General features: G+C 49.1%; 7 protein-coding genes and 2 non-coding genes across 15 annotated transcripts; 6 read left to right on the top strand and 3 right to left on the bottom strand.

Annotated features, from left to right (window-relative positions):
* Positions 1-22568: 22568 nt before the first annotated feature.
* On the top strand, positions 22569-28883 carry HSPA8 (heat shock protein family A (Hsp70) member 8). The gene is made up of 9 exons (XM_069741643.1): positions 22569-22844; positions 25230-25439; positions 25520-25725; positions 26210-26362; positions 26606-27161; positions 27377-27579; positions 27682-27880; positions 28069-28301; positions 28508-28883. The coding sequence occupies exons 2-9, from the start codon at positions 25235-25237 to the stop codon at positions 28691-28693; spliced, it is 1941 nt and encodes a 646-aa protein (XP_069597744.1). The 5' UTR covers positions 22569-22844; positions 25230-25234; the 3' UTR covers positions 28694-28883.
* Positions 25897-25995, top strand: LOC138652335 (small nucleolar RNA SNORD14). The gene has a single exon (XR_011315607.1). It is a non-coding gene; the product is annotated as a small nucleolar RNA SNORD14 (small nucleolar RNA).
* Positions 28330-28428, top strand: LOC138652334 (small nucleolar RNA SNORD14). Its single transcript, XR_011315606.1, has one exon. It is a non-coding gene; the product is annotated as a small nucleolar RNA SNORD14 (small nucleolar RNA).
* Positions 28884-38743: 9860 nt separating the features above from the next.
* On the bottom strand, positions 38744-77892 carry LOC138651267 (tumor necrosis factor receptor superfamily member 8-like). Of its 3 annotated transcripts, none has more exons than XM_069741333.1 (11): positions 77511-77892; positions 72290-72350; positions 56073-56154; positions 55700-55828; positions 54853-55008; positions 54640-54733; positions 42487-42755; positions 40181-40291; positions 40035-40057; positions 39543-39684; positions 38744-39453 (listed from the first exon to the last, which is right to left on the bottom strand). In XM_069741333.1, exons 2-11 carry the CDS (start codon positions 72341-72343, stop codon positions 39227-39229), a joined length of 1287 nt encoding a protein of 428 aa, XP_069597434.1. In that variant the 5' UTR covers positions 72344-72350; positions 77511-77892; the 3' UTR covers positions 38744-39226. The 3 variants fall into 3 exon arrangements, with proteins under 3 accessions (XP_069597434.1, XP_069597436.1, XP_069597435.1); XM_069741335.1 differs by lacking the exon at positions 77511-77892 and adding an exon at positions 77231-77502; XM_069741334.1 differs by lacking the exon at positions 77511-77892 and adding an exon at positions 73157-73276.
* Positions 77893-80629: 2737 nt separating this feature from the next.
* Positions 80630-88355, bottom strand: MIIP (migration and invasion inhibitory protein). Of its 4 annotated transcripts, XM_069743078.1 has the most exons (11): positions 88217-88355; positions 87721-87870; positions 85140-85514; positions 84305-84404; positions 83890-84001; positions 83168-83226; positions 82957-83083; positions 82312-82408; positions 81749-81865; positions 81552-81668; positions 81240-81367 (listed from the first exon to the last, which is right to left on the bottom strand). In XM_069743078.1, the coding sequence occupies exons 2-10, from the start codon at positions 87841-87843 to the stop codon at positions 81582-81584; spliced, it is 1197 nt and encodes a 398-aa protein (XP_069599179.1). In that variant the 5' UTR covers positions 87844-87870; positions 88217-88355; the 3' UTR covers positions 81240-81367; positions 81552-81581. The 4 variants fall into 4 exon arrangements, with proteins under 4 accessions (XP_069599176.1, XP_069599177.1, XP_069599179.1 ...); XM_069743075.1 differs by having other exon boundaries at positions 80630-81668; XM_069743076.1 differs by having other exon boundaries at positions 80630-81668; positions 88198-88316.
* A 6811-nt stretch (positions 88356-95166) lies between these two features.
* MFN2 (mitofusin 2) lies at positions 95167-108114 on the bottom strand. Of its 2 annotated transcripts, XM_069741897.1 has the most exons (19): positions 107992-108108; positions 106338-106393; positions 106078-106259; positions 104843-104978; positions 104480-104642; positions 103700-103824; positions 103332-103440; positions 103131-103238; positions 101060-101213; positions 100491-100558; positions 100054-100175; positions 99835-99961; positions 98671-98775; positions 98482-98584; positions 98131-98351; positions 97897-98046; positions 97618-97814; positions 96996-97130; positions 95167-96771 (listed from the first exon to the last, which is right to left on the bottom strand). In XM_069741897.1, the coding sequence occupies exons 3-19, from the start codon at positions 106253-106255 to the stop codon at positions 96705-96707; spliced, it is 2268 nt and encodes a 755-aa protein (XP_069597998.1). In that variant the 5' UTR covers positions 106256-106259; positions 106338-106393; positions 107992-108108; the 3' UTR covers positions 95167-96704. The 2 variants fall into 2 exon arrangements, with proteins under 2 accessions (XP_069597998.1, XP_069597997.1); XM_069741896.1 differs by lacking the exon at positions 106338-106393 and having other exon boundaries at positions 107992-108114.
* Positions 108115-127165: 19051 nt separating this feature from the next.
* SLC25A33 (solute carrier family 25 member 33) lies at positions 127166-145872 on the top strand. Its single transcript, XM_069740914.1, has 7 exons — positions 127166-127348; positions 140496-140678; positions 141808-141885; positions 142692-142792; positions 143671-143737; positions 143814-144097; positions 145392-145872. The coding sequence occupies exons 1-7, from the start codon at positions 127305-127307 to the stop codon at positions 145592-145594; spliced, it is 960 nt and encodes a 319-aa protein (XP_069597015.1). The 5' UTR covers positions 127166-127304; the 3' UTR covers positions 145595-145872.
* A 6868-nt stretch (positions 145873-152740) lies between these two features.
* TMEM201 (transmembrane protein 201) lies at positions 152741-179836 on the top strand. The gene is made up of 11 exons (XM_069741711.1): positions 152741-152914; positions 158541-158661; positions 162889-163083; positions 164511-164687; positions 164946-165295; positions 165715-165918; positions 177304-177521; positions 178214-178285; positions 178389-178646; positions 178819-178953; positions 179387-179836. Exons 1-11 carry the CDS (start codon positions 152820-152822, stop codon positions 179473-179475), a joined length of 1914 nt encoding a protein of 637 aa, XP_069597812.1. The 5' UTR covers positions 152741-152819; the 3' UTR covers positions 179476-179836.
* Positions 179837-187000: 7164 nt separating this feature from the next.
* On the top strand, positions 187001-187777 carry LOC138652262 (forkhead box protein L3-like). Its single transcript, XM_069743030.1, has one exon. It carries the CDS (start codon positions 187001-187003, stop codon positions 187775-187777), a length of 777 nt encoding a protein of 258 aa, XP_069599131.1.
* The last annotated feature ends 27233 nt before the right edge of the window (positions 187778-215010 follow it).

Below are 215010 nucleotides of genomic sequence, written 5' to 3'. Positions count from 1 at the left end.
CAAACTGACCTGAAGATTCATGTTACCAGGTTAATTTGCTTTTTTTTACCTACCGTATTTGGATTTTTTCCTCCTATTTTTCAGTGCATTATATTGTAAAATGAATTGCTTCATTCAAAAAAATATAAAACTTCTCCCACAAAAAAAGGAGCTCTCAAACGGCTATGTTGACATAAGAATACGAAAAAGTTATTACACTTGGAAAAAGGGAAGAAAAAAATGTAAGACCATGTTTAATACTTGGTCAGTATTTTACCTCAGTATTTGTGAACCAAAACCAGGAGTGGGTAGAAAAATGAAGAAGTGGTGCACGCGTTTCTATCATACTTTTGCTCTGATTGAGCCTCTCCTGATTTTGGCTTACAAATACTAAAGTGGCCAAAGTACAAAAACCAAACCAATATTGTCCACAGCCGACAGGGGTTAAAATATATATTACAAAGCAAAATTAAGAAAATGTAATTAATCGCTTGCCCTACAAATGCCGCCCTTATAAGTAGCAGTTATCTGCCAGGCAGCAAAAATAAAAAAACATTTTGATTTTACAATAACTTACCAATGTTATTTGCAATGCAGTTTGTCTGGTATAGAATCCATGTGGGTCACCGGTCCTGGGATGTGACCCAAAACTGTATTGCAAAACTGCTGTAATTCTGTAATTTGTGGTAATAACAAAGGCTGATTTACCAAGTGCTGCACAGCTGCTATCTGTACAGTCACAGAAATAACAATTGTTGCAGTAATCTTCCAGTTGTATCAATAATTGCTACATTTCAATGGGCCTCACATATAGTTCGTTGTAGATTGGGACAGAAGAGGTACTTGTGAAATTGTTTACATGTACAGCTCGCTTCAACACTTATACATAGCTGATAACCAGCCATTATTTACATACCGTATATACATATAAGCCTCTCTTGTAACTCAGTCTAAAAGGATGTTCAGCTGTTTTCACAAAAGAACTGTAAAATAAGCCATAAGTATCGGTCAGTGATGAACCATTTGGTCCGTTGCAATTAATAAATATTGTGGATGGGTTTTTGCTACTAACCTTTTGCTACTAAATTTAAAAAGAAAAGTATCACAACTCGCAGTGAATGGTAGAATAAAGTGTAGAAACGCATTTTACCTTCTCATTTTATAAAAAAAAATAACCTGTGTACGTTTGTACCAGTTCTCATATCTAACATGGATAAACATTAGCTTTCTCAGATGACACTTTTCTAGTAGAGTCTGGCCCAAGGACTGTTTCATATCTATTTACTATGGTTGTACTTTTTTTTTTTTTTTTAGAAACAAAAAGTTATTGTTCACAATTTTTATTTTTAAGTATGATGATAATTCATACAGTATTGTTCTGGCACTACAAGATGTGCATTGTGATGTTGGTACGACAGCATAACCAATACCCCAAGTACTATGTAATTTTGAGGTGCTTTTCCTAAAGTTTGAGTGTTATATACTTCATACATTTTCAGATTAAGCAATAAGGCTGAGTAATGTTAGAAAGTACGCACTATTTTGTAATTTAAAAAAAATAATCTTGTTTAATTTGGAAATAGTTATAAAGGTCATCTCCAATTTCCCAGTTTACATTTCGTATGGATTCCACTAAAGGATTGGAAAGGGTTAAAGTACAAATTAAACAGTGTCACTAAGCAATGGAAAGTTTTGGTATCGTAGAAAACATCTTTTCATTGACCCACATGTACTTTTTTGGGATGGAAAAGTAAAAGCCGATCATTTTCCACCAATGACCAGAAAAACAATTGAAAGCATGTATGATAAATGCTCTGACGAAAGGGGAAGATTTCCCCTGGAGTCAAGGACTGGTTTTAAGTACCATAAATATCCTAATTATGAAACCCGTAGAAGCGCAGCCGCACGAAACGGCCGTCATCCTTGTATCCCATACATTGCTCCCCTGCTGAAGATTTTTTAGTGTTTCAATAAACTACGGATTTTACAGGACGGTGCGTGCCATCCCACTCCTTATTTACATACGGACTTTCGGTGATGTTTTTTCTGGATTGAGCACCTGTATGTCCAGGCATGTGAGCCTGCAGCGTTTGAGACCTCTGGGCGGCGCTCACAGCAAGCCAGCAGTGACAACCATACAGGTATCCAGGAGACCTTAGGTTGTCATGCCTACCCACCGGTGACCCGCAATCACATGACGGGGGTCACAGGTGGGCGGATTTCCAACGTGAGTGCCGGAAGAGCTTGTTAAATGTCGCTGTCAGAGTTTGACAATGGCATTTAACGGGTTAATACCCGCAGGTGGATCGCAATTCCACTCGCGGCTATTGCAGGCACGTCAGCTGTTCAAAACAGCTGACATGTCCCGGAAAAGATGTGGGCTCACCGCTGGAGCCCACATCAAAGGGAGAGTGTCTGACATGGGCATACTATTATGTCCAACGTTGGAAAGGGGTTAAAGTAGTTTTCTCATCATCATAAATTGTTAAAACCACAATGTTTGTAAAAAACAAGCACCTTTGTAAATTTGCCTGTTATTGCTCTGTTCTCAAGAATGGAGGGATTTTTAATTTTATTGTCTACCGGCCACCTTTGCAGTCTATTTGCAATGGCCAATTTTCTAGCCAAGAACTGGCACTGCTCTAAAGCTGGTCAGACAGCTGAATCCAACTATCTTCAGTACCCCTACGTTCCTCCAATGCTGCATTGGATTTGCGGCGCTGGTCGAAACTGTCAAACAAACAGAAGCGCCTCATCACCCGGCAAGCAGGAAGCCAGAAGGCTGGGGAGCAATGTGCGCCTCACAAGAAGATCAGCAAAAAAAAGAGCACGACTCATTATAAATGCACTGTATCGTCAGTTGTTTTTTGGAGTGACCTCAGGGAACATCAACAGTATAAATACTTATGTCGGTGGAAGGCAAAAAAGGGACAAACAAGGTTGTGTTAATGACAGAACTGAAAGCTCCAGATAGTCTTGATGTAATCTAGAGGTGCTCTCTGAAGTATGGCTTCTTTAAGATAAAGCTATACTGCTATTTTAGTAAAACAGTAAGATGTGTAGTGTAATAGAGCATTACCGGTGTAAATGGTGAAACAGAACCTTTGCCACATATCAAAGATTACAATGGTACTTGCTGATAATACAGTATGTGTCATCTTGGTGGCAAAGATGAAAAGTTCAATATCTGAATCTTCTATTGAATAAATCATTGCTTTATTGCATATACATACATAAATACATATATACAATGTAGACGTTATCTCCGACTGCAACTGTGGAATAAAGCTCCAGACAGAAATGACTGGTGGACACTGCCTGTATTTTAGGTACTGTACACGTTAACCACAATTCCTATCTTTCAAATCCGTCTTAGGAAATATCAGAAAGTATAATATAGAACCAGCTGAATTTACTTATTAGAAGAGAAGAGATTGCATTTATTATTATTATTAGTGTGATAGCATTTTTTTTACAAAAACCTTTAAAAACATTGCTGGGAAACTTCATAAAACGCGAAATGGCCCAACACCAAGTCTTCATTGAAAATACTGTTTCATAGAGTGATTACACCAGCCTGTGTCTGAAATACCAGCAAAATATAATGGGACATTATAGATGGAAGTTCTTATCTTTTCTGCACTTTGGACCTGTATAGATAACACTGTAGCAGGGCCACCATAAGATCCCACGTTATTCAGCTTGCTAAGGGCTATGTGCCATAAGCACTTGACCAGGTTTGTCTTATAGATAATCCAGGTATGATCCTACATAAGAAATTCATATACACGTATATAGATATTTCCAGGTAAGATTTAGCTCACACCATCTTTGGCATGCTCACAAATGAGCTCAAAGGGGGACTGGGAAGTATTAATAGAAACTCCATATAAATGCTCCTCACTCACATGAACCCTCAAATGCCTCTATTCCAGAAACTATTTCCATTCAATTGTGTGAGTGGCATCAGCAGCTCTTCCAATCTGAGTGCTGACATATTACTGATGCCTAGCTGCCATATCCATGACTGCTCAGCAGATGGCGCCCTCTCTGTTGCATCCACTTTGGATGTTAGCATTTGAAGTAACAGAGCAACAAAAAGATACAGCAAACTTTTTCATCAGAAAAGCCACCATTGTAGCATCTTCCTCTCTTAACCCCTTAGTGACCGAGCCAAATTTTTGAAATCTGACCAGTGTCACTTTATGTGGTAATAACTCTGCAACGCTTCAACAAATCCCAGTGATTTTGAGATTGTTTTTTCGTGACACATTATACTTTATGATAATGGTAAATTTTGTTCAACATTTTTTGTGTTAATTTATAAAAAATATCAAAAATTTGAGAAAAATGTTAAAAAATTAGCAATTTTCTAAATTTGAATGATTATCCCTTTAATCCAGATAGTCATACAACAGCAAACCATTAATAAATAACATTTCCCACATGTCTGCTTTACATCAGCACCATTTGTAAAATGTTATTTTATTTTGGTAGCATTTTAGGAGGTTTAAAAATGTAGCAGCAATTTTTCATTTTTTCAAAGAAATTTACAAAATTTATTTTTTTAGGGACTTATCCATGTTTGAAGTGACTTTAGGGGTCCTATATATTGGGAAACCCACAAACGTGATACCATTTTAAAAACAGCACCCCCTGACATATCGAAAACTGCTGTCAGGTAGTTTATTAACCCTTCAGGTGCTTTACAGGAATTAATGCAAAGTGGTATGACAGAAATGAAAATGTGTATTTTTACCACCTAAATGTTGCTAACTTCTAAACAGATTACTACAGCCGTCAGACTCTAAGGCCGCTATTTGGTCATGAATTGCCATGGCAAACATCAGGACCACAAAATCATGATCTGAGGGCACCAATTGTGACAAAGAAGAAGCCCCCACACTCTGTTAACCATTTATAATGATGTAGTCACTATTGACAGCATCATCTAAGGGGTTAAACAGATTTAGATGGTGCAAATACTGATTGTGGCTGGTAGAGCAAGTTGTCAGCTATAGTGTACAACCGACAGATGCTGGATTGTCATCTGTATGGGGAGGCTATTCTCTTATATCTCAGGTCAGTTAAAAGACGTATTGGCGGTCATTAAGGGGTTAATTATGCACGTACTTGTAGATATACTGTCTACAGTGCCAGCCTTATTTTACCTCACAGATCTTAGCTGTGTAGCAAAGGACTATACCCCATGGGACATGACTGCTTGCAGCCTTCTGCCTCATGGACAATCCACAATGTGGAGCTAATCATGGAGAAGCCAACATTCATTGACAACTGAGGCTGGGGAAGCAAGGTACCATCAGAAGGGTTCTATAATAGCAAGGCTGCTCCTTCCTTCATTTACAATTTGTAGTACCACTGTCCTCTTATACAGCAGAGGGGTCATTGGGCCCCAAAGTAGCAGTAGAGATTTAGAAAAATCCCCTATTCATATTCACTATATTTCCATAGTCATTGGAAAGCTATTAAAAGTCCCTTACTTACTCCGATGCTACAGATTTGAATCACTATTAAAGTTAATTTTATACTTGGGTCATTTGATATCTTTGAAGATGATTTAGGGTTAAGTAAGAAAGAAGCGAGCAGGAATACGCTTCAAAGAGAGCTACAGTATATACAAAACTGTGATTAGACTGATGTAAAATCCAATTACCGCTTAAAGGACTCCACAGCGACGTGGAACAATTCTCATTTCACAGATAATGTTAATACAAAGCTGTAATTACTGATCAGTCACATTGAGACTCTGCTTTCTACAGGCAGTGTAATCATGAACAAAATGACTGCCCCTCTCCTCACTTCCAGATTATGAGAAGTTTTATCCCCTAGAGGGGATCGGAATTGATGTCCTGGTGGGTCGGATTAGGTATTTTTCTACCATTGGTTAAAAGCAAACAAATGTGTTATTTTTCGTTTGTTTATTTTTCTGTGGTCTTTACAAAGTTGTTCTTCTTGTTTTATGTCATTGCACTTTAGTTTTCTTTACAGCAGGATTCATGTTGGTCGATGCTACATTTTACTCTCATAGAACCGATTGGTTATTATAACTCTGATAAAATAATTACTTATGGAGTAATCTGAAGTAATTTCTAAATATAATTTAATAAAAAAATGCTATTGTAAGACTGAGTGTTTTCATTTGCTTGATAAGTGTCTGGCAGATCATCCAGAGATGCAATTAATTCCTATTAGTACCATAACATTAAAGTTCTGAAGAAACAGAACATTTATTAATCACATAATATATCATTTCGGAATAAAATTGGGATATTTAGGGTGAGTTCACACTGGGCGTTTTTGCTGCATTTTTATATGCTAATTTTCAGCTGCTTTTTACAGTACCAGCAAAAAAATGTGAGATTTCAGAAATCTCATGCACACACTGTTTTTTTGTCATCAGGATTTTGGGCTTTGCAGCGTCTTTTTGACAGAGCATGTCACTTCTTTCACCGTTTTTTACCCATTGACTTGAATAGATGGTGAAAAAACTCTGCAAATACGCAGGTTGACCTTTTTTTTTGCAGCGTATTTCTTGCAGAAAAGTAAAGGACAGCAGGATGTGACCTCACAGTCAGCTCCGCTACATCTAGATGGCAGGCTGCATGATGCGTCCATACAGTATGTCATCCAACAGAGCAAACACGAACCCCATTCACTTGAATGGGGGGCACAACAATACAGCGTTTGACACACTGTCATATGCATGAAAGTGAAGCAAACACCGCTTCTGATCAGATATGAAACCATCCCTTCCGGTCAGAGAGACGGGGTTCCCCCGCTGTTAAAAGCATAATCGCTCAGCTGTGATCGGAGGTATACAGTTTACCTCCGGGTCACTGGTGTCAGCTGATGGGACTACTGCTCCCATCATCCAACACCTGCTGCCGATAATAACAGTGAGAGCATAGATCTATGTCAGCTCCTGAGGAAGAGGTCTTTGGACTTCGAAACGTGTTGAGAATCTGAATAAATCATCAGGTTTTATCTTCTACCTGCCTGGATGATTAATTGCACAGTAGAGCGGAGGATATCCACAAAATTTTCCCCGGTTTATACGCGATAGGTCACTAGTCTGACCCAAGGATCTGCAGCAACTGTGGACCTACATGCCTTTTGACTAGATACATCAGGTGAGTGCAAACTGATCGTGTGTCTTGATTTTTCCCTCGGATAAGACCCTATTCGCACTTTATTTTCTCTTACAGTATTGGTACTAGAAATAAAACAACACACAGTTTTCCATTTTTATTTAAAAATAAACACTGTTATACTCATCTAACGTCAATTCCACCAAAGCCCTCATTCTCCTGTAACAAACAACAATAACCCTCACCTATCCGTCGTTCTGTCCCACGCCGTAATCCATGTCTGGGGTATAAATAGTTTTTAACCTGGATGGTGCCAAGATGCGACCATCCAGGCTGAGAACCACTGGTGAATGAGCTGCTGGGAGCACAGCGTCAGTGACCGGCGGTCCCCCATTTTAATAGCTAGTAAAGGCTAAGTATACAGCTATGAGCTGATATTAATAACCTGGGAAGCCTGATGAGTATTACTCCCTTTCTAGGCTATCTGCCTTCAGCTGTCGGCTGGTTAAGAAAATTATGCGGAAGCCCACGCCATTTTTTTCAGAAAAATAATCTTTTAATAATTAAATACATGTACAATAAGCTGCACACACACTGTGCCAATTATATTTGTCACAGACATCTGTATATCTACCTATTCTTTTCAAAGGATCTAGATGTATGGTTCTACAGGAAGTAGTTTTTTTTTTCCTCTGGGGGCAGTCAACTTTATTAGAATGCACAAAGAGACACAAGATAGCCTCCAAAATGCATGAAAAAAAATGCACCAAAGCATGCATTTTTGCAGCAGCTTCTTTCCTCCCAAGAAATCAGGTTTTGCTGCAGAAAAAAAATGGAGCAAAAATTCTCAGTGTGAAATTACCCTGTTACCCCTGGAAAAAAAAGCATAGTTCAATTGTCATGAAACATAACAAGCAGTTTTATAAAAGGAACACCAGAAACCTATACATCTGTGAGCTGAACAGCTTTAATGGGTTGGAAAGGACTAACCTATTGATGACTTGTCTGTGCTCTCACCGATAAGCTAATATCTGCCAGGAGCTCTGCAGTTTATCTGAATATCAGCTGATTGGTAGTTCGACATCTGGCACCATCGATCTCATGGGTAACCTATCCTGAGGATAGCTCTTGAATATTTTATTCCAAGACTGGGGTCTATACATTGTAAAGAGCATTTAGTTGACAGTCCATTGGTCAATGGCTAGCTTTCTGGACTCCCCAAACACATGAATAGTCAAGTTGAGCTTGCACGTGCCTTCAATGAGCCACGTGACCACTATAACCACCGATTCATTAACTTTTCATGTATTTTTTTTATAAAGATATTTGCCATTTATGGATTTACCTGGTGACCCACATTAGATCCACATCTAACTCAAAAGGTATTGTGTTTTTACTGTGGATTTCATGCATTCATGTCAATGGAAAAAAAATGTACAAAAAAAATGCATGAAATGTGCAGAGAAAAATTGACACACAGATTGAAAACAGTTGCAAAACAGGCCAATTTGCAGTCCAAAAAAAATCAGCATGAGGATAAGAAAAAACGCATTCACTTTAACACTGCAGTATGACGCACACACAATGTCATGCCAGAATTCTAAGGGATGCTATACTGGAGTATCTGAAGAGGAATAACCTCATGACCCAGTATCAGCACGGGTTTACTAGGGACCGTTCATGTCAGACTAATTTGATCAGTTTCTATGAAGAGGTAAGTTCCAGATTGGACCAAGGGAACCCAGTGGATGTAGTGTATATGGACTTTTCAAAAGCTTTTGATACGGTGTCACACAAAAGGTTGATACATAAAATGAGAATAATGGGGATAGGGGAAAATATGTGCAAGTGGGTTGAGAGCTGGCTCAGAGATAGGAAACAAAGGGTGGTTATTAATGGAGCACACTCGGACTGGGTAGCGGTTAGCAGTGGGGTACCACAGGGGTCAGTATTGGGCCCTCTTCTTTTTAACATATTTATTAATGACCTTGTAGGGGGCATTCAGAGTAGAATTTCAATATTTGCAGATGACACTAAACTCTGCAGGGTAATCAATACAGAGGAGGACAATTTTATATTACAGGATGATTTATGTAAACTAGAAGCTTGGGCTGATAAATGGCAAATGAGCTTTAATGGGGATAAATGTAAGGTCATGCACTTGGGTAGAAGTAATAAGATGTATAATTATGTGCTTAATTCTAAAACTCTGGGCAAAACCGTCAATGAAAAAGACCTGGGTGTATGGGTGGATGACAAACTTAAATTCAGTGGCCAGTGTCAGGCAGCTGCTACAAAGGCAAATAAAATAATGGGATGCATTAAAAGAGGCATAGATGCTCATGAGGAGAACATAATTTTACCTCTATACAAGTCACTAGTTCGACCACACTTAGAATACTGTGCACAGTTCTGGTCTCCGGTGTTTAAGAAAGACATAGCTGAACTGGAGCGGGTGCAGAGAAGAGCGACCAAGGTTATTAGAGGACTGGGGGGTCTGCAATACCAAGATAGGTTATTACACTTGGGGCTATTTAGTTTGGAAAAACGAAGACTAAGGGGTGATCTTATTTTAATGTATAAATATATGAGGGGACAGTACAAAGACCTTTCTGATGATCTTTTTAATCATAGACCTGAAACAGGGACAAGGGGGCATCCTCTGCAGTTGGAGGAAAAAAGGTTTAAGCATAATAACAGACGCGGATTCTTTACTGTAAGAGCAGTGAGACTATGGAACTCTCTGCCGTATGATGTTGTAATGAGTGATTCATTACTTAAATTTAAGAGGGGACTGGATACCTTTCTGGAAAAGTATAATGTTACAGGGTATATACACTAGATTCCTTGATAGGGCGTTGATCCAGGGAACTAGTCTGATTGCCGTATGTGGAGTCGGGAAGGAATTTTTTTTCCCCAATGTGGAGCTTACTCTTTGCACATGGGGTTTTTTTGCCTTCCTCTGGATCAACATGTTAGGTTAGGCTATGGGTTGAACTAGATGGACATATAGTCTTCCTTCAACCTTAATAACTATGTAACTATGTAACTATGTAACTATATATTGTCAGCATACTCATGCATCTGATTAAATGTCCAGATCCTACGCTCCAGATAAACTTGCTCTGAGGAAGGTCCACAAAGGACCGAAAACGTTTAGCAAGATACGAGCTACAGCAGATCTGTTTGTCCAGATGTAAAATAAATGACTTTATTTTCTACAAGCATTATTGAGTGCCAAGCTTTTTGATACAGTTAACATTGATTGTATATCAGCCACATATACAACGTCAGTCAAAAAACAGCATATTGGTACCCTTATTCTGAGTCTTTGACCTCGAATTAGCAGAGGATACGATCCGGATTCACAAAATTTAAAATGTATAGTTCATGGGATACTCTACCTGTATTTTACAGCTCATCTTCTGTTCTTCCATCCAGATTAAATGTTGTAGATCGTGGTGACAATCTGAATTTAAGGGAAAGTATGTCTATATAAATGTAAAGTCTTATTAACTGGTAAAACAAAAAGAAGCAACCATATAATACCAAATTAGAAAGTGACAAACTAGAGATAGAAAAGACCCAAATAACTTTTATTGAGAATCACAACTAAACATAATGTACACTAAAATTGACCATTTCATTGCCAATGTATCCCTAGGTTTTAGAGCAGTATTAATGGGAGAGTTCAACACTTAATGTTGGAGCCAAAATAATCCATGGAGAGGATTCCAACATTTATGTCATGTACATCTGGTAAAAACCATGTAGTTGTGTTTTTATTGGGGTACTCCCGAGTGATTTTTTTTGCTTCTGATACGAGTTTGGGGATTCTTCTGTCTCATGCTCTATGCCATCCTAGCAAGTAACGCCTTCTGCGCAGCCACTGTTTACTGCAACTGCCTCTTAACCTTCGTCCGGCTGACTAGGCACAATTGTAACTATTCCATTTTTTACAATTGCAATAACTTTTTTTTGAAAAGCCGTAGAGGGCTGAAATTTCGTGACATCTCTGCAGTTTTGGTCCATAATATATTGGCCAAATATCACAGTGGAGGTATATATGAAGGTACAATTGTACCTCTGCAGCCCAACGTTGTAAAATTATGCAGCCTGACGAAGGTTAATCGGCACTGAGCACACAGCCATGGAAAAACATAGAACTGTCACAAATATCTGCAGATCATGACACAAATTAACACAACTAGGCTTGTAAATTCAATAAATTCATATTCCAAACATTTATTTTTCACATGGACAAGCCCTTTAACTTCTATATCTGATGATGTTTTATTTTGTTATATAGATTTGTAAGGTTCTGTTCACACTGGCCTCATGGCTTCCATCTCCGTGGGATTCATGACCGATCTCTGTCTCCATTGACTTGTCAGGGTAAGTGCCCACGATAAGAAACTGCTGCGGGTTTTACGCTGCGTACATTTGCAGCGTCAAACCCGCAGCTGCCAGATGTGACAGCATAGTGGATGGGATTTCAAGATATCCCATGCCCACTTTGCAACCACAAACACCTGCAAATGACCCGTGGAGACTGACATACGGAGCGTCTTTCCAGACAGCGCTTGATGGTTTTTGCCACTGCTCTTGGGGACACTTTGAAAATTTTCCCAATTTTTCGGACTGACTGACCTTCATTTCTTAAAGTAATAATGGCCACTCGTTTTTCTTTACTTAGCTGCTTTTTTCTTGCCATAATACAAATTCTAACAGTCTATTCAGTAGGACTATCAGCTGTGTATCCACCTGACTTCTGCACAACACTACTGATGGTCCCAACACCATTTATAAGGCAAGAAATCCCATTTATTAAACCTGACAGGGCACACCTGTGAAGTGAAATCCATGCCCGGTGACTACCTCTTGAAGCTCATCAAGAGAATGCCAAGAGTGTGCAAAGCAGTCATCAAAGCAAAAGGTGGCTACTTTGAAGAACCTAGAATATAAGACATAATTTCAGCTGTTTCACACTTTTTTGTTAAGTATATAATTCCACATGTGTTAATTCATAGTTTTGATGCCTTCAGTGTGAATGTACAGTTTTCTGTTATGATCTGGTGGCCTAGGAGCAGCATGTGACGTACTCTGGAGAAGGTGGTACCTGTACTGACCGCAGACCCTGAACTTAGCACCGCAACTTGAAGTAGCCGTGGGATGTACCTAACACTCCCTAGACACCTCGACACAGCCTAAGGACTAACTTCCCCTAAAGATAGAAACGGGAAAACTATCTTGCCTCAGAGAAAATCCCCAAAGGATAGACAGCCCCCCACAAATATTGACTGTGAGAGGAGAGGGAAATGACAAACGCAGACAGAAATCAGGATTAAGCAAAGGAGGCCTTTCTAGCTAAAAAGAAAGAATAGGACAGAACTATGCGGTCAGTATTAAAACACTAGAAAATATCCACCACAGAAAATACAAAACTCCACATCTGACTAAAGACATGGAGGGTATATCTGCATCTCCAGAGATACAGCTTGGCTGCAAAAAATCCTAACACAGACAAAGCTGGACAAGACAATACATGAAAATGCACAGAACTATAAGGCCCACAGCATGTGGACAGCAAAAACAAAGCCAGAACTTATCTTTGATGAAAAGAACAGCAAACAGGAGAGACCAGTCAGGGATGTGAATCCTCCAAAAACAATGGACAACTGGCACTGACTAAAGGATCAAGCAAGACTAAATAGCCCAGTCCAAATTGCAATTTGTCCAAGTGGACACACCTGATAAATGCTGCGATCCAAAGACAGCAGCACTACCACTCATAACCACCGGAGGGAGCCCAAGAGCAGAATTCACAACAGTTTTCATAGTCATGAAAATACAGAAACTTTTTAAATGAGAAGGCGTGTCCAAACTTTTGGTCTGTACTGTATATATATAAGTGACCCCATTTTACGAACTACACCTCAATGAATTGATCTAAGAGTGCAGTTGACACCATGGTTGTGTCATAGAATTTTATACCAAATAGAAAGCAGGTGGCGGACTGATGGGACTATTACTCCAGCAGTAGCGGCTGATGGGGGTATTCATCAGCCGCCCCCCGCACTATAAATAAATGGGAAAAAATGGCTTGGGTTCCCCTGTATTTTCTATAACCAGCCAGGCAAAACTCACAGCTGATGGCTGCAACCCTCAGCTGTCAGCAAAGTTGGTTATCAACACCGTGACCTAGTGGGGATCTCACCACAACTCAGCCCGACTGGGAATGGAGCATCAGTGACTGGAAGTAACCTCTGTGACGTCACCGCTGGTCACTGACCCAGCGCTCGCAGCAGCTCATGCACCAGTGGTTCTCAGCCTGGACGGTTGTATCTTAGCACCGTCCAGGTTGAAAACGGTTTTTCCCCCAGATATGAATTATAGCGTGGGACAGAACAACCGATAGGTGAGGGAAATAGTTGGTTTTTATTTTTGTTTTATTACAAGAGAATGAGGGCTTTGGTGGAATAGGCGTTAGGCAAGTATAACTCTGCTATTTTTAAATTAAAATGGAAAACTGTGTTTTGTTTTATTTCTAATAAAAGACTTTATTCTAGCTGTCTTTATTTATGATGTAACTATAGGATTAGTAATGGATAGGTGTCTTATAGACACTTCTCCATTACTAAGCCATGGGCTTGATGTCACCTGACAATACAAAGATGATATCAACCCCACAAATATGAACCTCACTTGCCACTGCTACAGGGCAAGTGGGAAGAGCTGGGCAAAGCACCAGAATTGGCGCACCATAGATGTGCCTTTTCTGGGCAGCTGCGGGCTGCTATTTTTAGGCTGGGGGGCAATATCCATGGCCCCTTACCAGCCTGAGAATACCAGCCCCCAGCCGTCTGCTTTAGCAAGGCTGGTTGTCAAAATAGGGGGAACCCATGCCGTTTTTTAAATTATTCATATAAGTCAATAATACGTTGTAAGGAACCCTCTATTCTTGATAACCAAGCCTGCTGAAGTTGACAGCTGAGCGTTGCAGCCCCAGGCTGTTAATTTATGCTTGGCTGGTTATAGAAAATACAGGGGAAACCACGTTGTTTTTTTATTTTATTCATAGCGCAGGAGGTGGCTGATGAATACCCCCCCTTGCTGTCTCTTTTGTTACTTAAATATAACTCATCAATCTCCCCTGCTCACGCCAATCGCCGGCAGAGCAGGGGAGAGTGATGAGAGCCGTGTTCAGCACCCGGCGCCGGAGAACAGCGCTTATTGTGATGCTTCTTCCCTGTCGCCCGTATGCCACACGTGTGCCGCAAGAATTATACAGACACTGACATCTCCGGTACCGGAAACATCAGGATGTGTGAAAGAGGCCTTATAGCGGGTTTTTATTTTTCGCTGCTGTCACACTAAAAGGTGCTAATTGCATAAAATTGTTTATGTATCACATTTTGAGAGCTATAATTTTTCCATATTTTGTCCCACAGAGTCATCTGAGGTATTGTTTTTTGCGGGGCGAGTTGACTTTTTTATTGGTACCGTTTTCGGTCATTTTTTGATCGCTTTCTATTCCGATTCCAATTCACGCAGCGGGGTCTCCGATCCAAAGGCAGAGGGGCCTGTTAGTCCTCTGTCGGCTTCCAGAATGCTGCGATTGTGTTCGATCGCAGTATTTTGTGGGTTAAAGTGATGGGAACGGTCACAGACCGCACCTGGCGCCTAGTGTCGGGTGTCAGAATCAGCTGACACCCGGCAGCGACCGCCTACGCACCCCTCCACCCCTCCCTTCCCCCCCCCCCATATGCGATCGTGATGACGTAATACTTCGTACATAGTCAAATAGGCCCAGGTCACATGGATGGATTTTTATGTCTAATGTCAGAAAGGGGTTAATATCAGATAGTAGGGGCGCCCAACAAACTACAGTTGCTATTAGCTACACCGGAGGACCAATGTAACTTAAGTGAATGCAAACGGATGAGTGAATGCAAACGGATACCAGACTGAATCCAAAATTAGCATTCGTTAAATGAATCAGTTTAAAAATTGTTTCCGTTTTGCATGGTATTTGTTTAGTTTTCAACGCTGATCTCTCCTTCAAACCACATATCCAAGCCCTTTCCACTTCCTGCCAACTTCAACTCAAAAATATTTCACGAATCCGTACATTCCTCAACCAAGAATCTGCAAAAACCCTAGTCCATGCCCTCATCATCTCTCGCCTTGACTACTGCAACCTCCTGCTCTGTGGCCTCCCCTCTAACACTCTCGCACCCCTCCAATCTATTCTAAACTCTGCTGCCCGACTAATCCACCTGTCCCCCTGCTATTCCCCGGCCTCTCCCCTCTGTCAATCCCTTCACTGGCTCCCCATTGCCCAGAGACTCCAGTACAAAACCCTAACCATGACGTACAAAGCCATCCACAACCTGTCTCCTCCATACATCTGTAACCTTGTCTCCTGTACTTAGGGTACGTTCACACTAGCGTTGCGCCGCCCTGCGTCGGCGACGCAACGCGCGACGCATCGAAAAACGCGCGCAAAAACGCGCGCGTTTTGCGACGCGTGCGTCGTTTTTGACCAAAATCGGACGCACAGAAAATGCAACTTGTAGCGTTTTCGTGCGTCCGACGCCAGCGTCGGAAACGACGCACGTGGCGAAAAACGCAACCAAAAAGACGCACGCGTCCCCTATGTTAAACATAGGGGCGCGTCGCCGCTGCGTCGCCGCTGCGTCGCCGACGCAACAGCGGCACAACGCTAATGTGAACTTAGACTTACCTACACGCAACCTCCGATCCTCACAAGATCTCCTTCTCTACTCCCCTCTTATCTCCTCCTCCCACAATCGTATACAAGATTTCTCTCGGGTATCACCCCTACTCTGGAACCCTCTACCCCAACACATCAGACTCTCGGCTACCATCGAAACCTTCAAAAAGAGCCTGAAGAATCACCTCTTCCGACAAGCCTACAACCTGCAGTAACCATCGATCGACCAAACCGCTGCATGACCAGCTCTATCCTCACCTACTGTATCCTCAGCCATCCCTTGTAGATTGTGAGCCTTCGCGGGCAGGGTCCTCTCCTCCTGTACCAGTTATGACTTGTATTGTTTAAGATTATTGTACTTGTTTTTATTATGTATACCCCTCCTCACATGTAAAGCGCCATGGAATAAATGGCGCTATAACAATAAATAATAATAATGCATCCTATTTTACTTAAAGATATCTGTGACCAGTTAACAACAACCCCAAAACATCTATTAAAACTAATGAAAGAATTGATGACCATGCGTTATATGTCTCCCAGAGATAGAGAATGGCAGATTGATTAGCAGGACTCTAGTCCATCGGCCAGTTCAGTGGTCTCAGGTTACAAAACTCTTGTTAATAGCTGGGCTATAGTCCAACCCATCTAATCAAAAGCCAAGCAGGGTGGAATCCCCACCTTGGAAAAATCCCATATCCTCTAAAAGGAATTTGATATTCCCTGGACCTCTATATGCCCCCCTCCCCCACATTTTTACCATATGCTTTGGCAATGCTAACATGTACTTAGTCCTGCCAATAAAGCTCATTTGATTTGATTTGGTAAGAGATTGGTGAGCCTCCTGTCAAGCGTCTATAAAACTACTGCACTGGCTGATGGACTAAACATGTCAACACAGCGAGTTATATTATTGACCACGATCACTGTCAAGCGCTGTTGTCCTGCTACTTCAGGTCAGTCAAACTGTGGTCACAAAATGGCGGATCGAGACCGAAGCGGAGCCGGGATGACGGATACTAAGTATATTAATAGGGGAAGTGACCTTACATTAGAGGCACAATTCCAGCGCTGAAATAAAAAACAAACACTGGAGTGGTGCTTTAAAAGCCTATACATATATTACAGCTGATGACGATTCCTGATGACAATTATGCAAATAAGATCAACTTCACCATTCTCCATTTTAATTAGACACATTAGTTTATATATTTTTTTCCCCAGGCTGCACATAGGAATTAAATCTCAAAGCATATTAGATGACAATCAGGTACTCTAGCAGGACTTACATCTGCAGCACAAAGATAAAGGAGGACATGTGGCATGAATGGAGAGGGGGCAGGGAACTCTTAAAGGAAACAGGATAGTAGTGAGAGGGGGAGGATGTCCTCATCAGGAACATCACACATCTCACTACTGTTTTGTGCAAGCAAATTACCAGAAAAGCTTTTCATGGAGTTAATAGCCACTAGGAAATCCTTATATCAACCAGATATGGTGCAGACCCAAAAGAGAAATATAACATCTTTACTGAATGCACATTATACCATATTTCATCGTAACTGATTACATTAAAAAAATGCAGAAAATACAGAGATATATGTCGGCAAACACGTTGTCTTGAAGGCAGTCTCCTTATATTTATATTTTTTTAAATTCCAAATTACCCGATTTTACAAGTTGTACCCACCCATAAATGTCCATTTACATAGGAAAACTACGGCCCATAATGTTTCGATAATCAATACTAAGAATTTCCTTACAATAGGAGCTGAGTCACGGTTCTTGGCAATAGTCACAACACATATCTATCACTTCTGGATGCCCCTGCAGTGGATCACAGCAGGAAACACCCCTCCCCCTCCAACACTGAGGTATTGATTACTTATCCTAAGGATCATCAAACCGCTGCGTTTTTTCCTGCGGATTTATCGTGGTTTCTATTACGGATTCTGCTGCGTTTTTACATCTGCAGTTTTCTATTGGAGCAGGTGTAAAAACGCTGCGGATTCCGCACAAAGAATTAACATGCTGCGAAAAATAAAACGCTGCGTTTCCGCAGCATGTGCACTGCGGATTTCATTTCCCATAGGTTTACATTGTACTGTAAACTCATGGGAAACTGCTGTGGACCCGCAGCTGCGGAAACGCTGCGGATCCGCAGCAAAATCCGCAGCGTGTGCACATACCCTCAAATTTACACAGCCAAAAAAACATTCAGGCTATTTGCACACAATTAGTAACATCAGAATGCCAGACACCCACATGTTAACTAAGTCTTATGTCAATACCACAAGGCAATATCTCTCCAAGGAGAGCCATATATAAACCCACTCCATAAATGCATCAAAATAGGAGGACAATTGAGTATAACGGGTTAAAACCAGATACTTTATTATAAATCTGTCACATGACAAGCAATACAAAAAAATTATTTATAAAAACCGGAAAAGGATAGATGGACAATCCCCGCCACCATAGCCCACCATAAATATAGAAAATAGCTCAGTGGCAATACACCAACTCTCTATACATTGCAACAACCAAGTGGTTTACATAGACACAGTAGATATACCATACATATATCAGAGCGGTGCTTACCAAGGTATATAATCAAATAAGGTAGCGGAGCACAGTGGCCAGTGGTGCCGGGTTAGATCTTGCAAACGCGCCAACGTACGTTTCGCCTCTTCTAGTACATAGCTTTTTCAAGGGGATATCGCCAAAGCTTAGAGAAGGACCCTTTATACGTCATATCACATCACGTGGGGCCGGTCACATGTAGTGATACGGCTAATGGTGTTGGCGTAAGCGGCGCATGCGTCCCGCATCCCGCAGGGTTAGACGAATTTGCTTAACTGACCAGAAATTTTATAATCAAGCGGCTGATTTACAATCCCGATTTGAGGCACGCGGCTACAGCCGTAGATGCATCAAACGTGGATTTGATAGAGCAAGGAAAACTCGGCGAGGTGATTTACTATACGCTACTAGGAAACACAAAAAAGGAGGTGAGAAGGATACCATTAGGTTCATTGGTACCTATAACCATGAATGGTCCAACATCAGGGGCATTCTGAACAAGCACTGGTCTATTTTAAACTGGGGGCCAGTTTGGGTGACTTTCCTGCTATGACTGCCAGAAGGGCACCAAATATCGGTAATATGTTAGTCAGGAGTCATTATATTCCACCTATCCAGAACATCTTTGGCACCAGGGGCCCCCCTTGGGCTGTTTTCGGTGTGGCCATTGCGCGGCTTGCGCCAATGTCCAACGCACCTCTACCTTTGAAACTTCCGACGGGCTGAGACAATTTCAAATTAGACAGCACATTACGTGTGGCACAAGAAATGTTATTTATTATGCCACATGTGCTTGTCCTAAGATCTATATAGGCCTTACGTCTCGGGAGTTCAGGGTTAGGGTGCGTGAGCACGTTCGGGACATTGCCGCGGCCAGGGTGGTGGTCAATCCCTCTGGGCTGAAGACGATTCCGCGTCACTTCAGGACTTTCCATGATTGTGACGCGGGGTCTCTGAGGATCAGGGGGATCGAAAGTCTGCACTTGGGCATTAGGGGTGGGAATTATAAAAAAACTTTTAGCCCAACGAGAGGCAAGCTGGATAGTGCGCCTCAAAACAATGGTACCCAATGGGCTAAATGAATCGTTAAGCTTCGCTTCATTTCTGTGACTTAATATATCTCTCTGATAGATCATTTATTCGTCCCCATTTTTGTGACATCTTCCTCCCCTGGGATCTTGATATAGATCTTTTTGTGTGTTTTTAATGCTTTGTTTGATTTTCTTTATACCTTTAGTTATGCTCAAGATCGGGACCCTAATACACCCACATACACTGATTTTGAATTTGAGACATGGCACAAATCTGGATTGAATCTGACGGTCTGGCATTGGAATACGTGGTGTGACAGCATTATATTTACAGCAAGACTATACACTACCAGTATCAAGCCAGAGATTTATTATGATCCACAGAACCCGATTGCGCCAGAGGATTGTCTTCATTATGTTGTTGATATTGTGATATTGTATCTCCGCTGGTGTGCGTCTCTATGTTATAGTTACCTGGCAGGTGCGCATGCGCCCGCTGCCGTGGTCTCCTCCTTCGGCGTCTTTCTGGCCTTTTGCGCGTGCGCGGTGACATTTGTTGCCGCGCGTGCGCATTTGGGCCTGACGCCGTCGGCCGGACCAGGACCTGCGGGATGCGGGACGCATGCGCCGCTTACGCCAACACCATTGGCCGTATCACTACATGTGACCGGCCCCACGTGATGTGATATGACGTATAAAGGGTCCTTCTCTAAGCTTTGGCAATATCCCCTTGAAAAAGCTATGTACTAGAAGAGGCGAAACGTACGTTGGGGCGTTTGCAAGATCTAACCCGGCACCACTGGCCACTGTGCTCCGCTACCTTATTTGATTATATACCTTGGTAAGCACCGCTCTGATATATGTATGGTATATCTACTGTGTCTATGTAAACCACTTGGTTGTTGCAATGTATAGAGAGTTGGTGTATTGCCACTGAGCTATTTTCTATATTTATGGTGGGCTATGGTGGCGGGGATTGTCCATCTATCCTTTTCCGGTTTTTATAAATAGATTTTTTGTATTGCTTGTCATGTGACAGATTTATAATAAAGTATCTGGTTTTAACCCGTTATACTCAATTGTCCTCCTATTTTGATGAATTATTTGCACACAATGCGGATTAGGCTTAGGAATTTCTGGTGCGGATTCTGCCTCTCCTGGCATAAAACGCACCTGCGTTTCTGCAGCGTTTTTTGTGCGTTTTAGCTGCGGTTTTCTTGCGGATTTGCTGTGGTTTTTACCCCTGCTGTTTTCTATAATGGAATGGGTACAAAAACACTGCAGATTCACAAAAAAGAAGTGACATGCTACTTTTTTTTAGGATATGTTCACACGTTGCAGATTCTCTGCGGATCCGCAGCGTTTTATGAGGTGCAGAAACGCTGCAGATCCGCAATTGATTTACAGTACAATGTAAATCAATGAGAAAAAAAAATGCTGTGCACACTTTGCGGAAAATCCGCTGCGGTTTAAAAGAAGTAGCATGTCACTTCTTTTTTGTGAATCTGCAGCGTTTTTGTACCCATTCCATTATAGAAAACCGCAGGGGTAAAAAACCGCAAGAAAACCGCAGCAAAAACACACAAAAAACACTGCGGAACCGCACAAAAAACGCTGCAGAACCGCAGGTGCGTTTTATGCCAGGAGAGGCAGAATCCGCACCAGAAATTCCTAAGCCTAATCCACAACGTGTGCACATAGCCTATCATTTGCGGGTCTGCAGCGTTTCTGCACTGCAAAAAACGCTGCGGATCTGCACAGAATCCGCAACGTGTGCACATACCCTCAGTGTGTGGAGGAAATGAAGCTGCTGGCTGCAGAGTTCACGTGCTTATAATCCACACTGATGTGTGAACCCGGTCAAAGTCCATGTTCCCAAGCCTAAGGCTATGTTAACACTTTGCGGATTTTGCTGCGGATCCGCAGCAGTTTCCCATGAGTTTACAGTACACTGTAAACCTATGGGAAACAAAAAACGAAGTGCACATGCTGCAGAAAAAAACGCGCGGAAACGCAGCGGATTACATTCCGCAGCATGTCACTTCTTTACTGCGGATTTTCACCTGCTCCAATAGGAAAATGCAGATGAAAATCTGCATAAGAAACCGCAACGGGTTTTCACTGCGGATTTTGGAATTCTGCTGCAGAAAATTCCGCAGTGGAATCCGCAAAGTGTGAACATTGCACTACAATGTTTTTAGGCTATCTCCTCCGATTGATGCATATTTATTGCCTAGATCTTTCCTTTGTAGGTGCATGTTTCACACTACATGGTTTTTAATGCGTTATTTAGTGTACAAACGCTGAAATGCAGCACCTATTTTTTTTAAGGGGGGGGGGTACATGCATTCTATTTTGAGGCGGGGGGAGGGGGTTTACATGTTTTTTAAAGGCTCCCCATGGATGGAAGCCTGTAGAGAACAATAAACTCGGGATGATTGCACTCCGTGGGACCACGGCCTCCGTGTGCGCAGATAATGCAGCATCACACGAGCACAGCGCCCGCCATTCCTCAACACAATGAGGGGAACGTTTGATTTTTACCTCACAGCAGCACAAATTCTAAACGTGAGCTGCACGGTGGACTGTAAAAACCGACATGACACCATTCATAGTGTGACCCTTCCTCAGAAGCATGGACGCCATTATTGTTTCTTTCGCCTCACCCTGTGAATCACCTCACACAACCGTCTCCTCAGAATCACCACACGGGGACACTTTCTCCCAGCAACAAAACGCTCAAGCAGCTGAATCGCCGCCTGTGATTGGCTGCAGTTCCCGCTATACAGACCACGTGATTTTTTCCCCCAGCCTATCAACAATAGTCGGACAAAATTCCCGCCTTTACGAACGAAACAGTCGCCATTTTACTTTTGGGCAAAACCTAACATCGCCACAGAATACTAAATATTAAAACCATATTTAACGGAAAATTCAGTATAATAAGCTCCTACTCCCAGCACCACGTCCCGGGGGATTATTAGAAAACATGTATTTTGGGGGTCACCTGGTCTCCACACACGGCGGCACCCCATCACTCTGCCCAGTCTAACACTACTAACATGTCTACTTCGCCATTTCCTCAATCTCTTCAGTACTGAGGTAAAGCGGCGAGGCCGGGGATGGTGTAATGACTAAAGATGGCGGCGGTCACCCCCGCTGACTGAACACAGCCGGCTCACTGCGGACGCTGGAACGTTCCAGAAGATGACGACGGTTTGGGTCAGGTGTTCGATCCCAGCGTGTTGATTGGCGGGAGAGGCGTTGACGTCACTCAAAATTTCTGGAAGCTTCTGAGCTGTATAAAAGGGCGCCGGCTCCGTTGCTCCACCACATTTCACCAGCACGCAGCTCGGAGACGGCGAGCAGCTCCGTAGTGACCGAGGAAGGTTAATCGCAGTGCAGGTAACATGGCGGCACACGATGGGGGGCTTGGGCTCTATTCTCCTTCCTTGTGGGCGGCTTTTATTACATAACGTGGGAGATTCCGGCGTCTTTATCGGTGACTTCCCCGGCGCGGCCGTTGTCCCTCATTCCCGGTATGTCTCTCCTCTGTGCTCCTATCTATCGCGTACTAGTAAATGTGAGGTCTGAAGGGTTAATGGTGACATCCTCCGCCAGGTCACGTGGTCTCCTGTATGAAAATGGCGGCCTCTCCTAGTGTCCTGCCAAAATGGCGTCCACGTGTCCCTTCACGGGCGGCTCTTGTGATCCTGCCTGTGTTATATACTGTAGTGGTGGCACTCTGTGCTGTGGGGACCCCTCGGTGTAGCCCCCTCACAGGCGGCTCTTGTGGTCCTGCCTGTTATACTGTAGTGGTGTGCTGTGGGGACCCCTCGGTGTAGCCCCCTCACAGGCGGCTCTTGTGGTCCTGCCTGTTATACTGTAGTGGTGGGCTGTGGGGACCCCTCGGTGTAGCCCCCTCACAGGCGGCTCTTGTGGTCCTGCCTGTTATACTGTAGTGGTGGGCTGTGGGGACCCCTCGGTGTAGCCCCCTCACAGGCGGCTCTTGTGGTCCTGCCTGTTATACTGTAGTGGTGGGCTGTGGGGACCCCTCGGTGTAGCCCCCTCACAGGCGGCTCTTGTGGTCCTGCCTGTTATACTGTAGTGGTGGGCTGTGGGGACCCCTCGGTGTAGCCCCCTCACAGGCGGCTCTTGTGGTCCTGCCTGTTATACTGTAGTGGTGGGCTGTGGGGACCCCTCGGTGTAGCCCCCTCACAGGCGGTTCTTGTGGTCCTGCCTGTTATACTATAGTGGTGGGCTGTGGGGACCCCTCGGTGTAGCCCCCTCACAGGCGGTTCTTGTGGTCCTGCCTGTTATACTATAGTGGTGGGCTGTGGGGACCCCTCGGTGTAGCCCCCTCACAGGCGGTTCTTGTGGTCCTGCCTGTTATACTATAGTGGTGGGCTGTGGGGACCCCTCGGTGTAGCCCCCTCACAGGCGGTTCTTGTGGTCCTGCCTGTTATACTGTAGTGGTGGGCTGTGGGGACCCCTGGGTGTAGCCCCCTCTGTGCTTAAATCAGTGGTGCCCCCTCACGTGTGGCTCTTGTGATAACCTCATTATCCTGCCTGCTATATACTGTAGTGATGATCCTGTGGGGACCCCTCGGTGTAGCCCCCTTGTGCAGACATCAGTGGTGTCCCCCCCTCACAGGCGGGTCTTGTAGTTACCCCACCACCACCACCCTTCATTATCCTGCCTGTTACATATTGTAGTGATGTTACTCTGGGCTGTGGGGACCTCTGGATGTAGCCCCCCTGTGCAGAGATCAGTGGTGTCCCCCTCACAGGCGGTGTTGTAGTTCTCCCTAATTATTGTGCCCTCATGATCCTGCCTGCTATATACTGTAGTGGTGTTGCTGTGGGGTGTAGCCCCCCTGTGCAGAGATCAGTGGTGTCCCCCTCACAGGTGGGGTCTTGTAGTTCTCCCTCATTATTCTGCCTGTTATATACTATAGTGATGTTACTCTGGGCTGTTGGGGACCCCTGGATGTAGCCCCCCTGTGCAAAGATCAGTGGTGTCCCCCTCACAGGCGGGGTCTTGTAGCTCCCCCTCACTATCCTGCCTGTTGTATACTGTAGTGATGTTACTCTGGGCTGTAGGGACCCCTGGATGTAGCCCCCCTGTGCAGAGATCAGTGGTGTCCCCCTCACAGGCGGGGTCTTGTAGTTCTCCTTCATTATCCTGCCTGTTATATACTGTAGTGATGTTACTCTGGGCTGTAGGGACCTCTGGATGTAGCTCCCTGTGCAGAGATCAGTGGGGTCTTGTAGTTCTCCCTCATTATCATGCCTGTTATATACTATAGTGATATTGCTCTGGGCTGTGGGGACCCCTGGATGTAGCCCCCTGTGCAGAGATCAGTGGTGTCCCCCTCACATGATGATCTCCACTGATCTCTATGGGTGGGGGAGGCAGAGCTATGTCTGGAGGCCCCACAGCCCCTGGTAGTGACACTGTAAGCAATGTAATGCAATGTAAAATTGCATTTTTCTTGCGTCCAAATTTCGGCAAACGACGCATGTGTCGCAGAACGCAGCGTTTTTGCGTGCGTTATTGTTTGCGGTGTGCATTGCGACACAGCGGCATACAACGCAAATGTGAACGTAGCCTAAATCTGTTAGCAAAAGCAGTTTCAGGGCTGCTGTTGTCACATGACCTTTTCCTGCCAGGAGAGGGGGGCTTTAGCAGATGGATGTCCCCTTGATATATAATGGCTGGAGGTCTCTAGCACTAATCCCAGCTGCGTTTCTTCCCCTCATATTCTCATTTGTCTGCTCCCATTACAGAAACCATGTCTAAGGGACCAGCAGTCGGCATTGATCTTGGCACCACCTACTCCTGTGTGGGCGTCTTCCAGCATGGCAAGGTGGAAATCATTGCCAACGACCAGGGCAACAGGACCACTCCTAGCTACGTGGCCTTCACTGACACAGAGAGGCTGATCGGTGATGCCGCCAAGAACCAGGTTGCCATGAACCCGACTAATACAGTTTTTGGTAAGTTCTGGTCCATGATCGGTGATGTTCCTCTTTGGTGCTGACACACAGACTGACTCGTGTATTTTGTTTTTTTTTAGATGCCAAGCGTCTGATTGGCCGCAGATTTGAGGATGCTGTGGTGCAGTCTGACATGAAGCACTGGCCATTCACTGTTGTAAGTGACAACAGCAGACCCAAGGTCCAAGTGGAGTACAAAGGCGAGACAAAGTCCTTCTACCCAGAAGAAATCTCCTCCATGGTGTTGACAAAGATGAAGGAGATTGCAGAAGCTTACCTCGGCAAGGTAACTTGCATCTTGCTGGGCAGCCACATTTGTGTGGGGATGGGGGATAAGCTGTTATATCCATGGGTGGGGTCCACTGACTGCTTTATTTACACACAAGATCATGGTGGTTATACAAAATTGTGACCTGCCTGCTGTTCATGGGCTGCATGGACAGGTAGGTTCAGCCGATCGCTGTGATGAATGTTTCCAACGCCATTCGTAGTTTTCACCAGACCAGAGCCGCAAGGCTCATGACGGCCCCAATACCTTCCTTGGATGTCTGAGCGATCATATATGTATATATTTTTTTTTTCCCTTGTGTGATTCATTCACTCTCAAATTTCATATTAATCTTATCTGCTGGTTGCAAAGCAACAACTTCCACCATGAGCAGAGACTTGTAATCTTGCAATCTCTGCTGTAGTCGCACCTTCTTTCACTCCCACCCAAGCTTTGCAGTATGTGACTATACTTGCTGACTTGTTGCATCTTTATCTTGCAGACTGTGACCAATGCTGTGATCACCGTACCCGCCTACTTCAATGATTCCCAGCGTCAGGCGACAAAGGATGCCGGCACAATTTCTGGCCTCAATGTCCTGCGTATAATTAACGAGCCAACCGCTGCCGCAATTGCCTATGGATTGGACAAAAAGGTAACTAATATGCCATCCGGTTATTCTACAGATCGCTGTGATGAACGTTTCCAACGCCATTCGTAGTTTTCACCAGACCAGAGCCGTGAGGCTCATGATGGCCCCAATACCTTCCTTGGATGTCTGAGCGATCACGTGATAAATGGGCAGCTGGGTGGCCTCATGCACTGACAGCATGCATTCATGTTGGGAGGGGGTTAGGATTTTATGCTTGTTTTGGTGTTAACCCCTTTCTCTCTACAGGTTGGTGCAGAAAGGAACGTGCTGATCTTCGATCTGGGTGGTGGCACTTTCGATGTGTCCATCTTGACCATTGAAGATGGCATCTTTGAAGTAAAGTCTACTGCTGGCGACACTCATTTGGGCGGTGAAGACTTCGATAACAGAATGGTGAATCACTTTGTGGCCGAATTCAAGAGGAAGCACAAGAAGGACATTATTGACAACAAGAGAGCTGTTCGCCGTCTCCGCACTGCCTGCGAGCGTGCAAAGCGCACCCTGTCCTCCAGCACACAGGCTAGCATCGAGATCGACTCCCTGTACGAAGGCATTGACTTCTATACCTCCATAACCAGAGCTCGCTTTGAAGAGCTGAACGCCGATCTCTTCAGAGGAACCCTGGACCCAGTAGAGAAGGCTCTCCGTGATGCCAAGCTCGACAAGTCCCAGATCCACGACATTGTGCTGGTTGGTGGCTCCACACGTATCCCCAAGATCCAGAAGCTGCTTCAGGACTTCTTCAATGGGAAGGAACTGAACAAGAGCATCAACCCAGACGAGGCCGTGGCCTATGGTGCAGGTATGTCTGTGAGAGCTGCCACATGCAGAATGATTTGCATCGCTGTGATGAACGTTTCCAACGCCATTCGTAGTTTTCACCGGACCAGAGCTGCGAGGCTCATGACGGCCCCAATACCTTCCTTGGATGTCTGAGCGTCTTTTATACTAATTAAGACATGATGCATTTGTTCGTGAGATGTCTAACTTTATATAATTTTTTTTTTCTCCTTGCAGCTGTGCAGGCCGCCATCTTGTCTGGAGATAAATCTGAGAATGTGCAGGATCTCCTTCTGCTTGACGTCACCCCTCTGTCTCTGGGTATCGAGACTGCTGGTGGCGTCATGACTGTCCTAATCAAGCGTAACACCACCATTCCCACCAAGCAGACACAGACCTTCACCACCTACTCCGACAACCAGCCTGGTGTCCTCATCCAGGTGAGAACCTCTTAAATTCTCTATACTGCGGCTCTCCAGTATACCTGTGCTTGGTGGGAGTCGTAGTCTTGCTGCCTCAGTAATAACTTTCTTATCCTCCAGGTATATGAAGGTGAGAGGGCCATGACCAAGGACAATAACCTGCTGGGCAAGTTTGAGCTGACTGGCATTCCTCCTGCTCCTCGTGGTGTTCCTCAAATTGAGGTGACATTCGACATTGATGCCAATGGTATCCTGAACGTGTCTGCAGTGGACAAGAGCACCGGCAAGGAAAACAAGATCACAATTACCAACGACAAAGGTAAAGACTGCATCAGATCACGCTGTGATGAACGTTTCCAACGCCATTCGTAGTTTTCACCAGACCAGAGCGGTCAGGCTCATGATGGCTCCAGTTCCTTCCTTGGATGTCTGAGCGGTTCATAAATCTTTCACGTGCCATGACTTGTTAGATCTGTGCAGATTAACTAATGTGACTTCCATCAACAGGTCGTCTCAGCAAGGAGGACATTGAGCGCATGGTCCAAGAGGCTGAGAAGTACAAGGCAGAGGATGACAAGCAGCGGGACAAGGTCTCCACCAAGAACTCCCTGGAGTCTTACGCCTTCAACATGAAAGCCACTGTAGAGGATGAGAAGCTGCAGGGAAAGATCAGCGATGAGGACAAGCAGAAAATCCTGGACAAATGCAACGAGATCATCTCCTGGCTGGACAAGAACCAGGTATGTATGGAAGTAACATAGTGGGTGGTCGCTGTGATGAACGTTTCCAATGCCATTCGTAGTTTTCACCAGACCAGAGCTGTGAGGCTCATGATGGCCCCAGTACCTTCCTTGGATGTCTGAGCGACCTGCCCCTCGTCTGTCAGTGTGATCCAATGTGTTGCACAGCATCCTGATGTCTAATCCCATGTCCTCTCCCCCTCCAGACCGCAGAGAGGGATGAATTTGAGCATCAGCAGAAGGAGCTGGAGAAGATCTGCAACCCCATAATCACCAAGCTGTACCAGAGTGCTGGTGGCATGCCAGGAGGAATGCCCGGTGGCTTCCCAGGAGCAGGTGGCGCTCCCTCCGGCGGTGCCTCATCTGGGCCCACAATTGAGGAGGTCGACTAAATATGAACTGGAAAAGCATTCCCTCGTGACTCCTAGGGCACAAATGTTCATTGGCTGTTCCTTATCTCTCAGTTAAGCTTCTGTTTTGGGGCGTTAATACTTGAATTCACTCCATCAGACGTGGAACGCCGTGGCACTTTACCTGTACTGTAACAAACCGGTCCAGAGAAATAAAGTATTTAACTGGCAAGTGGTGAGTGAATATCCTGATTTTTGGCCTCTAACATGAGTCCCATCCTCCATCAGTGTCTGCTTCAATACTTGGTCCCCTTGTAATTAAGTGCATACAGCTGGTTTTGTAAGTGACTTTTAAGCATGGCAGCTGTGGCCAAACATCCCACTGAGCAGCTCCATAATGGAGTGGGGACATAGCTGGTACACATGACTAAGCGAAGGCCCTAGGGATAAATACAGGGGTAACGTCCTGCTATGGAGGATCACTTTAATAACTTTCAGTATTAATTAAATTCACCCCCACCCCACCTTCCCCAACAGCATTATGGAGCATATGTGGTCTTCTCCTGCAGCTCTCGCTCACATCTGTTCTAGGAGGAGCTTCAATTCTGGATTATCTTGTCAAACTTAAATATTACACCACCCCCTCATCAAATTCAATGATCACTCTGCAGGGAGAGCCACTTACTGGGCAGGCTGCATTTTCTGTTCAGATAGTAAGGGTTGTAGTTCTTCAGTCAGAACTAAGTAATACCAGGAAGGGGCTAAAGTCCAAGGAAGATCAGTTAACTGGTATGTAATTTATTTTTTTTTTAAATATTCTAGCTTTATTATAGCGCCATTTATTCCATGGTGCTTTACATGTGAGGGGTATACAAAATAAAAACGGGTAAATCAATACAAGTCACAACTGGTACAGGAGAACAGGACCCTGCCCACGAAGGCTCAATCTACAAGGGATGGGTGAGGATGGAGCTGGTCATGCAGCGGTTTGGTCGATCGGTGGTTACTGCACGTTATAAGCTTGCCGGAAGAGGTGGGTCTTCAGGTTCTTTTTGAAGGTTTCGATGGTAGGAGAGAGTCTGTGTTGTGGTAGAGGGTTCCAGAGTAGGGGTGATGCGCAAGAGAAATCCTGTATGTGATTGTGGGAAGAGGGGAGTAGAGAAGGAGATCTTGTGAGGATCGGAGGTTGCGTGCAGGTAAGTACCGGAGACGAGGTCACATGTATGGAGGAGACAGGCTTTGTACATCATGGTTAGGGTTTTGTACTGAAGTCTCTGGGCAATGGGGAGAGGCCAGGGAATAGCAGGGGGGACAGGTGGATTAGTCGGGCAGCAGAGTTTAGAATAGATTGGAGAGGTGTTCGAGGGGAGGCCACAGAGCAGGAGGTTACAGTAGTCGAGGCAGGAGATGATGAGGGCATGGACTAGGGTTTTTGCAGGTTCTTGGTTTAGGAATGTACAAATCCGTGAAAATTTTCGAGTTGAAGGCGTGGGAAGGGATTGGATATGTGGTCTGAAGGAGAGATCGGCATCAAGAATTACCCTGAGGCAGCAAGCTTGTGGGACTGGGGAGAGTGCAGCCATTAAATGGATAGGTTCGGGGGGGGGGGGGGGGGGGAAGATTTCTGTTTTGTCGATGTTAAGTTTCAGAAATGTTGCGGAGAAGGATGAAATAGTGGACAGACATTGAGGGATTCTGGTTAGTAGGGTGGTGATATCTGGTCCAAAGATGTAGATCTGTGTGTCATCAGCATAGAGATGATACTGAAAACCGTGAGATTCTATGAGCAGGCCAAAGGTGTAAATGGAGAAGAGCAGGGGCATTAGGACTGAACCTTGTGGGACTCCGACAGATAGGAGGTGGTGTGTGGGGGATATGCTGAATGTCCAGTCTGTTAGGTATGACGAGATCCAGAGTGTGTATATAAAAAAAAAATATATATATAGACTGCATTAGGGTACATTCACGAAGATCTTACCCAGGCAGTAGCGGTAGGTACTGGATTACTGGGGGGGGGGGGGTGTCTACATCAGTTCCGGTATCGGGCAGTGTGTTCAGGGACGTGCCCGAAAGCCGGGGATGGCACCGCCGGACCACCCACCGCTATACCTCTGCCTGCAGCACCACAACGAACGCAACAGAAGCTGGTGTCCTACCCCCGGCTCCGCACCAAAAGGAGCGCACAGGGCGCTCCTGGAAGCCTGCACCGCACTGACAAGGACCAGAGGTGGGGGGGGAAGACAGGCCCAGGAGGGTGAACGGACCGGGGGGGGGGGGGGGTAGACGGACGGGACACACCTCACTGGCCTTTGGGGATGGACATCCTACGGACACCGCTCCACTCTGCACCGCTCACTGTCGTGGAGTACTACCCGGACCCACTGTGGCACTTCCAGGGACCACCACTGCCCAAGGTAGGAGTCCCCCCTCGCTACCTGGGTCGGACAGCCAGCCTGGGTATTAATAGGTGAATGAAGTCGTTTCTGAAGGGAATCCTGTCCTCCAGGAACAGGAAACTAACTGATGCATGGGAGAGGTGCCACCCTTATCTGTAGGTTTCCTGTTCCTGAAGGGCAGATCCCCTCTCTCCGTAGTGCTGTCATGGAGATATATATATATTCTCCTATGTTCATTTCCTAGGGGAAAAAATGCGCTGGTAAGGTAAAAAACAAGGAGTGCGCACTATGCGCTTGCCCTTTGCCAGACGCCTACCCTAAAAGACTGTCAGTCGTGTGTGCGGAAGATGGTAGGGAATAGATTGATGGGAACACTGTATAGCGGTGGCACCGGTGAAATTACATAGCCTTTCTCCGCTCCCATAGGTGGTGGAAGAGGCTCCTGATTTTACATCAAACCTTAGGGAGATTATCAGGAAGGAGGTGAAAGATTCCCTGAAATCCCTGTCCTGGGGGAGCCTTCCAAAAGAAGGGAGCCTAGCACCTCGGATTCGTCCCCTGGCCCTAGAAGGGAGAATGATTCAGACACCTGTCTCCTCGGCATCCTCTTCAGAAGAGGATTCTAATCGTTTGTTTCCCGCTGGACCAGATGGAGAAGCTGATTAAATCAATTAGATCCACCATGGGGGTGGCTGACGAAAGGCCAGAACTTTCAGCGCAGGACCTGTTTGGCGGTCTAGACCCAAAAAAAAGCGTAGGTCATTTCCGCTTAATGACAAGGTTCAGAACCTTATCAAAAGGGAATGGAAAAAGCCAGAGAAAAAAGGCTCCTTTCCACCTTTAAACGTAGATATCCCTTTGAGGACCCACTGGTGAACACATGGGATAAGGCACCAAAATTGGACGCAGCGGTGGCTAAGGCGTCTAAAAAATCATCTATTCCCTTTGACGACATTGCTTCCCTAAAGGATCCTCTCGATAAGGCTACTTTCACACTCGTCATTTTCAATACGTCGCAATGCGTCATTTAGGGGAAAAACGCATCCTGCAAGGTTGTTTGCAGGATGCGTTTTTGCCCCATAGAGTAACATTACCGACATTGCAACGTATTGACACACGTTGCAACTGTCATGCGACGGTTGCGCCGTGTTGTGGCAGACCGCCAGGAGCAAAAAACGTTAAATGTAACGTTTTTTTGCTGCCGATTGACCGCTTTGTCCGACCGCACATGTGCGACCGGAACTCCGCCCCCACCTACCCGCACCTCACAATGGGGCAGCGGATGCGCTGGAGAAATGCATCCGCTGCACCCGTTGTGCGGCGCAACAAACGCTAGCGTCGGAATCTCGGCCTGACGCAATGCGACGGGCCGAATCCGACGCTAGTGTGAAAGTGGCCTAAGAAGGCTGACTCCTTTCTTAAAGGGACATGGGAGATGTCGGCGGGTGCCCTAAGACCTGCAGTAGCTGCGACATGTGCAGCCAGATCAATGATGGTCTGGCTGGATCAAGTAGTGTCCAAATTGGAAGAGGGAGTCTCCAGATAATCCATGTTAAAATTCCTGCAAACAATTCAGAATGCTGCTGCGTTTCTTGCGGACGCATCTGCAGATTCTGCAAGAATGGCGGCTAGAGCAGCAGGATTATCAAATGCGGCACGCAGGTCCCTATGGCTGAAATGTTGGCCGGGTGACCTTCAATCCAGATCCCGTCTGTGCTCTATCCCATGCGAAGGGGAATACCTGTTCGGTCCAGTCCTAGACGAACTGCTGGAGAAACCTGGAGACGAGAAGAAGAAATTTCCCAGTCTACCGACCACTTCTTATAGTCGTCCCTTCGCAGGGAAAAGGTTCTTTCAAAGGAGACCAGCTAGAGACCAGAGCAGATGGGACGATAAAAAGAAGAAAGGTACTGGATTTGTTTGGAGGTGGGGGACGTCAGGAGCCATCCCGTGAGGTCAGAAAACCACCCCAATGACTAGTAGTCTACCTCCCACCGGGGCGATCTGCCTTCTACCCGGCCTGGTCCAAAATCTCCAGTAGCGATTGGATTTTGGGAATAATAGCTACGGGTCTGTGGCTAGAGTTCTCCTCTATCCCTCAGAATTTTTTCAGGATTACGCCACTCAGGTCCTCTCCAGCAGAACAGGTGGCCCTGGAAACGGAAGTTCACGACCTGCTCAATAAGAATGTCCTATCGGAGGTTCCGGAAGGAGAACAGGGTAGAGGTTTCTACTCTCCTCTATTCCTGATACGTAAACCTGACGGCTCCTTCAGAACAATTATTAATCTTAGGGCTCTTAACAATTTCCTGACCGTACAATAATTTAAAATGGAGATTATTAACACCGCATTAAAGCTACTGTTTAAAAACTGCTTTATGGTAGTTTTGGATTTAAAGGACGCCTATTACCATATCCCCATTTATGCAGGTCACCAACGATTCCTGAGGGTGGCGGTGCGGTTGGAGGGGGTAGTCAGACATTTTCAGTATAGGGCCCTCCCTTTTGGTATATCAGTCGCCCCTCGGGTGTTTACCAAGGTAATGGCTGAAGTTATGGCACACCTACATGAGTCTGACATTCTAATAATCCCCTACCTTGATGATCTCCTTATCGTAGGTAAAACGGCGGATCACTGTCTGGAACAGTTACATAAAGTAATGTCTGCTCTGGAACGTCGGGTGGATGCTAAATGTTAAAAAATCACGGTTACAGCCCATGACGGTGCAGCGATTTTTAGACCTGACCCTGGATTCCCAGGTTCAGGAATGCCGTTTGCCTCACGAGAAAATTAATCGCCTGCACCTTCAGGTGCTGAATGCCTCTGAAAACCCTACCATGTCCCTTTAGAAGAGCCATGTCTCTGTTAGGCACTCTCTCGTCCTGTATTCCAGCGGTCCGATGGGCCCAGTATCATACGAGGATACTTCAGGGCGAGGTGCTGTTACAACAAAAAAGGTTGGGGGGATGTCTGGAGAGCCTGCTGACCCTATCCCAAGACGCTATTGTATCCCTTGAATGGTGGCTAGACCGAGAGAACCTGTCCACGGGGGTCCCCTGGGAATATAATGTAACTCGTATAGTCACCTCAGACGCTAGCCCTTCTGGGTGGGGGGCTCACATGGGGGATATATTGGTCCAGGGGCTTTGGGATCAGTGTCAGATGGAAATGTCCTCCAACCTGAAGGAGTTAACGGCAGTGGAACAGGCAGTTAAAACACTCCTTGTCTATCTACAGGGCCACCACGTGCGGGTATTCTCGGACAATCGGATCACCATGGCATATATAAACCACCAAGGCGGGACCCGTTCTAAATCCCTAATGTGCGTAGCAGATCGTCTGTTCCAGATAGCAGCAACATCTCTCATTGACGGCTCTTCACATAAGAGGAGCAGAAAACAATATGGCGGATTTCTTAAGCCGCAACACATTGAGGCAGGGAGAGTGGTCCCTAAACGACTCCATCTTCAACCTCATCGTGGAAAGGTGGGGTCAACCGAAGGTAGATCTGTTTGCCACAAAAGAAAACAGAAAAGTGACACAATTCTGCTCTCTGAACCCCAGAGAAAATCCCCTGTCAGTAGATGCCCTCCTCATAGACTGGAACTTCAGGCTAGCCTACGCCTTTCCTCCCCTGTCTCTACTTCCTCTGGTGGTGAGGAAAATCAGGAAGGACAAGGCCAGAGTTATAGTAATTGCTCCCTTCTGCCCAGAAGGATGTGGTTTCCATGCCTAAGGGCTATGTCAGTATTCGACCCATGGGTCTTGCCAGACATCCCGGATCTCCTATCCCAGGGCCCAGTATACCATCCTCGGGCGGTTGGCCTTCATCTAACGGCGTAGATTTTGAGCGGGCGCTGTTAAAGGATAGGGGGTTCTCTCCGGGCCTCATTAACACTCTGCTGAAGAGCAGAAAAATAATCACCACAAAAATTTGTCAGGATCTGGAAGAGATTTCAGAACTCAGGGGTAGTAGCTGGTCAGTCAATACCGATAGACCAGATTTTGGAATTCTTACAGAAGGGGTTAGATATGGGGTTATCCCCAAATACTCTTAAAGTGCAGGTATCAGCCTTAGGGGCCCTCTTTGGCTGCAACATTGCTGAGAATTACTGGGTCAGCAGATTCATCAGGGCGACAAAACGGTCTAGGCCAATGGTAAAGAATAGGGTCATGCCATGGGACCTGAACCTAGTCCTCTCAGCCATGACAGAGGCTCCATTTGAGCCAATTTCTTCAGCCTCTATTAAAAATCTATCTCTTAAAGTAGCCTTCCTGGTGGCCCTAACGTCAGCTCGTAGGATAGGCGACATACAAGCATTATCCAGGGTTCCCCCTTACATGCAGCTTAGGGATGATAGAGTAATACTGTCCCCTGATCCAGCATATCTTCCTAAGGTAGTATCCAGATTCCACAGAACACAGGAAATAGTTCTTCCATCTTTCCTCCCCAATCCTACTAACGATAAGGAAAGGAAGCTACACACTTTTAGATGTAAAAAGATGTATCCTGGAGTATCTAAAGACACAAAAGAGAATAGTAAAACCAAAAACACTCAGTTTGAAAAAATTTTTTGCAGTAATCCGCAAGTGCTAGTAAAAGATGTAAAAAACAGGGTATTTGGTTGATACGTTTTTTGCAAAAAATGTATACTAAGCTGCTCTACCAAACTTCACGGTATACCCATATCAGAGCAGTCCTAACTAATGTATGCAATCCCTATCTGATGTATTTAAAAACCTGATCATCTGTATATTACCTGTGTGAACAGTATTTTTTTCAAACTGAGTGTTTTTGGTTTTACTATTCTCTTTTGTGTCTTCAGGTTTCTTGGTGGTGTGTGAACATGTTCTTACAGACTTGTTCACTGTGCAAGTAGCCCATGTGTTCCTGTTTCCATCCTGGAGTATCTAGCAGTAACCGATCCCTGGAAGATAGATAACGCCCTATTCGTGTCCTATCAGGGTAGTAGGAAAGGTCATAGAGCATCGAAATCTACTTTAGATGGATCAGGGAGGCTCTCTCTGGCATACATCTCAAAGGGCAAGCCGGCGCCTGAAGGTCTAAAAGCGCATTCCACTAGAGCTATGGCGGCTTCGTGGGCGGAGAGGTTGGAGGTGTCGATCGACCAAATTTGTAAGGCTACTACTTGGCCTTCCCCAAACACATTCTTTAACCACTATAGATTGAACCTGGGTGCCTTTTCTGACCTCTCTTTTGGTGTAAGGGTGCTGCAAGCTGTAGTCCCTCCCTAGTTAGTTAATCTCTGTAATTCTCTCCGTAGTGCTGTCATGGACGACCGATAAAGTCTTAGTTACTCACCGGTTAACGGTGTTTTTCGGAGTCCATGACAGCACCTGTACATACCCTCCCGTCTTCTTAAGTTCTGGGTGTACACCTCTTCCTTTGTTTATATAATTCATGGGTAGTGAATAGTTAGTTATTGTATCATTGTTTATTATGTATGCTATTAACCTTGGTGGTCCTCTTGTGCTCTGTAAACCAACTGATGCGTGGGAGAGGTGCCGCCCTTGTGTATCTGTAGGTTTCCTGTTCCTGAAGGGCGGATCCCCTCTCTCCGTAGTGCTGTCATGGACTCCGAAAAACACCGTTAACCGGTGGGTAACTAAGACTATTCTGGGCTTTTTTGTGGTTTTTTTTTTGTTGTTTCCCCCCACCCCCAGAGATCCAGACATGCCCAGCAGAAAGCTTTGTGTACCAAGCCTATGTATGAATAGTCTACATTAACGGAGTTCCATGGCTTTTAATCTTGTCTGCCAAATCATTCTATAGGTGACTGGACTGTATATGGCCACAGTAATCCAGATTGTAGCACTGGGTACACCAGGTGCTGCATTGCCTATAAATCGCCATTAGATGGCAGCACATCCACTGTCACCACAGTGGTGATCATGGTTGCGTTGCCTAGAAATCACCACTAGATGGCAGCATATTACACAAGCAAAAGTAAACATTCCTCCAACATAGATTGCCTGATCCATAATCTGGCGCTTGAATAATTGGTAGGTAGGCCTGCAGAGGTTGACAGAATGGACGTCACCACTCTGCTACCAGCTCCATGGTGACATTTCACTTGTGTGACTGCTACCACCTAGTGGTGATGGCCTGTACAAACCATTGACCGATGCAGTCAAGAACTAGGCTCGATCTCCCCCAATAGAGGCAGTCTTGTGTAAATCTCACTGATCTTGTTAATGTCATCCAGCCTGTACATGTACAACTAGTTTGTGCCAAACGCCTTTGATGGCTGAATCCACAGACTTTTGGCGTCAGACACTGAAGTCACTCGCTGCCTGCACTCCTTCCTAATTGCACTTTAATTCGGTGATGATTTAGTGTCTCCTGGTCTCAATGTCCCACTCCAAACCACCAACCTGGTGTCATTTTATTACAGGTTTTGGTAGAAGGTAGTGAAAAGAGGATGGAATACACTGAAAGCAATGGTGGAGACATGTATGGACATCAGAAGGGAGTTCCCACTGGAGAATGAGAACCTGCAAATAAAGAGAAATGCCCCCATTACATGGTGAATCGTTTCATATATATAGCCATGTAAAATCACATTTCTCCACCAGTGGGTGCTGCAGAGCATATCCACCTGTAGCTGACGACAGTACTTGCTGATTTCTAGTCTCTGCATTCAAGGTGAATGTTCCTTTTTTTGAGTTTATATTTATTGCAAAGTTTTTGCTAAACATTTTTGCAATTGCATTTTACCAAGTTCTGCACCGTTTTGATTTCTACAGTTTCCTGACTGTGCACAGGCGGCAGAATAAGTTGGCTGAGAATTGTTCCAGGAGCTCGTTCTGAGCGCAGCCTCTCTCTTCCTTCTGAGCGCAGCCTCTCTCTTCCTTCTGAGCGCAGCCTCTCTCTTCCTTCTGAGCGCAGCCTCTCTTCCTTCTGAGCGCAGCCTCTCTCTTCCTTCTTGTGAGCGCAGCCTCTCTTCTGAGCACAGCCTCTCTCTTCCTTCTTGTGAGCGCAGCCTCTCTCTTCCTCCTGAGCGCAGCCTCTCGCTTCCTTCTGAGCGCAGCCTCTCTCTTCCTTCTGAGCGCAGCCTCTCTCTTCCTTCTGAGCGCAGCCTCTCTTCCTTCTGAGCGCAGCCTCTCTCTTCCTTCTTGTGAGAGCATCCTCTCTTCTGAGCACAGCCTCTCTCTTCCTTCTGAGCGCAGCCTCTCTCTTCCTTCTGAGCGCAGCCTCTCTCTTCCTTCTGAGCGCAGCCTCTCTTCCTTCTGAGCGCAGCCTCTCTCTTCCTTCTTGTGAGAGCATCCTCTCTTCTGAGCACAGCCTCTCTCTTCCTTCTGAGCGCAGCCTCTCTCTTCCTTCTGAGCGCAGCCTCTCTTCCTTCTGAGCGCAGCCTCTCTCTTCCTTGTGAGCGCAGCCTCTCTTCTGAGCACAGCCTCTCTCTTCCTTCTTGTGAGCGCAGCCTCTCTCTTCCTCCTGAGCGCAGCCTCTCTCTTCCTTCTGAGCGCAGCCTCTCTCTTCCTTCTGAGCGCAGCCCTTCACTTGCTTCTGAGCTCCTCTTCGCTTTCATTCCTGATTTATGACCATGTGAAAGTTGAGCAGACCTTAGAGAAGGGCTCAGGAGAGCCAAGAGATATAAGCTCTTCCATCACAATGATGGATTCTCCGTTACCCCCTTCCGCAGCTGCTGCATCACAGAAGATATAAAGGTGAACAGTACAAAAATTTTAATATAACCAAATTACAATTTTTTTTTAGCCTAAAATACACGCAGACAAGCAAACTACTCTCCTGAAGACGTCCATGTTACAGGACACACATTACTTGAACATTTTTCTTTTTTTTTTTTTCTTTCCCCCTTTCTTCTCCAAATCTCTCTTCTGAATCTGACTTGTGTGACATCCCGTCATGTTGGGAGTGGCTGCACTGAGGAACCATCCGGTGACACAGACCTATGGCCTCATGAACTGGAGGAGTTTTTAACAATCCAGGGCGAGGTGTTTTTTTTTTTTGAAGGACCCCGGTTCCTCTGGTCATTGATGCACATTTACTACACAGGTGGTGACAGTTTAGGGGTCACTGCAGCGAAGTCTCAGAATCCAGTGATCTCTTTCTACACCCGACACCTGGGCAGCTGTAGGTGACCTGGTAATCGCCGTCGTACCAAAGGTCTCCATTGTTGTCCTGTGCCAGCCTTACACTTCCAGGATGGCCTTGGCAGCGCTTGCCTCTCTCTCTTCCTCTTCTATAGAAATCATGAGATCATTTGCTGACAACGTGCTAGATTCCTGCTCCGGGTAATGTGACGCCAGTAGGGGGCTCTCTCGGCTGTCACCTTCCGTCATTACTGATCTCCATCGAGGAGGAACTTCTGAGATGGAGCCGACGAGGACGGTGTCCGCATTCATGATGTAGATGTGTTCTAGGAAAGATAGAAAGGAGAAGCATGGGCGGAGAGATCGGGATAGAAGATAAATGATCGATATGAGACGTAATAGATCCACTGCTCACCGATCCGGTTGTTCATTAGGTCTCTTTCTTGTGTTCCGTGGTTTCCCTCCATTGTTCCGTCGCTCTCCTTCCTCTCACTCTCGGGGGTTACGTTTTCCTTTTGCAATAGATTCTCCTGGGTATTTACATCCGTGACTCTCCCCTATACAATCCGGGCAGAAGATGGCAAAATATTATCCCATAGTTATGTGAGGATGTAAAGAAGAAAAAAAAGCCACGATGTTACATGTAGCAGAGATAGGAGAGGGATCCCATGTACCCAAATATTAATAGTCCCATTACCCCACAGCAAGAGCTAGAATTGGGGACAGTTTCCACTGAATTACAGAAGAGACACACTCCAGGCGAGTGATACATTGTGTTATATTGTGTAATACTCAGTGCAGGATCCGCGTGGGTGGAGCATGACACATTCTCTATGCTCCGCCCCCCAGGAACCTCCACTGGGAATAGCACACAGTATAGGTTGTTAGCCCTGTATATTACACTTACCACAAGCTCAGGCTGGATGAAATCTAGAAGAAGAAAAAAAAAAGAACACCATCAATTTGATTTGTAAGAAGTTCAGCAGCCAATCAGGTCCCAGCTTCTGCTTATTGATCAGATCCCCCCCGTTATCCTCCCCGGCAGGTACTTACTCTTCCAGAGCTTGAGGTTACAGATATTCTGCTGCCAGTAGAGGAGGAAGGCGACGAGCAGCGAGACGGCGCAGATGATAGCGGCCACCACATACACCGCGCTCCGCTTCCCTGCGGGACACACAACATCTTCTCAAGAGACTTTACCAGAAAGGTGAGAATCCTCAACACATCTAATACAAGAAAACATTCACAGGACAAGCGGCCGCAGCTGCTGAGGGGGACAGGGCATGCTGGGAGCAGTAGTTCCATAGCTGCACGACGTTGGTCTAATAGGGACTCACTGGTTTTATATAAAGGAAACAATGTCCTGCAACTTTATAACATACTCTGCGTTCAAATTCTTCATTGCAAGATCTCTGCTGTCAGTGAAAGACATTGAGGGTATGTGCACACGCTGCGGATTTTGCTGCGGATCCGCAGCGGTTTCCCATGCGTTTACAGTATAATGTAAACCTATGGGAAACGAAATCCGCAGTGCACATGCTGCGGAAAAAACGGCACGGAAACGCAGTGGTTTACATTCCGCAGCATGTCAATTCTTTGTGCGGATTCCGCTGCGGGTTTACACCTGCTCCAATAGAAAACTGCAGGTGTAAACCCGCAGCGGAATCTGCAATAGAAACCGCGATAAATCCACAGGAAAAACCGCAGCGGTTTTGCACTGCGGATTTATCAAATCCGCTGCGGAAAAATCCACAGCCCTCACAGATACGTTTGTACATACCCTCAGTGACCCTGTCCACAACTAGTCCAGTGTAGACCATGCTCTGTGAGCTGAACCAATCAGATCTCTGCTACCTTGTTACAATGTATCTATGTGGAGTGCAGTCGATGTATCTCACAGAGCAATATCTACACACACAGAGCATTGTCAACACACAGCAATGTCTGCACACAGAGCATTGTCTACACACAGAAATATCTACACACAGCAATGTCTACACAGCAATGTCTACACACAGCATTGTGTACACACAGCAATGTCTACACACAGCATTGTGTACACACAGCAATGTCTACACAGCATTGTGTACACACAGCAAGGTCTACACACAGAGCAAAGTCTACACAGAGCATTGTTTACACACACAGCATTGTCTACACACAGAGCATTGTTTACACACACAGAGCAATGTTTACACACAGAGTATTGTCTACACTGGATCCACTTCTCAGGGGAGAGAGCAGGACCAGCTGTGTACAAGACCTGCAGTCTCTGAATGGAAGCAAGAGTCTTCTCATTCATTGACAGCAATCAGATGTCTTGGAAATGAAATGGTGATGAATTAAAACACAAAGGAGCCGATATATATAACAGTTTGCGCCCAGAAAACTGGAGGAAAACTATGAAATCTCGTACAACTTGTGCAGCTCACAGTTGTGCAACGATTTTGTAACTTTTGCGTCCTTACACCCGTGTTGGTTATTTTTTTGAAAAGTGGGTTGAGCTTAGCAGTAGTGGGCGTGGTCTGACATTAATCTTAATTTAATTACACAAAATGGCAAACATCTTTATAGAATTGACGCTCCATGGACACAGCAGGTACGGCGTTAGTAACTGGCCATTTAGAAGTGACACCCCCGTTAAGAACTCTTTAGCCATATTGGAGGACGGACAGGTTTATTTGATATTCCCATATTTTTTTTTCTTTACAAAGCACTGTATCTGCATGACTATTGCTAGTATTCAGTACAACTTAAATGTTCTTTCTTGTACCCTTTGTGCATCACACAGCTAAATAGGTGGTCTTATTCCTGTCTGCTAAAACTAGATTTTCCGTCCGCACCCTGCTTCTCCCCAGTGCTGCAGACCCTCCCTCACTCTGCTGTTTGTTTATTGCAGAAATATAGATATCAAAAAGAACAATTTTTATTTCTATGGATGAGGTGACCAATGACAGTTGTGAATGTAGCAACGCTGACCCATTATGTGACCAATATTAAAGTCCACATCTCCAGAATATGATTATGCTGCCCCTGCACGTATAGCAGAGCTGAGCATTGAATAGCTGAGCTGTGCGACAACAGGGCTCTCAGGATCCCGTGAGAGTGTCTGGGGCTGATTTATTAGACAGGGCTGTAGGTGCATCTGTTTGTCATGAATTAGACAGGGTCATTAGGTACAAATGCAGCTGGTGTCAGTGAGATGTCCGGTACAGCATAGCTGAGCTGTGCTGCAACCTGAGTATCAGATGATTTATTAGGGTCATTAGGCGATCTGAGTGACAGCATTAAAACAGACAATTAAAAAATGAGAGCACATTAGGATTTGGGGAATAAGCCTTTAAGAATTGAATGTGTACCTGTCTCATATATGTCCCTTGTGGTTATACTAGTGAAAGTCCCAGAGGTCGTGGTGTCTGGGGTGGTGGTGTGAGGGGTCGTGCTGCTGGAGGTGGTGCTACCGGAGGTGGTGCTGCCGGAGGTGGTGCTACCGGTGGAGGTGATGACGTATCTTGTAGATCTCACATCTGGGCGCAGGGTGTAGTTCTTGCTTGATATCGGCCCTCCGCACAGAGCATCAGTCGTGGTGCTGCCCCTCCTAGTGGTGACTAGATGTAATTTATCACAACTAAATAAAAGAAAAAAAATGAATGAATTAAGAATAAGTAGGAACGATGATAATCTGATAATTGCTTGTGTGCACGAGCTCTAACTCAGATGAGGGTATAAACATTTTTCTGTCTTTTTTACATATTTGTCTTTATATTGTCCCGTATGTGATACAGTCACATTTTGTGGCCACTGTATAAATCAGTCTGACATCTTTTTTAAGTTTCGCAAAAAAATACAGAAGCCTCGTTCAGTTTCTTGCGCAATTTGTCTAAGAAAAATCTTTGTTTTTTAAGTTCAAGCTGAAGATTTCCTCCAAAAAAATCAGACATGAGCGATGCATGCCGCAATTTTAGTCACACGGACCGCGCATATCTGAATTGTGCCATGACTAATATCGATCCATTGAGGTTCGCCAGACCCTGCATGAAGATGGAAAATACGCAGCTCTGAGCTTATTATATGACATCTACATCTTATTTCTTTGCGGTCAGTGAATATTTTAATTCACTGACAGCAATCAGAGAACTTGACTATGAACGGTATCTAGAAGGAAAGTTATCAGTGACAATAATTTACTATTTCTCCAGTCACCTTCCACGACAGTCACCTTGGAGGATGTCTCCACGCCCTAATGGGGGACAGGAAACACAAAGAGGTTAAATATCCCTCCCCTTCCTGCTATCTCCAGTGTTTTTTCCTGTCCCCCAGTGGGGCATGGAGAGGTCCGTCTAGGTGCTGCCGTGGCCGGTGAGCGAAGCCCTATGAGCGTTACTGTAGAAGCCGGGCGGTCCGAGGTCGGAGATTTCCCCTCTCCTCCTCCAGATGACTGCTCCGGTCTCCATGCTCTTGTGACTCGGGACCCCCTTCCCGCCCCTCTTCGGGAGGTAAAGCGGGGCGGTGACTGCAGCCTGGGTCCTCTCTGAGCTCCCCGATGTCGTCCTCCCCTGCAGCCGCATGCGCCGGAAGTGACGTCGGCGCACACCGGAAGTGAGGCCAGCATTCGCTTCCGGGTTCGCATCTCGGCGCCATGCTGATTGCGCGCGCGGTTTGCGGACAGGGTTCTGCACCTACATTACTTCGCTACTGGGGTCGTTCCTTAGGATCTTCCCTGCGGATCATGGGAGGAGGAGCACACAACTGACGCTGGACCTCGGTCCCTTTATATCCTGGTCGGGAGCCTCCAGGGAAGACGCAGAGTCTCTGTCTTGTGTGACTGATGACAGGTCTGACCATGGACGGCGACAAACCTACAGCTGCATCTGCAGATCCCAGCGTTCACCCTCCTACCGTGATTAGCGGGGCCGGTCCCTTACTGTCCGGGCTTGATACCTATGGGCCACTTAGTATGCCTTCTCTCTCTTTTAGGGAGAAAAGGTCTCTACCCCTAAGAGCAAACCCAGCCGAAAGTGTGGTGTTTGTGGTTCCAGGCTCCCTTCAGCTTATAAGAAGACCTGCATGGATGATATACTACGTGTCGAACAGCCCTCTCTCCTGGATAGTATAAAAACTTCCATCAAGCAGGAGGTGCAAACCTCCATGGCAGCCCTTTCCCAGCCCCCAGTGCCTCATCCCCCTCCCCCTAAAAAGAGGAAATTGGCACCGGCTGAATCTGACTCAGGCGAAATGCATACCTCAGGGTCAGAGGACATTTGGGAAAATGAGGGCTTCACATCCACCCCTACGCCGGATAATAAAAAATACTATTTCTCTTCCGAGGATATGGAAGAACTAGTTTCCATAGTGAGAAACACCATGGGGGTTGAGGAAGTAGAGGTGAAACATTCAATTCATGATGAGATGATTGGGGGGCTGAAACCCAGGGGTAAAAAAGGGTTTCCGGTTCATGAAAATGTCCAGAACCTTATATTTCAGGAATGGTCTTCCCCAGAAAAGGGACTTAGTATACCCTTGGAGTTAAAAAAAAAATCTCTTTCCCCTTGAAGGTGATAGTTCTATTTGGGAAATCCCTAGGGTGGACGTCCAGGTCTCTAAAATAACCAAAAAGACGTCCCTCCCCTTTGAGGATTCCTCCCAATTAAAAGATCCAATGGATCGGAAAATTGAAAGCCACCTGAAAAAATCCTGGGAAACCTCTAATCTCAGCGAACCAATCAGACCTTGGAAACATATCTGAGGTGCTTTGTTTCTGCTGATCAGGATGACTGGGTGTCCTTTTTGCCTTTGGCTGAGTTCGCCCTTAATAATCGGGCCAGCTCGGCTACCTTGGTTTCACCGTTTTTCTGCAATTCTGGGTTCCATCCTCGTTTCTCTTCTGGACAGGTTGAGTCTTCGGATTGTCCTGGTGTGGATACTGTGGTGGACAGGTTGCAGCAGATTTGGACTCAGGTAGTGGACAATTTGACCTTGTCCCAGGAGAAGGCTCAACTTTTCGCTAATCGCAGACGCCGTGTGGGTCCCCGACTTCGTGTTGGGGATCTGGTTTGGTTATCTTCTCGTCATATTCCTATGAAGGTTTCCTCTCCTAAGTTTAAACCTCGTTTTATTGGTCCGTATAGGATTTCTGAGGTTCTTAATCCTGTGTCTTTTCGTCTGACCCTTCCAGATTCTTTTTCCATACATAACGTATTCCATAGGTCATTGTTGCGGAGATACGTGGCACCTATGGTTCCATCTGTTGAGCCTCCTGCCCCGGTTTTGGTGGAGGGGGAATTGGAGTATATTGTGGAGAAGATTTTGGATTCTCGTGTTTCAAGACGGAAACTCCAGTATCTGGTTAAATGGAAGGGTTATGCTCAGGAAGATAATTCCTGGGTTTTTGCCTCTGATGTCCATGCTCCCGATCTTGTTCGTGCCTTTCATGTGGCTCATCCTGGTCGGCCTGGGGGCTCTGGTGAGGGTTCGGTGACCCCTCCTCAAGGGGGGGGTACTGTTGTGAATTCTGTGGCAGAGTTCACTCCTGTGGTCACAAGTGGTACTTCGGCTGATTCTCTCTGGGATCTTCCGTTTGTGGAGGAAAGTGGTACTGCAGCTTCTGAGTTTCCTCCCTCAGGTGATCTGGTGAGCTCGTTAGCTTCTTCTCTACTTAACTCCACCTGATGCTTTGATCCATGCTTCCTGTCAATGTTCCAGTGTTGGACTTGTTTTTTCCCTGGATCATTCCTGTGGCCTGCTGCTCTGCAAAGCTAAATTTTGCTTTTGTTATTTTGTTGCTATTTTTCGGTCCAGCTTGCTTTATTGGTTTTTCTCGCCTGCTGGAAGCTCTGAGACGCAGAGGGACCACCTCCGTACCGTTAGTCGGTTTGGAGGGTCTTTTTGTCCCCTCTGCGTGGTTATTTATAGGTTTTTGTGCTGACCGCAGAATTATCTTCCCTATCCTCGTTCTGTTCAGCTAGTCGGGCCTCACTTTGCTAAATCTGTTTCATCTCTATGTTTGTATTTTCATCTTACTCACAGTCATTATATGTGGGGGGCTGCCTTTTCCTTTGGGGAATTTCTCTGAGGCAAGGTAGGCTTATTTTTCTATCTTCAGGACTAGCTAGTTTCTCAGGCTGTGACGAGGCGCCTAGGTTCTGGTCAGGAGCGCTCCACGGCTACCTTTAGTGTGGTTTGATAGGATTAGGGATTGCGGTCTGCAGAGTTTCCACGTCTCAGAGCTCGTTCTATTATTTTGGGTTATTGTCAGATCACTGTATGTGCTCTGACCTCCATGTCCATTGTGATTCTGAATTGCCTTTCATAACACAGTGGATCCTTCACACCATACAGTTCAGGCTGAAGTTGGAGTTTGAGAGTCTCCCCCCCAGTGTCTGAGGATTACCCCGTTACAGTCTTCAGACGTCCAAAACTCCTTTGTCCTACAAATACAAGATCTCTTGCGAGAAAAAGTAATTTCTCAGGTGCCCCATCAGTACATAGGCAGAGGCCATTACTCTTGCCTGTTTCTCATAAGGAAACCCTACGGGAAATGCAGGGTCATCATAAACTTAAAACCCCTAAACCAGTTCATAAAATACCGGAGATTCAAGATGGAGTCGATTAAGACGGCAATCCCTCTGATTGGAAAAAACTGGGTGATGGCTACAATAGACCTGAGGGACGCTTACTACCACGTTCCGATCCATCCGGATCACAGGAAGTTCCTCAGGTTCGCAGTCTCCCACATCCAAGGGATCACCCACTTCCAATTCATCACACTACCATTTGGCGTCTCCTCAGCACCGAGGGTGGTTTCAAAAATCATGAGGGAAGCGGTTATATTCATCCGTCTTCAAGGAATATGTGTCGTTCCTTATTTGGACGACTTCCTCATAGTCGCTCCATCGACATCTCTGTTGAACCAGGATGTGTCAAGAACCCTGGAGATCCTCGAATCCCTAGGCTGGATCCCAAATCTTCAAAAATCAGACCTTCACCATTCCCCAAGGAAGAAATTTCTGGGGATCCTCCTAGACTCGGAAACAAGGACATTCTTCCTTCCAGAGGATCGTCAACACGACCTTCGAAAGAGAATCTCAAATTCAAACAGTTGAGGTCACCAACCTTGAGAGAATCCATGTCCATTCTGGGATCGCTGACCTCATGTATTCAGGCAGAATCCCGGGCTCAAGCGCACAACCGAACCCTCCAATCCCACGTCCTTCTATACTCTCGAAGGTACCACAACGTGCTGTCCAGGAGAATTCCGCTTCCCGGACATGTGAAGTCGGCTCTCTCCTGGTGGCTGAATTGCCAAAACCTGCGGAGGGGGTGAGCTGGGATCAGCTCCCCCTAAAAATTCTTTGTACAGATGCCAGCCGAAGAGGTTGGGGAGCTGTGGTGGAGGAAACATATTTTCAGGGATTATGGCCCCTGAACATAAGATCCAGATCTTCGAACCTGAGGGAGCTAACGGCAGTGGAGGAAGCACTGATAGCTGCCTCACATCTAATTCAAAATCATCATGTTCGGGTCTACTCCGACAATGTAACGACAGTAGCCTACCTTCGACACCAAGGGGGCACGAAGTATGCCAGATTAAAACTAATCGCGGAAAGAATATTTTTCTTGGCAGAGAAACACCTGTTGTCTATCTCGGCAACACATCTCAAGGGTTCAGACAATGCCCAGGCGGACTTCCTGAGCAGGAGGGATGTCCATCTGGGAGAATGGTGAAGGAACCAAGCGGTCTTCCTATCCCTGACTGCGAGATGGAGGAGCCCAGACGTCAATTTGTTTGCAAACGCTCAGAATGCAAAAACAAAAACCTCTTTCTCTCTCAGTCCGGCTTATTGAGCTCGGGAGGTAGATGCTTTCGCCCATCCATGGAATTTCAACCTGGCCTATGCCTTCCCACCTATCCCTATGTTGGCGAAAACACTGCAGAAAATCCGATTGGACCAGGTCACAACGATCCTAATTGCTCCAATGTGGGCAGGGCACAGCTGGTACAGCGCACTGATGAACATGGCATTAGAGGGTCCCTTACTTCTACCCCAGACCACCGACCTCCTTTACCAGGGTCCCCTATGTTACTCAGACTTGAACAGACTGAACCTAGCGGCTTGGTTACTGAAGCCAGCATCCTAAAAGCCAGAGGTCTCTCGGACAGGGTAATCCAAACGCTCCAAAAGAGCAGGAAACCAGTGACGAATGCCATCTATGGCAAAGTATGGAAAAAGTTATCTTCCTGGTGCCTTCCCAATGTCCCTGATCCCTTCCACCCCAACATTGCTCAGATCCTGGACTTTCTCCAGAAAGGGTTGGAGCTAGGTCTTTCCCCAAGCACTCTGAAAGTCCAGATTTCTGCTCTTAGTTCTTTTTTTGACCAAGACCTGGCGGGCCACCGCTGGATCAAACGATTTATGACCTCTGCAAGTAAAATACGTCCTAGACTCCCTAACCGGATCCCTCCTGGGATTTAAATTTAGTACTCAACAGTCTAACGCAGGCTCCTTTCGAGCCCTTGTCCTCAATATCTTTTAACCCCTTCATGACCCAGCCTATTTTGACCTTAAAGACCTTGCCATTTTTTGCAATTCTGACCAGTGTCCCTTTATGAGGTAATAACTCAGGAACGCTTCAACGGATCCTAGCGGTTCTGAGATTGTTTTTTCGTGACATATTGGGCTTCATGTTAGTGGTAAATTTAGGTCAATAAATTCTGCGTTTATTTGTGATAATAACGGAGATTTGGCGAAAATTTTGAAAATTTCGCAATTTTCACATTTTGAATTTTTATTCTGTTAAACCAGAGAGTTATGTGACACAAAATAGTTAATAAATAACATTTCCCACATGTATACTTTACATCAGCACAATTTTGGAAACAAAATTTTTTTTTGCTAGGAAGTTATAAGGGTTAAAATTTGACCAGCGATTTCTCATTTTTACAACGAAATTTACAAAACCATTTTTTTTAGGGACCACCTCCCATTTGAAGTCAGTTTGAGGGGTCTATATGGCTGAAAATACCCAAAAGTGACACCATTCTAAAAACTGCACCCCTCAAGGTACTCAAAACCACATTCAAGAAGTTTATTAACCCTTCAGGTGCTTTACAGCAGCAGAAGCAACATGGAAGGAAAAAATGAACATTTAACTTTTTAGTCACAAAAATTATCTTTTAGCAACAATTTTTTTATTTTCCCAATGGTAAAAGGAGAAACTGAACCACGAAAGTTGTCCAATTTGTCCTGAGTATGCTGATACCTCATATGTGGGGGTAAACCACTGTTTGGGCGCACGGCAGGGCTTGGAAGGGAAGGAGCGCCATTTGACTTTTTGAATGAAAAATTGGCTCCACTCTTTAGCGGACACCATGTCACATTTGGAGAGCCCCCGTGTGCCTAAAAATTGGAGCTCCCCCATAAGTGACCCCATTTTGGAAACTAGACGCCCCAAGGAACTTATCTAGATGCATAGTGAGCACTTTGAACCCCCAGGTGCTTCCAAATTGATCCGTAAAAATGAAAAAGTACTTTTTTTTCACAAAAAAATTCTTTTAGCCTCAATTTTTTCATTTTCACATGGGCAACAGGATAAAATGGATCCTAAAATTTGTTGGGCAATTTCTCCTGAGTACACCAATACCTCACATGTGGGGGTAAACCACTGTTTGGGCACATGGTAAGACTCGGAAGGGAAGGAGCGCCATTTGACTTTTTGAATGAAAAATTATCTCCATCGTTAGCAGACACCATGTCGCGTTTGGAGAGCCCCTGTGTGCCTAAACATTGGCGCTCCCCCACAAGAGACCCCATTTTGGAAACTAGACCCCCCAAGGAACTTATCTAGATGCCTAGTGAGCACTTTAAACCCTCAGGTGCTTCACAAATTGATCTGTAAAAATGAAAAAGTACTTTTTTTTCACAAAAAAATTATTTTCGCCTCAATTTTTTCATTTTCACATGGGCAATAGGATAAAATGGATCATAAAATTTGTTGGGCAATTTCTCCCGAGTACGCCGATACCTCATATGTGGGGGTAAACCACTGTTTGGGCACACGGCAGGGCTCGGAAGGGAAGGCGCGCCATTTGACTTTTTGAATGGAAAATTAGCTCCAATTGTTAGCGGACACCATGTCGCGTTTGGAGAGCCCCTGTGTGCCTAAACATTGGAGATCCCCCAGAAATTACCCCATTTTGGAAACTAGACCCCCAAAGAAACTAATCTAGATGTGTGGTGAGCACTTTGAACCCCCAAGTGCTTCACAGAAGTTTATAATGCAGAGCCGTGAAAATAATAAATACGTTTTCTTTCCTCAAAAATAATTATTTAGCCCAGAATTTTTTAATTTTCCCAAGGGTAACAGGAGAAATTTGACCCCAAAAGTTGTTGTCCAGTTTCTCCTGAGTACGCTGATACCCCATGTGTGAGGGTAAACCACTGTTTGGGCACACGTCGGGGCTCAGAAGGGAAGTAGTGACTTTTGAAATGCAGACTTTGATGGAATGGTCTGCGGGCGTCACGTTACGTTTGCAGAGCCCCTGGTGTGCCTAAACAGTAGAAACCCCCAACAAGTGACCCCATTTTAGAAACTAGACCCCCCAAGGAACTTATCTAGATATGTGGTGAGCAATTTGATCCCCAAGTGCTTCACAGACGTTTACAACGCAGAGCCGTGAAAATAAAAAATCATTTTTCTTTCCTCAAAAATGATGTTTTAGCAAGCATTTTTTTATTTTCACACTTTTTTTTATTTTGATCACTGAGATATAATCTATCTCAGTGATCAAAATGCACTTTGGAACGAATCTGCCGGCCGGCAGATTCGGCGGGCGCACTGCGCACGCGCCCGCCATTTTGGAAGATGGCGGCGCCCAGGGAGAAGACGGACGGACCCCGGCAGGATCGGTAAGTATGATGGGGTGGGGTGGAGCACGGGGGGGGGGATCGGAGCATGTGGGGGTGGATCGGAGCGCGGGAGGGGTGGAACGGAGCACGGGGGGTGGAACGGAGCACGGGGGTGGATCGGAGTGCAGGGGAGGTGATTGGAGCACGGGGGGGTGATTGGAGCACGGGGGTGAGCGGACAAGAGCACGGGGGGAGCGGAGCACAGGACGGAGGGGAGTCGGAGCAGTGTACCGGACAGATCGGGGGGCTGGGGGGGCGATCGGTGGGGTGGGGTGGGGGCACATTAGTATTTCCAGCCATGGCCGATGATATTGCAGCATCGGCCATGGCTGGATTGTAATATTTCACCAGTTATAATAGGTGAAATATTACAAATCGCTCTGATTGGCAGTTTCACTTTCAACAGCCAATCAGAGCGATCGTAGCCATGGGGGAGTGAAGCCACCCCCCCTGGGCTAAACTACCACTCCCCCTGTCCCTGCAGATCGGGTGAAATGGGAGTTAACCCTTTCACCCGATCTGCAGGGACGCGATCTTTCCATGACGCCACATAGGCGTCATGGGTCGGATTGGCACCGACTTTCATGACGCCTACGTGGCGTCATGGGTCGGGAAGGGGTTAAAACCCTGACTCTTAAGAAAGTTTTTCTGGTGGCAATTACCACGGCTGGACGCATAGGAGAATTGCAGACCCTGTTAATACAGGAACCTTACCTAACTATAAACTCTGATTGTATAGTTTTACCTTTAGATCCCTCCTTTATGCCGAAGGTTGCCTCAGACTTCCATAGGGGTCAAGATATTGTGCTGCCCTCATTTTGCCCAAATCCTTCTAATGCGAAGGAAGAAAATTTTCACACTCTGGATGTCCGCAGAGTGGTCCTCCATTACCTGGAACAATCCAGGAGGGTTGACCAGAATCTTTTTATTCAGTTTTCAGGCCAAAATAAAGGTAGAAAGGCATCTAAGAGCACAATTGCAAACTGGATCAAACAGGCCATTTGTTCAGGGTACTCGATAAAAGATCTTCCTCCTCCTGCCTCACTAAAGGCTCACTCCACCCGGTCGGTCTCTACATCTTGGGCAGCGCGAAGGAACGCTTCATCTGAGCAGATATGCAGAGCGGCGACATGGTCTTCTGTACATACCTTCGCCAGACATTATAGACTGAGCTTTAACAGGGATCTAATATTCGGCAGACGTGTTCTGCAAGCTATGGTCCCTCCCTGAAGAAATCAGTGTTGGATTTACTCCAAGGTGACGGTCGTGGAAGTTGACTGGAGAAAATAGAATTAGACTTACCGGTAATTCGGTTTCTAGGAACTTTCCACGACAGCACTAATTTCCCTCCCTATCTGATATTCCTATTGGATGATTCCTGCTTTTTTGTGGTAACTGTACATGCTTGTGTGTCCAGAAAAAAACACTGGAGAAAGCAGGAAGCGGAGGGGTTATTTAACCTCTTTGTGTTTCCTGTCCCCCATTAGGGCGGGGAGACATCCTCCAAGGTGACTGTCTTGGAAGGTTCCTAGAAACCGAATTACCGGTAAGACTGAGGCCGGCGTCACACTTGCGAGTTTTACGGACGTAAGAGCGCAGAATCTACGTCCGTAAAACTCGCAAAAAATACGGCACAATTATTCTCTATGCCCCTGCTCCTATTTGCCGTATTTTACTGATCAGTATTATACGGCTTTCTACGGCCGTACAAAATCGCAGCATGCTGCGTTTGTCACCGTACTGCGCAAGAAATACGCCAATGAAAGTCTATGGAAGCGTGAAAAATACGGATTACACACGGACAAGCAGTGTGACTTGCGAGAAATACGTAGCGCTGTTAGAGAGAAAAGCCGGCAATTCAGTGCAGTGTACAGTAAAATCACACTGACAGCTTCCAGTCCAATAGGTAGAATAAATGTGTACACATAGAATAGGTATATATATATATATATGTCAGTGAGACACATATATGTATATATATTAATATTTATTCCAGCGCTATACAGCTTGAAAGCCGGTAATTCAATTACCGGCTTTTTCTTTCTCCTTCCTAAAACCCGACATGATTTGAGACATGGTTTACATACAGTAAACCATGTCTTCTCTCCATTTTTTTTGCAGATTCCACACTACTAATGTCAGTAGTGTGTATCTGCAAAATTTGGCCGTTCTAGCTCTTAAAATAAAGGGTTAAATGGCGGAAAAAATTGGCGTGGGCTCCCGCGCAATTTTCTCCGCCAGAGTAGTAAAGCCAGTGACTGAGGGCAGATATTAATAGCCTGGAGAGGGTCCACGGTTATTGGCCCCCCCCCTGGCTAAAAATATCTGCCCCCAGCCACCCCAGAAAAGGCACATCTGGAAGATGCGCCTATTCTGGCACTTGGCCACTCTCTTCCCATTGCCGTGTAGCGGTGGGATATGGGGTAATGAAGGGTTAATGCCACCTTGCTATTGTAAGGTGACATTAAGCCTAATTAATAATGGAGAGGCGTCAATTATGACACCTATCCATTATTAATCCAATACTAGTAAAGGGTTAAATAAAACACAAACACATTTTTTAAAATTATTTTAATGAAATAAAAACAATGGTTGTTGCAGTATTTTATTCAACGCCCAATCCAGTCACTGAAGACCCTCGTTCTGTGAGTAAAAAAACATAATAAACCAACAATATACTTACCCTCCGCAGATCTGTAACGTCCAACGACGTAAATCCTTCTGAAGGGGTTAAAACATTTTGCAGCAAGGAGCTGTGCTAATGCAGGCTGCTCCTCGCTGCAAAACCCCATGGAATGAGGCTAAAAATAGATCAATGATCTATATTTAGCTTCATTTGCGGTGAGGCGCCCTCTGCTGGCTGTTCATAGATCGTGGGAAATTACCTAGAAAGCTCCATGTCTCAAATCATGTCGGGTTTTAGGAAGGAGAAGGAAAAAGCCGGTAATTGAATTACCGGCTTTCAAGCTGTCTAGCGCTGGAATAAATATTAATATATATACATATATGTGTCTCACTGACATATATATATATATATACCTATTCTATGTGTACACATTTATTCTACCTATTCTAATGTAAGCTGTCAGTGTGATTTTACTGTACACCGCACTGAATTACGGGCTTTTCTCTCTAATATATGTGTCTACTGACACATATATATATATATATATATATATATACATATATATATATATATATATATATATATATATATAGACAGTATATATATATTTTCTTTTCTTTTTGGGACACATGGATCACTTCTATAGCGGTATGTTGGTTTTGCTAGCCTGCGAGAAAACCACGCAGTACGGATGCCATACGGATTACATACGGAGGATGCCATGCGCAAAAAACGCTGACACACCCTGCCTACGGAGGAGCTACGGACCACTTTTTTCGGGACTTTTCAGCGTATTACGGCCGTAATATACGGACCGTATTGTTTTACGCTGTGTGTGACGCCGGCCTAATTCTATTTTCCACACCATAATGCCCTCTGACAAGCTACATGAGGCCGACCTGGGGTAGGGTCACCCACTGCAACTACAGCACATTATGGCCATAGTGACCCCCATACGCCTCCATGGTGCCCGGACTCACTCTGTGTGCGGCTTGCAGACCTCTGTCGTGGATTTCACATCCGAGAAGGTCCCGCTAGGACAAGCTTCACATTCTGTGTTCTTCATAGGAGAACCTATGAAATGTGTATACAGAGAGATATGAGCCCATGATATAGTATGTGGGGTATACAGAGTCGGGTGAAGGTGCATCCTCCGGCCCCATAGGTGCAGGACTATCAGTAGCAGCGGGTACCTTTCTGCTTTACTCCTTGGCCAGGTGGGCACTGTGTGAAGAGGTTGCAGCGGGCACATGTGTTGGGCAGAGGCGAGTGGCAGTAGTAGCCGGCCTTACACTGGCAGATCGCCTCCGTGAGTAAAGTGCAGCTCTGGACGGTCACAAGGGAAGATTCTGGAAAGGAAGAATAAAAACATTGGAACTTTCTTATGTGCTTGTATTTCCCTTATTATGTTGGATATTTTCCATTATCAATATCTCTGCTTGCAGTCTGTTAATAGAAGCTGCCCTGACCTAATCTCACGGCTGAGGTTTCGTCACAGTGTATTCCGTCTAGCCCATCCTCTTTCATGGACTTGTTCATCTTTTTTTGATTTGCACGGAGCCAAATCTGAACCAGCGACTAAAACCGACTCCGGTGACTCATCTGTAGCCGCGGCCGTTCAGATATAAATAGCTGAGAATTTCCTCAGACGGCTGTTATTACGGGCAGGATCCACCGCTTTCTCACTAGAAATGTGCTTATTAATATTAGTGCATTGGGTCAGGGTGACTCGGGAAATGTCTGCGCCACCAAATAACAGCCAGGATGGTGCCGGATTATCAGATATTCTAGATGATGGGACAGCCATACAATAAAATGCTGATAGAAACAGTGACACCAGTGCCGGGGCGATTATTTCCAATATTGACCACCTGACTTATTAAGATCAGTCCCAATGTAGAATCAGATACTAATTGTAAGTACAGACCCAACAGTGTCCTGTGCCGCGGCCCCTCACCCCAGTATTCAGGATATATATATATATATATATACCGTCATCAGTCCATCAGGTTATTCTGCGCACCATGTCCTTACATTTACCTTCCTTGCACCGTCTGCAGGCCGCACACGTGGGACGATTCTTGGACCAGACGATGAACGTGTCGGGCTCAGAACACGACGCACATTCTTTATTAATGTCTTTGACACAAGTGGAGCGCGTCACCAGACCTGGAAATGAGAAGTGATGAAACATCATGGCCTCAAACCAGAGGACAAGGACCAAATCAATGGGGTCTATCACAAAAAAATCAAGAGGACTGTGCAATATAGTATGTGAACCCCAACAAGAGCATCGTCCCTCCCTAAGGTGGGCAAAGGGATCCATCTAATCTGAGCCCAGAGATTTTCATTGGAGCCACTCAGGGGTCTGCCACGTACCCACTCTGCTTCGCGTGGCATGCTCTGGACCTACCCTGAGGACATCTGAAGCAGCAGTCATTCTCTTTCTCATTGTAGTTCTGATTTCCTTGGCAGCTCCGGTGGCCGGCGACTTTCTAGAATGACAACAGAGATAAGCGGAAAATTAGTCAGTGTACCCCCGAGTATGAAGACTATGGGAGACATAATTTCATGTCAATCATCTGTATACTATATGGGCATGGAATTATAAAGATATCCTGCAACATGCTGTGGTAAGAGGACATCTGGCCAGCTCAGACAAAGAATTTACCACCCCACCTAGCTGGTATACAACCTTCTACAGAAAGACCATCATGCGGCCTGAGTCCTTTGTTCAGCCAGATAGGATTTTATAAACAATTTCTGGAAATACTATATGTCCTAGCTGTAGATCGTCTATATTTCCGAGATCCCCAGACTAGGGCATTTGCCTGTCTGGGTCTTGAGTCATTCTAGCAAGCACGGCAAGGGAGATATACAGAACAGCCACTAGCAGCTAGGTAGCAAAATTATGTTTAGTCTCTATGAGTAGTAGGGGCCCGGTCAGATCCAATGGTGCCAGAACCGCTGCCCTAGGACCGTCCAGAAAAGACTTATGACCTTTCCTAGGTTTTGGGAGATTTGTCTCCAAACCTCCAGGGGAGAAGGTGAGTGACCCAGATGGTTAAATGCTTCTGTGCAGAATTTTCTATGGCTTTTACTCTGGGAGGTCACGACGACACATCATTTGAGGACAGGTCTCACACAGAGGGGATCACAAGCCCCTCGTGTCGCAACCCCTCCCCCGCAAGCCAGGCCTCTCAACTAACTGATAACTGACTATATGTTCGGCTATACCTTTTATACTACCACTATTTGTATATCTGACCATTGTGTATATATATAACTATTGTGTATATTATGTACTGTCTAGTGTGCCCTTAAGGGCTAACCTTGGCCGGCTCTTTTATCTCAATCAACGAATCCACACGTCCATTTCTCAGTCTAATCTCACATGCTACTGAGGCGGGTTTCTGACCCAATATCACCCTGATAACGGACCAGGTGTATAACGAACGAGGAATTGGGGGCTGATAAGGTTCTGTTTCACTTGGGCTAGTGAAAGGAGCCTGTCAGGGTTGTGGGCGAGTGTGGTGCCACATCAGTGACTGCGTGGGCCACCTTCTCTCACTCCCTGTGCCTCCCTGGGCCCCGTGTGGACAGGGGAGGGTCTGGGTAAAACTGTGCCAAGCTGACCTTACGTGTCCCTACGGGGTGCGGAATGAGACGTTGGTACAAGTGGGGAGATCTTCCACGTGATCCCGCTGACTTAATAGTGATGTCAGACAGGTGTGGCTTCTTCATGTTTCATCACAAGTCGAGTGTATTATCCAATACCCAGAGTGACAATGTCATTATCCTGTACCCTGAGTGTCAGTGTCATTATCCTGTACCCCGAGTGTCAGCGTCATTATCCTGTACCCCGAGTGTCAGTGTCATTATCCTGTACCCCGAGTGTCAGTGTCATTATCCTGTACCCCGAGTGTCAGCGTCATTATCCTGTACCCCGAGGGTCAGCGTCATTATCCTGTACCCCGAGTGTCAGCGTCATTATCCTGTACTCCGAGGGTCAGCGTCATTATCCTGTACCCCGAGGGTCAACGTCATTATCTTGTACCCCGAGGGTCAGCGTCATTATCCTGTACCCCGAGTGTCAGTGTCATTATCCTGTACCCTGAGGGTCAGTGTCATTATCCTGTACCCTGAGGGTCAGTGTCATTATCTCTCATCCTAAGTGTCAAAATATTGCCGCACATGTAATCTACCTCATAAAACATAGCTGGCAGCAGTGCTTGGGGCAGGGTTTGGGTGATGTAACATTCATTGAGTCCTGTACTCTCTCTCTGCAGCTCTCTCCTCGGCAGCACACTTGTAGCTTTTCTGCTGTGATTGCATTTTATTTAGTTCATTTTCTCATCACTCCTTCCATCGAGCACGGTGTTATATCGGTTAGTGTGTCATCTGTCCGCAGCGTTGCGCAACACTGTGACGTTTCGTGTCACTACACTGATCTGTGGTGTAATTTATATATGGCGGTGCTGGAGGGTCCGGGACCCCTGGAGCTGGAGGGCAGTGGGAAGGACATTAACAGCCTCAGAGCCTTGGCCTGGCAGATGTAGGGCAGCAAACTGAATATTGTCCCCGGATGAAGGAAAGCGTTACTCTGCTGCAACCTGTAGTTCTCCAGCTGTTGTAACACTACAACTCCCAACATGATTTAGAGAAACATTTATCTTCCTCCTTTAAATTATGCGAAGACGAGGACAAAAATGATAGGATTATTGGGGCATCATCCATTACCCCCTAGAAGAATCAGCGATGGCAGTGCCTGCAGAGGACGGCCGGTGCCGGGACTGGCGCACACTCATTCTCCGCTCACCGATCATTTCACAAGCACTAAATACACAGTGACGACTACAGAGATGAATAGGCGATAACAATGGTCACATTTCCAGTACGCTGCTGGAGAAGAAGCATCGATATTACCGGTCACCGAGGTTAGTGATGGGGTGACTTTATTGGGCACTTATTCCTCCCCATTCTGTGCAACTCCTTACACAGCGAGGCTCAACCTGGTATCCTGAGAATCAGATCTAGATGATAAAGGGGTTTCAAGAATTAGATAAACATGATAGCTCTTTTTTCAATGGTTTTTTTTTTTTTTTTTTATGAAAAACAGCGCCTCCCCTGTCCACAGGTTGTGTCTGGTATTGCAGGCATCATTCATTTAAATGGAGCAGAGCTACAATACTAGACACAACCTCTACAAACGAGGGGCCTAACAATGTCTGCACTCCGGATCTAAGCCATTCTGCAGACTAATTGGTAGAAATTCCTCTTTCTATGTGTTTATCATCTATAACGGCGCCTCCTTATGTGGCAGAGAAGGTTTTAGGCCATTCAGGGACTTTTTCATTTCAGCCATGACTGTGGTCTCAACAGGACAGACAAAGTACGCCTGCGCCGGAGCGTGAAGACAAGAAGAGGACGTCATCGTAAGAAGATGGGAGGCCCCGGACCGTGACGTCCATCCGATCCGACCGCACGCCCAGGTGAGTATAATCTAACCTCTTTTTCTCATCTTTCAGGATACATCGGGGCTTATCTACAGCATTACAGAATGCCCCTGATGCCGATGGGCTTAGCTCATCTTCGATTTTGGGGGTGACAGGTTCCCTTTAATTATGTCCCTGTGCACATTGCTGGTCACTTTGCTGTCAGTTTTCTATCACGCAGAGTCCTCCCTCAGTTCGCTCCCCCCTGGCAGACAATCCTAGTGAAATAACACAGAGGAAGTAGCTAACTTCTCCTTTTTGGATGTCAATAGAAATCATTACATCTGCCAAGAAATGTAACAACCAAACAAGGGAATTGTCGCCCCCTAGTGGTGCAGATTCCAAACTGCTCTGGAAATAAAGTAATAAATACGTTATACAGTAATTAGTGATGAGCGAGTGTAGTCATTGCTCGGGTTTTCCAGAGCACGCTCGGGTGGTCTCCAAGTATTTGTAACTGCTCGGAGATTTCATTTTTTTGTTGACTGCAGCTGAACGATTTACAGCTTATACAGGAAAGATATATATCTCGGTACCGTGTAAGCCAGTAGATAGAAAAATATTTAGAATTGAGAGTCCTCAGTAGTTGATACCTTTTAATGGCGAACTGAAAAGATGGTAACAAATTGCAGCTTTCCAGACTACACAGGTCTCTTCATCAGGCAAAGACTAGTCTACGCCTGATGAAGAGACCTGTGTAGTCTGGAAAGCTGCAATTTGTTACCATCTTTTCAGTTCGCCATTAAAAGGTATCAACCACTGAGGACTCTCAATTCTAAATATTTTACAGCTTATAGACAGCTTGACACATGTGGGGATTCCCTAACGACCAGGCAACCCCCACATGTACTCAGGCTGGCTAGTAGCTGTAAATCATGCAGCTGCGTTAAGAAAAACTAAATCTCCGAGCAGTCATAAATACTCGGAGACCACCCGAACATGCTCTGGAAAACCCGAGCACTGAGTATACTCGCTCATCACTAGTTATAATACGTCAGTCTTATTACAGCAGTCGGGGAACTCTCAGCGGCCATTACTGACGCTCCTGTAATGTCACGTGTTATAGGGGGGCTGCAGTCTCACTATGAAAGTGATAGGTATGACAAGAACAGCGCCAACCCTCCAAGACCCCCCGACCCACAACTACATAGATGAGTGTCCCTGCCCAGGACGACTCTGATGATCTGAATGTAGCTATAGCTAGATAAACATCTCGGGGGTCTTCTCTCTCATTGTGGAGACCACCAGGCTGATATATGGAGGCTTACAGCGCGGATATAAGAGCGGTTTGGGGTATTACTGCCATTTGTTACGGGTGGTCTCATCAGCTGCACATGGCTGAGATCGGCGCGCTCTCGCTCTGGTGTCGCCTCTTATCTCTGACTTGTGTGCGGCTCTGGAGATCACTCATCATTCTTCTCAGAAGGAAAAAGCTGAAGAACTTGTGTCACCCCAAAAACCGCAGGAAGCAGCCGTCAGCTTGCGACTCTTTGATGTGTAGAGACTCAGCCCTGGCGGAAGGTTTCATTATAGTCACAGAAGCCACGACACATCGGGTGTTATTCAGCGTCATCGTATTTTACACGGCAAAAACAAGCCGCAAAATTCCCAGATTGACATTCACAACAGCGGCCCGAGCGTCACGTCACAGTCTGCACAGATCAGCCAGAAATCAACAAATCTCTATATAATAAGATTTTACTTCCTATGTTGAGGTTTTCAAGAGCTCTGCTTGCTGTTATGCAGTAGGAATGCAATTAAGAGTCATGTTTTCTGTTATTTATGGCTTTTCACCACCAATAAGTGAATACTTTGCTGCAAGAAATCTTTACACGCACAAATGACAAGTGTCAATTACACGACTCTGCTACATCACAGTGACATCCTGCCTCCACACTGCACCAACGCTCCATGGTACATATATTCAGTGACGTGCAAAAGTTTTAGGCAGATGTGGAAAAATACTGCTGAGAAATCCCTGCAGATACTTCTCCATCATGAAACAGCATCAGGAGGCGCCTGATCGGCTCCAAATGTATTCTGCAGCCGGACAACGACCCCCAACATCCAGCCAAATTCATTAATAACGAGGAGTCCTGGGAGTGATGATCCGGCCCCGGAGCCCTGATCTCACATCATCCCGTCTGTCTGGGATCACATGAAGAGACAGAAGGATCCGCACAAGCCTCATACACAGAAGATCTGGGGTCAGGTCTCCAAGATGTTTGGCACAGTCTCCTACCGAGATCCTCCATAACCTGTGTACAAGTGACCAAGAAGAAGTGAAGGAGGCGACGGGCGGTCACCAGATACTGATGATGGAGGAGACGGGCGGTCACCAGATACTGATGATGGAGGTGACGGGCGGTCACCAGATACTGATGATGGAGGCGACGAGCGGTCACCAGATCCCCATGATGGAGGTGATGGGTGGTCACCAGATACTGATGATGGAGGCGAAGGGCGGTCACCAGATACTGATGATGGAGGTGACGGGCAGTCACCAGATACTGATGATGGAGGTGACAGGCGGTCACCAGATACTGATGATGGAGGTGACAGGTGGTCACCAGATACTGATGATGGAGTTGACGGGCGGTTACCAGATACTGATGATGGAGGCGACGAGCGGTCACCAGATACTGATGGAGTTGACGGGCGGTTACCAGATCCCCATGATGGAGGTGATGGGTGGTCACCAGATACTGATGATGGAGGCGAAGGGCGGTCACCAGATACTGATGATGGAGGTGACGGGCAGTCACCAGATACTGATGATGGAGGTGACAGGCGGTCACCAGATACTGATGATGGAGGTGACAGGTGGTCACCAGATACTGATGATGGAGTTGACGGGCGGTTACCAGATACTGATGATGGAGGCGACGAGCGGTCACCAGATACTGATGGAGTTGACGGGCGGTTACCAGATCCCCATGATGGAGTTCACGGGCGGTTACCAGATACTGATGAGGGAGGTGACGGGCGATCACCAGATACTGATGATGAAGGTGACGGACGATCACCAGATACTGATGATGGAGGCAAAGGGCGGTTACCAGATACTGATGATGGAGGCGATGGGCAGTCACTAGATACTGATGATGGAGGTGACGGGCGATCACCAGATACTGATGATGAAGGTGACAGACGATCACCAGATACTGATGATGGAGGTGACGGGCGGTCACCAGATACTGATGATGGAGGTGACGGGCGGTCACCAGATACTGATGATGGAGGCTATGGGCAGTCACCAGATACTGATGATGGAGGTGATGGGCGATCACCAGATACTGATGATGGAGGTGACGGGCGGTCACCAGATACTGATGATGGAGGCTATGGGCAGTCACTAGATATTGATGATAATGGAGGTGATGGCCGGTCACCAGATACTGATGATGGAGTCGACGGGCAGTCACTATATACTGATGATGGAGGCGACGGGCGGTCACAAGATACTGATGATGGAGGTGACGGGCGGTCACTAGATACTGATGATGGAGGCGACAAGCGGTCACTAGATACTGATGATGGAGATGACGGGCGGTCACCAGATACTGATGATGGTGGCTATGGGCAGTCACTAGATATTGATGATAATGGAGGTGATGGCCGGTCACCAGATACTGATGATGGAGGCGACGGGCAGTCACTATATACTGATGATGGAGGCGACAGGCGGTCACAAGATACTGATGATGGAGGTGACGGGCGGTCACCAGATACTGATGATGGAGGCGACAAGCGGTCACTAGATACTGATGATGGAGATGACGGGTGGTCACCAGATACTGATGATGGAGGCGACGAGCGGTCACCAGATCCTCATGATGGAGGTGACGGGCGATCACCAGATACTGATGATGGAGGTGACAGGCGGTCACCAGATACTGATGATGGAGGTGACGGGCGATCACCAGATAATGATGATGGAGGTGAGGGGTGGTCACCAGATACTGATGATGGAGGCAACGGGTGGTTACCAGATACTGATGATGGAGGTGATGGGTGGTTACCAGATACTGATGATGGAGGTGACGGGCGGTTACCAGATACTGATGATGGAGGTGACGGGCGGTTACCAGATAATGATGATGGAGGCTATGCGCAGTCACTAGATACTGATGATGGAGACTAAGGGCAGTCACTAGATATTGATGATGACGGAGGTGATGGCCGGTCACCAGATACTGATGATGGAGGCAACGGGTGGTCACAAGATACTGATGATGGAGGTGATGGGCGGTCACCAGATACTGATGATGGAGGCAACGGGCGGTCACTAGAAACTGATGATGGAGGAGACGGGCGGTCACTAGATACTGATGATGGAGGTGATGGGCTGTCACCAGATACTGATGGAGGCGACGGGAGGTCACCAGATACTGATGATGGAGGCGACGGGCGGTCACTAGATACTGATGATGGAGGCGACGGGCGGTCACCAGATACTGATGATGGAGGCGACGGGCGGTCACTAGATACTGATGATGGAGACGATGGGCAGTCATTAGATACTGATGATGGAGGTGATGGTCAGTCACCAGATACTGATGATGGAGGCTATGGGCGGTCACCAGATACTGATGATGGAGGCTATGGGCGGTCACCAGATACTGATGATAGAGGCGACGGGCAGTCATTAGATACTGATGATAGAGGTGATGGTCAGTCACCAGATACTGATGATGGAGGCGACGGGCGGTCACCAGATACTGATGATGGAGGCTATGGGCGGTCACCAGATACTGATGATGGAGGCGACAGGCGGTCACCAGATACTGATGATGGAGGCTATGGGCGGTCACCAGATACTGATGATAGAGGCGACGGGCGGTCACCAGATACTGATGATGGAGTTGACGGGCGGTTACCAGATACTGATGATGGAGGCGACGAGCGGTCACCAGATACTGATGGAGTTGACGGGCGGTTACCAGATCCCCATGATGGAGTTCACGGGCGGTTACCAGATACTGATGAGGGAGGTGACGGGCGATCACCAGATACTGATGATGAAGGTGACGGACGATCACCAGATACTGATGATGGAGGCAAAGGGCGGTTACCAGATACTGATGATGGAGGCGATGGGCAGTCACTAGATACTGATGATGGAGGTGACGGGCGATCACCAGATACTGATGATGAAGGTGACAGACGATCACCAGATACTGATGATGGAGGTGACGGGCGGTCACCAGATACTGATGATGGAGGTGACGGGCGGTCACCAGATACTGATGATGGAGGCTATGGGCAGTCACCAGATACTGATGATGGAGGTGATGGGCGATCACCAGATACTGATGATGGAGGTGACGGGCGGTCACCAGATACTGATGATGGAGGCTATGGGCAGTCACTAGATATTGATGATAATGGAGGTGATGGCCGGTCACCAGATACTGATGATGGAGTCGACGGGCAGTCACTATATACTGATGATGGAGGCGACGGGCGGTCACAAGATACTGATGATGGAGGTGACGGGCGGTCACCAGATACTGATGATGGAGGCGACAAGCGGTCACTAGATACTGATGATGGAGATGACGGGCGGTCACCAGATACTGATGATGGTGGCTATGGGCAGTCACTAGATATTGATGATAATGGAGGTGATGGCCGGTCACCAGATACTGATGATGGAGGCGACGGGCAGTCACTATATACTGATGATGGAGGCGACAGGCGGTCACAAGATACTGATGATGGAGGTGACGGGCGGTCACCAGATACTGATGATGGAGGCGACAAGCGGTCACTAGATACTGATGATGGAGATGACGGGTGGTCACCAGATACTGATGATGGAGGCGACGAGCGGTCACCAGATCCTCATGATGGAGGTGACGGGCGATCACCAGATACTGATGATGGAGGTGACAGGCGGTCACCAGATACTGATGATGGAGGTGACGGGCGATCACCAGATAATGATGATGGAGGTGAGGGGTGGTCACCAGATACTGATGATGGAGGCAACGGGTGGTTACCAGATACTGATGATGGAGGTGATGGGTGGTTACCAGATACTGATGATGGAGGTGACGGGCGGTTACCAGATACTGATGATGGAGGTGACGGGCGGTTACCAGATAATGATGATGGAGGCTATGCGCAGTCACTAGATACTGATGATGGAGACTAAGGGCAGTCACTAGATATTGATGATGACGGAGGTGATGGCCGGTCACCAGATACTGATGATGGAGGCAACGGGTGGTCACAAGATACTGATGATGGAGGTGATGGGCGGTCACCAGATACTGATGATGGAGGCAACGGGCGGTCACTAGAAACTGATGATGGAGGAGACGGGCGGTCACTAGATACTGATGATGGAGGTGATGGGCTGTCACCAGATACTGATGGAGGCGACGGGCGGTCACCAGATACTGATGATGGAGGCGACGGGCGGTCACTAGATACTGATGATGGAGGCGACGGGCGGTCACCAGATACTGATGATGGAGGCGACGGGCGGTCACTAGATACTGATGATGGAGACGATGGGCAGTCATTAGATACTGATGATGGAGGTGATGGTCAGTCACCAGATACTGATGATGGAGGCTATGGGCGGTCACCAGATACTGATGATGGAGGCTATGGGCGGTCACCAGATACTGATGATAGAGGCGACGGGCAGTCATTAGATACTGATGATAGAGGTGATGGTCAGTCACCAGATACTGATGATGGAGGCGACGGGCGGTCACCAGATACTGATGATGGAGGCTATGGGCGGTCACCAGATACTGATGATGGAGGCGACAGGCGGTCACCAGATACTGATGATGGAGGCTATGGGCGGTCACCAGATACTGATGATAGAGGCGACGGGCGGTCACCAGATACTGATGATGGAGGTGACGGGCAGTTACCAGATACTGATGATGGAGGCTATGGGCGGTCACTAGATACTGATGAAGGAGGTGACGGGCGGTTACCAGATACTGATGATGGAGGCTATGGGCGGTCACCAGATACTGATGATGGAGGTGATGCGCGGTCACCAGATACTGATGATGGAGGTGACAGGCGGTCACCAGATACTGATGATGGAGATGACAGGCGGTCACCAGATACTGATGATGGAGGTGACGGGCGGTCACCACTGATGATGGAGATGACAGGCGGTCACCAGATACTGATGATGGAGGTAGTGAGCGGTCACCAGATACTGGTGATGGAGGTTATAGGCGGTCACCAGATATTACCCTCAACCTACTGTCTCCTTCCCCATAATCCTGTAGAATGTAAGCCCGCAACGGCAGGGTCCTCGCCCCTCTGTATCAGTCCGTCATTGTTAGTTTGTTTACTGTATGTGATATCTGTAACTTGTATGTAACCCCTTCTCATGTACAGCACCATGGAATTAATGGTGCTATATAAATAAATAAATAATAATAATACTGGGAAGAAGGAATCAATATCACCATTACACACTGAACGGGAAACCACTGGGTAAATCTGACAGGGAGAAGGACTTGGGGATCCTAGTTAATGATAAACTTACCTGGAGCAGCCAGTGCCAGGCAGCAGCTGCCAAGGCAAACAGGATCATGGGGTGCATTAAAAGAGGTCTGGATACACATGATGAGAGCATTATACTGCCTCTGTACAAATCCCTAGTTAGACCGCACATGGAATACTGTGTACAGTTTTGGGCACCGGTGCTCAGGAAGGATATAATGGAACTAGAGAGAGTACAAAGGAGGGCAACAAAATTAATAAAGGGGATGGGAGAACTACAATACCCAGATAGATTAGCGAAATTAGGATTATTTAGTCTAGAAAAAAGACGACTGAGTGGCGATCTAATAACCATGTATAAGTATATAAGGGGACAATACAAATATCTCTCTGAGGATCTGTTTATACCAAGGAAGGTGACGGGCACAAGGGGGCATTCTTTGCGCCTGGAGGAGAGAAGGTTTTTCCACCAACATAGAAGAGGATTCTTTACTGTTAGGGCAGTGAGAATCTGGAATTGCTTGCCTGAGGAGGTGGTGATGGCGAACTCAGTCGAGGGGTTCAAGAGAGGCCTGGATGTCTTCCTGGAGCAGAACAATATTGTATCATACAATTATTAGGTTCTGTAGAAGGACGTAGATCTGGGGATTTATTATGATGGAATATAGGCTGAACTGGATGGACAAATGTCTTTTTTCGGCCTTACTAACTATGTTACTATGTTACTATGATGATGGAGGTTATGGGCGGTCACTAGATACTGATGATGGAGCTGACGGGCGGTCACCAGATACTGATGATGGAGGTGATGGTCAGTCACCAGATACTGATGATGGAGGCTATGGGCGGTCACCAGATACTGATGATGGAGGCGACGGACAGTCACTAGATACTGATGATAGAGGCGACGGGCGGTCACCAGATACTGATGATGGAGGTGACGGGCGGTCACCAGATACTGATGATGGAGGTGATGGTCAGTCACTAGATACTGATGATAGAGGCGACGGGCGGTCACCAGATACTGATGATGGAGGTTATGGGCGGTCACCAGATACTGATGTTGGAGGCGACGGACAGTCACTAAATAGTTATGGGTTTTACATGTCTCTTTTGTTCATTCTCTTTTCATTTTATTAATTTATAAAATAAACGATTCACATTTCTATTTCTGAACGCTTCTCCTTCTTACTGTGCAGCATTTTTTCCACATCTGCCTTAGAATACTTTTACACAGCACTATATAAATATGTTCATATTAATATCCCCCATAAGCTGCCGTCTTTCAGAAGACGCCCCCCACTTCTATCATGAAATGACTGAGGCAGAGGAGCCGTTTGTGCCTGTTCTGCGTCTTCCTGCATCACGAGCCCCTCTAAGCTCCACACGTGTGATGTGGTTTTTAGACAGAAGCGATAGCTCTACTGCACCGAAAATACACAAATATGACTGATCAGATTTTCCATTTGACTAATTGATATGAGCAGCACAGAGCGACCCTGAGAGCAGATGCAGGTGAATACCCGCACAGGATGCAGGACCTGGGCATAGTGCACATACTGGCATATCTCCAGGTGCCACATGCACTAGATTGTAGCCGAGCTGCAATTCCTGAAACTACTCATGGACAGGGTGGTGACGCTGTTTTGAAAAGAATGTAGCCATGTTTTTCTAATCCTGGATCCTAGGGGTCAATATCAATCAATGTCTACTTATATATCGCCTTCAATCAGAGGCGTAGCTAGGGTTTTGGTTCAGGGGGGGCGAAACTTTTGAGTGGGCCGCTAACCAGGTAACCTTCATTACAATTGGGTGACGCGCCCTAATAGTGGAGGAGAACCTCAGCAGATGACTGCGCTATTACTGAAGATAATCTCTATATAAAGACCAACATGGATATTACCGCCATATGGTCAGTGGTACATACCAGCCCTACAGAACATGTAACAGATCACAACACAGTTACAGATAATATCTTACCACTGACGTCCTTTCTGATGGATTTGTTCACTTTTCCCGTCTTTTCCATCTGGCCCAGACCGACATGACAACTTCTTCCAGCCAGGACTCGTCTGCAGAGAATACAACAAAGACACGTTTCACTTCTCATATTCCAGCCATCACCATCTATTCCCAACCTGCACAAACTCCTCATCCTGCTGATACCCCAAATACTGAGCCGCTGCTGCCGTATGTGTCCCTATTACTGCACCTGATACCCCAATACTGAGCCGCTGCTACCGTATGTGTCCCTATTACTGCCCCTGATACCCCGATACTGAGCCTCTGCTGCCGTATGTGACCATATTACTGCCCCTGATACCCCAATACTGAGCCGATGCTACCGTATCTGTTCCTATTACTGCACATGATACCCCAATACTGAGCTGCTGCTGCCGTATGTGTCCCTATTACTGCCCCTTATACCGCAATACTGAGCCGCTGCTGCCGTATGTGTCCCTATTACTGCCCCTGATACCGCAATACTGAGCCGCTGCTGCCGTATGTGTCCCTGTTACTGCACCTGACACCTCAATACTGAGCTGCTGCTGCCGTATGTTTCCCTATTACTGCCCCTGATACCCCAATACTGAGCCACTGCTGCCATGTGTCCCTATTACTGCCCCTGATACCCTAATACTGAGCCGCTGCTGCCATATGTGACCCTATTACTGCACCTGATACCCCAATACTGAGCCGCTGCTGCCATATGTGTCCCTATTACTGCACCTGATACCCAAATACTGAGCCGCTGCTGCTGTATGTGTCCCTATTACTGCACCTGATACCCCAATACTGAGCCGCTGCTGCCGTATGTGTCCCTATTACTGCACCTGATACCCCAATACTGAGCAGCTGCTGCCGTATGTGTCCCTACTACTGCACCTGATACCCCAATACTGAGCCGCTGCTGCCGTATGTGTCCCTATTACTGCACCTGATACCCCAATACTGAGCAGCTGCTGCCGTATGTGTCCCTACTACTGCACCTGATACCCCAATACTGAGCCGCTGCTGCCGTATGTGTCCCTATTACTGCACCTGCTGTGTGGTTCTCTGTGCCCTTTAAATTCTAAATCACCCCTCTATAATATAGTAATGCTGGGTGCAAGTGCCCTAGAAAACAGAGCCCACATTTTGCCCCCTAGAAAATAATATTGCCTAGTGTGTGTCCCTTTAATAGTCACAGTAACCTGAGTTCCCCTATAACAATAAGTGCCCACTTCACATTGAATAATGTCCCGAGTCTTCCCCCCTCTACAGCTCCCCTATACACAGTATGATGCTCTCTTATGCACAGTATAATGCCCCCTCACTGTATAGTACCACCCACACAGTATACTGACCCCTTAGTAGCCTCCTAACTGTTTGATGGCTCCAGCACTGTATTATGGCCCCTTCACTGTAATCCCCACACTGTACAATGGCCTCCATATAGTATAATGCACCAGATAGTACTCAATATAGTATAATGCACTCCCCACAGGCAGACTCTATAGCACAAGGCAGCACCCATAGGCAGACTCTGTAATATAAGACAGCACCCCCATAGGCAGATCCTGTAGTATAAGGCAGCACCCCCATAAGCAGATCCTGTAGTATAAGGCAGCACCCCATAGGCAGACCCTGTAGTATAAGACAGTACCCCTATAGGCAGATCCTGTAGTATAAGGCAGCACCCCCATAGGCAGATCCTGTAGTATAAGGCAGCACCCCATAGGCAGACCCTGTAGTATAAGACAGTACCCCTATAGGCAGACCGTGTTGTACAAGACAGCATCCCCATAGGTAGACCCTGTAGTATAAGGCAGCACCCGATAGACAGACCCTGTAGTATAAGGCAGCACCCCCATAGGCAGACCCTGTAGTATAAGACAGTACCCCCATAGGCAGACCCTGTAGTATAAGGCAGCACCCGATAGGCAGACCCTGTAGTATAAGACAGTACCCCATAGGCAGACCCTGTAGTATAAGGCAGGCCCCATAAAAAAAACAATAAATAAATACTCACCTCTCTTCCTCCTTCCAGCGGTGCTCCGAGCTCCTGCTCATTTTCTGACAGCGGGCGCCGGGTGGTGACATCATCGCGCCCACTGTCAGCATCAGTAATGTCAGACACTGACAGGGGGGTGATGGGAGAAGGAGTGCTGCTCGCTCCTTCCCTCATCAATGCTGTCAGCTGTATCGGCTAAATGCTGATAGAGCTGACCTTGCAGTGATGGGTGGGGGCCCACTGCTGGCACCGGGCTCCCCCGCCTGCTCAGGGGCCCCACAGCGGCCGGGCAGCAGAGCAGGGAGACCGATTCTCCCTGCTCTGCCACAGAATGTAACTGTATCGGCGTGCTGCGCACACCGATACAGTTACAGTAGGGTAGCTCCGGGTGGGCCCCCTCTGAGCTCCCGCACCCTCTGCCCCCCAGTAGCTACGCTACTGCTTTGGTAAGCTTTTGTTCTGCTGGTCTCGCCCCTCGTTAGTCAGGGATGGGTATTCCAGCTGTGCAAGAGGATATTAATAGCACCGGACCCTGGGACAGGAGAGTGGGGGGCTCCGGGATGCAGATGTGGCATCGGTGCCAGTGATTGCTATGGTGCATCATTGTGATGGCATCCTCTGCACCCTTTACTGTGCAGCCTTTACTGTTTGCTGTCCTGGTCTGGTACCATCTTTTGCAGAACTACAAGTCCCAGCTTGCTCTGAAGGTGCAGCACTCACAGGTTGCATATGATGATGCCAGACTGCGCACGCCGATACAGTTACAGTAGCATAGCTCCGGGTGGTCCCCTCTGAGCTCCGGGCACGCACCCTCTGCCCCCCTGGTAGCTCTGCTACTGCCTCCAATAATTACAGTGAAATGATCCCTTATAAATACGTCCCCTGGGCTTCATTATAGGAGAGTCTAGGGACACTGGAAATTGCACAGCGCCGATTACTGTGTCGTGGCCATGAGTGGTACTGCAGTTCTGTCTGAGACAAGTGAATGATCTGATACTGATGATCCCGCCTAATGATCGGCCATTGATATTAAAACTCCTTTACATGGATCCGACTGGTGCAGGGTCCATACGCTCCATCATAGACCATACAATCATGATTATATCCTTAATAGAAGTCAAAGATGCAGAGAACACGAGTGACACGTCCCCATGGAAATATCACATGTGAGTCAATGTTACGAAAACAAATACATATATATGATGGCTCCTAATATTCAGAAGTATAACTGTTTTCCAAGGACAAAAATGATGCAATTTTAGAATAATACTTGCCACATGGGCACGAAAGATAAGAACAACTACAACTACCAGCATGCCCTTACAGCACGATGATGAGGCGCATGATATAACACTGAAGAATATCAAGTAAGATTTATAATTCCCATATAGAAAGGTAAAATAGGTGGAGGTGAACTACGTGTATATATATATATATATATAAATATATATTGTAGATAGATAGACTGTGTATATCTATCTATCTATATGAACTGTTCTATTTTTCCTGCACCATTATAAAGTAGGACGCCTCCACGCTTATCGTACATCAAGTGGAAAGTCTGTTCATGACGAGTCTTCAACCCCCTCTAATAAAAAGTGAAAAATACACCCCCAGCCCCAGAGAAGACTTGTGAATATAATAAAGCTTTACCTGACAGATCCCTGTGATCAGGATGAGGACGGAAATTTCTTGAGCGAAGAACATGGTGTCCCTACAGAAGAGCAGAAGAAAGAGGAAAATGAGTATAAGAAAAGATAAATGTGACCATGGCATGCAGGCGGCCATATACAGCTCATCCGTGGCCATAAAGTACACAGTATATATACTATTATAATATGTACACACTATATATATATATATATATATATATATATATATATATATATATATTCCCCGTGCTCCGGGCACCTCTGGTGTACCCTGCTGGTGGTGCCCCCGCTACATCAAATTACATCTCACCCCAAACTAGCAACATTAATTACAAGGGGAAATATGTAAAAACTGCCGTCCATGATTGATGTCCACCGATCAGTATCACTGCCGCTGTCATGTCGCTTTCTCATCGCTTGTGAATGAGCTAAGGGGTTAATTATATTCTGACCAACATTTATTTATCAAAGTGTCAGAAAGTATCCACATAATCACAACATCCTAACTCTGAACATTCCAGGCAGTTTAACCCTCCGCTGTCTCTACTGATAATTTACCAGTGATATATTGTGTCACACTAGGACAGAATAAAAGGAAGAATAATTAACCCTGTGTCACCCGGCCTTGGATTGGAAAAGCGTTAGAAGTTTTTGGAACCAAATCCTGGAAGAGGAAGTGTAAAGGAAAAATGGGTACATTTATTTCCTGCTGGATCCACTTCTGGCTTTGGCTCAAAAAATGCACAAAAACTGCACTTGTCACCCCATCCTAGGGATTAATGCCAGGTCTGTAATAAGCCCTGGGCACTAAAGTCTGCTCCACCTGTGTATACGTCAGTAAGCCTGAGCGCAGAAGCTTTGTACTTACCCTGTGCGGTCCAGGTCTACGCTGCGGAGCCTTGTGCTGCTCTACGTCTACACTGCGGAGCCTTGTGCTGTGCTGCTCACACTGCAGGTGTCATGTCAGAGAGCAGCTTCGCTTTTTCACACCGATCATTGCGTTCTATCATTTTGTCACAGTCATTCAGAACGTGACCACAAGTGACTGAAGTCCTCCCCCTGCAAAGATTGGTTGTCGCACGCTTGTAGCTACTCAACCCAATACTTCAATTCTGATTCATGACTGTGTGAAGACACTGAGGACCCCTGTGCAAGAACCGCATCTGGGGCCCTTACTCTCTGATCACCCATCATACTACAGCATTAACTGAGAGCCATGAAGGTCATCAGCACAGGCCCTTACATGTAATCTCATGGAAGCTGATGTTATGGCAGTGCGCCCCCTCGCACTGGCGGCCCTTATGCAGCTGCCTCTATACAATATCCAGAAGATTCTGCATTAGAAGGTGTGCAGTTGCTCATGTTTTTCAGCTTATTCCAGTCTTATCCTTATCCTGCCCTGCCCAATATTTGGGCATTTGCACTCATCTGTTCCCCCATTGGGAGTCTTATCTCAATATACTTTCTGTTCTTATTCTAGTTTTCAAGATCTCTGCTTGCTGTCATTCAATAGAAGCTTTTATTGTTTTCATGAGGCAAATATAAATCTGTCCTGGTCATGTGATGGGTGGGCACACAGGTGCACGGGTCATCAAGGTGCATCAGCCCCATACCCGGTAACGGGCCGTGCCCCATGTGTGCCCATCACATTACTAGGACAGGTTTATAGCCAATGTAGGTAAATAATGAAGGTTCCTATTCAATGACAGCAAGCAGAGGTCTTGAAAACAAAGGAACAGATGCAGATGGAGCAATAATGTGGAGCCTTCTTGAAATGTACATACAAGTGTCCATTAATCCAGTTGTAACTTTCTGATACTAAGTCCAAATGGCGAGATCAGAGATGTAGCAGACGTCGTCCGGACAGTTGTAAGGCCCCGTATGCTGCTATAATGAGGTACTGCTGCTCGTGGTGAGGATGGCATCCCGCATACGGGGCACACTATGGCTCTGGTGCATAAAGGTTCTGAGCCTTCTAAGTGATACAAGATGTGGACACAGGGGGCGCCAGATGGCATGGGGTGGCACAGAACATGACCCCATCGCTGTCCCTCCGTGTCGTGCCATCCCTGGACACAGGGGGCACCAGATTGCCTGGGGTGGCACAGAACATGACCCCATCGCTGTCCCTCCGTGTCGTGCCATCCCTGGACACAGGGGGCGCCAGATGGCATGGAGTGGCACAGAACATGACCCCATCGCTGTCCCTCCGTGTCGTGCCTTCCCCAGCGTATCTGCAGTTATCGGGAAATGTTGGGAGTTATAGTCTCTCATTTGGTTCTGTTGTGTTGGAAATGAGTGAGAGTTCAGCTGCTGCGGTGACATCAACCACTGTCTAGGAAAAGGAAACCGAGTGGGCGCAGATTCTCGTACAGTACGTACAGTGTGTGCCTGGATAAGTGTGCGCCTAAGTCACCAATTCCCAGCAGGGTGCAGATATTAAAAGGAATCTGACAACAGGTTTTTGCTACCTCATTTGAGAGCACCATGGTCTAGGGGCAGACACTGATTTCTGCGATGTGTCACTCACTGGGCTGATTACTGCAGTTTTGATAATATCCCTATTTCATCCGCTGCAGATATAGCAGTTCTCTAAATGCTGAGCTCTGTATAACTCTGTCCACACTACTAATTGGTGGCTCTCTGCCTATGCACAGCATCCACAGAAAGCTGCAAATCAATGGTGTGGGCAGGGTTATACAGAGCTCAGCATTCAAGTTCTGCTAGGTCGGTAGCAGACAAAACAGGGATTTTGCCGCAAGCATTTCAGTGACACATCACTGGAATCAGGTTCTCTGTCCCTACAATATACTACTCTCAATTAGGTGGAAAAAACGTGGTGACAGCTTAACTTTTAAGGGGAAGGGCTACTGTTGTAGGAAAACTCCGGGAAGGTACAAAACCCCAGGCCACGGTGGGTGGTGGTAAACCTTCTTTTGATTGGTTGAGTCCCAGCTGTCTGGTCAAACGGTAAAAAAGACAAATCCATGGACGCAATGTGATGGTGCGATGCTCTGCAGTGTGATGTCCTGCTGCGTGCTACTGCAATATCTGAAATCTAATGGGGCGTTGCTCTGCGGTGTGACAAGGTGATGTTCTGCAGAGTGATGCTGTGTGGTGTACGGGGCGATGTTCTGCGGCGTGATGAGGTGATACTCTGCTGTGTGTCAGGGTGATGCTCTGCGGTGTGACGAGGTGATGTTGTGTCGTGATGCTCTGCGGTGCAACGAGGTGATGTTCTGCAGTGTGACAGGGCGATGCTCTGCAGTGTGATGGGGCAATGCTCTGGGGCGTGACGGGTCGATGCTCTGCAGTGTGACAGGGCAATTCCCTGGGGCGTGACAGGGCAATGCTCTGGGGCGTAACAGGGCAATGTTCTGGGGTGTAACAGGGCGATGCTCTGTGGCGTGACGGGGCAATGCTCTGGGGCGTGACGGGGCTATGCTCTGGGGCGTGACGGGGCGATGTTCTGGAGCGTGACGGGGCGATGCTCTGGAGCGTGACGGGGCGATGCTCTGGAGCGTGACGGGGCGATGCTCTGGAGCGTGACGGGGCGATGCTCTGGGGCGTGAAGGGGGCGATGCTCTGGGGCGTGACGGGGCGATGCTCTGGGGTGCGACATGGGGGATGCTTTGTGGTGTGATGCTCTGCGGTGACAGGGTGATCCTCTTTGGTGTGACAGGGCGATGCTCTGCGGTGAGGGAGTGATGCCCTGGGGTGTGATGGGGCGATGCTCTGTGGTGTGATACTCTGGGGCGTGATGGGGCGAGGTCCTGCGGTGTGACAGGGCGATGCTCTGTGGCGTGATGGGGCAATGCTCTGGGTCAATGTTCTGCGGTGTGACGGGGCGATGTTTTATGGTGTGACGGGCCTTGCTCTGCGGCATGACAGGGCGATGCTCTGGGGCGTGAACGGGTGATGTTCTGCGGTGTGACAGGGCAATGCTCTGGGGCGTGACAGGGCGATGCTCTGCAGTGTGACAGGTCAATGCTCTGGGGCGTGACGAGGCGATGCTCTGTGGTGTGACGGGGCGATGCTCTGGGGCATGACGGGGCGATGCTCCAGGGAGATGCTCTGGGGCGTGACGGGGTGATGCTCTGGGGTGTGACGGGGTGATGATCTGGGGTGTGACATGGGGGATGCTTTGCAGTGTGATGCTCTGTGGTGACGGGGTGATGCTCTGGGGCGTGGTGGGGTGATCCTCTTTGGTGTGACAGGGCGATGCTCTGCGGTGAGGGAGTGATGCCCTGGGGTGTGATGGGGCGATGTTCTACGGTGTGACGGGCCGTGCTCTGCGGTGTGACAGGGCGATGCTCTGGGGCGTGACGGGGCGATGCTCTATGGTGTGACGGACCATGCTCTGCGGTATGACGAGGCGATGTTCTGTGGTGTGATGCTCTGGGCCTTAACGGGGCGATGTTCTACGGTGTGACGGGCCATGCTCTGCGGTATGACAGGGCAATGCTCTGGGGTGTGACAGGGCGATGTTCTACGGTGTGATGGGCCGTGCTCTGCGGTGTGACAGGGCGATGCTCTGGGGCATGACGGGGCGATGCTCTGGGGTGTGAAGTGGTGATGTTCTATGGTGTGACGGACCATGCTCTGCGGTATGACGAGGCGATGTTCTGTGGTGTGATGCTCTGGGGCGTAAAGGGGCGATGTTCTACGGTGTGACGGGCCATGCTCTGCGGTATGACAGGGCAATGCTCTGGGGCGTGACGGGGCGATGCTCTGCGGTATGACGGGCCGTGCTCTGCGGTATGACAGGGCGATGCTTTGGGGCGTGACGGGGTGATGCTCTGCTGGTATCATGTGGCTGTGATATGTGCCACCCACCTAACACTATACCAGCCCCCATTGCACTGATTTCCCTTATGCCCGGGGACCATGGCAGAGACAGAGGTGACAACTTGTCACCAAATTCCTCATGTCAATCAATCACCTGTGGGAAATGCTGGAAAAACCGGTCGGGTCTGAGGAGGAGTGCGGAGTCCGGGCCTTGATGGACCAGAGGGGAATCAACACGGTTTGCCGGTGATATTAATGTTATGGCTGATGGGTGTACAGTCTATACGGGACGCTTTGTCCGCCAGCAGTCAGCCATGTCTCCGCCCGGACAGAGAACCTGTGTTATGGAGGGACAGGACGCTCTGTGACAGGTAATGCCTCCTACGAGCGCCAAGATGGCCGACATTGATAATGGTCAGACGGAGCCTCCTCACCCATGAGCAATGTGGAGCACGGGCAGGAGAGGCAGACGAGGGGTGCAGGAAGGTAAAATCTCCGGAGGGCGAACTTTCCGCGTCCGGTCCGTTCTTCGCCCCTGATGAACGTCGGTCGTGTTTTCGTCTGGAGCAGATCGGCCGCTCCTGTAAAGGTCGGTGAGATGTCGGGGACGCCACCTGCGCTGCTCAGTACGAGCCGTGGAAAGGGCACACGTGTAGGCGGAGGGTGGAGGCGGCACATGAAGTGGATTCAGCTCGAGCGCTGACGACACCGATTCTTGTCACCTCAGAGTAAAATGACATCTGACGTATCGCGCCTCCCACCACACACTTTCCAAGACCCTCGGGTTCCTTCTGAGCAGCCATAAGCCATTGTGCACAAGTACGGGGCCGGATCGCTACACTGCAGATATTTTCGGCCTTTTGTCCCCACCGCAGACAGACCCTAAATAGTCTCATCATAGAGAAATAAAGCAGGGTCCAAAATGGTGGAGATTAAACCCAAATCAGTCACTGAGAGCCGCCATCTGCACAACGTCACTAGGAACAAAATGGCGATATGAGCCGCTGCGGCGGAACACGTGGCCAATCCTCGCCACGGGCACAGAACTATTGGATTCTTACAGCTTTTTTCCCAGTAAATCAGAATTTGCGCCATATTATGAGGTTTCGGGTGACATATGAATAGAGCGCAGGCCCTGACATAAGACATTGTATAGTCAGCGCCAATGTGGAGTCACCATGATACCAGGCCAATGTGAACGCGCTCCGGCCCCGAGAACAGAGCAGCAAACAGGAATAATAAAACCACAACTAGTGAGAAAAGAAACGGACGTGTCGGCCGCCGGCGCAGCGAGGACAGCGAACGTTCCGTATAACGTACACAGGTATCACCAGTGTGCGGCCAATCACAGCATGCTGGGAGTTGTAGTTATCGCCACAGCACTGGTTTATACAGGGCGCCATTCATGTGTCAGCTCCCGCCGACCCTCTTCTCCGCCGTCCATGATAAACAGTATGGACTGATATCATAACCCCTCAATAGGCGCTTTCCACTTTTTCATCCCATATAGAAAAATGTTTTAGGAATTGCATGTCAAGCAATTTCCCACTGTCCCTGAACAGATCAGTGGTGTCCTTTCCATAATGACAGCAGAGGGATCTGATGGGGGTTGTAGTGATTACAAGCCGACGACAGGATCCCGGGAACCTGCTCACAATGTAATTCCCTAATATATCACTTGCCGCCAGCATAATACATGAATAGACCCCGGGCCGATGCACCAGTTACGGTACCTGGAGTCATCCTAAACTTACCGCATGATATTAGAATTATGCAAAAAGTAAAAACGACCAAATGAGCAAGAAGAACAGAAAGCGGCCGGCGAATACTAGGAACGATGACTTTTCTATTTGCGTTTCCTGTAAAAAGCCTCGTGGTTATTACTATTCTCACCCCTCCCCCTCTTATTAATGTCGATAAGGCTGCGGGGTTCAGACAACCGACAGACACTGATAAAAGTCTGCTGACATCGCTCCCACAAGGTGTGTCACCCAGCTTTCCCAGGGTCCTGAATGATACATCTGTCAAGAGCTGCAATAAATCCCCTCCAACTGATAGCACCAGGACTTGTCCAGGAGTCTGGGAAAGCTGGGTGACAACCCTCGGGAAGCTCTAATGCTGCGCACACCAGTTGTCACCCAACTTTCCAGGAGCAGCGCTCTCAATTCCTGCTGTAGATTTTAACCCCTTTCAATGTGGAGCACAAGCCAGGTAAGAAACGCCTGCGGTCACACACCGGGTAAGAGACGCCAGCGGTCACGCGCCGGGTAAGAGACGCCAGCGGTCACGCGCCGGGTAAGAGACGCCGGCGGTCACACACAGGGTAAGCGATGCCGGCGGTCACGCGCCGGGTAAAAGACGCCGGCGGTCACACGCAGGGTAAGAGACGCCGGCGGTCACACGCCAGGTAAGAGACGCCTGCGGTCACAAGCCGGGTAAGAGACGCCAGCGGTCACGCGCCGGGTAAGAGACGCCAGCAGTCACGCGCCGGGTAAGAGACGCCAGCGGTCACGCGCCGGGTAAGAGACGCCAGCGGTCACGCGCCGGGTAAGAGACGCCTGCGGTCACACACAGGGTAAGCGACGCCGGCGGTCACGCGCCGTGTAAAAGACGCCGGCGGTCACACACAGGGTAAGAGACGCCGGCGGTCACACGCCGGGTAAGAGACGCCTGCGGTCACAAGCCGGGTAAGAGACGCCTGCAATCACAAGCCAGGTAAGAGAAGCCGGCGGTCACAAGCCGGGTGAGAGACGCCTGCGGTCACAAGCCGGGTGAGAGACGCCTGCAGTCACACGCCGGTTAAGAGACGTCACCGGTCACGCGCCGAGTAAGAGACGCCGGCGGTCACAAGCCGGGTAAGAGACGCCTGCGGTCACAAGCCGGGTAAGAGACGCCGCCAATCACACGCAGGGTAAGAGACGCCGGCGGTCACAAGCCGGGTAAGAGACGCCGCCAATCACACGCAGGGTAAGAGACGCCGGCGATCACAAGCCGGGTAAGACGCCTGCGGTCACACGCCGGGTAAGAGACGTCGCCGATCACACGCCGGGTAAGAGAAGCCGGCGGTCACACGCCGGGTAAGAGACGCCTCCGATCACACTCAGGGTAAGAGACGCCGGCGATCACACGCCGGGTAAGAGATGTTGCCGATCACACGCCGGGTAAGAGACGCCGGCAATCACACGCCGGGTAACAGACGCCTGCAGTCACACTCAGGGTAACAGACGCCTCCGATCACACGCAGGGTAAGAGACGCCTGCGGTCACTCAGGGTAAGAGACGCCTGCAGTCACACGCAGGGTAAGAGACGCCGGTGGTCACACACCGGGTAAGAGACGTCGCCGGTCACGCGCCGGGTAAGAGACGCCTGCGGTCACTCAGGGTAAGAGACACCAGCGGTCACGCACCGGGTAAGAGACGCCTGCGGTCACACTCAGGGTAAGAGACGCCTGCGGTCACACTCAGGGTAAGAGACGCCGGCGGTCACGCGCCGTGCTGAGCACCCACAGCAGAGTGACTCGGACACGCGCCCGTCCACAGGGAAACAAATCAGCTCGTTTCACTTGACATTTCTGATATTTTTGAAAAATCGCCAGAACTTTTGTACATTATTCTTAATTTCAAATGTAAAAATATAGAAATTCTCACAATCAAATATCAAAATATAACATTCAGCACGAAGTGTAGAAAACACAGAGATGTAGATTAACAGTCACATATTATGTAGCCCCTAGTGACGCCGCAGTACCAGACACAGCCTGCTGACTGGGGGGGAGCTGTTTGTTTTTGGTCATGCTCCAGACTTTCCTTTGGAAGATGTCGTCCACTGTGAGAGACCGCGGTGAGATTAACCTTCAGGTCCTGTTATTGCGCGGGGCCGAGATGAGAAATCATCAAACATGACCATCATCAGTGTAACATCGTATAGACTAAGGGTTAACAAAAACAATGGCGCAAATCAATTAACAACTTCCCAATTTAAGGCTTCATCATTTGAAAGATCTCTGCTTGCAGTCTGTGAATAGAAAGGTTCTTGCCGACGCTTGTGCAGACCTGACACTGGTCCATTTGTATGCAGACACATTTCTCTATGAGTGACGTAGATCAGCAGCACCAGCCTGTGCAGTGTCAGTTTGTTACAATGTGTCAGTGCCGCTGCGATGTACAGACCTATAGCAGGCGATCAGCTATGATGTCTGGGTGACATACTTTACCTCTAAAAAATTAAATAGCTCCCAAAATATATAACACAAGACGAGACTTCGTGTGATCACTGACAGCAAGCAGAGATCCTGAAAAAAAAAAAAAAAGGAAGTCAAATTTATTAAAGGGGCGGGTGCCTCATTGGACCTTTCTTCATGTATGTATATTAGAAAGTTTAAGAACTTTGTATAAAGAATAATGAGGGCTTCTGGGAATATAATGTTGTGAACTGGTCGATATCCGAGACACTGGGGGGTCCACGGCCACGTTTACCGGGTCCTGAAGTTTCTGCCCTCTTCAGTTTTACTTCTTGTGATGGAAAGCGATGGATCGGGACAAGTTCAGCAGATTGTCAGACGTCGCCCGTGCAGCGAAATAAGAAGCTGCGTCCTGGAGATTGAGGGATAGAAGAGAAATCACATGACTTGCGCCCCCTAGTGTGCGGAGATATCAGTGGCGCATTCTCTTACCGCGCTCGCAGTGGCGGGTGCAGTCTCCGTTTTTGGCTCCGTTGAGGTCCTCAGGTCCAGACTGGTGATTTTCAGGTTGCAGGACGGTGCGGCGTTCTCCCATCCAGCTAAACAATGCTAAAAGAGAGAAAACAAATAGTGTAAAAGGCACCGGGCAGGATCACAAGCTGCTGCAGCACTACAACTCCCAGCAAGAGCCTGACAGCGGATACTGGGAGATGTTGTCCCATAGGTAATGTGTACACAAGTGCAGAGTTACAGGTGCGGTAAACAGGCAGAAGCGAATGGGGACAAAAAGTGAGGATTAGATCTGTAAGATCACTGCTTGCATGCAATGAATGGAACCTCGTATAAATCCAGAGGTCTCCCCCGTCTCCGGATCACACGGGGACCCCGCCGGTCAGAACATGTATCAGCAGACTGGCTCCGGATCCTCTGGTTTTACAGCTGAAAGTTTCCATTCACTGACAGCAAATAGAGGCCTCGAACAATAATAGCATGCACCCCAAAGAAATGGCTGCATCTGGAAAGTATGGAGTGCACAGGATACAGGCTGGACTTACTGACGGCAGGGCGAGGCTGTCCGTGGGGTCGAAGCTTTTTCTCCTGTGGGCTCGGTACTTGTAAGGTGGGAGCAGCGTGCTGCGGGGGATGCTCACCCTAAAACACAACCTCAGTATTGGGAACAGAACATGAGCAGTATGGCGCCTGCACAGTCATTTAAAGGGGCGGTAGATACACCGATAAACCAGGTTATCTACTGGGACACCACATCATTCTATTATAATAAGGACGGACATTACATTCCATTGAATTTTCGTATTGCTTCCGCGCATTTAAAATTAAAACAATCTTTATTAAAAATCCTTTACCGTTTTGTGTATACAGCTCCTACGCAGAACGACGTGGCCCCATAATTACAGACTAATAACAAGCCTGGCTGCCAGTCCCTTTATCTGTCCAATATTTCTCACCAATACAAATAAAAATGAAAGTATGGATCATGTCGCAAGTAGCCACGGCAACACATAAGTGTGTACAGGACCTGTAACCACAGAACGGCAAGAGATTGTTTTTTACTCAATTGCTTCATTTTGTATTTAAAAGGCAATGAAAAAAAAATAAAAAATGTTGTAAAAGTCTTCATTCCCCTGAATCTGCAGCCGTCCCATAGCTTCTTGAGTTGGGCGAGTGGCGCGTTCACCTACCGGACGTACGCGGGCTCCTCTGCGGAGACGAGGCGTCTGCCCCTGCGCTTCTTACATACAGGACACGCAGGTTCTGCACCCACCGGGGAGGTAAATAATCGCTGGTTCACTCGGTAACAGTACACACCTGAAACACAGAAACAGAAAGGCAGCTGTGATCAGAGCAGCCTCCAAGTCCAGCAACCTAATAGCTGCAGAAAAGTCTCCTTACACTGATGAGTGTCCAGCGAGAGGTCCAGATGTTCCACCGATGAGTCCTGGGCCCCTGATCTGAAGACACACACAACAGGTTGCTTAAACATAGTAGAGAATTGCTTAAAATGTAATTCCCCAACATAGAAAGTTTATCACCTGAGCGATTTATTTTACAAGTGGGAGTGATTGGATAACAGGAGGCAAAAGCCAGACAGTGGTGATAATGGGTGTGCTCCCCCCAAGTAAGAAAGACGAGTATATACACAAGGAAACTGCTTAGGCTACGTTCACACTAGCGTTGTGCGCCGCTGCGTCGGCGACGCGACGCACAACGCACCGAAAAACGCGTGCAAACGCACGCAAAAATGCTGCGTTTTTCGACGCGTGCGTCGTTTGACGAAAATCGGACGCAAGAAAAATGCAACTTGTTGCGTTTTCTTGGTCCGACGCTAGCGTCAAAAAAGACGCACGTGTCGGAAAACGCAACAAGCAAAAACGCATGTGTCCCCCATGTTAAACATAGGGGCGCATGACGCGTGCGTCGCCCGACGCTAGCGCGACGCACACTAGCCGAACGCTAGTGTGAACGTAGCCTTACAAGGCAATTGCAGAATATACTGCATTTCATGTCTTACCTGCAGTACCGCTTCTTACCATTACTGCAGGACATACTTTCCATAGACCGCAATGCAACAGCGCCCCCATCTGTAAATTCCCAATTCACCAACATTGACTCACTCAGTAAAACAGTCGTGCGCGCACTCATCGCGGTTGATGCGTCGGAATTCACTGATCTCTGCGAAAAACTGGTCAGATTTATTGGTGATGGGAGACTTCACTTCCAAAAGTCCTGGAGAAGAGAGGGTTAATGGTAGGGCTAGGTTGGACAGCATTAACCACTTCCCGCCGTGGACAATTTTAGTTTTTCTTTGTCATAGCGGACCATAGGCGCCACGGCTGCCCATAGGATGTGTCTGGTACTGCAGCTCTGCACCACTGCAGTGAATGGAGACAGGGTGCAATACCAGAAACAACCTGCAAGCAGGAGTGGCGCTCTTTATTTTTCCCACAGCTCCCCTATAACAGGATCTGTCTGCCCATCCACAGGAGGTGGCGCCACCTGGAGGCGATGGCTCTGTCCACACATACTCACCCGCTATCCAGTCGTATCCCAGCAGCGGACGAGCCGACCACCGCGGCTCCAGGGGAGGGGATTCGCCGTCGCACAGGAAGGTGACGCGCCCCGCATCTCTCTGCAAGAAGAAGCGACGGTGACCTTCTCATATTGTCAGGGGGGATCGGCAGAGCGGGCGCTCGGGGTCCGGTACCCGTCATTTCTCAGAAGGAAAATCTTAGTCAGTCAGTTTGCAGAATGAGTGCGAGACCCCAGAATGAGTCACGTTGGCCCCCTACTGCCTGCAAGTCACTCAATGCAAGTGCGGATAACCCGGCCTTAAAGCTGCAGTGCGGCAACAGAGACACGTGCAGGATGGCTCTGGCATTTAAAGGCACGGGGACAGATTTACCAGGGCTGCAGGAGGGATTAAAGGGGCGCTCCGCCAAACCAGCTCCTGTTACCTGCTCACCTCTGTGGGGAAAGAAAGGGTTAACAGACTAATCGCCTTCATAAGCCTGAAACCGTGACATTGCCTCGTTAACAGGAAACGCTCCCAGAGCTGAAATCAGACAGCAGTCGGCGGCTTTTAAAGGGAGTTTCACCCAATCAGCAAGAAGCCGGCGAGTTACGGGTCGTCTGACAACTACTGCAGGCACCAGGACAGGTCCCAGAGGTGTCAGGCAGTGTTCACCTTTATCACTGCAGGATCTGGATCCCGGGAAAGTTGGGTGACAAACGTCATTTCACCTGCCATATTGGTTGTCAGGCAGGATTATTGGGGGTCCCATGAGTAACATCATATATTCCTACAGTCTGGCCCCCTGTATCAGCAGACCGGGGTCCGTCCATTTGTGGGAAGCGCAGTCATTACCTTGGAACTCCGGGTGGGTGTGCACAGAATAGATTTTGGGGTCCTCGGTTCTTTGCTCCGCAGGTTTCCGTCATCCTCTAACCTGTCGATATACTGAGCAGGGAAATCGCTTGTGACCCCCGAACAGTCAGATTTGGGGTCAATCATTGTGGAGTTCAGGATACGGACGCGTTTTACTGGAGAATTCACCCTAATAACGTCCAGAGCAGCGCGCCCCCCGAGTCCGGACCCCCCGTGTGGAGGAGGCCCTCTAGGATAGGAGGTCTTGGGGGTACACAACGCTTTCCTGGCAGCGGAGGATGAACCTCGCGAGGTCTGCAGAGCTGGATCCCGACCGCTCCAAGATCCGGCCACTGCCGTTATAGGTTCACAGCTCTACATGAAGAAAGATGCAAGAAATAAAAGAATCCAAGACACAACAGAGCGATAACACACTGAGAATCCTAAAGCTGGAGTATTGGCATCTACAGTGCAGCTGCTGTTCTCTGGTGTCAGCCCATGCAACGGGCAATATTGTAAGCAGCTATTATCTGTCTATAATACACCTTCAGAGCAGCATTCACCATTCTGACAGTTGCTATTAGATCTAATGTCACATGGAAACACCATTACTGGATGCAGAAACCCCAGCAGGTACCCACTCACTGCATTCTCACACCATAAATAATAACGAAGGCAGGAGGAGCACAGAAAAAGCATCTCCTAAGCACACAGTGACTGCACCAGCAGAATAGTGAGTGCAGCTCTGGGGTATAATACAGGATGTAACTCAGGATCAGTAATGTATGTACACAGTGACTGCACCAGCAGAATAGCGAGTGCAGCTCTGGGGTATAATACAGGATGTAACTCAGGATCAGTAATGTAATGTATGTACACAGTGACTGCACCAGCAGAATAGTGAGTGCAGCTCTGGGGTATAATACAGGATGTAACTCAGGATCAGTAATGTAATGTATGTACACAGTGACTGCACCAGCAGAATAGTGAGTGCAGCTCTGGGGTATAATACAGGATGTAACTCAGGATCAGTAATGTAATGTATGTACACAGTGACTGCACCAGCAGAATAGTGAGTGCAGCTCTGGGGTATAATACAGGATGTAACTCAGGATCAGTAATGTATGTACACAGTGACTGCACCAGCAGAATAGTGACTGCAGCTCTGGGGTATAATACAGGATGTAACTCAGGATCAGTAATGTAATGTATGTACACAGTGACTGCACCAGCAGAATAGTGACTGCAGCTCTGGGGTATAATACAGGATGTAACTCAGGATCTGTAATGTATGTACACAGTGATTGCACCAGCAGAATAGTGAGTGCAGTTCTGGAGTATAATACAGGATGTAACTCAGGATCAGTAATGTAATGTATGCACACAGTGACTGCACCAGCAGAATGAGTGCAGCTCTGGGGTATAATACAGGATGTAACTCAGGATCTGTAATGTACTGTATGTACACAGTGACTGCACCAGTAGAATAGTGAGTGCAGCTCTGGGGTATAGTACAGGATGTAACTCAGGATCAGTAATGCAATGCATGTACACAGTGACTGCACCAGCAGAATAGTGAGTGCAGCTCTGGGATATAATACAGGAGGTAACTAAGGATCAGTAATGGAATGTATGTACACAGTGACTGCACCAGCAGAATAGTGAGTGCAGCTCTGGAGGATAATACAGGATGTAACTCAGGATCAGTAATGTAATGTATGTACACAGTGACTGCACCAGCAGAATAGTGAGTGCAGCTCTGGAGTATAATACAGGATGTAACTCAGGATCAGTAATGTAATGTATGCACACAGTGACTGCACCAGCAGAATAGTGAGTGCAGCTCTGGGGTATAATACAGGAGGTAACTCAGGATCAGTAATGTAATGTGTGTACACAGTGACTGCACCAGCAGAATAGTGAGTGCAGCTCTGGGATATAATACAGGAGGTAACTAAGGATCAGTAATGTAATGTATGTACACAGTGACTGCACCAGCAGAATAGTGAGTGCAGCTCTGGAGGATAATACAGGATGTAACTCAGGATCAGTAATGTAATGTATGTACACAGTGACTGCACCAGCAGAATAGTGAGTGCAGCTCTGGAGTATAATACAGGATGTAACTCAGGATCAGTAATGTAATGTATGTACACAGTGACTGCACCAGCAGAATAGTGAGTGCAGCTCTGGAGTATAATACAGGATGTAACTCAGGATCAGTAATGTAATGTATGTACACAGTGACTGCACCAGCAGAATAGTGAGTGCAGCTATGTAGTATAATACAGGATGTAACTCAGGATCAGTAATGGAATGTATGTACACAATGACTGCACCAGCAGAATAGTGAGTGCAGCTCTGGAGTATAATACAGGAGGTAACTCAGGATCAGTAATGGAATGTATGTACACAGTGACTGCACCAGCAGAATAGTGAGTGCAGCTCTGGAGTATAATACAGGAGGTAACTCAGGATCAGTAATGGAATGTATGTACACAGTGACTTCACCAGCAGAATAGTGAGTGCAGCTCTGGAGTATGTGATGTAATGCTGGCGATATAGGAGGTATAACGCTCACCGTGACGTTGCGGGCAGTGAATAGCTTCTGCTGCTTCTTCAGCTCCTCCCGGTTGACATTCAGCTTCTCCAGTAGACACTTGTTCAGACTCCGCAGCTCGTCCAGGCGCTCGGAGGACGACATTTCTGATCAGTATCTGGACGTCTCCATCTGTAAACCACAGGACGCATCACATCACCATCACTAATATCAGTCAGCTGAAGAAAACCACCAGCCGTGACATTGAGAGCTATGCTGGGAGTTGTAGTTCACCAGTGAAGATGCCATCAGCTTCCCCTGACGTCCAGGCTCTTGGTCTGGGAGCAGATACACAGGAGGGAGCTGGGGCACCGCCATACTGGAGAGAACCGGACTTTCCCAGTAACATAACTAAGAACTGGCTGCAGAGGATCCTGGGACAACACAGATGGATAATCCCTTTAATTAGTACCCAGCAGGCACCGGGCCTGGAGCTCAGTACATGAGACACAGACGGACCTGTGTCCCGGGACCTCACCCGTCCTCCAGCTGCCGCCGCACAATCCCAGGGGAACTCCTCGATATCCGGTGATCAGTGATCAGCCTCCGCTCCTCGCAGTCACCCAGTGCCCCCTGCTGGTTATGCAACGTAATACAGCGATTCTTAAAGTGACGACAGTTTCTTTCTGGGTCTGTTCAGTCTGAGCGCGCTGTGGAGGAATTGCCACTTTAAAAGAAACTCGACCACTCTCACGTGACCGGTGGAGAAACCGCTGATTGGTGAAATTAAAACCGCTTCTGTTCCCGCGTTACGTGAAGACTAACATCAGTGACCATGGAAACCGACTCAGCTGTCAATCACTGAACGCTGTAAGTATAGAACGCGACAGTGTGGGAAGGGAAAGACCGACCGCAGCAGTGACAGTGACAGTGAGCCTCCGCCATCACTGCCTGCAATCCAATAATAGTGACGGCATGTATTATACTCCAGAGCGGCACTCACTATTCTGCTGGTGCAGTCACTGTGTACATACATTACTGATCCTGAGTTACATCCTGTATTATACTCCAGAGCGGCACTCACTATTCTGCTGGTGCAGTCACTGTGTACATACATTACATTACTGATCCTGAGTTACATCCTGTATTATACCCCAGAGCTGCACTCACTATTCTGCTGGTGCAGTCACTGTGTACATACATTACATTACTGATCCTGAGTTACATCCTGTATTATACTCCAGAGCGGCACTCACTATTCTGCTGGTGCAGTCACTGTGTACATACATTACATTACTGATCCTGAGTTACATCCTGTATTATACTCCAGAGCGGCACTCACTATTCTGCTGGTGCAGTCACTGTGTACATACATTACATTACTGATCCTGAGTTACATCCTGTATTATACTCCAGAGCGGCACTCACTATTCTGCTGGTGCAGTCACTGTGTACATACATTACATTACTGATCCTGAGTTACATCCTGTATTATACCCCAGAGCTGCACTCACTATTCTGCTGGTGCAGTCACTGTGTACATACATTACATTACTGATCCTGAGTTACATCCTGTATTATACCCCAGAGCTGCACTCACTATTCTGCTGGTGCAGTCACTGTGTACATACATTACATTACTGATCCTGAGTTACATCCTGTATTATACCCCAGAGCTGCACTCACTATTCTGCTGGTGCAGTCACTGTGTACATACATTACATTACTGATCCTGAGTTACATCCTGTATTATACTCCAGAGCTGCACTCACTATTCTGCTGGTGCAGTCACTGTGTACATACATTACATTACTGATCCTGAGTTACATCCTGTATTATACCCCAGAGCTGCACTCACTATTCTGCTGGTGCAGTCACTGTGTACATACATTACATTACTGATCCTGAGTTACATCCTGTATTATACCCCAGAGCTGCACTCACTATTCTGCTGGAGCAGTCACTGTGTACATACATTACATTACTGATCCTGAGTTACATCCTGTATTATACTCCAGAGCTGCACTCACTATTCTGCTGGTGCAGTCACTGTGTACATACATTACATTACTGATCCTGAGTTACATCCTGTATTATACCCCAGAGCTGCACTCACTATTCTGCTGGAGCAGTCACTGTGTACATACATTACATTACTGATCCGGAGTTACATCCTGTATTATACTCCAGAGCTGCACTCACTATTCTGCTGGTGCAGTCACTGTGTACATACATTACTGATCCTGAGTTACATCCTGTATTATACTCCAGAGCTGCACTCACTATTCTGCTGGTGCAGTCACTGTGTACATACATTACATTACTGATCCTGAGTTACATCCTGTATTATACCCCAGAGCTGCACTCACTATTCTGCTGGAGCAGTCACTGTGTACATACATTACATTACTGATCCTGAGTTACATCCTGTATTATACCCCAGAGCTGCACTCACTATTCTGCTGGTGCAGTCACTGTGTACATACATTACTGATCCTGAGTTACATCCTGTATTATACTCCAGAGCTGTATTCACTATTCTGCTGGTGCAGTCACTGTGTACATACATTACATTACTGATCCTGAGTTACCTCCTGTATTATACCCCAGAGCTGCACTCACTATTCTGTTGGTGCAGTCACTGTGTACATACATTACATTACTGATCCTGAGTTACATCCTGTATTATACTCCAGAGCTGCACTCACTATTCTGCTGGTGCAGTCACTGTGTACATACATTACATTACTGATCCTGAGTTACATCCTGTATTATACCCCAGAGCTGCACTCACTATTCTGCTGGAGCAGTCACTGTGTACATACATTACATTACTGATCCTGAGTTACCTCCTGTATTATACCCCAGAGCCGCACTCACTATTCTGCTGGTGCAGTTACTGTGTACATACATTACTGATCCTGAGTTACATCCTGTATTATACCCCAGAGCTGCAATCACTATTCTGCTGGTGCAGTCACTGTGTACATACATTACTGATCCTGAGTTACATCCTGTATTATACCCCAGAGCTGCACTCACTATTCTGCTGGTGCAGTCACTGTGTACATACATTCCATTACTGATCCTGAGTTACATCCTGTATTATACCCCAGAGCTGCACTCACTATTCAGCTGGTGCAGTCACTGTGTACATACATTACATTACTGATCCTGAGTTACATCCTGTATTATACCCCAGAGCTGCACTCACTATTCAGCTGGTGCAGTCACTGTGTACATACATTACATTTCTGATCCTGAGTTACATCCTGTATTATACTCCAGAGCTGCACTCACTATTCAGCTGGTGCAGTCACTGTGTACATACATTACATTACTGATCCTGAGTTACATCCTGCATTATACCCCAGAGCTGCACTCACTATTCAGCTGGTGCAGTCACTGTGTACATACATTACATTTCTGATCCTGAGTTACATCCTGTATTATACTCCAGAGCTGCACTCACTATTCTGCTGGTGCAGTCACTGTGTACATACATTACATTACTGATCCTGAGTTACATCCTGTATTATACCCCAGAGCTGCACTCACTATTCTGCTGGTGCAGTCACTGTGTACATACATTACATTACTGATCCTGAGTTACATCCTGTATTATACTCCAGAGCTGCACTCACTATTCTGCTGGTGCAGTCACTGTGTACATACATTACATTACTGATCCTGAGTTACATCCTGTATTATACCCCAGAGCTGCACTCACTATTCTGCTGGAGCAGTCACTGTGTACATACATTACATTACTGATCCTGAGTTACCTCCTGTATTATACCCCAGAGCCGCACTCACTATTCTGCTGGTGCAGTTACTGTGTACATACATTACTGATCCTGAGTTACATCCTGTATTATACCCCAGAGCTGCACTCACTATTCAGCTGGTGCAGTCACTGTGTACATACATTACTGATCCTGAGTTACATCCTGTATTATACCCCAGAGCTGCACTCACTATTCTGCTGGTACAGTCACTGTGTACATATATTACATTTCTGATCCTGAGTTACATCCTGTATTATACTCCAGAGCTGCACTCACTATTCTGCTGGTGCAGTCACTGTGTACATACATTGCATTACTGATCCCGAGTTACATCCTGTATTATACTCCAGAGCTACACTCACTATTCTGCTGGTGCAGTCACTGTGTACATACATTACATTACTGATCCTGAGTTACATCCTGTATTATACCCCAGAGCTGCACTCACTATTCTGCTGGTGCAGTCACTGTGTACATACATTGCATTACTGATCCCGAGTTACATCCTGTATTATACTCCAGAGCTACACTCACTATTCTGCTGGTGCAGTCACTGTGTACATACATTACATTACTGATCCTGAGTTACATCCTGTATTATACCCTAGAGCTGCACTCACTATTCTGCTGGTGCAGTCACTGTGTACATACATTACTGATCCTGAGTTACATCCTGTATTATACCCTAGAGCTGCACTCACTATTCTGCTGGTGCAGTCACTGTGTACATACATTACATTACTGATCTTGAGTTATATCCTGTATTATACCCCAGAGCTGCACTCACTATTCTGCTGGTGCAGTCACTGTGTACATACATTACATTACTGATCTTGAGTTATATCCTGTATTATACTCCAGAGCTGCACTCACTATTCTGCTGGTGCAGTCACTGTGTACATACATTACATTACTGATCGTGAGTTATATCCTGTATTATACCCCAGAGCTGCACTCAGTATTCTGGTGTATATCCCATATAATACCACAGACGAGGATTTGGGAAAGGTTTTATTTCTGGGATGTAGGAGGTTACAGCCTTTCATGCTTGTGACATTATTAAATACATTGTAGATCAGCCATCATCACAAGAGCAGAACATAAAGTGCTTCTCAGCTCGCGGCGTCTTCTATCAGCAGCTTCTCGATTCAAGTCAAATCATATTTGGCAACAAAGAAGATGGGGAGGAGAGGGGGGGGGATCAGTAAGGGGGGGGATCATTGAGGAGAGGGGGGGGTGGATCAGTGAGAGGGGGGGAATCAGTGAGGAGAGGGGGGTGGATGAGTGAGGAGAGGGGGGGGGATCAGTGAGGAGAGGGGGGTGGATGAGTGAGGAGAGGGGGGTGGATGAGTGAGGAGAGGGAGGTGGATGAGTGAGGAGAGGGATGTGGATGAGTGAGGAGAGGGGGGTGGATGAGTGAGGAGAGGGGGTGGATCAGTGAGGAGAGGGGGTGGATCAATGAGGAGAGGGGGGTGGATCAGTGAGGAGAGGGGGGTGGATCAGTGAGGAGAGGGGGGGGGATCAGTGAGAGGGGGGGAATCAGTGAGGAGAGGGGGGTGGATGAGTGAGGAGAGGGGGGGGATCAGTGAGGAGAGGGGGTGGATGAGTGAGGAGAGGGGGGGGATCAGTGAGGAGAGGGGGGTGGATGAGTGAGGAGAGGGGTGGATGAGTGAGGAGAGGGGGGGATCAGTGAGGAGAGGGGGGGATCAGTGAGGAGAGGGGGGTGGATGAGTGAGGAGAGGGGGGTGGATGAGTGAGGAGAGGGGGTGGATGAGTGAGGAGAGGGGGGTGGATCAGTGAGGAGAGGGGGTGGATCAGTGAGGAGAGGGGGTGGATCAGTGAGGAGAGGGGGGTGGATCAGTGAGGAGAGGGGGGTGGATCAGTGAGGAGGGTGGATGAGTGAGGAGAGGGGGGTGGATGAGTGAGGAGAGGGGGGTGGATGAGTGAGGAGAGGGGGGTGGATGAGTGAGGAGAGGGGGGTGGATGAGTGAGGAGAGGGGGTGGATGAGTGAGGAGAGGGGGGTGGATGAGTGAGGAGAGGGGGGTGGAATCAGTGAGAAGGGGGGAATCAGTGAGAAGGGGGGAATCAGTGAGGAGGGGGGGTGGATGAGTGAGGAGAGGGGGTGGATCAGTGAGGAGGGGGGGGATCAGTGAGCAGAGGGGGTGGATCAGTGAGGAGAGGGGGTGGATCAGTGAGGAGAGGGGGTGGATCAGTGAGGAGAGGGGGTGGATCAGTGAGGAGAGGGGGGGATCAGTGAGGAGAGGGGTGTGGATGAGTGAGGAGAGGGGGGGGGATCAGTGAGGAGAGGGGGGGGGATCAGTGAGGAGAGGGGGGTGGATGAGTGAGGAGAGGGGGGTGGATGAGTGAGGAGAGGGGGTGGATGAGTGAGGAGAGGGGGGGGATCAGTGAGGAGAGGGGGTGGATGAGTGAGGAGAGGGGGGGATCAGTGAGGAGAGGGGGGTGGATGAGTGAGGAGAGGGGGGGATCAGTGAGGAGAGGGGGGGATCAGTGAGGAGAGGGGGGATCAGTGAGGAGAGGGGGGGATCAGTGAGGAGAGGGGGGTGGATGAGTGAGGAGAGGGGGGTGGATGAGTGAGGAGAGGGGGTGGATGAGTGAGGAGAGGGGGGTGGATCAGTGAGGAGAGGGGGTGGATCAGTGAGGAGGGTGGATCAGTGAGGAGAGGGGGGTGGATCAGTGAGGAGGGTGGATGAGTGAGGAGAGGGGGGTGGATGAGTGAGGAGAGGGGGGTGGATGAGTGAGGAGAGGGGGGTGGATGAGTGAGGAGAGGGGGGTGGATGAGTGAGGAGAGGGGGGTGGATGAGTGAGGAGAGGGGGTGGATCAGTGAGGAGAGGGGGTGGATCAGTGAGGAGAGGGGGTGGATCAGTGAGGAGAGGGGGGTGGATCAGTGAGGAGAGGGGGGTGGATCAGTGAGGAGGGTGGATGAGTGAGGAGAGGGGGGTGGATGAGTGAGGAGAGGGGGGTGGATGAGTGAGGAGAGGGGGGTGGATGAGTGAGGAGAGGGGGGTGGATGAGTGAGGAGAGGGGGTGGATGAGTGAGGAGAGGGGGGTGGATCACTGAGGAGAGGGGGTGGAATCAGTGAGAAGGGGGGAATCAGTGAGGAGGGGGGGTGGATGAGTGAGGAGAGGGGGTGGATCAGTGAGGAGGGGGTGGATCAGTGAGGAGGGGGGGGGATCAGTGAGCAGAGGGGGTGGATCAGTGAGGAGAGGGGGTGGATCAGTGAGGAGAGGGGGTGGATCAGTGAGGAGAGGGGGTGGATCAGTGAGGAGGGGGTGGATCAGTGAGGAGGGGGGGGGATCAGTGAGGAGAGGGGGTGGATCAGTGAGGAGAGGGGGGGAATCAGTGAGGAGGGGGGGGGATCAGTGAGGAGAGGGGGGGAATCAGTGAGGAGAGGGGATCAGTGAGTAGAGAGGGGGGGGGATCAGTGAGAAGGGGGGAATCAGTGAGGGGGGCGGTGCCCAGAATTCATCTCAGTGTTATTAGACACGGCATAAACCACCAATCAGAACGTGCTTACAGGGGTCTCACACCCGAGATGACCGATATATGATGTATTTTTACTGCTGCTGGGAATAATCTCAGCCTCGCCCCCAGGTGGACAATGACAGTATTACAGTTATGATTAATATAGGAGGAAGGGGCTTTAGAATAAGGGAAATGTGTCTAGTAAATGGACAAATTCTGAATCCGCTCGCTCTTTTTATTATTAAGCTGGAAAACGACATAACACTGGGGCAATAATAATCAAGCCACATCTCGTTAGATAGGATAATGAATACCAGTGATCTCCAGCCAGTCTGCACGCCGTCAGAGCCTGTTGGGATTTTTATTTTTGCAAAAGGCGCATCTGAAAAAGGTAAAAAGTAAACCCAGCCGCACCAATGTGCATTAACTCAAAACATTCTCATTTTATATATTTACAGATTGGCTCTAATGCCACAGACAAGACATAAATAATCTGACATCACACAGGGATATGAGTGGGGATCACGAGGACGGGGGGGGGGGGGGGGGGGGGATCAGTGCACGAGTTTCCGCTAATCTCAGCATCACCTATAATCTAGATTCCTTTCATATAACATGCAGGATCGCTATTATTCCTACACTTGCACGTACGAGTCAAACTCTTCCTATTCTTGGTCTACCGAAAAATAAGACTGGGTCCAATACACACAGGGCGACCGAAACTCAGTGTGGAGAGGACAAAGGGTTATATCCAGCCTCATATTCCATAGTCCATGGCCGCCAGACCAGAGCCCTGCAAAGGACGACCCCACTCCATCAGACTGCAGCGGAAATATTCAGTGACCCGAGAAGCAGCAGGACCCCCGAAAGGCATCGAGCTGCTGGGGGGGACGAGGCCACTGATCTGGGGTTGTCCAAACTGGATGAATAATTTTATGGACGTGGGGAACTTTCTGATTCTTGCAGGTTTTATGGAAATTAATCTGAATGATTCTATAATGAAAAGTTTTGCAACTTTCTAATAAACTTAGCATTTAAAATTCCTCACAATTGGCAACATCTCTGCTTGCTGGCAGCAAAAGGGACTGAGTACATGTCCTGACCTAAAATTCAGGACACAATTGTAGCAAACTCACAACGGTGAGATGCGCTTTTGGTCAGGATGAGTTTATCAGTTGCAAGTTCATATAAATGTTTCCAGTCACTATAAGTAAGCAGAGATCTTGGGAAAAAAAAAAAATGTGTTTAATTACATAATCGTTTCCTTTATACTAATGGAGACCTCTTAAATGTAGGTTCAGCCTGTGATCCGGATCAATATTAATAATCCACAGAACAAACACTAATTACTTCTTCCTTCTTGAACCAGAATCTCTAAAATTGGTGAAACGTCAGGTCAGAAGCAGCAGGGAAACGGGACAACCGAATACTCAAGTCCTTCATGTCAGCTGTCCGGTGTCTCATGACATTTTGGGCACAGTTGCATTTTCTGGCATCTTTGGGGTCTTCGTTACTATCCCAGCATCCTTTGCAGCAGTATAGCGTGATGAGAAGCTGCGTACGATTTGTGAGCCCAGAGATGGCAGTGATCAGAGAGTACAGAAGTCCCGGACAGTTCATGTAAACTATGCGCATTAGAAGGTAGGTCACGTCTGAGCATGTAGTGGTGGAGGAGAGGTCGCGACACGTGACTCTACGGAGAAAGTGGTTATAGAAATTCCCATTCGCTGGCGCTACAGTATCGTGGCCCCATCAGCTCTGCTCCAAGTACTGGTGCGTGAACATATTGAGTTCGCTGTCCAACCAGCCAGCTTTATTTCTGGGGGGAAAAAAAAAAACAAGAACACAATTTCCTATAATTTATCATTTGAGTTATAAATGAATCATTATATAACACAATCTCGCTCTTTACAAAACGTGTGAAAATGTGTTACCTACTGCAGCCACTAGGTGGCAGATTTGTATGCAAGCCAATGGGAGTAATAGCCGTGTACAGGTCGCCCTCTAGTGGTGGCAACAGCAGATGCAATGTGATCATTTTACCTTAATAACTTGGCTCGGCTCTGCAGACTCTCCAGGACCTCGATCTTTTTATTCAGCGCAGCGATGTCTTGCTCTAGGTTTTCTCTGGTGACGTCCACCTGCTGACACAAGTGGGAGAATGTCCCGGAGAGCTCCCTGAAAGTATATAGAGAAGAGACTAGTAATCGTCCACAGGGTACAGCTGCACAGAAACTGCACAAGACATGATTAGGACTATGCACTACAATATTGGCACAGAGGCGAGGTCCTGTCTGGGGCCAAAAAATACATGCTGGGGCAGCAGGTCATGACAGCCTGGAGGGGATGGGAAGGAGCAGGTCCCGACAGCCAGCGAGAGGAAGTGTGGGGGGGGGGGGTAAGAAAAGTAAAGACAGTCGGGTGGTGGGAAGGAAGGGTGGTGAGGGGCGAGGACAGCAGGTTATGACAGCTGGGAGGGGGGGGAGGGGACATCGGTGGAGGGGACATCGGTGGCGGAGAGGAGACATCGGTGGCGGAGAGGAGACATCGGTGGCGGGGAGGAGACATCGGTGGCGGGGAGGAGACATCGGTGGCGGGGAGGAGACATTGGTGGCGGGGAGGAGACATTGGTGGCTGCAGCTCTGCACGGATGCGTCTCACTCACTGTTGCACTTGGTGGCTGCAGTTGGAGCCGGTGTAGCTGACAATTAGCTGCAGTTTCTCAGCTGCGTAGTCCACAAATTGCCGCTTGAAGGCCCTTTCCTTCGCTTTCGTGGTCCATGTGAGGCGCTCATATACGTAGAGGAGTCCGTAAAGGCCAAAAGACAAGGCGATGAGCCGCCAGCCCACGGCCTTCCAGACCTGGGATAAGAGGAGGCCGCATCATGTAAGGGAGGATGAAACGCTCCATGCATCACTATGGCCCCAACCCCCGAGCACTCACCACTCCTCCCACCACCAGAATACCCATGGATGTTCGGGAGGTCAAAGAAGCCAATCCGGTCACCATCGACACCATCAGTTCCTCCTGAGTCATGGCGCCCTGCTGCATTGGGGGCATGCTGGGATTCACCGGGGTCATTGCACGTGGTATCTGGAGACAGTGGTGACACATAAGATTTAAAACCGATAAAAAGCTGCAAACCGCACAATGACCTGTGATGGCCGCGTCACCCACCTGGTCGTTGTAGGGCATCAGCGCTCTGCGGCCGTTCTTGGGTCCTAGGAACCTGTTCACAAGCATCGTCCACCCGAGAGAGAAGTGAAACTGGACGTCTTCTTGGAAGTCGGCGCAAAGTTTATCACAGCTCAGGTCGTAGCTGAGACTGAAGCTCTGGCGGGGAACCAACAAGTCGATCTGGGAACGTGCGGGGGATGGGAGAAGAGGGAACAGCCCATCTACACAGAGAGGGATGAGAAGCCACTTAGCCTTACATGGATTCTCCAGTGCCGCGCACTCCCACACATCATTTTGCATAGGAGCTGTGCACATAAAACGGTGGGAGATTTAATCGAGGTGTTTTCTTACCAATCATCTCCTGCTGCGTGGTCTGCAGGGACACAGAGATGGTGCTGGAGCAGCGATCAGACAGGTTCCTGCCCAGCCCTTCCTCTATGTGGCGATGCAGCTCCTGGGGGGGGGGGATGAGAGAAGAAGCATTTGTAACAAGACGACAGAGACTCCGGGACAAGGACCTCGGAAATCAAAGTTTCTTACGTTTTTATAAACTTTAAGGACAACAGAGGATGGATGAAACTCCATCTGGAAGTCGTCTACCAGCACAGAGAGGCGGCGGATCTCCTCAGCCATGGCGTTCGACACCTGAAACAGCCAAGATATTACACATCCTCATTTAAACCCCGTACATGAATCGCACTCTCACCTGTCGCTCCACCTGGGGTGTCAGCCATCCCTCCTCATTTAAACCCCGTACATGAGTCGCACTCTCACCTGCCGCTCCACCCGGGGTGTCAGCCATCCCTCCTCATTTACACCCCATACATGAGTCACTCTCACCTGCCGCTCCACCCGGGGTGTCAGCCATCCCTCCTCATTTACACCCCGTACATGAGTCACTCTCACCTGTCGCTCCACCCGGGGTGTCAGCCATCCCTCCTCATTTACACCCCATACATGAGTCACTCTCACCTGCCGCTCCACCCGGGGTGTCAGCCATCCCTCCTCATTTACACCCCGTACATGAGTCACTCTCACCTGTCGCTCCACCCGGGGTGTCAGCCATCCCTCCTCATTTACAGCCCATACATGAGTCACTCTCACCTGCCGCTCCACCCGGGGTGTCAGCCATCCCTCCTCATTTACACGCCGTACATGAGTCACTCTCACCTGTCGCTCCACCCGGGGTGTCAGCCATCCCTCCTCATTTACACCCCATACATGAGTCACTCTCACCTGCCGCTCCTCCCGGGGTGTCAGCCATCCCTCCTCATTTACACCCCGTACATGAGTAACTCTCACCTGTCGCTCCACCCGGGGTGTCAGCCATCCCTCCTCATTTACACCCCATACATGAGTCACTCTCACCTGCCGCTCCACCCGGGGTGTCAGCCATCCCTCCTCATTTACACCCCGTACATGAGTCACTCTCACCTGTCGCTCCACCCGGGGTGTCAGCCATCCCTCCTCATTTACACCCCGTACATGAGTCGCTATCTCACCTGTCACTCTACCCGGCGTGTCAGCCATCCCTCCTCAGTTACACCCCGTACATGAGTCGCTATCTCACCTGTTGCTCCACCCGGGGTGTCAGCCATCCCTCCTCATTTACACCCCGTACATGAGTCGCTATCTCACCTGTCGCTGTACCCGGCGTGTCAGCCATCCCTCCTCAGTTACACCCCTTACGATTCACTTTCTCACCTGTCGCTCCACCTCGTCCGTGATCTGCTTGATTTTCATCCTGTAATCCTCCGTCAGGAGTTCCAGCTGCTTCTCGATGAATTCCAGTCGGTCCCTGAACATCTCGCGCTTTTCCAGGCAATAAACCCTGCGGAGGATATACAGTACGTATATGACAGAAATGCCACAAGGGGACTGTGGTGGAGACCCCTCGCAGGTGGTCCTATGCCGCACTCGCACCTCTGCTCCTGGGCCGCCACGTGCACCGACTCCATGATCTGACGCAGGACCTCCGCTATGTGCTTGGCTCGCATCGTATGCTGCTCAAACTTTGTCTTTACCGCCGACTGAGAGATGCATTCCTGCCGGAGTAACAGGGAGCAATCTTATAGAAATATTTCATGGCATTCACCTTAAGGAACCAAAGATTCTAAAAGCCAATGCAAAATTCTGAGCAACAAGCAGAGCTGAATCCTGACAGTGTGTGTGCTACAACGATTAAGATGCGGCATGCTTCAGTGCTTGGAGACAACTTGCCCCAGCCAGAAAAAGTCTTTACGGCTTGGAAAACAGATAAGGTGCGATTCCCAGCGGTGGGTTTCCAGTGCGCAGCCACCGAGCCCGGCAATACCTAAGGGGGAGGACGGGAACCGACCCCCGAGCCTGTAATGTCATACCTCAAATCTCCTCTCAAAGTTCTGGAACTCAAACATCCTCCCTTGAAAACCTTCAGCTAAAGCGCCACCTAGAGGCAAGAAATAGATAAAAAAAAGGAGTCAGTCTACAGAAAAATCATCTCAACTTGTTAGAAAAGGCCCTGCGTGAATAAAGTGGTTACAAAGTGTCTCACTATCAGGATCCCCAGTGATCAGCAGTGATCTGGGAGGATCCTGGCAACTGGAGGAGATCTATTACATTCACATACAGGAGGGATGTGACGCTCGCCCTCAACATTCTCCACTCTCGTCAAGCAATGAAGCCCCCATCTATTAAAGGTATATGAGAATGAGTTTTGAAATCCAGACAACCCCTTTAAATTTACAGAATTCTGTTTTCTATTTTTCATTAACTTGACCACTGTCTCCAATCTGTGGCTCTCTACCTGATTCAGAACTACAACTCTTACGGCTGCCATTGCATACTGGGAGTTGTAGTCCTGAAACATCCGATGAGCAAAACTGAACACAGTAGGATTTGTTTTCCGCTTCCCCTGTGAGCGGACGGTCGCTGGCGCAGGTTCCGGTACCTCCTTCGGGCATTCCCTGAGCTTTCTGTATCCGGGCGTTAAGAACTTCCTTGGCAGACACAAAGAAAATGCGATCTCCTGCCTGGGTTCGATCCAAGACTCCGAGCTCATCCACCAAGAAACTGGTGCAGCGCTCCATGTGCTGCCGGCGAACCTGCGGAGAAAGGAGCACGGTAATATCAGCAGGAGACGGCAGAAAAATGGCCGCGGGTTCTACCAGTAGGTGACCCCCTTCTTTCCAGTGATCGGACCCCCACTAATCAGAAAGGGGGTTTCTAGTCTAAACAATGTCAGATTACAGATCGATTTCCTGTTTGTAGCCGACACACGGATGACACCGAGCAGAGGTATTTTATCTATCCCAGACATGGGGCAGAGAGGACAGGAAACACAGAGACCCCAAGGAATCCAAATACACCCCATTACATAACTGTGACAATGCGCTGCACCTAAGTGTACAGCTTCACCAGCAGAATAGTGAGTGCAGCTCTGGAGTATAATACAGGATGTAACTCAGGATCAGTAATGTATGTACACAGTGACTGCACCAGCAGAATAGTGAGTGCAGCTCTGGGGTATAATACAGGATGTAACTCAGGATCAGTAATGTAATCTATGTACACAGTGACTGCACCAGCAGAATAGTGAGTGCAGCTCTGGAGTATAATACAGGATGTAACTCAGGATCAGTAATGTAATGTATGTACACAGTGACTGCACCAGCAGAATAGTGAGTGCAGCTCTGGAGTATAATACAGGAGGTAACTCAGGATCAGTAATGTAATGTATGTACACAGTGACTGCACCAGCAGAATAGTGAGTGCAGCTCTGGAGTATAATACAGGAGGTAACTCAGGATCAGTAATGTAATGTATGTACACAGTGACTGCACCAGCAGAATAGTGAGTGCAGCTCTGGAGTATAATACAGGATGTAACTCAGGATCAGTAATGTAATGTATGTACACAGTGACTGCACCAGCAGAATAGTGAGTGCAGCTCTGGAGTATAATACAGGAGGTAACTCAGGATCAGTAATGTAATGTATGTACACAGTGACTGCACCAGCAGAATAGTGAGTGCAGCTCTGGAGTATAATACAGGAGGTAACTCAGGATCAGTAATGTAATGTATGTACACAGTGACTGCACCAGCAGAATAGTGAGTGCAGCTCTGGAGTATAATACAGGATGTAACTCAGGATCAGTAATGTATGTACACAGTGACTGCACCAGCAGAATAGTGAGTGCAGCTCTGGAGTATAATACAGAGTGTAAATCAGGATCAGTAATGTAATGTATGTACACAGTGACTGCACCAGCAGAATAGTGAGTGCAGCTCTGGAGTATAATACAGGATGTAACTCAGGATCAGTAATGTAATGTATGTACACAGTGACTGCACCAGCAGAATAGTGAGTGCAGCTCTGGAGTATAATACAGAATGTAAATCAGGATCAGTAATGTAATGTATGTACACAGTGACTGCACCAGCAGAATAGTGAGTGCAGCTCTGGAGTATAATACAGGAGGTAACTCAGGATCAGTAATGTAATGTATGTACACAGTGACTGCACCAGCAGAATAGTGAGTGCAGCTCTGGAGTATAATACAGGATGTAACTCAGGATCAGTAATGTAATGTATGTACACAGTGACTGCACCAGCAGAATAGTGAGTGCAGCTCTGGAGTATAATACAGGATGTAACTCAGGATCAGTAATGTAATGTATGTACACAGTGACTGCACCAGCAGAATAGTGAGTGCAGCTCTGGAGTATAATACAGAGTGTAAATCAGGATCAGTAATGTAATGTATGTACACAGTGACTGCACCAGCAGAATAGTGAGTGCAGCTCTGGAGTATAATACAGGAGGTAACTCAGGATCAGTAATGTAATGTATGTACACAGTGACTGCACCAGCAGAATAGTGAGTGCAGCACTGGGGTATAATACAGAATGTAACTCAGGATCAGTAATGTAGTGATATTCTATATTAGTGACTATATTTTTATCATCTAGTTTTCCAAGAAGCAGATAAAATGTTACAGGGAAGCCCACGTCCTCCTCACCTCGTCCATATATTCCGGTTCTGAGGCAGACGCATCCCACCGGTTGTTCAGGATAAAGATGTTTGGTCGGGACAGACGTTCATTCACTTTGTGGAAAAACTGCTTCTCCTATGATGGGAGAGACGATGCGGTAATGTAAAGTATGGTGGAGGAGCCATTATACAAGGTGATCACAGAGAAGGGGACACGACCAGCACTCACTGTCTGCATGAGGGTGGACTCAGAATTCGCCACCAAGACAAACACATCGGCATCGAGGCAGAACTTATCGATCCAGCTGTCCAGCTCAGTGGTGACATCAATGCCGGGGCTGCAAACAGACAATATGGCGAGTTACAGAGCTGCGCTGCCAGGGTGCAGGGTGAGGGCGGTAGAGCGGCGCCGTGTGATGGCGGCATTCACTAGTAACAAAGATCTAATAAATGACAGCTCCGTCCAATGGTTCCAGAGACAAAGTCTGATACAGGAGAGCGATCGCCGGAGACACCAGAGCCCCCAATACCACCAATCGCTGCTGTACTGCGCAGCGCCTCAGTGTGGGTGGTCCGCACATGGTCGGTGGTCTCTACCTGTCCATCAGCACCAGGTCGTCCTTCAGCAGGGGGCATTTGGCATTGGGCCACATAACGCTGACCATGGAGCCCGAGTCCAGCAGGTCGTCCTGATGAAGAGCGTGAGCGAGCTGCATCACCGTCTGCAGAGAAGGGGAAAGCGAGGATGAATGGACGGATGTCTGCGTAGATACGGATGTGGTGCAACAACTTATGGGGCGGGACAAGATTAGCTCTTCTAAAAAAAAAAAAAAAAAAAGAGCGCCAAACTAGTCTACAGGTCGTGTGGGGTACTGCAGCTCAGCACTATTCACTTCAATGAAGATGAGCTGCAGTACCAAACACAACCAGTGCACAGGTGTGGCGCTGCTCAGGAATCCTGTACATCTAAAAGGTCATTGCAGTCATGAGTTAAAGGGGTTCTCTGGTGACGGCCTGAACCGCACTGATGACAGCGTGACTCCATATACTTGTGTGTAAGATCCTTGGAGAATGTGCTGGAATCCGGGCAAGTATCTAGAACTCCCTCACATCTTCTGATACATAAGCGAGCGGCGCCGGAGAACCCCTTTAAAAACAACTCACTGCAAGTTTTACCATCTGCTTGCTGTCAATGAGTGGAAGACAGAGGAGCTGGCTGGACAGATCTGCAAAAAGCGCCGGAGGAAACCAAACAGCAAATGTCCATAAAATGTTCACAGCGCTGATAAGGACAAGAAGCAGAGATGTGGGGATGATTCGGCACCGGCACTGCTGCCCCCTATGGGACACAGGCAGCATGGCGGGTGCGGGGGTCACCTTGACGCTTTTCTTCTCCTCGGACCCGTCAGTCAGGAGATACGACTCGTTCCCGTCAGTCCCCTCCACTCGCAGGAAGCAGTTGGTGGTGTGGCCGATCCCGGACGGCAGGACCTTGTCCCACAGCATGGCGTTAATCACCGTGCTCTTCCCATTGCTGGTCCTGGAGCAGGAAGAAGATGAACATGAGACGATGCAGGGGGGATCCTCGCCGCCATCCAAGTGCGCACACAGTTATATATATATGTGTATAGAGGAGCGACACGAGAAGGTTGTAAGAGGCTGTGAAACAGCCGCCTCCTGAAGAATTACAAGTTATTTCCTAACATATACATTTCTCCAGCGGCGACAGGCGCCCCCTACCTGCCAAAAAAGGCCACCTTCATGTGCCGCCTGGCCAGCACCTCGCTGATGCCCTTCACATTGGTGAGATAGCCCTTCACCTCCAGGACCTGCTCCTCCGAGACCACCGGATCCAGCTCTGCATTCTGGTAGGTTTCTAAATAGCCAGCAAACAGGTTACATAATGAGAGCTATTGTCCTCTGTTGTCAGCCATTCCACAGTGAAACTCATAACAGCTATTGTCCTGTGTTGTCAGCCATTCCGTACTACAAGTCATAACAGCTATTGTCCTCTGTTGTCAGCCATTCCATACTACAAGTCATAACAGCTATTGTCCTCTGTTGTCAGCCATTCCATACTACAAGTCATAACAGCTATTGTCCTCTGTTGTCAGCCATTCCATACTACAAGTCATAACAGCTATTGTCCTCTGTTGTCAGCCATTCCGTACTACAAGTCATAACAGCTATTGTCCTCTGTTGTCAGCTATTCCGTACTACAAGTCATAACAGCTATTGTCCTCTGTTGTCAGCCATTCCATACTACAAGTCATAACAGCTATTGTCCTCTGTTGTCAGCCATTCCATACTACAAGTCATAACAGCTATTGTCCTCTGTTGTCAGCCATTCCGTACTACAAGTCATAACAGCTATTGTCCTCTGTTGTCAGCCATTCCGTACTACAAGTCATAACAGCTATTGTCCTCTGTTGTCAGCTATTCCGTACTACAAGTCATAACAGCTATTGTCCTGTGTTATCAGCCATTCCGTACTACAAGTCATAACAGCTATTGTCCTCTGTTGTCAGCCATTCCACAGTGTAACTCATAACAGCTATTGTCCTGTGTTATCAGCCATTCCGTACTACAAGTCATAACAGCTATTGTCCTCTGTTGTCAGCTATTCCGTACTACAAGTCATAACAGCTATTGTCCTCTGTTGTCAGCCATTCCATACTACAAGTCATAACAGCTATTGTCCTCTGTTGTCAGCCATTCCATACTACAAGTCATAACAGCTATTGTCCTCTGTTGTCAGCCATTCCATACTACAAGTCATAACAGCTATTGTCCTCTGTTGTCAGCCATTCCATACTACAAGTCATAACAGCTATTGTTCTCTGGTGTCAGCCATTCCCTGCTATAATGCAATCTCACAGAATCCCTGGAGTTCCCTTCTCCAGACATGACATCTCGTCCTCCAGTCACACCCGAAGCTGCATACGATCCTGCATCCACATTTCATGCTTTCTCACCCTCCAGGAAGCTGAAGCTTTCCTGGATGTAGGCCCCGAGCTGATCGAAGATTCCATTGATCTTCTTCTTGGCGGTGACGAAGTGCTTGAGGGGGGAGGCGTTGACCTCAGCCATGTATCTCTTATCCTTCTTCTTGCTGGAGATTTTAATTGTTGGTCGGGCGAACAGCAGGGACATCTCGCTGCAGAAGGGAAACACGACGATTACGATTTGCAGACAATGTGGTGAAGATTTCTGCACACGGCACACGTATACTGACCAGCCGTCACACCGCGCGGACGCCACGCCGAGCCAACACAGCCGAACCGTTAACCCCTATCAGCAGAAGTAGACGGAGTGAAACAATGTATCAGGAAACAGAACAGCGGACAAGAGGAGCGACAGGAGGGACAGGTAGTTCTAATGGGAAATGATGGCGATCCTGCCACCAGGGGGCGACCTCCCGGGTCTCTGACTATAACACAATGTATCCATGGGGCTCAGAGTCCAGAAACTAAAGTTATTCTCTGTAAATGTTACACTTGATATAAATCTATCAGGACTTTCAGGATCTCTGCTTGCTGTCATTCAGTAGGAACCTTCCACCGGCTTTGGTCATGCAGTGATCACACGCGGCTCCTTACAGGGGTAATAAAGCTCCGCGTGTCTGACCGTGGCGTCATCCGATAACCCACCAGCTACTGATTCCCACTGTATGTACTTGTGACCACTGCAGCTAATCACTGGCTGCAGCATTGGACACAAGGTCACAGGAGGGGAAAGCTCGGAGATCCACGTAGACCCCCGCAGAGGTACAGAGGGGGGCGGCAGACAAATAGTGTTTTCATTTTATGTACATACAGGGGGTCTGTCAGAAAAGAAGATATGGCACTAGATCGCCCCTTTAAACAATGAGGGTCCGTAATAAATGTGCTGGAAAGTGCTAGATACAGAAGGTTTGTTACAACGGGGGACCCCTTTATCCCCCCTATATGAACAACGTTCACGCTCATGGAGACCAGAAGAGGCAGCATGCTGCTGTGGCACCACAACTCTCAGCATGTCCTGTCACTTCTGCTGCAGACCCCCGATGATTGTATTGGCAGGGAGCCATAGGTCCAGCGGACCCCTCAGCGGCTCACAGACCTCGCCGGCCGGGTATCTGTGTGAGGGGGCGCCTATACGTAGGCACAGCGGGGTCTGTGTCTCGCCCGTCACCAGGAGACGTCTCCTTCATGGTCATAAATCGTGATGAACCCTGAGCCCGATGCACATCTATTACAGCTGCTGGGGAACTACAACTCCCAGCAGGCCCAGCCAGCCTGCAGAGCTGGAGATCGCAACAGACGGAGGGTCCCAGGCTGGAGTTATGGCCGCACGGTGACCCTCAGGGTTATATGGGGGCATTACGTCCTCCCTGATCTGTGGGGTCCGGTTCTGACACCAGGGTCCCCGATCAGTGGCCGCAGCCGTCACCGTATATGGGGGGCACGGAATGTGGTGGGAGGCCGGGGCTCTGCTCTATCAGATGCCGGATTACGGGGGGATTCTTGGTGGCGTCTCTGGTACTGGGGGAGGGACATTCGCGACCCTCTCCCCCATTTACAGGGTCGCACTGACCCAGATCTCTGCACCGTGCGCCCCTCCACCAGGACCGACAGCCCTCAGTGACCCCGACACCCGGCACCGTCAGAGGACGTTTATTTACGGCAGAATGTCATCTGTCCCGGGGACATTTCTAAGGTTTGGTCAATTTCACAGTAAAAACAAATTAACGGCGCATCGTCCTAGACCCGCCCGATACTCCGGACTGGGAGCAGGTGATGCCGGAGTAAAGGAGTGTCCAATATTATCGCACAGAAACCGCACTCAGTCTCATGTCTGTGTCTGATATCGTGACATCACAGCTCCCCCGATATATCACGTGTCAGTACCTCGGGTGCTCTCGCCTCACACGGTGCCCGGACACACAGCCGCCGCCGCCGCGCCCATCCCCGGTCTGTGACACCTGAGCGGCCTGTGAAGGACAGGAAGCGGCCGCCAGCACAGCCCCGCCCAAAACCGGCAGACCCCGCCCTCCCCTGCACCTGATTGGCTGGGAGACGTCACTATGCTAATCAGCCGAACACTAGAGCGATAGAGACAGTCTGCCCTCCGGTCTCCTTCTAGTGAAGACAGTCCATAGAACAAAGCGGGAAGAGACTCCAGGAAAATGGCCGCTAAGGAGTCGCCTGTGGGGCAAGTTCTAGCCTCGCTGTTTTAGCTCTGCCGGATACGTGTAAGCCAGGATGGGTGTAGAAATGTGGAGAAGCCATGTGACAATCGGGAGAGTCCCCAGGTCACAAAGGCGGAGGATGCGACATTGCTGCGATTTTTTTTTTTACTCAATAAATTTTTATTGAAAATTTTCGATTTATATATATAAGATAATAAGAAAACTATCAAAATAAAGCTTTAAATGTAATCCGTACAGTAATGCATGTAAATAGCTAAGACGCAATCATGCGAACTAACAAAAGTGGGAGATGGGGGAAGTGGGGGGGGAGATAGGGGAAGGGGGGGGGGGGCAAGTGGGGGGGGGGAGAAGTGGGGGGTGGGGGAGCCTGAGGGAAACAGTGTCCAAGGTCCGGAGACTGTGGGGAGATATTCTGAATCCGACTGACCCTTGTAGGTCTAGTACAGGATCGGCAGGAGGAGGATGGTCGGTGTATTCCAATAGAACAAGCCCAACATGAGAGATACATGTCTGATTTTCTCCAACAAGCTCCCAACCTCCTAAATGTTGCAAATTTGCAACTATTGTCTAGAAATATATAAGAAGTCATTGTATTTTCATTTTATACCTCTCTAATCGTTTGAATTGTTAATTGTTTGTTATCATTGAACTTTGACACAGAGTCTTCTGACCTGATGGTGCCTTTTTTTGTAACCTAGCGAAACTATTTATACCTGTGATGCCTGAATGTTCTGTGTGGTATTTCCTGATGAAGGGGGCATGAGACCCCTGAAACGCGTAGAATAAAACCACTGTGAATCAACTTTACTCTCCTGAAATTCATCTTAGCGGCAGCGCAGAACTGTAACTACAAATCTCCCTTTGAAGACGTTATTTTCTGTGGATCTGCAGCAGCCGCTATCTGTCTAATCTCATCCTAACCAGGTGAGCACATGTGGTGTAAGGAGGATAAGACCCTGTCCTGCGCTTTGTCTCCCCATTGTTTTGCAATAGTCACCTCCCGCTGGAGGAATCGGGTGCTGCTCCCTGTTGTCATAGTTTGCTACAATGTGTCAGTGCAGGTGAAACATATTAATATAGATTGATAAGGGTGCATCAAGTTCTGGAAAAAATGGCTGCTAGTGCTGCCTATGGTAGGTGCATAGTGCCCCCTACTGGTCGGGGTCTTTGCTGATTGATAGTTGAGGTACAAGACAGATTGTGATACAGACTATGAGCCAGTAATACATGTGTGATATGTAGTCAGTGATATAGTCAATAATACATGTGTGATATATATATGATGCACACGGGATGATGATCAGTCACTGACATTATACGACTTAGGCCGGCGTCACACTGGCGTATTGCATCCGATGCGAGATCATAGGATGCGATATGCTAATGACACTCGAAGCAGAGCGGGAGCTGAGTGTCATGCGTCTGTGCTCCGATTCTCTCACACAGGGAGGATCGGAGCACAGCGGCGGATAAATTAATTTCTCCATCTCCTCCATTGCTGGGGTCCGCTTATAGCGCACATCACTCGGATGATATCCAAGTGGTGTGCGCTGTCCCATAGGCTTAAGCCCATAGGCTTATATGGGTGCGAGTGAGCCGAGAGTTTTCCTCGGTCCGAGACAATCGCAGCATGCTGACCGAGGAAAACGGCCGACAAAAAGTCAGCTGCTGGGAGCTGCCCCATATGGTAACATTGGTCCGAGTGCAATGCGATTTTTTATCGCATTGCACTCGGCCGTTTTAAACGCCAGTGTGACGCCGGCCTTATTGTTTTACCATTTTATCTGTATGGGAACATGCAGTACCTGAGTCCGACCACAAGAGGTCCCTCTGTGCTAACTAGGAGCTGACATGAACTTATGCCTATACATATAACAGGAGATATTACATGCAGGAGGCTGAGGACTGGGACCACCAGGGGCCTGAGGACTGGGACCACCAGGGGCCTGAGGACTGGGACCACCAGGGGCCTGAGGACTGGGACCACCAGGGGCCTGAGGACTGGGACCACCAGGGGTCTGAGGACTGGGACCACCAGGGGCCTGAGGACTTGGTCCACCAGGGGCCTGAGGACTGGGACCACCAGGGGTCTGTGGACTGGGACCACCAGGGGCCTGAGGACTTGGACCACCAGGGGCCTGAGGACTTGGACCACCAGGGGCCTGAGGACTGGGACCACCAGGGGCCTGAGGACTTGGACCACCAGGGGCCTGAGGACTTGGACCACCGGGGGCCTGAGGACTTGGACCACCAGGGGCCTGAGGACTTGGACCACCAGGGGCCTGAGGACTTGGACCACCAGGGGTCTGAGGACTGGGACCACCAGGGATCTTGAGAACAGGTCCTTCTGAATGGATCGCAGGTCAAGCATGCAAATCTCGGCTCCATTCATTCTCTATGGAGCTGACAGAGATCGCCAAGTACAGCTCCCCGAGCCCCCCAGGATGGGTGAAGCCCCTGTATAACATCCGTTTACCGTTATAGGCTGTTTCTGGGTGTTACACAAAGTTGGCGCCATGTTGCCCCTCTGCTGTACGGCCTGATGGGCCCCCTGTGATCAGCAGATATGAGGGGCCACTTACTTCATGTTTTCATTGCAGCATGAAAAGTTCTGCAACTTTCCAATATAAGTTGTGTGTCAGCTCCTCACCGCTGGCGACATCTCTGCTTGCTGCTGTGAATGGCGCCGTTCTTGATGACTGCGAATCTGTCCAGTGTCCTGGCTGATGTCTATAGCGGCTGACATTAGGGCTACATTCACACACACTTTTTTTGTTTTGTTTTTTCTGAATTTTTTCCCCCCACATTTCTTACCTTTTTTTTTGGTGTTTTCTTTAGAATCCGATCATTTAGGGTCTGTTTTGTCCTATGTTGGAGAAAGAAGAGCGAAATCATGGGCCTGTATGCGTCTCATAATGAATTTTTCAGCCGCTGGCTTCACTGTGGCTTTTCGATGCATTTTTTTTGGTTTAAAGCCCCCCAAGGCTGCGTCCAGAAAACCACAGCGGAAATTAAACGCGTTTTGGTGCTAAACCATTTTGATCTCAGTGGGGTAAAAACTGCGGTAAAAAAAAAGCTGTAAAAATTGGCATTTAAAAAACCATCACAGGTAAAAAAAAATGCAAAGAAAAAAACACCAGGTGAATGAGAGTTTAGGGCGCGTTCACACGACAGTCCGTACTGCTCTGCAGAATGCAGCCGTCGCCCCCCAGGGTCTATCTATGGGGGGAGGCAGACGCTGCATCTGTACACGAGTCCCAGGGGCCCCTAAGCTTTGCATGGTCCAGATTTTGGATGGGAGCCCAGGAGCGTCGCTCACACCCCGGTTACTGTGTCGCAGGTATCGGGTGACTTTTTATGTGAATGCTTCCAGTAAATCCAGATTCAAGTGCTTCCTACATAAAGGAGCGGCGTCTTTAAACCAGTCTGCACTGGAGCGTAGCGGACAGAACCAGTACTCCGGCCGATGGCTGCCAGATATGGGCCCTTATCACTGATCCCACTATTTAAAGGGAAACTAAACTTGTAGACATATTTGATATGTAAGAGCCCCTGATTAGTATTGTTTCATGGTGGGGTCTGATACTAATCCAATGTGTCAGCGCTGCAGTGTGCTGCCTTATTTACTTAACTATATACGAGTTGGCGACTCTGGGTTCAGCACCTGTTCACACTGAATCTATGTTTGGATGTGCCGGTCAGGTTTTTGAAAAGTGCTGAGAAATCAAGCTCAGAAGCCACAATTTACGCTGGAAGTGCAATTAGGGCGTGTATGTGCACTTAAATTGTAGTGACACGCCCCCAATGCACTTCCAGGCTGATTTGCATTCGGCTTCAAAGGTTGATTTCTCAGCACTGGTACATTAATCAGATTACTACTGGTGATGAGCGAATGTGCTGGGATAAGGTGTTATTTGAGCATGCTCATGTGCTAACCGAGTGAATTCGGCGTGCTCAAATAATATGTTTGAGTCCCCGCGCACTAATTACTCGTTGTATTCAGCCATATTACTAGTTTCATAGAGAAATCTTGCTGACAAGTGTCACATATTGAGTTGTGATGATTTATTCTCCGCTCCTGTGTATCCTCCAGCACAGGTAATCATTAGCTCCGGTGAATGCACCCGGCCGCGCACAGTGAGTATTATACCTGTGATCCTGCCCATTGTGAGGCCACGCACGGATATCATCCTCGCTGCACTGTGTATACTGCAGTAATAGGGGGGTTCCTCCACAGCCCCCCAGAAAGTGATGGAAGATCGCCAGCATTTGTACGCACTTTTGATTAGATGCAGAATTAAAGTGGATTTGCCACCAGTTTTCACCATACAAGATGTATATGTTGTTAAATAGTTACCTGATGAGGCTGGTGTACTTACTTTGCAAATTACGATGGCTGAATGATCTTTTATTAACATTTTACGCCTGATTAGACAATGGGCATTTCTGAGTCCGGCTCTAGCTAGACTGCAGATTTTGATATTAGCGCTATACAGCTCTTCTGACATGGATTATAACAGTAAGTACACCAGCCCCATCATATTCAAGAGATCTGTCTAAAAACTACTGGTTTTCTGAGGGTGTTCACAGTATACGGCAGGTCTTGTATCAGATCACGCAGAGCATCGCAGCTTATTGTTTATGGAGCTGTGAAGTCTCTCCCTGTCCAATGGGGGCAGGACCATCAGAACTGGACCATGGAGCGATGGAACCAGGCGCCCGATCTGATGAATCCCCTCAATCATGTGGACAGTCCTAGGGCAGAGATGTGTGACGGAGCGATTTTCTGCAGTAGAGCGGAGCAATGCTGTTGTGAATTCTGTTGTCGGGCTCCCTCCTGTGGTCATGAATGGTACTTCTGCTGGTTCTGTCCATGGACTTCCTCTGGTGGGTGTGTCTGAGTTTCCTTCCACAGGTGACGAGGTTAATTCGTTAGCTGCTGCTCTATTTAACTCCACTTAGATCTTTGCTCCAGGCCACCTGTCAATGTTCCAGTATTGGTTTAGTTCACTCCTGGATCGTTCTTGTGATCTGTCTTCCCAACAGAAGCTAAATTCCAGCTTGTATTTCTTTGGTTTGCTATTTTTCTGTCCAGCTTGCAATTTTTATTGTTGTCTTGCTTGCTGGAAGCTCTGGGACGCAGAGGGAGCGCCTCCGCACCGTGAGTCGGTGCGGAGGGTCTTTTTGCGCCCTCTGCGTGGTCTTTTTGTAGGTTTTTGTGCTGATCGCAAAGTAACCTTTCCTATCCTCGGTCTGTTCAGTAAGTCGGGCCTCACTTTGCTAAATCTGTTTCATCTCTATGTTTGTATTTTCATCTTTACTCACAGTCATTATATGTGGGGGGCTGCCTTTTCCTTTGGGGAATTTCTCTGAGGCAAGGTAGGCTTTATTTTTCTATCTTCAGGGCTAGCTAGTTTCTTAGGCTGTGCCGAGTTGCATAGGGAGCGTTAGGCGCAATCCACGGCTATTTCTAGTGTGTTTGATAGGATTAGGGATTGCGGTCAGCAGAGTTCCCACGTCCCACAGCTCGTCCTTTATTATCAGTAACTATCAGGTCATTCCGTGCGCTCTTAACCACCAGGTCCATTATTGTCCTGACCACCAGGTCATAACACAATGCTCTGCTGCAGAATAGATAAATGTTCTACAGTATGATGGGGTGATGTTACGTAACATGATGGGGCGATACTCTGCAGTGTGACGAGGCAATATTCTGCAGGGTGAGGGAGTGATATTCTGTGGTGAGACGGAGCGATGTTCTGCAGGGTGATGAGGCGATATTCTGCGGTACAACAGGGTGATACTCTTCATCGTGAAGGAGCGATGTTCTGCAGTATAATGGGAATATACTCTGCAGTGTGGCGGAGCGATGTTCTGCAGTATAATGGGAATATACTCTGCAGTGTGGCGGAGTGATGTTCTGCAGTATAATGGGAATATACTCTGCAGTGTGGCGGAGCGATGTTCTGCAGGGTAATGAGGCGATATTCTGCGGTACGACAGGGTGATACTCTTCATCGTGACTGAGCGATGTTCTGCAGTATAATGGGAATATACTCTGCAGTGTGGCGGAGCGATGTTCTGCAGTATGATGGGAATATACTCTGCAGTGTGGCGGAGCGATGTTCTGCAGTATGATGGGAATATACTCTGCAGTGTGGCGGAGCGATGTTCTGCAGTATGATGGGAATATACTCTGCAGTGTGGCGGAGCGATGTTCTGCAGTATGATGGGAATATACTCTGCAGTGTGGCGGAGCGATGTTCTGCAGTATGATGGGAATATACTCTGCAGTGTGGCGGAGCGATGTTCTGCAGTATGATGGGAATATACTCTGCAGTGTGGCGGAGCGATGTTCTGCAGTATGATGGGAATATACTCTGCAGTGTGGCGGAGCGATGTTCTGCAGTATGATGGGAATATACTCTGCAGTGTGGCGGAGCGATGTTCTGCAGTATGATGGGAATATACTCTGCAGTGTGGCGGAGTGTTGGAGACAACATGGACAATGCACGTATCATAGAAATCACTGAGATATATTGAATTTATGAGTGCTGAATATTTCCAGGACTCTGTTGATGAGATAAACCAGATACAAGACTGTAAACCTATTAGGCTACGTTCACATTTGCGTTGTTGGGCGTTGCGTTGGCGACACAACGCATGCAAAAACGCATTGTTTTTTGACGCATGCGTCCATTTTTGGCTTGATTTTGGACGCAAAAAATGCAACTTGCTGCGTCCTCTGCGCCCTGACGCTTGCGCCAAAAATGACGCATGCGTCACAAAACGCAAGACAACGCATGTCCATGCGCCCCCATGTTAAATATAGGGACGCATATGTCGCTATGCGTCGCCGAACCTGTGCCCGACGCAACGCAAATGTGAACGTAGCCTTAAGGTACCTTCACACATAACGATATTGTTAACGATATCGTTGCTATTTGTGACGTAGCAACGATATCGTTAATGAAATCGTTATGTGTGACAGCGACCAACGATCAGGCCCCTGCTGGGAGATCGTTGGTCGCTGAATAAAGTCCAGAACTTTATTTCGTCGCTGGACTCCCTGGAGACATCGCTGGATCGGCGTGTGTGACACCGATCCAGCGATGTCTTCACTGGTAACCAGGGTAAACATCGGGTAACTAAGCGCAGGGCCGCGCTTAGTAACCCGATGTTTACCCTGGTTACCATGCTAAAAGTAAAAAAAAACAAACACTAGATACTTACCTACCGCTGTCTGTCCTCCAGCGCTGTGCTCTGCTCTCCTCCTGTACTGGCTGTGAGCCGGAAAGCAGAGCGGTGACGTCACCGCTCTGCTTTCCGGCTCCCAGACAGTACAGGAGGAGAGCAGGGAAGCAGAGCGCAGCGCTGGAGGACAGACGGCTGTAGGTAAGTATCTAGTGTTTGTTTTTTTTTACTTTTAGCATGGTAACCAGGGTAAACATCGGGTTACTAAGCGCGGCCCTGCGCTTAGTTACCCGATGTTTACCCTGGTTACCGGCATCGTTGGTCGCTGGAGAGCGGTCTGTGTGACAGCTCTCCAGCGACCAAACAGCGACGCTGCAGCGATCCGGATCGTTGTCGGTATCGCTGCAGCGTCGCTTAATGTGAAGGGGCCTTTAGGCAGTCAGGCCTGTGTCCTTTTGTGCGATGTCCTTTGTTTAGCAATAAGGCAGAGGTGCATCTACATACTAAATGAATATTGGCCCTCCAACCTAAAGGTACTGTCACACTAGACGATATCGCTAGCGATCCGTGACGTTGCAGCGTCCTCGCTAGCGATATCGTCCAGTGTGACAGGCAGCAGCGATCAGGCCCCTGCTGGGAGATCGCTGGTCGGGGAAGAAAGTCCAGAACTTTATTTCGTCGCTGGACTCCCCGTAGACATCGCTGAATCGGCGTGTGTGACACCGATTCAGCGATGTCTTTGCTGGTAACCAGGGTAAACATCGGGTAACTAAGCGCAGGGCCGCGCTTAGTAACCCGATGTTTACCCTGGTTACCAGCGTAAAAAAACAAACAGTACATACTTACATTCAGCTGTCTGTCCCTTGCCGTCTGGTTCCTGCACTGACTGCTGGCCGTAAAGTGAAAGCAGAGCACAGCCACAGCGGTGAGTCACCGCTGTGTGACTCACCGCTGTGCTGTGCTTTCACTTTCACTTTACGGCCAGCAGTCAGTGCAGGAACCAGACGGCAAGGGACAGACAGCTGAATGTAAGTATGTACTGTTTGTTTTTTTACGCTGGTAACCAGGGTAAACATCGGGTTACTAAGCGCGGCCCTGCGCTTAGTTACCCGATGTTTACCCTGGTTACCGGGGACCTCGGGATCGTTGGTCGCTGGAGAGCTGTCTGTGTGACAGCTCTCCAGCGACCAAACAGCGACGATCCGGATCGTTGTCGGTATCGCTGCAGCGTCGCTTAGTGTGACGGTACCTTAATGGAGGACACAGGTATGCACTGTGGTAATCTTGAATCAATAGCCTCTATCCTGTTTGTGGCCTATCATTATCTACATATGCACACAACTCCTGTGGGTTTCCATTATAAGCCAGTGGTCCTGAGATATACATCCTGTCTCCGGCCTATGGATATGTATATGGATAAACAATGCCTGTGGTGTTTGGGTGACAAACCATTGTTCTTTGAATGGACATGTTGGAGCCAGTGGCCAGCCCAAATGGAGTTGATCCTGTCCTACACAAGAACTTTCTTCCCAAGTACGAGGATGCCACCTGCAGGAAGGTGATGATTACTGCAGCCAATGACAGTGTTCACATTGCCAGAAGACGACTGGACATTTGCCACAGAAGATACCGGAAGCAATGGTGGAGTCATGGCTTGTATGTGGATGTGTATTGGTTTAATATATATGTAAGGATCAGTTCTGTATCTTCTCCTTCCCACATCCCAGTTTCCTCTGTCCTCTCCTATTACCTCTTCCCTTTAAGGCCAGCGACACACTCGGCGTATGAAAATACGGTCCGTTTTTTACGGCCGTAATACGCAGAAATGTTCCCAAAATAGTGATCCGTATGTCATCCGTAGGCAGGGTGTGGCTGTGTATTTTGCGCATGGCATCCTCCGTATGTAATCCGTATGGCATCCTTACTGCGAGATTTTCTCGCCGGCTTGCAAAACGGACATACAATGGATCCATGGGCTCAAATATTCGTTAAAACATATATACAGTATATATATATATATATATATATATATATATATATATATATATATACAGTGGGGCAAAAAAGTATTTAGTCAGTCAGCAATAGTGCAAGTTCCACCACTTAAAAAGATGAGAGGCGTCTGTAATTTACATCATAGGTAGACCTCAACTATGGGAGACAAACTGAGAAAAAAAAATCCAGAAAATCACATTGTCTGGTTTTTTATCATTTTATTTGCATATTATGGTGGAAAATAAGTATTTGGTCAGAAACAAACAATCAAGATTTCTGGCTCTCACAGACCTGTAACTTCTTCTTTAAGAGTCTCCTCTTTCCTCCACTCATTACCTGTAGTAATGGCACCTGTTTAAACTTGTTATCAGTATAAAAAGACACCTGTGCACACCCTCAAACAGTCTGACTCCAAACTCCACTATCGTGAAGACCAAAGAGCTGTCAAAGGACACCAGAAACAAAATTGTAGCCCTGCACCAGGCTGGGAAGACTGAATCTGCAATAGCCAACCAGCTTGGAGTGAAGAAATCAACAGTGGGAGCAATAATTAGAAAATGGAAGACATACAAGACCACTGATAATCTCCCTTGATCTGGGGCTCCACGCAAAATCCCACCCCGTGGGGTCAGAATGATCACAAGAACGGTGAGCAAAAATCCCAGAACCACGCGGGGGGACCTAGTGAATGAACTGCAGAGCTGGGACCAATGTAACAAGGCCTACCATAAGTAACACACTACGCCACCATGGACTCAGATCCTGCAGTGCCAGACGTGTCCCACTGCTTAAGCCAGTACATGTCCAGGCCCGTCTGAAGTTTGCTAGAGAGCATTTGGATGATCCAGAGGAGTTTTGGGAGAATGTCCTATGCTCTGATGAAACCAAACTGGAACTGTTTGGTAGAAACACAACTTGTCGTGTTTGGAGGAAAAAGAATACTGAGTTGCATCCATCAAACACCATACCTACTGTAAAGCATGGTGGTGGAAACATCATGCTTTGGGGCTGTTTCTCTGCAAAGGGGCCAGGACGACTGATCCGGGTACATGAAAGAATGAATGGGGCCATGTATCGTGAGATTTTGAGTGCAAACCTCCTTCCATCAGCAAGGGCATTGAAGATGAAACGTGGCTGGGTCTTTCAACATGACAATGATCCAAAGCACACCGCCAGGGCAACAAAGGAGTGGCTTCGTAAGAAGCATTTCAAGGTCCTGGAGTGGCCTAGCCAGTCTCCAGATCTCAACCCTATAGAAAACCTTTGGAGGGAGTTGAAAGTCCGTGTTGCCAAGCGAAAAGCCAAAAACATCACTGCTCTAGAGGAGATCTGCATGGAGGAATGGGCCAACATACCAACAACAGTGTGTGGCAACCTTGTGAAGACTTACAGAAAACGTTTGACCTCTGTCTTTGCCAACAAAGGATATATTACAAAGTATTGAGATGAAATTTTGTTTCTGACCAAATACTTATTTTCCACCATAATATGCAAATAAAATGATAAAAAAACAGACAATGTGATTTTCTGGATTTTTTTTTCTCAGTTTGTCTCCCATAGTTGAGGTCTACCTATGATGTAAATTACAGACGCCTCTCATCTTTTTAAGTGGTGGAACTTGCACTATTGCTGACTGACTAAATACTTTTTTGCCCCACTGTATATATATATATATATATATAGCGCAAGATAGCAGAAAAGCCGGTAATTCAATTGCCGGCTTTTGCTATCTCCTTCCTAAACCCGACATGATATGAGACCTGGTTTACATACAGTAAGCTATCTCATATCCCCATTTTTTTTTTGCATATTCCACACTACTAATGTCAGTAGTGTGTCTATGCAAATTTTGGGCTGTCTAGCTGTTAAAATAAAGGGTTAAATCGCGGAAAAAACTGGCGTGGGCTCCCGCACAATTTTCTCCGCCAGAGTAGTAAAGCCAGTGACTGAGGGCAGATATTAATAGCCTGGAGAGGGTCCATGGTTATTGGGCCCCCTCTGGCTAAAAACATCTGCCCCCAGCCACCCCAGAAAAGGCACATCTGGAAGATGCGCCTATTCTGGCACTTGGCCACTCTCTTCCCACTCCCGTGTAGCGGTGGGATATGGGGTAATGAAGGGTTAATGTCACCTTGCTATTGTAAGGTGACATTAAGCCAGATTAATAATAGAGAGGCGTCAATTATGACACCTATCCATTATTAATCCAATAGTATGAAATGGTTAATAAAACACACACACATTATTACAAAGTATTTTAATGAAATAAAGACACATGGTGTTTTAATATTTTATTAGACTCTTAATCCACCTGAAGACCCTTGTCACCTGAAACAAAGGTAAAAAAAACAAACAACAATATTCCATACCTTCCGTTGTTCTGTCACGTCCCACGATGTAAATCCATCTGAAGGGGTTAAATCATTTTACACCCAGGAGCTCTGCTAATGCAGCTGTGCCCCTGCCTGTAAAACTTGGTGAATGAATGGAATGCAGGGGAATGTACTGTAGTTACCTCGAGTCGCGGTGATGCGCCCTCTGCTGGATGTCCTCATATAAACTCGAGCGTGGGAAAATATTCTGAAAAGTTCCCATTTTCAAGTTCATATTTATTCTACCTATTCTATTCTAACCTGTCAGTGTGATTTTACTGTACACCGCACTGAATTGCCGGCTTTTCTCTCTAACACCGCTGCGTATTTCTCGCAAGTCACACTGCTGGTCCGTGTGTAATCTGTATTTTTCTCGCCCCCAAAGACTTTCATTGGCTTTTTTTTGCGCAATACGGTAACAAATGCAGCATGCTGCGATTTTCTACGGCCGTAGAAGACCGTATAATACGGATCAGTAAAATACGGCAGATAGGAGCAGGGGCATAGAGAATCATTGTACCGTATGCAATCCGTATTTTCTGCGCCTCTCATACGTCCTTTAAAATCGCTAGTGCGACGCCGGCCTCATTGTACCCTTGTCCCTTAGTTAGACTTCCCTTATGTATGTCATTGTAAATACCTTGTTTGTAATAAACCCCTTTTTAAGATCCAGTAGTTCTTGTTAATTAGTATTAACTGGCACCCCGAAACTCAGCAGATTCTACACAGAGCGATGTTCTGCAGTGTGGCAAAGCAATGTTGCGCGGTATGATGGGACGATGTTCTGCAGTGTGACGGAGCGATGTTCTGCAGTGTGATGGGACGATACTCTGCTGTATGACAGAGCGATGTTCTGTAGTATGATGGAGCAATGTTCTGCGGTGTGACGGAGCGATGTTCTGCAGTGTGATGGGACGATACTCTGCTGTATGATGGAGCGATGTTCTGTAGTATGATGGAGCGATGTTCTGCAGTGACGGAGCGATGTTCTGCACTGTGAGGAGCGATGTTCTGCGGTGTGAGGAGCGATGTTCTGCGGTGTGACGGAGCAATGTTCTGCAGTGAAGGAGCGATGTTCTGCGGTGTGACGGAGCGATGTTCTGCAGTGTGATGGGACGATACTCTGCTGTATGACAGAGCGATGTTCTGTAGTATGATGGAGCGATGTTCTGCACTGAGGAGCGATGTTCTGCGGTGTGAGGAGCAATGTTCTGCACTGTGATGAGCGATGTTCTGCGGTGTGACGGAGCAATGTTCTGCGGTGTGATGAGCGATGTTCTGCAATGTGATGAGCGATGTTCTGCGGTATGAGGAGCGATGTTCTGCAGTGATGGAGCGATGTTCTGCGGTGTGACGGAGCGATGTTCTGCAGTGATGGGGTGATGTTCTGCGGTGTGATGAACGATGTTCTGCAATGTGATGAGCGATGTTCTGCGGTGTGAGGTGCAATGTTCTGCACTGTGAGGAGCGATGTTCTGTAGTGATGGCGCGATGTTCTGCAGTGATGGAGCGATGTTCTGCGGTGCGACGGAGCGATGGTCTGCACTGTGAGGAGCAATGTTCTGCAGTGAAGGAGCAATGTTCTGCGGTGTGAGGAGTGATGTTCTGCAGTGATGGGGTGATGTTCTGTGGTGTGAGGAGCGATGTTCTGCAGTGTGAGGAGCAATGTTCTGCGGTGTGACGGAGCGATGTTCTGCGGTGTGAGGAGCGATGTTCTGCGGTGTGACGGAGCAATGTTCTGCAGTGAAGGAGCGATGTTCTGCGGTGTGATGAGCGATGTTCTGCAATGTGATGAGCGATGAATCTGCGGTGTGACGGAGCATGTTCTGCAGTGTGAGGAGCGATGTTCTGCGGTGTGATGAGCGATGTTCTGCGTTGTGAGGAGCGATGTTCTGCACTGTGAGAAGCGATGTTCTGCAGTGTGAGGAGCGATGTTCTGCGGTGTGATGGAGCGATGTTCTGCAGTGTGACGGAGCGATGTTCTGCAGTGTGACGGAGCGATGTTCTGCAGTGTGACGGAGCGATGTTCTGCAGTGTGGCGGAGCGATGTTCTGCAGTGTGAGGAGCGATGTTCTGCAGTGTGAGGAGCGATGTTCTGCAGTGTGACGGAGCGATGTTCTGCAGTGTGACGGAGCGATGCTCTGCAGTGTGAAGAGCGATGTTCTGCAGTATTGCATATTTACCACAGCTGAATCTGCCGGTTATTTCCCGCTTTGTTTTTGGCGGCGGAGGATGGGGTGACCGATGCAAACCTAATGGTGGATTCCTGTCTACACCCCGGACGGCAGACGCTGCAGAGCTTGGATACGGGGTGCGGGCGGTGGTGGCCGTTGTTTCCGTCGCTCCTCTGCAGGGTTATAGCCGGAGGTGTGCGGCGGCTCCGCCAATAGTGAGCGGCGGGTCGGGGGCAGACTTGTTTGTAGCGCTGCAGGGTCGGGACACAATATTCAGCTGTTTTTGCTCTTTGTGTACGATGTCCCCGGCCACTCTCACAAGGACGGAGGGAACATTGGGTCAAAAAACACCGATCCGCAGGTAAACAGCGTCCAGATATGGACGGATGACGGTGAGAAAACCGACAACGGATCAATAACGGAGTGAGCCCAGATCTGGGACACAGGCACTAATGAGACGACGGAGGCATCAATGACAATCCCATCACAGTGTATTCACTGACATCAAGCAGAGATCTTACAAATAGATGAGGAAATAAAATACAAAGTTACATAAACTCATGATGTCAGGACTCCTGTGTGTGGGGAGCATAATACTCTGTATGGGGGCTGTGGGGACATCATACTGTGTGTGGGGTGCTGTATGGGCATCATACTGTGTGTGGGGGCTGTAGGGGCATCATACTGTGTGTGGGGGCTGTAGGGGCATCATAGTTTGTGTGGGGGGCTGTAGCGGCATCATACTGTGTGGGAGGCTGTAGGGGCATCATACTGTGTGGGGGGGCTGTAGGGGCATCACACTGTGTGTGGGGGCTGTAGGGGCATCATACTGTGTGTGGGGGCTGTAGGGGAATCATACTGTGTGTGGGGGGCTGTAGGGGAATCATACTGTGTGTGGGGGGCTGTAGGGGCATCATACTGTGTGTGGGGGCTGTAGGGGCATCATACTGTGTGTGGGGGGCTGTAGGGGAATCATACTGTGTGTGGGGGGCTGTAGGGGCATCCTACTGTGTGTGTGAGGGGCTGTAGGGGCATCATACTGTGTGTGGGGGCTGTAGGGGCATCATACTGTGTGTGGGGGGCTGTAGGGGAATCATACTGTGTGTGGGGGCTGTAGGGGTATCATACTTTGTGTGGGGGGCTGTAGTGGCATCATACTGTGTGTGGGGGCTGTAGGGGTATCATACTGTGTGTGGGGGGCTGTAGGGGCATCATACTGTGTGTGGGGGCTGTAGGGGTATCATACTTTGTGTGGGGGGCTGTAGTGGCATCATACTGTGTGTGGGGGGCTGTAGGGGCATCATACTGTGTGTGGGGGCTGTAGGGGTATCATACTTTGTGTGGGGGGCTGTAGTGGCATCATACTGTGTGTGGGGGCTGTAGGGGTATCATACTGTGTGTGGGGGCTGTAGGGGCATCATACTGTGTGTGGGGGCTGTAGGGGTATCATACTTTGTGTGGGGGGCTGTAGTGGCATCATACTGTGTGTGGGGGGCTGTAGGGGCATCATACTGTGTGTGGGGGCTGTAGGGGCATCATACTGTGTGTGGGGGCTGTAGGGGCATCATACTGTGTGTGGGGGGCTGTAGCGGCATCATACTGTGTGTGGGAGGCTGTAGGGGCATCATACTGTGTGTGGGGGGCTGTAGGGGCATCATACTGTGTGTGAGGGGCTGTGGAGACATCATACTGTGGGGGGGGGCTGTAGGAGCATCATACTGTGTGTGGGGGGGCTGTAGGGACATCGTACTGTGTGGGGGGCTGTAGGGACATCATACTGTGTGTGGGGGGCTGTAGGGGCATCATACTGTGGGGGGGGGGCTGTAGGGGCATCATACTGTGTGGGGGGGGGGGCTGTAGGGGCATCATACTGTGTGTGGGGGGGCTGTAGGGACATCATACTGTGTGTGGGGGGGCTGTAGGGACATCATACTGTGGGGGGGGGGCTGTAGGAGCATCATACTGTGTGTGGGGGGGCTGTAGGGACATCATACTGTGTGTGGGGGGCTGTAGGGACATCATACTGTGTGTGGGGGGCTGTAGGGACATCATACTGTGTGGGGGGCTGTAGGGGCATCATACTGTGTGTGGGGGGCTCAGGGGACATCATACTGTGTGTGGGGGGGGCTGTAGGGGCATCATACTGTGTGTGGGGGGCTGTAGGGGCATCATACTGTGTGTGGGGCTGTAGGGGCATCATACTGTGTGTGGGGGGCTCAGGGGACATCATACTGTGTGTGGGGGCTGTAGGGGCATCATACTGTGTGTGGGGGGCTGTAGGGGCATCATACTGTGTGTGGGGGGCTGTAGGCATGATACTTTGGGGCCATGAAGCCGTTCTCATTGTGGTAACACTTTTGGGCTCCCCTCCTGTGTGGGGCATGTATAGGACTGTGTAGGGGATGTGGCTCAGCGTGTAATGAATCTTGCGCAGTTTGCGTCCCTCTCTCCCGCTTCTCAGGGTGGGTTTATTGCTGGCGACGGTGCACATGCCTCTATCAGCGACACACGTGGCCCCTCTGCGTCTCACACGCTTCTTCTATATATACCCCCATAGGACTCACGCTGACATTCCTCGTCTTCTCCGTGTGTCGTGTTCCTCCACAGATCGGCTCTCAAGGGAGAAAGGAGAAAACGGAAGAAAAACGTAAATGTCGTATAAAGCTCCGGTCACACTATCAGTATGTGGTCAGTATTTTACATCAGTATTTGTAGCCAAAACCATGAGAGGAACAATTAGAGGAAAAGTATAATAGAAACATATGTATAAATAATAATAATATGCACCACTTCTGCATTTATTACCCACTCCTGGATTGGGCTACAAATACTGATGTAAAATACTGACCAAATACTGCTAGTGTGACCGTGGCCTAATAGACAATGCGCAGATCTCCATGTATCACAATACACATTAATCCGATAATCCAGAAAATCTGACCGTCCAGCAGGGAAGCGGCACTCGGAGCGGTATGACAGGGTGGTATTATTTGTTATTATTTTGTCTTTTGCCCTATAGAACCTGTTTTTGTCTTTGAATATCCGTTTACAGTTTTCCCCATACAGACAGCAGGGTGCGGCGGCTTCATGTCACAGGTCTCTAATTTTAGATTTTCAGCCTTCAGGGCGTTCAGATTGAGCAGATTCAGACTGATTAGGTTTCAGCATATAGTATAGCAGTGGCTGAGCAGACGGGGTCCTCTCTTCTATCTGTGTTTTTGGGTGGGATGTCCCTTTAATGGTTTATCACGGATTCCGTGCCAGGACCCTGCATACAGCACCCTAAATCTCAGCTTCTGGACCTCTTACCACTTTGGAGCTTTCCAGATTATCTCTGGACCTGATATTCATTGTGCCATCATTTTTCTTGGCCCTACGATTCTGGCGCCATTTGGGGGGCTTTTATCGTCTCCTGGATCCTGGTCATTGTCACCTTGTGACTCTTCTTGGCCTCGTGCTGATCAATGCTTTCTTTTGGGAGCGGTGCCATTGTGCAGTTGACTTTAGAAGTTGGCGCAACACATTGTCCGAAGTCCCTACATCACGATGGGTGCAGATTGCACAAGAAGTATTGATCCATGTCACAACTTTTCGTTGCGGTGGTCTTTGTCATAATTGTAGGATTTACAGCAGACTGGCAAAATGGGGCAACCAGGCAAAAACAAGGGTGAACGGGTCAAGAGCAGGGATTTCCCAATAACTATAGGTAGGAAAAGTTAGGTGGGCTACAACCCCTGTGGCCCCCACTGATGCTGAGAATGAGGGGCCCTTAGTCCTCAGGGGGAAAGCAGAGAACAGACGGATCTTGTGACATGTGCTTCCTCTTCACGCTGATTTCCAGGAACATAATGACTGTTGTGTAATTGAGGAAAATGACTCGTACGAGCATTCACCATCACATAGTTGTGGAACAACGCCGCAGTGTGCCGCCCTCTGTTATTCCCCCTGGAATTATGTGAATAAATTGACAACCAGTGTTACCCCCTAAAATACTAACAAGGGTCCTAAAGAAGGTTAGGACCTCTGCTATCTGTTCGTCTTCCAGGACCTCTGCTACCTGTTCCCCATCTTCCAGGACCTCTGCTACCTGTTCCCCATCTATCAGGACCCCTGGTGCCTGTTCCCCATCTAGGGACCTCTGCTACCTGTTCCCCATCTTCCAGGACCTCTGCTACCTGTTCCCCATCTTCCAGGACCTCTGATACCTGTTCCCCATCTATCAGGACCTCTGCTACCTGTTCCCCATCTTCCAGGACCTCTGCTACCTGTTCCCCATCTATCAGGACCCCTGGTGCCTGTTCCCCATCTAGGGACCTCTGCTACCTGTTCCCCATCTTCCAGGACCTCTGCTACCTGTTCCCCATCTTCCAGGACCTCTGATACCTGTTCCCCATCTATCAGGACCTCTGCTACCTGTTCCCCATCTTCCAGGACCTCTGCTACCTGTTCCCCATTGTTCAGGACCCCTGGTGCCTGTTCCCCATCTAGGGACCTCTGCTACCTGTTCCCCATCTTCCAGGACCTCTGCTACCTGTTCCCCATCTTCCAGGACCTCTGCTACCTGTTCCCATTCTTCCAGGACCTCTGATACCTGTTTCCGGTCTTCCAGGACCTCTGCTACCTGTTTCCGGTCTTCCAGGACCTCTGCTACCTGTTCCCTGTGGTCTCCTGTCTATGTCCGGTCCCCCGTACTTCTGCCTGCTGCACCGATACCTGTGGCCGTGTACCCTCCAGGGCTGATGTGATACTGATGTGATACTGATGTGATACTGATGTGATACTGATGTCATACTGGTGTCATACTGGTGTGACACTGATGTCATACTGGTGTCATACTGATGTGATAAGATATCACATAACATAGGGAAAGTCTATTAAAATGAATGAGATGGATCGCTGGCTGGATGGACGGACAGAGCAGACAGGTGCCGGCACATGGCCGCAGGCAGCTCCGTCCTCCCCGCCCCCATCTCCTCATCATGTGATCTCCCCTCTTCCAGGATGGTGTAAACTTCTGCAATCCTCTGCGTGACGTCACGGACAACGCCCCCGCCGCGCCCCCCGAGTCTCCCGCATTCCAGTGGACACGCCCCCAGGCTACGTCACGGCCCGCACACCTCTGCCCCGCCCCCGAGACGGCAACGTCATATCAGCAGCCGGCTGTGAGGAGAAAACCGGCTCTTACCGGCGGCCATCCGGGACACAGAGCGGAGAGCGAGCGGGGGATGAGCGGCTGAGCGGACACTGCCGCCCCCAACCGTGCAGCGACCGGGGACATGGCTCAGAGCAAGGACACGGCTCTGCACCTCCTGGCCGGGGGGTAAGAGGACGGGACGTGACTTCACGGGGACTACAACTCCCAGCAGGGCCGGTGTCTCCTGGGACTAGTAGTTCCACAGCAGGGCACAGGCGCATAACGTGCGGGAGGGAGTGAGATAAGGAGGAGGCGACCCCGAGACCGTGCGCGGACCGCGGGGGGATGTGATGTAATAATGATGTAATACTCCACAGTGACGTCACTGCTCTGTAATATTATATACAGGTGCATGTCACTAAATCAGAACCTCCTATATTATAGAGTCATTACACAGAGTGATGTATATCGCGTGTTTATGTTGATGATTATGGCTTACAGCCAATGGAAACCCAAAAGTCATTATCTCAGTAAATTAGAATACTTTATAACACCAGCTTGAAAAATTATTGTAAAATCCAAAATGTTCCCTACTGAAATGTATGTTCAGTAAATGTGCTCAATACTTGGTCTCGGCCCCTTTTGCCTCAATTACTGCATCAATGCGGCGTGACATGGAGGCGATCAGCCTGTGGCGCTGCTGAGGGGTTATGGAAGCCCAGGTTGCTTTGATAGCAGCCTTCAGCTCGTCTGCATTGTTGGGTCTGGTGTCTCATCTTCCTCTTGACAATACTCCATAGATTCTCTATGGGGTTAAGGTCAGGCGAGTTTGCTGCCAATCACGCACAGTGATACTGTTGTATGTAAACCAGGTATTGGTACTTTTGGCCGTGTGGACAGGGGCCAAGTCCTGCTGGAGAATGACATTTCCATCTCCAAAAAGCTTGTCGGCAGAGGGAAGCATGAAGTGCTCTACAATGTCCTGGTAGATGGCTGCGCTGACTTTGGTCTTGATAACACACAGTGGACCTACACCAGCAGATGACATGGCCCCCAAACCATCACTGATTGTGGAGACTTCACACCAGACCTCCAGCAGCTCGGATTGTGGCCTCCACTCTTCCTCCAGACTCTGGGACTGTGATTTCCAAGTGAAATGTAAGGCCGGCGTCACACTGGTGTTTAAAACGGCCAAGTGCAATGCGATAAAAAATCGCATTGCACTCGGACCAATGTTAACATATGGGGCCGCTCCCAGCAGCCAACTTTTTGTTGGCCGTTTTCCTCGGTCCGAGACAATCGCAGCATGCTGCGATTGTCTCGGACCGAGGAAAACTCTCGGCTCACTCGCACCCATATAAGCCTATGGGTGCGAGTGAGACAGCGCACATCACTCGGATATCATCCGAGTGATGTGCGCTATAAGCGGACCCCAGCAATGGAGGAGATGGAGAAATTCATTTCTCCGCCTCCTCCGCAGCTGTGCTCCGATCCTCCCTGTGCGAGAGAATCGGAGCACAGACGCATGACACTCAGCTCCTGTTCTGCTGCGAGCAGGAGCCGAGTGTCATTAGCATATTGCATCCGACGCTCTCGCATCGGATGCAATACGCTAGTGTGACGCCGGCCTAAAATGTATTTTCCTTGTGGAGTGTCAGTGACACCTTCTGTCAGTCAGTCTTCCCCATGATTGTGGAGCTACTGAAACAGACTAAGGATACGTGTCCACGTTCAGGATGGCCGGCGCTTTGGACGGAGCGGAAAACTCGCTCCGCCCCTTCTGGAGACGGGTTGATGCCGGATGTGTTCATAGCACCCCACACGTAGGGCCCTGTGTTTTACCTTGCAGCAGCAAAGTGTCGCCACAAGGTAAACAGACATGCTGCGATCTAAAAAGACGCACCGCATGTCCGGAATCGCAGGGCCGCCGGATGCGTGTTCCCACGCATAGTGGACACAGGATTTCATGAAATCCTCCACTGTGCTGTAACATCTGGACACAGCGTTCAATCCACAGCTAGTCCGGATGTAAAACGGCCCGTGGACACACACCCTAAGGGACCTTTATCAACGCTTAGGAGCCTTTGTAGGTGTTTTTTGTTAATTATTCTAATTTACTGAGACAATGACTTTTGGGTTTTCATTGGCTGTAATCATCAACAGGAATGAACACGTGGAATAGATCACTGTGTGTAATGACTCTATAGAATGAGTTTTACTGAACAACTGAAATAAATCCACTTTTTGATGATCTTCGAGTTTTATGAGAAGCTCCTATATATAACCTGACGCACTGTGTGTATAACATATATTGGGTGATGTCCTAATGTACTGTGTATGTACGGTATATAGCACTGTATACAGTGATATATAGTATATATATCACCTTCCCCTTACTGTTGGGGTTCCTCAAGGATCAGTCCTAGGCCCCCTACTCTTCTCGTTGTATACTGCCCCTATTGGACAAACAATCAGTAGATTTGGTTTCCAGTACCATCTCTATGCTGACGACACCCAATTATACACTTCTGCTCCCGATATCACACCGACCTTTTTAGAAAACACCAGTGATTGTCTTACCGCTGTCTCTAACATCATGTCCTCCCTCTATCTGAAACTAAACCTGTCAAAAACTGAACTCCTCGTGTTCTCTCCCTCTACTAACCTACCTTTGCCTGACATTGCCATCTCCGTGTGCGGTTCCACCATTACTCCAAAGCAACATGCCCGCTGCCTTGGGGTCATCCTTGATTCCGAGCTTTCATTCACCCCCTACATCCGATCACTGGCTCGCTCTTCTTACCTGCATCTCAAAAACATTTCTAGAATTCGCCCTTTTCTTAATTTCGACTCTGCAAAAACTCTTACTGTTTCACTTATTCATTCTCGTCTGGACTATTGTAACTCTCTACTAATCGGTCTCCCTCTTGCAAAACTCTCCCCGCTCCAATCTGTCCTGAATGCTGCAGCCAGGATCATATTCCTCACCAACCGTTACACCGATGCCTCTACCCTGTGCCAGTCATTACACTGGCTACCCATCCACTCCAGAATCCAGTACAAAACTACTACCCTCATCCACAAAGCACTCCATGGCTCAGCACCACCCTACATCTCCTCCCTGGTATCAGTCTACCACCCTACCCGTGCCCTCCGCTCCGCTAATGACCTCAGGTTAGCATCCTCAATAATCAGAACCTCCCACTCCCGTCTCCAAGACTTTACACGTGCTGCGCCGATTCTTTGGAATGCACTACCTAGGTTAATACGATTAATCCCCAATCCCCACAGTTTTAAGCGTGCCCTAAAAACTCATTTGTTCAGACTGGCCTACCGCCTCAATGCATTAACCTAACGATCCCTGTGTGGCCTATTTATAATAAAAAAAAAAAAAAAAAAAAAAAAAAAAAAAGGTTCCTCGCATCATGTTCTCATACACTTTATGCAGTATTAAGCCCTCTGTGTCTGTACTGCTACATACTTAGGCAGGTAACTGGTTCATGCAGCTTTACATGAACACCTGAGCCTTACACTATAGCTGGTCCGAATAACTAAAGCAATTGTTACCATCCACCTCTCGTGTCTCCCCTTTTCCCCATAGTTTGTAAGCTTGCGAGCAGGGCCCTCACTCCTCCTGGTATCTGTTTTGAACTGTATTTCTGTTATGCTGTAATGTTTATTGTCTGTACAAGTCCCCTCTATAATTTGTAAAGCGCTGCGGAATATGTTGGCGCTATATAAATAAAATTATTATTATTATTATATTATTATTATATAATAATCCATAGCGGATATCGTGTGTATAATATAAGGTGATGTGGGGGGGGGGGGGGGGGGGGAATCTATATATTAGTGGATGATGTCCTGTATAGTGTTGGGTAGATGATATAATAATTTGTGGTCTATAAATCTGTATAATATGCTGTATAGTGTAATATAAAGTGATGTATCGTTATAAAGTGTGAGCCGTCTGATACAATGCTCTGTAGTGTGATTTCCTGAGGTCTGTAATATCAGGCCGTGTCTGATATCTGTATACAGTGTGTGCTGTATATACAGTGTCGGTAGATATAATCTGGGGTGTAATTATATAATATAGTGACAGGAGTCTGCTGTATTCTGGCCGGCGCACTCCCATGTAATAGTTCCTGGTATAGCGCCCCCACATGGCCGTATTGGGCCGGCTGCTGTTTTCTCTGTACCCCCACTTCATGTGCTCTAGAGTTTAAGGCTCTGTGCACACGTTGCGGATTTTGCTGCGGATCCGCAGCAGTTTCCCATGACTTTACAGTACAATGTAAACCTATGGGAAACTAAAAACGCTGTGCACATGCTGCCGAAATAAACACACGGAAATGCAGCGTTTTATTTTTCACAGCATGTCAATTCTTTGTGCGGAATCCACAGCGTTTTTACACCTGCTCCAATAGAAAACTGCAGATGTAAAACCGCGGTAAATCCGCAATAGGAAACGCGATAAATCCGCAGTAAAAATCCGCAGAGGAGCTCTCTACGTGTGCACATACCCTAACCCTTCGGTGCTGTCCCCTCCACACTTCTTTACCATCAGGACAGTCCCAGGGTGACAGGAAGGAAGCTGGATCCTGACGAGGTCACACGCAGATTAGAGGCACGTGGCCGGGGGAGGGGTCCGCCATAGTAAGGCCTGGTGGGGTGTAACATGGGGTATGACACTGCTGATATTCTGTTACTCTGTGTCCTCCGTGGGCGTGCTGTGTGGATCTTGTTACCGGTTTGTTCTCTGGTTATTATGGGTTTGCTGCATGGAAGTCAATGGCCAGTGAAGGGTTAAGCACAGCCACTTATTACCGTGCTCGTACTAAGACCATAGGGGTCCTACAGCTGGTTCCAGCTCTCCATATTTGTGGCCCTCTGGTGTCGTCACAGCCAAAGCTCCCAGCACATCTGTGGTGACACCTGGAGTTCTGGAACTTCCTCAGAGCCACAAGTTGGGGGCCACAAGTATGGAGAGTCAGGAGCTGCTGTAGGACCCCTGTAATCCTTGACGTGCATCCTGTGACCATGGTACTGAGCGGCACGGGGGGGAGGTTTTCGCTGGTGCATGCCCCTCAGGGAAGACTCTGAAGAAACACCCTGTTGAACTACAAGCAGAGATTTCACATACTGCGCCTAAAACACAACAAACGTGAATATCTCTGCAAAGGAACGACGCAGCACAAAGCAGAAAAGAGCAGCACAATCCGGGGAGCGCAATGATTTTTTTTTTTTCTTCAAAGTATTGAAGTCAATTATCGAGCTGTGTTTTAAATATTGCATGCTGGGATTTGTAGTTTTGCAGCCACAAGTTGGGGATCATGTGCCCATGGGGTTCTGTCATCTGTGACTTTTGTTGCTTTTCTTTTTCCCATTTGTTTTACTTTCCAGTGACTCCGGTATAATTTCCGGCTTTGCTGCACCTGGTGACCCTTTGTGTGCCACACTGCTCAGTTATTGCCCTGCTATCTGGTCTTTGCTCTGCTTCCTATCCTGGAAATGGGTCTGACATTATCTGCTCCTTTATCAGAGTAAATTGTCTCATCTGTATGGATGGGTGACCTTGGATCTGCCTCCTGTGTAAACCTTTATCAGAGTAAATTGTCTCATCTGTATCCATGGGTGACCTTGGATCTGCCTCCTGTGTAAACCTTTATCAGAGTAAATTGTCTCATCTGTATCCATGGGTGACCTTGGATCTGCCTCCTGTGTAAACCTTTATCAGAGTAAATTGTCTCATCTGTATCCATGGGTGACCTTGGATCTGCCTCCTGTGTAAACCTTTATCAGAGTAAATTGTCTCATCTGTATCCATGGGTGGCCTTGGATCTGCCTCCTGTGTAAACCTTTATCAGAGTAAATTGTCTCATCTGTATCCATGGGTGGCCTTGGATCTGCCTCCTGTGTAAACCTTTATCAGAGTAAATTGTCTCATCTGTATCCATGGGTGGCCTTGGATCTGCCTCCTGTGTAAACCTTTATCAGAGTAAATTGTCTCATCTGTATCCATGGGTGGCCTTGGATCTGCCTCCTGTGTAAACCTTTATCAGAGTGTATTGGCTCATCTGTATCATGGGTGGCCTTGGATCTGCCTACTGTGTAGCCCTGGTGGGATGTGGGGATGTGTGGCCCATGCAGGGGTGATGGCCGTACAGCTCGCACCTCCATGATGGCATCATTGGTTGAATTTGGCCAAAGCTGATTACGACTGAAGTTTGCATGCCCCCTCTGACTATCCTGCAAGTTTCAATTAATTTTTTATTTATTTATTTTTTTAATATTTTTATATTTTGTTTTTTTGTCCTAAAACAGTGCCACCCCAGTCCACAGGTTGTATGTGTTATTAAAAGTGTTAGTTTAGGGAACTACTGCAGGGATGGTGCTGTTTTTGGAGGGGGGGGGGGGGGGGGGGGCTGCTGTATTTTTGTAATCCTGTACCACCCCTTTAAACAGCCAGTAAAATCCAGTCTGACCAATCCGTTTTCCTCTTTGGGAAGCTTTTGTGCTGCTGTCTCTCCCCTCGCTGGCCGGGGATGGGGTATTCCAGCTGTGTAGAGGCAATAAATAGCCCCGGACCCTGGTACAGGAGAGTGGGGGGCTCCTTGATGCAGATGTGACTGATGTGGTGCATCATTGTGATGGCATCCTCTGCACCCTTTATGTGGCATCCTTTACTGTTTGCTGTCCTGGTCTGGTGCCATCTTTTGCAGAACTACAAGTCCCAGCTTGCTGTGAAGGTGCTGCACTCACAGGCTGCATATGATGATGCCAGACTGCGGTATTATGTAACCTGCCCAGCAGTGCCATCCTGTGCCGACCTGTCCGAGCCTCAGGGGAAGGAAGCGTGGTGGTCTGGATGTGTCTCCGGCACATTGTGTCCCTGTGATTATATAACCCCCCGCCCCGGCCTGTGTGCGGCTCGGGCTTACATAACCTGTCTGCAGATGATGGGCCGCAGCCCTGGAGGATGAGCCTGGAATACTCAGAGATGATGGCGGCGGCGACAATGTCTGCTCCGGACCCATCAGCCCCTCTATAATCACATGGCAGAAATGACGAATGATTGATTTTATTATTATTCCATGAGATAAGGCCTCCTCCGCACGTAGCGGGAGATTTCCGTTGCGGAATTGGTCATGAATCCGCGTGTTACTTGTGGATTTCACCCGTTAGCGCTGGATAGAGCGAAACTCCACAGGAATCGGCGACGCCGGACTAAAATCCAAAACCAGGTTTTCACTTTCCTGGAGATTTGTATCCGCGACGTGTGAATTGGATTTAAAAAGAAAATCATTCACTTGTTTTGCGTTGTAAATTGCGGTGACGAACGTTCAGTGTGTGACCATAGAGTAAAATCACTGCCAGGACCGGGACGAAACGGAGGACGGAGCGCCGACTGCCTGTGCCGTAAAATATCAGCGGAGGGATCCCTACTAGACTGGAGCAATGCAGCTTATCACCTGGGAATGCACATCAAAAATTATATATTAGTATCTATTAATGTTTTTCTTTTGCAGATATTACTGACCAATGAGGTTTGCAGATATTGTAGTACTGTAGTAATGACCCCATTCAATTGCATGAACCAGATACATGGGTGTATTTTTGGTCCGTGGCGCAGGGTGAGGAGGCCGGTGTGATGGCTGTACACTGACGAGCCCTGGAAGTTACTGTAGATTGCTGCATTGCTCTCCTCCTGCAGCTCTCGTCTCCGCATTACTGTAATAGATTACAGACAAGGGTTTAATCCCTGTAATCTAGTGTGAATTACCCCCATCTACTCCAGTGGGCTCTATGGGGAACAGAAGGAATGACTCCATCAATAGTCACCTGACCCCTGAGGTCAATGATTGGCTGCAGGGTCAGGTAACAGACTAGATTTTCTGTCTTCTGGAGAGAAACAGTGCCACCCCTGTCCACAGGCTGTGTGTGGTATTGCACCTCAGTCCCATTCACTTCCATGGAACTGAGCCGTAATACCAGAAATAACCCATGGTCAGATGTGGCAACAAACTTCTGTCTCCGCTACAGTGCGTGCTTCTGTATAACTGCAGAGGGCGCTGCACCGCGTGCTGCTGATCTGTGCATTCTGTAATAACCTCATTTCCCTCTCTCGCCGCATTCTGTCCAATCACATCACAGGAGCCGCTGACCCCTGCTTGTCTCGCCGCATTCCGTCCAATCACATCACAGGAGCCGCTGACCCCTGCTTGTCTCGCTGCGCCATACACAAAACATACAATGTTGTCTATACCAGTACATGAGATTATAGCAGCTGATGCCGGCGGAGGGAAGTGGTACCTGGAATTGGCTGAGTGTATGAGTGAATAAGCGTTACTATTCCTCTGTTGCTCCTCCTGTAAATGGATTGTCAGGTGGGGATGTTCCCCTGCACACTGACACTGCTCAGTCAGTGCTGACAATGTAGAAACTCCTATTTAAAGGGGTTGTCAGAGGATTAACATTGATCTTAGGTCATCAAAATGAGATTTGTTTGGTAGAGTAGTGCGATGCAGGATGTGCTGGAAGGTTGTTTTTTGTTTTTTTTTTCCTAATTTGGGAAAGTTGTGTAATGTCCTATAAATGTCTGTTCTGTTCCTGATCTTGGCTTTGGGTAGGGCTGAATTTGTGCTGCACTTTATGTACATGCTCGGTAGTGACCGGTGTTGTGGAGTCGTAGATGAGATGAATCTGTGCTGCACTTTATGTACATGCTCCGTAGTGACCAGAGCTGTGGGGTCATAGATGAGATGAATCTGTGCTGCACTTTATGTACATGCTCAGTAGTGACCAGAGCTGTGGGGTCGTAGATGAGATGAATCTGTGCTGCACTTTATGCACATGCTCAGTAGTGACCAGGGCTGTGGGGTCATAGATGATATGAATCTGTGCTGCACTTTATGCACATGCTCAGTAGTGACCAGGGCTGTGGGGTCATAGACGAGATGAATCTGTGCTGCACTTTATGCACATGCTCGGTAGTGACCAAGGCTGTGGGGTCGTAGATGAGATGAATCTGTGCTGCACTTTATGTACATGCTCAGTAGTGACCAGAGCTGTGGGGTGGGTCATAAATGAGATGAATCTGTGCAGCACTCTATGCACATGCTCGGTAGTGACCAAGGCTGTGGGGTCGTAGATGAGATGAATCTGTGCTGCACTTTATGCACATGCTCGGTAGTGACCGGTGTTGTGGGGCTGTAGATGAGATGAATCTGTGCTGCACTTTATGCACATGCTCGGTAGTGACCGGTGTTGTGGGGCTGTAGATGAGATGAATCTGTGCTGCACTTTATGCACATGCTCGGTAGTGACCGGTGTTGTGGGGCTGTAGATGAGATGAATCTGTGCTGCACTTTATGCACATGCTCAGTAGTGACCGGTGTTGTGGGGCTGTAGATGAGATGAATCTGTGCTGCACTTTATGCACATGCTCGGTAGTGACTGGTGCTGTGGGGTCCTAGATGAGATGAATCTGTGCAGCACTTTATGCACATGCTCAGTAGTGACCAGAACTGTGGAGTCGTAGATGAGATGAATCTGTGCTGCACTTTATGCACATGCTCAGTAGTGACCGGTGTTGTGGACTTGGAGGTTTGGCTTACCGACTCCACAGCCCAGGGTGTGCGGCGGAACACACTATATTGGCGCCTCCATCTCCTATTTTGAATATATTTTTTGTTGGGTTTCGTGCCGTCTTCACCTTCTTCTTGCTGGCAGGTCAGGACAGAAGTGTTTTTTTAGCCGGCAGCGAGCTGGTGCAATGTTGCATCATGTCCCCGCAGCTCGGGAGCTATGAACTTTGTGCACACTTGGGCATCCTCTCTTAAAGGGACATCACAAGGCATAAAATAAAGGCGCAATCCGAGTCGTTAAAGTGCAGAGAGATGGCGATTGACCATTAAAGAACAATGTCCCTTCATCCGTGCAGGATGAATGTCGCAGTGGGGGGATTTCTACCACCTATATGGCATATTACACCGAGGTATGCATAATGTGGCACGGTTGCTCTTCAGGACCCTTGACCAGCTGGGTTACAGTTATTTGTAACCACCCAGCTTTCCCAGGCTCCGGCTCCTGTGTATTTCAGGTGCTGGTACCATGTATAATAGATGTCTCTCTCTTGTTTTCCTTGTTCTGCTTTTCTGCTTCATCTTTCATCGCCTTCCAATGAAATATTTATTATCCAGGGATTGGGCCGGGGCGGCTCCTTTGTCCAGAAGGTCATTGCCACAGTGGGATATAATAAGAATAAACTTACTGATGGGGAATGTAGATTGCGAGCCCCGATGGGGATGGCAATATCTGTAAAGCGCTATGTTACTATGTAATGGTGCTGTATAAGAAAATAACACATTAAGAGTGAGTTAAGGCTGCTGTATATAATGAGCCTCCAGAGCTGAAATCACAATGGTGCTGGTTCATTTAACCTTACAAGATAGTGTTTATCCAATTCCTTGTCCTGGGCCAGTTTTTTTTTTACTTTCTGCATATCTTTTGATTTCTAATAATATACCTTAATCTGATTGGCTGCTTGGCTTACTGACAATGTCACCATGTGGCACTATATGGCAGTATTATTACGGCACCACTGTATGATGGAGAGGAGGAGGGATAAGTAATATTTTACTAGAAAGACTCTTCATACCAGGTTCCTGACTATATCAGACTCGAGGATGGGGGAGAAGGGGCAGGGGGATTCCCAATATTTTTTTATTTAGGCCCCCACAGACCCCGATATGGCCTCGCCATAGAGATGCACAAGGGCGAATCTCACTAGTGACCTGCTACATTGTATCCAGTGTTGCAGGGGGTTATTATTATTATTATTATTATTATACATTTTTATAGCGCCATTTATTCCATGGCGCTTTACATGTGAATACGGGGCAAATATAGACAAATACATTAAACATGAGCAGATAACAAGGCACACGGGTACATAAGGAGGGAGGACCCTGCCCACGAGGCCTCATAGTCTGCAGGGGATGGGTGATGATTCCCACAGCAACCACAGCTATGGTTCCCATAGCAACCATTCAAACTGTTCTGGCAGAATGACTGTGGTTGCCACTGGCGACACAACTGCCTGGAAAGTCATCAGCAGGCAATGTCTAACTCCCTGCCGCCAGTACTACAAGTCCCAGCCTGCGATCAGTATGGTGTTTGGATTTTGCGCTGAGGCAGGATGTCCCCTTGTCCGCTCGGCCAGGCGATGCGCTGATGCAGATGGTGTCCACGGTGACAAAACGATTCTGGGAAATGCTTTCAGGCTTCAGAGGCTCCGCCGTATATTTCACATGCGAATATGGAAAGTGGCTGCTAATGGAAGTTCCCCAGCCCCCGCCGCTGCGTCCTCCCCGTGGGGACATACAAGTTGTGGCTTATCATCTCACACACTAATGTTCAGAGACTTTACAAATTCTGGGCAGATGCAGCTCTGGATGTGACTAGAGAAGGACGCTCCAAAGCTGCTGGCTGCAGATGTAGCGATGGTGACATAACTCTGTATCAAGGCATGTAGCTGAATGTTCGATGCAGCTCTGGATGTGACTGGAGTTTAGACGTGATTGGGTAAAATTTTGAAAATGTTCCCAATATTAAGTGTAAAACAAGGGGCGCACGATGCTGCGGGGTCACGAGCAAACACCGGACCCCACGCTGCTGACGGCACGCTGCTCCGAAGCCCCTGGGATGAACTTCACCCATAAGAAGAGGAAACCTGGATTTAAATAGACGAACATGTGATGTGACAGCTGCCAGGGTTGTGGCATCACTGCGTCTGCCGGAAGGTTCTACACGAGCCGCTCATAATATCACCAGGGACACGATGGCCGTTACGTGGGTACGTGCCACAGGCTGGCTCCACGGAGAGATCCGGGCATGTTACCCAGCTTGATCATTATTCCTTTATGGAAGGTGTGAAAGCAAAACTAAAAAAAACTCCTGAATGTCGTCATCACGGACATCTCTAAATTCCGACACGTTTCACTTCTTGAAGTGGTAAAAATGTATTTATATATTTTCTTTAAATGGCGCCATTTTTGTTCAAGACTTGCAGTTAGGGAAAGCACGTAAATGAAGTGACCCCACAGCTATCAATTATGGTGGTCTTCTCAGCAGTCTTCTTTATGAAGCATAAGGCAGAGGTAAGCGCGCCTCCTAACTTAAAACCAGCAACGTGCAGAATAAAAGCTGGACACAGCAGGATAGGTTAGTGTGATGGCTGATGGTTGCGCCCTGGCTGGCAGAGCGATGGCTGTGCCCTGACTGGCAGAGCGATGGCTGCGCCCTGACTAGCAGAGCGACGGCTGATGGCTGTGCCCTGGCTGGCAGTGCGATGGCTGCGCCCTGACTGGCAGTGCGATGGCTGCGCCCTGACTGGCAGAGCGATGGCTGCGCCCTGACTGGCAGAGCGATGGCTGCGCCCTGACTGGCAGAGCGATGGCTGCGCCCTGACTGGCAGAGCGATGGCTGCGCCCTGACTGGCAGAGCGATGGCTGCGCCCTGACTGGCAGAGCGATGGCTGATGGCTGCGCCCCCTGACTGGCAGAGCGACGGCTGATGGCTGCGGACTGGCAGAGCGACGGCTGATGGTTGCGCCCTGACTGGCAGCGCGATGACTCTTCAGGGTTACAGAGCAGATCCCCTTTCCAGACTATTAATGAAATCCGGTTATTCATAGAACTTGTCATGTCTGAAAAGTCAAAAGTTAATTGGCAGCCGCCCCGGTGTAAGTAACCATGAAATTCAGATGAAAAGGAACATTCCTGGAATAAGAATCGGAGCATGAAAGACACAACAAAAACACAAGTGACACAGTGACGGGTCACCGCAAACACTGGAGTAAAGGGTGTAGGATCTAGGAGGGTGAACCTTGGCCAGTAGAAGACATGATGCCCCCAGATAATTGTAGGCGGAGGACTTCATTATATTGTGGCCGTGCTGCAGTTCGTCTTTTCCCCCTTTTGGGGGCAGTAGAGTGTGTACTCTCCGTATTTCGTGTGCCCCCGATGATTTTTCCGTCTCATCATTTTGGGGATGAGGATTTGGTAGCTGAGTCCCCGGCTCGTCCTCTGCCCCTCGGTATTTGGCAGGTCCCTCGCTTACATTCCCCCCTCGTTTGTTCTCTTCCCACTCTGATCTGTAATCTGTGCTCCGCACGTGTTTTTCTGACCTTTGTGTAAATTTTGTCGCCCTCCGTATGGACCCAGGACTTGGTCATATCTTAGTGACGGCGGTATAATGGGAGGGTCGGGGTCTCTGCTTCCTGTGGTTTTTGGCTCTGTTCTCCTGATCACCGCTCTTCTCTCCGCAGGTGCGCGGGTACAGTGGGCGCCATTGTGACGTGTCCCCTGGAGGTGATTAAGACCCGGTTACAGTCCTCAGGAATCGCCCTCCAGCCCGTCTACTACTCTCAGGTTCAGCTCGGGACCCTCAGCGGAGGAGGAGTGGTGAGACCCTCCACGTCCGTCTCCCCCAGCGTCCTGCAGGTTCTCAAGTAAGTCCTTTTTGTTGGGGGTTTGCTGAATCCGGTGTGTTAGAGGACCCCATAAAGTGACTGTCTGCAGCGTGTTCCTGTAGATGTACTATAGCCTTTGTACGGCGGTGTGGCCAGATCCAGACATGCAGACCCCTCATGGTCTTATGAGGGGCTCCATCCATTGCAGGATCTGCTGCCGTCACAGTATGAAGGGAACCTGCAATACCAATGTATAAAACACCCGCAATCCACTGCATTCTCTGTACCAGTAGCTTCCTGCAAACTACAACTCCCATCATGGCTTTCTACTGGTGGCTTCCCAGTTATTGCACAACTACAAGTCCAAGCATACCCCAGCAGCCTGTGTTTCCAGCTGTTGGAAAATGACCCCCAACATGCTGTGGTACTGCTTGGAAACCAGTGCTGTCACTAATGGAGCCATCTGAGCATGCTGGGAGTTGTAGTACTGCTAGATAACGTGCTAGCGCTTGATGCGCGGTCTATAGAAGTATATCGGAGGATACCGCACCTGACTGACCGGCTATAAGAGTGCGCTGCAGCCGGTATGGCCGCCTGGCCGACCCGTCCACTGGTTACTGTGCTGTACCTGGCTGTGCTAGGAGAATAATACCGCCATATCGCTGCTTACAGAAACATTTAGCTTCATTCATTCTCTGCTGTCAGCATATCTGATGGGTATCGGGGTTCATACAGTCCGATGTTTCGCCGTGTCAGTCCCCAGATAGCCGATGGCCAGCGTCTTTTTGGATAGAGGTGCAGTTGTACCCTCACCCTGGGGGGCTCCAGCACCCCTCTGCCACATATGACCTCACTATTATGAATGGTGGGTACCGATTGTGCATTGTGTCCCCGTAGCGTCACCTCTGCGTCCCGTTCTGCCGCGGGTCCCGTGGACACGGAGAGGGAGTCCTCTTATTTCCGGAGCGTGACCTCGTGACCTCACCACTGGGGAAGTTTCTTGCCCTGCAGCTTCCTGGTGTCGTTCAGACCAGATGAAATTGCGACATGAGTTTCTCATAGAAGTTCATTATGTAAATGCCTGTGTGGGAGAATGAGGCGACGCTAGTGAATGCCGTACACAATGGCCGCCTCCACTCTGATATTATAACTTTATTTTCCTATTCAGATCCATCCTTGAAAAAGAAGGACCAAAGTCTCTTTTCCGGGGCCTGGGTCCTAATCTGATCGGTGTGGCCCCTTCTAGGTAAGTGATGCTGCATCTCCTGAATCCTCCTCTGAACCTCCCGCTCCCAGACTTCTCGTGCTGCACCAGTTCTCTGGAATGTGCTACATCAGATTCCCAACGTTTGTCATGTTTATGTTATTATTGGGGCTTTATTGTTTCCATACCTCAGAATAAGGAGTAAGTGCAGCACCCGGGGCTCGTCCTTGCTGCCTGTGGACAGTCATTGGCTTTTAGTTGTTTTTCTCTTTTCTATATGGCCTTGGTCGTAGTGTTATCTGTAGGTGAGGAGTGCAGTCGGCTCTTATGTCATTGTTTGCTGCATAGGAACAAACCTCCCCTGAACTCTGACCCATGTTCCATAAAGGGTGACTCCGGGGATGGGTTGTATGTGACATGCGGAATCCGGTGCAGCCGACAGATTGGCAGAAAGCTGCACCGAATATCGAGGAGTAACAATCCAATGCTGCATGGATGAGCATGTCATGGGCACTGCCCCGGCACATGTCCCCCCCTGGGCAAGTCTGTGTTCCCCACCCCCCCGGGCAAGGCTGCACTGCATCCCCCCCCCCCCCGGGCAAGGCTGTGTCACCCCCAGCCCCGGGCAAGGCTGTGTTTCTCTCTCCCCCCCCCCCCCCCCTCCGGCAATGCTGTGTCCCCCCCCCCCCCCCAGGCAAGGCTGTGGTGTCCCCCGCCCCCCCCCCCCCCCCTCCGACAATGCTGTGTGTCCCCCCCCCCCCCCCCCCGGCACGGTGTCATGCTGCTCGTCTCTATATACCGTCTGATCTGCAGTTTCGCGTCATTACTCTTCTTCTTCTTTCCCGCAGGGCCGTCTACTTTGCATCGTACTCTAAAGCCAAGGAGCAGTTCAATGCCGTATTTGTTCCCAACAGTAACCTGGTGCACATGTGCTCCGCAGGCTGCGCCGGTAAGTGATCCACCGGGTGCATCGTATTACCGGATTGCCACCGCTCCTGGGACCGGATCCTGTATGATTAATGGCCGCCCGGCTGCTATGTCCTGGCATGACCCTGGATTTTTATGGTTGCGCCCGACCACATGTTCAGCCCGCCGCACACCATGTTCTGCCGGTCTCCATGTTCCTGCTCAGTTTATGGGAACAGATACTTTTAGTGTTTTATTTTTTGATCAGAATGCAGAAGTTGGGGGGTATAAAGCGTTAATTACGGATCCCCCAATCAGTCCTGTGACTATAGTGATGCAGAGGCTGTGCTCTCCCTGCAGTATAGGATGGCTGCATTGTGGGGGTGCAGTGATATTCCGGTGCTGGAGGGGGGCTGCTGGACTATTACAGGGTCTCCCCTCTCGGCATTTCCGCTGTGCGGCACAGTCCGGTCCGTCTATAGGGGACATCGCTGAGCACTGGCGGATTACAGGCTGCTCTGAACATGGGACCAGTGAGAGGATGATATTAGGTTTGGGGAGTTGCTTTTTATGCATTTGTCTTATGCTCTATAGCTTGACTACACTTATTTGCCTGCAGATTGTTTCCTTACTGCTGCAGCAGAGCTATTACATGACGGCAGCCACACGGGCTCCTGCTCTGCGGCGCTAGATTGCGCTCTGCAGCGGATCTGCGGCATTGCAGGGATGTGCGGCTCCACAGTACGCCTCACTGCAGTGGCGGCTGATAACTGGGTCCCTGACTGTGCACCGCCCCCTGGTGGGACACTGGGGAACTACAAGTGGTGGCCTGTGTGACTTGTGCGTTCTGCAGGTTACAACATCTTTTCTAGTCTTGTTATGATGAATGATCTAACGCCTCGCTCCACTTTCGTCTCACAGCGTTCGTCACGAACACCATGATGAACCCAATCTGGATGGTGAAGACGCGGATGCAGCTGGAGAGGAGGTACGGCCCGCACCCGTCTGCCTCCCCATCCCCCGATCTCCTATGAGATGCTTATCCCCCTCTTGTGTTTTTTTAGGGTGAGAGGGTCCAAGCAGATGAGCGGGCTGCAGTGTGCCCGCTACGTGTATCAGACGGAGGGCATCAGGGGCTTCTACAGGGGGCTCACCGCCTCCTACGCCGGCATCTCCGAGACCATTATCTGCTTTGTCATATACGAAGGGTTAAAGAAGCGCCTGGAGGAGCTGCACCTGTCCGCGGGCAATGCCAGCGCCGGAGAGAAGACCTCGGCCAACTTCTTAGGGTTAATGTTTGCTGCTGCTTTCTCCAAGGGATGTGCCTCCTGCATCGCGTACCCGCACGGTAGGTCCGATCTAAAAAAATACATAATTAAAACCTTGGGACCCCCATAATGGAGAATGGGGGAAATAAAGTGCCTTGAATAGAGTCCTAGGGGTCAGAGCATGGGATTGGTTTTTAAAGGACATCAAAGAGGGGGGATCCCGTGTCATGTCCTGCGCCATCAAACACAAGGCAGAAAAATGCAAAAAAAAAAATCACTGACCAGCTCCTCCCAACAGAATAAAGTAAGTGTGAACAGGTGCAAGCTGCATAATGCCCAAACCGAGGCCTGCAGCCGCCCCTGTGCGAGCCGAAATGTCTGCAAACACTGAAGAATATACTAAGGGACTGAGCGCACAAATAGGGCGACTCGTGAGAGCCCACCAGCCACCGAGGCGACCTCTGTGCGGGACTCTAAACCTAATATATATCCGTCCTGTCTCCCCCGGCGTACAGCTCCAGATCTGTCAGTATATTGTGTATGGCGATAATGCAGATAGAAGTGATGGTTCCAGGATCTGCATGCGGGAGGTCAGAGTGCTGCTCTATGCTCTCCGGGGTGGATTCTCTCAGGACCGGCTGACCCAGTTGTTTGTTTTTTTTAAAGCAAATACAATGGGAAATTACTGTTGTTGTAAAGACTCCACATGTGCGCAGCGAGTCTTTATGACATAGAATGTAGATGTTCGTTCTTCTGAGCTCTTTCAGGGGCTTCCTTGGCGGAATCCACTTGATAAAGACGTTGTCCCCACATCGCCTGAGCTTGTTTTAAATTAATCCTGCATTCTATCTGCCCTTTTATATTTGTGGCTTTTAGCCCAAGGGGGGCAGGTCAGATAAATATTGTTTCGGGTCCCATCAGAGAGAGGTCACCTTGTCGTGGCCGGTGGGCTCTCGTTTATTGGCCAATTTGTGCTCTTCATTTACAAAGTGTATTCCGTACAGCAGTGATGCCGTATACTGATTGTCTGCATACATCTGAGCGCTCGCAGACAATGCTGCTGTATGCTTTTGTTATTATTTTTTGGTGTACAAGGCAGAACTGCAGTAATGTGGGGTGTGCACCCATTTAAAGGGCATCTCCTACCAGATACGGCGCTCGTTGTGCGAGATGCACAAGTCTCTGGTTTTGCTGGTACCCAAACCGCCTTTCTGAATAGACTCATTTACATAAGCACCTAATTAGCCCTAAGTCGCCATCATGTGACACCCTCCCTCCCCCTCTCCTGGCCAATCCGATGCTCCGATAAGCTATTTGCATGCTTAGGTGCCCTTTCATGGCTGTCGCTAACCCGATCCTGTCTTTCCATCACAGAGGTCATCCGCACGAGGCTTCGAGAAGAAGGCAGCAAGTACCGGGCGTTCTGCCAGACGGCGCGGCTGGTGGCGCGGGAGGAGGGCTACGCGGCCTTTTACAGAGGACTTTTAGCGCAACTTTTCCGTCAGATTCCCAACACGGCCATTGTCCTTTCTACGTACGAACTTCTAATCTATTTTCTCCGTGATAAACCGAAATAACGCGGCAACGGTGGAAATCCACAGCGAACACTGACCAAACTCCGACTCTAGTACTGTAATGGGGGCCGGGCGCACCCCCCCACCAACTTCACTTTCTGGGAAGTTTTAATTCTCATTACCGTTAGTAGTTAATTTGTATATTTTGTTATTTTAACCCTTACAGCCCGATTTCCCACTGATGCTGCTAGGTAACGACATCCTGCTATTTAATATTCAGCCTCGGCTGCTCCGGAAATTTCACAAGTTGCATCTAATTTATATCTATAAAAACCAGAGTGAAAACCAAAAACTGCCTGGAGTTGTGATTGCCTGCCCCCGGGAAGGGGAAGATGGAGGCTAATGTCCCAGGTGTAGAGGGATGAGGATGCAGAGTCTGTGCCCTGTGACCCCATGTATGTACACAGACCGCAGAATAGTGAGTGCAGCTCTGGGGTATAATACAGGAGGAAACTCAGGATCAGTAATGTAATGTATGTACACAGTGACTGCACCAGCAGAATAGTGAGTGCAGCTCTGGAGTATAATACAGGATGTAACTCAGGATCAGTAATGTAATGTATGTACACCGTGACTGCACCAGCAGAATAGTGAGTACAGCTCTGGAGTATAAATACAGGATGTGACTCCGGATCCGTAATGTAATGTATGTACACAGTGACTGCACCAGCAGAATAGTGAGTGCAGCTCTGGGGTATAATACAGGAGGTAACTCAGGATCAGTAATGTAATGTATATACACAGTGACTGCACCAGCAGAATAGTGAGTGCAGCTCTGGAGTATAATACAGGATGTAACTCAGGATCAGTAATGTAATGTATGTACACAGTGACTGCACCAGCAGAATAGTGACTGCAGCTCTGGAGTATAATACAGGATGTAACTCAGGATCAGTAATGTATATACACAGTGACTGCACCAGCAGAATAGTGAGTGCAGCTCTGGAGTATAATACAGGATGTAACTCAGGATCAGTAATGTAATGTATGTACACAGTGACTGCACCAGCAGAATACATAGTAACATAGTAACATAGTTAGTAAGGCCGAAAAAAGACATTTGTCCATCCAGTTCAGCCTATATTCCATCATAATAAATCCCCAGATCTACGTCCTTCTACAGAACCTAATAATTGTATGATACAATATTGTTCTGCTCCAGGAAGACATCCAGGCCTCTCTTGAACCCCTCGACTGAGTTCGCCATCACCACCTCCTCAGGCAAGCAATTCCAGATTCTCACTGCCCTAACAGTAAAGAATCCTCTTCTATGTTGGTGGAAAAACCTTCTCTCCTCCAGACGCAAAGAATGCCCCCTTGTGCCCGTCACCTTCATTGGTATAAACAGATCCTCAGCGAGATATTTGTATTGTCCCCTTATATACTTATACATGGTTATTAGATCGCCCCTCAGTCGTCTTTTTTCTAGACTAAATAATCCTAATTTCGCTAATCTATCTGGGTATTGTAGTTCTCCCATCCCCTTTATTAATTTTGTTGCCCTCCTTTGTACTCTCTCTAGTTCCATTATATCCTTCCTGAGCACCGGTGCCCAAAACTGGACACAGTACTCCATGTGCGGTCTAACTAGGGATTTGTACAGAGGCAGTATAATGCTCTCATCATGTGTATCCAGACCTCTTTTAATGCACCCCATGATCCTGTTTGCCTTGGCAGCTGCTGCCTGGCACTGGCTGCTCCAGGTAAGTTTATCATTAACTAGGATCCCCAAGTCCTTCTCCCTGTCAGATTTACCCAGTGGTTTCCCGTTCAGTGTGTAATGGTGACATTGATTCCTTCTTCCCATGTGTATAACCTTACATTTATCATTGTTAAACCTCATCTGCCACCTTTCAGCCCAAGTTTCCAACTTATCCAGATCCATCTGTAGCAGAATACTATCTTCTCTTGTATTAACTGCTTTACATAGTTTTGTATCATCTGCAAATATCGATATTTTACTGTGTAAACCTTCTACCAGATCATTAATGAATATGTTGAAGAGAACAGGTCCCAATACTGACCCCTGCGGTACCCCACTGGTCACAGCGACCCAGTTAGAGACTATACCATTTATAACCACCCTCTGCTTTCTATCACTAAGCCAGTTACTAACCCATTTACACACATTTTCCCCCAGACCAAGCATTCTCATTTTGTGTACCAACCTCTTGTGCGGCACGGTATCAAACGCTTTGGAAAAATCGAGATATACCACGTCCAATGACTCACCGTGGTCCAGCCTATAGCTTACCTCTTCATAAAAACTGATTAGATTGGTTTGACAGGAGCGATTTCTCATAAACCCATGCTGATATGGAGTTAAACAGTTATTCTCATTGAGATAATCCAGAATAACATCCCTCAGAAACCCTTCAAATATTTTACCAACAATAGAGGTTAGACTTACTGGCCTATAATTTCCAGGTTCACTTTTAGAGCCCTTTTTGAATATTGGCACCACATTTGCTATGCGCCAATCCTGCGGAACAGACCCTGTCGCTATAGAGTCCCTAAAAATAAGAAATAATGGTTTATCTATTACATTACTTAGTTCTCTTAGTACTCGTGGGTGTATGCCATCCGGACCCGGAGATTTATCTATTTTAATCTTATTTAGCCGGTTTCGCACCTCTTCTTGGGTTAGATTGGTGACTCTTAATATAGGGTTTTCATTGTTTCTTGGGATTTCACCTAGCATTTCATTTTCCACCGTGAATACCGTGGAGAAGAAGGTGTTTAATATGTTAGCTTTTTCCTCGTCATCTACAACCATTCTTTCCTCACTATTTTTTAAGGGGCCTACATTTTCAGTTTTTATTCTTTTACTATTGATATAGTTGAAGAACAGTTTGGGATTAGTTTTACTCTCCTTAGCAATGTGCTTCTCTGTTTCCTTTTTGGCAGCTTTAATTAGTTTTTTAGATAAAGTATTTAGAATAGTGAGTGCAGCTCTGGAGTATAATACAGGATGTAACTCAGGATCAGTAATGTAATGTATATACACAGTGACTGCACCAGCAGAATAGTGAGTGCAGCTCTGGAGTATAATACAGGATGTAAATCAGGATCAGTAATGTAATGTATGTACACAGTGACTGCACCAGCAGAATAGTGAGTGCAGCTCTGGGGTATAATACAGGATGTAACTCTGGATCAGTAATGTAATGTATGTACACAGTGACTGCACCAGCAGAATAGTGAGTGCAGCTCTGGAGTATAATACAGGATGTAAATCAGGATCAGTAATGTAATGTATGTACACAGTGACTGCACCAGCAGAATAGTGAGTGCAGCTCTGGGGTATAATACAGGATGTAACTCTGGATCAGTAATGTAATGTATGTACACAGTGACTGCACCAGCAGAATAGTGAGTGCAGCTCTGGAGTATAATACAGGAGGTAACTCAATCAGTGTACATATTTAAAGGGAATCTGTCACCCATTTTTGGCCTATAAACTGCGGCCACTGCCATCAGGGGCTTATCTACAGCTTTTTGTAATGCTGTAGATAAGCCCCCCACCTCCCCCAATGTAACGTGAAAGACAAGGCAGGTTATAGTCACGTCAGATAAAATAACGATTCCTTTAATCTGGCATCAGTCAGTGGGACTGGGCATCTGCTGGATTATGGGACTGTGTATACATTGCACCTTCTCTTACACTGTGTGCCTGTGCTCGGCCTGACCTTCTCCGGGGGGCTGTGCGGCCCCTGAGTCTGCAGCTCTATATACATCCATCTATATTTACCTCTGCTCTATATCGTGGGGGAGGGGGTGGACAGCGCACACATGGGTTCCCGACCTCCGAAATTAACCCCAGCTGTAACCTTTAGGTCCCCGTCACATGCTCACTAATATCGGAGAGGCGATCTGTGATGACCCCGCTGTGACGTCGGATGTGGGAATTGTAACTTTTGCCCCTTTTTTTTTTCAGAGCTGATTAATGATCACATCAAAGGTGAGTGCAGGAAAAGAAAGTCTGAAGGGGCCAATGCTGTGCAAAATAAGGTGAAAAAACCTCCGGGACTGATCAGTATCCACAGTCTACAAGCATGCCCCCTAGTGGTGGCAGCCCAGAATTACAGGTGTTTGGAAGCAGTGCTGTATACTGGAAACGGGGCGTCCGCCAGCCACTGTGGCTTCACACTCGGTTATTCTGGAGGAACTCCGCAGTGTCTCTTCTGTAGTTTATCAAGCACATTGAGGAATGAAGCCACATGGCAGCTTTATATAGATTTGGGGCTGCCTGGCCAATTGGCTACTAAATACGGATTTGGTGCATGCTCAGTGTAAAAAAAAAAAAAACGGATTCCAGAGCTGGATTCCATCATGTGACGTACCACGACGGATCCTGCACCCATAGGCTTCCATTCTAGCCAACGACGTATGCCGCATGATCTGGCGTGGCACGTTTTTCCAACGCAGACAGAAAACGTTTCATTATACGTTTTTTCCAGATGACGTGTCAACAAATTCCGACGGATCCAGTGCACGATAGACGAAACTTGTGGCCATGCGTCACGAATACAAGTCTATGAGAAAAAAATGCATCCTGCAGGTGAATTCGCAGGATCCGTGTTCTTTTTTTTTTTTTTCACAGTTCGATGCATTATGATGGAAAATGAAAGACGGAAGTGTGAAAGAGGCCTTAGTCGCCCTGGCTGTGTGTTTCGGGTCATTGTCATGGTGGAAGACCCAGCCACGACCATCTACAAAGCTGTTACTGAGGGAAGGAGGTTGTGGGCCAAAATATTGTGATCGATGACCACATCCATCCTCCCTTCAATACGGTGCAGTCATCCTGCTCTCTTTGTAGAAAAGCACCCCTAAGTATGTTTCCCCCACCATGCTTCATGGTTGGGATGGTGTTCTTGGACTTGTACGCATCCTTCTTCTTCCTACAAACACGGTGAGTGGAGTTCATACCAAAATACAACTTTTTTTTTGTCTCATCTGACCACATGACCTTCCATTCCTCCTCTGGATCATCCAGATGGTCATTGGTCATGTGCTGGCGTGAGCACCGGGACCTTGCATGCCCTGCAGGATTAATGCTGCAAATACTTCCCCCCCACATTATATATAGTTCCTCAGCTGCAGACGCTATGAGCACATTTGCAGGAGATTCCCTCTCTCATGAACACCTCGGCTCAGTAAAAGCCACCAGTGTGTGTGTGTGTGTATATATATATATGTATGTATATGTGTATATATATATATATAATGACCCCTTTGTCAAAACTGCATAAAGCAAAAATAGTCTTTGTGGCCCATAGCAACCAATCAGCTCACAGCTTTCATTTGCTAAACAGCTGTGGTAACATGAAAGCTGCGCTGTGATTGGCTGCTATAGGTACATTCTTACAGCGCTGCACTTTGGGGTCCGGTATTTGGGCTTCTAGTGACGGTCGAGCTCCTGCCCTCACTGTTGTCATCTTCAGGGTCTCAAGTAAATAGTGGTTGCAGCATCTAGGTGGTTAACAGAGGTCCGGCCGGGGCCACAGGCGCCTAGAAACGGGCTTGTGTGTGAGATTGCCTTAGTAACCCATTTCAATGACCCCCGCTGCACCGTTGCCGGAAGTGGCGGCCTCCATGTTTGGCGCCATTTTGTGTTAATCTGTTTCATGTGTTCCCTGTGTTTTGCGGCGGCGTCCCCAGGATCGGATCACACTCTGAGGATCAGTACAGCTTTGTGTTTTTTTACTTTTATTCACCTTTCACTTGTCAAAAAAACAAAACAATTGATTATATTTTATTGATTTCACAAAATTGACCCTGGAGAAGAAAATGATAATCCACCCCCTCCCCCATGACTGAGCCGCTGAATCCCCCCTATCCCAGAAGTGGTGATGTCCTGTCCTGCAGTCACCTGACCCGGCTGCAGCCAATCATTAGCCTCAGAAGTCACATGATTGATTGGATCAGGACTCATCACTGCCGGAGTGGAGGGGGGGATTTAGCGAATCGCATTCCTTAATTTTGGGGGTGAATTGTAATGAATTCATGATTAACCCTTTAATTGCCCCCCACTGCTGATGCTATCCCTCCATTAACCCCTTCATCTGCGGCAGGACGAGGTTTCTAATACTGGGTGAGAGCTGTGAGGGCGACGGCGGCTCAGGACCGTAACGACGCTGGAGACGCGAGTAACTAAGCGAGCGGCCGCCGTCACCTCGAAAAACTCCCGCACGTCGCAGCGCAGAACGTTAACCCTTTGCTGGTATGGAGACAGGGAGCGCTGTAATGGGTTTTTTTTTTGCTTTTTTTATGGGGCGACACAAGTATCTTTTAAATTTTGGCGCATTGTTGCATCATCCACACGTCAGACAGTGACGCCGGGGTTGTGCAGCGCCATAATGTGCGCGTTCACGGTAGATCCGTGCCGTCTCCACATCTCTGCTTCCTGTCAGTAACTGGAAACATCCTTGTGTCAGTCAGGGTAATGGCGGCCAATCCTGCCCTCTCCCAGCTGCTGCGCACCTCTTTGTCCTGTGTCCACGGCTTCAGCGGGATCTGATGTACCGCGCCGTGGAATAAATGGCGCTATAATAATAAATAAGAATGATCTGATGCTATTCTTGCGCACTATTGATGCCTTTACAAGCCCGGCCTGACTTATTGATCACAATATATTCGGTGACTCTATTGTTATTTGTGTTTACAATATTCAGTAACAAATTGAACATAAAAAAAAAGACAAAAAGCAAAACGAAAACTGCCCGAGAGGAACCGGAGGAAATAAGACCCGAGCTGCGGCTGCGCGGGGACCCGTCACACCGGGGATTTATTGACGAGGAATCCGGGCACTGATGATCCGGAGCGATCTGTCCCATTCATGCCGAAGTAAAGGAATGCGAGAGGAACGACTCGTAAACTCCCGGCTGTTAACTGTTGCCGTGCCGGGGAGTCCCCCCCAGCCCCGCGGATGAGTCACCGCCGGGCCGGCACGACCATGTGAGTCACCGCCCCCTCCCCGGACCGCCCGCCCGCACGATCTCGGCCTTTCACGACTGACGCCCCCAGAGGACGGCACCGCCCACGTGTGCGCCAAATTCTAAGCCCGCCCACCAACGCCGCTCCCGCCCCTGTGATTGGCGGGGTTGTGAGTGTGGGCGTGGTTTTGCAGCCCGGGTTTGAAGACGGAGTCGTGTTATTGGTCGGCAGTAGGAGGACGGGCCGCAGACGGCGCGGAGCACCGGAGAGGAAGGTCCGGATCCGGCACCGCATGGAGGACTGGACCGCGCTGCCGCTGCTGCCTTTGGCCGGCGTGACCGCTGCCGCCGGGGCTACCGGGCTGCTGCTGTGCCGGCTGCTACGGAGGTGAGCGCGGGACGGCGGGGCTTTGTGAGGGGGGAGGGGATATTAACCCGAGCTGTGCTGGAGCGGAGTGACGGGAGGCGCCGGGGAGTGACTGCCGGCAGCGAGTGAGCTCTGGGGGGCGGGGGGTCAGTGTGAGGTGACGGGGCTTAACGGAGCGCTATACCGGGGGCTGCGCCGAGGGATATACCGGGGGCAGCACCGAGGGATATACCGGGGGCTGCACCGAGAGATAGACCGGGGTCCGCACCGAGGGATATACTGGGGGCTTAACGGAGGGATATACCGGGGGCTGCGCCGAGGGATATACCGGGGGCCGCACCGAGGGATATACCGGGGGCTGCACCGAGAGATAGACCGGGGTCCGCACCGAGGGATATACTGGGGGCTTAAAGGAGCGCTATACCGGGGGCTGCACCGAGGGATATACCGGGGGCCGCACCGAGGGATATACCGGGGGCTGCACCGAGAGATAGACCGGGGTCCGCACCGAGGGATATACTGGGGGCTTAACGGAGCGCTATACCGGGGGCTGCGCCGAGGGATATACCGGGGGCTTAACGGAGCGCTATACCGCGGGCCGCACCGAGGGATATACCGGGGGCTTAACGGAGCGCTATACCGCGGGCCGCACCGAGGGATATACCGGGGGCTTCACGGAGCGCTATACCGGGGGCTGCACCGAGGGATATACCGGGGGCTTAACGGAGCGCTATACCGGGGGCTGCACCGAGGGATATAACGGGAGCTTCACGGAGCGATATACCGGGGACCGCACCGAGGGATATACTGGGGGCTTAACGGAGCGCTATACCGGGGGCTGCACCGAGGGATATACCGGGGGCCGCACCGAGGGATATACCGGGGGCTGCACCGAGAGATAGACCGGGGTCCGCACCGAGGGATATACTGGGGGCTTAACGGAGCGATATACCGGGGGCCGCACCGAGGGATATACCGGGGGCTGCACCGAGAGATAGACCGGGGTCCGCACCGAGGGATATACTGGGGGCTTAACGGAGCGCTATACCGGGGGCCGCACCGAGGGATATACCGGGGGCTGCACCGAGAGATAGACCGGGGTCCGCACCGAGGGATATACTGGGGGCTTAACGGAGCGCTATACCGGGGGCTGCACCGAGGGATATACCGGGGTCCGCACCGAGAGATAGACCGGGGTCCGCACCGAGGGATATACCGGGGGCTTAACGGAGGGATATACCAGGGGCTGCACCGAGGGATATACCGGGGGCTTCACCGAGCGATATACCGGGGGCTTCACGGAGCGCTATACCGGGGGCTGCACCGAGGGATATACCGGGGGCCGCACCGAGGGATATACCGGGGGCTATACCGGGGGCTTCACGGAGCGCTATACCGGGGGCCGCACTGAGAGATAGACCGGGGTCCGCACCGAGGGATAGACCGGGGTCCGCACCGAGGGATAGACCGGGGTCCGCACCGAGGAATATACTGGGGGCTTAACGGAGGGATATACCGGGGGCCGCACCGAGGGATATACCGGGGGCCGCACCGAGGGATATACCGGGGGCCGCACCGAGGGATATACCGGGGGCCGCACCGAGGAATATACCGGGGGCTTAACGGAGGGATATACGGGGGTCCGCACCGAGGGATATACGGGGGTCCGCACCGAGGGATATACGGGGGTCCGCACCGAGGGATATACGGGGGTCCGCACCGAGGGATATACCGGGGGCTTAACGGAGGGATATACCGGGGGCTGCACGGAGGGATATACCGGGGGCTGCACCGAGGGATATACCGGGGGCTTCACGGAGCGCTATACCGGGGGCTGCACCGAGGGATATACCAGGGGCTTCACGGAGCGCTATATCGGGGGCTGCACCGAGGGATATACCGGGGGCTTCACTGAGCGATATACCGGGGGCTGCACCGAGGAATATACTGGGGGGCTTAACGGAGGGATATACCGGGGGCTTAACGGAGGGATATACCGGGGGCTTCACGGAGCGATATACCGGGGGCCGCACCGAGGGATATACCGGGGGCTTCACGGAGCGATTATACCGGGGGCCGCACCGAGGGATATACCGGGGGCTGCACCGAGGAATATACCGGGGGCTTAACGGAGGGATATACCGGGGGCTTCACGGAGCGATATACCGGGGGCCGCACCGAGGGATATACCGGGGGCTTAACGGAGGGATATACTGGGGGCTGCACCGAGGAATATACTGGGGGCTTAACGGAGGGATATACTGGGGGCTGCACCGAGGGATATACGGGGGTCCGCACCGAGGGATATACCGGGGTCCGCACCGAGGAATATACCGGGGGCTTAACGGAGGGATATACCGGGGGCCGCACCGAGGAATATACCGGGGGCTTAACGGAGGGATATACGGGGGTCCGCACCGAGGGATATACCGGGGTCCGCACCGAGGGATATACCGGGGTCCGCACCGAGGGATATACCGGGGGCTTCACGGAGCGATACACCGGGGGCCGCACCGAGGGATATACCGGGGGCTTAACGGAGGGATATACCGGGGGCTGCACCGAGGAATATACTGGCGGCTTAACTGAGGGATATACCGGGGGCTTAACGGAGGGATATACCGGGGGCTGCACCGAGGGATATACCGGGAGCTTAACGGAGGGATATACCGGGGGCTGCACCGAGGGATATACCGGGAGCTTAACGGAGGGATATACCGGGGGCTGCACCGAGGGATATACCGGGAGCTTAACGGAGGGATATACCGGGGGCTGCACCGAGGAATATACTGGGGGCTTAACGGAGGGATATACCGGGGGCTGCACCGAGGGATATACGGGGGTCCGCACCGAGGGATATACCGGGGGCTTAACGGAGGTATATACTGGGGTCCGCACCGAGGGATATACCGGGGTCCGCACCGAGGAATATACCGGGGGCTTAACGGAGGGATATACTGGGGGCTGCACCGAGGAATATACCGGGGGCTAAACGGAGGGATATACCGGGGGCTTAACGGAGGGATATACCGGGGGCTGCACCGAGGGATATACCGGGGGCTTAACGGAGGGATATACCGGGGGCTTAACGGAGGGATATACCGGGGGTCCGCACCGAGGGATATACCGGGGGCTTAACGGAGGTATATACTGGGGTCCGCACCGAGGGATATACCGGGGTCCGCACCGAGGAATATACCGGGGGCTTAACGGAGGGATATACCGGGGGCCGCACCGAGGAATATACCGGGGGCTTAACGGAGGAATATACCGGGGGCTTAACGGAGGGATATACCGGGGGCTTAACGGAGGGATATACCGGGGGCTTAACGGAGGGATATACCGGGGGCTTAACGGAGGGATATACCGGGGGCTTAACGGAGGGATATACCGGGGGCTTAACGGAGGGATATACCGGGGGCTTAACGGAGGGATATACCGGGGGCTTAACGGAGGGATATACCGGGGGCTTAACGGAGGGATATACCGGGGGCTTAACGGAGGGATATACCGGGGGCTTAACGGAGGGATATACCGGGGGCCTAACGGAGGGATATGCCGGGGGCTTAACGGAGGGATATGCCGGGGGCTTAACGGAGGGATATGCCGGGGGCTTAACGGAGGGATATGCCGGGGGCTTAACGGAGGGATATGCCGGGGTCCGCACCGAGGGATATGCCGGGGTCCGCACCGAGGGATATGCCGGGGTCCGCACCGAGGGATATGCCGGGGTCCGCACCGAGGGATATGCCGGGGTCCGCACCGAGGGATATGCCGGGGTCCGCACCGAGGGATATGCCGGGGTCCGCACCGAGGGATATGCCGGGGTCCGCACCGAGGGATATCCCGGGGTCCGCACCGAGGGATATCCCGGGGTCCGCACCGAGGGATATCCCGGGGTCCGCACCGAGGGATAGACCGGGGTCCGCACCGAGGGATAGACCGGGGTCCGCACCGAGGGATAGACCGGGGTCCGCACCGAGGGATAGACCGGGGTCCGCACCGAGGGATAGACCGGGGTCCGCACCGGGGGCTTAACGGAGGTATATACCGGGGTCCGCACCGAGGGATAGACCGGGGGCTTAACGGAGGGATATACCGGGGGCTTAACGAAGGTATATACCGGGGTCTGCACCGAGGGATAGACCGGGGTCTGCACCGAGGGATAGACCGGGGTCTGCACCGAGGGATAGACCGGGGTCTGCACCGAGGGATAGACCGGGGTCTGCACCGAGGGATAGACCGGGGTCCGCACCGGGGGCTTAACGGAGGTATATACCGGGGTCCGCACCGAGGGATAGACCGGGGTCCGCACCGGGGGCTTAACGGAGGTATATACCGGGGTCCGCACCGAGGGATAGACCGGGGTCTTAACGGAGGGATATACCGGGGTCCGCACCGAGGAATATACCGGGGGCTTAACGGAGGGATAGACCGGGGTCCGCACCGAGGGATAGACCGGGGTCCGCACCGAGGGATAGACCGGGGTCTTAACGGAGGGATGTACCGGGGTCCGCACCGAGGGATAGACCGGGGTCTTAACGGAGGGATGTACCGGGGTCCGCACCGAGGGATAGCCCGGGGTCCGCACCGAGGGATAGCCCGGGGTCCGCACCGAAGGATAGCCCGGGGTCCGCACCAAGGGACCGGGTGCCGTCACTGCTGCCTTGGATAATGGGTTATATAGGGGGTTATCTGGGAGACACTGCTGCACAGGACATACCCTATTAGATGTATTTGGGGGGCTCAGTTTGTTTTTGGGGTCCTCTGTGTATCAGCCCTGTGCCCCCCAGTTATGGTGTCAGCAGTGAAGCCCCCCATACTCTAGCGCTTCCTCCTCACACTAAGGCTATGTGCACACGTCAGGATTTCTGCCAGAAATCCGCATGTGTTTTTGATGCGTTTTTTCTTGCGTTTTTTTCCAAATGCATAGAATAGCGGGAAAAACACGAAAAAAAAGCAAAATTAATGAATATGCTGCTTTTTTTATTACCGCGATGAGTTTTTTTTTTCGCGGAAAAATAACGCATCATGTGCACAAAAATTGCAGAATGCATTCTAAATGATAGGATGCATATGTCTGCAGTTTTTATCGCGAAACAAACATGAAAAAGCCTGAACGTGTGCTCATACCCTTACAGGATGGCCGCTCCGGTGTCTGTGCCTCCAGCTGTTGTGGTGTCTCGGCCGGGGACGTCCTGACAACATCTCTTTGTTTTCTGGGGGGCGGCGCAGGGACGGGGGTCTGACAGCTGCTGCCACACAAGTGTCCAGCAGAGATGAGGGGGCGCACACCCCGCAGTCTGCAGGATCCGGCTGATTGACTTATAGATTTTTTTCCTCTATGGCTAAATCCCAATGTCTTCTGGTTTCCTCCAGTGTGTGGTGCGATGACCGTCCGCACTGTCAGACCCTGAGCGTGTGGTGCGTCTGCTTGTGGTGCAGGACACTTTGATTATACTTGGCCGGACCCCGTGTGTGCCGGGGGCCTGTTTGTACTGTGGGGGCTCGTGTGTGTCGCTGGGCCGTGTGTGCCTGAGACATACAGTATGATCAGTGTATAACTCTTGGCGTTGCCCCGGGCTGTATCTGCTGGACCCCATAGTGAATGGCGACGATACATGATGAGTTTTGTTCTGTTTTGCAGGAAACCTCCGACCCACCTGAATGTGAATTGCTGGTTCTGCAGCCAGAACTCCGTGGTGCCTTATGGCAACCGAAACTGCTGGGACTGCCCCAACTGCGAGCAGTACAACGGCTTCCAAGAGGTGAGAGCGGCCGGCGTGTTGGCTATGCCCCTGTAACGGGGGCCGCGGAGTCCTGCGTTACCGGCCCCTCTCTTTTTAACTGTGTTTGGGTGCATAAGGGTGTCTGCTCCCCTTAATGTGTACGGCCCATTGCTCATTACCATCTGTCGGCCAGCCCCCTTCACACGCAGGACTGATGGGACAGGGCATACCATGCTAGTACCCTGCACAAGCCTCTGAACTGGGGGCCGCTTTATTCTTTTATACCCGTCGGTGCCGTGTTGCAGAGGCTGGAGTCAGCCGCCTCTATACCTGCCGGTGCCGTGTTGTAGAGGCCAGAGTCAGCTGCCTCTTTACCTGCCGGTGCCGTGTTGCAGAGGCTGGAGTCAGCCGCCTCTATACCTGCCGGTGCCGTGTTGTAGAGGCCAGAGTCAGCCGCCTCTATACCTGCCGGTGCCGTGTTGTAGAGGCCAGAGTCAGCTGCCTCTATACCTGCCGGTGCCGTGTTGTAGAGGCCAGAGTCAGCCGCCTCTATACCTGCCGGTGCCGTGTTGTAGAGGCCAGAGTCAGCCGCCTCTATACCTGCCGGTGCCGTGTTGTAGAGGCCAGAGTCAGCTGCCTCTATACCTGCCGGTGCCGTGTTGTAGAGGCCAGAGTCAGCCGCCTCTATAACTGCCGGTGCCGTGTTGTAGAGGCCAGAGTCAGCTGCCTCTATACCTGCCGGTGCCGTGTTGTAGAGGCCAGAGTCAGCCGCCTCTATAACTGCCGGTGCCGTGTTGTAGAGGCCAGAGTCAGCCGCCTCTATAACTGCCGGTGCCGTGTTGTAGAGGCCAGAGTCAGCCGCCTCTATAACTGCCGGTGCCGTGTTGCAGAGGCTGGAGTCAGCCGCCTCTATACCTGCCGGTGCCGTGTTGTAGAGGCCGGAGTCAGCTGCCTCTTTACCCATCGGTGCCGTGTTGCAGAGGCTGGAGTCAGCCGCCTCTATACCCGCCGGCGCCGTGTTGTAGAGGCCGGAGTCAGCCGGTACGCACGAGCTTTTGCAACTGCACCATTTAACCTGTTAGACACGAACAGCAGCATTTAAATGAGTTAACAGCAGCGATCAGAGCTCCAACTGCTGCTGTCAGAGCCAGACGCCGGCTGTATAACACGTCTGGCATTCACTGCTCCTGAGCCCCTTCCACACATGCGGACCCCTGGACAGTTACACACGTTTGCAGTAAGGGGTTAATCCGTGAAGCCGCTTACTGGCTTTGTTTTATTTACCCAATGCGGGAAGAGAGGGTGAGGCAGGGTATATAATCTGACAGGTCACTCCTTCAGTAAATAAGGTGCACGGAAAAGGGTTACCAACCCCTATGTCCAAAAGTAATACAAGTTATAATAGTTTTTATTTTATATTTCCCATGAATTCAATCGCTAATGTTTCGGTCTTTATGACCTTCATCAGACTAGGGTACAAAATGAAGAAAATATATAAGAAAAATATGATATTGCAACTGCTAATTACCATTCATATACATTTATAATAGAAGACAATGTCCTAATCATTGCCACTGCATTACATTAAGGTTTTATGGATCATGTTCATAATCCAGATTCTCATATAACCAAAAATTGAACTCTATTTAAATCATGGGTCTATATCAGGGGTGTCAAACTGCATTCCCCGAGGGCCGCAAACAGGTCATGTTTTCAGGATTTCCTTGTACTGCACAAGGTGCTGGAATCATTCTCTGCAGGTGATTAAATTATCACCTGTGCAATACAAGGAAATCCTGAAAACATGACCTGTTTGCGGCCCTCGAGGAATGCAGTTTGACACCTCTGGTCTATATCACCCAGAAAAAGATAATGAATAAATGGAAACATCATCCCGCAATAATAAACAAAAAATATACAATAGAGATAAAACATCTATGGGTCATGAAATAGCCATAGGTCATGAGGTATCGGTCCATATTCCTTAAAGTACCACCATAGTCCCACTAAATAAAAAAAATTAGCTTACGAATAAGTGCAGAGACAGGAAAAAAAACCGACCCGCTGTGTGTGTGAGACTCCAATCGGAGTTCTATAGAAGGACAAAGAGCACAAATAAATATATAAAAAAAAAGTGCAAATAAGAAAAGGAAGCGCAAATAGGAGGGTTACTCATGTCCTTAAATATTCCCAGTAAATAGCCGAAACAAAAGTGAGCTTACCGCAAAAAGAATCCGGTGGTAAATGTAGATGCTAGCCGTCAAAATAGCGGCTTGTGGAATGCCTGCATAGTCATCTGTAATCGCGCCCGTTTTATAAAGAGATCAGCCCGGAAGTGACAACACGAAAGACATTGTCTATTATAAATGTATATGAATGGTAATTAGCAGTTGCATTATTATGTTTTTTCCTATGTTTTTTCCGTTTTGTACCCCAGTCTGATGAGGTCATAAAGACCGAAACGTTATTGATTGAATTAATGGGAAAATAGTTTTTATTTTATATTATAACTCGTCATGACTGAGTGCCAGGATTTTTGTATTACTTTAGGATGAGGCAGGGAGCGGTGAGGAAGACGAGAGGTGTAGTGCAGGGAGCGGTGAGGAAGACGAGAGGTGTAGTGCAGGGAGCGGTGAGGAAGACGAGAGGTGTAGTGCAGGGAGCGGTGAGGAAGACGAGAGGTGTAGTGCAGGGAGCGGTGAGGAAGACGAGAGGTGTAGTGCAGGGAGCGGTGAGGAAGACGAGAGGTGTAGTGCAGGGAGCGGTGAGGAAGACGAGAGGTGTAGTGCAGGGAGCGGTGAGGAAGACGAGAGGTGTAGTGCAGGGAGCGGTGAGGAAGACGAGAGGTGTAGTGCAGGGAGCGGTGAGGAAGACGAGAGGTGTAGTGCAGGGAGCGGTGAGGAAGACGAGGGGTGTAGTGCAGGGAGCGGTGAGGAAGACGAGGGGTGTAGTGCAGGGAGCGGTGAGGAAGACGAGAGGTGTAGTGCAGGGAGCGGTGAGGAAGACGAGAGGTGTAGTGCAGGGAGCGGTGAGGAAGACGAGAGGTGTAGTGCAGGGAGCGGTGAGGAAGACGAGGGGTGTAGTGCAGGGAGCGGTGAGGAAGACGAGAGGTGTAGTGCAGGGAACGGTGAGGAAGACGAGAGGTGTAGTGCAGGGAGCGGTGAGGAAGACGAGAGGTGTAGTGCAGGGAGCGGTGAGGAAGACGAGAGGTGTAGTGCAGGGAGCGGTGAGGAAGACGAGAGGTGTAGTGCAGGGAGCGGTGAGGAAGACGAGAGGTGTAGTGCAGGGAGCGGTGAGGAAGACGAGGGGTGTAGTGCCGGCAGCTGAGCTGTAAATTGAGGGTCCTGCTGTCAGGGGGGCGATGTGGTGTGATTTCAAGCTCGTGGACCCCAATGCAAAACAAGAGCCCAAATATTATAAGTCTATTAGCATTAGTCTTGTAGGGGCCACAGGAACCATTTGGGCCCCCTTAAGCTCCAGGTGTAACTCCTGCACCCACTCTCGTAACACGAGGCTGTAACCATGGCGATGCATAGGTCTGCACAGGGGCTGTATACACACATGTTAGTTGGTCTATTTGCAGAGTTGCATTATGATTATTACTGCAGTTGCATTGGATCCATACGAGAGAGGGCTGCAGAAGTGTCCACGCCCTTATCCTGGCCTCGCACGGCGTTTACAAGCCTTTAACCCCCTTTATCTTTCTTGTGAATCATTAAAGAATTTTATGGGTTTTGGTTTCATGCAGACATCACAGCAGCCGTGGACCTTTTATACCTGGCGTCTGTTACCTGCAGAAATCGGAGTAAATGAAGAAAGGCTGAAAACTTGTGCAGACCAAAGACTTCTCACAGCTGAGGGTTTGCTACTATTAGTCGTGGCACGGGACACATCTGGGGAAAGCGCCTCCTGTCCTGGTAGTTCCAAAAAAGTGGAGACTAGATGGAATTGTAACAAACCTCCAGCTGTGAGAACTACTAGTTCCCCTCCTCTTCTTCCCCAGCTTGTAGGGCAGTGAGAATCTGGAATTGCTTGCCTGAGGAGGTGGTGATGGCGAACTCAGTCGAGGGGTTCAAGAGAGGCCTGGATGTCTTCCTGGAGCAGAACAATATTGTATCATACAATTATTAGGTTCTGTAGAAGGACGTAGATCTGGGGATTTATTATGATGGAATATAGGCTGAACTGGATGGACAAATGTCTTTTTTCGGCCTTACTAACTATGTTACTATGTAACCACAATGCTGCGGTTCTGTCTGATTGCAGAACGGCGACTACAATAAACCGATTCCGGCACAACACAGCGAACACCTGAACCACCTGGTGTCCGGCGGGAGCACGATCGCCGAATCCACGAAGCCGCAGCAATGGGTGAACTGCGGCCTCCTGCTGTGCAAGAAGTGCAACAACAACCAGAGCACCAAGATCAAGCAGCTGGCGTCATTCCTGCCCCGAGAGGAGGTGGGTGATGGGCGCAGAACGCTACAAATGCATTTATTTTACCAAAGACACAATATATTGTTTATGCAACAATATCCGATAAAAACTGCAAAGTAATTATCTCTTGTGTATTTGTATCTTCTGAAATTAGTAAGTTTTGGAGTAGAAATATTACCGTTTATACCCGAGTATAAGCTGACCCCCAACTAATTTTGCTGCAAAAAACTGGGAAAACTTAATGACTCGAGTATAAGCCTAGGGTGGGAAATGCAGCAGCTACCGGTAAATGTCAAAAATAAAAATAGATACCAATAAAAGTAAAATTAATTGAGACATCAGTAGGTTAAGTGTTTTTGAATATCCATATTGAATCAGGAGCCCCATATAATGCTCCATACAGTTCATGATGGGCCCTATAAGATGCTCCATATTAAAATACGCCCCATATAATGCTCCATATACAAATATGCTCCATGCAGTTCATTATGGCCCCATAGATGCTCCATATAACAATGTGCCACACATAATGCTGCAATAATAAAAAAAAAAAAAGACATACTCTCCTCTCGTCGCTGCTCCTCAGTGTCCCGTCTCTCCGCACTGACGTTCAGGCAGAGGGCGGCGCGCACCCTAAAACGTCATCGCACCCTCTGACCTGAACAGTCACTGCAGAGGATGCGGAAGACGGAGCGTCGGTGGTGGTGGGGCTGAAAATCTCGGCTTATACTCGAGTATACACGGTAAATTTCTTCCGCAGGTCGGTGCTATAATTACGATTACTGCAAACAAAGGTTTTATTTATTTTTTATTTTAATAAAGGCTTTGAATACCTGTCACTTTGTAAAAATAAGCTGCTGTGTACAGGCGGTATAACACTTTCTTAACATTATATGATTTGTATCCTGCATTTTATTTTCACTCTGCGGGGTTTTCTGAGCTAGTGGGTAGAGACTTGCTACTATAATGTCTCCCATAGACAGACATGAGGAATTTTTGTCTCTGTGTGACTCGTGACAAGAAGCGACAGCAGAATGAAGATCACTGTACTGTGCAGTATAGCTGTGAATCCAGCTCAGGGTAAAGATAAACACATACTAGAAAGCAACAGCTCTTCTTCAACTTTCTTTTCTCAAATTTGATGACCAGCTGTAATCTGATCCATCAGTGAGCTGGCGAGACTGGTTTTAGCTGTTCTTCAGAGTGTGTGAGGCAGGGGAAGAGAAGTGGCTCATTAGTGTAGAAAACCAGCACCCTCTATCTGTAAAGGCTTCACAGACCCCTCCGACATGAATGTATCTTGTATGTCCGTAAGGAGTTAAATAAGAGAACTGTATTCATTGTGATTGATTTGTGTTCTGCCCCATCACCACGTTCACCCCAGGCGCTCTGTAAGAAGTTCTGCATTTAGAAATCGCGCCTCATGGTGCTGTGTCCCTTATTTTCCCTAGGAGCAGTATGACGAGGAGATTGAGCTCTACAAGCACCACCTGGAACAGATGTACAAGCTCTGCCGGCCGTGCCAAACCGCCATAGACAGTTATATCAAGTACCAGAACCGGCAGCTCCGGGCCATCATGCTGAACCAACAGTTCAAGCGGCGAGAGCTGGATAAGGGTTATGTACAGGTAAGCGCCATGGCTGGGTAGTTAAAAGTTGGAAAAATACATGAAGAGCAATCCCCTTAAGTGTTTCTGTCATTGGAATCGATTGCTGTATAGTTTATCTACAGTCCAGCTGTCAAGGACGCAAAAAACCTGAGGATCTGGCAACTTTTCTGCTCTTTCAGACTGTAGAGCCTGAAACCTCACTAACAGCAGATATTAGGGATTTGCATCGTGAGTTCCCAGCTTCATATCTGTCCTTGTGTTTTTGTTTTTTGTCAGAGTTCTTCAAATTCTTCATTCATTCGGATTCCTGCCAAGGTCATTCTCCTCCGCTGCTTTGCATTCCTGAGTTGCGTCTTCCTCGTGTCCATGACCCGGTTGGGTAAGGGGGACCTTTTCTCTCCCTCCCATAAGGACTCTACAAATTTAACAGCCGATCTCAGGAACGAGTCTCAGCCGGGAGACTCTGGGAGTCCAACTCTCATCCAGAAAGTCATTGGGGTTCTGCCTCAGCATACACTGGAAAACCTGAATGAGGCTTGGCGTTTCGGACACAATCATCAGATCGACTTGGCGGTCCTCGGCCTTCTGACTTGCGTCTTTGCCATGTTCCTTGCCGGACGTCCTAGGTCAGTTCTTTTCATAAACCATAATATTGCAGTAAATGAAATGTTTAACCATTAGTTATGCTTCTCAATAGCCAGTTTTATCAGAACCTTCATTGTATTATGACCGACTACGGCGACCTAAGTTTCCGTGGCACAACTTCACATTGGCAATCTTAAAAAAAAAATAGCAGTGTCATGTTTCCCTGTGCTACATGAATTGGTTAATGAGAATACTTATTTGTGTCTAAAAGTTTTACTTTTTTAGGTACTGTGATGGGCACGGACATCGGCCCCACATTGCAATTATTACAATCTTCTTTTTTTTTTTTTTTTTTTTTTTCTTTCCTTTAAAAAGCTATAGGGTTTTTTAAACTGTAGAATGTCATGTATGCTTCAGTAACTGAAATTTTATAAAATGTATTTTATTTTATTTTTTTCAGGATGCGACGTGTTGATGTATTTGCCTCATTCCTCTGGGTCCTAGTGACAGGCTTCTACCTATCAGAGTTATTCTTTCTGAAGGACTTTCCGAGCTGGATGAATACGGTAAAGCTTGGCACCACCACCTTGTGTTGCCTGGTCGGTCTCACCTCTGCGATGGCAACAAAGAAAGCGATTGGTCAACGAAGACAGCGTTCTCGAAGGTCAGAGCCAGAAAAATGAGCCGTTGGACCGGAGTGAATGTCCTGTCATTACCATTGAGGACCTGTTAGATGCTGTGTGTTCATTCTATAACGTCTACAAGTAGAACAGGTCCTTTTCTTTACTAATCGGTCTCTTCCAACTGGCTCCATGATGTGATTGTAGCCAATTGGTAGCAACCAGTAACACTACACGGAGGATCTGCCACTGTAGACATCTTGGTACTTTTGTATAAAAAGTCCGCAGTGTCAGACCTTCACATAAATAATGAAGTCCTTATGGCTTTGAGAACTGTTGCTCCTGAGATTTTTTTTTTTTTTAAATTTATTGTTTGGAATGTTGGGCTTCCCGTTAGGTGTTGTTTTTCTAAGTATTACACTAGCGATGTTTGGGGTGTAATACCCCTTTATGGTACCCTGAATGATCATGTTATACACGTGGACCGAAGACCATAAAGTATTAAACACCAGTCTAACTTTATGGGAGGCTTCAAGGGTGGGGGGGATAGTGTTAATTTCTAAATTATGGAATTTTATGGAACTGTAGTGAAATGCCCATAGGCTCGTAATGGTTCGGGCACTTGGATGCCAAATTTATTGCTTGACTGGATATATAAAAACAGCAATGGTCCAGAAGTGTGGACACCAGCCGTACTTTGTACTGAAGGTATTGGTTTCATAGGTGCTAGACGTCTAATGATGAAACAATATCTGCCGATCGGTGACTTCTATTTTATAATTGTTTTTAGTGATTAGATTGTAGCACGTAGTTCACACTTACTGAATATTAGCGGTGAGGCGCCGTCCCTTTAGCTTGCGGTTGAGTTACACAATATTAGTGTGACTCTTGGGCCGGAGTTGGGTGGTGACTTGTGGGCTCTGGATTAGAAAGGTTCAGTCCCCTCCATCTGTATAATATTGGGATCATGGGGGGTCTTTTTAGTGAGGAGCCTTAAAAGTAGGTGGTTCAAGTAATTGGCTCCATTTCCCAGAAATTTTGTTCTATGGAATCTTTTTCTTAGAAGTCTGCTGTGTCGACCTTCCGTTATTCTATGTATAAATTAGTGTCTGAACTTGGTCAGACTCGACCGGCCATTCTCTAGAGGACAATCTGACCTTCTGTGATGGCTAATGGCCACCTAGTTGATGCCAACATTTTCTGACCATTAACCACCATGAGTGGGCGAAGTTTTGAGTGCAAACGTGGTCAATCTTGGGGTTCGTCGTGTAAATCGGAGCTAGATTGGAAAGCGGTGCACGTTCTGGCCGGCGGCTTTCCCAAGTGTGACGGCTTCATGTATTTCTGTGCAGCTGCCACGCTCGGGTCAGGGTAACCGCCGGCCAGTCCGTCCACTGCGTTCTGATCTCGCTCTGACCTATACGGCCTTCTGATTTTGCTCTGACACTGTTCGATCAGTCCTAACCGTTCTTGGCCTGGAAGGACACAAGGAAATGGTAACATCCAGTTATACATTTCCAGGAGGAATAACAGAGGGACGGCGCAGCAGAGTTCTGGGGAAAAGGTGATCAGGAATTGAAAAATTATTAGAAACTAGATTGTGGCCCGATTCTAACGCATCGGGTATTCTAGAATATGCATGTCCCCGTAGTATATGGACAATGATGATTCCAGAATTCGTGGCAGACTGTGCCCGTCGCTGATTGGTCGAGGCAACCTTTATGACATCGTCGCCATGGCAACCATTATGACCTCTACGTCGATACTGTGCCCGTCGCTGAATCAGAAACGTGAGATGTCTACGTCCTTTATGACATCGTCGCTGTGCCCGTTGCTGATTGGTCGAGGCTTGGCGGCCTCGACCAATCAGACGCGGGATTTCTACGTCGATGCTGTGCCGGTCTCTGATTGGTCGAGGCCTGGCGGCCTCGACCAATCAAAGAGCCGGGATTTGACACACAGACAGACAAACCCTTAGACAATTATATATATAGACTAGATGGCAGCCCGATTCTAAAGAATCGGGAGTCTAGAATCCATATATACTTTATTTATTCAAATGTAAGAATAATACAATTAATAAATAATAGTAAGAAAGAACAAAAAATGGCTGCACTCACCAGCTCTTGACAATTCTTGTTATTTAAGGTGCTTTTCGCTCTGCATCATTACCATACTTTATATCAGACCTGATCTTACGTGCGCCATCATAAGCTTTGGACTCTGTGTCATTAGTATACTTAACAGTGTCCATGCGCTTGCATCTATCCTCTGTACTCTTGTTAGCACGCTGTTTGCGCTTACGTGCGGCATCGGCGTCTTTTTGCTCTGCATTATTAGTATACTTTCTATCAGACCTAATCTTACGTGCGCCATCACCAGCTTTGGGCTCTGTGTCATTAGTATCCTTACTATTAGAGCTCATGTTGGCTAAGCTAAACAGCTTTAAGCGTAGTGGTGGCAAACAACAGGTTAATAAGAGGCAGTGTCAGGTAGTAGGAAAATAGCCAGTTAATAATAGGCAATAGTTCTTTGCAGGAATGCAGATATTAATAAATAGGCAGTTTATATTGCAGAGAAATTGCTGGGCAATAATGGACAATGTCCTTATGTGGCAAATAATAGAGCAATATACCCAATGTGGCAAAGAAGAGGTTAATAAACGGCAGTCTCTCAGTATAACAGTCAGTGAATAATAGGCAGTATATGGAGAAAACACCAAACAAAAGTTCAAAATTGGTGTGAAAATGTCACTGAACCACTTCACAACTAAATATATATAGTTTTGGTAAATGGTATTATCATTTTTTTGACGAAATTCGGCAGGAGCTTGAAGAGCAACGTCACTGGGCCCGCCTCCACGCAGTAGAAACTTGCTGTGAGGTAAAAATTCAAAAATCACACCAAAATGGCTGGCGGAGTGTGTCACAGTACGGCACGTTTCTGATTGGTCGCTCGCAGCAGGCGGCAACCAATCAGACACTGGACACTGTTGACGTCACTTATCTCCGGACATTATCTCCGGACATTATCTCCGGACATTATCTCCGGACATTAGCTCTGGACATTAGCTCTGGACATTAGCTCTGGACATTAGCTCTGGACATTAGCTCTGGACATTAGCTCTGGACATTAGCTCTGGACATTAGCTCCGGACATTAGCTCCGGACATTAGCTCCGGACAAAGCCACGGAAGTTGGCACAAATTGCAGGAAGTAGTATTCTAGGCAATTATATATTAGATAGAAGATGTTGGTGATTTGAAGTTGAAACGCACTTAAATGTTATTTATTAAAATTGTCCCTCTAAAGTGACCCTACTGCTGGTGAGTGTGAGCTCCGGGGTGAGATGTCACGTCCTGCTCTGGGTGAGTGTGAGCTCTGGGTGAGTGTGAGCTCCGGGGCTGAGATGTCACGTCCTGCTCTGGGTGAGTGTGAGCTCCGGGGCTGAGATGTCACGTCCTGCTCTGGGTGAGTGTGAGCTCCGGGGCTGAGATGTCACGTCCTGCTCTGGGTGAGTGTGAGCTCTGGGTGAGTGTGAACTCCGGGGTGAGATGTCACATCCTGCTCTGGGCGAGTGTGAACTCCGGGCTGAGATGTCACATCCTGCTCTGGGTGAGTGTGAGCTCCAGTGTGAGATGTTACGTCCTGCTCTTGGCGAGTGTGAGCTGCGGGGTGAGGGATCACGTCCTGCTCTGGGTGAGTGTGAGCTCCGGGGTGAGATGTCACGTCCTGCTCTGGGTGAGTGTGAGCTCCGGGGTGAGATGTCACATCCTGCTCTGGGTGAGTGTGAGCTCCGGGGTGAGATGTCACATCCTGCTCTGGGTGAGTGTGCGCAGCGGGCCGAGATGTCACGTCCTGCTCTGGGCGAGTGTGAGCTGCGGGGTGAGGGATCACGTCCTGCTCTGGGTGAGTGTGAGCTCCGGGGTGAGATGTCACGTCCTGCTCTGGGTGTGAGCTCCGGGGCGAGATGTTACGTCCTGCTCTGGGTGTGAGCTCCGGGGTGAGATGTCACGTCCTGCTCTGGGTGTGAGCTCCGGGGCGAGATGTTACGTCCTGCTCTGGGTGAGTGTGCGCAGCGGGCCGAGATGTCACGTCCTGCTCTGGGCGAGTGTGAGCTGCGGGGTGAGGGATCACGTCCTGCTCTGGGTGAGTGTGAGCTCCGGGGTGAGATGTCACGTCCTGCTCTGGGTGTGAGCTCCGGGGCGAGATGTCACGTCCTACTCTGGGTGAGTGTGAGCTGCGGGGTGAGGTATCACGTCCTGTTCTGGGTGAGTGTGAGCTTCGGGGTGAGTGTGAGCTTCGGGGTGAGATGACACGTCCTGCTCTGGGTGAGTGTGAGCTCTGGGGTGAGTTGACACGTCCTGCTCTGGGTGTGCGCTCCGGGCCGAGATGTCACGTCCTGCTCTGGGCGAGTGTGAGCTGCGAGGTGAGATGTCACGTCCTGCTCTGGGCGAGTGTGAGCTGCGGGGTGAGATGTCACGTCCTGCTCTGGGCGAGTGTGAGCTGCGGGGTGAGGTATCACGTCCTGCTCTGGGCGAGTGTGAGCTGCGGGGTGAGATGTCACGTCCTGCTCTGGGTGAGTGTGAGCTCCGGGGTGAGGTATCACGTCCTGCTCTGGGCGAGTGTGAGCTGCGGGGTGAGGTATCACGTCCTGCTCTGGGCGAGTGTGAGCTCCCGGGTGAGATGCCACGTCCTGCTCTGGGTGAGTGTGAGCTCCGGGGTGAGGTATCACGTCCTGCTCTGGGTGAGTGAGCTCCGGGGTGAGGTATCACGTCCTGCTCTGGGTGAGTGAGCTCCGGGGTGAGATGTCACGTCCTGCTCTGGGCAAGTGTGAGCTGCGAGGTGAGATGTCACGTCCTGCTCTGGGCGAGTGTGAGCTGCGGGGTGAGATGTCACGTCCTGCTCTGGGCGAGTGTGAGCTGCGGGGTGAGGTATCACGTCCTGCTCTGGGCGAGTGTGAGCTGCGGGGTGAGATGTCACGTCCTGCTCTGGGCGAGTGTGAGCTGCGGGGTGAGGTATCACGTCCTGCTCTGGGCGAGTGTGAGCTCCCGGGTGAGATGCCACGTCCTGCTCTGGGTGAGTGTGAGCTCCGGGGTGAGGTATCACGTCCTGCTCTGGGTGAGTGAGCTTCGGGGTGAGGTATCACGTCCTGCTCTGGGTGAGTGAGCTCCGGGGTGAGATGTCACGTCCTGCTCTGGGCAAGTGTGAGCTGCGAGGTGAGATGTCACGTCCTGCTCTGGGCGAGTGTGAGCTGCGGGGTGAGGTATCACGTCCTGCTCTGGGCGAGTGTGAGCTGCGGGGTGAGATGTCACGTCCTGCTCTGGGCGAGTGTGAGCTCCGGGGTGAGGTATCACGTCCTGCTCTGGGCGAGTGTGAGCTCCCGGGTGAGATGCCACGTCCTGCTCTGGGTGAGTGAGCTCCGGGGTGAGGTATCACGTCCTGCTCTGGGTGAGTGAGCTCCGGGGTGAGGTATCACGTCCTGCTCTGGGTGAGTGAGCTCCGGGGTGAGATGTCACGTCCTGCTCTGGGTGAGTGAGCTCCGGGGTGAGGTATCACGTCCTGCTCTGGGTGAGTGAGCTCCGGGGTGAGGTATCACGTCCTGCTCTGGGTGAGTGAGCTGCGGGGTGAGATGTCACGTCCTGCTCTGGGTGAGTGTGAGCTCTGGGTGAGTGTGAGCTCCGGGGCTGAGATGCCACGTCCTGCTCTGGGTGAGTGAGCTCCGGGGTGAGGTATCACGTCCTGCTCTGGGTGAGTGAGCTCCGGGGTGAGGTATCACGTCCTGCTCTGGGTGAGTGAGCTCCGGGGTGAGGTATCACGTCCTGCTCTGGGTGAGTGAGCTGCGGGGTGAGATGTCACGTCCTGCTCTGGGTGAGTGTGAGCTCTGGGTGAGTGTGAGCTCCGGGGTGAGATGCCACGTCCTGCTCTGGGTGAGTGAGCTCCGGGGTGAGGTATCACGTCCTGCTCTGGGTGAGTGAGCTCCGGGGTGAGGTATCACGTCCTGCTCTGGGTGAGTGAGCTCCGGGGTGAGATGTCACGTCCTGCTCTGGGTGAGTGAGCTCCGGGGTGAGGTATCACGTCCTGCTCTGGGTGAGTGAGCTGCGGGGTGAGATGTCACGTCCTGCTCTGGGTGAGTGTGAGCTCTGGGTGAGTGTGAGCTCCGGGGCTGAGATGCCACGTCCTGCTCTGGGCGAGTGTGAGCTCCAGGGTGAGATGCCACGTCCTGCTCTGGGCGAGTGTGAGCTCCAGGGTGAGATGTCACGTCCTGCTCTCGGCTTTGCCGCATTGGTCAGTGATGTGTAGATCCTGGGATTATACTAGTGTGATATTTTTCTATTAACAGTGTTGTGACTGTGATGGTTTTTGTGTTGATGCGTGCGCACATAAAGCACAACTAATGAATACTAGCCCTCTGGATGCGGTGAGGTCGGGGCGTCGTGGGCGGTGTGATTTATATAATAATTTTGTGTGATTTTTATGTTGTGTGCAGCACAGTATAGGTGTACGGCCGCTCTGCTCTCCTGGTGTTTGGCTCTGCATCGGCCGCTCCAAATCTAAATTGTAACCTCCACCAATAATAATGACCACCTGCGCCAGTTATGAAGGCGAAACAAAGAGAACCGTCCGTCCGGACCACCCTCAATAGGAGGCTACAGAGGACTTTTAGGACACGTCCCTAACCTGCCGACTCATGGAGGGGCGGCTGTGTGGTATTAAACATGAGCCCAGATGGAGCTTGCGTAGGACGCCGGTCACACGGGTACGTGTAGTGCAGAGCTGCTTACAGCCTATAGATGACGCCCATCTGGGTGCATGATTAATAATACACGGCCGCCCCTCCATGAGTCGGTAGGATTGTAGAGTTGAGAGAATTTTTCAAAATTCGGTTCCAGTTATGATTGTTATATACATTGAGGACAGGGAAAAGTCAGCGCTCCAGTCTCAGAAGAAATCCAATATTCGTCCACGCTTTGTCCATAGCAAATAGTGAAAAGAGAAATATCTCCAGCGTGGATTTTCATGGAATAAAACACCAATTTTATTGGGGACATATTTTAAAACCAATGTTGGGCTACATGCATCACGAAAAATGGGGTCCAAACCGACGCGTTTCGACCATTCGGGTCTTGTTCATGGTATCACGAATTATGATCGTCGGCAAATATTGGTTTTGCAATATTGACCAACCGTCATTGGAGTCGGTGGGCATAGAAATGAATGAATGTGTTCGGGACTGATCATCAAACGTATATTCAGCAGGAATAGCGCACCAATATAGCGCAAATATGTCAAATTCGGGTTTGGCGACTGATTACGAAAATATTCGCTGAACTCGGCTATTAGCTGTTGCATCAGTGTTTTGCCCCTGTGCTCCCCCGCCGTTATCATGGGGGTCTGCTGCATCCCACTGGTGATCTCACCTGGTGGATCTCTTCTGTGATGGCTTTTGAAATTTTGTCCTATATTATCCATATTGGAGTGGGGTCTCCGGCACAGATGGCGAGGCTGCAAGACCCTTCCCTGCAGTGAAAAAGAAATGGCGGACACGCCGCCATCGCGTGAGTGCAGCGGACACGCCGCCATCACGTGAGTGCACGCTTTATTCTGCTTATGTCATTTTCTTTTTTTTTTTTTTTTTTGTTGCCATCCTCAGCGATCGGTGTGCGCCATAATACACGTATTAGAGAACGGGGACAATCCAGGTTCTGCCTTGTACGTCCAGCGGGCGGCACCTCAAAATATCAATGATTTGTTTGTGAACGTTTTGGGGTCATTTCACACTAATGTATATAAATTATGGATGGGTCTTGTGTACAAAGCTGTCATGTGCCGTTCCTCTTAGGTAAAGTTCACACTGGGTGTTTTTGGTGCTTTATTTTTAATTTTTTTTAGCTGTGTTTTACAGTACCAACAAAGTCTAAGATTTCGAAAATCTCATGCACCGTTTATTTTAGTCTCAGGATTTTGTCCTTTGCATGGTTTATGCACAATGGCGCATGTTACTTCTTTCAGCGTTTTTCATGCTGTTTTTTTTTTTTTTGTTGTTCACCCATTGAAATGGATGGATGGTGAAAAAACGCTCCAAAAATGCAGGTATCAGGTTTTGCCGCGTGGTGTTTTTTTTTCCTGTGGCAAAACCTGATTATAGAATTATTATTATTATTATTATTATTATTATTATTATTATTATTATTATTATTAATTTTTTTTTTTTTTTTTTTTTTTCCAACACTAAACTTTATCAGCATGCACAAGTGACAACTCTGGCATGCCGAAAACACTGCAAAACTGCAAGAAAAAAAAACAAGGAAAGCATGTTTTTTTTTTTTTTTTTTTTTTTTTTTTTTTGTAGCTTTTCTCCTGCTAAGAGACCAGGTATTGCTGTAGAAAAAAAGCTGAGAAAACGCGTAGTGTGCACTTATATTTATAAGGGTATGTGTAGGGGGGCTTACCCCTGCGCAGTAAATCTTGTCCAGTCCGTGCCGGTGTGTTGTATGGACCGTGCCCCTCACAGAGCAGATGACACCCGGGGTCTAGTTATTCATAAGTTTCTAGGGTGAATAACTGGGAAAGGAATAACACAATCCAGAGGGACGAGGAAAGAAGCTCCAGAACGGTTATTGCATGGGGGACACAAGTATTTACTAAACTAACGAGAGATGAGACCACCGTGAAGGTGGTAGACCCCTTTAGTGCCTCTGCATTCAGGCATCAATGAAGTGAGACCATCTGCCCTTCCATTTTCTATGAGTGACTTTTGCAAAAAGCAAATGGTGATTACGGTATAATCGTTAGGATCTGCAAGCTTCAATATTGATCATTGGCGCCCTAGTGCTGGGGCGCGGCCAGTGGTGGGTGACCCTGGTCCAGCCTCGCTGGGGCACTGTCGGCTATGGGTGACCCTGGTGCGGCCTACGGTGACCCACCCTGGTCCAGTCTCGCTGAGGTACGGTGGGTCACCCTGGTGCAGCCTCGTTGGGGCACTGTCGGCAATGGGTGACCCTGGTGCGGCCTACGGTGACCCACCCTGGTCCAGTCTCGCTGAGGCACGGTGGGTCACCCTGGTGCAGCCTCGCTGGGGCACTGTCGGCTATGGGTGACCCACCCTGGTCCAGCCTCGCTGACGCAGGGTGGGTGACCCTGGTGCAGGTGCGGTGGGTGACCCTGGTGCAGCCACGCTGGGGCGTGGTGGGTGACCCTGGCCTTTTCCCACCCCACTGATCATCGGGCCTTGACGTTTCATTGCTTTTCTGTGATTTTTGTTGTCATTCTTTTCTGTACGATCCATGTTGCTTTGTGCCTGGCTTCCTCCTGTGCCGCTCGCCGTCCGCTCCTGTGATGCTCGTGCTTCTCTCATTGATGTACACCATGTTATTTCCTATTCTTTATGATGTGAACGCTTTCTTTGTACTCGTTCCCGCAGCTGATGTTTTGTTCAATAAATGGCCAGCGAGCCGACGACCTGACTCCAGTAGCCGTGCTTTCCTGTATGTGGGGGAGGTGGATGCTGCGCTCTCCGCTGTTGCACTTTTCATGTTTGTCACCGTCCATTCATCTTCACACATCGCTTTCTGTTGGGGTCTAATGGAGACTTGATGCATCGGAAACACGGGTAAGCGCAGCCATCGAGCTGTGAACCCCGTCCCCAGTGATTGGGTTACCAAAAATCTGAAAATAAAAATTGCATTTGATGTCTGGTCATCATCATCTCTTAAATTGTGCTCTATCCGGACCGACCAGGTGGGCTTGTGACGACCCCATGATAAGACCTCCATGGATGAATTCGGGGACCACCACTGGTGGAATAGTAAGACTCCATTGAAGCTTTCCTCGCTGCTCCTGACATGCCCATACCTGCTGTGCCCAATTCCCCTGCGCTGTCCCTCTACCACGCCCAGCATGAAGCCAGTGTCCTCCCTACCTGTCTTGGCTCTGGCAGTATAAAGCTTTACATCCCAGGTTTGCGGAAGATGGATCACATGGAAGGTGTGGAGTGCAGGGCTAAGAAGAGTATAATATATATTTCTTGCACGCGTCTTGTACACGCTGATAAGGTTTAGTGCAAAAAAAATAAAAATGGGATGCAACTTCCGGAGTTTTCTGCACACAGTAAGACCAGATGCCGGCATTTTTTGCTGCACTTTTGCACTTCCTCATTGCTTTCTATGGGTGAAAAAACACTGAAAGAAGTCACATGCTGCAGTCTCCTGGTTCAGTCGGGGGGAAAAAATAAACAACGTGTGATTTCTGCAATCTCAGCTTTTGCTTTTACTGTAAAACACAGTTTAAAATTTTCATTAAAAAAAAAAGTAGGAAAAAAACGCAACGTGTGAACTTGGGCTCCGTGCGCATAGACTCTGCTGAGCGGAAACGCTCCAACTCCTTTTCAGAAACTTGGTTTTTGCTCCAGAAAGTCATTTACAGACGGTGTACAAGCGGCCCGAGACTTTGTCTCCATGCAAAAAAAAAAAACGCAAACTTTTTTTTATCAACTTATAAACCAGCCTAATATCTACGACCTGGTCATGATGGGGGAAGATTTGTTCCATTTTATTACCCTTGAGCCCATAGTTCTTCTGTAAGGATGCTGCCAGATTGCGAGTCCCCGCCGTACACTTGGACGCCGCCTGTCGCTGGTTTCATCCCTACAATGGCCTCTCTGTAATGAAGCAGCTGCACCGACACACGTGTTAGATCTAAGGGGGTCGGTGGTCGGGCAGCAGTGGCCGGGCAGCGGCGGTCCCCCAGACCCTGGCACATGTGGGCATGTCAGCTGCTATCAGACAGGTGCCGTTGGGGCAGACATGACCTTGTCGGGGTTTCTTTTCCTGCTTGCTGTCAGTGAATGGGAACGCGCCGGCCCGGTTCTCACATCATCTAAAGCTTTCCTTCACTTGTATCCAGTCTCGTGAGACAATACAAATTACACTCCTCCAGCCGGACACCTCTGTAGCCAAGGAGCGAGACCCCTGCTACAGGTACAGGCGGCCGGCAGAGGAGGTCTCCAGGGTGTAGGAAGTTTCCATTCACTGACAAGGGGAACTATGGGTTAAATTATAAAGTTGCTGAATATTATATACAGATTTAAGATGCATTTATATAAGGCTGGATGCCCATTTAAAGAGGTAACCGTCTTTATTTTTTTAAATTTCTCCCATAAATCAATATACATGAAAATACGTAATATAGAAACCCGCTGCTTTCTCTACCTGGACTGATCTTTCACTCTCAATTCCGATGTAAAAAAAACTATTAAGTAAAGCAAAAAATTGTCGTTACTGAGAGAGTGACAGTTGGTGCTTGTAAGGTTCTATGGGAAACTTTCAGCGGAATGTCTGTGGCCTCTAGCTCCTCCCACATCCATAGAACTTTCCGAGCACCAACTGTGATCGCCCGCAGGGCTCAGCCGTGTGCTCCTTCCTCCTACAGGTATCTCTCCGGGGACTCGGTGCCTTCGTTCGGACTCATGAACGGCAGTATAGTTCTCCCTGACCAGCCGACCCCCTTGCTATCCACCCCTCCGGGTCTCCTGCACCTGCTCAGCCACCAGTCCTATCGCTCCGAGCGCAAAGCTTCGCCGTCGTCTCTGCCCGGCCGTCTGAACCGAGCCTTGTCTCTAGGCACCATCCCCTCCCTGGCACGGACAGGTAACTTGCTCCTATAGATTTAATTGGTGGAAATGAGGTTATTCAGGGGGGTCTATTGGTGTCCAGCTTTTGTAGCCTTGATATTGGGGGACATTAATCCTATCCATCTGGTGTCTGCTGCACAGCGGTAATGGTCTCCTTGTTCTGGCCCTGGGGCCCCTCCAGCTCTGGTTATTGCCACTACATTGGGTGGAATGACTGGAATGTGCAGGGGCCATAAACAGGAAATGAGGCAGAATGTTAACCCTGTAGTGTCTGCGCAGCCTGATTAACCCCTTGTGATCTGCATTGCTTTAGTTTCTCTTTTCCCGATTGGCTGTCTGCAGGGTAATTTGGGTTTGGATCCCCTCGGTTCCATTGGTCCTTTTAGAGGACGATCCTTGATGGGAATTTCAGGGTCCTAGGTGTGCTACCTTCTTTACTGTGACCGAGATTCTGTACACGTTGACCAGATTCGCCTTAGATCAGAAAATTGCTCTTAATTCAATAATCCTGAAATGGTTGCTAGCATTGATGCTGGATTATTGGACTTTCTGGACCATCAGATGTATCGGTAGGAAGCTTGATCGTACTCTGATCCGCTACCGTCTTACAGTAACTTTGCTCCTGGGCCCCTGCTTGGCTGTTGCCGTCGCTCCTTGGCGGTGCCCGGATGCGGCAGACTGTGACGCGCCCTGCGCTCTGTTTTCTAGATTCCGGGTATCTCTTCAGCGGCAGCCGCCCGGCCTCTCGGGCTTCGGTGTATAAAGAGTCTCCAGGATCAGGTCAGTGAGTCGTGGATTTATCCACTGTGGCACCGCCATGGGCACAGACGTCACCCAGAAGCAGATCTTACTTCCCAATGTCTCTTCCTCTTGTCCTCTCCAGATTATTTCTCGCTCCTGTCTGGGAGCGGTGCGGTGTCGCCTCTGCCGTCTCCTACCCCCTCCGTGGCTGGCTCGGCCATCTCCAGCTGCGGGTCCTTGTTCCACAGACGTCCCATTATCAGCCCTGCTCGCCTGAACTTACAAGGACAAAAACTCGGCCTCTCGCTGAACAGGACACCGACTCGGACCAGCTTCGATGACTTGTACCAGCCCGACAGCAGCCTCGGCTCTCACGAGTTCACGCCAAAGTTCTCACCAAGTGCGTGACTGGTTATTTAGGGACAAGAATGTGATCGATTCATCTGATAATAGTAGATACTGGCAGGGTAGGGGGTGCCATCACCTGATGCCAGCACACCACACCCCAGGACTACTACTTCACCATCCTCTCCAGCTCTGTCTGACCCTCACTGTGTTTCTTCACCCTTCAGACACCATGAAGCTGATGACAGAAGCCGGCAGCATCTCCAGCCATCACACCCCCAAGATGGACAAGTCCTCTCATTCCTCCGCCTGTCCGGTGGACTCCACCACGGCGTTCCTGGAATCTCCATCCAAGTGGAAAAGTGAGTGGCGTCTGGTATCCCCTGCTCTGTTATCATAGGAGCGAGCTAGTGAAAGTACACTCTGAGGTCTCGTCCCCCCGGGGGTCCCAGTACATGCCCTCTATATAATCCAGCATGTTCCCTGCAGGGCCCCCTAATAGCGGGGTTCCCAAAGTCCTATGGAATGGAGCATGCGTGACCAGCGCTCCTATAGATGATGTATTGGGAGGTGGTCACACCTTATACATGGGACCCCCACTGCGTAGAAGAGCGATCTTTCTCATTCCCTGCCGGCAAACAAATATGTTGAAAACTGTGATAAATTGTTGAAATTTTCATAAATGCAACAATTTAACCTAAACATGGAGCATCCCCTTAATATTGCCAAGCAGTGTTCTCCAGATTGGGTCCTGATTTTGCTGCCGGCCCTTACTTGCCTCTCTTTTGTCCCCAGATTGTGGTGGGATGTCGCTGACCGGCGTCTTCTTGGTTCTGAGCTTCACTATGAACCTGGTGATGATCGTCTTCTTTTACCAAAAATAACAGACCTTACGTTCCGTCCTGGATTCACCTGGTGCTGCGGATGGCGATGCCGCCCGATCTTCTGGACATTCCCCCTCCTTGGTGTCGCCCATCACTGGTGCTCTCTGCTGCCTCCTGGTGGCAGGGCGATGACTGACTGCTCCACCACATCCATTGGTCTTCTCTTCCTGGACTGGGGGCGTTATCTGGCAGTTCCTGCTGTGGGGGTGGGATGCAGGTGACTTTGGGGGGGTTTCTGATTTCTTCTGGGTGGAAGAGGTGGATTTTATTCGTCACAGTTCGGTGATCTGTAAATATCTTCTTGTTCTTGTGTTTTTACGTCTTATGTCATTGTCCGAATACAAAAAACCTTGTTTCAGAATATTCTGGTCATCGTGTCCTTACCGCTAGTATTAAACCTTATCAATGTGAATAAGGGCTGAGCAGCACCGGGTCCTGCATGGATGCCCAGCAATATACATGTAAGGTCCAGCTCCAAGAAATGGAGGGCTCGCCATTACCTGTACTAAGGCAGAAACCTGAAAAAAAAAAAACGGGAGTGTCATTCCGTATCTGTGCAAAATATCACCCCACGTTATTATATGCACTGTTGCTTTTACCTACAGCAGGTTCTATGTTCATTTTGTTTTCCTATTTGCATCGTAACAACTTACACTCCGGTTCATTTTATTTTTTATTCTTTCCTTTCAGTAAAGTTCCACCAATCATGTGTTCGTCCCTAATCTGACTCGGCGGTTTTAAAAATAAGATTGATCACCTTGTCAATTTTCATGAAATAAAAAGAGGCCGAAGAGTAAAACACTTCACAAACTTATATACACTGCTCAAATAAATAAAGGGAACACTTAAACAACACAGTGTAAGTCACACTTTGGTGAAATCGGCCTGTCCAGGTGTGAAATAACACAGATTGTGAATCAATTTCTCCTGCTGTTGTGAAAATAGAACAGACAGCAGGTAGAATTGATCAGCAGTTAGCAAATCAACCCCTACAAAGGAGCCATTCTGCAGGGGGTAACCACAGACCATTTCTCTGTTCTCATACATTTAGGACACTGTTGCATTTTCTCATTGCTCTCAGAGGTACTGTACAGTAGCATGAGGTGGGGTCCACAACCTACAGAAGATGCTCGGGTAGTGCAGCTCATCCAGGATGGCACATCAATGTGAGCTGTGGTAAGAAGGGTAGTGGTGTTTGTCGGCACAGTGTCCAGAGCATGGAGCAGGTACCAGGATACAGGCAAGTACACCAGGAGCTGTGGAGGGGGCTCTAGGAGAGCAACAACCCAGCAGCAGGATCCTTACCTACTTCTTTGTGCAAGGAGGAGCAGTGCCAGAGCCTTAGGGCATTAAGGCTGGGGGCATATATGTATCGCAGGGGGAGCATATACACCACAAAGTATTTTAGGTCTGGGGGCACATAAACAACATAAGAGGGGCAGTGGGGCATATACACATGACAGGAGGGGCTAGGGGGCATATATACATCACGGGCCATTAGGGCTGGGGGCATACATAATCAGGAAGGGCAAGGGGTGCATATAGTATATATTTATACACACGACGGGAGATTAGTGCTGGGGGCACATATCACAGGAGGGGTTTGGGCATCTATACAGATGTCGGTGGGGAGCGCAGAGCGCGGTGACTCCGCTTACAGAGTACATACCTGGCTACTACATCCTGGCGCTGACCTGCGTCGGGATGTAATCATCCATAGCGTGTGGCCGCGTTCTGTAACGAACGCTTGGTGCGCTAGCTCGCTGTGACTGGAGCAGTTATAGGGCCGGTAAAATCCGGCAGCTGCCATGAGCACTGGGACTCTGCCCGGGGGCAGCAGAAAAGATTTCCGTAGCCCTGATCTGGACAGATATGTGAGGTTTCCTGCGCAGCATGGACACACATGACAGATCTGTGCTGTCATCTCCATGATGCATGCTGTTATAGATGTGGCCATGTGTGATGGTTCCTCTGGGAAGCAGATTAACTCTTTAGGAGCTGTTGAATTCCCCCTTCATCTGGGCAGTATAACACACCGTGACATCCTCGTACCGGGCTGACGAATAATATTCTAGTTTTCAGACACTTTGGGCTCCTGGTTGGCAGTGAACGTTAGAGACCACGCTGCAGGTTCCAGGGGTGACGCGCTCTGGTGGGTGCGGACACCTCGTAGAGATGGACGTTGGCTCTTCTGTGCAGGATTGGGGATGAGTAACTGATCCCGGACCCCCGCCAATCCAGAGAAAGGGTCACTGAAGAGCTCCGCCTGAATAGAGCAAAGGCTGAGAATGCGCATCTCTGCAGCTTCATGGTCTATGGGACCCCCGGACACAGCAGAGTACAGCGCTCGCTTCTTCAGGGTCCTGTTACCGTGGATGGTGGGTTTCCAGTGGTCAGATCTGCTGTGATTGAGACGTTATCCCCAATCCAAACTTAGTACACCCCCTTCTTTCTTGCTAACAAAGCTGAATCACCTGTGCACTAATATTACTGACAACTGGAGCAAGGAAGCGTAAACGAAGCTGACACCAGTCTCCGCGAGCAGCGATCCGTATCCGGCCAGCGATGGAGCGGTCAGACCATTACTGACTGCTGGGAAAGCTAGGAGAAGTGTCCGGCTGCAGACGATCAGCATGGAGGACAGGAGGGAAAAAACTCACCCCGTCCTAAGAGCATCCACATCCTGGTGGAGACATGTCCGCTGCTTTATGGCTGTCGCCAGCTGTAGTCACAGGTCGTACAGGTGACAGCGCAGGGCCAGCCCCAGGACAGCACCTACCGGCAGGACGGACATCTGCTCTCACCTCCACTACCGGATGGATCCTCCTGGTGGCGCTGAATGCTCCTCTCCGGTCAGGACACCTGCGACCGGTCAGGTCCGGGCATTGTAGTAAGTGTTGAATGACGTCAGGTCCGGGCATTGCAGTAAGTGCTGAGTGATGTCAGGTCCGGGCATTGCGGTAAGTGCTGAGTGATGTCAGGTCCGGGCATTGCGGTAAGTGCTGAGTGATGTCAGGTCCAGGCATTGTAGTAAGTGTTGAATGACGTCAGGTCCGGGCATTGCAGTAAGTGCTGAGTGATGTCAGGTCCGGGCATTGCGGTAAGTGCTGAGTGATGTCAGGTCCAGGCATTGTAGTAAGTGCTGAGTGATGTCAGGTCCGAGCATTGCAGTAAGTGTTGAATGACGTCAGGTCCGGGCATTGCGGTAAGTACTGAGTGATGTCAGGTCCGGGCATTGCGGTAAGTGCTGAGTGATGTCAGGTCCGGGCATTGTAGTAAGTGCTGAGTGATGTCAGGTCCGGGCATTGTAGTAAGTGCTGAGTGATGTCAGGTCCGGGCATTGTAGTAAGTGATGAGTGATGTCAGGTCCGGGCATTGTAGTAAGTGTTGAATGACGTCAGGTCCGGGCATTGCGGTAAGTGCTGAGTGATGTCAGGTCCGGGCATTGCAGTAAGTGCTGAGTGATGTCAGGTCCGAGCATTGCAGTAAGTGCTGAGTGATGTCAGGTCCGGGCATTGCGGTAAGTGCTGAGTGATGTCACGTCCGGGCATTGCAGTAAGTGCTGAGTGATGTCAGGTCCGGGCATTGCAGTAAGTGCTGAGTGATGTCACGTCCGGGCATTGCGGTAAGTGCTGAGTGATGTCAGGTCCGGGCATTGTGGTAAGTGCTGAGTGATGTCAGGTCCGGGCATTGTAGTAAGTGCTGAGTGATGTCAGGTCCGGGCATTGTAGTAAGTGCTGAGTGATGTCAGGTCCGAGCATTGCAGTAAGTGTTGAATGACGTCAGGTCCGGGCATTGCGGTAAGTGCTGAGTGACGTCTGGTCCGGGCATTGCGGTAAGTGCTGAGTGATGTCAGGTCCAGGCATTGTAGTAAGTGCTGAGTGATGTCAGGTCCGAGCATTGCAGTAAGTGCTGAGTGATGTCAGGTCCGGGCATTGCGGTAAGTGCTGAGTGATGTCAGGTCCGAGCATTGTAGTAAGTGATGAGTGATGTCAGGTCCGGGCATTGTAGTAAGTGTTGAATGACGTCAGGTCCGGGCATTGCGGTAAGTGCTGAGTGATGTCAGGTCCGGGCATTGCAGTAAGTGCTGAGTGATGTCAGGTCCGAGCATTGCGGTAAGTGCTGAGTGATGTCAGGTCCGGCATTGTAGTAAGTGCTGAGTGATGTCACGTCCGGGCATTGTAGTAAGTGCTGAGTGATGTCAGGTCCGGGCATTGCGGTAAGTGCTGAGTGATGTCAGGTCCGAGCATTGCGGTAAGTGCTGAGTGATGTCAGGTCCGGGCATTGCGGTAAGTGCTGAGTGATGTCAGGTCCGGGCATTGTAGTAAGTGCTGAGTGATGTCAGGTCCGGGCATTGCAGTAAGTGCTGAGTGATGTCACGTCCGGGCATTGTAGTAAGTGCTGAGTGATGTCAGGTCCGGGCATTGCGGTAAGTGCTGAGTGATGTCACGTCCGGGCATTGCAGTAAGTGCTGAGTGATGTCACGTCCAGGCATTGTGGTAAGTGCTGAGTGATGTCAGGTCCGGGCATTGCGGTAAGTGCTGAGTGATGTCAGGTCCGGGCATTGCAGTAAGTGCTGAGTGATGTCACGTCCGGACATTGTAGTAAGTGCTGAGTGATGTCAGGTCCGGGCATTGCGGTAAGTGCTGAGTGATGTCAGGTCCGGGCATTGCGGTAAGTGCTGAGTGATGTCAGGTGCGGGCATTGCGGTAAGTGCTGAGTGATGTCAGGTCCGGGCATTGCGGTAAGTGCTGAGTGATGTCAGGTCCGGGCATTGTAGTAAGTGCTGAGTGATGTCAGGTCCGGGCATTGCAGTAAGTGCTGAGTGATGTTACGTCCGGGCATTGTAGTAAGTGCTGAGTGATGTCAGGTCCGGGCATTGCGGTAAGTGCTGAGTGATGTCAGGTCCGGGCATTGCGGTAACTGCTGAGTGATGTCAGGTCCGGGCATTGCGGTAAGTGCTGAGTGATGTCAGGTCCGGGCATTGTAGTAAGTGCTGAGTGATGTCAGGTCCGGGCATTGCGGTAAGTGCTGAGTGATGTCAGGTCCGGGCATTGCGGTAAGTGCTGAGTGATGTCAGGTCCGGGCATTGCAGTAAGTGCTGAGTGATGTCAGGTCCGGGCATTGCGGTAAGTGCTGAGTGATGTCAGGTCCGGGCATTGCGGTAAGTGCTGAGTGATATCAGGTCCGGGCATTGTAGTAAGTGCTGAGTGATGTCAGGTCCAGGCATTGCAGTAAGTGCTGAGTGATGTCAGGTCCGGGCATTGCAGTAAGTACTGAGTGATGTCAGGTCCGGGAATTGCGGTAAGTGCTGAGTGATGTCAGGTCTGGGCATTGTAGTAAGTGTCGAATGACGTCAGGTCCGGGCATTGCGGTAAGTGCTGAGTGATGTCAGGTCCAGGCATTGCGGTAACTGCTGAGTGATGTCAGGTCCGGGCATTGCGGTAAGTGCTGAGTGATGTCAGGTCCGGGCATTGTAGTAAGTGCTGAGTGATGTCAGGTCCGGGCATTGCGGTAAGTGCTGAGTGATGTCAGGTCCGGGCATTGCGGTAAGTGCTGAGTGATGTCAGGTCCGGGCATTGCGGTAAGTGCTGAGTGATGTCAGGTCCGGGCATTGCAGTAAGTGCTGAGTGATGTCAGGTCCGGGCATTGCGGTAAGTGCTGAGTGATGTCAGGTCCGGGCATTGCGGTAAGTGCTGAGTGATGTCAGGTCCGAGTATTGCAGTAAGTGCTGAGTGATGTCAGGTCCAGGCATTGCAGTAAGTGCTGAGTGACGTCCGGTCCGGGCATTGCAGTAAGTGCTGAGTGACGTCAGGTCCAGGCATTGCAGTAAGTGCTGAGTGACGTCAGGTCCGGGCATTGTAGTAAGTGCTGAGTGACGTCAGGTCCGGGCATTGCAGTAAGTGCTGAGTGATGTCAGGTCCAGGCATTGCAGTAAGTGCTGAGTGACGTCAGGTCCAGGCATTGCAGTAAGTGCTGAGTGACGTCCGGTCCGGGCATTGCAGTAAGTGCTGAGTGACGTCAGGTCCGGGCATTGTAGTAAGTGCTGAGTGACGTCAGGTCCGGGCATTGTAGTAAGTGCTGAGTGACGTCAGGTCCGGGCATTGCAGTAAGTGCTGAGTGACGTCCGGTCCGGGCATTGCAGTAAGTGCTGAGTGACGTCCGGTCCGAGCATTGCGGTAAGTGCTGAGTGATGTCAGGTCCAGGCATTGCAGTAAGTGCTGAGTGACGTCAGGTCCGGGCATTGCAGTAAGTGCTGAGTGACGTCAGGTCCAGGCATTGCAGTAAGTGCTGAGTGACGTCCGGTCCGGGCATTGCAGTAAGTGCTGAGTGACGTCAGGTCCGGGCATTGTAGTAAGTGCTGAGTGACGTCAGGTCCGGGCATTGCAGTAAGTGCTGAGTGATATACGGCCTGGGGACTGCACAGCGTGCGGTATATGATGACGTGTGTTGCCGTTTTTGGCTCAGCTTCAGGTTTTGGCCCCTACAGTGGAATAAATGTGCCCTTTCCTCGTGACCTTTTCCAGGGAGACCGATGTTGGCGGTTTCCACCATTGTGCAGCGCTCTGGGGTCTCTGGCGGCTTTTCCCCACTTTGTGATTCCTCTACAGAAAGGTTTTTAGTGACTTTTTTCTCTTCTCCGCACGTTGTTTTTTTCTTCCCTTTTCGATCTCCTGCTTTTTGCGACACAGAGAGCGGCCGGACCCCGTGGACCCCCCAGTGCTGCGGGTTTAATATTCGGGACATTTTCTGCCGTCTGACCCCAGGATGTTCTTCTTTAATCTCTCAGACTCTGTTCACATGCGCTGCTTTTTTTTTTAATTTGCTGCGTTTTTTTTATTTTTTGCATTTTTGGGAGCAGATCACGTGTGCTTTGTCTACTGTACGGTTCATAAATCCTTTTTTTTCAGTTTTTTTCTCTTTGTCGTTGCTTTCTTTGGGTGACAGATTGGACGCTGCAGTTCTGTCAGTCAGGACAGATTTCTGACATCTCAGAGCTTTTAATGCGCATAAAAAAGATGCAGCACAATCCGCAGTGTGTGAACACGGCCTTCGGGACTTTGCTCCTGCGTCCTCTCCTATTTTCTTGCCTCTCTCGGGGCCATGGACGCCGCTGTGCAGCCACTGTGTCCCCCCCTCGGTATAACGCCCCCGGCACTCGCAGGGTTAACCTCCCAGGACAGTTTGTTGCCGCTGCCCGGGTCACAGGGAGGCCGCGGCGACCTCTGCCTGACACTGTGGGCGTGGCGAGGGGCGGGTTTGTTTACTATCTGCGCTTAAGTGACAGCTCTGGGCGTGTCTTTTTTTCTCGCTAACGCCACGTGGTGGGCGTGTCCACAGGCGGGGATATTTATGTGGGCGTGTCAAGCTAATGCAAGATCTCGGTGGTTGGGCGGAGTCAAAAACCTAATGGGCGTGTTCTTCTTTGGTGGGTGTGATACATAGTAATGGAGCTCTATGACAGTGGGCGTGTCCTTGGTCCACATGTAGCAGCGGAGGACCGGACCGAGCATCCCCGGAGACGATGGAGCCTGCAGCGGAGGCGCTGGAGAAGCCGCCGTACTCGTACATCGCCCTGATCGCCCTGGTGCTGGAGCAGAGCCCGGGCCGCCGCCTGCCCCTCCGCGGCATCTATGAAGCCATAGCCCGGCGCTTCCCGTACTACGCCCGGCTACCGGGGAAAGGCTGGCAGAACAGCGTCCGCCACACCCTCAGCCTGAACCCGTGCTTCATCCGCCTGCCCCGCCAGCCCGGGCACAAGGGCAGCCTGTGGCTGCTGGACCCCTCCGTCCACGACATGTTTGACGGCGGCAACTACCTGAGGAGGAGGAGGAAGAAGCGGCCGGAGAAGCCCGAGAGCCCCGAGCGCTGGCCCGGATTCCGGTACCAGGACCCCGCCGGATACCGGCTGTCACCGGAGCACTGCCCGCTGCTCAGAGCGCCCTGGGGGCCCGGCTGTCCGCTGCTGTACCCCGGGGGGCCCGGACCTGTGTATCCCGGGGGGCCCGGACCTGTGTATCCCGGGGGGCCCGGCCCAGTGTTTCCCGGGGGGCCCGGACCTGTGTATCCCGGGGGGCCCGGCCCAGTGTTTCCCAGGGGGCCCGGACCTGTGTATCCCGGGGGGCCCAGCCCAGTGTACCCCGGGGGGCCCGGCCCAGTGTTTCCCAGGGGGCCCGGACCGGTGTTTCCCGCCCCCCGGTACTGGGACCCGGATCTGCAGTATGGGGCCCCACGGCCCCCCAGGATGGAGCTGTCCCCACCGGCCCCGGGGACCCTCCGCTCCCTCCTCACCGACCTCTGATCGGCCCCTGATCTCCTGGGCCCCGCAGCTCCTGGGCCGGGAACAGCTCATCGCCCCCTCCTCCCCGACTACAAGGACTGATCTGCTCCAGACATCGCCCTCAGCTCCTGGGCCGGGAACAGCTCATCGCCCCCTCCGCCCCGACTACAAGGACTGATCTGCTCCAGACATCGCCCGCAGCTCCTGGGCCGGGAACAGCTCATCGCCCCCTCCGCCCCGACTACAAGGACTGATCTGCTCCAGACATCGCCCGCAGCTCCTGTGCCGGGAACAGCTCATCGCCCCCTCCTCCCCGACTACAAGGACTGATCTGCTCCAGACATCGCCTGCAGCTCCTGTGCCGGGAACAGCTCATCGCCCCCTCCTCCCCGACTACAAGGACTGATCTGCTCCAGACATCGCCCGCAGCTCCTGTGCCGGGAACAGCTCATCGCCCCCTCCGCCCCGACTACAAGGACTGATCTGCTCCAGACATCGCCTGCAGCTCCTGTGCCGGGAACAGCTCATCGCCCCCTCCTCCCCGACTACAAGGACTGATCTGCTCCAGACATCACCCTCAGCTCCTGTGCCGGGAACAGCTCATCGCCCCCTCCTCCCCGACTACAAGGACTGATCTGCTCCAGACATCGCCTGCAGCTCCTGTGCCGGGAACAGCTCATCGCCCCCTCCTCCCCGACTACAAGGACTGATCTGCTCCAGACATCGCCCGCAGCTCCTGTGCCGGGAACAGCTCATCGCCCCCTCCGCCCCGACTACAAGGACTGATCTGCTCCAGACATCGCCTGCAGCTCCTGGGCCGGGAACAGCTCATCGCCCCCTCCTCCCCGACTACAAGGACTGATCTGCTCCAGACATCGCCCTCAGCTCCTGTGTCGGGAGCAGCTCATCGCCCCCTCCTCCCCGACTACAAGGACTGATCTGCTCCAGACATCGCCCGCAGCTCCTGTGCCGGGAACAGCTCATCGCCCCCTCCTCCCCGACTACAAGGACTGATCTGCTCCAGACATCGCCTGCAGCTCCTGTGCCGGGAACAGCTCATCGCCCCCTCCTCCCCGACTACAAGGACTGATCTGCTCCAGACATCGCCCGCAGCTCCTGTGCCGGGAACAGCTCATCGCCCCCTCCGCCCCGACTACAAGGACTGATCTGCTCCAGACATCGCCTGCAGCTCCTGGGCCGGGAACAGCTCATCGCCCCCTCCTCCCCGACTACAAGGACTGATCTGCTCCAGACATCGCCCGCAGCTCCTGTGCCGGGAACAGCTCATCGCCCCCTCCTCCCCGACTACAAGGACTGATCTGCTCCAGACATCGCCCTCAGCTCCTGTGCCGGGAACAGCTCATCGCCCCCTCCTCCCCGACTACAAGGACTGATCTGCTCCAGACATCGCCCTCAGCTCCTGTGCCGGGAACAGCTCATCGCCCCCTCCTCCCCGACTACAAGGACTGATCTGCTCCAGACATCGCCCTCAGCTCCTGTGTCGGGAACAGCTCATCGCCCCCTCCTCCCCGACTACAAGGACTGATCTGCTCCAGACATCGCCTGCAGCTCCTGTGCCGGGAACAGCTCATCGCCCCCTCCTCCCCGACTACAAGGACTGATCTGCTCCAGACATCGCCCGCAGCTCCTGTGCCGGGAACAGCTCATCGCCCCCTCCTCCCCGACTACAAGGACTGATCTGCTCCAGACATCGCCCTCAGCTCCTGTGCCGGGAACAGCTCATCGCCCCCTCCTCCCCGACTACAAGGACTGATCTGCTCCAGACATCGCCCTCAGCTCCTGTGTCGGGAACAGCTCATCGCCCCCTCCTCCCCGACTACAAGGACTGATCTGCTCCAGACATCGCCTGCAGCTCCTGTGCCGGGAACAGCTCATCGCCCCCTCCTCCCCGACTACAAGGACTGATCTGCTCCAGACATCGCCTGCAGCTCCTGGGCCGGGAACAGCTCATCGCCCCCTCCTCCCCGACTACAAGGACTGATCTGCTCCAGACATCGCCCTCAGCTCCTGGGCCAGGAACAGCTCATCGCCCCCTCCTCCCCGACTACAAGGACTGATCTGCTCCAGACATCGCCCTCAGCTCCTGTGCCGGGAACAGCTCATCGCCCCCTCCGCCCCGACTACAAGGACTGATCTGCTCCAGACATCGCCTGCAGCTCCTGTGCCGGGAACAGCTCATCGCCCCCTCCGCCCCGACTACAAGGACTGATCTGCTCCAGACATCGCCCGCAGCTCCTGTGCCGGGAACAGCTCATCGCCCCCTCCTCCCCGACTACAAGGACTGATCTGCTCCAGACATCGCCCGCAGCTCCTGTGCCGGGAACAGCTCATCGCCCCCTCCGCCCCGACTACAAGGACTGATCTGCTCCAGACATCGCCCGCAGCTCCTGTGTCTCCACAACCGCCAGCAGCATCTTCCTCCAGGGCATCAATCACAGCTCTGCCGGTGTGTGACCTCCTCCCGACTACACGCAGAGGCCGGACTACACCTCATCTCCAGCACTGGGCCCAGCGGAGCTGCCTCCAGCCCGGACTCCTCATCCCCCGCCATGTGCCCGCAGCCTGGGACCCTCCTCTCATCTACTGACCCCTCCGACTACAGCTTTGGCCGACAACCTGCACCTACCTCCACCTACCTCCGATCTGACACCTCCGGTGCATCTAGGGTCAGTCTCTGACTACATTGCACTTTCTCCTGTTCCTTGCTGTCCCTCTGCCCTGAGAGGAGCCCACCTGTGAGAGGAGCCCACCTGTGAGAGGAGCCCACCTGTGAGAGAAGCCCACCTGTGAGAGGAGCCCACCTGTGAGAGGAGCCCACCTGTGAGAGAAGCCCACCTGTGAGAGAAGCCCACCTGTGAGAGGAGCCCACCTGTGAGTGGTGCCCACCTGTGAGAGGAGCCCACCTGTGAGTGGTGCCCACCTGTGAGAGGAGCCCACCTGTGAGAGGAGCCCACCTGTGAGTGGTGCCCACCTGTGAGAGGAGCCCACCTGTGAGTGGTGCCCACCTGTGAGTGGTGCCCACCTGTGAGAGGAGCCCACCTGTGAGAGGAGCCCACCTGTGAGTGGTGCCCACCTGTGAGAGGAGCCCACCTGTGAGAGGAGCCCACCTGTGAGTGGTGCCCACCTGTGAGAGGAGCCCCCACACCGGCCTCCTCATGATCCTGACCTTTCCCAGCATTCGCCATGTGCTGTGCCACCTGATCCCCCAGGAGCTGCCTGTAGGTGGAGGGTCTGTGCCCCCCATGTGCCACCACTCCCACCATCCCCCGGTCTGGGTACTCCGCTCATTTAACCCTCTCACAGCCATTGGCCCATCTTAACCCTTTCGTTGCCTGGACGCTGTGGGGTCCCTCGTTCTTAGCTGCATCTGTAACGAACCCTCCGCTCTGCTCAGTTACGGCGGTGATGTGTTTTCTACCCCAAGTTAACCCCTTCTGCTTTGGGCCGACAGGTGTCACAGAAGCTGAGATATCGGGGCTGTTTGCAGGAGCCGCCTGGGACATGGAGGACCCCGATATCTCAGCGTCCTGGGGGCCTAGGACCCTGCTGGAGGGAATATTGGGGGGTAGATCCATGAATTGTGCCCCGGCCCGCCTGCGCCCGTGGCCTGCTGTTTGTATCGTTACCTGTTGTTAGATTTTTCTATTGTTTTATACGAGTTTTATATCAGAACGTTTTCATTAAATGTTACAGCGACGACCCGAATTCTGGGATTAATGAGGATTTATTACTCGTGTGGGCGGAGCCTCATCTGTGACTCATCAGCCAATCACAGCTCAGCACTGGACATGTGACCAGAGTTCTAGAATTCCTGCTGACCCAACACTTAAAGGGATATTCCAGTGTCAGTAAATAGTGGGAATTCCTATTTAATTAATGGTTTATAAGAAAACAAGCTGCATTTTGCACATCTTGTTGCATTTTTTTTACCTTGATTTTTCAAAAATTGTGATAAAACCTGCAGCGTTCTTGTAAAAGGTGTGAACGAGCGTCAGGAGGAAGCCGACAGTTCAGGCTTTTACCTCAGATCCAGCAGTGGAGTCCGGTAACGACTTCACCCCACGGTCCTGCGATGAGAGTTTTTGATGTTACAGATTTTCTGCATCCATTAGGCCTCGTTCACACTATCAGGATTTGGTCAGGATTTTACATCAGTATTTGTAGCCAAAACCAGGAGTGGGTGATAAATCCAGAAGTGGTACATGTGTTTCTATTATACGTTCCCTCTGATTGTTCCTCTCCTGGTTTTGGCTACAAATACTGATGTAAAATACTGACCATGTGACCGCGGCCTTCAGATGGCGTTTTTTTTTGTGTTTATTGTCAATTTTTTGGGTTTGTTGGGTTATAAATAAAGCTGCTTTGTTTTTGATACTTCCGAATATTTATTTTTAACTAAACTTTATTGATACAGTCATGTGCGGATTCCATGCGTTTTCTACCTGCAGATTTTCCACATCTAATGCAATAATATGGGGAAACTCCACACATAAAACTCATCGTTGCCAGCAATAGAAATCATTGTCCCGAGGATTTCCAATACCGCAATGGGCCTGAGATTTCTATAAATCCTATACACTTTGCTCTTATGGCGCAGCGAAAAAATACAGTGTCAGGCCAGTCTCACACGTCCAGATAATTCCGGTACCGGAAAAATCGGTACCGGAATTATCCGTGTCCGTGAGCTCACGTAGGCCATCCGTGTGCCGACTGGGTACCACACGGAGCGTGCAGGAGACAGCGCTAGAGATAAGCGCTGTCCCCTGCATCTGGTGCTGAAGCCGCCATTCATATCTCCTCTGCAGCAGTGTTCGCTGGATAGAAGATATGAAAAATCCTTTTTTTTTTTCGTGTTTAAAATAAAGATCCCTGTCCCCACCCCCTGTGCGCCCGCCCGCTGTTAATAAAATACTCACCCGGCTCCCTCGCAGCGTCCTGTCCGCACCGCACCTTCTCCTGTATGAGCGGTCACGTGCCGTCCATTACAGTCATGAATATGCAGCTCCACCCCTATGGGAGGTGGAGCCGCATATTCATGACTGTAATGGGCGGCACCACGTGACCGCTCATACAGGAGAAGTTGCGGCGAGGACAGGACGCTGCGAGGGAGCCGGGTGAGTATTTTATTAACAGCGGGCGGGCGCACAGGGGGTGGGGGGGGGGTTAGGGACAGGGATCTTTATTTTAAACACGAAAAAAAAAAAAAAAGGATTTTTCATATCTTCTATCCAGCGAACGCTGCTGGAGAGAAGATATGAATGGCGGCTTCAGCACCAGATGCAGGGGACAGCGCTTACTGTAGCGCTGTCTCCTGTACGGCACACGGACAGCGTCCGTGTGCGGTACCTGTTTTACACGGACCCATTGACTTTAATGGGTCAGTGTAATCCGTGCGCTCCCATGAACACTGACATGTCTCCGTGTTTTGCACACGGTCCGTGAAAACACGCTGTCATGTGCAGAGACACATTGATTTCAATGTGTCTACGTGAGTCAGTGTCTCCGGTACGTGAGGAAACTGTCACCTCACGTACCAGAGCCACTGACGTGTGAAACCGGCCTTAAAAACTTACCGCGGGAACTTAACATTTCTTTACTAAACCTGGAAGATTCCTTTAATTTTCTTTGCTCCATTTAAGCTGTAATTCCAGTTGTGGACACTAGAGAGCGCACTGTGCATGTAAACGAAGGAAGAGAACTCTGACCAAGCAGGGGTGCGTGTCCCCATCTGAGCCGCGCTGTGCGCTATTTTATATATATATATATATGTTATTCAGGCCCAAATCTATAGTGGGTGCAGGGGTCACACACGGACCCCGGAGTTTCAGGGACCCACAAAGTTCCCGTGGGCACATGAGTTGATTAATACTATTAATGGTGGTGACCATGAGCTGTGGTCATGGCGACCAATCACGCGGCTGCTTTTCTTCATCTAATGCAGGTAAGAAAATGTTACAAGGAATCTGATTGGCCGACGTGTTCACCGTTCTCGTCATTTCTGGATACTTTGCAGCCTGGAGACACCTGCGCCACTTTCTGCATTGCATAGTCAGACTTGTTCTTTATTTATTGCATTTGACAGCTTTTTCCCTTGAGAACAGCGCCACATCTGTGTTCAGGTTGTATCTGGTATTGCAGCTCTGCTGTATTACAGTGAATGAGGCTGAGCTGCAGTAAAACAAAAAAAAGCATCTGCCCTTCCCAATACTTGGTCACAAAACTAATGCGCAGGTGCAAAATACTGATGACCGGCCGCCCAGACACCGGCCAATCACAGGGGTGGGTGCCTGTTATACAGATAAGGGCGCCAGTCACACACGTGTAGTGCGCCATGCGGCGTGACCAGTAGACGGACTTTTTTCTGTGATGTTTTTCGGATTTCATCTCTTTCTGTGAATTGAGCTGCAGTACCACAAACAACCTGTGGGCCGGGGTGGCGCTGTCATGTTTTCTTCAGTCCTGGGCTAGGTTGTTTTTATTCTTTGACCTGATTTCTAAGGCTACGGTGGTTGTCACCGGATGTTTATCGTCAACGCTGCAGATCGACCTCAGCCGAACCACAAGACATTCACAGAAGTGACTCCCACACGGTGCAAACAACAACAACCTCCATCGTCTCAGCACACTGCGCCTCCAGAAACAAATCACCAGAAAACATTTCCATCTTTACAACTATAATATCTAACGCTCCAAAATGAAATCCATTTTGATAAATATCCTGTCGTTCCTTGCACGCAGCTCCCCTGCAGATCTGAGTGTTTCCATGGTAACAGACAACAAACCTCATTCAGCGGAAATTGGGAAAAGTTGGATTCCAGAATAAGAATATTGTGTGTCTGGATGTCTGTTACCATGGAGACGCATAGGTCAGCAGAGGAGCTGCATACAGAGAACAAAAGAACATTTTCAATCAAGACTATTTGCAACATTAACTTTTCATGTTATTTGCGTTGGGAGGAATTAGTATATCCGTATCTGGGAAAGCTGGGAGACCACATCTATGGCCGCCATTGGCCTTTGTTAATGTTGTCACCCCAGGAGTCTCATTATGGAGCGACACAGTGAGCCCCCAATAAGCAGCAACATTTGCCTTTCAGGAATCTGGAAAAGCTGAGTGATGAGTGTGCTGCAGTCCCTGACGTGTATGTAAGTAATGGTGTCCTCCTGACTCGGGGGGGGTTAGTGGCAGCGATAACAAGTGCGAGAAGAGGGTCCTATTGTAATCTTATAGATTGTCCACTGACAGTGAGGGGTTAAGTGGTTGGGGTCGGCTCTGATCTAATACACGGTAGATGACAAGGTCCAATGTGTCCCCAGGGTCCAAATACGACCATGTGCCATCCTGCCCGCCACCGCCATACCGATCCCTGTCCATGGTACTGAAAGAACTGGGCAAGTCTTGGTGGAGTTTCTGGTGCCCGCTGCCCCCCGATGTGTGACCCCCTGTCCCCAGCGTGTGCCCCCCTCCTGGGAGATCTGGGGCTGAGCCATCGTTACGTGTTGTGACTCACAGGTCTTCCATTTACTCTGTGCTTTCTTCCTCATATTAAATGGATTTTTTTTCCTTCGACCCTGAAGCCATTAACGACTCTTTGCCCCTCATCCCCCCGGTGACCGTTTACTTCCTGGCTTGCTGGAGTTGATGTGATGAAGTTGGAGTTCGTAGTTGCTGCTGGAGATTGTTATATGCCGTTATTGGATGTATGCTTTTTCCATTATCCTAGTCTACCCTATATTCTTCCCTACCCTTGGTGAATGTTTTTTGTAGGCAAGTTGCTTTTTGTTTTCCCTGTTTGTTTTACGTGTTTATATGCCAACATGTCTGTGCCAGGCCTCCTGGGGGAGGGGACCGCTGAGGACATTAACAGGAGCACAGTAGGGTCGCAGACCCAGGCCTTTCTACCTTTAAGAGTACCCCTAGGACAGGGATAGTTAGGGTCCCAGTTCCATAGACAGTTTGAGGCCCCTCTTACCGAAGATCATCACAACGTGACACCTACCCCTCCTCACATACTGGAATACCAAGCAATGGAAAGAAGGATAGAAAGAGATAGATAACAGATTAGATAGATTAATGAGAGATACAGTTGAAACCAGAAGTTGCCATCCACTATATAAAAAGACATCTGCAGAGTTTTCTCGATATCTGATATGAAATCAGAATAAACCTTTCCCATTTTAGGTCAGGTAGGATTACTATAATTATTAATATTTATCAAAAGCCAGAATAATGAAAGAGAGAATGTTTTAAGACATTTTTATTACTGCAAAGTCAAAAGTTTCCATACACTAGGATTACTGCGCCTTTAAATGATTCTGGACTGGACTTTTTATATAGTGTATGCAAACTTCTGGTTTCAACTATAGATAAAAGATAATAGATCGATAACAGATAGATAATAGATAGATAATAGACAGAGATAGATAATAGCTAGAAGATAGATAATAGATGACAGATAATAGACAATAGATAGGTAATAGATAATTGATAAATATAGATACATCTATAGATAGATAGATAGATGACATATAATAGAAAGATAATAGATGATAGACAATACATAGGTAATAGATAGATAATAGACAGATAGATAATAGATAGATATATCTATAGATAGAGGATAGATAGATGACAGATAATAGACAGATGATAGATAATAAATAGGTAATAGATAGATAATAGACAGATAATAGATAGATAGATAGATAGATAGATAGATAATTGATAGCTATAGATATATCTATAGATAGATAATAGATGACATAATAGATAGATAATAGACAGATAGATAATAGGTAGTTAGATATAGATAGATAATAGACAGATAGATAATAGACAGATAGATAATAGATAGATGATAGATAATAGATAGATAATAGACAGATAATAGATAGATGATAGATAATATATAGGTAATAGATAGCTATAGATATATCTATAGATAGAGGATAGATAGATAGATGATATATAGATAATAGACAGATAATAGATAGTTATACATATAGATAGATAAAATACATTGAAGGCAGCACTGTGAGACAATGCAGTATTACGGAGCAGAACGCTTCCAGCAGAGCCCATTGTGGCTCCGCGATGTTTCACCTGAGAACCTTTTCCAAGCCTTCAACGATGTAGAACAACAGCGAATATTTATTAAATGACAGCAACACATTTCAGAATTGATCTGATTTATTTCTCAGGCTTCAGTACAATAAAGTACATAAAACACCATATAAAGGAGGCTGAGATCCCGGGAGATGACGCGTCCCGCCAACTGGGGAGTATCAAAACCCGGACACACAATAGAACAACGTGTGAATAGTTTCCAATCATAATACAAATAAAGGATAAAAGATTCTACAGACAATCTGTGGATGAAAAAGTTACTTAGTTTTATATTTTTTTGCCTTGCAATTTAATGAGTCATTCCATGGTTGGAGCAGCCGTCTATAGGAGGAGACCACTGTACTACTACTCTCATCAGAGTTGTGCCTCACCTGCAGATTCCATCTACTCTTTCCAGTTTCTTATCACCAGGACTTCACCCTGGAGCCTCCTATTTTGTCTTTTGGGGGATAATATTCCCTGTAGACTGCGCTCCGTAAAGTAAAGAGCTAAAACAAGGTCCTTCTGCTGCAGTATATACTAGCCCTGATCATCGTATATAGATCCGGATGAAATGATCTCTATCAGACCTAAAGTTACAGATGACACATTTGCTTTGTATTTTGGGCAATCTACAGAACAGACCAAAAGTTTGGACACACCTTCTCATTTAAAGATTTTTCTGTATTTTCATGACTATGAAAACTGTACATTCACACTGAAGGCATCGAAACTATGAATTAACACATGTGGAATTATATACTTAACAAAAAAGTGTGAAACAACTGAAATTATGTCTTATATTCTAGGTTCTTCAAAGTAGCCACCTTTTGCTTTGATGACTGCTTTGCACACTCTTGGCATTCTCTTGATGAGCTTCAAGAGGTAGTCACCGGGAATGGTCTTCCAACAATCTTGAAGGAGTTCCCAGAGATGCTTAGCACTTGTTGGACCTTTTGCCTTCACTCTGCGGTCCAGCTCACCCCAAACCATCTCGATTGGGTTCAGGTCTGGTGACTGTAGAGGCCAGGTCATCTGGCGTAGCACCCCATCACTCTCCTTCTTGGTCAAATAGCCCTTACACAGCCTGGAGGTGTGTTTGAGGTCATTGTCCTGTTGAAAAATAAATGATGGTCCAACTAAATGCAAACCGGATGGAATAGCATGCCGCTGCAAGATGCTGTGGTAGCCATGCTGGTTCAGTATGCCTTCAATTTTGAATAAATCCCCAACAGTGTCACCAGCAAAGCACCCCCCCCCCCCACACCATCACACCTCCTCCTCCATGATTCACGGTGGGATCCAGGCATGTAGAGTCCATCCATTCACCTTTTCTGCGTCGCACAAAAACACGGTGGTTGGAACCAAAGATGTCAAATTTGGACTCATCAGACCAAAGCACAGATTTCCACTGGTCTAATGTCCATTCCTTGTGTTCTTTAGCCCAAACAAGTTTCTTCTGCTTGTTGCCTGTCCTTAGCAGTGGTTTCCTAGCAGCTATTTTACCATGAAGGCCTGCTGCACAAAGTCTCCTCTTAACAGTTGTTGTAGAGATGTGTCTGCTGCTAGAACTCTGTGTGGCATTGACCTGGTCTCTAATCTGAGCTGCTGTTAACCTGCGATTTCTGAGGATGGTGACTCGGATAAACTTATCCTCAGAAGCAGAGGTGACTCTTGGTCTTCCTTTCCTGGGGCGGTCCTCATGTGAACCAGTTTCTTTGTAGCGCTTGATGGTTTTTGCCACTGCAGTTGGGGACACTTTCAAAGTTTGCCCAATTTTTCGGACTGACTGACCTTGATTTCTTAAAGTAATGATGGCCACTCGTTTTTCTTTACTTAGCTGCTTTTTTCTTGCCATAATACAAATTCTAACAGTCTCTTCAGTAGGACTATCAGCTGTGTATCCACCAGACTTCTGCACCACACAACTGATAGTCCCAACCCCATTTATAAGGCAAGAAATCCCACTTATTAAACCTGACAGGGCACACCTGTGAAGTGAAAACCATTTCTGGTGACTACCTCTTGAAGCTCATCAAGAGAATGCCAAGAGTGTGCAAAGCAGTCATCAAAGCAAAAAGTGGCTACTTTGAAGAACCTAGAGTATAAGACATATTTTCAGTTGTTTTACACTTTTTTGTTAAGTATATAATTCCACATGTGTTAATTCATAGTTTTGATGCCTTCAGTGTGAATGTACAGTTTTCATAGTCATGAAAATACAGATAAATCTTTAAATGAGAAGGTGTGTCCAAACTTTTGGTCTATACTGTCTGTATATATATTTTCGTCTTCAACATTTTAAAATTTACAAAAAGGAAGATGGGCCGATGCAATAGTTTGGGCACCTTGGAGATTTCTGTGCTCAGATAACTTGACCAAGGTTTCAGTCCTTAATTATCCTGTTACGGTTATGGATTGTTCACTATCATGGTTAGAACAGGCCAGGTGATGCAAATTTCGCAGCTTTATAAAAACCCAGTCTCCTCTAACCTTGTGCCAAAAAAGAGTAGCCATGGGATCTTCTAAGCAGCTGCCTGAAAATGAAAATGGTGGAGGCCCACAAAGCAGGAGAAGGCTAACAATATATCAAAGCGTTTCCAAGTCGCCCATTGCTCCTTAAGAAATGACAGAGAACAGGAACAGTGAAGGTCAAGATAACGTCTGGAAGATCAAGTAACATTTCAGTGGGAGCTGCTCGTAGGATTGCTAGAGAGGCGAATCTGAACCCCCGCTTGACTGCAAAAAAACGTAAGAAAAATTTAGTAGACTCTGTAGTTGTGGTACATTGTTCTACTGTTCAGAGACACCTGCAAAAATATGGCCTTCTTGGAGGAGTCATCAGAAAAAAACCTCTCCTGTGTCTTCACCATATAATTCAGCATCAGAACTATGCAAAAGAACATCTAAACAAGCCTGGTGCATTTTGGGAACAAGTCCTGTGGACCGATGAGGTTAAAATAGAACTCTTGATCAAAGGTATGTGTGGAGAAAAAAAGGCAAAAAACATCTCGCCCACCAATAAGCATTTGGGTGCATCAATCATGCTTTCTGTTGCAGCCAATGGCACGGGGAACATTTCATGGGTAGAGGGAAGAATGGATTTAATGAAATTTCAACAAATTCTTGATGCAAACATAACACCATCTGTAACAAAGCTGAAGGTGAAAAGAGGAAGAGGATGGCTTCTCCAAATGGAGAATGGTCCTAAACACACGTCAAAATCCACAATAGACGACCTCAAAAGGCGCAAGCTGAAGGTTTTACAATGGCCCTCACAGTCCCCTGATCTGAACATCATTGAAAATCTGTGGCCAGACCTCAAAATAGCAGAAGATGGAAGACGACCCAGGAATCTCACAGAACAGGAAGAATTCTCCAAGGAAGAAAGACTCTTATCTGGCTGCCAAAAGCGTTTACAAGCCGTGATACTCGCAAAAGGAGGTGCTACTAGGTAGTAACCATGCAGGGTGCCCAGACGTATGCAGCAGACCATTTTATTTTTTGTAATCTTTAAATGTAAAAGATGAAAAAATATATATATTTTTTTCCCCTAAAATACAAATTAAATGTATCATCTGTAACTTTAGGCCTTTTATAGATCATTTCATCTTCAACTTGCTTCACTGTTCACAATAACAGTAATTTTGACCAGGGGTGCCCTTTACTTTTACATGTCACTCTGTAAATAAATATATACATATACTGTATATATATATATATATATATATATATATATATATATATATATATATATATATATATATATATATATATTCATTAAAGGTGATGTGCCCTTATTGATACATTTTTGTTCTCATTTCTCCAGTGCAACAAAAAAAAAATTGTTTTTCCGTTTCATGTTTACGGCTCCATTATCCTATGTGTTTCCATGGCTACAGACTATAAATTCTGTGGTTGGTCTCATCCTCATCTACAGATGAGACTAACACATAACTGTTTATTTTTTTGTAGTCTGTAACTATGGTGACACATAGATCTGCGCAGGAGCTGTGTACACATAATTATAGGTCTAGTATCAAGCTGGCTTCCTTTTTATAAATGTACATGCATTGGAGCAAAAGTATACACCCCCTTTGAGCAGTGTGCAGATACAGACATCATGGTAGTAATAGTGAGCAGCTGCTGGTGTGGAAACGTTACTGGTGGAATTACCAGTACGTGGGGTCCGCTGCGTTGGTGGGGGCAGGAGCGTGCGGTTGCTGGGGGGATTTCTTGGTATCGAGTGAGTGTGATTGGAAAGCGAGTGCACGGTGTGGAGTCATTTCTGAGCCTCAGACTTCCTGTTTTTCTTGTACACCAGTCTCCCCGATGGCGGAGATGCGCTGTAGGTGGATGTGTAAGAACTCCGCCAACAGCAACAGAATGGAGTCCGCATGCACCAACCCCAAAATATAATGTGAGTACCCCTGTTCCTGGGGAAGTCACAGGCATCCAGGAGTCAAAAACGTTTTTTTACTTTTAAGAAAAGTTTAATTTCTAATTTTTGGGATTTGTTACATATCGATTACACAAAGTTAAAAAACTTTTTTAATTTATTTATTATGGTTACAAATAATTGACAAATGAGACCAATCAGAGACAATGGCTGGAACTGGATGTAAAGGAACGGGGAAAGGTGTTGGGGTGAGGGTTGTTTGGGCTCCGCGCTCCACTATCTACTGCTGACTTAAAGGGATGCAGCACTAATAAAGGTTTGAGGTTTGTTAGCCAATCAGGTGTCAGCAGTTGGGGACCTGTATAAAGTTGGGAACACGCTACTTCAAAGCTCCGGGCAAAACTGATACATTGTATCATGGGGCAGAACATGGCCTGGGGGGTCAATACCACTAATGAGAGACTCCCTGCGTGATGCTCAGTCCCTCAGGGGGCAGGACACCGTGTGCCCATTCTGCCCGCAGGGATCCCACAGGATGTGCATGTGCTCGGCAGATAAAGGAACAGTCAGAGGTGGCGGCCTGGTGCACGAGATAGTATTATTGGAATTCTAGGATGATGCGGGGAGGGCGACTATCAGGGCTCCTCTTCCTGGAACTTAAAATGTTCAGTCATAGCCTCAAAGGGGTTATCAAGAATCAGCAAAAATGGGCCAATGAGCAGAAAAGCCATACAATAAAAAAGAAGCAATGCTCGCCCCGCCGTTCCAGCGTCGTTGAGCCAGTGCAATGATGACTTCAAGCGACATGTAAGGTTGCAGGCATTAAATGCAATCAGTGGTCCTCACAAGCCAGCGCCGGCTGTGTCCAGAGAATCAGTGGTCGTCACAAGCCAGGGCCAGCTGTGTCCAGCGAATCATCGGTCGTCACAAGCCAGTGCCGGCTGTGTCCAGCGAATCAGTGGTCATCACAAGCCAGCGCCGGCTGTGTCCATAGAATCAGTGGTCGTCACAAGCCAGCGCCGGCTTTGTCCAGCGAATCAGTGGTCATCACAAGCCAGCGCCGGCTGTGTCCAGCGAATCAGTGGTCATCACAAGCCAGCGCCGACTGTGTCCAGCGAATCAGTGGTCGTCACAAGCCAGCGCCGGCTGTGTCCAGCGAATCATCGGTCATCACAAGCCAGCACCAGCTGTGTCCAGCGAATCAGTGGTCGTCACAAGCCAGCGCCAGCTGTGTCCAGCGAATCAGTGGTCATCACAAGCCAGCGCCAGCTTTGTCCAGCGAATCAGTGGTCGTCACAAGCCAGCGCCGGCTGTGTCCAGCGAATCATCGGTCGTCACAAGCCAGCACCAGCTGTGTCCAGCGAATCAGTGGTCGTCACAAGCCAGCGCCAGCTGTGTCCAGCGAATCAGTGGTCATCACAAGCCAGCGCCGGCTGTGTCCAGAGAATCAGAGGTCGTCACAAGCCAGCGCCAGCTGTGTCCAGAGAATCAGTGGTCGTCACAAGCCAGCGCCGGCTGTGTCCAGCGAATCATCGGTCATCACAAGCCAGTGCCGGCTGTGTCCAGCGAATCATTGGTCGTCACAAGCCAGCGCCAGCTGTGTCCAGCGAATCAGTGGTCGTCACAAGCCAGCGCCGGCTGTGTCCAGAGAATCAGTGGTCGTCACAAGCCAGCGCCGGCTGTGTCCAGCGAATCATCGGTCATCACAAGCCAGTGCCGGCTGTGTCCAGCGAATCATTGGTCGTCACAAGCCAGCGCCGGCTGTGTCCAGAGAATCAGTGGTCGTTACAAGCCAGCGCCGGCTGTGTCCAGAGAATCAGTGGTCGTCACAAGCCAGCGCCGGCTGTGTCCAGCGAATCATCGGTCATCACAAGCCAGCGCCGGCTGTGTCCAGAGAATCAGTGGTCGTCACAAGAGAGCACCGTCTGTATCCAGAGAATCAGTGGTCATCACAAGAGAGCACCGTCTGTATCCAGAGAATCAGTGGTCGTCACAAGAGAGCACCGTCTGTATCCAGAGAATCAGTGGTCGTCACAAGCCAGCGCCGGCTGTGTCCAGCGAATCATCGGTCATCACAAGCCAGCGCCGGCTGTGTCCAGAGAATCAGTGGTCGTCACAAGAGAGCACCGTCTGTATCCAGAGAATCAGTGGTCATCACAAGAGAGCACCGTCTGTATCCAGAGAATCAGTGGTCGTCACAAGAGAGCACCGTCTGTATCCAGAGAATCAGTGGTCGTCACAAGCCAGCGCCAGCTGTGTCCAGCGAATCAGTGGTCGTCACAAGCCAGCGCCAGCTGTGTCCAGTGAATTAGCGGTCGTCACAAGCCAGCGCCAGCTGTGTCCAGTGAATCAGTGGTTGTCACAAGCCAGCGCCAGCTGTGCCCAGCTTTGTCCAGCGCATGTGCAGTGCAGGAATGCAGCAGGAACTAGTGCTCCTCGCTTCGCTGCACATGCGCTGGATGCCGTGCGGTTACATCCCATCAGCGAGCGAACAAAAGCACGGAATAAAACTGCCTCCAACAGACGGGAAGGGGTGCCGCCTTTTTTTGATATCTGCAAGATTATTATTTTTTTAGACAAAGTACTGCCATGTTGTACCGCCATTAAATGACATTATCCTTTATTCTGTATGATCGCTGAGATGTCAGATATTCAGGACCCCCACTAATCCTGAAAATAGGACGCCCCCAGGTGAATGTTGCACCAGTGCGCCTATACACTGACTGCTCCCATACATTTATCACTGCCCCTCTGGTTCTGTAACACAAGAAGCAAAAAATATCATCCTCCAATTTGGCGGCAATATGACATCCGCGCAGCAGTGGCCGAGCACACACAGTGCTTACAAGCTCTTTTTAATAGGCGCTAATTAAAACCTGGAGTCTGGGCGTATGCGATCCGCCCGCTTCATTGTTCCTGTACTTCTCTGTTGCTGCTGCGATCCAGTAACGCAACCATCCCGCTGCTCCGAATCTTCAGGAGTGCACCGCCACTGGCAAACAGGAAGTCGGGAGGCATGGGAGCGGTGCGCTCCTGAAGATGAAACGTGACAACAGCCCTTTATGTGACCATTGTAGCTGTGGTGTAACAGGCCGGAGCTCACTGAGGACTGTCAGGACTCCGTATCCTCGTCCTTGTTCTGTTCACTGACATCAGCAGAGATCTTGTAAAGGATTTTATCACAAGACAGTTGCAGGACGCGGGAAACGTTCATGCATATTGGACTTGCTGATAAAACCGCCAGATGCAGAGATTTACTGAAGGTGGAATTATTACACTACCACGTGGCGTCGCCTGAGTGTGAACGAGGCCTCAAACATCTACACATAAATGTGAGCAATGAGTAACTTACTGACACTGCCGGGAAAAGAGGCGAAACTCTGAGAAAAGTCCTCCTGTCACTGTGTGCAACAATAAAACCACAAGAAAGAAATACAAAGCAGAAGTCACCTACGCGAACAACGTGGAAGTGAGACGCCATGTAGTGTGCGCTGCAGCTCCGCACTCACCCCCAGAGACATGATAGCCTGGACCGGGGGAGGGGGGCACAAATGTAATGTATGTACACAGTGACTGCACCAGCAGAATAGTGAGTGCAGCTCTAGGGTATAATACAGGATGTAACTCAGGATCAGTAATGTAATGTATGTACACAGTGACTGCACCAGCAGAATAGTGAGTGCAGCTCTGGAGTATAATACAGGATGTAACTCAGGATCAGTAATGTAATGTATGTACACAGTGACTGCACCAGCAGAATAGTGAGTGCAGCTCTGGAGTATAATACAGCATGTAACTCAGGATCAGTAATGTAATGTATGTACACAATGACTGCACCAGCAGAATAGTGAGTGCAGCTCTGGAGTATAATACAGCATGTAACTCAGGATCAGTAATGTAATAATAATAATAATAATAATAATTTTTATTTATATAGCGCCAACATATTCTGCAGCGCTTTACAAATTATAGACGGGAAGTGTACAGACAATAGACATTACAGCATAACAGAAATATAGTTCAATACAGATACCAGGAGGAGTGAGGGCCCTGCTCGCAAGCTTACAAACTATGAGGAAAAGGGGAGACACGAGAGGTGGATGATAACAATTGCTTTAGTTATTCGGACCAGCTATAGTGTAAGGCTCAGGTGTTCATGTAAAGCTGCATGAACCAGTTACCTGCCTAAGTATGTAGCAGTACAGACACAGAGGGCTAATAACTGCATAAAGTGAATGAGAACATGATGCGAGGAACCTGATTTTTTTTTTTTTTTTTTTTAAATAGGCCACACAGGGATCGTTAGGTTAATGCATTGAGGCGGTAGGCCAGTCTGAACAAATGAGTTTTTAGGGTACGCTTAAAACTGTGGGGATTGGGGATTAATCGTATTAACCTAGGTAGTGAATTCCAAAGAATCGGCGCAGCACGTGTAAAGTCTTGGAGACGGGAGTGGGAGGTTCTGATTGTAATGTATGTACATAGTGACTGCACCAGCAGAATAGTGAGTGCAGCTCTGGGGTATAATACAGGAGGTAACTCAGGATCAGTAATGTAATGTATGTACACAGTGACTGCACCAGCAGAATAGTGAGTGCAGCTCTGGGGTATAATACAGGATGTAACTCAGGATCAGTAATGTAATGTATGTACACAGTGACTGCACCAGCAGAATAGTGAGTGCAGCTCTGGGGTATAATACAGGATGTAACTCAGGATTAGTAATGTAATGTATGTACATAGTGACTGCACCAGCAGAATAGTGAGTGCAGCTCTGGGGTATAATACAGGATGTAACTCAGGATCAGTAATGTAATGTATGTACACAGTGACTGCACCAGCAGAATAGTGAGCGCAGCTCTGGAGTATAATACAGGATGTAACTCAGGATCAGTAATGTAATGCATGTACACAGTGACTGCACCAGCAGAATAGTGAGCACAGCTCTGGGGTATAATACAGGATGTAACTCAGGATCAGTAATGTAATGTATGTACACAGTGACTGCACCAGCAGAATAGTGAGTGCAGCTCTGGAGTATAATACAGGATGTAACTCAGGCTCAGTAATGTAATGTATGTACACAGTGACTGCACCAGCAGAATAGTGAGTGCAGCTCTGGGGTATAATACAGGATGTAACTCAGGATCAGTAATGTAATGTATGTACACAGTGACTGCACCAGCAGAATAGTGAGTGCAGCTCTGGAGTGTCATACAGGAAGAGGCGGAGCCTGTTTGCCGTGTGCTCTGTGTGCTGCCTAGAGAGAGCTCCTGGGAAGGGAGGTAAAGTTTTCCATCCAGGACTTTTTGTCTGCCCCCTTCCCAGGAAAGAAGGCTCATTTTGGGACTGGCCTCCGGGGCTGGGCCCCCGGCTCCCACCTCCCGGTCCAAGTCGGCGGGGGGTGGGAGGACTCCAACTCCGGCTAGGGCCACAAGATCTGGCCAAGGATACAACATGAAGACCCGTAGGACCACTGAGGCCGCGGCGGCTCCTTCCCCCGGAGGTAGGCCGAGTATGAGCAGGGGTGCTGCAGCGGTGCCTCTTGGTTGGGGCACCAAGGCGGCTAGAGAATCCGCCCTGGTCTATGGTTCCCGCGTCCATGCGCACCTCTGCGAGTATAAGGACGCCTCAAGGAAGCTAAAATCCCTCTGGGGGGAGTTGAGGGTAGCTAAGGAGAGGTCTGACAGGGCCTCCGGCAATAAGAAGGCCGAGCTATCCGCCGCGGTCAAGAAGATCAAAAAATCCATACAAGACCTGGAAAGCCGGAGATGAGAGATCCTGGATGGCAGCGGGCCCTTCCGTGAAAAGCTGGAGAACGATGACCGGTTCAGAGCCATGGCCGGTGGGGCTCTGGAGGGGTCACGGAGCTCCGGCCAGGTGGTGGAGGAGGATGATGAGGAAGAGGAATGTGAGGAGGAGGTCGTGCCCTACCCACCACCTGGTGGCCTGGTAAGAGATCTCCAGGCGTCGCATAGCGGGATAGCCCCCGAGCAGGTGGCTCTCCCGTCAGATTCTGGCCCTTCAGGGGACAGCGGGAGCGAGGGGGAGGATGAGGATGGTGGGAGTAGTAGCAGTGAGGGGGGCTGCCTCGTCATGCAGCAGATCCGGCAGATCGAGTCCCCGATCCGTTTTAACCAGCTGAGGTTCGGGGATGAGATCTGCGAGGACGAGGCAACCAGGAGGGGGATGAAGAGAAAGGCCAAGAAAAGGAATAAGCAGAAAACATCAACTGTGCAGAAATTCGTGTATGTCCCCCTCTCTGGGGCCCCCCGGTCCCGCTGTGCGGCACCCGCTACCCACCCCGGCTCGGCCTCTGTTGTGGGTCCGCAGCGAGGGAGCGGGGAGATTACAGGCCATGACACGCAGGGCGCTGCCTCTGTTTGTGGTAACGGAGGGGGTAGTGATGTGTCTGATATGGAGCATGATGTGGAGGGTGGCCCAGTGGTGGGCAGGAGAGTGACAGCCGGGACCGCATCTCCGGCGGTGAGCGCTGGGGTGTCTGGTTCCCCCACTTACGGATCCGTTAAAGCTGGATCGCTTCTGGGGACCCAGGCACCTAGTAAAGTAAAGGGTGAGGGGCCTGCGGCTCCGGCTGAACAGGCTCATAAAAAGAAAATGGTGGAGGCTCCCATGGTGGGGTCTGCGGTGAAGTCGGGGTCTCCTGCATTGGGGGCACCGCCGCTGGTGGATGCTGAGGGGGAGTGGCCTAGCCTGGGGCCATCCGCTGGAGTTGCTGTGGCCAGGCTGTTTGTGGCCCAGGGTGTGGTGGTGGGGGGTGCTGTGCCTCGGGGGACTGGTACCGCTGGGGGGATTCCTGGGGGTGGATCCAGCTCTGGGTCGGCTCTCGGGGTCCCGCTGCGGCCGGTCTCAGGGGGCGTGGCCTCCTCGGCACCCGCTGCCCATGTAGGAGCAGCTTTGGATAGCTGTGCTGTGCGGCTGGAGGCTGGGGGCGTGGCTTCCCAAGCCAAAGAAAAAAAAATGGTCTTAGCTGCGGTCAGCAATGGTGCAGGAACTGCAGCTGCAGCAGATAGCAGCAAGGGCGCCTGCCTGGCGGGGTCCCCTGTGTCGGGGGGCTTACCTGCGGTGGGGGCTCCGGCCACAAGGCAGGATGGAGCTGGAGGCGGGTCTGCTCCTGACTTCCTACCTGCCAGTGAGGGAGGAAGCTCTGTGCCTGCTGTGGTGGAAGGTAAGACAGTGCTGCTTAAAACCAATGGCAGCAGGACTCTTAAAGGGACAGCAGCACTGTGTGTGCCAAACCCCCCAGCAGGGAAGATGCCACCAGTAGGTGGCGGTAGCAGTGGGAAAACAAAACCTGGAAATACCCAAAAGGTGAGGCAAAATAATATTGACCCCAGTGTGCATGTGAGTGAGAGTGCGGTGACTGATGGTGTGGATGAGGAGGGTGCGGGTATGGAAGTGTCTGTGGTTGAGGATGCGAGTGGCAGTGCGTCTGAGGTGGCAAGTGTGAATATCATGGCAAGTGTGAGTACGGTGTCTGATGGTAGTGGGAGAAGGGGGGAGGGGGCCGGTCCATCTGCCCCCCCGGCCACAGGTCCTCTGAGTTATTCGGGGGTGGTGGCTGGAGCCTCGGGGCCTAATCAAGGGGTTTCCTCGCCTCTGGACCTCAGGGATAGCGTCTTGCGGCGCCGTTTCCTGGAGGCCCTCAAAAAGGGAGAACGGACGATCGAAGTAGAGGGAAGAGTGGTGGACTTGGCCTTTTGGCTGGATAGACACAGCCTGGCTGCCTTCCAAGATAAAAGGGAAGGGGAAACGGTTTGGTCCCTCCCGACAGCCGGGCAGGGGGTGGCCAGGCGGAATGTGGTCCGTCTTCGGTGGAGGGGCAGTGAAGCGTGCCCGCCAAGGGCGAGGGTTGTGGAGCTCCTTCTGAAGATGGACTTCAGGGCAACGGACATCTTTGCCCTGATTCATCCGTTTGGCACCTCCTTCTTCGATGTCAGTTTTGTTCGGCCGGAGGGCTTGGAGCTTTTCTGGTCGAATTTTGAACTGGCAAAGGGGGAGCCCGGCTGGCGAGACTTTGCCGTGCAGGCGGTGTCTCGTCAAAATAGTGTAAAGAGGGTGACCGTTCTGACAAGTAACGAGTCACTCTCTGGGGTCGACATAATGACGTGGCTTTCCCGTTATGGGGAAGTCACCGAGGTCCCTAAGAAAAATAGGGACGAGTTTGGCATTTGGTCAGGGGGCTGGACCTTCATGGTAAAGTTGAAGGTTTCAGGAGGTACGGTCACCCACATCCCCTCCTCAGCATTTCTGGGGAGGGACAGAATCCAGATCTTCTACCAGGGGCAACCGAAGGTCTGCCACAGGTGCGGTGATCCCCGCCACTTCAGCGCAGGCTGCAAGGTGCAGAAATGTGCCTTGTGTGGCGGGGTAGGCCATCTTGCCGCAGCCTGTGGTGACATTAGGTGTCACCTGTGTGGTGACCTAGGTCACCCGTATAGCCGCTGCCCCCGTTCCTTTTCCAGCACCATCTCTGGCCCGGCAGGGGGGAGCCCCGGGGGGGTCCCTGGTGGTGCAGCTTCTGCTGGGGCTGAGGGTGGAGGCTTGAGGGGAGCTGAGGGGTCAGTGAGGAAAGGCGAGGCTGGTACATCTGCCCACCAGTGGCAACAGGTGAGGCGCCGTAAGGGCAGGGGGCAGGATAAGCCTCAGGCAACTGGCGTGATGACTGCCCCCAGCCTGGACGCGGCAGCCGAAGCCTCTGAGGCCCTGGGGGAGAAGGCGGTGAGCGAGGAGATCCGGAGGATGGAGAGGGAGGAGTTGGCTGCTTCTGATAACTCTTCCCAGTATGAAAGTCTGGATGAAGAGGTGGTGGAGCAGCCTAAAAAAACGGGTGACAATCGTACCGGTAAGAGTCGGAAGAAGAAGAAGAACAAGGCTAAAAAATCTAAGCCCCCCCCCCCTGGCCACTGGGGTGCCTACGGAAGGGCTCACCGACTCCCCTCTGATCCCCCTCTCCAATCGGTTCCAAGCCCTCGATGACTCTGCTGTGTCGGAGGTCGGGGGTGAGGGGCCGGACGCAACATCTGGGGTGCCTTCGGGGAATGGTGAGGTCTGTCCTCCGGGGGATTCACACTCCTCTGGGGGGGGACTACCTCAGGGTCCAGGGGCGAGGAATCTATTTCTGGGAAGTCCAGTACTGTAAAGGAGGATATGGACACCTCGGTGTCTTTAAAGAGGAGGGGTGAGTCGGGCTCCTCCTCAGAGGGGAAGAGGAAATCAGGGGGTACGGTTAAAAAAACAGGCCATCTAACTCAATCACCCATGATGGCGGAACCTACCCCGTTGACTCTGGCGTCAATTAATGTCGCCAGCATAAAGTCAGATACGGCTAGATTTATGGCCTTTGATTTTTTTCACCCGGGTTGAGGCTGATATTTTATTTTTGCAGGAGACCAGACTAACGGACCTGGGGTCCATCTACAAAGCAAAGAGGGAATGGAGGAGTGGGCCCTCATACTGGTCTCTTGCGGCCGAGCCGTATAGCGGGGTAGCGGTCCTTTTTAAGACCGCGGAGGTGGAATGCAGACGGGTGATTGAGGTAGAAATGGGGAGATGTTTGGTCCTTGACGTCTTCATGAGGGGGCAGGAGCTTCGGCTCATCAATATCTATGGCCCGCAATCTAAGTGGGACCGTAAATGTCTCTTCCTGAGGATCAAGCCCTATCTTTTTACAAGCCGGCAGGTGGTCTTCGGTGGGGATTTTAATACTGTAACCAGACTCCGTGATAGGGGAGGCCCCGGAGACCGGCTGGCTTATGATAGCGTAGCCTTGAATAGCATAGTAAGCGAAGCTCGCCTGGTGGATGTCCACATCCGGCACACCCCAGGTCACGGGGGTTTCACCTTTTTTAGGGGAAGCAGTAGGTCTAGGATAGATAGGTTTTTTTTAAAGGAGGAAGCCGTCTCTTCTGCGGTGTCCGCTGTTGAGGTGGTGTTCTCCGATCACTGTTTCATTTTCTTTACTTTGAATGTTACAGAGACCCCCCGCATGGGGAGAGGCCTATGGAAGCTGAATTCGTCCCTTCTGGAAGAGGCGGAAGTAAGACAGTCCTTTGAGGAATTTCTTCAGAGCCAGGTACCTCTCTTGGGTCTTTGTAGCAGTAAGTCTGAGTGGTGGGAGATCTTCAAAAGAAGGGTCGCGGGGTTCTTCCGTCAGCTCTCAAGCCTCAGGGGCCTGAACAGGTACCGCCTGTATCGGGAGCTGGGGAGGAAACTCGAGCAGCTCGTCTCGACTGGAGGGGACCGAGAGGAAATCTCCAGGGTGAAGACCTTGCTCAAGGGGTGCCAGTATGATAGGCACACATCCTTGGTTTTTGAGAGGGATTTCGGGAGGTACCGCTCGCCCGACCCTTACAGAAACTGCAGGTTGTCAGTGAATTGTAAGATGGTGAGAGGACTGATTGACAGTACGGGGTCCCTGAACAGATCCAAATCGGGGATTCTGGAGGTGGTCAGATCCTTCTACTTGCACCTCTTGGGGAGGAGGGATCCTGATCGAGATGAGATATCGGCTTTCCTGACTGAAACCATCCCTGAGCCAGGGGATGACCCCTCTCTTCATGTTTTGACAGAAGCAATCAGGGAAGAGGAAGTGAGACGGGCGATTGATGGGCTCCGGCCCAAAAAGTCGCCCGGTCCGGATGGCTTAACATCCGAGTTCTACAAGACTTTTAGGGACTCTTTGGTCCCCCTCTTGATTGAGATGTTTAATGAGTGTCTCTCCTCGGACATTCTGCCCAGTTCAATGAGGAAGTCAGCCCTGATTATCCTGTCAAAGGGTAAAGACTCGTCCCGTATTGAGAATTGGCGTCCCATAGCGCTTCTCAATACGGACCGAAAGGTTCTGGCAAAGGTGCTTTTTAATCGGTTGGTGCAGTTTGCGCCCCGGCTCCTTTCGGGGGCCCAGCACTGCTCTGTTCCAGGCCGCAGTACATTTAGTGCTGTGCTCGGTGTCCGGGAGGCAGTGGAGCAGGGCAGGGCGGGTCACTGGAAGGGGTACTTGCTGTCCTTAGATCAGGCGAAGGCCTTTGACCGGGTTAACCATGAGTACCTCTGGTCCGTCCTTCTGAGATATGGTCTGCCTGGGAGGTTTGTTGATTGGTTGAGAGTTTTATACAATGGGGCAGAGACTTTTCCGCTCGTGAACGGTTGGGTCGGACACCCTTCTGAGGTGAGGTCTGGTGTCCGCCAGGGCTGTCCTCTGAGCCCACTGTTATACGTGTTTGCGATCGACCCCCTTTTAAGGAGGGTGGAGCGTGGACCGTTGGTGGGAGTCGGGATGGATCAGGCGGATCCTGAGGCCGCCTTGAGGGTAGTGGCGTACGCTGACGATGTTTCCCTTTTTGTATCCTCGAGAGAGGAGGCAGATTGGGTGATGTCTGAGGTTGAACGCTACTCGCTGGCATCCGGATCCATGATCAACCGGGACAAGTGTGAGAGTCTCTGGCTGGGAGGGGGAGATCCAAGTTTTGATCTCCCGGACACCCTTCCAGGGCCTCAGGCCACAGCAAAAATATTAGGCATCAGTTTCGGCCCTGGGGACTATCCCCAGCAAAACTGGGAGGGCAGACTTAAGATTGCCGCTCAGAAGGTGAATCAGTGGAAGGGTTGGTCTTTGACCCTAAGGGAAAGGGTTAGTCTTGCCAAGGGCTATTTGCTTCCTTTGCTAATATATCTGGGCAGTGTCTGCATCTTGCCAGAGCCTCTTTGGACACGGGTTTACAGCCTGTTTTTCCAATTATTATGGGGAAATAGGCTGAACCTAATCAAGAGGGAGGTCACGTACCGCACGAGGAGACTAGGAGGGTTGGGTATGGTCAACCCAGTGGTGTTTCTAGTAAACACCTTTCTTAAGGCAAACATCGCCAACCTCTGGTTAGAGAGGGCTCCTCTGTGGGTATTCTCCTGTAGGGGGTGGTTTCGGCCTTTCTTCCAGGAATGGGAGACAGGAGGGCAGGTGAAGGACCTTCGTACACCTCATGGGCATCTTCCGGCTTATGCTACCCCAGTTCTGAAGGTGATCCGTCGGTGGGGTCTGGGAGTGTGGGAGATCAGGACCATGTTGAGAAGGTTTCTTGACAATAGGGTCCTGTTGACCCACTTTCAGAAGCCCCTGGTGCTCAGGGATTGCCCAAGCTGGGATCTGGAGGTGGGGCTCGGGTTATTGAACTCTAAGCGGATCCCCTTGAAGTTTTGGGACTTGGCTTGGCGCTGCTTCCATGGGAAGCTGTATGTGAGGGACAACCTGAAGTGCAGACGCTCTGATGACCGGGATTGTCCCCGCGAGGAGTGTGGCAGCATGCTTGAAAGCATGGAGCATTTCCTGCTTCGGTGTCCCTTTAATACAGAGGTCTATAGCAGGGTGGGTGCTTCCATTGGCTGGCCCAGGCTGGCAGGCCTTTCCTATGCGGAGTGGGTTATGGGGCATTCAGGTCCCTTGGTGGCCGAGATCGGGGCACTGTTTTCTTAGTTAGTTTAGTAACTAGGTTCCACACGTGGAATGCACGGTGTCTAGTGTCTACTCAGCGGAAAGTCCTCCCCGGGGAAGAGGTGATTAGGAACATCCTGGGTGACCTGGCAAAAGTGCGCGTCCTGGAGTTTGAGAGGCTGGGTGCAGGGAGGGCCTCACTTCTATGGAGGGGTTTCTCCTTTAATGTGCCCTAGGGAGAGTTAGGTTCTGTGTGCCTGTGATAGCGTTGAGTTAGTCATTTTTATCATTTAATTTTGTAGGGTCAGATAGATGTGTAGGGACAGGGAGGGACAGATAGGGACAGTCTTTAGGGACAGGTAGTTAGTATTAGGTTGGTAGTGAGGGTCAGTGAGGGACAGATAGGGGCAGGTAGGGAGAGATTGGTAGGGCTATAGGGACAGGATTTTCTCTTTTGTGTTGTTAGGGAGGGTCAGGGTGATGTGCGGTAGATTAGGGTGAGAGCCTCTGGTCTCCAGTTCCTGGTGGTGGGCTGTAACCCTCACTTACAGATTTTTGTTTTGTAATTGGTAACCTGGGTATAGGGCTTGCAAGCATTGAACTTGGGCCTGTTCTTTGGTCATGGTTAAGGTGTGTAGTGGTTATTATTATTATGTTATTATTATTATGTTATTATTGATATGTTATTATAAGGTTGTATATACAGTGGGGCAAAAAAGTATTTAGTCAGTCAGCAATAGTGCAAGTTCCACCACTTAAAAAGATGAGAGGCGTCTGTAATTTACATCATAGGTAGACCTCAACTATGGGAGACAAACTGAGAAAAAAAAATCCAGAAAATCACATTGTCTGTTTTTTTAACATTTTATTTGCATATTATGGTGGAAAATAAGTATTTGGTCAGAAACAAACAATCAAGATTTCTGGCTCTCACAGACCTGTAACTTCTTCTTTAAGAGTCTCCTCTTTCCTCCACTCATTACCTGTAGTAATGGCACCTGTTTAAACTTGTTATCAGTATAAAAAGACACCTGTGCACACCCTCAAACAGTCTGACTCCAAACTCCACTATGGTGAAGACCAAAGAGCTGTCAAAGGACACCAGAAACAAAATTGTAGCCCTGCACCAGGCTGGGAAGACTGAATCTGCAATAGCCAACCAGCTTGGAGTGAAGAAATCAACAGTGGGAGCAATAATTAGAAAATGGAAGACATACAAGACCACTGATAATCTCCCTCGATCTGGGGCTCCACGCAAAATCCCACCCCGTGGGGTCAGA

Source organism: Ranitomeya imitator, chromosome 10 (assembly GCF_032444005.1).
Source record: "Ranitomeya imitator isolate aRanImi1 chromosome 10, aRanImi1.pri, whole genome shotgun sequence".
Classification (NCBI taxonomy): domain Eukaryota; kingdom Metazoa; phylum Chordata; class Amphibia; order Anura; family Dendrobatidae; genus Ranitomeya; species Ranitomeya imitator.
The sequence above is the reverse complement of the archived record's forward strand: the minus strand, read 5'-3'. Positions and strand labels throughout refer to the sequence as shown.

Bases quoted from the DNA above. Each gene is read 5' to 3' on its own strand.
- HSPA8 (XM_069741643.1), top strand. From the start codon at position 25,235: ATGTCTAAGGGACCAGCAGTCGGCATTGATCTTGGCACCACCTACTCC. The intron at 25,726-26,209 runs GTAACTTGCATC...TTTATCTTGCAG, and splicing joins CAGAAGCTTACCTCGGCAAG to ACTGTGACCAATGCTGTGAT. The intron at 27,580-27,681 runs GTGAGAACCTCT...CTTATCCTCCAG, and splicing joins AGCCTGGTGTCCTCATCCAG to GTATATGAAGGTGAGAGGGC.
- LOC138651267 (XM_069741333.1), bottom strand. From the start codon at position 72,343: ATGTTCTTCGCTCAAGAAATTTCCGTCCTCATCCTGATCACAGGGATC. The intron at 40,292-42,486 runs GTACACATTCAA...TGTGTCCCGCAG, and splicing joins AAGGGACATATATGAGACAG to GGAAGCGGAGCGCGGTGTAT. The intron at 40,058-40,180 runs GTAAGTACCTGC...TTCTTCTTCTAG, and splicing joins TAACCTCAAGCTCTGGAAGA to ATTTCATCCAGCCTGAGCTT.
- MIIP (XM_069743075.1), bottom strand. From the start codon at position 87,843: ATGTCGTCCTCCGAGCGCCTGGACGAGCTGCGGAGTCTGAACAAGTGT. The intron at 85,515-87,720 runs GTGAGCGTTATA...TTCTTCATGTAG, and splicing joins TCACTGCCCGCAACGTCACG to AGCTGTGAACCTATAACGGC. The intron at 83,084-83,167 runs GTAAGGAGACTT...TCTGTGTTTCAG, and splicing joins CTCGCTGGACACTCATCAGT to GTGTGTACTGTTACCGAGTG.
- MFN2 (XM_069741896.1), bottom strand. From the start codon at position 106,255: ATGTCCCTGCTGTTCGCCCGACCAACAATTAAAATCTCCAGCAAGAAG. The intron at 98,047-98,130 runs GTGGGTGACGCG...CACTGTCTCCAG, and splicing joins TGATGCCCTACAACGACCAG to ATACCACGTGCAATGACCCC. The intron at 96,772-96,995 runs GTAAAATGATCA...TTTTCCCCCCAG, and splicing joins AGCCGAGCCAAGTTATTAAG to AAATAAAGCTGGCTGGTTGG.
- SLC25A33 (XM_069740914.1), top strand. From the start codon at position 127,305: ATGGCTCAGAGCAAGGACACGGCTCTGCACCTCCTGGCCGGGGG. The intron at 141,886-142,691 runs GTAAGTGATGCT...TCTTTCCCGCAG, and splicing joins ATCGGTGTGGCCCCTTCTAG to GGCCGTCTACTTTGCATCGT. The intron at 142,793-143,670 runs GTAAGTGATCCA...TTCGTCTCACAG, and splicing joins GTGCTCCGCAGGCTGCGCCG to CGTTCGTCACGAACACCATG.
- TMEM201 (XM_069741711.1), top strand. From the start codon at position 152,820: ATGGAGGACTGGACCGCGCTGCCGCTGCTGCCTTTGGCCGGCGTGACC. The intron at 152,915-158,540 runs GTGAGCGCGGGA...TCTGTTTTGCAG, and splicing joins CTGTGCCGGCTGCTACGGAG to GAAACCTCCGACCCACCTGA. The intron at 165,919-177,303 runs GTCAGAGCCAGA...TTCCTCCTACAG, and splicing joins CGAAGACAGCGTTCTCGAAG to GTATCTCTCCGGGGACTCGG.
- LOC138652262 (XM_069743030.1), top strand. From the start codon at position 187,001: ATGGAGCCTGCAGCGGAGGCGCTGGAGAAGCCGCCGTACTCGTACATC.